Raw genomic sequence first — 288,358 nt, 5'->3', positions numbered from 1 at the left:
TCTCTTACCTCTGCCTCCCTCTGTAAATCAGCTTCTTTCTCTCCTCCCATTGCCTGGTTTTCTCCACAGAACAGACATGGCTGCTGCAGAGATGGACTCACATCTCCCAGCTTTTCCTCAAAAGAAAAAAGTTCTCTGCTCCCAGGTTTAGTTACTGAAACCCCAGGAGAGTTTCTGAGTGGTTTCTTGAGTCACCCACTGGGGACTCGTCACTGCGGCCAGGGCAGTGGCTACTGTGATCACCCAGCTTGGTGAGGGGCCTACCTTTTGACCAATCACTATGTACAGGTAAGAGGGATTATATAAACATAGAAACTCCCCAGAGGATCCAGGTGGGGTAGAGAGAACAGCTTCCCCAAAGAATGAGGGTGCTACTCCCAGAAGGCAGGAGGAGTAAGTGCCAGGAACACAAAAGAATAAATATCCACCCGCCAGGACTCCCCCAAACCAGTCCTAGTTTCCACGTGGGGACAGAATTTCTTGTTGCAGGGTTCACATGACAGCAGTGAGGCTGAAACCACAAACCAGCTGTGTGAGCTGGCTTCTCAGGATGTAGGTGGGTGCAAGTCTCTCTGGCTGGTTGAGGCAGAGCCAGATACATCAGCACCGGAGCAGGGCAGAGAGCAAAACTGCCAGCCCCGAAGGCATGCTGGGCTTCTGCCAGGGAAAACACCTAGAATGCCCATATCTTCAAGGCCATCAGCTGTAGCTGACCCTGAAGAGGATGAGCTAAAGGGTTGTGGTGAGTGCGCGTGGTCACAGAAGCAATAAGACTCTTGTGGGGCCGGGGATGGAGGTGGGGCTGTGAGAGCGCGGAGTGTCAGAGGTGATGGGAACTGGAATGGGCGGCACGGTTTCCGGGGCAAATATTAACTCCCTAGCCCTCGGTACCCAGGCAGAAGGGAGGCTTTCTGCATGTCCCTTTTTGGCACTACTCCTCACAATCCCTCATGTGTCCTTCCCCACTTCACAGTTTCTCTTGATCACTCATAACTATCCTTCCTACTATATATTGTCCTTATTTCCCTTGTTTACTCTCTGTGTCCTCCACTAGATTGTAACCTCCACGAGAACAGGGATTTTGGCCTATTTTGTTCACATCTGAATCCCCTAAGACAGTGCCTGCCATACAGTGCCTGCCAGTAGGCCCTCAATGATATTTGTGAAATTGATTTTTCAAGGACTGAATTCCCAAGAAAGAGACACAGTCTCAAAAGGGAGATTGCCATCTGTTAGAGAGAGAATTTTTTTCCCCACTCCATATGTTTTCTTCCACGTGTAGCAAGCCACCTAGCATAGCATTCCTGGGCACTCCTCTCCAATTCACTCCTCCCCTGGGAAGATGGAGTGATGTACTCATCGATGCATTTGGGACAAAGAACGAGGCCTCCCGTCACCCTCAGGAGCAAGCTGCCCCCCAGGAAGCACAATTTCTGCTCTGTTCCTACTTTCCGTGATTCCCGCGGAGCGGGCTTGTGGTCCAGCACCGCAATGGGTAGGAGCACAGACAATGCCCTCTAAATCCTGCAGCTATAGGTTCTATTTCCAGTATCAGCTTTCTCAGTAGTGAAGGTGCTATTTTGATTCCACACTTGCCTACTGTTTTATCTTCTTTCTCTGTTGGTTCAAAATTACGTATTGGTCCCTGCTGAGTTCTAGCATCACCTAATAATGGCATGACTGGTAAGAATGAACTTATTACAAAGCAGCCTATGGCACCACCGAAATTATGCACTGTTGCATATCGGATCCTCTGGGAAACAGACCTTAGGACTCTGAGATCTGCATGCAAGAGGTTTTGGAGAGACTACCCTCAGAAGCAACCACCTAAGAAGAAGTGATGGACAGGGAGGGAAACTGAACTGCAATACAGTAGCAGCCTAAGACAATTACAGGGAGCTCTAGGGCAGACTTGGGCTGCTGGGCCCATGACCCTCTTCCTCTTCTTGACCAACCATGCGAGGTGGACAGCCCCCAGGCAGGGGGCATAACCATGGCCAGGAGTAATTCCCTAGGAAAAACTCAGCTGGGAGTCATCAGCAGCACATTCTGGGTCCTGGGAGGGGGGGTCCTTTGTGAGCACCACAGAGTCCATCTCCGCACCATCCACTTTGTTGTATGATGCTGATTGTGACAACAATGGCACATTAGCTACAATACGGAGTGGGGAGGGAGGCTGGGAAGGGAAAGTTTTGAGTTTAAGCCTGTAAAGGGAAAAGTGAGTGACAGAAGACACCACCCAAGTGACATCACGTGCACACAATTTCAGGTGGGTCAAGGAGAATGCTTCTTTCTTCCACTGGCTCCGGAAGTGCAAAGCAAATCCCTTGAGTTGGGTTTCCAGATTCTACCCACCTCCATCTCCGAAGAGGAGTAAAGAAGGATTTGCTGGCTGGCAGGTTCTCCTCACCCCAGAGAGAGTCCAGTTGTCTTCACACATTACAACAACTATTATGGCCTAGTTTCTCCAATGAATGTCATAAAAGTAATACGGTTCTTTCCTTCTTTTTTTTTTTTTTAAGTTTTTGATTCTTCTTTTCCCATGCTGCTACAGACTGAATTGTGCCCCCTCAAAATTCATACATTGAAGTCCTAACCCCCAGTATCTTAGAAAGTGACTAAATTTGGAGATTGGGACCGTTAAAGAGGTAATTAAGGTTAAATAAGGTAATAAGCGCAGGACCCTCATCCAGTATAACTGGTGTCCTTATAGGAAGAGGAACACACACCAGGAATACGTGTGTACAAACGAAAGGTCACAGCAAGAAGGTGGCCATCTGCAAGCCAAGGAGAGAGGCCTCAGGAGAAACCAAACCTACCGACATCTTGGTCATCAACTTCCAGCCTCCAGAACTGCGAGGAAATACATTCCTCTCTTTAAGCCACCTATCCTATGGCATTTTGTTATGGCAGCCCTAGCAAACTAATACACGTACCAATCTAAGGCTTTACTTTCCTGTTTAAACACCAGACTTAATGTGTTCAATATCTGCCTAATTGAATGTTTAGGGAGAAAAATGCCATTTGAAAGAGCAGCACTTTGGAGACAGGCCCCACTACCACTCTTCTTGGTCCTATAATCTTCAGCAAGACTTTTAACTCTTTGGAGCCTCAGTTGCCAGACCTGTCCAATGGGCTTAACACACAACTTTAACATACTGATCTATGTCGCAGGAGCAAGAGCTGCACAAGATCAGCTGATTTTACTGATCACTTCTTCAAGTAGAGCCCTTCCTCACCTTATGATGGGGTTACATCCCAGTAAACCCATCGTAAATTGAAAATATTGTAAGTCCAAAATGCATTTAATACACTTACCTACCAAGCATCAAGCCTAGTCTAGCCTACCTTCAACGTGCTCAGAACATTTACATTAGCCTACAGTTGGGCAAATTCATCTAATACAAAGCCTATTTTAAAATAAAGTTTTGAGGGACTATCCTGGTGGTCCAGTGGTTAAGACTGCACTCCCAATGCAGGGGCCCCAGGTTTGATCTCTGGTCAGGGAACTAGATCCCACATGCTGCAACTAAGAGTTCTTATGCCACAACTAAAGATCCCTCATGCGGCAACGAAGATCCTGCATGCTGCAACTAAGATCTGGCGCAGCCAAATAAATAAATAAATAAATAAATATATTTTTTTAAAAATAAATAAATTGTTAAAAATCAAAGATAATGGGTACACAAAAAGAAATTGAAAAACATGAATACATAAAACATTAGAGGCAATACCAACAATATCTTAATTTGATAGTTGCTTGCAATTTAACTGTGTGGAAATCATAGTTACAAAAAAATCATGACGCTGATTTTATTGTGGCTCTTTTTTTCTTTCTTCTGATAGTGAAGACTATTGATGTATGTTAACCAGATTTACAACATTAAATTTAAAAAGACATTTGGATGATTTAGAGGGTTTTTTTTTTAGAGGGTTTTCTTAGAAATCTATTTACAAATAATAACAAAGCTTTAGACCAAGGTGATCTATCAAGATGAACTATCTAGAGAGAGAAAGGAGAAGAAAAACAAAATTAATTGAACTTCTTATATTTTCTAGGCCCTATGTTCAGCACATTACATGTAGTATTTTATTTAGTCCTCACAACAATTCAGTTAGGTAGGTATTATTATCCTCATAAGATTAAGCCTATATTAGGGGTTAAATAATTTGTTCATGATCGCCCTTTTCAAAGGAGAAAGAACTGGAGTTCAAAATCACTGTCTTTCAGCTCATGGTCGATGGCTTCTTAGATTTTTTTTTTAATAAATGGCAATATGGTGATCATGGTCAAAATAAAGATTATGATCTTAACCTCGAGGAATCTGTGACCTCAAATAACCAAACATATGTCATCAACTTAACATTCTAAGATAGTGTTTCCCAGGCTATATGTAGAACAATAGTCTTTGTTAATTGTCTATGTTTTTAAAAAATTGTTCTATGGTCAACTATGTTTTGGTAAAAGTGCTGCATTTTACATCCCCTTCCTGGAGACTCATGGTGTTCATCACCATATTAAGGGCTCAGAGAAAGATCTCCTTTTCATCAGGTAGCTCCAGTATTCCCAGAGACACACTTTGGGAAACACTGTTCTCAGGCAGTATCTAACAAAGTCCAATTACAGGAATAAGACGAACAGCTCTGTTGTTTAGAGGAGGGAAAGACAGACTGTGAGCTAATGAGTTTGGAACTGGGACTTTATCTAGGACTAAGGGTCTAGACAAGAAGACGATCCAGGAAGTGAAAGGCATTCTCCAAACAGCATGAGAAAAGACCTGTTGGTGGCACAGAAGGGCATCAGCTTGGCTGAAGTAAGGATTGTTTCTGGGAAACAGCTGGAGGAAGTGAAGTTAGGTAACCAGGGTTAGAGCATGGATGGCTTTGCAGGCAGGTCAGAGGACACTGGAATTTTCCCTGTAACAGGGTTTCCAATGACACCCTATCAGTGCTTAAGGCTCTACTGTTTTCAAGGTGCCCTTTCCTGTCTTATCTCACACACATTATCACAACAAGGGACAGACGGGGTAGGAGGGAACTGGAGGAGTGGGGCTTTGTACTCAGGCTCCCTCCTTCCTATCTCCCCATGTGGAGAAAGGAGTTTATAAGGAGAGAGCCCTTTACCTTTGGTCACTACAAGAACATTCTGCGACTTCAAGAGTAAAGGATCGGTAAATTACACGTTGCTTGATTATCTCATTTAATTATTATTTCATTAATTCACTCACTACAGCACTGTGAGGTGCTGGCATTTCACAGATGAGGAGACTGAGATTCAGCGAGTTAAATAAGGTGTTTAGACGCTCCAGAAGCCCAAGCCAGGAATCACAATCATGAGGAGAGCAGAGGCAAGGAGAGGAGTGACTTACAGGTCTGTGGAATTAAGGGAAGAAATCGGGGGTGAAGAAAAGACGGGAAAAAGCCAAGTAGAAAAGGAGCTGATTGAATAAAAGGGGTTCTGAGAGGTGCGGGGAGGCTGTGCAAATGAGGGCATAGGTGTGGTGAATGGAGAGTTCCTTGTCTAAGACTGTGAGCAAAAATGAGGGGTAATTCGGGGGAATTATCCTGAGATAGAGAGGAGAGTAAATGTGAGAATCTCTGGTTGGCCTCAATCTAACTGGCCACGGAGGAGGTGAAATAGTCCACTGGGACAGAGGAAGCGTCACCAAAAGAGGAACAGGAGATGCTTTGCCTATGAAGCTAAACAGCAGGATACCCTCACTAGCAATGCTCTCCAGTCCAGGATGGATGTAGTGATTAGTGGGTCTCGTTTTCCCAAACTTCCAGAAAAGTAAAAGAGATCTAGGGGTTTGTGAATGATTCTGGGATCTCATAACACCCTAGGCCTGCCTGTATCACCGCATCATTTACACTCTGAACCAATATCCCTGGCTAGACTGATAACTTATCTGGCCTCCACTAGATCAACCTTTTTGGCATCAGGGACCGGTTTCGTGGAAGACAATTTTTCCATGGACGGGGGTTGGGGATGGTTTCAGGATGATTCAGGCACATTACATTTATTGTGCACTTTATTTCTATTACTATTACATTGTAATATATAATGAAATAATTATACAGCTCACCATAATGCTGACAGGAGGTGGAGTTCAAGGGGTAATGTGAGCGATGGGGAGTGGCTGTAAATACAGATGAAGCCTCGCTCGCTCACCCGCCACTCACCTCCTGCTGTGTGGCCCGGTTCCTAACAGGCCACAGACCAGTGGATTGGGGACCCCTGCACTAGATGATAAACTCCTTGAGAAAGGGACCCTGTCTTAGTTGACATGGAAGCCACGATGATGTGTGCTATGTCTGGCAGATAGGAAGCATGCAATGAGCATCTAAGGATGGAGAAAAGTCGAAGAAGGAGGGACTGGCTGACCCTGGAGTCAAGACTGGATAAAGTATCTGAGCTGCCCAAGAGGGGATTCATCACTGAATGAAAGGAGAAAGCTCGTGGTCCGAAGGGAGATGAAATTGTACTGGAACCAGCTCACACTAGCTCCTAAGAGTAGATTTTGCATCTCTTCCCAACTGCGTGTCAGTGAAATCACATCGGCAGCTTAAAATCAGCAGTGGTGTGAGTATTTACACCATGGTAATTGGCAAATGCTACACATCAGGGCTTCCTTTTTCTGAAGAGGTGGCTGTTAAAGAGATATCGGCACACCACTGTATAACACCCAGATTCGTCACAGGTGGGACAGTAGAAGTGATGATTAGAGACTGCAAACAGTGAAGGGGGCCTCCACACAAGACAGCAGCCCCAGGTCCCCTCTGCAGAGGACACACATACCAAAAGAGTCACCCAGAACCAATTCTCATGCCTTTGTTTTTAAGGGCAGGGGTCAGAGGAGCTCCTGTCTTGCTATCTCATCTCTTCTGTCTGTTATTATGACACCTGGAAAGTGTACGGATGAGGAGGAGGAGTTAAGTAAAGGCAAGCAGTATAAAGACGAGTTGGTTTACTATCACCTTTAATTCTCTGGGGAATTGTTTTGGTTTTGGCCTTTAGCTTTTGCAAGGGGTCAGAAATAAGAGAGTGCTCTTGGGAATGTGCACATGCACAGACCAGAGAAAGGAGGTGATATAGACAAGACTTTAAAGGGACACATCTGATGTCCTCCTGTGCTTAAGCGCTGTAACCCTTTGGCAGGAATGGTTGAAAAGTGTCTACACCCCCTTACCCAACACAGACAATATTCCAAACTTTTTCTCACAACTCACCCAGCTCTATGTAACCCTATCTCAGTCATGCACACTAGCGTGGACTCAGAAATCAAAAGAAATTAGAGCAGAACCAAGAAAAGCTGAGTTGTGGATCATACAAGGTTTAATGAAAGTTCACAGTCCTTCCCAGGGACCATCTTCAGTCTGATAATTGGGAGCTACTACGTGAATGAGTATAAGCTTTACATTGGAACGGCCAAGGCCATTCTGTGAGAAGTTAAAGGATTTTTATGCTTATCAATTGATTGTCAGAGCGAATTCTTGTGCCAGCAGCACACATAGGAACTGAGACCCAGGGACACAGCAGCATGTTTGTGGTCAGGCCTGGCTGCTGGAATTTTTCACTACTGTTGTCCTAGGCACATATTTTATGTGCAGATAATTTTGAGTGAAAAATAAAAGCTCTCTTCAAACAAAAGAATGTTTATGTTCAAGAGTGATAAAAAAGAAGTTATTAACCAGGAAGTGTACATTATTAAAACAAGGCAATTTGGTGCATTAACCCAAGAAAAAGTTTGCATATCACAGGCAGTTCACTTATAATAACTCTTGAAACCGACATGGCTATTTCAATTTAAAATGAACAGTCTGAGATTTTCTCCTTCACCAATTTAATTTAAATTTTAAAAATGCAATAGGGCTTCCCTGGTGGCGCAGTGGTTGAGGGTCTGCCTGCCAGTGCGGGGGACACGGGTTCGAGCCCTGGTCTGGGAGGATCCCACATGCCGCGGAGCAGCTAGGCCCGTGAGCCACAACTACTGAGCCTGCGCGTCTGGAGCCTGTGCTCCACAACAAGAGAGGCCGCGATAGTGAGAGGCCCGCGCACCGCGATGAAGAGTGGCCCCAACTTGCCGCAACTAGAGAAAGCCCTCGCACAGAAACGAAGACCCAACACAGCCATAAATAAATTAATTAATTAATTAATTAATTAAATTTAAAAATGCAATAAATATTTCCAAGGAAAGTATGAAATTGAATCAAAAATTATACCAGAGTTAAATTTGACTGCTTAAAAAAAATCAGTGGATAGTTAATAATCTGTGATATTTAGAGTTGAAAATCTGACATTTCTTTATTGCACTTCTGTTATTTGATGCCTAAGCAACGTATGGTATGTACAAAATGTATTATAATGCCAGAATAACACACCAAGTTTTAAGTTAATATAATCTAATCTACTCACTCACATTCTCTACCAGTGTTTAAATGTTCATTGAGTTCCTAAGGAAAATTAGGAATAAGTAGAATAGCAATTCTTATTTCTGGACTTTAAGAGTGTTTCAAGCAAATAAACATTAAATTTTGTTTGACAGATGAAAACTCTAGTTAAGTGATATGACAAGGCTATTCAATAGTTTGGGTGAAAATGTTTAAATGCAATGATGAATTAGTGGTCCTGATCTTTATATCCCTACTCAAAACACTAAACTTTTCTTAAGGGGTAGAGTTTGAAGATTAAATTCAAAATGGCACAAATTTGATTCTGTGATTCCAATTCCCACCATGTAGTCTAAGAAAATAATTCTAAAAACAGAAGATGCTTCATGCTCATAGATGTTGATCCAGCATTATTTATAATCTAAAAGTTTTAAATGACTAAAACGTCCAGTGATATTTGGGGATGTAATCTTGAATATATCAGCACTATGGGATGATTTGTGAGGGGTTCTTGCATAACAGAGTCACATAACTGGGAGGTACCAGGCCCCACTGTGAAGATCATGGGATCTGGGTCATTTCTCCAAGGATGCTTAAAAAGGTCAAAGACAGTATATCTTTTCTCTTTTTGAGATGGCAAAAGGTGATATTTTGATGTCTACAGCCACCTCTGATTGATTCCACTCGTTAGTTTTAAAAGTATAATCAAATAAGTCTACATAATTAAGAGAATGCCTGCAACTTTTGCCAAAATGTCAGTGTATTATAGAGCTGACTCTAGTTAACCAGAGAAAAGGGAGTACAGAAAGACGTAGTAAATTTCCTGTTCTCAAATTGTTTATGCTCCTGTCAGGTTAGCACACTAAACTTTTTTTAATGGTAAACATTGGAAAAAACTCATTTCAGGGTACTTTAAAATATAGTATAAATGAAACTCATCAACACTGAGAGGCTTTCGCATAAAAGGGCTAATCAAAGGCAGGCGGTGTAATCCAGGCCCGCGCACCAGGGCTGGGAAGCAGTCAGGACTGCACAGAGCTCGCTGCTGCCCTGTTTCTGTAAAGTTTTAAGGGACGTGAACAAAGTACAGCCCTCGTCCAGCCACTGGCATGTTTGCTCACTTCATAATCTGCTTCCTACATAAGCTGTTACTGAATGGAAACCAAATGGACGCGCAGCAAGTCTGTGAACAGATGGCGCTTCTGTGTGATGAAGAAAAACTGAGAGCAAAGGGACAGCAAGTTTAAAAAGGTGGCTCTGTCCCCTTCCCCCACTGTCGCCTAGCTTCCTCTTCAACCTCCTCGGGTAGCCCCGTCCTTCTCGTCAGCTCCTCCCACCTTTGTTAGGATGAAAGACGTTACAGGTTAGAGAGAGAGAAGATGATGCTTAATCCTAAATCCCCTTTGTACGTTTCAGTCGGGCTCTTGTCTCCTAAAGTAAAATAAAGAGGCAAAGGCAGCTGGAAAATGGCAGCAAGGCCATGCACAAAGAGCACCCGGCATATGGTGCCCTTCCTTTCTCCCAGACGGGTTGAGTCTCCCTGGTCATGCTGGGGGCTTGTTCTTAAATATCATTTGGATGCTATTGTTTGTCTGAGGCCCAGAAAAATGTGACTGTCTTGCTGAGCTGGAGGGAAGAAGAATCTAAAAAGGATTTATGGAAATGCCTGGAAATTTTGCCAAAATGTCAGTGTGCTAATTGTATGTTGAACTACATCTGAGGCAGCTCCATCTCTATGTATGGGTCTGAAAGTGTGTGCGTACTTTCTTGTTACCCTTTGGTTCTTCTTGCCTTGTTTTGGATTAGGATTCTATAGCATCACAGTAAAAGCGGTGTGGTATGTGTTATAATGCGAACAGTATGCTAGTGACAGTAACCACACAAATCACATTTTCCAGGGTAGTTCCTATTTCAAACATTCTGTTTCTGTGCATCTATTTGGGACTCTCCTACTTGTCAGACCATATGTTGCCCAGGTTTTTTATTCCAAAAATAGATGGTCCCTTGTTTATTATGAAACAAGTATATAGTAGGCATGAATAACCATCGTGGAAAGGAAGGGAGGGAGATATGAATGAGTGAATGAATCGATGAAAGTGCTCTACTAGGAGGTGTCAGGAGGCTTAACTAGTTGTGTTAGCGCTTGACCGAGAAAAGTAACCCTCTGTGTCTTTGGTTTCTTCATCCAGAAAATGTCTAGTCAAACCTAATGTATTTCTGAGACCCATCCAGACCCAAAAATCTATATTCTAATAAAAAAGGACTTCATGGGCTTCCCTGGTGGTGCAGTGGTTGAGAATTTGCCTGCCAATGCAGGGGACACGGGTTCGAGCCCTAGTCTGGGAAGATCCCACATGCCGCGGAGCAACTAGGCCCGTGAGCCACAATTACTGAGCCTGCGCGTCTGGAGCCCGTGCTCCGCAGCAAGAGAGGCCGCGACAGTGAGAGGCCCGCGCACCGCGATTAAGAGTGGCCCCCGCTTGCCGCAACTAGAGAAAGCCCTCGCACAGAAACGAAGACCCTACACAGCCATAAATAAATAAATAAAAAATAAAAATAAAGGAATTCCTTAAAAAAAAAAAAGGACTTCATCCAACATTCTTAACCTCTTTTTCTGAGTTCCTGGTCTGATGACTTAATTGTGACTAATCAGATTTACCAGTCCTCTACACGAACATAGGCAATGACATTTAAGTTTCTTTATCTTCTGGTAGGCGGCAAGTCCAAGACTGGAAGCCACTCAAAGAACAGTCTATGATGGCGGGGGGATATATGCAGAAACTAGCTGATTTAGTCTTACTGTGTTTCTTTAAGGGGAAAGCAACTATTAGCTTTAAGGCAGAGGGGATGCCAAGGTGTAGAGGCAAAAATTAAAGGAAACTTAGAAAAGAATTTGAATAGATGATTTAAGAATAATATACCAAGTGAATCGAAAGACATAAAAGTGAAACATGAGCAATTTGGGGCTTGCATGGGACTGTTCTATAATGAAGACAAGACATCTGAATTTATGGCCAAGGGAAGAATGCCTTGTAGTTAACTGCATGCACTCAGAATGTGGTCCAAGTTATAAAAAGAAGAATTGAGGGGTATTCTTGAAAATAATTTTTATTCTAATATTTAATTTTGCTAGAGTGTTGTAAATCAAATACAGTAGTTAAATGAAAGCTGGTAGATATGTAAGCAACGCATTCTTTCAGAGCCCAGGGTCTCTTAAGGGCCCTCCAAGCTGGGGGTGGGTGAGAAGCCCCAGGCAAAAGAACCAGCAACTTCTCCCCTCAGCACACCCTTGCCCCCAGCAGGGTGAAGAAGAGCTCTCTGAGGACTAGGGGGAGGAGAAGGAAACCAGAGCGGGGCAGGGGGAGAAACCCGGGTCTGTGCACAGTCAGGGAACATCTCCCAGAAAGGCCTCCACAGTACTAGTACATAGGCAGCAGAACACCAATATTGAGTCGTGTATGCTATTTGCTACATTAGCAACATAATTAACTTTTTAGTTACTTTTTACTTAACTTTTTTTTTTTAAAGCATTTACTCTTTTTTTTTTAATTTATTAACTTATTTATTTGGCTGCGCCGGGTCTTAGTTGCAGCACGTGGGATCTTTAGTTTTGGTATGCGGGATCTAGTTCCCTGACCAGGGATGCCCACTGGACCCACCGCCAGACAAATCCCATAACTTACTCTGTTTTTATTTGACACTTTGTATTGATCAGTTGGAAAACAGATAAGTTTATGCAAAGGGATTTTTTTTTTTTTTAGAATTGATAATTTTCTAAAAGACAGAGAATGAGAAAGAAAGAAAAAGGAAAGAAAGGAGGAGGGAAGAAAGGAGGGAGGAAGGTAAGAAAATGTGCTGTAACCCTTCCGTCCCCCTGTGTTAAAAGCTTCATGTTTTCTAAGTCCAGGCTCAGAGTATGGTTTCTCACTAAAATCCTGGCCTGTGGCCCTGGCCAGGAGAGTAAACTGCTGGTCACCAGAACATAATTCTGAACTTGTTCTTTAGTATCTGTTGAAGTTCCCAGGGGAGCATCCAGGGATAAAAACAAAACAACTGAGTTTTTGTGTGGCACTGAAGCAAGGCAAGGAAATAGTCCTTGCTACTCTCCACTCCCCACTTCCTGCCTCCTGGGAGCCCCCTCCTTGCTTAGAAAAACTCAACAAAAAGAGAAAATCTTTTTTAAAAACATAACCCGATGTTAGTCCGCATTCGACTTTGCACAATTTCACTAGCTCTGCCATTGATCTAAGTGTCTATTCCATCTAAAATAATAATATCTATCATGTATTAGCACTTAACATGTGCCAGGTAGTGTTCTAAGCACTTTACATGCAACTCCATAGGGAACTTAGCAAATATTAGTCCCATTCTGCAGATGGAGAAATTGAGGCAAATGAGGTGAATGACTTGCCTGGGTCACAAGACCAGGATCAACCATAGGCATTCTGGCTGCAGTGTCTGTTTTCCTAATCAGGGAGGTTGAAAACTTTTTGCAGGAATTAATCCTCCTATTTTCGCTTATCTTTCTCTTGGTAAACCATACAGAATGCTTCATCTCTTCAATGAAATCTGGAATCAGGTAAATATACAGAGTAGCTCAAAGACATTCAAGTCCAAGAAAGCTTTGGAAGTGCATATTTGTTCATTTTGAAGGACTTTCAGCTAAAAATTGCTAGTGTTTTCATCTCTACTCCCATATGTTTAAAATAAAAGGCTTTTATTACAGCAGGTCATTCAAGTAAGATACAAATTTTTTTAAAAAGAAAAAAGAAGGAAGGAAGGAAGGAAGGCTCTCCTGAATGACCCAGAGCCATTGTCTTGGAAGAAAATGATAACTAGGACTACAGATATAAACAGTTTTTAAAATCTCAAAAGAGTGTTTGAATTTAGTTTGGATAGTTTTTTGTGTGTTTTTTTTAATTTTATTTATTTTTTATTTATTTCTGGCTGTGTTGGGTCTTTGTTGTTGCACACAGTCTTTCTCTAGTTGCAGCGAGCAGGGTCTACTCTTCGTTGTGTGCGGGCTTCTCATCGTGGTGGCTTCTCTTGTTGCAGAGCACAGGCTCTAGGTTCACGGGCTTCAGTAGTTGTGGCACGTGGGTTCAGTAGTTGTGGCTCGCGGGCTCTAGAGCACAGGCTCAGTAGTTGTGGCGCACGGGCTTAGTTGCTCCGCAGCATGTGGGATCTTCCCGGACCAGGGCTCGAACCCGTGTCCCCTGCACTGGCAGACGGATTCTTAACCACTGCGCCACCAGAGAAGCCCTAGTTTGGAAAGTTTTTACATCTATCTTTAATCAACAAGTATGGTCATTGTTAGCATTTTGGAGCATTTCCTCCAATAAGCATTAATATTTCTAATCACAACCATATTGCTTACATAATTTAACTTCCAGATTATGAGTGGATTGTTTTTGTTTTGGGGGAGGGTTTTGGAGGATTGTTGTGCCTTAAAAATAGCCCCCAGAGCCTTGGGGGAAAGTAATGGTATTAATGTGTCAAAAGAAAGTACCTATAACACCAAAAAAGCAAAAAGTTCCATGAAGAAGTTAGTTTTGATCCAAGAATAAGTCCACATTTAATATGGTTTAGGTTTCACTGCTTCTCATCCACAGAATGAACATCTGTGGCGCCAGAACAACTTGCCAGGCGAATAGCTAGATTCTAGTTATTAAACAAACAAAACTCCAACCAAGTAAGAGTTCTGAGATCATGAAATTGAAGAAAAAAAATTAACCATTGGGAAAGTCTAAGTTTTAAACTTTCACCCCAATGTTTGAGCCTGTGGTCAAAGATACAGCTTAATTTGATCATTTCCTTTCCTGAGTTCCTTGAATGGGTTTGGTACAATACAACCACTAGCAGAATATATAGCTCGATGAACTTATTTAAAACATCTTAAGGTGCTTGTTGAATTGGCATGGAAAAAAGAGGTCAGTACAGTCTGAAATCTCCCTGTGGAATGCCTAATGTGTGGGATGTTCATAGAATGGATTGATAATTGTGTTCAGAGGCATCAACTTTTTTTCTTGTCTGTCCCCCATTACAGATTGCATGATCTTTGTCACCTGTGACCCATGTGATTCAGGTAAATGTATGTGACATCATGAGGTTGTAACTTGGTGGGTGGTATGATGTAACCCAGTGGTTTCTAACCCTAGCATCTTGGTAGAATTGCTGGGTGAGTTTCTTAAAAATATTGATGCCCTGGCCCCAGCCCAGACCAATTTCTTCAGAATTTCTGGGTGTGGAACTGGAATATTGGTGTATTTTTAACTCCCAGAGGATAGGATTGTGGAACCCAGTTTGAGGCACACTGGTACAGAGAATCCACACAGGCTCTGGAGCCAGCTAATGCTGGGCACAGAGACTGGCCCTGCCCCTCATTAACTATGCAAATTTGAATCTTGTTTTCTTGTCTGGAAAAGGGGATGATAAGACCTACTTTATAAAGCCACTGTAACTATTAGATGATAAAATATGTGGAAAATGCTTGGTAAATAATAGATACTAAAAAAAAAAAAAAAAAAAAAAATAATAGATACTCATTAATGCCAGGTCTCTTCTTCAAATTTCGTCCTACTCTGAAACAAATCTAATTTTGCTAAATTATTTCAAGAAAGTAGCTCACATAGCCAATGTCTTTTCATTCTGTCCCAAGGAACTGGCTTTTTGAAGCTGTGGAATCCCTGGCTCAGGAGCTTGTCTGGCGGGACTGTTCAAAAACAAGCCAAGTGCGAATGCCATATTCACAGGCAGTAACACTGTCCCATGCCACACCATAGGAGGAACAGAAAAGTCTGCTGTTGACTATATCGCCGCAGATATAATGTGTAGATTTTCCCGCCTTTAGGAAATGACTCCTTGAAGCAGCCCGGAGGCTCCCTGTTGGATGACTTGCTGAGTCGTAAAGGTTCTGGTGTCCATTTCCAGTGATACCCTACAAACGTGTGGAGCAATGGGAATCTGACGCAAGGCATTTTCTTTAAAATAAGATACATAACGTGGTCTTAAGACCACAACAGACCTCCTCTTAATGGCCTGGAGATACCCCATGAGCTCTGTAAGGAGGCACAGAGGGAGTGAACGTTTGCAAGTGCGTGCGGCAGCTTCATTCTCCTGGCAGCCCCACCCGGGGTGTGTGAGGAGCAAAAAGTCACAAGCCCTTCTCCTTAGCGCTGCTCTTTTTCCATCTTCAAGTCTTCAGCAGACATCTGCCCACTCGACATTCTAGAAAGGACCAGGAATTTTGTTGACCTCTGTGTTCACTTCAGAAAGAGGGCAAGAATTATTTTTATTTTTATTATCATATTTCATTGGCCTAAATTAAATACTCTCCACTCTTCCTTAGTGTTCATTATTTTGCCATGGAACAATATATGTTTGGGGGTTCAAGTCTGGATTTTCACCAGTTAGAAAAAATTCAGAATGTATCCTTGAGGCAAAGACAGGAAACTTCAGCACGAACAGTGATGGCAACTGCATCAAAAGAAGGCCACTGGATTCTACTTCAAATAAGTCCGCATTTCTCGTTACATCTGTGGTGCATTGCAGGACTGAAATCTGTAGCTTTTCAACATAATATGTGTCTAGATCAAACAGTATTAAATAATCATTAAAATCTGCTTTGTCCTTCTTGAAGAGCTGCTCATAGCCTCACATTGTGCTGTGTATTAATGGAACGTTGGATATTATATAAAATGTGAATTGCAACTGTCTTGTGTGGTAGACAGTTTACTAAAGTATTATCCAGAACACATGCTATCTGATTTACTAACTTATTATCCATTAAAAAAATCCCTGGGTAAATAAATGTGTAACTAAAAGAATTGTTACTCTGTATAATCAGATGAATAGATACAAACAGGGAAGATTGCTGTCATTATGTTGTATATTGTGCCAAACAGATGCACATGATTTTTTCAAATAGTGTGCTATATCAAACTGCTTCCTTCCATCTAGGCTTTGCTTTTATCAATAAGACATTTCATATTTCAAATCAATCGTTGTTTTCTGAGAAGGCCATTCCTCCTCCCCTCCTCCTTCTCCCACCCTCCTGCCTTTCCACCCTGCCCCAAAGCTTCCAGCCAATGGGCTTGGCACAGAAGAGAAATGACTGGAAACATCGGGTCTATAATGCATTGCTAGTGCTGGGTCTGCTCTCACCCCAAGGAGCATATCATGCCCCAGAGAACGTTGGAAACTCAACACAAATCACAGTGAGTGGAAACCGAGTCCTTGGAAGTTTGCCAGTTGCCCCAGATAACTGCTCTGACAGAAATGGGCTAAACTGCATCAACAACATCTGTGTTTTGGATTCTTGGGTAGATGACAATGGTGGGGCTGCATGCATCTACCCATCCCGCAGCCATTCTCCCATTGGCGCACATATCTTAGGTGACTGGTAGGACTGCTAAGGCAGTGGTCATGGGCAGAGACGATAACTGGCCCTTTCCCTCTTTCTATCCCATCCAACCATTCCATCCATCCATCCCATTCACGCAAGAAACCTTCTTAGGTACCTAGTGCGTCAGGCAACATGCTAGGAATGCTGAAAGACCCCAGCGACTTGCTAGTGTGGCACCAAGTAGGATATGGAATAATAAAAGAGATGCTCATGTATGAGATGCTTCTGGAGCACAGAGGAGGAGCACTTGACCCAAACCGAGGCCCAACTCCTGCACTGAGAGTTGGAATCAGGGAAGGAGGTAAGCCGTGAACTGAAACAGTTGAAGATGTCAGGATAAATTCCAGAGCTTGGATTTGGCAAAATGGGTAGAGAGTGTGGCATTTATTAGAATAAACAAGAAGGATATGGTATCTTCCATGTCCTCAGCCCCTCCTATGGAAAACTACCCACCAAACACTTTTTATTTATCTTTTATTTTATTTTATTTTATTTATTTGTTTTTTAAAACATCTTTATGGGAGTATAATTGCTTTACAATGGTGTGCTAGTTTCTGCTCTATAACAAAGTGAACCAGGTATATGTACACATATATCCCCATATCTCCTCCCTCTTGCGTCTCCCTCCCACCCTCCCTATCCCACCCCTCTAGGTGGTCACACAGCACCAAGCTGATCTCCCTGTGCTATGCGGCTGCTTCCCACTAGCTATTGATTTTACATTTGTTAGTGTATATATGTCCATGCCACTCTCTCACTTCGTCCCAGCTTACCTTTCCCACTCCCCGCAAACACTTTTTTTTTAAAAGCACCTTTATTCAGATATAATTCACTTACCATACAGTTTACCCATTTAAAGTGTGCACTTTAAACGATAACTAGATTTATCATGGTGATCATTTTGAAATGTATAGAAATATCAAACCACTATTTTGTATACCAGGAACTAACACAGTGTTATAGGTGAATTATAATTCAAAAACAAAGAAACAAACTCAGAGGAAAAATAGGTCAGATTTGTGGTTACCAGAGGCAGGGGGTGAGGGGAGGGGGGATTGGATGAAGGTGGTCAAAAGGTACAAACTTCCAGTTAGTATAAGATAAATAAGTACTAGGGATGTCATGTACAATGTGATAAATATAATGAACACTGCTGTATGTTATGTACAAAAGTTGTTAAGAGTAAATCCTGAGTTCTCAGCACAAGGAAAAAATTTTTCTATTTCTTTAATATTATATCTATATGAAATGATGGATGTTCACTTAAGAAAAAAAAAGGACTCATAAGCAACTACCATAAAGATATTTTAAAAAACCTTTGAGCTAAAAAAGGTAATAAAAATAAAGTGTACACTTTAACGGCTTTTAGTGCATGCACAGAATTTTGCAACCATCACTACAATCAATTTTAAAACATTTTCATCACCCCAAAAGAAACACCACACCCCTTAACTATCATCTTCCAATTCCTTACCCACCCCCTGCCCTAGGCAACCACTCATCTACCTTCTGTCTCTATAGATTTTTCTATTTTAGACATTTCATAAAAGTGGAATCATACAGTATACGATCCTTTACAACTGGCTTTTTCACTTAGCATGAGAATTTGGGTTGTAGAAACACTCTTGAAGAAAGGCAGCCCAGGGCTTCCCTGGTGGTGCAGTGGTTGAGAATCTGCCTGCCAATGCAGGGGATGCGGGTTCGAGCCCTGGTCTGGGAGGATCCCACATGCCGCGGAGCAACTAAGCCCGTGCGCCACAATTACTGAGCCTGCGCGTCTGGAGCCTGTGCTCCGCAACAAGAGAGGCCGCGATAGTGAAAGGCCTGCGCACTGCGATGAAGAGTGGCCCCCACTTGCCACAACTAGAGAAAGCCCTCGCACAGAAACGAAGACCCAACACAGCCATAAATAAATAAATTAATTAACTAAAAAAAAAAAAAAAAAAAAGGATACAAGGTTCACAGGAGGAGCTTTAAAAAAAAAAAAAAAAAAAAAAAAGGCAGCCCAGGGGTCCTACCCTTGGCCACAGCTGACTGGATTGGATCCGACCCAAGCGCAGCAAATCCATATATGCTGGTCAATAACCAGTAAGGTGGTCTGGCAAGAAGGGATGTGCTTGGCAATCAGATTCTCTCCAACCTGAACTGCAAAAGTACTGAGAGAATGATTCGGTAGGATTCAGTGGCAACAATCAGGGGGAGCTGAAGATGGCAGGATGAACAGAGCTTCCGTGAGCTACAGTCGGGCTGTGAGGGGTCAAGGCAAGCCAAAGTTATGCAGGAGCAAACTCTATAGGCAAGGTGAGGAAGAGGAAAGTTAACAGAAGCGATGAGGTAAAAAGAAAAAGATGCACAGCATGTAGGGTGGACCAGCCACTCAGTAACAAGTACAGAGTCTGGCAGACCCTGGAGGATAGCTGAGTAGAGGTTAGCAATGGGGACCAGACTAAAAGCATCCCGGCTCCTAGTGTTTACGTTCCCAGAGCTGCTCTGGGATTCTGCTTTTCCTGATCCACTGTGGTTTCTCTTCCCCTGAAGCCTGGTTTTGTTTTTGTTTTTTCAGCTTTAACAGGTTCTCTCACGTATGTATTTTTACAATAACACCATCATTACCTGAAATGATACAAATAAGCTTAAAAAGAAAAGCAGCTAAGCGGGATGAGGGAATAATGAATTCAGTACAAGATGCGTTATGTGTGAGGTGTGGGGCTCCAAGCTGAGTGGGTGTTGGGAATATAACTGCGTAACAGGAAGGTGAACAGAGAAAGAGAAGCCAGAGAGATGGGTGAAGAACCAGAGATGGTGTTTGGGGACCAAAGCCACAACTCTGGCGTCATTATGCTCCAGCATAAATGTCAGCAACCTTTACAATATGGTTGCTTGGGTCTTCATATATTTCCTCCACCTGCTTAGAAAAGCAAAAAGGATTTCCTCATTCTCAGCTTTCATTTCCATTTAACTCAATGAACCTTTACTGAGAATCAACTTATACAAAGCACTATACCATACGGACTATCTATCTGACGGGGGTTAGAGGGTGGGGTGATTAGGTCCCTAGACTCAAGGGAAAGGAGAGAAAGACCTAGTGTTTATTGTGAGCTTACTGTGGGTCAGGCTGGCATCATGCTATTTATCTTATTTAAACCTCTCAACAACCAATGCAGAAACCGTAAATAATCACTGGCTAAAAACAGACAAAACATGGCTTTCAATCCTAGCAGCATCAGTAAGTGACCGTGAACCCTTGCTCTAATCTCCACTGTAGAACAAGATAAGAATATAGGCCTCGGGAATTCCCTGGCGGTCCAGTGGTTGGGACTCCATACTCTCGCTGCTGAGGGCCCAGGTTTGATCACTGGTCGGGATCCTGCAGGCTGCACGGCACAGCCACAAAAAAAAAAAAAAAAAAGAATATATGCCTCTCGGGCTGTCATGAGTATTAAACGAGTGCTCCAGACTGAATGTCTGTGTCCCCCTAAATTCATATGTTAGATCCTAATCCCCAATATGATGGTAGTTGGAAGTGGGGCCTTTGGGAGGTGATGAGGTCATGAGGGTAGAGCCTCATGAATGTGATTAGTGGCCTTTAAAAGAGACCCCAGAGAGCTCTCTCTCTGCTTCTGCCATGTGAGGACACAGGGAGAAGGCAGCGGTCTATGAACCAGGAAACAGATTCTCTCACCAGACACCGAATCTGCTAGCGCCCCGATCTTGGACTTCCCAGCCTCCAGAACCGTGAGGAATGAAAGTTTGTTGTTGATAAGCCACCCGGGTATTAGCAGGGTGTTAGCAAGTCTCTGGCATTAGCAGCCCAAATAGACTAAGACAACGAGGTAAAATGTGTACAATTCCTCGTACATGGTGAGTCCTGAATCACGGGAGCTGTTATTATAATCATCATTACTGTCCACCGGCGTGTGAGGGGCAGGCCGACATTTAGCCCCAGATTTGCAGACTGCCTACTTGTCCCCTACATCTTACTACAGGCTCTGAGGATAAGAGACGTATCCGCCAATAACCGTAATACAAGGCAAAACACAGGGCAGGGGAGGGTCAGAAGAACCCGGTTCCAGCCCTGCCACCTCTTCCTCCCTCTTTGGGTCAGTCACCTGCCCTCGGCCTCTCCACCACTCCCCTCACTTCACCTGGATGTTTACAGCACAGCTGACTCTGTGCATGGAAGCATTCTGTGGACTCTTAAAACTTTTGTGCAAAGGTTACAAATTAGGGTAATTGGGAAAGACCAGTCAAGTTAGGCTTTGTGAAAGACTTCTGGATATTCCAGATCGATTTTTCATGCAAGTGCACACTTGGAAGGGACCCCGCTGTAAAGGCTCATCAGCCCCCACCCTACTTGGGCAATAACCCTGCAGCAGGGAACACCTAAATTGGGTTCCAGGGGCTTCCCTGGTGGCGCAGTGGTTGAGAGTCTGCCTGCCAATGCAGGGGACACGGGATCGAGCCCTGGTCTGGGAGGATCCCACATGCCACGGAGCAGCTGGGCCCGTGAGCCACAACTACTGAGCCCATGTGCCACAACTACTGAAGCCCGCGAGCCACAACTACTGAAGCCCGCGCGCCTAGAGCCCGTGCTCCGCAACCAGAGAAGCCACCGCAGTGAGAAGCCCGCGCAACACAACGAAGAGTAGCCCCCGCTCACCGCAACTAGAGAAAGCCCACGTGCAGCAACGAAGACCCAACACAACCATAAATAAATAAATAAATAAATAAATAAATAAATAAATAAATAAATTGGGTTCCAGAATAGGTAGAGGGAGTGGCTCCAGAAGGTGGGCAATGATGCCAGGAGGAGAGACGTGTGAAAGGCAGAGACAAACGCCCACAATCGTATTGCTCATCTCCCTGCGGGTCTCTCTGAAGGAGCCCAGACCGCACAGCCCCACAAATCCTCTTCTGGGCCATCTGGAGTGTTGGTGCCATCTGTGGTCATCAAACTGACTGAAACCCTCATAATTAGCCACAAACTAGTAAAACAGAAAGCCAGGGGAAAGACCACATCAGTGCAAGTTGCCTTTGGAGATGAATTCAGACCACCCAGAAAGGCACTTAATTCTGCAGAGTTCAACAAATGTTAGTGCACAACATTATCAACAACCAATACTGAGAAGTAAACCCAAAATCGGACCCTCTAACTCTGAAACTAACAAAAACCCACTGAAACAAAGAGAGTAGACAAAACAGATAGTTATGAGCACTTAACACGCAACATACACCATTGGCTCAAAAACACGTTTTAATACTCTGAGGTGCAGAGACCTGTTGTCTGAAGGATTCCCCAGATTCTGCTGTGATTTGCTGTGATTTGGTGAGTTGTATTTATAGAGGTACCATGGGCAAGGAAAAGAGTGTTAGGATGTAGCCCCTGCTCTCATGAAGCTTACGTCCTAGTTAGAAATTCATATAAAACTACAGCAACAAGGCAGGATATAATGAGTGCTAAGCTGTGTGATCCAACTATAACCGTTTAGCATTTGGCAGCTATCAGTGAAGGCTGCAAATATAAGTGAAGGCTCCAGAAAGGAGCCTGAATTTGCGCCAGAGCTTCGAAGAGAAGACCTTCCACTTGGTGAGAATAAGCACCTGGCACATAGTAGGTGCTCAACCAATATCTGCTGGATTCGTTCAACATTGCTGAACAAGGACTTGCAGGTGGGCATGCGCAAGATGGATGTCCAGTAACATATCACAAACCCCCGTTTCCCCATCTTCCTTCTGATTCACCTCACCAATGTCCCCAAGGAAAGGCATTCATGGTAATACCATTTCTACTTCCAAGAGAAGGAGAGGCAGGGATCTGGGGAAAGAGCAGAAACGCCCTTTCATCCCAGAGGACCCGATACTTCAACCACTGTTCCTTACAGCTCTTTTAGCAAAACCTCTGGCTGTATGCTTTCCAACTTGCACTGTTTCAACGCCAGTCCCTAACCACCACCAGCAGGCATTCTGGTTCCTGCTGTTGTTCAGAGAAGCCTGTATGTCCTTGCAATCTGTGGAATCCCTGTTAAGATTCTGGATAAATGTCCTCAACAATTAAAATTCATTCATTACGTAAACTAAATCAAAACAAAACCCTTGCAGTTTTGCACATGGAAAGCACAGAGAACCATGCATGCAGCTAATCCATTGCTTAAGTAAAGCGGACAGATAAAAACACATAGAAGTAGCCACAGGACTAGTGTGGTTTATAAACCAAATACAAAGAGAAAGGAATATTGCCTCCTCCTGTCGTATGATTTTTGTCAATTTTGTCTGTCCACAGACAAAAGTTCACAACTTACTATCCACATAAACATGTGATCAATTTCCATCTTCAGAAACACAGCTTTTAGGAGCTCTGAATGTATCTGAACATCTGGGATTCCCATTGCAGCCAGGATCCACGTAGATGTGTAGAACTGAAGAATCATCACTTTACGGAAGAGGAAACTGAGGCCCAGAGAGGCTGGATGACTCATCACAAATCATAACAACAGGGAATTCCCTGGCGGTCCAGTGGTTAGGACTCCATGCTTTCACTGCCAAAGGCCAGGGGTTCAATCCCTGGTCGGGGAACTAAGATCCCACAAGCCACGTGGCATCGCCAAAAAAAAAAAAAAAAAAAAAATCATAACAGTTAAATTCAGAGCCAATCTGCAGAAACGCACAAGTTTCTTCACCCCTAGAACGTGGCTCTTTTATGCATACTCAGCATTTCTCAAAGTGTGCTCCATAGAACACAAGTTCCCCAGGGCAGAGGTACTGTCTGAAGAGGGGAAAAAATATTTCATGGTCAGATCAATTATGGAAATGCTGTATTAAAGAAAATTAACTTGGTTTTTTCACTTGTTCATCTGAAGTGGTAACAAGCTTTCTTGCCAGGAGAGGTGGGGAAGGGGGGAATGCATGGATAGCGGTACAGCCTTTCTCACACTCTATAAGGCAGAAGTTTTTTGTCCCCGAAATACCTGGAAACTCCCTAGGGACACTGTCATGTGGCACACTGACACAGCTTGGAACAAGCCGCTGGGAGCCCAGCTGCTTCTCAGATATTTCATGGGCTGGAATGATGTATCTGCCTTTAGTGGGGCTGCCTTTCTCTCTCTGCAGAACCTTCTACAACAAGCACAGAAGACATGGTAAGTGGAGCCTCTTGGCCCTGATATAGTTACAAATGAAGGGTTTTCTGTGTCTCCTGCCTAAAAAAATGAGAGCAGCAGGGACCCAGCTGTGACCCAGAGCTGATGGAGGGCATCGAGAAATGCGGTTCATTCCAACCACTGGCAGCTTGTACAGCCCGGGAGTCTCCCCCTGCCAAATGTGTTTTTGGAGTGTCCCATCAGACCGCGGTCCCGGTCCCCAAGAAACAGAGCTGTGTCCAGGGGCACAGGAAGGGAAAGAAGGAGGAAGAAGACGCTTCTTCTCTGATGTCTTTGTAAGACTTTGGTCACTGGCTCTTAAAATGCCTCTTTTAGCTCTGTTGCTATAAAGGTAGTAACTGCTCTCCTCGTCCAGGGTCCATGCGAAGGGAGACCTCTGTTTCTGGTTCAGCGACGTCACTCGTGGGTCTTCTTACCGACCTCTACGACTACACAGCTTTCAACTCCTTGGAAAGATCTAGACTCGGTGAAGAGCTTTCCGCGACCACGGACGGGTTTCCGGAGCTAGAGCTCCCCCTGCTGGCAGCCAAAGCGCTTCGTAACGCCGTCCGGCGTTACTTCATTCCTGCAAGTGCTGAAGCCCTGATTGAGTGAGCTTTCAGGCAGCCACTCTGTTCTCGTACAGTGGCTCTTTCCAAGGACTTGAGCTGACCTCGGTGTTCAGCCATTTGTGATTCTTACTTCCCCTTGGCTATCTCCCTTTTACTGAAAGATACTCCAGTTTGCCCAGCCTGGATCGAATCGGGCTCCTCTGGACCGGGAACTTAGGTTTGGGAAATTTCCCAAATTAAAACAAGGTCCTTGTAGGACAAGTTTCTCACTAATAAAATTACATTTTCAAATATCAGACCCTTTGCATTGCCCATCTAGATGGAAGAAAGAAAAAGAAGGAAAGAAGGAAGGGAGGATGGCAGCGAGGGGAAGAGAGAGAAAGAACAGCCCTGCTTTAGTATCATGGGGAAAAGACATGTCTAAAAAAATGTCTCCCTTAATTGGGATCCAGGGGATGAAGGGTGGAAAAATACCTCAAGAAAGTTGCCCTTAGGAGTGAAGTCTGCTGCACAGACTTTGGGAATCTGGTTTCACTCTGCTCGGATTGCTAAGCCTTTCCTTGCTATAGGACCCTGTGGGTTTCTGTCGAATAGAAGAATGAACAGTAAACATTCCCTCATTTCTAACTTCATCTTCAGAGACCAGACTCTCCAGGATCCCTGGTGGCTGAGTAGCTTCATGTCCCTATTTGGCGAATTCCTGCTAGGTAAAGCTTTAACAGACACTATCCTGTTTTAAATTGAGAACTCTGTGCATCTTTTAATTTCCCAAATAGAAAGATGAAGGGAAGGGACAGAACTGAGACAGTCTGAAATGGACCTCTGGCTTTATGATGCGTGATAGGGGCAAGGTTTTCTGCTGGTTTTTTTTTTTCAATCAGACGATGACTCATTATGATCAATGGCACAGAATTTGGAGGCTCTTTATGACGTAAGAATCAGAGAGTGTGTTTGCTATGTTTCCTTCCTCTAAAGGTGGAATGTGTGCCCATTTGCGGGCTCATTGAAAATAAGAAATGGAAAGACACCAAATGCAAAAACCTAAATAAAAGCATACCTCCTTCAACCCACTGAATAATTATTCAGATTTACAAAAATGAATAACAAGGGAGCAAATCTTCATTTTACAGAAGGATGCACCATGGGATTCCTTTACATTTCAAGTTCCCCTGATGCATAAAACATATGATTAGATTTACAAAACTTGATTTACACAGTTTTTTAGGAAAACATCTTTGCAGAAAGATTAGGTGTGATTAGACGCAAGAGCTCTTCTCTCAGGAGGGAAAACAAATGAGCTTAGCTAACAGGAGATGGTAGAGTTAACAAACAAAAACTCTTTATGCCATTTGGGAGGGCTGATTTCAATTTTGTGGAGTTCTTAGAGATTCCTTAGGCAACTCCAAATGACTGCTTACAGGGATGGGAATAGAGCTCCTCTAATGGCCTGCCTCACACACTGGGTGGGGTTCAACCTTTTCTGATCTCATGAGTTCCAGAAAAGTCTGAACACGGCAGCTGGGAAATGGTGGCATGGGGCCCCCTGTGAGGCAAAGCACTGCTGGGAGAGAGACAGAGACAGAGGGAAACAGACAGAGAGACCTGCGTGGCATTGAGAGTATTTGGCTGAGGCTAAAAGAAGAAATGTGTTATTCTAAATTAATTGGTTCGTTCCAGGGAGGTCTAAGAAGACTCTCAGAGTCTACAGGATACAGCTGGGTTTTCCAGTTGCAATTTCCATTATTTCCAAAGACCTGTCTTCCCATGAAGTCTTGCCATGTACAGGGCAAACAGTACAGCCAGGTAGGTGATGGGCAGGATAAGCTCTCATCTAGTTCCCTGGGTGGTCAGAACTCACTCCATTATTAAATTCAGATTCAGGATAATTAGCCATTCTAACCTTAAAGGAAAAACAAGATTCAATTCACATACTCTCTTTTCTAATAAAGAAATACTACCCTGATCCGTTCTGAAGTGTCTAGGAATTTCTGTCACATTGTGGTCTAATCCCTGATCTGCCTTTAGCCTTCTGATCTGAGAAGGAGCCATGAGAATCGATATCCACATTCCTTTCTCTCCCTTTCATTCTCACCACGGTCGCACTTTAGGATGGTTAGGAAAGGGAGCGTTCCCTTTCTTTCTTCTCTCTCTTGGACTCAAAGCCACAATAACATTGAAAACCAGTGCAGACGTCCACTTCCGTTAGCTTCCATCTCTGTTCATGCTACAGTATTTATGATTTTGCCCCCGTTCTGGTGATGCAGCACATTCACTGCTCGTGAATATTTGATACTGAATTAAACCATTTGTCATTTGATTACATAAAGAACATAATTCAGTTCAGAGCAAACCATTTGAAAGAGAACTCATTATTATGATACCACGATTTTATTTTATTTTATTGGAGCATTTCGATTGTTAAATAGACAATACATGCCTTTCTTTTGATTTTTTTTTTTTTTGTCTAAAAGATGAAACCCTGCCTTTTACTTTGCAAACTGCATTACTTGATTTCACCTAAATAGGGAAAAGTTGTTTTCTAAAATATTAAATTGTTTCATTTGGGCCAAGTGGAATAATAATGTTTTGCCACAAGACAGAGCTTCAAAAATTAGAAAGGGAACGTATGCCCCCCCCACCCCCCGTTTTAAAAAAAAAAAAAAGGCCAAGTTAGTATTTCATAACAATTCAGCTAAAAGAACCAGCGGCAGCCTGGTTAGAATGTCTGTCAATGAAGAATTTGTAATTGTGTTCTGTGCATATTGTTTTAATGATACAGATTCATTTAGGCATGCACGGACGCATTATACATGTTGGGCCATTCTCAACGTGACTGCCACAACAGAATCGTTGGCTTGTGCATCTGATCAGGGCACCTACTGCGAGCAATCATGACAACAACTGGGGTTTTGGTAGGTGAGCTGCACAGGCAGCGGGTTCTTGCCCTCCCCACCCTGTTTGGTGGCGGCTTCTCGCCAGATTTCCAGAGCTGACCTAGATGCACAGATGAAAGACTGCCTCAGGGGGGCCTGACCCTGCATGCTCTGCTCCCTCAGGTAGAGGCTGACTTCCTGACAGTGACATTGAGCAGCTGTCCTACAGCCTGCGTGCCCATCATCGGTGAGGGGACACCGCCGGCAATTAGTAAATACACAGAGATGCTCAGAGGGAGGGGTCCATAAACACGCAGAGATGGGAAACTGTTCACAAAAGTGTCAAAGCATCTGTGTTCTTCTGAATGTTCATCGATTTCACTTAACATAGCTATTTTCTTGTTTGATTTTTTTCTTTTCCCTTTAATTTGACCAAAGCAAAGCAGGAAACGGCCTTACAGCTGTTTAAAAAAAAAAAAAAAATCCAATAAAACAAATCAAACTAAATAAACCACCCTTTGAAATCATAAAGCTATTTTCTTTTATTTTCAATAATTGATACGATGTAGCCACGTAAGAAATTTTGATTTAGAGAACCGGTTCTCAATATACCATATCAGTAGCAACCATCCCCAAATATTTTCCTTTCTTCATTTTCCTCCCTGTAAGAATATTTTTTGCTTTTTTCCCAGGACACAAATTGCTTTTAAAGGTCCAGCGTAATATTCTATATGCCCAATATTTGCTGATTCACGTTCTAATATCGAACGGTTTTTTTTTCATCAAATGCTTCATTGGGTGTATAATTTAGATGAAACCATTGTCAGATATAACTAGGACAAACAGACCCCTGCATGCTAACTGACTGTATAAGACACCAAAAACATTTAGAATTCCTGTTTTTGCTTACATTTGATAGGTCTACTGTATGGTATTCTTTAAAAACTTCCAAAGCACATGAGCTACATCTGATATTACTTCTAGAATAGCAAGTGGCTCTCTGTAACTTTGTAGAGGATACAGGCAGTCCTCTGCATCCTCGGGTCCCACATCCATGGATTCAACCAACAGAGGACTGACAATATTTTGGAAAAAAATCCAGAAAGTTCCAAAAAGCAAAACTTGAATTTGCTGCACACCACTGACAATTTACATGGCATTTACACTGTATTTACAAGTATTTACCTAGCATTTACATTGTATTAGGTGTTATAAGTAATCTAGAGATGATTTAAAGTATATGGGAGGATGTGCATAGGTTATATGCAAACACTACACCATTTTATATAATGGATTTGTGCATCCAAGGACTTTGGTGTCCCCTGCGGGTACCAAGGGATGACTGTAAGGGAAAGATGACACGAGTCAAATTGTGCTCTCCCTTCAATAATCTGTTTCATGTCAAAAGTTACTGTACGTGTGTTTGTGATGATTTTTCCTCTTGATTAACTTTCTACAGTAATCTCCTGTGTGCATCTGCATTGATCAAATATAATGCCCAGATTATCACAATTTGTGTCTTCGTGTTAGTTCCCCTTTGTTGACCAAAAGGCAGTGAACTCTAAGGTAGATTTTATTTGTTAAAAGATTAATAACAACAAAAAGCTGAAGTCATGCAGTTGTTTAAGAGAAGTGCCGTGTCTGCACAATGGTACTGCATTTTTTGTTTGTTTGGTCATTTTTGATCATTGGAGGACCCAGTGTCCTTAGCTGTAAAATGAGGACATTGGATTACATGGTATCTGGGTTTCTTACAATTCTGTTTCAACTTAAGGGTTGGTTTATAGAACAAAGCTTGTCATTTTAGGGTAAAATAATTTAGGCTAACTCGTGTGTGGTCTCATCAGCCACCTGGGGTCACTGTCAGGTCACCTGGTGGGTGTTGCTGACCTCAGAAATTTGGGGGCAGGACACCATTCTCTGGGTTTTGATGTTGTTATTGTTGTTTGCTTTTGGTTGTCGCCTTTTTCTTTTGGTTTTCACTCAAGTACTTTGATTTCTTTCCCTGGCCTTCTTACTGTTTGTTCTCTTTCTCTGTTTCTCTAACACACACAGCCTCCCTCTCTTTTCCTTTCAGGACCCCTGATTCCCCTTTCTAGCTTGCTTGCCTGCCTTCTTCTCCCCAGTCCTCACAAGAGTTTCCTTCTCCGACTTTCTGCTTATTCACCATTTCCCTCAACTACTTGTTTCTAAATCATTTTAGATCCAGGGGCTCCTGAAAGGGTTCTCTAGGGGCTCAAACAGGGCCAAGGGTCCTTCAAAAGATAAAGATCGGCCCAGGGAGAAGGAGTCAAGTTTGTCTCCCAGAGGTCACCTAAATGTGGAAAGACCCAGACCTGTATCTGGTCTCCTCTGTGGGCAGGTGAGGGCTTCCCAATGCTGTTGAGGTCACCAAATTAGTGACTGGCATAACCTGAGCATGTCATTCCCACTGACCAACAGAGACACGTCTTACTGTTCACTGTAGCCCTCCCATCACCGTGAGTGGACAGATCACCGCAGCCTCCCACCCAGTCATCCTTAAAAGAACAGCTTTCAGGGAAATGTAAACCCCTCAGAGACTAAAGGTTAATCACACCAAGATTCAAACTGCTTTAAGTCTCAGGAGAAAGTACTGCATTTAAAAAATAGAGTGAAGTTGGTCATCAAAGGATGTAATGGTAGAGGCCAGCACCCAAAGAGCAGAAAGAAGCACTTTCTAAAAAGTCAGAAAGCCCCCCTCCCCCATTGTTATTACTGGTATTTGGTATTGACCATGTTTTCTACCTACACCCAAATGTGGACAGGAAGTGCTATTTCCTACCCTGTTGGGGCTTACATGGCTGACAGTGCACAAAGCCCAGAAGACTTTCCTCTCCACCCCTGCCAGCACCTGGCCTTTCAGATGCATATATAAGAGCCTGTCTTGATTCACTGGGTAACTCCCATCATGAACTCCAAAAGCCAACGCTTGTGCATGTAGGAAGCTTGCATGGGTAGGAATCGGTGACAGAGATCCTTGGACTTGACTGGAGCATATAGAGACCCAGGCTCAGTCAGAATCCTCTTCTTGAGATCCATGCTAAACAAAACTCTCCAGAGCCCTCAGCAACTCTGGATCAACCAAGTGCAGCAAGCATTTGTTAAGGACCCACTCCAGGCCCAGACCCTGAGGATGCCTAGAGGGGCCAGCCTGGCCCAAAGCTAAGCTCCTACAGCAAGCTCTTGAGATCTAGAACCTCCTCTGCTCAGACCAGAGGAGCCCCACCACCTACTAGACATGGCCTGGTTTGCCATGGGCAGGAGACTCCCCCAGGAGCACCTTGGGGGCCTAGGAATGTTGTGAGAATGCAGGGTCAGTGAGGAGAAAAGTGACTGCTTCCTGCAGGTGCCGTGTGAACTTTAGCTGTCTGTCAAAGCATTTTCATCTCCACATGCAACTTGTTCACTGCGTATCAACTCCTGTGTATTAGCTGTTGTCAAGCAAGCCTGACAAGATGACCTGAAAACACTTGAAATCGGTGCCGTCCCTGCAATTAATGAGGGGTAAAGCATCTCGAGGGGACAATTTCCTATTTGGATACACCCAAGTTCATCCAGTTAGTTTTAGAATCATAATAAACACCCTCGGTGAATCCACTATACAAACCCCTGTTCCGGGCTATGCCAAATGTAGACCCCACTCTGGATCTTGTGGAGGGAGATCTGCCTAATTCCTTTTTGCTTCACGGTACACTGCGTCTTCTCGTGCAGGCTACCAATGGTCACAGTAAAACAACTAGAGAAAAGGTACGAAATATTTAAGATTTCTCTTAAGAGTTCTCTTAAAGCTGTTGGCAACACTAGAGAACTTATGCTAAAATTTTTGCAGACGCTTTTGGGGTTCAGACCGGCTTGCCTTCTTAAAATAAACAAGCCTCGGGCTTCCCTGGTGGCGCAGTGGTTAAGAATCCACCTGCCAATGCAGGGGACACGGGTTCGAGCCCTGGTCCGGGAAGATCCCACATGCCGCGGAGCAACTAAGCCCGTGTGCCACAACTACTGAGCCTGCACTCCAGAGCCCACGTGCCACAACTACTGAAGCCCACGCACCTAGAGCCCGTGCTCCACAAGGAAGCCACCTCAATGAGAAGCCCACCCGCCGCAACAAAACGAAGAGTAGACCCCGCTCGCCACAACTAGAGAAAGCCCGTTCGCAGCAATGAAGACCCAACGCAGCCAAAAATAAATTTATTTTTAAAAATAATAAAAAAAATAAGCCTCATCAATGTGCGAGCTGAGGTTTCCTTTGCACTACACAATTTAGCTACCTTGTGTGTTTTAATGGCAACCTCCCTCCCACCCCTAGCCCCACCCCACCATTTATCACGTCATCTTATCATAGTCTCTTTCTCGGAGACGCAAATAGCACACTAATGTTTCCTTTTGTTAGGGTGAGTTGTCAATCTCTTCAGAAAGGGAACAACTACAGACAGCTCTTTCTTTTGATAATCTTCCTGACACTTGCCTGAGCCCAGCTGACCCATCACAGAGAGCCTGGCTCCTCGGAGAGGCACATGCCAACAGTCAATCAGTATGGATGTCACTTTGTGTCCATCAAGAAGATATGTAAAGTGAACTATCTTGTATTTTGCGCTAGTAAATAGCCTTCCTTTTTCTCCTAAATCTTGTCTATTTTTCATGGGCTGACAGTACAAACACAACACACAGAACTCTGCCCTTCTCACATGCAAGTCTGAAAGCCGTCCTCTTTGTGCAGTTTTCGGCTTATTGGTGTACTCTGTTATTTTCCACAACGAGGCAAGGGGAGCACAAACAGGAAGACTCAGAACGCCGTACTTCGGGCTCAAGAGCACCTGGTTAGACTCAGGAATGCTGGACTTGGTGTGAAACTGCTACTACATGACATCATCAACCATAAACCTTCCAGCCACCGGAAAGCCTCTCAGAGACCATAGTCATCAGGTTGTAAATGCAGAACAATCCAGAGAACTTGTAGGAGAAAACTAGGAATATGGAACCAGAAAAATATAATGCAGTCACTTCTCTAAACGAGTTGGATACATTAGCCTAGTTGAAGCCCAGAACTTTCTTTTGGAAACTTTTTTCCATGTGGGTGGAAGGACGTGGGGAGGTTGGGATGGAAAAAGGAAAAAATAGGTTTTATAGTTACATTCGTGTACTGGGTAGGCAGGCCAATCACTGGCTGTGGATTGCCCCATTCCTTCTTTTCTGGGAATAGAAATGGATAAAAATAACCACCAACCGCCAATTGCGACTGGTTAAGATCTGTGGCTATAATTATAACGGGACCTGTGAGACATTTAGATTCAATATACAGGCTTGTAAATAGAAAAATCTGTAGAAAAACCTAGATGTCCATTGATCAAAAATGGTTAAAAAATTATAGGGATTCGTACTATGGAATCTTCTACTGCCATCCTAATGAGGTAGATCTTCGTGTTCTGCCACAGAGAGGTGTCCAATATGTGTGGAGTGAAAACTGCTTTTTGCATCATGATATGAATAATGCAATCCCATATTTTATTTCTAAAGCATGATACAAACGCCAACTATTAACAATGGTTACTCCTGAGGTAATGGGACTGTAAGAGACCAAATTTTATTTTTTACATTTCAGATGTTTGCTTGAATTTTTTTCCAAACAAGTATTTATTTGCTTGGCTATTTCTTTTAAGCCTATAAGAAAATTTTAGTTTCACTCATACATAATCTGGTCAGAAAGGGTTTTAGGAGAGAAACTTCATGTGCCTCATTGCCTTGGAGAAGAGGCTATGTGTATTTTATATATATATTTCTCCCTGGGGGGTAAAAATTAGAATGAAAAATCCATGTTTAAAAAAATCCTAGGCAGGGACTTCCCTGGTGGCACAGTGCTTAAGAATCTGCCTGCCAATGCAGGGGACACGGGTTCGAGCCCTGGTCCGGGAAGATCCCACATGCCGCGGAGCAACTAAGCCCGTGCGCCACAACTACTGAGCCTGCGCTCTAGAGCCCACGAACCACAACTACTGAGCCCACGTGCCTAGAGCCCGTGCTCCGCCACAAGAGAAGCCACCACAATGAGAAGCCTGCACACCGCAAGGAAGAGTAGCCCCCGCTCATCGCAACTACAGAAAGCCCGCGCGCAGCAACAAAGACCCAACGCAGCCAAAAATAAAAAGTAAAAAAAATAATAAAAAAATAAAAAAACTCCCAGACTTTCCTCTCCTTGGCTGAGAAAAATAAGATTTTGGTGTGCTCTGCCAATGCAAGTGAACTGAATTTGTTTAAATGGAAGAGAAACTGGTTCTTCTAGGCTTCCCACGAAGATGTAGGGATTCCATGACAAAGAAATAATAATCCCTGTGGCTTCTAGACTAAAAACAACTCCGTAGAGTCAACATAAACAAACATCCTAATAAAACCCCCTTTTACTTTAAACACATATCTCTGAGAATTATTTTTCCTTGTCCTTTTGACTGAAAATAAAAGATGTCTTTAAAAAATAAATAACTGACCAGGAAAATGAACCCCTGATTTGAAAATTCAACGAGTGTGCCAACCCACAGCACTGGAATTTTGTACAAGACTCTAACTCCTAATAAAGAGAATGGAGTATTTCACAGAAAGCCTGAGGTGGGGGGCTGAGAGACCAGGGCAGTGATCCTCACGGATTAGAGCAGAAAGAAACGCACTGTGCGTGTTCATGGAAGTGCTTTCTAGTCAAGGGGAAGGGGTGACGTTACAATAAGGATGGAATCAGAGGACTTGAGCCAGATACCTTTTTTTTTTTTCGCCCCTGTAAATAGAATGATCTGTGAAGATGTGAAATCCGATGAGAATTTTTAAATGACTTTTAAAACCTCATGACATGATGTGTGGACCTGAACATAACTTTCTGTCTCCTGCTCCAAGACTGGGCTAGATTGGGACTACTACATTAACAATATCTGAATAAACACACACACACACACACACACACACACACACACGAGTCCTTTAGCATGTGCTGAAAGATGAGTACACATTAGAGAAAGAACAAATGTGGAACAAAAGAGATGGATAATATAAAAATGTAGAAGCATGTAAGAAATACTCACACTCAACAGTAAAGGATTACAAAGCCTTCGGAATAAGTTTGCTCATAAATGTTACCCTAATGGCAATTTCTAAATATAATCAAAAGGGAACAATGCTAAATGTCCATCAGTAGGAAAGTGGTTTACAAATTATGCTACACCTAATAATGGGATGCAGCCATTACAGATGATGGTTTAGTTTTAGCTTTAACAACATAGAAAGAATATGAAGTGATAATTATGTAAATTATGTATTTGTATAATATAAATGTGAGATTTTATTGGTATTATATAAAGTGATTTTATATATTTTGTTATATATAAATGTAAATTTTTTATTACATAAAGTGAGAAGATTGGATCACAATACTATATGAAGAGTTTGGCTTCTTTTTGTAAAAATGCCTGCTATACATAAGCAAAGCATAAAAAGTGTAATATAGAGAAAACAGTCTAAAATGAGATACATATATTATATGTGCTCAGGAAGGGATCTCTGGTATTGACTAGGAGGGGACACAACAGAGTTTGGTATGGTACAAGGAATGTTTTGATGTAGGTGGTGGTGATATGGATATATACTATTAAAAAAATTGTTTTAATGTTGAGATGTGCATTTATGATTTGTCTACCTTTTTATGTGTATTTTATACCTCAATGTAAAAAAAGAAAGAAAAACACAGGACAAAGGTATTAATGATACTATCTTTGGAAAATATGGTTGATGCTTATTTTTCTTGGTCTGTCTTTCTATTACTTAAATTTTTTTTACAACAATCACATACTTCTTTTATGATCTGAAAAAAATAATAAAGCAGTTATTTTGAAAACAAATAAAGCCATAAAGAACATGATCATAGTGATTTTTCAGAATCAAGCTAGAGCATCCCTCTGCTAGACTCATTTCTTTATTTGTGGGAGATACATATTACCCATATCATGATTTCCATACATTGTACACATTTTCCCCCATCCCAAGGAAATCAAGTTTTCACTTTGTGGTTAAAAGGTGTAAGTAACATGGAGACCTCATCCTCCTGCCTCATTAGGAAAACATCCAACCAAAAAAGGTCAGAAACCAGAGCAGTGTCCAGCCCGGGAGGGAAGTGAATGAGAGAGGAGATGAAGGAAGGCCCGTCTCAGATTCCCGCAGCTCTGGCCTACAAGTTGAAGGGCTCCGTTGAGGTGTGTTGCTGTGTACGTGCCAGGTTATGTTTATTTCATGTTCTGAATGATTCCTTTTTAACCTACCAAGTATTTATAGCCCATAGAAACTCAGAGATGAAAGTTTTTCCAATGTGCAAAAGCCACAAATGACAAAATCTTGTTAGAGTGGCCGAAGCCAGGAGGGCTCTCAAGCCCGCGTGTGTGTCTGTCCGTCTGAAGCCCCGTTCATTACGACTGAGCTTTTCTGGGCTGGTCCTCAGTGGAGAATGGGTGACCCTAGGAGACCATTGCGACCACTGTGTTGTGAGCTGAAGGAGAGCCATTGAACACAACAAAAAGGATGCTTCAAGGACGCACTGCAACACAATCAGAACCATGCCACAGGCTCTGATGGCTAGGAGGTGACAGCAGGAGTGACACAATTAGGGACAGGAGTGGTTCAATTTAGGGGGAAAAAAAGCTCACAGAAGTATGCTGTTTTCGGGACAAAGAGGCCGAGTTCTAAAGTACCCCCAATAAGCAGCTTCCACAAAAGGCTGACCATGTGCCTGCAGCAGATGGCCTTTAAGCCACACTCAGACCTGGTGCTCTAAAGAGTTCAGGGGCAGCAGGCTGGCAGGCGAGGGAGAGCGGAGCTGCGTGAGGATGCACGGGTGCCCCGGGTACCAGAGACAGGCCGGGCCAGACAAAGCTGCCCCTGGCAGGACTGGTGAGTCTCCAGCCTGTGTCTGTTCTCCTCCTGCCTCTTCCCCATCGCCCCCCTCCCCACAACTCCCCACTTTATGCATTCTGAAAGGATAAGCCAGTTGAAAATGCCCACATCTCATCTGTTCAGCCATTTGGGCTACAAAGCTCAGTCAACCCATCAGTGAATGCTTTTCCTCTAGACAAAATTCTTGGAAAATAAGAGCTTTATTATCTTCTGGAAGTCCGGGTTGGAAAAAGCTACGTCTTCCCTAGCAGGAATACTAAAGATGCACACGATATCCTCACCAACAATGACTCATATCAAGAAGAAGTAGGGGAAGATGTAGATGAAGAAGACAAAATGGAATAAAATATGTGTTTAACCAAATCATTTTCCTGGACTGTAGGCCCAGGTTAATCCTTTATAAATATATTCACAACCCACTCATGGCAAATGAATCTCAGCCAGCCTTTGACGTGCTCTTGGGATAGGAGCGATGAGGAATCTCTTCAGCACTTCATCTTTTCCATGTTGCTCTTGAGTTTGGGGACGAGGAGTTCAGGGGTGGCAAAGATCCAACTCGACATACTCTAAACACTGACATCTTTGACTTCAGGGAGGGCTCTGGGTACACTTTTTTTTTTTTTTTTAAACATAGGTGTAGAGGATCCTGCCCTAGACTGCACCTTTGCTCGGGGAAGGTTTTTTTTTTTTTTTTAATTTATTTATTTTTGGCTGTGTTGGGTCTTCGTTTCTGCGCGAGGGCTTTCTCTAGTTGCGGCAAGCGGGGGCCACTCTTCATCGCGGTGCACGGGCCTCTCACTATCGCGGCCTCTCTTGTTGCGGAGCACAGGCTCCAGACGCGCAGGCTCAGTAGTTGTGGCTCACGAGCCCAGTTGCTCCGCGGCATGTGGGATCTTCCCAGACCAGGGCTCGAACCCGTGTCCCCTGCATTGGCAGGCAGATTCTCAACCACTGCGTCACCAGGGAAGCCCTGAGTACACATTTTTAATTTTTCTTGCAGTTCTTGCAGGTAAGTTTCCTTCTTCAAATATGAGTGTTGGGTGCAACAACACTAGTGAGGGGAAGGTACATGCATCTTTTAGAAAAGATAAACCCTGTAAATCCTATCAGTTTTAGGAAGCAGACTTTCTGTACTAGTAGGCACAAGAGCAGTCTGTCTTGGAAAAAATACACACTTCAGATTGACCACTCTTTAGGCACTCAAAGAATGGTGTGTTGGACTCAGGGCTTCTGAGTACGGTTGTGCAGTTTGCGTACTGAAGAAATCTCAAAGAAACTAATGTGCAAGCTCATCTACCATACGTGGAGGTGTTGCTTGATGCTATCAAGTAGATGAATGTTTACTTTGGGATATTGTTGTCCTAAGTCAATGTAAGTACTTGCTCTTCTGTTCTCCTCTACGCCCTGACTCGGGTATAATGGCAGTGCTATGCCTTCACATGCCTCACCTTTGTCCAACTCTCCCGCAGTCCATCTACCACGGAACAAGCACTTGGCTGTCTGCACACCGCCACATAGCAATAAGCTCACCAGCCTGCCCCTCAGTAACAATGATTATTTCCATGCACTGATTTCTACTACATGCCAGGACCCGTGCGTGCTGAGGGCTTTACGGATGATGTTATTTAGGCCCTTACAACGAACATAGAGAGGTCGACTGGCCCTGTCTGTCTGACCCCGGAAGTCATGTTCTTCGTGTGGTGACTATGGGATCACCTCTTCCCTCCATCCCTCTGACCTTCCGCCACTTCCCACGGGCTCGACGTGCTCTCCTGCGCAGGAATGCTGCTTCCTGTGCCTCGAATGCCAACCCCCCCCCACCATTCCCCTCCTAACTCCTCATCTTTTGAGTTCTCAGCTCCAGTATCACTTCCACTAAATAAATTAGGTCTTTCCCTCCCCAGCACTTACACCACACGGACACTGCAGGTTAGTTTGTACTTGTACTTGTTCAATGTCTGCACTGCTCACCGAGGGCCTCACCTCACCTCACGGGTGCCTGTGCCTGGTACCCGTACTGCTGGGTGCCTGATGCCGAGTGCCAGGCACGCAGGAGGCTTATAAACATCTGATGAAGGAATGAATGGCCGAGGGCTTAAGCAAGGCAGATAACACTCCTCAAAATTGCTTCTAGTTTAGCCACATGCGATTCTAATTGTGATGAAAACTCACGATTGACACTGTTCCTTCATTTTCTGTCGGGGGCTTCAATCCGTCTCCCTGAGTAGCCCCTGGCTGCCTGCTGCTCTGGTCTCCCCACACAACCCTCGTCTTGCCCCTCCCCGCTATTTCTCCCTCTCCAAAGAGGGCTTCTTGACCTTCCCTGATGATGAAATCCCGGCCTCACGTCCCGCAGGGTAGCATCTTTCGTAGGTTCTCTGGTAAGACGCAAGGCTGCTCACCGTTTTTTTTTATTTATTTATTTATTTTTTTATTTAAAGGATTTTCTTATTTATTTATTTATTTATTTATTTATTTATTTATTTTTGGCTGTGTTGGGTCTTCGGTTCGTGCGAGGGCTTTCTCCAGTTGCGGCAAGCGGGGGCCACTCTTCATCGCGGTGCGGGGACCGCTCTTCATCGCGGTGCGCGGGCCTTTCTCTATCGCGGCCCCTCCCGTCGCGGGGCACAGGCTCCAGACGCGCAGGCTCAGCAATTGTGGCTCACGGGCCCAGCTGCTCCGTGGCATGTGGGATCTTCCCAGACCAGGGCTCGAACCCGTGTCCCCTGCATTAGCAGGCAGATTCTCAACCACTGCGCCACCAGGGAAGCCCTGCTCACCGTTTTTAATGTTAGTGTGACTCAGTCCCACCACTAAGTACAATATTACTCATTAGTTTCGTGTACCATAATCATATTATAGTGATATAATACACTGTGACAATCTTGATACTTTCGTCTGACGAGCCAACAAACCTGACAATCTCATTTTAAGGCATCTGCAATTTAAAGAAAAAAATGTACACTCTAATGTCATTGCACCCTCCCCACGAGAGGAGGGGCTGGACCCACTTGGAGTACGACATTCAGAGATGCTGTCAGAATTCTGAAAGTTAAACAAAAATCCTCTTGGTGTTACAAGTGAGAAGACAAAAGCAGCCACCACCTGAATAGATAGTTGTCACTCCAGACGACAGCCTGCCTGCTATTCAGAGACGTTACTTTGGAGACGGACGCCGTGCTGCAGCTTCAGCGGGCGTTTCTACTGGGTACCCGACTCCAGCTGCTGGTGGGTGGGAGACCCTCACCCAGCATGGCTGGTCCCTCATCGGCAGGCCATGGTTCTGTGTCTGGGGAACAAAGGCTACCATAGGGACCTGACATAGTAGCCCTGTTATGGGGTAAGGCTAGTATCCATCGTTTATATTAATCCAGAAAACTGCAGTACCAAGCTGTGTTGAACCATATACCTTGTTGGATGTTTAATGTGCTCACTTAACCCTGTTGCTGTATTTTTTTTAAATTGTGCCTACCATCAGATCAATATATTTTCTGGCTTTTTCACATATAGACTTTCAATCAAAATTAATTACTTGCATCCTTTAAAAAAAAAAAAAACTTAGCTCCATGCTATAAATAAAGAGCAAAAATTCTATCTAGTTCTGAGCTTTCAGAGGAGGAAGAAACCCCCAGGAGCTTGTAAAAACCATCAGCTGTGTTTGCATTAGAGCAGAGGCTCAGCGGCTGGTTTTGAAAGCACCGAGCAGAACCTGTACCTCAGCGGTCAGAGTCGAGCCCCCAGACTTGAAGGGCGGCGTGTGTCTGGAATCATTTCCCAGCCTTAATAAGAAGCTCTGTCCTTCCCAGGCATCAGATTAGTGCTCCTCTGTGACCCCAGCACGCCGGCAACTCCAAGTCGCTGAGATGATGCCCACCTTTGGGAAAAGAATGCTCTAATCTTGATCCTGTTCCGACGGCTGCAAGAATCCTCCCACCCCCCCCCCACACACACCCGGGTTGCATGTCCTTGGTCTTTTTTCTTGTTTGCTTTTGTGGTCTGGGTACACTGCTCCTCTCCTGCCTGGGTGAGGGAGCAGCGCGGAGCCTGTGGGCCTCCCTCCCTCGCATCCTCATCTGGGTAGCAGGCTTTTTCAACCCCCAGTCCTTCTTCACAGGTAGGAAGCACATCACAACTCATTAGTAATTTACTGCTACAGTAATTTTTATAATTACTGCCAGGAGGCCTCATTAAATTTGATCTAATGAATAAATATTGTATTTTTCAACGTGATTACCAGAACAGCTTAAGCTGAGTGCCATAAACAATTATTTTCCTCACTACTCAGGATGTCGGTGACTATTGATTTTTATTTCATAAAGAATTTACTGTAGTAATACTAATATAAATGACTTCAGGAATAGGCAACATCCCCCGTGTCAATTCACAAGCAACATAGAGCCCCAGAAACAGCCAAGGAAGAAGGCTGGGAGTCAGAAGGAAAGAAAAATCTGTCCGGAATATAGAGGTCTGCTGAGTGTTTGTGGCCAGCCGGGGCGAGATAGGGACGGGTTGGTGCTTCTCAGACTTCTGAGAGTGAACGGAGATCAAGATTCCTGACATGTGGGTATGGAGCTCCCGGGCTGAGCTATACTGCTGGCAGTTGATTTTTGCATTTTATAAAATAGTCAATAAATTCTGCTCAGTTACAAAGTAAAACGTGAAAACCAGGCTCTAATGGGGGACGACTCACACCAAACCCTACTTGCTCATTTGTGTTACTTCACTGCCACTGAATATCTTGTGCTTTCCTGCTTTATTTTTTTTTCTTGGTTTCTAATGTCATGCAATGGAATTTCACACCTTAACTAGTGGGATGGCTATTTCCCTATATCTTCTGCTTTTTCTCCCACCTGATACCCCATCCTCTTCATATCTAAGCTACTATGAAACATTGGGATTCTCTGTGATTTTTCTCTTTCTGTAACCGAAACATGAATTTGCTGCCCCAGGTGACCCTCCCCTGTCCTGGCTGGCTCACTGCTCTCGCCAGACCTCTCTTCCACACCAGAGTGGTCATCCTCAACCCTGGCTGCGCGTTAGAATCATGGAGGAACTTTAAAAATATGCTGGTACCCAGGCCCTACCCCAGAGATTCTGATTTAATTGGTCTGGGGTAGGGCATGGCTAGAACTCTTCTTTTTTGAGCTCACCAGATGATTCTAATGTGTGGCAAGGGTCTAAAACCACTGCCCAGGAAGATAAAGCAGACGAAGGCAGGAGGAAGAGAGTGAGCCAGGAGCCAGAGCTCCACGCCCTGTGGGTAGTTGTTATAGGCTGAACTGTGTCTTCCCCAAATTCGTACGTCGACATTCTAACCCCCAGTACCTCAGAATATTCCTGTATTTGAATATAGGGCCTTTCAAGAGGTAATTAAGGTAAAATGAGGTCATATATGTAGGCTCTGTCCTATTTATAAGAAGAGGAGATTAGGACACTGGAGAGCACAAAGGGAAGACCATGTGAAGATACAGGGAAAAGATGGCATCTACAAGCCAAGGAGAGAGGCTTCAGGAGGAACCAACCCTGCCAACACCTTGATCTTGGACTTGTGAGAAAATACATTTCTATTGTTTAAACCACCCAGTCTGTGGTACTTTGTTATGGCAGCCCTAGCAAACGAATACAGTAGTTTTCACAGATTGTGGAACCTAGTGGCTAAAAGCAGAGATTCTGGAGGTGGAACAAGGCTCAAACCCAAGGTCTGTCACTTACCAGATGTATGGTGCCTTGATGTTTTGGTTATCTATTGCTGTGTATGAAATTACCTCAAAGCTTAGTGGCATAAAACTACTCTTTGTCACATTCACCAATTCTGTGGGTCAGGAATGGGGACAGGGCATAAAGGGGGCAATTTGTCTCTGTTCTACAATGTCTGGGGCCTCAGCTGGAAGATTGGAAGGATGAGAGTGACTCATCAGCTGAGGGCTTGTTTTCTCACATGTCTGGTGATTGATGCCAGGTGTTGTGCTGGCTGGACCCTAAGTTGACACCATTAGCCAGATAACCTACATGTGGCTTCTTCATGGAGCCTGGGCTTCCTTACAACATGGTGGTTGGGTTCCAAGGGTGAGAATCCACAGGGAGAGAGACATTAAGAAGCGTTCCACCTTTCTAAACCCAGGCAAGTCATGCAGCAGCAATATATCCACAGCATTCTATTCATCAAGTCAGCTACAAAGGCTTGCCCAGGCTTAAGGGGTGAGGAAATAGACTCCAAGGCAATGGGGAAATAAATGGCAGTGTTCTGGAAAAGCAGGTGGGACCAGAAATATTGTTGTGGCCATGTTTTGGAAAATGCGATCTGCCACACTTGGACAAGTTTCTACCTCTTTGAACCTCTGTTTCCTTACCATTAAACTAGAATGATGTAAACTAACTCATTCGGTTGTTGTAAGGATTAAAATGGCAACTTTAGAGCAGAGCCTGGCACATAGTAAGTGCTTAGGAAATTCTAGTCTCTCCTAATATCTGGGCCAATGTGCTTATTCTGGTCAGGCCTTGAGGGATGATGAGGATGTAGGGAAGAGAGGTCAGGAGATCCAATATATTAGTGTCTAAAGTTGATAAATCAAGAAATATGAGGAAAAATATTGAGATATGGAGGTTATTCCTCAAAAGTTACAAAAACTGGAGTTAAAAGTGATTTCCCCCTAGAGAGCAGCACTGGGATTCTGGAGAAGTGGAGAAAGGCACCATTGCTTTTCATTATGAATCCTTCAGAACTATTTGATTGTTTTAACCAAATGCACGTGTTACACTTTAATTTAAAAAAAAAAAAAGGCCCACGAAAGACATGCCAAAAGTGGCTGTCCGAAATAAATGTAAAGAAATTACTATTACTCTTTATTTTTATAGTGTATTTAAATTGATGTTTTCTAACAGTGAGTCATTATTACAGAATTTAGATATTTTAAAAATAGAACAAAAATTATATGAAGAGTATGATCTTAGCAATATTAACAATACTTATGTTCAGCACCCATGAGTAATCTAATTCTTAACTGTGGTTACCTGTGAGTAGCAGGATTACGGGTGATTTAAATTATGAAATTCTAATTTTATATAATAAGTGATTTAAAAATATAAATAAGAATAAATTTTTAAAATATGATGACTATAAGCTTATTGCCCATATCTCTCTTTTTTTCTCCTCCCCAACATATCAGTCAGCATTTTAAAATGTAGTATTATCCATGGTTAATTAAAGAGCAGAAAATTCTTGCTAACAAGACAGTGTTGAAATCCCTATATCAAGATGGATGAAACTAAGGAGGTATTAATATCCTTCAGCATGAAGGTCAGAGAGTAACTGTTAAACCCAAAGAATTAGCACAAGTTATCAAGGATGCACTGGTGAGAAAACAGTTTCCTTAAAAATAATAGTAACTTCAATATACAAAAACGAGTTGTATTTCTATATATAAGCAATAAACAATCTGAAAATAAAATTAAGAAAATAATTTCAATTATAATAGCATCAAAAAGAATAAAATACTTGGGAATAAATTTACCCAGGGAGATGCAAGACTTGTACACTAGAAACTATAAAACATTGTTGAAAGAAATTTAAAAATACCTAAATTGGGCTTCCCTGGTGGCGCAGTGGTTGAGAATCTGCCTGCCAATGCAGCGGACACGGGTTCGAGCCCTGGTCTGGGAAGATCCCACATGCCGCGGGGCAACTAGGCCCGTGAGCCACAACTACTGAGCCTGCGCGTCTGGAGCCAGTGCTCCGCAACAAGAGAGGCCGCGATAGTGAGAGGCCCACGCACCGCGATGAAGAGTGGCCCCCGCTTGCCGCAACTAGAGAAAGCCCTCACACAGAAACGAAGACCCAACACAGCCAAAAATAAATAAATAAATAAATAAAAATTTTAAAAAACCAAAAAAAACCCTAAATAAATGGAAAGACATGCCATGTTCATGGATTAGAAGACTTAATTTTGTTAACATGGCAGTACTCCACAAATCAGATTCAATGCAATTCTTATCAAAATCCCAATTTCTAATTTTGCAGAAATGGATAAACTGATCCTAAAACTCATATGGAATTGCAAAGGACCCCAAATAATTGAAACAATCTTGAAAAAGAAGAAGGTTGGAGGGATCACATGTCCCAATTTTATAGCTTACTACAAAACTGCAGTAATCAAAACAGTGTAATCTTGGCATAAGGATAGACATAAAGATCAATGACATAGAAATTAAGAGTCCAGAAATAAACCCATACATCTCTGGTTAACTGATTTTCAACAAGGGTGCCAAGATCATTGAACAGGGAAAAAAAAGTCTTTTCAACAAATTGTGCTTGGACAATTGGATATCCACATGCAACAGAATGAAATTGGACACATACCACATACCACATACAAAAATTAACTCAGAATGGACCATAGACCTAAATGTACAAGTTAAAAAACATATAACTCTTAGAAGAAAAACATAGGCATAGATCTTCATGAGTCTGGATTTGGCAGTGGATTCTTAGATACAACAGCAAAAGCACAAGCACCTAAAGAAAAAAATCAATAAATTGGACCCTGTGAAAATGAAAACTTTTGTGTTTGTGCATAATAGAGTACAATCAAGCAAGTAAAAAGACAGTCTGGCAGTTACTCAAACTCTATGTCCTGGCAATTCCACTCCTAGGTATATACCCAAGAGAATTGAAATCAGGTGTTTAAACAAAACCTTGCAAATGAATGTTCATAGAAGCACTATTCACAACAGCCAAAAGTGAACACAAACAAAATATCCATCAACTGATGGAGAAATTGTGGTATATCTATAAAATGGAATATAATTAGGTCACAAAAAGGAATAAAGTACTGAGAACTACTATAAGGTTGAACCTTGAAAACATGTTAAGTGAAGGAAATCAGACACAAAAAGCCACATATTGTATGTTCCCAAACGTCCAAAATAGGCATATCCGTGAGACAGAAAAGCAGATGGGTTCTTATGGACTGAGGAGAGAGGAAAAGGGGAGTGACTGTTTTAGTGACTGGTTTCTTTTGGGGAGTGATGAAAATGTTCTGGAGTTACATAGTGGCAATGGTTGCACAACACTGTGAATGTACTGGAAGCCACAGAATTGTACACTTTAAAATAGTTAAAATGGTAAATTTTATGTTATGTGAATTTTACTTCAATCTTTTTTTAAAGTTAAGAATAAAAGTGACAAAAAGCTAAACACTAGGCGAAGACCCAATGAGCTTGATATTAGGTTGTTTCCAAAACCCAGTTTTCTGGTAAAGCAAACTAAGTTGCAATCAAACCTCTCTCTTAACCAGGGCCAGCTCTCTCCAATTCTTAAGAATCCCACATCTCACTTTGCTGAAATCAATTAATAGAGTTCTTGGTGTCTGCCCTAATCATCCTTTTCTCCCTCCCCAACACTGAAAAGTAAGATAAATAGAATCTATCTCCGTAATTTTACTTAGTCATTTAGTTTGGTAGCATCTGTTTATCATGATTTATAGAAATCTGACTGGCAATGAGAGTTGCAGGGAGCATTTGCATGCAGGAATTTTATTTACATATTTTTCTCCTCAAGCACTAGGTTACTCAAAATGGTCATGTCTTGGAAATTCAGGCAAGCTCCAGTGGTCATTATTACTTTTTTAAAAGACATACTGGAGGGTCTTCAACAAGTGAGAAACATTTACAGCTATACAATTTAGAAGACAAACTTGAGGACCAGTCTATTAAAAAGTGTGTAATCAAATAAAAATAAAACTGAAATACTGGTTCCTACTGATACGGCTTGCCCACTAAGCATGTGTGAAGAGAGAATTTGACTATCTTAGCACGAGCTCACAGAAGAGTCTGTCCTTCAGTGTTTGAGTAGGAGACAAAACCACTCTCTACAATATCTTTTTCTCTGAAACCTCAAGGCTTAGTTCCATGTTCATACACGTGAGTATATTTCAGAATTCTTTGTATAATAAAATTAACTATGACTCTCTCCCATATGTAATTAAGTAAAAAAGGTAAGATAAAGAAAAGTATGTAGTGAGTAGGATACTATCATTTATCTGAGAAGGCAAAAAGAGGGTACAGATATATATATGTATTTGCTTACCGTTCTGAAAATCAGAGTACAAGTCATGAAAAATTTTAAGATGTTAACCTAGAGAGGGAGAGAAGGATCAGGGTGGAAGGATAGGAATAAAATTTAGACTTCACTAAAAACACCTTATTTTCTGAGCTTGACTTTGGAAACATGTAACTGTTTTACATCATTACAAGACAAAATTAAATCCTAATTTTTTGAAGAGCAGTCTTTAAAAGCAAAAGCAAAATAACACAAGTAAACCTAACAATGTATCAAGTTGGTGGCTTAACCACATTAAGAGTTTAAGGGCTTCCCTGGTGGCACAGTGGTTAAGAATCCGCCTGACAATGCAGGGGACACGGGTTTGAGCCCGGGTCCGGGAAGATCCCACCTGCTGCGGAGCAACTAAGCCCGTGTGCCACAACTACTGAGCCTGCGCTCTAGAGCCCCCGAGCCACAACGACTGAGCCCACGTGCCACAACTACTGAAGCCTGCGCGCCTAGAGCCCATGCTCTGCAAAAAGAGAAGCCACCGCAAGAAGAAGGCCGTGCACCGCAATGAAGAGTAGCCCCCACTCGCCACAACTAGAGAAAGCCAGCGTGCAGCAACGAAGACCCAATGCAGCCAAAAATAAATAAATAAATAAATAAATTTATTTTTTAAAAAAAGAGTTTAAAATGACTTTAAAAACAGTAATATGTAACAAAGGACAGACACCAAGGATGAAAACAGAAAATTATCTTCAACTGTTTTTCAGTAATAATGTTAATATTTAAGTAAAATATTGGTATTATTATTCTGAAACCATATATGTTTATATATAGTGATGTTACTAATATATTTATATATAAATGCTAATATATAATTGCTTATATAGGAGCACATTTACATAAGTTGTATGTATATGTAATACATAGACAGATATGAAAGAAATGTGTTTTGAAAACAAAATACTTTGAAGGAATGGTTGATTCTAGGTTTGGGGCAGAAAGTGTGAAAGATGAGCCTGGAACATTTTGTCTTACCAGAAAACAAAGGAAATTATCAAAGACCACTGGGGTCATATCAGAAGGATGCAGGAACCTATGTGACAAATCTCCCAATGGGCCAAAATTGGGCATCAATAAGAATACTAACTGCTAAGGACTGAAACACATCAAATATTTGAAAAATCCAAGAGTTCATGTGATACTTAAACAAATAAACAAAATCCCTTGGTAGGCACCATTAGAAGATACTAGAGAACTAATTCTTGATTCTGAAGACTGGTTAAAAAAAATAATCAAGTCCTTAATACACCTTTTATGTAATAAAAACTCTACCTTGTGTAATTAGATACTTGAGGGGAAGTTTCCAGTTGATTAATTAAGAAAGAGAGAATTTACAGAAAATGTTTATCAGTGGCCACTAACAGTACAAAAAGGGAGAGAACAGGATAGTAAGAGTCTTCTGATGTCAGTACACAATATAAAGTACTGTTGCTGCATCTGAATCAGATCAAGCTTCTAGACAACAGAGAAGACAGAGGGGGCTTCCCTGGTGGCGCAGTGGTTGAGAATCTGCCTGCCAATGCAGGGGACACGGGTTCGAGCCCTGGTCTGGGAAGATCCCACATGCCGCGGAGCAACTAAGCCCGTGAGCCACAACTACTGAGCCTGTGCGTCTGGAGCCTGTGCTCCGCAACAAGAGAGGCCACGATAGTGAGAGGCCCGCGCACCGCGATGAAGAGTGGCCCCCGCTCACCGCAACTAGAGAAAGCCCTCACACAGAAACGAAGACCCAACACAGCCATAAATAAATAAATAAAATTAAAAAAAAAAAAAAAAAAAAGACAGAGGAACATATTAAATGACACCATGGGGTTGCAATTAGTAAAATGTGGGAAACTCTTTAGGAAAGATGACTTTTTTCAACCAATAAACAGCAAGGGGAATAAAGGGAGGGGAAACCTAATAATTAAAAGAGACTTTAGGGGCTTCCCTGGTGGCACAGTGGTTAAGAATCCGCCTGCCAATGCAGGGGACACGGGTTCGAGCCCTGGTCCGGGAAGATCCCACATGCCGCGGAGCAACTAAGCCCATGCACCACAACTACTGAGCCTGTGCTCGAGCCTGAGCCACAACTACTGAGCCTGCGTGCCACAACTACTGAAGCCCATGCGCCTAGGTCCTGTGCTCTGCAACGAGAAGCCACCGCAATGAGAAGCCCATGCACTGCAACGAAGAGTAGCCCCCGCTCGTCGCAACTAGAGAAAAGCCCTCGCGCAGCAATGAAAACCCAACGCAGCCAAAAATAAATAAATAAAATTTAAAAAAAAAAGAGACTTTAAATATATGAATGAATAAGAGTCGAGTCCTGAATTCAAATAAACCAGTTGTATAAATGGAAGGTGAGGGGTGGGATAGTGAAAATTTGAACACTGATTGGATATTTGAACACTGATTGGATATTTGACATTAAGGAACTCTTGCTAACTTTATGTAGGTGTAATAATGATATTTTATTATGGTTCTAAAAAAAGAGTCATTATCTTTTAGAAATACTGAAGTGTGTATGAATGTCATATAATGTCTGGGCTTTTCTTCAAAATAATTCAGTGGACTGGGGGTAGTAAAAGAGTATAGATGAAACAGGATGGACCATGCTTTGATCATTGCTGGAGTTAGTGATGGGCACACACAGTGGGGGAGGGTCTCTTCTCTCTTCAAAAAAAGTTTAACTTCTATGCACACAATTTTTGCCACCAAAAGTTTTCCCCCAACAAATGGATAACACTTAGAGCTACTATATCTAAAATTATCTTTGTGTAGCTCATTTATAGCTCAATAATACAAATTCTTTACTCAGTAGAATAGAGATATTCTTTAAAGTTAGTAAAATGAAGTAAAATGTATTTTTCCCATAGAAAAATACATTACTAGAAATACATGATTTTTAATGAATTGACCATTGCAGCTTCATAGAAAGCTAAGCATTATATCACAAAGAAAGGTTACACCTCATAGGGGTTAATGCTGGGATTAATCAACTCTTCAATGTTGGGATCTATCCATTATTTCTCCTCCACGACTTTAGTTCTCTCCACCCAAATCTCAGGAACTTTCCTGCCCAGAACCCTCATCTTTTGATAAATATTTAGTGAACTCTTTTTTTCTTTTCTTTTTTTTTTTTTTTTTTGCCACGTGGCTTGCGGAATCTAAGTTCCCTGACCAGGGATTGAACCTGGGCCATGGCAGTGAAAGCCCGGAATCCTAACCACTAGACCACCAAGGCGCTCCCTTAGTAAACATTTGTTGAGTACCTAGTACATGATAAGGGTATTCGGATCAAAGATGGTCTTGCTCTCAGTGACTTCACAGTCTTAATGAGGGGAGAAAGTGAAATAAACACGTAACTATGGGTGGCTGGTATTATATGTTATGATCAAGATATGTAGCCCTATCAAGTATGTAGCCTGGTTTATCAGAAGTCCTCAGAACAGTTCTAATCTAATCTCTAATCTCTCTCTTCTCTGGCTAGAAAAGCAGGCATGGGCTCTTGAGTTTTCATAAGTTACTTAACCTCGCTGAGTCTCCTCGTCTCTGAAATACCTGCTATGAAGAGCTAACGTACATACTGTACTGAGCACTGTGTCTCGTACCTAGGAGGTGGCTCAACTAACTCTAGTGTCCCTCCTTTGGCAAATATTTATCAATATAATGTTGGATTGAGCATTGCTGCAATCATGTGTTATCAGCAGGTACTTTCATCTGACAATAAACACTCCTAACAAAGCTTCAAGGCACAGGATTACGTTAAAAAAAAAAAAAAAAAGTTTCCTATTTGGCAGGCTATGCACATTTGCAATCCTACAGGTTGAGTTCACAGACAATGAGCCATGCCTCCCATTTTGGTGTCTAGTCAAGTAGCTTTCCTCCTCTCTCCCCACCCTTGGGCTACACCCAAGTTCACCTAGAACTCTGTGCTACAGTCTAGGGCTATAGACCAGCCCCACACTCTCCAAAATTCTCAGCCTCCTACCTTTCTTCATCCTTGTAACTAAGAGTTACCACACTTTCTAGAAATCTATTTTAACCAAAGATTTGGGCATAACAATACTAACGATAGCATTACTCGTAATAGCAAAAGATTGTTAACCACCAAGGTACCCCAATTTGGGGAATTGTTTAAGTAAAATATGGACCATTCATATAAACAAATACTATTATATAGCCATTTTAAATGTTCTGACATTCTTAATGCTATAGAATTTGTACATATAGTATAAATGCTAACATATAAAACAAAATGCAGGGAAGATTGAAAAAAAAACAAATACGTTAGTGACTTTTAACCTTAAGTGATGTCTCCTTTGTTTCTCGCTTTTTGCCTCAAACAAGTCTTTCATCACCTGGCTATTACTATGAATAAAGGTCTCTACCTGGAGCACACCAATTTCTCTACAGCTGAGTCCATACTTACACATTCGAAAGCAAAGATCCCCAGCTCCCTCCCGCCATTCCAAGTGTTAGTCCATCCTCCATTGTCTCATAGCAACGCCTCCTTTGGAAGTTCTCACCCTCTCCTCCTCCTTCCTCAACCTTGTAGTTAACTAAGGAGTCTTCTAACCACAGGACTTTAATGCCCTGCAGTTAAGAGCCTCACAAGTTTCTAACATCTGTGATGGATGAGCCAATACCTACCACAGTAAGCAGACCCTTTTTATCCAGTCTTGCTTTCCTCGGATTCAGTTACCCAAGGTCAACCTTGGTCCAAAAATACTAAATGGAAAATTCCAGAAACAAACAATGCAGAAGCTTTAAATTGTGTGCCATTCAGAGTAGCACAATGAAGTCTCGTGCTGCCCTGCTCTGTCCCACTGGGAGATCCCCAGCCATCCACATCGTCTGCTCCTGACATCCAGGGTCACGGGAAGGAGATGATCAATAGTAGCCTAATGCTACGTCTCAATGCCCACTGTCATTCACCTCACTTCATCTCCTCACGTAGGGCATTTTATCCTCTCACAAGGCCATCAGAAGGGTGAGTGCAGTACAATATTATGAAAGAGCGAGTGTGCACATTCACCTTTTATTATACTTTTGTTCTATTGTATTATTAGGTGTTGTTGTTAATCTCTAAGTGTGCCTAATTTATAAATTAAACTTTATCATAGGTATGTATGTATAGGAAAAAGTATAGTATACATAGTGTTTGGTACTATCTGTGGCTTCAAGCATCCACTGGGGGTCTTGGAACATATCCCCCAGGGATGAGGGGGGCCTACGGAATCCTACCCCCAACCCCTCCTGACCACAGAAGCCCTCAGCCCCTCCCAGCCCTCCTGTCTCCCCACCAACAGGGTTTCCGCATAAGCCACCTCAGCCAGGACTGCCCCAGCACCCAAGACGCCCTTGTTCTCACTGACACAACCTGATTCACAGCCCTTTCCTCTGCTTCTGACTCCTAAGGCTGGCTGAGTTCTGCTTAGTTACCAAAAAAAAAAAAAAAGAAAAAGGCAAAAAAGGATTCTCCCCGGAATACTCTAGCCAAGCTCAGCCACTTTAGCTACGTGGCATTGGGCACTTTTCTCAACTTCTCTGGATTTAGTTCATCCTTGAGCTACTATCCCACAAATGTGCAGTTAACATTAACACAAAAGTCACATTTGCTCACCTTTTATTCCCCTCAGGACTTGCTATCACTTTCCTGTCAGAACCTAATCCTCTGCAGCCATGCTCTAAATCCCTGAACCCGTAATCCATTCCCCTGGCATGCAAATAACTCAATTGCCTACCCGACCTTGAGCCATCAGGAGCTCCCTCTCACTTCTTTTCTAAAAGCAAAATAAGACACAAATAACCCGCTCCTGCAGCACCTTCTAACTACTGCCTTTGCCCCTCCTATGAAACTACTAAAGTCTATTATAGTTTCTATTTCCTTTCTCAACCTCTTAGCAGGTGAAGATAAAGGTGGATACCATCTCTACCTCTGGGAACCCAGGATGGAGAAATACAAAGGCAATCCTGAAGCATGAATACCCTCACACTACTTTTACATCTAATTGTCCAAACTGGAGTTCTCTCAACTCTAAGGACGATGTGTGGAGCTTTACAGTGGGGTGCATGGGAGAAAGTATAGGTTCCCAAAGTCAAGGCTGAGACAGAGCAGCAGATCTGCCCATCAACGCTGTAAAACGCCTACTAGTGAGAAAACGCCAATTGCTTTTCCTCTCTTCATTCCTACAGAACGTTACTTTTAGGTTTTTGTCTTAGTTCTTCCACTATATTGTAAATCCTTTCAGGGTATAAGGCTTCAGCATCTACTGTTGCTAGCAGTATTTTTAATGAAAACCACGTAAGTGCCACTTCATAATTTTAAAACATGGTAACACCAAAAGTGTTCCAAACGACGACCAATTTTGATTAACTCCAAAAATATAAGCCTCCCAATTGCGTCCCTAAAAAGGTTGGGTTATAATTGATTGGGCTTCTTAAGATACTAAGACTTTATGAAAAGAAATGTCAATTTCTTTTGGACTTGTATAGAATACAGTTACAGTTGTGTAACTTCATTTATCTTGGTCTTCTCCCCAAATGTATGTGGTGTAAACGTGGTTTCTCGGATAAGTCTAGAGCAGGAGTCAGCAAACTTACCATAAAGCATTTCAGGCTTTGTGGGCCACTGTCACATGCTCTTTTTTAAAAAACTCTCTAAAAATGTAAAAAACCATACTTAGTTCATGTGTCATATGAATAGAGGCTGCAGCAGAATCTGGTCCCCAGGTTGTAGTTTGCCAACCCTGGTCTAAAGAATCGGGTACGAGAACTTTCAAACCATGCTTTTTTTGTCTTTTGATTCTCTCAGTTCTGGAACAGGTCTCAAGGCACAGCGTGCCTGTAATAAATATCCGAACGGTTGATAAAAGCAAGCCAGGTATTGTGAAATCGCTGTTGGTTTTTGGGTTGGCAAATGGTCAAAGAAAAGAAAACAACATTGTAAAACTTCATGGGCCCGTATTTTCTATCTGGTGATGTAGCCGTCTTAGCTGATTCTGATTCACAGCTATCAGGCGTATCACCAAGCCAGGCCCTGTTCAAAAGAGCTGGCCCTTGACTGTCAGAAACTTAAGCCAAAGTGTGTGTGTGCAGGTGGGTGGGTGGGGGGGGGGGGGGCTCTCGAAAAGGCAGAAATGGTCTTTTGTTTCAATAGGAGGAAAAAATTAGGACTCAGTGCAGTAAGATTGAGTATCAAAGATTTTTAAAAAAGCAGACAAGCTAGAACAAAATGTTTTATTATTAAAATAAAAAACTTTGTATAAAAGCATAACAGATCAAATGCTCTATTTACATTGATTGATTCAAGGTCCAATTATGCACCAAACACTGCACGGGCACAGCTACGGGCTGCAGACGCAAAGCAAAATGAACACACACACACTTAGATTCTACCTCTATCGAACGATTTGATTCATGCCGAAACAGGGGGAGGGAGAGACGACACATGGACTCTGCCCAGAAACTAAACTGGCAGAGATGTCAAGTTAGCAAACTGTTGAAAGTCACCCTTCTCCAAAAAGGCACTTCTCAGTGTTATAAAAGTGCTTCAAACCTGAATGTGAACCCTGTGCCTGGCTTATAATTTCTTCAAGAAAGTAAAAACTGCAAAGAATTGTAGCTGAGTATAAGTATCAATTTTCCATGCAACATAAGCAAGAATTTATTTGAAATACCTTACGTTATGAACTGAAATAAACGTGGCAAACTACAATTATCCTGAAGTTTTATTCCATGAATTCAAATCGGCCTACTACTGAAGGCTCCCCGTCCCAATTCCCCAGGATGGCTTTTCTACAATGATTTCAAGCATAGCACTGCACGAGAACCTTTGGGTCGTGACCGTGTGGGCCAGATGCACTTGGTGGAAGAAATCAGCAGCAACTAAGCCTCAACTGTGACAACTTGAATAATAAGCACAATACATGGAATACAATACATGGAATATTCTCCTCCACAGGCCTCCACCGTGAGGCCTCCACAGTCATATACTCCACTTGCCAACAATCACCTAATTTTTCCACATGGTTTTAAGACTTTTGTGCCTTGATTCTGTTAAAAATGTCAGCGAACACTAAATCAGACCCAGTGTTTTCACGTAAGCAAGTTAGAGGGCTAGTCTCTGGAAATCGAGAGATGTAGTTAGTTAACACTACTACTGCGTTTCTAAGTGCTTGGTTTTATGGGTGGATTCCAGGGCTATTTCAACACCAATTAAATCAAACATGCTTTCATAAAATTGTCATTTAAAAAGGATTCTGAAACTAAATGATGGAAGAGAACCACTGGAAATAAGAGGGGGATGGCATGGGATGAGGGGTGGGGGGAAATGCAAAGGAGAAACTGCAGGAGGGCAGAGTACAGCTGGCACTACACCCCCCTGACGCCCAGACATGCAGGCATGTCTAATGAGGTTAACTTGATTTGCCTATAAGACAGACTGATCATCAGAATTCTTAAACTCGGGTTTCAATCACATGACAAAATTGAAAACTTTAAAACAAGGAAGATTTGTGAAGTGGAAGGCAGGTAGTGGATCTTCCAATTATTATGCTTGCATTTCAAACTCCTGTTTTAGACTGAAAGAGAAGAGGGAACATGTCAGGATATGGTTTTCGGCCTAAGAATTCTCTTCTGAAAACTAATTCCAAAAGACACGCACCCCATTGTTGATAGCAGCACTATTTACAATAGCCAAGACACAGAAGCAACTTAAGTGTCCATCGACAGAGGAATGGATAAAGAAGATGTGGTACATATATACAATGGAATATTACTCAGCCATTAAAAAGAATGAAATAATGCCATTTGTACCAACAGGGATGGAGCTGGAGATTACCATACTAAGTGAAATAAGATAGAGCAAGACAAATACCATATGATATCACTTATATGTGGAATCTAAAATATGATACAAATGAAAACTTATTTACAAAACAAAAACAGACTGACAGACATAGAAAACAAACTTATGGTTACCAAAGGGGAAGGGAGTTGAGGGGATGATAAATCAGAAGTCTGGGATTAACAGATACAAACTACTATATATAAAATAGATAACCAACAAGGTCCTACTGTATAGCACAGGGAACTAAACTCAGTATCTTGTAATAAACCATAATGGAAAAGAATATGAAAAAAATATATACATATATGTATAACTGAATCACTTTGCTGTATACCTGAAACACAACATTGTAAATCAACTATACTTCAATTTTAAAAAAGTTAAAAAATAATAATCTGCTGAGAGCCTAATTCACTCTTTTAAACGTTTCTGTCGAGTTATAACACATCTTAAGTGTATAGCTTGAATTTTACACACACACGCCCACGAGGGTCACCACCACCCAGATGAAGATATAAAATGTTTCCAACGCTCCCCGACTCCCCATGTGCCCCTTTCTAGTTAATACCTGCACCCTCCTGCCCTCCATAAGACCACTATTCTGACTTCTACCATCTTTTTATTAAGATACAAAAATGAATGTCAGATTTGGGTGTGGAAGAGGGAAAAACCAGCCCTACCTTTTCAAGTAAGCATGCACATTCCCGAAGCCATGGTACTTGGCTAAGTACACGAGCACCCCAGTTGCACACCGCCCGTCTCTCTGCCGACAGAAGCTGCAGTTGCAGATCCCGCGACACGGTGGGCAGTGCCAGTTCTGAATAAGCATGAAAAGGCACCATTAAGTTAAACCTCACACTGCCGCTTACTTATCTACTCCTGTTTAACCTTTAAGGTGGGCATGATCAATTGCATTCATATCTTTTTCTTTTTAATTATTAAAAAACTCGTAACGTGGTTAACATCCGTTAGTCATGCATCACGTTCCCTTAGGAAATCCCATGGAAAAAGTTCCACAGCCACTAGCAGGGCTAAGTGGAGAACGGACTTCCCCGAATGGCCGGGTTGGGAGCTCTCCAGAAGGGCTCACAGCTATCTAGCACCAACACTCTGAATTCATCTGCCTTCCCTGAAATGAATGTCCCACGACACTAAGGGTTCAATCTCTTTCTGACCCTATCAGCTCACGGTGGACTCTCGAGCCCACAGGACCACCCCTTCAAGGCACCTACTGGGTCTAGCAGAGCATCCCTGACTTCTTCACCATAACGGTTTCGAAGGCAGGGCCCGCAGAACTGGCCTCGAACGCCCCAGCACTCTGGGTTTCTGCAGTTTGTCTTGGTATCCATAGTTTTCTGGCGGCACTGATGACAAGTCGATCCCTGCAAACAATAAGCAAATAAGAACCAAAAACAAAAACACTGCTTTTTGTAGACAAAATACTTAAAAGAATGTCCTTCTTTGGGAATTCCCTGGCAGTCCAGTGGTTAGGACTCCACGCTTTCACTGCGGAGGGCAAGCCGCACAGCCAAAAAAGGGATGAATTTGACTACAAAAAAAAATTTAAAGGAAAAAAAAAAGAATGTCCTTCTTTGTGGGTAGTCTGATATTTTCTCTTTGAATCCTAGTTCACGTCTATATACACATGTATACAAAAGGACATGAAAAGTATCTCAAGCATGGTGATTTCATTCATCTGGCAGACTCAATACCTTATGTTATCAAAACTACATCAAGAAAAGATCTGTTTATCTTTAGCACACCACCATATCCCCAGCACCTATCTATGTAGGCACACGTTAATAAATACTTAGGTTGAATGAATCAATTTCTAAATTAAGAGAAAAGATTTAATGCTACTGAAGACTTACTAAGCAACTACTACTACTGCAAACTTACTAAGAAAGCTAAATCCCAAGGATGCTACAAAACTCTCTTTTCTTACATGAAAAAAACACACAGGCACACATCCCATATGCTAAGACTGTTAGAACATTAGCAAAATGTCTCTCTCACAGACGTGTACATTTCCAGACATCATTTAGAGGCTCTGACCAATGAACGGTTATAGATCTTCTCTCGAGAGTTGTTGCAGATGTTGTCCAATTCTTCCTCCGTGATTTCGTCCACTGGGCGAATTATATGGGGAAGGGTCATGGATCCGGGGCGACGACTTCGGGGCAAGTCATCTTCCTGCATAATGAGAAACATGGAACAGAGTGGCCTGACTGGCTCTCGCCAGCTCTGAATCTCAAGATACTCGCTTTGTCATTTCTTCAGAGAATTCAACCTGGAAATCATTCTTAGAGCTTACGGAGAAGGGGCGAATCCTAAGTTTACTAAGGATCATGGGACAACATCATGGAAATGACTCCTACAATTAAGAAAAGCCCAAGATAATTTTGATTCTCTTGCCTGCTACCAAGAACCATCAAAATAAGCTGATGTGACCTTAACCGTTTGGGAGTGTTTTGAGACGAACATTGAATACGGACCATTGGTGTTGAGGGTGTGTGTGCTCCCGTGCTGTGTCCATGATCCTGGGCCCACAGAACATGACAAACAGAAGAGAAAGCATAAAAGCGGAGAACTCACGTTCATGTAGCCGGCCATGGGCTTCCTCTTTCTCACCAACATGTACTTATCCGCCTCCTCCTCCTCCTCCTCCTCCTCGTCCTCCTCCATGGGCAGGGCACTGTGCGACCCAAGGACCCGAGACCTTGACCTGGTGAGAGGACGAGCTCTCCGCTCAGGGTTTCTCCTGCAGGCGACACCTGGGAAGGTGCGCCTTCGGGGTGTCTTTGGACGCTGAACAAAACACAGAGGATTGGAGCCGTTTGTTCCAGAATGAGAAGGGGCACCTTCTCCTGAACCAGGTTTTCCTTTAAGTAAAAGGAGTACTCCACTTTCTAATTTCCTTCATCCTCTCTGTAATGCATGGAAAATGAGCCCATAAATGATACAGCCATTGTAATTTGGCTTTTGTTAACACCAAACCTGGTTTCTCTCAAACTGAGGGATGATCTATTTATTCTTTACTCAATAAAGGTGTAAGAAAGAATCTCATTCTCCAAAAAAAAAAAAAACCTTTTCTACAACATCTCTTGAGCCCTGAAACATATTCACTGTTCCTATACTGCCCAAGAGAGAAATGTAGGTATGGTTTTCCTTGTTCTATTCTTGCTCCCGGAGAGGTGGGAAAGGAAATCTTTTCTTTTGTACCACACCAGACACACCAGATTCCCCTGAGTTGCACCAGCTTAGTTTCCTCAGAATATAATCACATATATTAGGCCATGACTTGGTTAACAAATTGTTTTTTCTTTCTTTTTTTTCATTCTCAGATTTTAAAAACATCAATTACCATGTAGGAGGAATCTGCCAATGCTGGGGATACAGAAAAAACAATTTTCAATCTTTATTTCCTACCCCTGAGGGTCTTAGGTTTACTTGGGTGGGAGGAAGAGAAACAACCAATCAAAAGAGGTTTGAGGAACTTCCCTGGCGGTCCAGTGGTGAAGACTCCGTGCTTCCACTGCAGGGGGCGCGGGTACAATCTCTGGTCCAGGAACTAGGATCCCACGTGCCACGTGGGTGGCCAAGGAAAACGGAGGGGGGTGGGGTTTGAGTCCCACAGGAGTTGGGCATGGGGGGGCAGGGGCACCCCTGGCCCAGGGTGCAAGGAAGAGGTCCCAGAGATCTGTCAGAAGCTTTCCTCTATCACCTCTAAGTCTGTCTACAAGACCACATGAAATAACGAAATTGGACTTTAAAATCAGACCTGCCCAAAACAGTACCACACAAACAAGGATTTGTACTTACTGAACTGGAGCCTGGCAGGGAACGCCTTCCAGGGAAGGAGCCAGGGAAGCTTTCTAATTCTGACATTAGTTTTGCAAGCTAAAAAGGGAGGAAATTAAACAGAAGTTATTGGTTTAGAATAACTACTGAAAACAAGTAAATTCTGGAAATCACAATAGCACATTTCAAAGAGTTTCTGATTTCCCCTATACATCTACCAAGACTTTAATAGATTAAAAAAAGAAAAGTCAGTTTAGGGAAAGAAACACATTTTAAAACATACGTTATAAAGATTTCAGAGCTACATGGAAAATAATTCTTACGACAAAGATATAAGCAACAAGTGGCTTAGAGAAAAGCTGGGAAGGAAGGGTGAGTTCTAATACGTTCAAAGTCAGATACCTACCATTGCTTTGTTTTGCTTTATATTTAAAGCCCTTTTCTCCAAAAAATTCATGCCACTTTCATCTTCTGAATCAGAATTGCAATCGGTCACAGAATTCTCTGAGGGTTCGGCGGGGGCTGCTCTCTCATTGGCTGCTCCCCTGGTGTTTCGAGTTGGAAACTTCATGGCCACCCGGAGAGGTCCGGAACTTCTGCACTGACTGCGGGTCCGACAGCCCGCGTGGTCTGCCTGCAGCCTCTAGTCAATCAGAACGAGTGAGGCATTAATGACTTGCTGATTGTTGCACAGTCTGCAAGAGTATGACTACAAAATATGCCTTTGGAACAAAAAAAGCTTGCAGCAAATACATTTGCACCGAACACTTTAATTGTCAAGTTTAATTGACAGCTCTGGGTAACAAAATCAGGGATTACAAATAAATACAACAACCTGAGTGTAGTTTAACTCGGGGAGCCTACCTGAGACACATCATCATAAGCCACCTTCACAGTCCCTAGGCCAGTGGTTCCGAGCCATTTTTTTTAATGTGAAAATCCCAGCTCCCTTTTTCATTTCTTTAAAAATAGAATCTTTATGCATTTTTAAAAGAATTCCCCTAGGAGTAAATATGTGTGCTCTCATAAATACGATTTCAATGCTTATGGCAATACTAAACTTTATTAAAAGATGTCTCAATGCTCTGATCTACTTTTTTAAAAAGCTAGCAAAATATATATAACGTAACATAAAATTTATCACTTGAACCATTTTTAAGTGTACAGTTCAATGACATGAAATACGTTCATTGTTCTGCAACCACCACCACCATCCATCTCCAGAACCTTTTCATCTTCACAAACTGAAACTCCATACTCATTAAACAATTACTCCCCACTCGCCTCCCCCTCAACCCCTGGCAACCACCATTCTACTTTCTGTCTCTCTGAGATCTGACTACCTCCATCTCTTATCCACTTTTTGTAAGCCTAAAAGTTTTAAAATCTCAGATTCCAAAAGTAATATGTTTCCATCATTTAAAATGTATGAAAATTAGCCACTGGGGAAATGCAAATCAGAATCACAAGACATCACTTCCCACCCACTAGTAGAGCCAAATCAATAAGTACAGCAAGGATGTGGAGAAACTGGAACCCCCACACACACTCTGGTAGGACTGTAAAATGGTGCCGCCACTTTGGAAAACAGTCTGGCGGTTCCTCAAAAGGTTAACCACACGGACTATATGACTCAGCAATTCTACTCCTACTGAAGAGTATATGTCCATACAAAAACCTGTACGCACATGTTCATAGCAGGATCATTCCTAACAGCCAAAAGGTGCCAACAACCCAAACATCCATCAACTGATGAATGGATAAATAAAATGTGGTATAGTCACACAATGGAATATTATTCAGCAATAAAAAGATATGAAGTACTGGCACATGGAAGAACCTTGAAAACATTATGCTAAGTGAAACAAGCCAGTCACAAAAGACCACATATTGTAGGGTTCCATTTATAGGAAATGCCCAGAATAGGCAAATCTATGAGAGAAGATAGATTAATGGTTGCCAGGAACCGAGGATATTGGGAAAGGATGCACAGTGACTGCTGACGGGTACAGGGTTTCTTTTTGGGGTGATGAAAATATTCTGAAATTGACTGTGGTGATGGCTGAAAACAAACAAAAAAAGAGAGAAGAGGGCTTCCCTGGTGGCGCAGTGGTTGAGAATCTGCCTGCTAATGCAGGGGACACGGGTTCGAGCCCTGGTCTGGGAAGATCCCACATGCCACGGAGCGGCTGGGCCCGTGAGCCACAATTGCTGAGCCTGCGCGTCTGGAGCCTGTGCCCCGCAACGGGAGGGGCCGCGATGGAGAAAGGCCCGCGCACCGCGATGAAGAGCGGTCCCCGCACCGCGATGAAGAGTGGCCCCCGCTTGCCGCAACTGGAGAAAGCCCTCGCACGAACCGAAGACCCAATACAGACAAAAATAAATAAATTAATTAATTAAAAAAAGAAAATCCGTAAAAAAAAAAAAAAAAGAAAAAAAAAATCCCCTCCCATTTTAAAAAAAAAAAAAAAAAAAAAAAAGAGAGAAGAAAAAAATACCACCCATCAAGTCCCAGAAACGGAAGACCCATTTTTTAACATTCCAAAATCCCCACCGCTTTTTGTACTCTTCATATATTTTTAGTGTGCATGGGTTGAAAGATATAAAATGACAAGACTTTTATCAGTTCTTAAGCCTTTTAATCAATTGGCATTTTATCAATCGCAACAAATAGCATCTACCAAGAACTGAAACATTGCCCAGAAATGATTCAGGCTATAGACAATGTTGGGTGACATCCAGATTCGCAGATCAGCCCCTGCCAATAACTCCAATACATATTGATTCAGACCAACATCACCTCTTAGAGGAAATATTACATTATCATGAAGTTAGACAGTGATAAACACTCGCTGGGCAGGCGTTCTCACTCGTGTCAGTGCCGCTCAAGTGTGGTCCCAGGCAGTGGACCCGCGTCAGACCACAATGAGCTAAAGAGCACGCACCCGACTGCAAATCAACAGTTTGTCGAGAAAGTCTTGCTAACAGAAAAACGTGTGCAGAAGTAACCAGCATGCTCGGGGAGAGTGGGACCGAGGCGCATCAGCGGCAGCAGTGTCCTGAGCAGGTCAACAGAGGCCAAAGGTAAGACAGCATGCACAGGAAAAGCCAACAAAGGAGCAAAAGTGGAAGCAGGCAGGGCCCTAATTGTCATTACCTGCACTTGAGCTCCTGCATGGGAGTTATCACAGGCTTTCCAGATGCAGGCACAGATCCACTACGGGAACCGACATTTACTGAAGGCCTACTCTATGTCAGGCCCTGGGCTGGGCACCTGAACTTAAATGTGAATGCAGCTCATCTTGAGGACACGTGTGCTTCCTCTGATTAGGCTGGATTTCTGTAGCAACAGAAATCTGCAGGTGGGCCAATTCTATCTTACCAGTTTCCAAGATTTTCAGAGACTACAAAAATGGTCAAGCTTTACAAGTAGAACTACATGAGTAAAAAACTGCTTTAAGACATGAAGAAAATACTCTTACAACTTTTTAAAAGATCAACAAAATCTTCTGGCATGACTAAAACGAAAATCGTAAGAAAAAAAAACTTTTTAAGCAAGTATGTCATGCCTCTAAATGTACCTTATTTCTTGATATTGGTGAAATTCTCAAACTCACCATTCCATCTTGTATCTCACTCTCTGAGAAACCGCAAAACGATTCATCATCAGAGTCGGCATGAAAAATACTGGCCAGTTCGTTAGTGACATCTGGCCTTGGTTTCTGTAAAAATCCACAATGGTCTAACACATCTTGCACCTCACTTTCTGAAAAGCCGCAGAAAGATTCATTATCAGAGTCCTCATAAAAAACATTTGCCAGTTCTTCACTGATATCTGACCTGAATTTAGGTTTCTGTAAAATAAATAAATAAATGTGGTTGTGCATTTTTTTTTCCTTTTTCAAGAACCAATTTTCCATAAACCGTGCAGAGAGCAAATCACATTTACAAGTGCACTACAAGAGAATAGCTTTTGTTACAAAGAAAAATGGTTCAGAGGTTTACAAATGATTTCTGAGTTGTTATGGCAAATCATCAGGCATGTTAGGTTAGGCGACATTTCAAAAGGATAGAATAAGTAGCTAATCTACCTCCAACAATTACTACCTAGAACCACAGCAAAAAGTGAAATGAAATTACAGTGCACACTGTATTTTCATAACGGCTGTATAGAAATGTAGGCAAAAAGCAAGCAGTTTTAATCACGCACAAAGCATTTGAGGCATTTTGAGCACGGCAGACTCCATTCTGTTTATTCTCAGGCAGCACTTACTGTGTTTGCAAAATTATCAGAAGCAAAGCTGTCACAACTGTCATCAGAGGATGACGAGGTTTCCATGGAAATCAACTTCACATATCTGAATTTCTTGAAGTTCTTCTTTGCTCTGAGATCCTTTTGCTGCAAACAGAAATGGCAACACTATTAAATGGGATGCTTACCGCAGAATCTAATTAAAGATATCATTTTTGAGTTGAGTAGGTTCAAACAGCAGAGGAGATATGTCCATTTCTTATACCCTACACAGAAAAAGGAGGGTTTGCAACTGCTACAAAAATTTTTTCAAAACCAGGTAAAATCCTAAAAAGAGATCCCTTTGAAGGAACATTATAATGACAACTATCAATTTATTGAAATATCTGCAGAGCTACCCCTTTACCCACCTTAAGAGCCCCCAACTCTTAGCATTATTATACTGAGCTCCCAAGGCATTAAAAGCTAAACTCCTAAAATCAGCCCTTAAGAAAAAAAAAAAAAATTAAACTGTACTTCAAAAGTACAAAATGGTAGAATGATTTCTCTCCCTCAGCCAAAATCGAGCTAATGAGATCTTTCTATGTAAGCTTTGGGCTCTGTACTGTGATGCTAATTTCCCAAACTGTAAAAACTGGGCAGCACCTCTACTTCGAGATGGCAGGCTTTCAAACAGGCCTTGTGCCAATCAGGAGGGGTAGAGTGATTTCAGCACAAGTCCTTACAAATCAAATATATCGACCCAGTGAACAAATGTACAGGAGCCAAGTTAAAGGTCAAACAGTCCTCCAAACCCAGGTAGAATGCCTGATTCCACTTCAGGGTTCTATTAGGCTGGCCAGACATTCAGCTCTTTCTGCAGTCCCCTTGCTGCACAAGTCTTAAGTTTTTAGAAGTCCTTTCATAAGACACAAATGGCCTGTGGATATGAAAATGCAGCCTTCATTCATGAACACTGAATAGCCTGGCACTGCTCATCAGAACATGCAACTGGCATCTACCTCATGTAAAAAGATAGCAGTTTCTACCGTTTCTTAATATTTAATGAGATTTCTTAAATGTTGTATTAGCAGTTCCTATATTTTTCTCTTCTGAAGTATAGCCATGGAGCAACATAAGTTTCTCCTTACACTGAAAACTTTTGAAAAGGCAAGCTCTGCTAGGAGTCCCACAAAAATAATGCCAAGATGTGAGGTGTCGGGTGAACAGAACATTCTGACCTTCCTTCTACACTTAACATTATGCATTTCTCTTGCAAATAAAATTATTTTCATGATGATGGGACCCAACCACCCAGTGTTCCTCAACAGACTCCATTCAATCATCTTAGGAAGTTTTAGTCTTTTGTCCTTTTAGAAAGGCAGGAAAATGTGATAATAGGTAGAGGTACTACCTATTAAAGGAGATCTCAAAAATTCCCCATTTTCCAGATGAGCAAATTAAAGGCTCCAGGGAGGAGAAACAGATTGCCCAAGATCACAGGGTTGGAAGGAGTCTGCAGTCTCCTAAAACAGCAATGCTCCTTGCACTACTGCAGGAATTATCACCATTCACTCATCAATATACCTGCCAGCAGTCACGCCCAAGACAGCCTCAAGGGAGGCATTCTATTGGAAGCTCCCAGGGAAATACCTGCTGAGCTTTAACTAGTCAGCACATGCCAAGAGTTAGTTATCAGGCAAATGTATACCTGGAGGAAAAGACCTAGAAAGAAGCAAGGCAAATGATCATGGTTGAGATGGACTTTCTTGGCAAACAGGTAATAACTAACACCACTTAATAGGTGTTTTTTTGTGCCAGGCACTAAGTATGCTTTCACATTAATCCCTTGCAACAAAGGTGGAAACTGAGGCTCAGAGCGGTGAAAGGAACTATTCAAGTCCCACGATGGCCCAAATTTGAACCCAGGCACGTCAGAGTCCAAGTCCAGCTACACACTTCTTTCGTCTTTCTTCATGCCGAAAGCCAATGCCCAGGTCCATTCAGGAGAGCTGTCTCTGAAACCACGCCCCCAACACGCCCTCTCCCACCCACCCCCAGGGAATCCCAGCCTCCCCACGTGGGTCCCTTACCCATGATATTTATTTTAAGGGTGTCACTCTCTTACTTTTCACCCAACCCCCACCCTCTAACCTCTTCTGGGGCAGACCCTCCGTTCCGGTTTCCGTTAGAGCAGAAAGTAACGTTCCATCAGGGCTACGTCCTGCTGCTGAGAATATGGTTGGGGGGTGGGGAAGGGAGTGGGAAATGAGCAAACGGTCGGCGAACCGTTCAGACCAAGTCCTTCCGCTGCACTAAATCACCGCCTGGGACTGGAAATGCCCCCTCAAGTGTGCGCAACCCAAGTTCTAAAGAGACCGATTTGCAAGACCTTTAAACTCCAAACTCCAAACCCTCAGTGGTTAGAAGTGCCTGCCGGCATAGTTGGTGCAAAAGCGGGAAGGAAGCGCGCCCAAGGACCCCCAGTGCGCGCGGGGCTGCGCGCGGGAAAGGGCCTGGAGGCTGCAGGGCGGCGCTCCCCTCCGCGCCCCGCGGGCAGGGCTCCGGACAGCGGACACAATGGGCCGCCCCGGCCAGCCCCCAGCGCACGTGCACCTCGGGCGCACGTGGCCTCGAGCTCCCCCGGGCTGCCAACCATCCTGCAAACATCTCAAATCTCCGGACCGCCCGCGCGCCGGGTGCACACGCCCGTCGGGGACAGCCCCTAGTCCCCGAACTACCCCCAAGTGCACAAAATCTGGGGCTTGCCTCAACGGGCGCCGCCCAGGACGGCCACCAGTTGATAAGGGCACTCCGCCGCGGAGTTGGAGGGGGTCCGCCCGTGCCCAACACCCACCGCGCCAATCCCGCGCCTTCGCCCGTCCAGCCTCACCGGCACGCGGCGAGAGTCCATGCTGGCGGCTGGCGCTCGGAGCGCTGAGAGCTGAGCAGCAGCGCGCGCCGCCGTCCCACCACGCAGGAGCCGGAGCTCGAGCCGCGCGGGCCGGCGGGCGGGGCGCTCAGAGCCTGGGCCGGAGGGGCGGGGCGCGGCAGGCTTTCCCGCGTTGGGGCGCAGGTCCTGCCAGCTGTGGTAACGGCCCACCCGCGCGAGAGACCCACTCGGCCCCGGGAAAAAAGCGGTCCCCCCAAATACCCTGAAGTCCTGTGATAGCCATGCAGTCCCCTAAAATCCTCCTTGGAAATGTGGTGCCTTGGGAGCTCCAGGACCACTCTCTTTACATAGCTGCACGGTCCCGAGCGAATGGCGCGAAAATGGGTCGTATTGCCCCGGGGTTAGCAGACTGATTTGCATGAATTCCGGGGCTGGGAGAGGAAAAGTGGAGATGGGAGTAGTGGAGAGCTGCGCCGGCCTCTGCATTTAGCACTTTCCCTGCGGTGTGCGGTTTACGTTATATAAAATAAAAATCAAAGAATGAAGCACGAACTCCGTTTATCAGCCCAGGCACTGTCCCTAGATGTAGCACCTCTTATCTGGTAACCGCAACATTATCTGAAGCAATAAAATGAGTTAAATCCTGATCTTTCTTTCCAGAAAGCACGGGAAGTTGTTTTATATGACTTGTGGTTTTGAAATGAGAAAGGGCTGCTGTTAGTTAAGACTTATCTATGGGATAATAAAGTATAGAAATTATAGAAGAATGGAAGCTAAACACTGTGTTAATGTGGTTTGGAGTTAACGTTCTTCCGTCAAAATTTAGAATTACCTAAGTCAGAATGAGCGTGAGATTTTTCATTGCCCTTTGAAACGAACCTGACATTACGACGAAATACAGTGTGAGGCTTTAAAAAAACTTTTTTGTAGAGAACGGGGGGAAAAGTTGCTTTTAGAAGAAAAAGTAAAATAAATCGTGTTGCTTTAAAAGATCTTAATTATAATCTTACGTTTAAAACAAGTGCTTTAAATGAAGCATTCGCTTTCTCCTTCAAAACATCTCTTGGGAATATTCCTTTGCAGGGAGAGAGCATGCATGAACACACTGCGTTCCTCTCTGGGTATATTGAATACAAAAACTTGTGAATAAGCGATGCACGAGAACGTGCATTGGAAGAATCGTTAAGGACTTGATCAGAGTCTTCGAGCCTTTCTACTACACGCCTAATCCCTGGTCACTCTGCCACAGAGCGAGGAACAAAGAACTCACGGTCTGGAAGGTAGGCGCCAGGAGAGATTGTTGGTCTGTCTGGCGAAATTCCTGGCAGTAGCGAGCCCTCAATAAATATTTGTTGAGTAAATAAACGACTGCATGAATGGTGAATGAACTAAAATTGTCGTTAGTGCTGTGTCCTTGGAAATACAATCTTGTGCCACTAAAATTAAACATGAGAATTTGGAATTGTTAAACTACATAAAGTAGGGGAAGATTAAGTCACTTTGCCTATTTATTCTGATAAGAAAAGTATTAGTCTTCCTGGGGCACCAGAATATAGTTTACATATTTTTTAAGGTTAAGATCACTGGGCTATTAGTCTTTTTAGTAATCAGGAAAATGCAAATTAAAACAGAGATACAGTTTCACTCAGACTGGCAAAAAATTTAAAGCCTGTTAAGACCAGGTGTTGGTAAGGATATGAGGAAATCCCTGAAATGATGTTATTAGTGTAAATGTTTCACTTGGGAGGGCAATTCAGGAATATTTAGCAAAACCACTTCCAGATATATACCCTAAAACAAAGTTTTTCATGCTGCAAGTTAGAACCCATTGGCAAATTGTGAAATCAATTTAGTGGGTTGCAACTAGCATATTTTCTTCTTTCTTTTTGAAATAGAATTTAAAAAATAAGAGTAGTGTGAGTATTGTTTCCTGAAGCGCTTGTGCCTGTCTGTGTGTATGCTGTATAAAACGCGTACTTCTTATTGTGCTTCACCATCAACAAAGTTTCCAAGATACTGTCCTGGAGAAGGTACATTATGAGGGTTGTACTGATGCTCTCTCTTTTATTCGTTCAGCTGAGGCTTGCCAACACCCATGACACCAAGCACTACTCTGAGAACTGAGACATAAAGCCCAGGAAGTTTACATTCTAGTGGAGGCATGGAAGTAAACAATAAGATAATTTCAGGTGTGATAACTTCCAAGAAGGAAAAAGCAGGATAGAGGGATAGGAAATGAAAGAGGTACCAATTCAGAAAATAGAAACAGGAAAGGAGGTGTTATCTGATCAGGAACCTGAAAAAAAATAAGGGAGGAAGCCATAGGAAGATGAAGGAAGTGCTGGTGTCAGGCAGAGTGAACAGAAGCCCAGTAAAGGACCATACTGGACTATACAGAAAGCTAGGGAAAGAGAGGGTGAGGGGACAGATCACATGGGGCTTCCATGGCCATAGGAAGAGGTTTGGATTTTATATCAGGTATGATAGGAAGGATTCTGATGAAGAAAAGACACAATCAGACTCCATGGGCTGTGTGAACGATAAACTAAAGGGGGGCAAGAGTGAGACACTTAGGAGCCCCTGGAAGAAAAAAATGATGGCTTGGACTAGGGTGATCGTGGGATGGGGGGAAGTGGTCAGATTTTAAGATTTTTTTTTTTTTTTAAGATTTTTAGAAATTTCATGTAATGTCTGAAACATTTATATTAACATATTTCCATACAAATAACCCAATGAAAGTTTAGTATTAGTTGTTTTGTTTGTTTGTTTTTTTATACTGCAGGTTCTTATTAGGCATCAATTTTATACACATCAGTGTATACATGTCAATCCCAATCGCCCAATTCAGCACACCACCATCCCCAACCCACTGCAGTTTTCCCCCCTTGGTGTCCATATGTCCGTCCTAAGATGTATTATTTTGAAGGTAGAGCTAACCAGACCAGAGGAGTGGATGGTTCATTCACAGTAGTATTTGTGTATCGTAGTAAAATATTGCCAACCACCTAAATGGCCCTCAGAAGGGAAATGGAGACGTGAACAGTAGTGTATTCATACAATAGAATTTGAAGTGTTCAAAGGAATGGCATAGCTGCGTGCATCAATGTAGGTAAATCTTAAAGTTGAATGGAAAAGCAGATTGCAAACATTTCTGTAAAGTATACCCCTTATGCAAACTTGAAACACAAAACATACATAAGTTGTGAAAGTATATATATAAAGACATGTGCAGTTGGAATAGGATAGAGGTTAACTCTGAGGAGGGAAAGATGGAGGAAGGAGGGCAGGGTCAGGTCTTCAAGGTATGAAGCAAATATGGCAAAATGTTAAATGTGAGTGGTAGATACATAAGTGTCTTTTATATTTTCACTTTCTGTGGGATTTTTTTGTTTCTGAAACATTTTATGGTAAAAAACTTTTTAATTTTGAAACATTTGTTATGTCAGTCAAGATATATATTGTAGTGTTAAATATGCAGTCCCTTTATAGTGTCCTATAAATTGGAATACGAGTTAGTCTTGTAATTTTAGCCATCTCATAAAGGTTTTCTGTCACTATGTTAATCATACACGGGTAAATATGTTCATTTTGAACGAAAGACACAAAATGAGTAAGAATGGAAATTCAGTGTGCAGAGATGAGGGCGCAGGCCAGAGCAAAGGTAATAGGTACATACCTGACATTTCATAAGCACACACCTGACATATACAGACAGGATCTGGTACGAGGGCTGTAAATACAGCACATACTCAGTAACTACTTATTACTAGCCAGAATGATTGTAGGAGGAATGTTAAATCTGTAAAACATTCTAAAATACCAGTCTGCTGTTAAAGAGCTTTGAACTCCTCAGGCTATTATGAACTTTCAGGATGGTTGTGTGCTGTCCCATAGCTTTTATTCGCTTTGCACAAAGAATTCCATTTCTTATTATTAAGTATGATACTTGACCCTGAGGTTCTGAGCACTAATAACAAGGTGAGCTGAAGTCAACCTTGACCTCTAGATGTTTGGTTTTAGGACAAAGAATGCACCAATTAATAACACGTTATCACTTTTAGATGGATTTCAAAACAAAGCTAATGTCCCAGTAGGTGTGCTGCTCTAGTCCCACACACCTTTCCTTCTTTCAGGCAATGTAACTTGAACCCACGCTGCTCTGTAAACAAGAGACCTTCAATAGCTGCCACACACCCAGGAACAAAGGGCTGGGGAGAGTTGTCACTGTATTTGTGGATACGGGCAGGTTGCAGTCTGTCAGGTGACAAATCTTTATTTTAAATAACCCCCTAATTATCGATTTACACGCCCCCCCTCCTCCCCCCACCACCTGCTTCCAGGATGCACAAAGGCAAGAAACCCAAAAGGTCTAAGTTATCCTTCTGCTGGCAGAAGCCACTCTGCAGGAGGGCCCAGCCCATGACCACCCTGGCTCAGTCAGATCCACAAATCCTACTCCTCCAAACCATATTGGTATGTTTGCTTTTAATCATATGTCAACACCATTTTAAGTAGGTCAGTTTGCTGACATCTGACACCTGATGCGAAAATGGAATATGGAAACATGAATGCAAACCTGGCCATTTTTAGGGAGAGGAAATATTTGTTTTTTCATGGATAAGCATTGTCCATTGTGAAATACTTGATTGCTAGTGTTAGAGCACCATTAAACACTGGATGAGATAAAGTCAAGTTTTAATTACTGAATCAGTCGGTCCCAACATTATAGACACTGAATTATAACTACAACCTAACTCTGCCTACATTTTTATGATCCAGACTCCCCTTTAACTTGCTCTCCTTCCATAAATTTTTTAAAAATTTGCACTTAGCAAGGTTTTTGTTTGTTTGTACTCAAGAGTTTTTGGTTTGTTTTTAATTTGATCATCCCCCCACATACACTGGAAACAACTGGAGTGTACCCAAAACAAAGGTGTGAAAATTTTCTGGTTTTTGCTACATAGACAACTTATTATAAACTGTCCTAGTTGTGAATTTTCCAGATCATTGATTTCTTCTTCAGATCTGTTCCTCTTAAACAACTCTGTGGAAAGAGAATTGCTGTAGAGAGAGGAAGTTTAACTGTTAGCTTAAAGGAGACTTGAGGATTGACTATAGATTGGTTAAAAATTGAAGATATTGGTCAGGGCCCCAAGGAAGAGCCTAATCTGAACAGTGATCTGTAGAGTTCAAAACCAGTCCACCAGCAGTCCTTAAAAAGTTAAACAGAGGGCTTCCCTGGTGGCGCAGTGGTTGAGAATCTGCCTGCTAATGCAGGGGACACGGGTTCGAGCCCTGGTCTGGGAAGATACCACATGCCGTGGAGCACCTAAGCCCGTGCGCCACAACTACTGAGCCTGCGCTCTAGAGCCCGTGAGCCACAACTGCTGAGCCCGTGCACCTAGAGCCCATGCTCCGCAGTGGGAGAGGCCACCACAGTGAGAAGCCCACGCACCGCCGCAAGTAGAGAAAGCCCGCACGCAGCAACGAAGACCCAACACAGCCAAAAATTTAAAAAATTAAAAAAAAAAAAGTTAAACAGAGAATTACCATATGATCCATCAATTCCACTCCTAGGTATATACCCAAAAGAACTGAAGCAGGGACTCAAAGAGAAACTTGGATACCCATGTTTGTAGCAGTGTTATTAACAATAGCCAGAAGGTGTAAATCATACAAATGTCCATCAACAGATGGATAGAAAAAACTGTGGTATATACATACAATAGAATGTTAGCCTTAAAAGGAATGAAATTCTGATACATACTACAATATAGATGAACCTAAAAAGCATTATGTTAATTGAAATAAGCCAGACACAAAAGGACAAATATTATATGAAGTACCTAGAGTAGAAAAATTCAGAAACACGAAGTAGAATAGAGGTTACCAGGGACTGGAGGGAAGGAGGGAATTAACGTTTAATGCATGCAGAGTTTCTGTTTGGGAAGATGAAAAAGTTCTGGAAATGGATAGTGCTAATGCTTGCACAACATTGTGAATGCACTTAATGCCACTGAATTGTACACTTTTAAATTGTTAAAGTGGTAAATTTCATGTACATTTTACCACAATTAAAAAATATATATATATAGCAACAACAACAACAGCAGCTCAGCAAAAACCTGGATCCCACAAGGACTCATGGGGTCAGGTTAAAGGTGCCGGGAGTGAGGAGGAAAACCACGTTCCCATCCCACCCTCTCCCAGATTTCTAGACAGAAGAAATTACTGTGGAAAATGTGATAGAATTATTAATAGTCCAAAAAGTCATCATAATTCACAGCTCCTTTTTGCTACAATAGTGTTTCAAGATTGCAATTTTGGGGGAATTCCCTGGCGGTCCATCGGTTAGGACTCGGCGCTTCCACTGCAGGGGGCACAGGTTCGATCCCTGCTCGGGGAACTAAGATCCCACAAGCTGCACAGCAGGGGGGGAAAAAAAAGATTGCAATTTTTTAAAATAAAAATAATTTTCATGATCATGACACATAATATCCATAACTCACAAACATGTCCTCTCTTCATGGGCCACCAGGAAGAAACGAGGAGAAAACACCCAGCACTGTCAGTCTGGCCGGGGTGTACAGAGATCCAGCCTTGGGAGAACCAGCATGCACATCCCTTGGTGAGTGTCACCCAGTGTTAAAGGAAATGACCCTGACGGATACTCAGGCTAGACTGGGAATCTCCCGGACCTATGGATTTTTGGCCCAAAAGGATGTTTTGGAGTAGGACACAATGATTCCACTCAAATGGTCTTTAAACAGGCTGATGAAACTTGTGCCTCCTGGGGTTGTAACTCAGAATGGACTGCTCCCTTTGGCGTTTATTGAAAGAATTGTAAAAGTGGGCGGTGGGAGAGGGAATTCTTTTCCTGTCTCAGCAAGACCAGCATCTGCAGCTACAAGTGCCACCAAACATCCTCATTAATGACTGAGGGGATGATGAGGTGGTGTAGGTAGTACTATAGCAAGGAGCTTTGCCGAGTAGGACTACCAGGCAGTGGCGCAGAAAACAGGCACCAACAGGTGCAATACAGACGATTTAATGGCAACCAAGGAGATCACAGGAACCCGCTGGGCTAGAATTGGAAAGGCCTAAGGAGTTTAGGTTGTATCCTGAAAGCAACAGGCTTTTGAGCAAAGGAACAATATAGTAAAATTTGCATTTTAGAAAAATCACTCTGGAAGGATAAAGAATGCATGTGAAGGGGACAAGGAAGCTGGATGCTGGGGAAACGGGAAGCTAGCCCAGCTATCTAGGACACAGAATGATGAGGGCCTAAATTAATATTGTTCTGGTGGGATTAGAGGGAGGGGTGAGCATAAAACAGGATGTAAGAGATATTTAGGAGGTCAGAGAGAACAAGAATATAACCAGTGGGAGAGGAGCATAAAATGGTAGGATTAAAAAAGAGATTTAGAGTGCTGTCACTAAAAGAAAAAAAATCTCATTGATGTCCTCGAAAAACAAGCCACTGAACTACATTCATAATGCTCTGTAAATTTGGAGATATATTTTGAAAGCTATGTGAAAAATCAAAAACCATGATTATAATTCCAATAATCAAATAGCAGTTAGAAGTAAAAGTGCAACATTGGTCCTCCAGTTGAAATTATATAATTACTAGGGTTATAAAAAAGTATAAGACAGACCCCACATTAGTGTACTTTGCTCTGTCTATAGATATCCACTATGTACCCGGTGCTTTACTAACATATATTAACGTAAAGCAGGAAAATAGGGGATCTGGCTTTCTTGGGGCAAGGCTCATGGTTAGCTGATCTCATCCCTATAATTACTTTAATTCTTAGAAATTTATTTTTTAAATTTCCTCATTAACTAATAGATACTTATATACTTAATATACTTATATACTTTAATACTTTCATACACTTTAAAAAGTAGTTAAATAATAAATATCTAAATAATATATCAGCAGTGTTGATGGTGGTTAAAGGTACCATTTATTCCATAGGTTGTAGAATGGCAAGAAAGAATTGTAGCAGAACTAGAGATGAGATGATAGTGCCAGGAGGTTGTGAACTCTTAGACCGAGAAGCACCTTTGATATTGCCCCACGATATTGTCTCTTGATACAGTAGTTATGATTTTAGGAGCTTTATTTTAAAAATTAGGAACAGGAATATGAGTTTCTGACTAGAAAAGTGATATTTGAATCATGTTGGTCTGGGGCGTCTTTGAAACTACACAATGGAAAAAGTTATGTGCTTGGCAGGCTCAATAATAATAGCTAAAATGTACTGAGCACTTACTATATGCCAGACATGTACTCATTTAATCCTCACACGAATCCTATAAAGCAGGCTTGGTTCATTCTCTCTATTTTATAGATAAAATACAAAAACTGAGAGAGATTAACTTGCTCAAGGTCATAGAACATGTGGTGAATGGCGGAGCTGCTATCTCAACCCCGACAGAGCCCACACTCTACTGTTATATTGTACCTGACAGCATCTGAATACCCAGCCCCACCTGCTTAAGCATCATGGTTGATACCAGGTGATAATGTTCCCCTGCTCCCAGCCACCACAGATTAGACACCTGAGATAGGGGCCGCTGATCCATAATACCTTAGTGGTCCCATATACATACATTCACATACACAGGTGAATTTAAGCCAGTCACTTTCTTTCTCTTAGCTTAGTTAATACCAAGAGATAACACTGGCCAATGGTGGGATTGAAGGCAAATAAATGATGCTCTGAGTCCATGGCAGACCAAAGATTACCATGAGCCAATGTTATGAGGAAGCAAAAGAGACCAAATGGCCAGTAAGAAAAGAGGGTTGCTTAGGGCAGCAAGAAGAATTATCCAAAACTCAAAAATTTAGAAGCTGTAAAAACTGCCTGTCTTAGTTCTAACAAAGATACCATAGACGGGGTGGCTTAAACAACATTTATTTCTCATAGTTCTGGAGGCTGGGACATTCACAATCAAGGTGCCAACAGATCTGGTGTCTGGCAAGAGTCTGCTTCCTGATTTGCAGATGGCCCTCTTCTTATATCCTAACAGTGGAGAGCAGAGATAGAGAAGCAAGCTCTCTCATATCTCTTCTCATATCTTCTTCTTCTCATATCTTTTCTTCTAATGGCACTAATCCCATTCATGAGGGCCCCATAACCTAATTCCCTCCCAAAGGCTCCACCTCTAAATACCATCTCACTGGGGATTAAACATCAACATACGAATTACAGGGGATGGGAGCCACAAACATTCAATCCATAACATTGGCTTCATAAGTTCCTAATTGGAAATTGGTAAAGTCTGGTTATTCTAGTTACTGTCTTTCAAAGTAAGAGTCTGAAAGATCTAGTCTAGTTTGTAACCAGAGTTGTGATGGCAATCCCATCTCTAGGATGAGAGCTTGGTCAAGCTGGGTCTGTTTGGACTCCTCTTTTTCAGATTAGAGACTGGAAGGCTGGGTGTGGTATTGTATGGGGATCCTGTGGCTGCTGTAAGAAATTACCACAAACTTTGTGTCTTAAACAACAGAAAGTTATTATCTCAGTTTTTGGAGACCAGAAGTCTGAAATCAAGGTCTCAGCAGGACTGTGCTCCCTCCAGAAGCTCTAGGGGAGGTTCTGTTCCTTGCCTCTTGTAGCTTCTGATTTCTGTCCTCGTTCCTTGGCTTATGGTTGCTCACACCAGTCTCTGCCTCCATCTTTGCATGATCTTCTCCTCTGTGTCTGTGACTCCTCCTCTTGTGTCTCTTATAAGGACACTTGTCATTGGGTTTAGGGCCTACTTGGGTAATCCAGGATGACCTCATCTCAAGATCCTTAACTTAATTACATCTGTAAAGACCCTTTTTCCAAATAAGGTAACATTTACAGTGTTTGGGTACTAGGACAAGGACATACCAATATTTGGGGGGAGGGGGAGCATCACTTCTTTTCCTCCTGAGTTTTCTAATTTATGTTTGATGATTGAAGAAAAAATTATAACATGTCTAATATGGGTCTAAATTTATGTGGTGGAAATATTTAAAACAATTATAAAATGGGAGCATAAAGGGATGTAAAAAGAAATAAAGTTTCTATATACTTCACTTGAACTGTTGAAATGAAAACACAAGCAGATTGTGACAAATTAGGTATAATAATGTATACCTAGAGCATACTAAAGATGTACAAAGAGACACACTATAAAATATTGTAAATAAGTCAAAATGGAATTCTAAAAACTGTTCAAGTAACATGGGAAAGCAGAAAAAACAAAATGGGGCTTCCCTGGTGGCGCAGTGGTTGAGAATCTGCCTGCCAATGCAGGGGACATGGGTTCGAGCCCTGGTCTGGGAAGATCCCACATGCCACGGAGCAACTGGGCCCGTGAGCCACAACTACTGAGCCTGCGTGTCTGGAGCCTGTGCTCCACAACAAGAGAGGCCGCGATGGTGAGAGGCCCGCGCACCGCGATGAAGAGTGGTCCCCACGTGCCACAATTAGAGAAAGCCCTCGCAGAGAAACGAAGACTCAACACAGTCATAAATAAAATAAATTTAAAAAAAAAAAGAAAAAACAAAATGGCAGATTTAAGCCCTGATATATCATTACATTAAATGTAAATGGCTTAGGGGACTTCCCTGGTGGTCCAGTGGTAAAGAATCTGCCTTCCAATGCAGGGGGCGCAGGTTGGAACCCTGGTCGGGGAACTAAGATCCCACATGCTGCGCACACCACAACCACTGAGCCCACGCACCTCAACTAAAGAGCCCATGTGCTGCAAACTATAGAGCCCATGCGCTCTGGAGCCCGCACGCCACAACTACAGAGCCCACGCACTCTGGAGCCCACGCACCACAATGAGAGAGAGAAAACCCGCGTGCCACAACTAGAGAGAAGCCCACACGCCACAACTAGAGAAGCCCGCATGCTGCAATGAAGATCCCACATGCCACAACTAAGACCTGAAGCAGCCAAAAATAATAAATAAACAAATGTAAATGGCTTAAATAAATCAATTAAAAGACAGATTGGCAGAGTGGATTCTTGAAAAACAACCTAACTCTATGCCGTCTATAAGAAACTTACTTATAATAAATTATCAGATGAAAAAAGATACAGCATACAAACATTAATAAAAGTAGGAGTGGCTATATTCATATCAGATAAAGGAGACTTCAAAGTAAGTAAAATGAACAAAGATGGAGAAGGACATTGTATAATGGTAAATAGGTTAATCCACCAAGAACAGTAATCCTAAATGTGGATGCACACAACAATAGAGCTGCAAAATATGAGAAACAAAAGATGATAGAAATGGATGGAGAAATAAACCCATATTATAGTTGGAGATTTCAACACTCGTCATAAAACTAGACAGAAAATCAGCAAGGATATAGAAGAACTCAACACCACCAACAGGACCTAATCAACATTTATATAACACTCCACCCAACTACGGCATAATACACATTCTTTTAAAGTGTTCAGGGACTTCCCTGGTGGTGCAGTGGTTAAGAATCTGCCTGCCAATGCAGGGAACATGGGTTCAAGCCCTGGTCCGGGAAGATCCCACATGCTGCGGAGCAACTAAGCCCGTGTGCCACAACTACTACTGAGCCTGTGCTCTAGAGCCCACGAGCCACAACTACTGAGCCCGTGTGCCACAACTACTGAAGCACACCTAGAGCCCGTGCTCAGCAACAAGAGAAGCCACCACAATGAGAAGCCCGCGCACTACAACAGAGCAGCCCCTGCTCGCCACAACTAGAGAAAGCCCGCACACAGCAACAAAGACCCAACGCAGCCCAATTAATTAATTAATTAATAAAAATAAAGTGTCCAGAGGAAGTATTCCAAGACAGACCATATCCTGGGTCATAAAACAAACCTTAAGAAATTAAAAAGCACGTAAATCACAGAGAGTGTGTTGTGTAAACTTGATGGAGTCAAACTAGAATTAAATAACAGAAAGCTAAGAGGAAAATCTCCAAACTCTTGGAGACTAAACAACACACTTATAAATGTCATGTGTTAAAGAGGAAGTCTTGAAGAAAATCAGAAAATAGATGGAACTTAATGAAAATGGAAATAAAACATATCAAATTTTGAGGGACACAGGTAAAGAAGTGTTGAGAGGGAAATATATAACACTAAATGCATACGTTAGAAAAGAGGGAAAGTCTCAAATCAATATTTTATTAAGCTCCCACCTCAAGAAAGAAGAACAAATTAAACTCAAAGCAACCAGAAGGAAAGAAATAATAAAAATTAGAGCAAAAATTATGAGACTGAAAACAGAAAAGCAATAGGGAATAATCAATGAGACAGAGATGGTTCTTTGAAAAGACCAATAAACTTGACAATTCTCTAATAAGACTGATAAAAAGAGGTTAAACAATTTCTAATGTCAGAAATAAAGCAGGGGATATCACTACAGACCCTGCAGACAAGAAAGGGATAATAACGGAATACTATCAACAACTCTACACACATATATTTGACAACTTAGTTGAAATGACCAGTTTCTCAAAATACCATGACTTGCCCAATATGAAACAGATAATTTGAAGATCTTATAACTCAATGTAATTGAATATGTAATTTTAAAACTCCCACAAAAGACATATCCAAGCCCACATGGTTTCACTGGAGATTCTACCAAATGTTTACAAAACTCAGACAAGCTACAGTTTGGGAGAAAATATTTCCAAACTGTGTATCTGGGAAAAGACTAGTATCTAAAGTATATAAACAACTCTCAAAACTCAACAGCAAAAAAGCAAACAATCCAATTTGTGTGTGTACAAAACACATGAAGGGTCATTTCATAGAAAAAAAATATATATGATAAATAAGCACATGAAAATAGTTTGGTATCATTAGCTATTAGGGAAATGCAAAATAAAACCACAATGAGATTAACACTATATACCTATCAGAAAGGTTGAAATAAAAAATGGTAATATCACCAAATGCTGGTGAGGATGGAGAGAAGCTGGATCATATATTCCTAGTGGGAATGTATAATGACACAGACACTCTGGAAAATAGTTTTGACAGTTTCTTAAGAAACAAAATATGCGGGGGGGCAGGTGTGATGAATTGGGAGATTGGGATTGACATATATACACCAATATGTATAAAATGGATAACTAATAAGAACCTGCTGTATAAAAAAATAAATTAAAAAAAAAGAAACAAAATATGCAACTACATAGGACCCAGCAATTGACCTCCTGGGCATTTATTCCAGAGAAATCAAGACTTATGTTCACACAAAAACCTGCTCATGAATTTTCAGGAGCTCTATTCATAATAGTAAAAAACTGGAAAAAAATCCAGATGTCCTTCAGTGGCAAAAAGTTTATACAAACAATGGTATATCCATACCTTGGAATACTACTCATCAATAAAAAGGAACTACAGATTAATGACAATGTGGATTAATTATGAGAATTATTCTGGTGAAAAAAGCCAATCCTAAAAGGTTATAGACTGTATGATTCCATTTATATAATATTCTTGAAATAATAAAGTTATAGAAATGAAGAACAGATTAGTGGTTGCCAGGGGTTAAGGAGGAGGTGAGGGCAAAAAGGAAGTAGGCACAGGTATAAAAAGGCAACATGGGGCTTCCCTGGTGGCGCAGTGGTTGAGAATCCGCCTGCCAATGCAGGGGACACGGGTTCGAGCCCTGGTCTGGGAAGATCCCACATGCCGCGGAGCGGCTGGGCCCGTGAGCCACAATTGCTGAGCCTGCGCGTCTGGAGCCTGTGCTCCGCAACAGGAGAGGCCGCGATAGTGAGAGGCCCGCGCACCGCGATGAAGAGTGGCCCCCGCTTGCCACAACTGGAGAAAGCCCTCGCACAGAAACGAAGACCCAACACAGCCATAAATAAAATAAATTAAAAAAAAAAAAAAAATTAAAAAAAAAAAAAAAAAAAAAGAAAGGCAACATGAGGAATCTCTGTGGTGGCAGAAATATTCTGTATCTTGACTGTATCAGTGCGAATGTCCTGGTTGTGACATTGTACTATAGTTTTGCAAGATGTTACCACTGGGGGAAACTGGGTAAAGGGTAGATGGCGTCTCCGTTATTTTTTATGACTGCATGTGAATCTACAATTATCTCAAAATAAATAAAATGTTTAATTAAAAAATAAAACTGTTAAGCTTAAAAAAATACTCAGTAGTTATCTGTAAAATAAAGGTCTAAAATAAAAATACTGTCCCTAAAGCAGGCCAATTAACTTTTTTTGCAAAGACACAGAGACAAATTAAATCAAATATAACAAATAAGTGCTTATGAGGTTCTACTCCAATAATGGTGTACAGCTCCTATAGGAACAACACTCTTGGACAAAAATATAAAAATCAGTTGCCCAAAGGCACTAGAGAGTGACCAAAAGCAAACAGGAACTGCAAAGATGTTTATAGTTGGAAAGAGGGAATAGCTCTGTGTGAATTTCCCATTTTTATGTCCTTTTACCTGAAGGCAGTCCTTAGTTGGCACAAGACAGGGTGGCTAAAACTCCAGTAGAATCCTGCAGTCTTACTGGTTTGAAGAACCAGAGTCTGAAATGGAAACAGCAACTGGAAACTGACGGGAAATCTCAAAAATAAGAGTCATAAAGGAGTTGCCTCAAATTCTGCTGTAAATTCTGCCCAAATCTTTGGCTGATTGCTAAACTACATGTGCATGAGAGATCCAAGAAGTTCATCCATGGCTAAAAAAACTAAACAGAGATTTCAGCTGCTACCAACTGCAAGGGAGTCTGAGTGTGGAGTTTGAAGCAGGCCCAGTTAACCTCCTGTTAAAACAAATAATCAAGACTCTTTGGAAGAACAGAACAGAATCCAGAGTGTCTACAATGATTATTTATAATGTTTTGAATAAAACCCAAAATCACTAGACAAGGGGGAAAATACTCATGACTCAGGCAATCAATGCAGTCTGACCTCAAGATTCCCCAGATGTTGAAGTTAGCAAAGAAAGATGATAAAACAGCTATTATAACTAAGCTCAAGAACATAAAGGAAAATATCTTGTAATAAACAAATAAAAGCTATCAGGAGAGAAATCAAAAGTATACAAATTGAACTAAATGGAAATTCTGGATTTGAAAAATAAAATAGGGAATTTCCTAGTGGCGCAGTGGTTAAGAATCCGCCTGCCAATGCAGGGGACACGGGTTCGAACCCTGGTCCAGGAAGATCCCACATGCCACAGAGCAACTAAGCCCATGTGCCACAACTGCTGAGCCTGTGCTCTAGAGCCCACGAGCCACGACTACTGAGCCCGCGTGCCACAACTACTGAAGCACTCACGCCTAGAGCCCTGCTCCGTAACAAGAGAAGCCACCGCAATGAGAAGCCTGCGCACCACAACGAAGAGTAGTCGCCACTCGCCACAACTAGAGAAAGCCCGCACACAGCAACAAAGACCCAATGCAGCCAAAAATAAAAATAAATTTATTTTAAAAAAGAAAGAAAAAAGAAAAAGAAAATAACCTAAATAAAATATCTAATGGATAGACTTAAGATTGGAGATGATGCCAGAATAAGTGAGCATAAAGACAGTTGATTAGAAATTATCCAGTATAAAGAACAAAGAGGAAAAAAGATTGGGGCGAAAAAAGGAAAAAGAATAGAAAAGGGACTTAGTGACCTATAGGAACAATATAAAAAATTCTAATATATGTGTAATCAGAGTCCTAAAAGGAAAGCACAGAGAGGATGAGGCAGAAAAAAATAGTTGAAGGAATAATAGCTGAAAATTTCCGAAATTTATAGATTCAAGAAGCTCAGCGAACCCCAAGCAAGATAAATACAAAGAAAACCACATCTGTGATGTCCTTCGTAAATTTTCTGAAAACCAAAGATGAAGAGAAAAATCTTAAAAGCAGTCAAAATATATATATTATATACAAGAGAATACAAGTGACCACTGACTTCTCATCAAAAGTATTTGTATTTCCAAAGTCTGTGTTTTAGCATAATGCAATTTTAGCATAGTACCAGCTAGAAAAGACAGTATAAGCATCGTGTCCATGACATGAGGCCCTTAACAGAATTATCAGGAATTTTTTCTTCAGTCCACCCTTCAAAATAGATCAAAGGACCAGTTACTCCACAGTGAACTGACTAAAACCTACTTACTTAAGAAAATAAAACCGTGCCTTCATTATATAAATAAATATATATTAACACCAGGTAGTCATACCAGTCCTTAAAAAGCCAGGATAAAAAGAACTGGTAGCAGAGAGTTTAGAAAAAGGAGAGCTGATTAAATTGGATTATCATCCTGATAGCCCCTTTTCTAATCTCTTTTCAATGCTGCCTCCCTGGGGGTTTATTTTCTTTATATTCTTCGGATAACAAAAGTGTTACTTTCCAGGTGATATCGACCTGATCTAGGACTAGAGTCAGATGACTTAAAAGAAAATTTATAACCCTCCTCAGGATCAAGATCAATGTAGAAAAAAAAAAAGAAAGGTTAACAATAGACATTTCTGAAATTGAAGTTTCATCAGAGACATTCAAACAAATGAATTTATAGACGTATTTTAAAGCTACCTTCACAATGGTTGGAAATAGAAAGCAAACATCAAATAAAAAACATAAATCAGAAGTGGAATTGAACAGGTTATACTGATTCTTATAAAATTTAACAACCTATAAGGATAAAAACATCTTAGGGAACCAAAGATAGAACCTCTTAGAATGGCTGTATTCTCAACAACATTTTACATTAAAGTTATAAAACCTGATTCTTACAATGGAACTGGACTGAAGGTCTTAAGCCTTTGAATTCTCTAATCTCTATTTCCTGTCCTGACTTCTCTTCCTAACTCTAAACTTCCATTCACCAGTGTCTCATGGTCACAGGAAGTATGTTACTGAAGGGCATTTTCCTAACTTCAGTGTTCCCAGCACTGTTGTCTTATGTTTTGCCATAACTGTTTAATCCTTCTACTAATACTTCTTATTAGTTTTCTTTACATTGACTCACACTTGTTTTACTTGGATAAAAATTAAAATTATAGCTACAATTGGAAAAACAGTATAACTGGCCATCAATAAAATGATAGATGGATAAAATATGAAACATGATTATTAAATTCTAACTAGATTTTATTGTGTTCTAAAGTCTGAGACATGATCTCTTGGACAAAACAAAAAGTGTGATGTTAAATAACAACATCAAACTGAGGCTTTCTCATTGATATAAGAAAGACTTTTAAAAGATTAAAAGAGAACTGAGAGTTATGGTGTTGATAATGGCAGAATAACCAGCACTAGAATAACTCTCCCACAGATAACAGTCATAAACAGTGGATAAAATGTAATTAACTATTTGAAGATACTGGAGAGGGGCTGAAGCAAGCAAAAACTGGAGGGGCCTTCAAGCCTTAAAAGAAGGGAACTATACTCACTGGATGAGATCCACTCATACAGAATGTTCCCATGTCTAGGGGAGCTAGAACTCAAGCAGAAATCTGCAGTCTTACTGGCTTGTGGTATCAGGCTAAAAAGCTAATAGAGGAACTAAAATTGAATAGTAACAAGTATGATTTCCCAAACAGAAGGATGCAAAGGAGAAATAGAGGAACAAAAATCAGCTGAGACAGATAAAAAACAAATAGCAAAAATAGTGGAATTGAATTAATCACACCAATAATTACAGCAAATGTAAATGGACCTAACAAACCAACTAAAAGACTGGAATTGTCCAACTGAATAAAAAAGGAAGACCTAACTATGTGCTATCAATGAAAGACCCCCTTTATTTTATTTCATTTTTTTAATTTTTGGCTATGCCACATGGCATATCTTAGTTGGGATCTTAGTTCCCCGACCAGGGATTGAACCCATCCCCCCTGCAATGGAAGTGCGGAGTCTTAACCACTGGACCTCCAGGGAAGTCCCCAGAAGGAGACCCCAGAAGGAGACCCACTTTAGTACAGGACAAATTAGACTTCAAAACAAAATGTATTACCAGAGATAAAGAGGAATATTTTGTAATGATAAAGGGCTTGTTTCACCAGGAAGACATATCATTCCTAAATGTATATGAACCTAATAGCAGAACTTCAAAACACATTAAGAAAAATCTGACAAAGCTAAAGGGAGAAATAGAGAAACTCACAATCATAGTTGGAGATTTTAACATCCCATCTCAAAAACTGATAGAATTAGACCAACACACACCCACACACCAAAAAACTAGGATATGGAGAATTTGAAAAACATCATTAAGCAACTTTACCTAATTATATAATTAACATTGATAAAACGTTTCATCCAGCAACCATAGAGTAGCAGAATGCATGTTCTTTTCAAGTGCAAATGGAACATTCATCAAGATACACATTATTCTTTGTTATGAAATAAGTCTCAACAAACTTCAAAAGGAATTGCCATTGTACCTAGTCTATTCCCTGACCACAAGATAATTAAATTAGAAATCAACATCAAGACATCTAGAAAAGTCTCACATATTTGGAAATTGAACAGCACACATCTAAATAATCCATGAGTCAAAGAAGAAATCACAAGGGGAAAAATGTTTTGAACTGGATGATGAAGAAAGTACAATGCAGGTATCCCCTACTTTTCAAAAATTTACTTTACAACCTCTTCACTTTTACCTGTTTTCCACACTGGAAAGAGAGCCAAAGAGGATTTTCACTTTTACAGAAAAAAAAGGTGAAAAATGAAAATAACGTACAGCACTTATTTTGAAGCCAGCCTCCAGCCCCCATTATAGAGGTGTCACTGCCAACCTCCTTCCCCAGGAGCTACACTCAGAATCTCAGCATCAAGCCGCCACAGATTTGAACTGTGTCTGTGCTTTATCTCAATTTATTTTGTGCACCAGTTAGCAAGAAGTGTTAAGGTAATTGCTTTTTCACTTCACACCATTTCGGCTTACCAAACGTTTCATAGAAGCGCTCTACTTTCAGATAGCGGAGGGGAAACCTGTATCAGAACAGGTGAAATGAAACAATGGCAATAGAAATCGGAATGGTGATTGCCTGTGGAACGTGGGGATTACCTGAAAGATGGCACTGAGGGATGACATGTTCTTCAATTAGGAAAGATGTGACTTTATCAGACTGTTTTTGAGGAACAGTGCTTCCATCATATCCTGTGACTCCCAGTGTTATATCTCCAGCCAAGACCTTTCCTCTGAACTCCAAACTCGTATATTAAATCAGCTACTTGATGTCATTTTGAATATAACATGTCATAATAGATCTCCAATTCCCTCCTCAAAAAGCCACTCATCTCCAGATCTTTCTACCTCAGTAAATAGCATCATCATCTACCCAATTGATCAAACTAAAAACCAAGTATTAGTCGATAGTCCTCTCTATCCCTTGTTTCTCCCTTCTAATGTGTCACCAAATACTGTTGCTTTACTTCCACAAATATATCACAAATCCATCCACTTTTCTCCATCGCCACTGCCATTGTTCTAGTCTGTACCACCCAGATCCCTCTGGATACTCCAGTGACTTCCTGAATTGTATATCTACACAGAAGCCAGAACAGTTTTTAAGAAAAGTAACTTGGATGGTTCTCCTGTTTAAAAAAATCCTTCATTAGCTTTCCACTGCTCCAGCCCTGCCGAACTCCTCCATCTCATCCTATACCAATGGCCCCCTTGCTCAATGTGATTCAGCCACGGGAACCTCAGACTCATAACCACCTAGAGTTCTTTGCACAGGCTATTCTGTCTGCTTGAAAGGACCTTTGTACCAGAGTACAAAGTCCTTCTCCGCCTTCAAGTCTAAGTTCAAATGTCACCTCCCCTAGGCCCTGTATTACATTCAGAAAGCCCTCCCCTCAACCCTATTATGTTCTATGTCAGGACCCTATTGTCTTCACAGCCCCTCTCAGAATCTGAAGTTTTCATGGTTATTTGTTTACAATCTGTCTCACCCACTACTCCCAACATACACACACACATATCCAAAACCTACCTAGAATTTAAACATTAGGAGAGCAAAGACCCGGTCTCTTTTTTTTTTTTTAGTTTATTTATTTTTGTACAGCACGTTCTTATTAGTTATCTATTTTATACATATTAGTGTATATAATCCCAATCTCCCAATTCATCCCAACACCCCCCGCTGCTTTCCCCCCTTGGTGTCCATACGTTTGTTCTCTACACTGTGTCTCTATTTCTCCCTTGCAAACCGGTTCCGGTCTGTTTGATTCATGGTCCTCATCTTAGTACCATGACTGATACAGGGGTTCAGAACATGTCACCCCAAAATATGCCACTCTGGCATTTATTTTGCATTAAAGGTACTGGAGAAACAGCCAGTGCAAGGACACTCTGACTCTCCTTTGTCCCCTGAAAGTAGCAGATAAATCTCCTGTGATAAAAAAAGGACTGAAATAATACCATTTGCAGCAACATGGATGAACCTAGAGATTATCATACTAAGCTAAGTAAGAAAAAGAAAGACAAATATCATATGATATCACTTATATATGGAGTCTAAAATACAACACAAATGAACATATCTATGAACCAGAAACAGACTCACAGACAGAGAACAGACTTGTGGTTGCCAAGGGGGAGGGGGAGGGGGAGGGAAGGCTTGGGAGCTTGGGATTGTTAGCGCAAGTTTGTGTGCCCCATGCACAGTGAGGCCAAACAAGCTGAAACGTCAGTTTGGAACACAGAAAAAGGTTTATTGCAGGGCCATGCAAGGAGACGAGTGGCTCAGCCCCCAAAAAAAAACCCGAGCTCCCCAAACGGTTTCACCAAAGCATTTTTAAAGGCCAGGTGAGGTGGGGGGGGTCGCAGGATATGTGATCAGCACATGTAAAATTCTCTAATTGGTTGATGGTGAGGTAACAGGGCGGTGTCATAGGGGTTAACATTATCTAGCCTTTGGCTCCAGGAGGCCTGGGGCTACGTGCTCATGGTCATCAAGTAGTTAACATCTTCCATTTGGTAGGGGGTTTTCACATCTGTAAAACAGCTCAGGAATGTGCATCAAATACTGTTATCCAGGTACTTCAGAGAGGAGCTAAAGCAGAGGATATGGGGGAAGGCCCCATAGGGTCCTGCTCGGTTAGAGGATTAGCAGATGCAAACTAGTATATATAGGATGGATAAACAAGGTCCTACTGTATAGCACAGGGAACTATATTCAATATCCTGTGATAAATCAGAATGGAAAAGAATATATATATATATATATGTACAACTAAGTCACTTTGCTGTACAGCAGAAATTTTTTAAAAAAATCTCCCCTGTGAAAGGTACCTACCTTCCCTGTACCTGGAGGGTAGAAGGCATCCTCACCACAAGATACAGGGAATCTAGGGCCAAAAAGACTAGATAAACAAATCTTGGTACTTCCTCACCATTTACTACTTCTAGCCCAAACCTGTTTATCTTGTCAGTTCTTCACAAATTTATGGTTTCTTTGTCTAAAAGTTAGAAAAGCTTCCTGCTCTGGTCACGTCTTTCAGTCTCTTATCTTTGTGGGGCTTTTGTATATAAGAACGGAATTAAATTTTCCTCTTGTTAATCTGTCTTTTTATTACAGGGAAGTCTCATTCAAGAACCTAAGAAGGGTAGAGGCAAATTTTTTTTCCTCCTCTACAGTGATGTATAGTAAATGTTGAATAAATTAAGATAATACCTGGGGATGCCAGGACAGCTAACTGAGAGTTTCTTGGTTATAGTACTTATAACAAACCTATTCGGACAGTCTCCTTTTTGTTAAAACCTAGCAAGGCTTCTTTCCTTTCAGTGAAAAAGAGGCTACGTTTGTCACTTTCATTTCTGACAACTGTAAAAAGGAGAAATCACCCCACACAGCCTGGGAGGAAAAATAAAGCCTCCGGACTAGGATTTTTTAGGCTCCTATAGATAGGGAGGGGAAGAGCGAAAATAAAAGACGGACAAAGAATGAAGGAGATGTAGGGAGCGGCTGAATCATCTCCCTGCCTCTGGTCCCACTGCCAACAGCCAGCCCACCCACCCACCCAGATTCTTCACGGTCAGCGAGCGATTTTAACACACACACACCCACATAGTTCCCCTATTTGCAATACCTCAGTGGCTCTCCATCTGCTACTGAATAAAAATTCAAGAATTTCAGCCCAGCTCACTTACGTATTGGTTTTTATTTGTTTGCCCTTTCCAATGACCACCTGTTTTTCATTCCTTCTTGAAACTCCCACCATCCACCATCTACTCTATCACTTGGTGTTCTTTTTTCCTTTTTCCAAGACTTGGCTACATTTCCCCAGGAACCCACGTAGCCACCTTTACAGGCACTCTTTCTCACTTCCTCTGTCCAGGCTAAAGATGCGGGTGTTCCTGGGGCTTGTTCTAGGTGCCCTCCTCTATCCACACACTCTCCGTGATCACACCCAACAGGCTTGCCTCTTTTCTCTCCTTTCCTCCTCTACTCACCCTTTTTTGGGCTAAGTCTTTAGAGTTAGGGTGTGTCTTTCTCTTTAAAAGAAAGGTGAACAACTTCACAGGCAGAGTAAGGGTAAATGACACCCAAGAATAGTATATTTGTTTATACACTTTCTCCCTACAAGCTGGGCCACCCTAGAATTGGCAAAGCCTCCCGTCTTTGCAGTGCAACCCAGCTACAAATATCTCCCTCCCCTAGTTTTTTCACTTGGCCCCAGGCTAACTCCTTTCTCAGAAGGTGGGCCACAAATAGCAGACAATGAGAAACAATAGGTACTCTTTTGTCTTAAGTGGTTTATTTGCATTTTGAAAAAACTTCCTTCCTACCTTCCTTCCTTCCTTCCTCTGTCTCAAAGAGCTTTTGTCTCACCAAGAAATGTCCTCTGAGAGGTCATTTTCTATCTCACTTTCTAGACTTAGTTAAGTGTTCCTTTTCTGAGCCCCCATCAAGACTTGTTTTGTTTCCCACTCTCTCCTCCTCACCCCAGCCATTAAGATCCTTGAGAACAGGGACTTAGTGTTCCCAATGCCTAGCACAAGAATGGCAAGGGAGTTTTCATTTTTGAGTGCAAACTCTAAGAGATTGGTAGTGGTTGCCTGGAGCACTGAGAATGACCACGATCGTGGGGGGGTTGAGAACAGCAGCCGCCCAACTCTAGAGCTTAATAGGAATTGTTGGGGCCCAGGGTAGGCTGCCCCCAAATGTGCCTCAGTGGCATATACATTGTTTTGAATTAAAGTTACTTAAGAAATAGCCAACACAGGAGGGACACTCTGACCCTCCTTTCTTCCTGAAAGCAGGAAATAAATCTCTCATGTGAAAGGTATACTTCTGATAGGGATTGAGTAGGATAATCAAATAGTCAGCTTAGAAACCCCATTAGGGGATTGTAGATAGAGAGGGAACTTCAGGGGACTTTGGGAGACCACAGTAAGATTATTGGGCACTCAAGAAAGTAATGGGAAAATCCTGAAACAATGTGGGCTTGCTTGACTCATAAAGCAGAACAAGTCACTTAGCATCAAAGCCAGACTGGCTTGCTTAACAACAAAATCAAGCTAACTTAATTAGCAACAAAATCATGCACCAGAAGCACGAGACATGCCCCCAAGACAATAAAACAATGGTGGCATGAGACCTACATCCTGCCCAGTGAGCTCAGTAAGTTAATGACCCTCAAAACATGCTCTTTGACCCCTAGGACATGTTCTTTGCACAATTCCCTAAAAACAATAAAACAACAGTGAAGAATAAGACTTACAACCTGCCCAGTGGTGTCATCAAGTTAATGGTCCCCAGCACATGCCCTGTGCACACAAAAAAACAATCATTTATAGAAAGGTGATGTTTCAAAGTGAAAGACCCTCATGGTACTGAGACCTGAAATAATTTTTCCAATGTGCCATGACAGTCCTGACCTGACCACGTAGGGACGAAAAACCCAACCTGGAGGAGGAGCTGATGATGGAAACGTGATGTCTACTCAAGAAAGATAAAGAAGGTCTTCTCCCCCCCGCCTTCCTTTGATTACAAAAATGTAACCCACTAAGTACTCGGGGCAGCGCAAAGCTTGCCTGCCTGCTTGTAAGCCTCACAAGCGTCCTATTCTAATAAATCGCTTCTTATCTATCACTTTGCCTCTCACTGAATTCTTTCTGTGCTGAGACATAAAGAACTGGGCTCCTTGGAGCCCACAGAAATGACACCCAACGGTTTCACCCCACCTCTCCCTTCAATTCCACTATCCCCCCTTTGGGCTACTTATTTACCAACCTCCAGGTGAGCAGGGATTTGTCATTATCCTCAGGAATTTTTACGCCCGTGCAAATGACCCATCTAACAGTTTGCCTTCAGATTTCCTCAGTCAGATTCTCTTGATCTCCAAATTCTTCTCACACCTGAGCACAGCTCCGTTCTCAGAATGGTCAGCTCTAATAGCAGGACTCAAGACCACTCCTGTCCTCTCTCCAGCTTTCTCACTCCCTTACTTCCACAAGGCCTGCTTTATATTTTATCAAACGTGCTGTCATTTGACTTTTTCTTTTCTTGCCCTCTGGCAAGTTGGTCAGCACGGATAGAGCTTTCATCACTAGCCTAGACCTCACGGTCACTGCTTCACTCTCTCTCATCACTAGCCTGAGCGCCTCACCCCCTTGGGGGCGCTGCCCTTAAGGCCTCCTCTGGCAGCTGAGCACTGTTGTAAAAGATCAAAGGATGATGAAACTAGTCATCATTTTAGATGTATGACAGCTAGTTTAAGCTAGATTTTTCAATGCCCTTAGTTAATGCTTTATAGGGTTCCAAGTCAGTTCCTTCATTAAATCCCACCAAGGCTTACCCAAACCACTCACTCCTTTTATCACACCTTTTACTCTACTCTTACCTTCTCTTCTGGCCGAGGATTCCACCTCCTACTTCAGGCAGAAAAAAGATGCAACTTCTCGCCTAGTTTCCACCAACAAACACCTCTGCGGTTTCATCTATTCTCAGTTTACCTCCTTATCTTCTTTTGTTCGAGACTGTTTTTCTGTCTGTGGTTTAGATCAGTGTTCTCTGAGTGTGGCCGCCGACCTGTAGCTTTGGCCAAGGCCTCGGAACTTGTTAAAGATGCAAATTGTGATTGGCCCCGCCCCAGACTTGCTGAATCATTCACTCTAAGGATGGGCCCAGCAGGCTGTTTTAACCAGCCCTCCAGGCTATTCTGAGGCAACAGAAGTTTGAGAATTACTTTTTTGTAAATTTGCTCTCTCATATATCTGCATTCTCTTTTTTCGTGTAATATTTCCTCTGGGAATTTATTCTGTTAAAAGAAAAGGAGACAACAGGCTCCAAATGGAGTCACTTGAGCTAAGCTCCACATCGGCAAACCAAGACTCGGTACCTAACCTAATTGCAGTTTCTGCCTCTCCCAGGAATGTAACTTTTAACTAGCCAGTCCGGAATTACCTGGTCAGTGCTAATGAGGTAATCCACCGGGTAGACCCCTTCCATCCCCCATGGGAAGGTGACCTTGCCTGAAACTGCGTTCTTTCCTTATCCCTGCCCCTTTCTACCCTTTTGTACAGCTCCTCGGAGTTCCTCTCTACCTACCTATCGGGATGCTGCCCGATTCATGAATTGTTGAATAAAGCCAATTAGATCTTTACATTTACTCAGCTGAATTTTGTTTTTTAACAGTTCTAAGGAAATCATCTAAAATCGGGTCATGGTTTTATACACACAGATGTTCATTACAGTATTATTCATAACGGGGAAAAATTAGGAACAAGCCCAATGTCCACGATGGTGAAATTATTGAGAAAGGACAATGGCATATAAGCAGCAGTTAAATGATGTTTATCGAGTATTTTTTTTTATTATACAGGGAAATGATTATGCTATAATGTTAAATTTAAAAATTTTAAAGAAAATATGAAGTTGTATATAAAGGCTGGTTTACATGTTGGCTTTAATACCAGCATTGATCCATGCTCCCTTCCCACACTCCACTAAACCCACAGTAACAGGGGTTGTTTGCTGGTTTTTAAAAAGAGAAAACCACAAGATCAAAGAAATAGGGAGAGGAGACAAAAGCAACAACATTTTACAAACTGGAAAAGAAAGGGTGGAATGGTAACCATCTTAAAAAAATGGATTCCTACAGCAGAAACTACCACACCATTGTAAAGCAGTTATACTCCAATAAAGATGTTTAAAAAAAAAAAAGATTAAAGCAAACAAACAAACAAAAAAAGAAAATGGATTCCTTTTTACAGGGCAGAATTCCCAAAAGACTCAGAAATTGGCAGCATCGTATACCTTCCTGAAGAGGGGTACAGGTGAGCTACAAAAAAGAGGAATGGTTGAAATTCAGTGTAAGGAGCAATTGGGGCCCCAGGCCCCTCCCCCGCTGGAACCCCCAAGTGGCTACCTCTTTCCCGAGACTGGGGTTTATCATCTGCAGAGGTTAATATAACAGGCTTCTGAAGTGAGGGCCTCTAACTTGAAAAATTGGTGATTACTAACCATTCACATGTTGAAGATCAAGGCCCCCAGCTTCTACCCCAACTTGGCTTCCAGACCTCTGGCCACCAGGCATGAACTGTTGTGAAAGGAAAATCAAAATGAAGTTGGTGTCATTAAGAGAGCTCTCCAAAATGTAGCTGGGCAGCCAGTAAGGATGTGTGACTTATGCACATCTCAACCTGAATGGAATCTGACCTTTTGACCTGATGAAGGCATCCAGAACACCTGCCTGAAACTCAAAATACTGTACTTATCAGACCCTTACCCTAAAATAACTCATGACAGTCTAGCTACTTATCAGACCCCTACCCTAAAACAATCTGTGATTCCTTAAAGGCAAATATATTCTGACTCAAGTCAGAATCCATCACAATTCTACCCAGGCAACTTTTAACAACGTCATGGCCTTTTGTCTTTATAAGCCCCTGACTCTTTCTCTTCCTCACAACACTCTTTTGGGGTTACCTGAATCTGTGTGTCCTGAATTGCAATACTTAAAACTCCAAATAAACCATTCTGATTTGCAGCTTGCTGTGGTTTTTTTTTTTTTTAGTTGACACTCTCCATGCAGGGAAAAAGAAAAGTATCTTCTGGGTACTTGTCTAAGAAGTCCAAGAGAGAAGGACTGACCAGGATTCCTCCAGAAAACAGCCCAGCTAGATCACCTCTACTGGTGCTTTTCAACTTATGGTGATAATACTTTACTGCGTCATGAATTTATTATGGTAGGTTGTGTCCACAAAACAGAAAAGAAAAAATGAGACTGTATCACATATAATAAAGGAAAGTATTGTCAAAGTATTGTGAAGCTTTTAAGACACACACACACATCCACATACACAGGGTCATTATGTAAAATGCATTTCTTACTGTTCACTTGGTCAAAACATGTAGAAAACCACTGCACTACGGTGAGATCACAGCTAATAGGCTACACTCAAGTGTTCAGAGCTTCCTATCAGCTTTTCTTACTCTAAAAGATGGTACTGGAGGAAAGCATGTAATATGAAAGAGACAGAAAACAAACAGAAAAATAGAGAAAAAGCAACTTGGTGAAAACAGACTCTGGGGGGGCGGGGAATAAACATTGGGGAAAAAAAGACTATATTAATATCTGCAGATATGAGAAGATTTTAAATAAGAACAGATTGCTCTAAAGAGGGAATGTTCAGAGCACAACAAAAGGAAAGCTTTTCAAAACAAACAAAATTGCAGAAATGAAAACTTTACTGTAAGTGTTGGATAGAGTTGAGGCAACCTTGTTCACCTTTGCATCCCTTTCTAGCACCACGTTCTGCACAGATCAAATGATAATGAAAGATTTGTTAAATGACTGGCTCACTGAACTAATCACTATAAGTGCAGAGAGGTTACATGATTTGCTTAAGGTCACGTGGGTAATTTGCAGAGCTGGTATTGTAAACCAGGTCACCTGGCTGAAAAAAAATCTTTCTACCACACCAGAATAATGCAATAAATAGCTAAATACTTAAATATATTTTGTTTCATGAAGCACGTATTTTGTTTGCCTTTTGACATGTGGTAGGAAACAGTAGGCTGAGCTGGTGTGACATTTGAACATTGGTGTTTTTATCCTGAAAAAATCATCACTTCAGTCAAGTTGATAGTATGAGCTGCTCTGTGCCTGTTATTTTTGGTGAGTTATTGGATGGTCAAAGGATATTATCAATGACCCTGAAGAGGAGAGAGCTACTGTCTAGTGAGAGAAGACCAACCTACAGAAACAAGGAGATCATTTTAACACTTTATTATATATTCTGTATTAAAATCAAGTGATTAAAAATATCAAGTGTTGGGCTTCCCTGGTGGTGCAGTGGTTGGGAATCCGCCTGCCAATGCAGGGGACACAGGTTCGAGCCCTGGTCCGGGAAGATCCCACATGCCTCAGAGCAACTCATCCCGTGAGCCACAACTACTGAGCCCGTGTGCCACAACTACTGAAGCCCATGTGCCTACAGCCCGTGCTCCGCAACAGGAGAAGCCACCGCAATGAGAAGCCTGTGCACCACAATGAAAGAGTAGCCCCCGCTCGCCGCAACTAGAGAAAGCCCGCGTGCAGCAACAAAGACCCAAAGCAGCCAAAAATAAATAAATAAATAAATTTATTTAAAAAAAAAAACTGACACAATATTAATGTCAGACTGTAAGTGGTACAGAAATTTTTGGGAAGGAAAATCAAACTCTCTGTGGCCTGGGTACTCAGGGAAGGCCAGAAAGTCACTTGGGAGTTGTCACCTAGCCTGGTACCTCCTGCAGAAGAGAGGCAGATGGACACTGGGGCTACGTCTGCAGTCTTTAGATAAAGCATTCTGGCACTTTGCAGCTGAGCCTAACGCTGGGCCTATACTTTTTTTTCTTTTAAAAAAAATTTTTTTTAAATTTTTATTGAAATACAATTTATTTACAATGTATTAGTTTCAAATATATAGCAAAGTGATTCAGTTATACATATATATGTATATATATATTCTATTTTAGACTCTTTTCCATTATAGGTTATTACAAGATATTGAGTATAATTCCCTGTGCTATACAGTAGGTCCTTGTTGGTTATCTATTTTATATACAGTAGTGTGTAGATTTTAATCCCAGACTCCTAACTTATCCCTCCCCCTGCCCTGCTATCCCCTTTGGTAACCATAAATTCATTTTCTATGTCTGTGAGTCTATTTCTGTTTTGCAAATAAGTTCATTTGTCTTATTTTTTTAGATTCCACATATAAGTGATATCGTATGATATTTGTCTTTCTCTGTCTGAGTTACTTCACTTAGTATGATAATCTCTAGGTCCCTCCATGTTGCAGCAAATGGCATTATTTAATTCTTTTTTGTGGCTGAGTATTCTTTTTCCATACCGGATGTTTACACATGGTTAAATATAATCTCCACATACTGTTATTAACTTTAGACATATGAAACTCCTCCTATATAACCCCCAACCTGTCGCAACCAACAATGTGATTCTCAGAGTTCTGGAAGTTTATTAGTATAAAAAATTAGACAGGGCTTCCCTGGTGGCGCAGTGGTTGAGAATCTGCCTGCTAATGCAGGGCACACGGGTTCGAGCCCTGGTCTGGGAAGATCCCACATGCCGCGGAGCAACTGGGCCCGTGAGCCACAATTACTGAGCCTGCGCGTCTGGAGCCTGTGCTCCGCAACAAGAGAGGCCGCGATAGTGAGAGGCCCGCGCACCGCGATGAAGAGTGGCCCCCACTTGCCACAACTAGAGAAAGCCCTCGCACAGAAGCGAAGACCCAACACAGCCATAAATAAATAAATAAAAATAATTTAAAAAAAAAAAAAAAAAAAAAAAAATTAGACAAAAATATTTCCAGGGACTTCCCTGGTGGTGCAGTGGTTAAGAATCCGCCTGCCAATGCAGGGGACACGGGTTCGAGCCCTGGTCCGGGAAGATCCCACATGCCGCGGAGCAACTAAGCCCGTGCGCCACAACTACTGAGCCTGCACTCTAGAGCCCGTGAGCCACAACTACTGAGGCTGCGAGCCACAACTACTGAACCCTGTGCGCCTAGAGCCCGTGCCCCGCAACAAGAGAAGCCACCGCAATGAGAAACCTGTGCACCACAATGAAGAGCAGCCCCCGCTCGCTGCAACTAGAGAAAGCCTGCACGCAGCAACGAAGACCCAACGCAGCCAAAAATAAATAAATAAATAAATAAATAAATAAATAAATAAATAAATAAAATTTAAAAAAAAATTTTCCACATTGCTTGCAGCCCATCACAAAGTATTTCTGCTGATCTCTAATTTTTTTTAAGGGTAGAGAACATAGTTATTTTCTTCCAATTTATTGATATGAAATGGCAGGAGGTCTTTTTGGCTCAGGTTTTTTCCTCTCAATTTCCAAATAAAGCAACTTGTTTTTTCTGGCTGGGAGTAATAATAGTAATTAATAGTAATTAGGTCAGAGGGCATGTCACTATGGAAGTAGAAATTCAAATGAGTATCTTTGAAGCACATCCTCAGTATCCTTTGGAGTCGGGTTTGTGGAAAACACAGGCTTAAAAGGCAAAGGTTTGAGCCTCAGCAGTATCTCTCACACCCGGCAACAGAATCATCAGAGGGGCCAGGCACAGAGGTCCAGGTTTTGAGTGATTACGCACGCGAGGCGGGGGAGCTGTTGAGGGAGGAACAAACAATGTCTGAGAAACTTTGTACCCTTCCATCAGCTCAGCAAGTTTCTAGATAATGGCCAGGGAATGGTTTTGATGTGTCCCCTGTGGAGTATGCTTCTGCTGGCCTTCCTCAAGGACTTCCCCGTGCGTGGGGACATCTACTGGGAAAGGCCAGAATAAAGGAGAGGAAACCGGGGATTAAACAAATAATAAAAAACTCAGCGTTCAGACACATCGGAGATGACTGAACTGGACTGGTGGCAGAGCCAGCTAGTTATTACTGTAAATTATTGGAAACCCCCCAACCAAGTTTCTCCGCAGGAGGGAATAACGTCCTGCCCCTCAACTTCCAGTAACACGGGTCATGCAGAAATTATTTTAGAGAATGTCTACGTACGCTGCGTTCTCTTTGCTGACAATTGTATGCACATTTAATGATTTCTCTGACAAGGATCATCCTGTCGACTGAAAAAAAAATACACAACCTAAAAGTGGAGAGTTATGTTTTATTTGGTGGACAAAACTGAGGACTGAAGCCTGGGACACAGCAACTCAGATAACTCTGAGAGATTGCTCCGAAGAGGCAGCCAAAAATTAAATAAATAAATAAATTTATTTATTTAAAAAAAGCTAAAAAACTGTTTTTTTAATAAATTTATTTACTTTTTAAAAAGCTAAAAAAAGAAAACTTTTTAAAATAAATTTATTTATTTATTTTACTTTTGGCTGCATTGGGTCTTCGTTGCTGCGTGCAGGCTTCTCTAGTTGCGGCGAGTGGGGGCTACTCTTCGTTGCGGTGTGCAGGCTTCTCACTGCGGTGGCTTTTCTCATTGTGGAGCATGGGCTCTAGGCATACGGGCTTCAGTAGCTGTGGCACGCAGGCTCAGTAGTTGTGGCTTGAGGGCTCTAGAGCGCAGGCTCAGTAGTTGTGGCGCACGGGCTTAGTTGCTGTGCAGCATGTGGGATCTTCCTGGACCAGGGCTCGAACCCGTGTTCCCTGCATTGGCAGGCGGAGTCTTAACCACTGCACCACCAGGGAAGTCCCAAGATAACTGTTTTTACAAAGAGATTTAGCGGTCTTGAGGAATCTGAAAATGAACACTGCCCAAGAAATATTTTATCCACTTAATTATTTAGAGAGGGAGAAAATCTTTACAGGGTTGGGTGGTTAATAAATAAGAATAAGCAGAGTGAAAGCTATTCAAAGATTAGCAGTAACATTTACGATTCGACAGTCACTCTAAGCGGCTGAATTAAATACAGATTTTAGATATCTATATATCTATCTTATGTAAAACACATAGATGTACAATATACAATAGTATTGTCTTAAGAGGTACATGCATCATTTCAACACCAAAGAAGTGCAGGCTGGTTCCCTTTCACGGGCAAGGCTGTGTAGAAGGCTCTGCCTTTTGGAGATATTCAAACTTAGGAGGCGTTTAAACTTAGGAGGTGCTGGAAAGGACAAGGACCACTTGCCGTTTTGTCTACAGAGAATTGTAAGAATGGCTGCCAAGTGTTGAATGCTAGCTCTTGCCAGGCACTCTTTTTGGAGTTTTAACACTCATCCCTAAAAATCACAACGCTCCTGTGAAGTCAGGATCCTTGTACCCATTTTATAGATTGGGGATGTGTATCCAACATGATACAGCTCTTAAGTGATGGACTAAAATTCAGGGCTATCTCAATCCCACAGATGAAACCATCGGCTCACGTCTGATGGAACAAGAGCTCAGAGACGGTCTCCAGTAGCAATGGAATCCATTTGTGCTGAGTTTTGTTGGTTACCCCTTGAAAATGCTTGGCTGGGGACTCCCCCGGCGGTCAAGTGGTTGGGACTCTGCACTTCCAATGCAGGGGGCTTGGGTTCGATTCCTGGTCAGGGAACTAGGATCCCACATGCCACGCTGCATGGCCAAAAAAAAATTTTTTTAAATGCTTGGCTGGAATTAGGCGTGCAGACAGCAAACTGGTCTCATCATGGATAATCGGTTTGATTCCTTCAGAGTCCAGTGAGATACAGAAAGACCTCACTGGGCTGAGAAGATAGAAAGCTCTCTCTAGTAGGTTTATCTAAAGATATTAGATTATTTATTTATTTTTAATCCATATCTTCCTTTTTTTAATTAATTAATTTTAAAAAATTGAAGTATAGTTGATTTACAGTGTTGTGTTAGTTTCAGGTGTACAGCAAAGTGATTCAGTTATAAGTATAATGTGTGTGTGTGTGCGTGTGTGTATTTTTTTTCAGATTCTTTTCCTATATAGGTTATTACAAAATATTAAGTATAGTTCCCTGTGCTATACAGTAGGTCCTTGTTGTTTACCTATTTTATATATAGTAGTGTGTATGTTAAAGATATTAGATTATAATAAGTACATTTTTAACTAAAAAAATGATACAAGTAATTCACCCTCATTTTTGAGGTATTATACAAATAAGCAAAACAAAGATAAAATACAAAGCACCTGCTATCTAAACACCCAGAGACAAAATTAATATTTTATTGTATATTCTTCCAGACGTTGTCTTTTCTCTTTCTCTCTCTCTCTCTCTCTCTCTCACACACACACACACACACACACACACACACACGTGGGTATTTTTAGTTGTCTTTTTTTAGGTAATAATATTAGATTGGAATAGTGGGGAGCCATTAAAAATTTACAGAATTTTCTTCAATGTACTGTCGACTAAAAAAATATTCACAACCTAAAAGTTGAGAGTTATGTTTTATTCAGCTGGAAGTTTTAGGACTTCAAGCCCGGGAGGCAACATCTTAAGCAACCCTGAGAGAACTGCTCCAAAGAGCCGAGGTGGGGAGCCAGGAAATACAGGAGTTTTGCAAGAAAGGGCAGGTGGTCTGAGCATCAAAAGATTACTGTTAATTAAAGAAAACCAGATATGTCAAGTTAAGGAATTTAACGCTTTTCTATGTATGGGAAGATGCAAGAGTCTGGGTTCACGGAAATCATTCCTTTGATGTGCACCTCAGCTATTCGGGGCCAGTATCCTGTGTTTTCATATCCTGAGTTTCCTTAGAGCTCACCGTGGGGACTGGCTGCAGTCTGATGGCTATTAGCTGGCAGGTATTCTTTTCCTTCCTGAGTTCCCTCAGGGCTCACCAGCTCACCATTGGCTGTGGCTGCAATCGCTGATGAACTGTGACATCCTTAGCTTACTGATATGGCAGGCAATGTTCCACTTATCGGTACTTACCGGTACATCATGGTATGTAGTGTATAGGAACATACAAACTTGTACAACCAAGTCCCAGGTATACAACCCTTTAAAAATAGCCAAGGCCTGGAGGCAATAAGTATATTTATTTTGGGGTGGGCGGAAACTGACTGGATTACAAAATTTTAAGGAATTGAAAAATTAGCCCACTACTAACCCAGTCTCCTTAAAACGATATAAAAACAAAACAAAGAAAAAGGCTCGGGAGAATGGTTTAAACAAAGAAGATTAATAAAAAGACTAAAACAAGTAGATGGAAAATAGTTTTACTGCTTCTTTCTCAGGCCTGGCCATTTGAATTTGAGTTTTAAGATCTAATAAAATACTGCCAACAACAATGGTAACAGCTATAATCTATTGAGCCCTTGGCTGGAGCCAGCTACGAACTGAGCACTTTACATATAGGCCCTTTTGTCTTTTAAAGATACTTATCTCACTCTTATTATGGAGTAATCTTAGTGAAATAAGGGCTAAGCACTCTGCTTTCTAAGGTAATGTAGGGGAGGTAAAATAATTTTCCTCTACTCTTCCGAGTTCTTGGCTAAGACCCCTCGTCCTCATAATAAAGACAGATTAACAGGAGAAAAATAAAACAATTTTATTACGCACATTCATACTGGAGCCTAAGATTTGAGACTCAAAAGGTAACCAGACAGTTGAGACTTAAATGCCATCCTGATCTAAGGACAGAGATGGGAGCTGGGGCTTCAAAGGGGGAAGCAATTCAGAGGAAGGTGAGAAGAGGAAGGTTTGGTAAACAAAGGTTGCCCGCCACTGCAGGTAAGCCCCTCAGCTGAAAAAGCAGGCCCCCTTTCTAATGTAAATTTCTTTATAAATGAAGATTTCCCTTTACCAAAGGGTAACTGCTACTGTTTTCAGAGCCTTCTTTGCATCTGCAGTTTCTTTAAAATAATCCCCTCAAAATAATTCTTATACCAAAGAGACATATTTTGGGGTGGCACATTGAAGCTACCCTTCAGTAAGGAGAAGAAAAACTATTTCCAGAATGACCTCTTAAAAAAAATCGATTTTCATTTTGTTTGGTTTTAGTCTTTACAATTCTGTTTACTTTGGTAAATGAGCCAGTACTTTCAGTGGTGGATCCAACAACCAGATGAGCTAAGCTGGGCTCCTCCTTACCCTTAAGCCAGCCTGACTTTGGCAAATTTACAAATTTGCCCAATGTTAAAGGTCAAATCCTGGAAGTGCAGAAAGTGGTGGAATTTATTTTCCACTCCCTAGCCTGTTAATGGTAATGTTTTGGTTTTCAAATGCTGCAGTCAGCAAACTCGGGAACGATGATTTGAAAAAGAGAGTGTATTGATAATCATTGCTTTATTTTTTATGTTTTTGTGTTCTTAATCATTTGTTTTTAAACTAGAATCAATGTAAAGTCACTCTTTTCAACCCTGATATAACATCAGTGCTAGGGAGCTATAGAACAAATATATCTTTTAGATATGCCTAGATTTTTTTTTTAGTAAGATACTTGTTAACAATTTGAGATACGCCTCCCATATAACAGAGTGAGTGACAGCGGGGATGGGGGGAATAGCTATCTTCTGGGAAATTCTCTTTTAAGATATGCATAAAATTAAAGAGGGAATTTTCCCCGATACTATAAATTGTATGCTTTTCTCCTGTTAATCTGTCTTTGTTGGTTTAATTTTCAGACCCAGCCAGGGACCCTAAGAGGGTCGAGGGAAACTTTTTCCTCCCCTACAATATTCATTCTTTTTCTTCTGTAGCTATGATGGCAGTCAGTCTTACAATGACAGTGTTGTGAATGGGACCACAGTAAACTGAATTAAAGACTAAACTTAAGCTCCAATTTGGACAGCACTCTAGATTTTTCTAGATTTCTAGGGAAATCTTTTCACCTCTGTAGAACAGAGATAAGGGTGTTCAGCGCAGTGGTGTTGCCGGCTCTGGGGCCGGCCTTTGTGGCTTGGCTGTAAAGCATTGCATAAAGGAAAGGCATTGTTACGTTTGATACTTTTCCTGTCTGTGTTTGAGAAACCTGTCTATGTAAAAATGATGGATTGAGAGGGGAAGAGGAAGGGTGTTTTCTTTCAAGGAACCTAAGGAAGGCAACTCACAGCAGAACACTCTAAAATACAAAGCTTTCCACCAGCATGGAAGCTGTCTTTTATTGAGAACCAAATCACCACAATCATATCCCAAGCAAAATGAACTGTCTCTTTTTAAGGACAACAAAAAGCTCTCGAGATAATGACTGGACAAGTATCATTAATTCATGATTCCTGTAATAGACACAATAGCCTGATTCAGGTTGAAAGCGTCACCCTTCAGGAACACTCAGCAGCCTTTCATCCTGAAAAGCTGCCCAGCTAAAGAAACTTATACAAGACAAAGACATGGGAAAAACAAAATGGTAAACAAAACAAAACTGAAGACAATTCAAGATTTGAGGAGTCTAATCAAACATTGAACAAGATAATGTTTATAAAGCACTGGGCACATAGCAAGCTATAGTAAAATTGTGGTTATAATTATTGCTACTACTGAGAATGGGAGAGAGAAAAAAGACAGGAAAAAGAAGTTGGAATACTATGGAAAACAATATGGAGGTTTCTCAAAAAAAAATAGATTTACCATATAATCTAGCAATTCTACTTCTGAGTATATACCCAAAGGAAATGGAAATGGAAATGGAAACAGGCTATTGAAAAGATGTATGATTCCCATGTTTATTACAGCCGTATTCTCATAGCAAAGATATGGAAACAACCTAAGCGTCCATCAACAGCTGAACGGATAAAGAAGATGTGGGATGTGTGTGTGTGTGTGTGTGTGTGTATAGACATATATACACACACACACACACAATGGAAGAATATTATTCAGCCACGAGAAAGGAGGAAATCCTGTCATTTGCAGTAACCTTGGATGGACCTTGAGGACATCATGCTAAGTGAGATAAGTAAGACAGAGACAGACAAATGCTGTATAATATCACTTATATGTAGATTCCAAAAAAGCCAAATTTGTAAAAACAAAAAATAAATAGTGGTTAGCAGGGGCTGAAGAGTAGGGAGATATGAGAGTGTTGTTTAAGAGTATAAGCTTGTAACAAGTAGTAAATAAGTCCTACAGATCTAGTGCACAGTACAGTGAATATAGACAACAATATTCTATTATATTATAATCATCAAACTTACTAAGAGACTAGATCTCGATTATTCCAACTACTAAAGAGAAATTATAATTGTGTGATATGATAAAGGTGCTAATTATTATCACAATGACAATCATATTATAATATATAAATGTATCAAATCAACATGTTGTACACCTTACATTTACAATGTTATATGTCAAATATATTTCAATTAAAAAAAAAAAAAAAGAAAGTCACAGTTAGGTGATCCAGGTAAGCAAGGAACTGACAAGCCTCTGAGGGCAGGGAATAGGAAAGAAGACAGGTGTAAAAATCTCATCCTGGCTCTGTCACCATCTTGCTGTGGTCTATTTTTTTTAGTTCAGTTACAGATAACTAGGGATCTAAGTTCCGTGCACTCGGCATGAATAAGTCATTTCCTGTCTTAAGTAGCTCACAGATTTCTTTATATTTCAGTGCCTTGTACCTACCATCTGAAAATTAGTAGAGTTGACCTAAATCAGTGTTCCTCAAACTTGAGTAATGTATGGTATCCTTTTAAACAAAAAGAATTCTTAAATTCTGCCAGTATTACTAAATTATTTTGGTTATAATGTTACTTAAAAATAAACACCACCACCCAAAAAAACTCCTTACCTTATAGTTGTCATTCAACTAACTATACAACCCAAACAAATTTACAAACTAAATATAAATAAAATCAAGATCCACAGACTTAGGAAATAAACTTATGTTTACTAAAGGGGAAAGGTAGGGGGAAGGGATAAATTAGGAGCTTGCGATGAACATACACACACTACTACATATAAAATAGGTAATTAATAAGGACCTACTGTATAACACAGGGAACTCTACTCAATACTCTGTAATGACCTTTATGGGAAAAGAATCTAAATAAGAGTAGATATATGTATATGTATAACTGAATCACTTTGCTGTACACCTGAAACTAACACAACATTGTAAATCAACTATACTCCAAAATAAAATTAAAATTAAAAAAAAAAAAGACATTCTGGGGAATTCCCTGGCGGTCCAGTGGTTAGGACTCAGCACTTTCACTGCTGTGGCCCAGGTTCAATCCCTGGTCAGGGAACTGAGATACTGCAAGCTGCACGGCACGGCCAAAAAAAAAAAGAAAAATAGACATTCTATAAAAATAAATAAATAAAATAAACATTTCATTAGATATGAAGAATGATGTTTTTTGAAGTGAAGTTTCTGTCTCCCTCACGAGTACGGTGCCCCCAACTACACAAATTCTGTCATCATCCGCCTCCGTTTAAACCACTGGAAAACCAAACTGTTAGGGGAACCACTGACCAAAACCACCTGCCCTGGCCAGGCAAGATAGTAGCCACTTGCATGAGTTATCTTACAACAGGAGGTCCTGATAAGGAACGGGGAACTAACAAGCTACCACCAACGGGAAGAATTCGGGAAAGGTCAAAAGGAGAGAGGAGACTCCAGTCCTTACGTCCTACCAACCTCCCAGAATCCTTCTCGCTGGAATCCATCTTGGCTGAGCGATGCACATGCCACCAGGAAGGACCCTGAGTCAGAATGATTCGCCAGAGACCACCCGGAAACTAACCCCATTACCATAAAACCCGAGACTGCGAGCCACATGGCAGAGCAGTTCTCCTGGGTTCCCCTATCCTGCTGCTCTCCACCCCAGCACCCCTTCCCAACAAAGTCTCTTGCTTTGTCAGCACGTGTGTCTCCTCAGACAATTCATTTCTGAGTGTTAGACAAGCGCCCACTCTTGGGCCTTGGATTTCCACAACAAAATCACTGAATGCAGTGGTTTTGGCATAAATGCAGTTCATTTGTATTATTAAGTTTTCCTTTTTTATCATTAGGCCACCAAAATTATGTTAATCTAATTCAGCATCAACAAAAACACAGACTCAAACCCTGAAATTGTACAGCAGTACATAGGTTTGAGGAAGCCAAACAGGTGATCCAAAATACACTCATATTTTTTTAGATTATTATTGGAATACAAACAGAAAACTTTAAAAAAAATTTTAAAGGATGTGTGACCTTTAGAACACATCTGACTGCAGTCCAAGGGACACTTAGGGATACTAAGTCATCCGTAAGTCCTTCCTAGCTCTCAAATTCTACAAACTCTATTTCTACTCTTAAGAAGTTTGTCCATGACGTTCCTCACAGTAGACGCTCAATGAGATACTGATTTAAATTGATTACCCTTTGGTATATAGAGTTGTCCAGTCTGTAAAATAATAGAAATTATATACATTGGTCTCTGCCCCGGTTCCCGGCCCAGAGCTACTAAAACCCTTTCCTAAGTGATAAGAGCATTAGGAGCACCTTTTGTTCTAATATTTGACCTTTGACTCTGGTTCCTGACACCAAGCTTCTAGATCCTTTGGCATTTCCTGGGTGATGGGAATGCCTTTTGCACTAATGAGATTATTCTTGGTAAGCTCCTGGATGGAGCTGGTCACAAGAAAGACAAAGTCATGATTAGAAGTTTGGGATTTTCAGCCCCACCACTCGTTCTCCAGAGGGGAGATGGGCTGGAAAAGGAGTTAATAATTGATCACGTCTGTGTGATGAAGCCTTCATAAAAATCTCAATAGTACGGAGTTTGGAGAACTGGCTTGGTGAACACATGGAGGTGCTGGGAGAGTGGCACTTCTGGAAAAGGCATGGAAGGTCCGAGCCCCTTCCCACATACCATGCCCTATACAGCTCTTCCATCTGGATGTTCATCTGTAGCCTTTATCATATCATTTTGTAATTAGCTGGTAAACAATGAGTAGACTGTTTTCCTGAGTTCTGTGAGCTGCTCTACCAAATTAATCAAACCCGAGGAGGGGATCATGGGAACCTCTGATTTATAGCCCACTGGTCAGAAGCACAGGTGACAATGTGGACTTGCAGTTGACATTCCAAGCTGAGGAGTATGTGTGGCAGTCTTGTGGGACTGAGCCCTTAACCTGGGGATCTGACACTATCTCCAGGTAGACAGTGTCAGAATGGAGTTAATTTGTAGGCCACCCCTGCTGGTGTGGCAGAACTGCTTGGTGAGGGGGAAAAACCCCACCCATGTGATGTCAGAAGTGTTATGAGTGTGATAGTAATGTGAGAGTAAAGGAGAAACATAGGAATGGTGTAGGTTTCCTACTCACAAGCCAATCTTTATAAATTTATTTTATTTATTTATTTATTTTTGGCTGCATTGGGTCTTCGTTGCTGTGCACGGGCTTTCTCTAGTTGTGGCGAGCAGGGGCTGCTCTTCGTTGCAGTGCGCGGGCTTCTCATTGCAGTGGCTTCTTTTGTTGCAGAGCACGGGCTCTAGGCAGGGGCTTTAGTAGTTGCGGCTCATGGGCTCAGTAGTTGTGGCTCACGGGCTCTAGAGCATAGGCTCAGTAGTTGTGGCGCACGGGCTTAGTTGCTCCGCGGCATGTGGGATCTTCCCGGACCAGGGCTTGAACCTGCGTCCCCTGCATTGGCAGGTGGATTCTCAACCACTGCACCACCAGGGAAGCCCCCAGTCTTTTTTAAAAAGCAGACATTTTTATCCGTATAACTTTCTTGGTACAGTTCTTATAAATTACACATACAAAGACTTAACTAAATTCAGCCAATGTGTTTGAATATGCCCTTCTAGCAAACAGTGTAGATTAGACATTAGAGAATAAAAATGTGCTGGAAGAGTATGACTATACCCTGTTCTAAGAGACCTGATGGCAGCTGCCTACCCTTGCAGCCTACATGGCCGTGCTTTCTATTGTTTGCCATCCTCACACTTCTCTCTTCACAGGTCACAGGACCAGGAAGGGTACCTGCCCAACCTAAGGTCAACTGAGCAACCTGGGCCTTCTCTGGTCTGTCTCAAAAATATGATCTGGGCCAAGTCGATTCTCTCTCTTTTGGGACTTTGAGACAAGGACTATGGAAGGAATTTAACAGTTACAGGTGGGAGTTGCAGCTGAAAGTTCAGAAAGTAGCACGAGGGATGGGAAGCCCCCTGTTGGTGCAGGCTGAAATGTGGGGGAGCAGCAAACAGCAGACGCTGGTGGCTTGGAAAGCAGCAGCGTGGGGGAAGCTGAGTCGCTGATGGTGGAGCATGGGGCAAGGAGCCAGCGACCCCACCCAGGCCCTTGGAGCCACCTTCCCTCCAGTACCAGCCTTTGTGAGGTCCTAGCCTGGTACATTGCCACTTCTTTAATTACCTTGGTCAGATAGCTGATTTCTATGCCTCAGTTTTCTCAACTGTAAAATGGACATAATAATAGAATCAACCTCATAGGTCGAGAAGATTAAAATGGGAAGGACTTAGAACTGGGCTTGTCACATCGTGCTCCGTCAGTAAATGTTAACTCTAATCAAAATTATTTCTTCCATGATATGTTTTATATTACATTACAATAAATTTGTGTTTGAACAAGCTAGCATGGGATGCTGTTTCTTATAGTGAAAACTCAGTAAAATAAGCAGGTGGTGTTATTATCCTTTGAGTCTCCTTGGAACTTGATCTGTGTCGGTAAGAAGTAGGGGATTTCTGAAAACTGACCATCTAGCATCGGATGGCTCATTTTCAGTAAACTCATTTTGATTCTTTGATAGAATAAGACAGTGATTTACTATAGTGGCTTAAATTTAAGGAATGGTCATTATTGAGTGTGTTACATCAAATGGAGGAACTAGTAATTATTAGACTTTTTTTAGACAAAGACAAGTAATTGGGTAAGCCAAGTCCCGGGAACTTCAAGTTCAGAGCCACAGGTCCCCCAGGCAAGGATGAAATGCATACAGTCAGAGGAAGGGGTGGTATGCAGTAGGAGCCAAAGAACTGTCAAAGGAGCAGGGAAAGAATTATTCCTGTCTCACAAGATAGAAGCTTTCTCTTTTTCCATTTTATGTTTCGATCTTTTTCTTTCCAAATTTCTAATTTAGTCAATAGGGAAATAATTCCACCTACTTCTGACACTTGTTTCTGAATTGACAATGGAAATCAGAGAGAACGCAGGGCCTGTGCCTAACTCACGAGGACCCCAGCAAACTTTTGCCTTACCGAACTGAGCATTAAAATTCCATAAAACAAATGCTTTCTCTAAACTACCAAAAATCCAGAAGGAACTGACACAGGCCTGATAGAAGAAAGAGAAAATGTAATTGCCTGAATGTTTTGGTTTTAGAAGCATTTAGTCACACCAATTCCATAATGACTCTCCCAATCTCTATGGAGACTTAAGAGGTCCAGCTATACCAAAATAAAATAAGTGTTAACTTACAGCTGCTGGACCTCACAAACACCAGTTTCACACATGATTAAACATTTCACAAAGCACTGCTTCCATGAGAACAGGGTAGGGAAGAGCCTAGGCTGGGGACCTTGAGTGATGCCTTGCCTGTAACTGGCTGAGTGACTGGCCAGACACTTCACCCTTACAAGCTTTGGTTTCTTCATCTGTAAAATGAGGACATTGAACTTTGGGAGATGGTCTTCAAGATGGATTCCTGCTCTAACACTCCATTGAAATCTGCTCAGGTTCAAAATTTAGGCTGGGAGAAAAATGTAAAACAAGCAGAAAAGGCAAAGTTCAGGAGAGGAGATATCAATTTATAATTAGGGAGTACAGAGATTTTAATGGTGTCTGTGGTAGCCAACCTGCAAGATGTCCCTGTGATTCTCACCTCCTGGTATTCACACCCTTGTGTCATCCCTCCCGTATGGAATAGGGTGACCTGTCTAAACAGCAAGATACTACGGGACATGCCTCAGTGTGACGTCTGAGGCTGCATCAGAAAAGACACTGTGGCTTTCACTTTACCCTCTTGGATCTTTCTCTCTGGGGGAATCCAGCCACCATGTCATGAGGATACTTAAGCATGTGGAAAGGTCCACACGAGGAGCAACTGAGGTCCTGTGCCAACAACCAGCTGCATGTGAGAGAACCATCTTGGAAGCAGAACCTCCAGCCACAGTCAAGCCTCCAGATGAGTGCAGCTCCAGTGAACATCTTGACTGATGCTTCATCAGAAACCCAATCCAGAACCAGCCAGCTAAGCCATTCCTAAATTCCTGAACTACAGAAACTATGTGAGATAACAAATGTTTTTTCTTATTTCAAGCCACTAAGTTTTGGGGTGATTTGTTACATAGTAATACATAGCTGTTAGAACATCTATAAGAAAAATACAGTTGTTCTTGTAGAGTGTTTATATAACATGCACTGGCTATCTCACCTTCATTTCTTAATTTATTCACTCATCAGAAAATTTATTCTGTTCCAGACACTGTGCAAGGTGGTAGAAATTCAGGAAAAAATGAAGTTTCCTATCTTCAAGAAGCTCATTATTTGGAAAGCTGGGGGTGGTAGGGGACGGTGGTAAATCATAAGTGCTTATAACAGATGCCACTTTGATGTCTCTGCCTTAATATCGCATTTTCTGTTTCTGCCAGAGTTTTGAGTACATACACTTTGGCTGTGACTTCAGTGGTCGAAGAGAAGGCTCATCAGTTACTGCTGCATGATTGTTTTCGGTTTTAATAAAAGTGATCAATACCATCAGCTCCCCCTTTAAATGCTAATGAATGCTTTAACACAGCAGATGCAGACAGACAGTACACTGCGCATTAAAATTAGGCACAAAATTAAATTGCTTACACATAGCAAAGGAACCAGTTTGGACATCTTGATAATCAGCCACAATCAGCTGACAAATCTTGAACTGTCCTTGCACTAAGGCTAAGCCTTCCCTGTCTCATCCAGGACAGGCATCATCGGGCATCAGGAGTGCACCTGGAGCCCATGGGTATGAGAAAGGAAAACTGCCAGGTCAGACTTTCAGTAAAACTTCATGTACTTTTAGAAGCAGTCACAGCAGGACGATAGAGGGCACTGGTTTTAGGAACAATTGCTATTCATTAAAAAAAAAAAAAAAGAACTTTGTGGGGAGGTCCCTAGTGGTCTAGTGGTTAGGATTCTGCACTTTCATTGCTGTGGCCTGGGTTCAATCCCTGGTCGGGGAACTGAGATCCTGCAAGCCTTGCAGTGCAGGCAAAACAAAAAACAAAACAAAAAAAATCAGCAAACTTTGGGTCTCTGGAAAGGAAAGCCATATAGTGAGATTCTATAAATGTCTAAAAGGACAATGTCTGTGTGGGAATTTCTTGAACATACGTAATATTTCTATTCTTTTTTATTCCTGTGACACGCATTTCTTGAGATTTGGTGTTTATAGTGCTATACGCGGTACAGAAATTCAAAATGGAAAATGAGCACAGTTTGGGCTTCCCTGGTGGCGCAGTGGTTAAGAATACGCCTGCCAATGCAGGGGACATGGGTTCAAGCCTTGATCTGGGAAGATCCCACGTGCCGCAGAGCAACTAAGCCTGTGCGCCACAACTGCTGAGCCCGTGTGCCACAACTACTGAGCCCGTGTGCCACAACTACTGAAGCCCACGCACCTAGAGCCCGAGCTCCCAACAAGAAAAGCCACTACAGTGAGAAGCCCGCGCACCACAATGAAGAGTAGCCCCCGCTCACCACAACTAGAGAAAGCACGTGCGCAGCAACGAAGACCCAACTCAGCCAAAAATAAATAAATAAATAAATAATAAAAAAGAAAAGAAAATGAGCACAGTTCACTATGATCCAAGGGGCTACTTCTGGAAAAACAGGCAGGCCTTTCCCTTGGAGGCCTTGGCACACCCAGAATCTGCTCTCAGTGATAATCCCCCCAATTTTTTTTTGGCCACACTGCATGGCTTGCAGCATATTAGTTCCCAGACCAGGGATCGAACCTGGGCCACAGCAGTGAAAGCGCTGAGTCCTAACCACTGGACCTCCAGGGAACTCCCAATAAGCCCCCAAATTTAATCAGTGTCTCAGAGTTGTTCTCAGGGGCCTATTCATATTAGCAAAGCTCACAAGCAAAGCTCTGATGTAAAAATCAGAATGGCAATTATTTTTTTTTTTTGCTTGGTTTTGTTTTTTTTTTTTTTTTAGAAATTCACGTTCTTTTATTTATTTATTTATTTATTTATGACTGTGCTGAGTCTTCGTTTCTGTGCGAGGGCTTTCTCTAGTTGTGGCAAGTGGGGACCACTCTTCATCGCGGTGCGCGGGCCTCTCACCATCGCGGCCTCTCTTGTTGCGGAGCACAGGCTCCAGACGCGCAGGCTCAGTAATTGTGGCTCACGGGCCCAGTTGCTCCGTGGCATGTGGGATCTTCCCAGACCAGGGCTCGAACCCGTGTCCCCTGCATTGGCAGGCAGATTCTCAACCACTGCGCCACCAGGGAAGCCCGGCAATTTTTTTTAACACTAGAAATGTAACTCTAAAGTGGATTGGAAGGGACTTCCCTGGAGGTGCAGTGGTTAAGACTCTGCGCTCCCAATGCAGGGGGCCTGGGTTCCATCCCTGGTCAGGGAACTAGTTCCCACATGCATGCCCCAACTAAGAGCTCGCCTGCCCCAACTAAGAGTTCGCCTGCCGCAACCAAGACCCGCTGCAACCAAATAAAAATAAATAAATAAATATTAGAAAAAATAAATAAAGTGGACTGGAGATTCCTGTTAAGGTCACTTAATGAGCATGGGATTAGTACAAGAATTTAGATGATTTGATGGCTTGTTAGCCTGATTAATATATTAATCAATTAATGCATTCATTCAATAAACAGACTGAGTACCAACTATGTATTGGAGATACACTGATGATCAAGATAGGTGCAGTCCCTGCCTTCATAGAGCTGATGGTCTAGTGAGGAATACAGAGAAGCAGATTTGGGGACGATTTTAACAAAGGGAGATACATCTGATTAACTACAAGGTCCTATGTGAACACATGAAGAAGGGCCTGACCCAGGCTTGGGCCTGGGGATCAGGGAGGGCTTCCTGGAAGTAGTGAGGTCTTAGCAGAGAGCTAAATGCTGACTTAGCTACACAATGCAGGGGAAGCTGGGTGGAGAGAGTAGAAGTTTTGAAGACAAGAGAGAACATGGAAGCGTTTCAGTTTGATTGCTGTGGGGAGAGGCAGACAGTGATGCGGAAAAGGCAAGCAGGAGCCCAATCATATGACCATCTCCACAACAGGTTTATATTTCCCTAACCAAGTGGATTCTCACATCAGTTTGGAAAGGGCTCTGCGGACAATATATTGTCCTGCTTACTGGTCTCTAGGATGATTGGGCAGATTATGCCCTGTGTGAAGGCCTGGTGTGGATGGTATAGCTAACCTTTTCCTTTGTGGATCACCCTATTCTGGCCTTCTAAGGCTGACCGCCTCTGGCTGTCCCCAAAGCCACCCCCTAACCCTGCCACTGCCTCTAGAAGACTCATGTTCTCTTTGGATGGCCTCATGCCTCCGGTCTGAGTTTTAAACACGCTGTTCAGGTCTGGGAGGTATTGCGATGTTTGTGGCCATTCCATTGATGAATTCTTGGAGGTTAGTTGTATTTTCCTACCGTCAAGTTCTTGGGCAGCACTGCACTGTCCTCACAGAGCACCTTCAGGGGAGTGGGAACACAAGGGTTAAGCAATGGTGCAAGAGACTATGTGATAAAAGGCCCCCAAGAGGAGTCCAGAATGGGTCAAGTGGCTGGAACTGTGGACAGAGGCCTTTGGGGAAACAGGATGTCAGCTGGACCGTGAGGGCTGAGTGAGATTCATCTAGGTGGTAGGGAAGGAATTTCTTTGGGAGAGTTGAGTAAACTGAACATTGGTTATGGAGAGTAAATCTTGATTTTAGTTTTGAATGAACTATGAGGTCACAAGTCTACTTCATTCTTTAACTCTCTTGATTTGCTCATGCATTATTTGGCCAGCCAGTGAGTCAAAGGGAAAGGGAAATTGAATGAGGGGTCACTGGTGCCTGCTACACTAAGGCCTTGACAATTTTGACCATGGATCTGGCATTTTTTTCCACCTCCGCAATCTCATGTACCAGTTCCAGGAATGGCAAATAGACAGAGCTGGGTCCAGATCTTATGCTCTGACTTCCCCAGGCCACCCAGGCTTGACTGCAGCTTCTCAAATCCAAGTGATGGCAAGAGATTTTATAAGCCTCCTCACTACAGCGTCTCTAATTTAAAATTTCAATGATGTTGCATCCTGAACAAGCTGGCACAACCAAATCATGGCATCTTGTAACGGAGCAGTTTCTGAGAGCCAGAGTTTCAGAAGCATGCCATGTCTACTGCAACTTGTTGAGGTGAAATGCTAAATTATAGAGAAGATACTTAGAAGGCTTGTAAAATATTTGGTATTTCTGAATTGGAACAGTTGCAGTTAAGTCAGAATGCTCTGAGCTGTGTGCAGGATGTTTTGACCCTGCCATTTTGAATTATTGGACATCCTGATCTTGCTGTTTTGACCCTAGGACATTTTGACTCTATATTTATGAGTAAAATATTGTGATCAGAAATCTGTAACTACTGAGAAATGTTTGTCAAGAAAGAATGTCGGGCTTCCCTGGTGGCGCAGTGGTTGGGAGTCTGCCTGCCAATGCAGGGGACACGGGTTCGAGCCCTGGTCTGGGAGGATCCCACATGCCGCGGAGCGACTGGGCCCGTGAGCCACAACTGCTGAGCCTGCGCGTCTGGAGCCTGTGCTCCGCAACAAGAGAGGCCGCGATAGTGAGAGGCCCGCGCACCGCGATGAAGAGTGGCCCCCGCTTGCCGCAACTAGAGAAAGCCCTCGCACAGAAACGAAGACCCAACACAGCCGAAAATAAATTAATTAATAAAATTTAAAAAAAAAAAAAAAAAAAAAAAGAAAGAATGTCATTATGCCAATTTAATTCCCTGATATTCTATCCAACATAATAAAATTTTCCCATTTTTATATTAATTTTTTTATTGTATTGATCCTCCCCCATGGGGTCAGTTCTTTTCAATGTAAGTTTTACAATGAAGATTTTATATATCAATTTTTCTGTTGTTCATACCAAATATTACCAGTTATCACTTGTGTCACTGTGAGTCTTCTTTTGTAGCGGTTGTTTCTTCATCCAATTATCTCATTTCAGATTTTACTATTCTAAATTTTACTGTGAATACTTTTAAACATGGCAATTTAGGGACTTCCCTGGCGGTCCAGTGGTTAAGACTCCGGGCTTCCACTGCAGGGGGCGTGGGTTCCATCCCTGGTCAGGGAATTAAGATCCCGCAGGCCACGCTGCGCAGCCAAAAAGTAAAACAAAAAACAAAAAAACCATGGCCGTTTAATTTTTATTATTTTTATGAACTATATTCAGGAATTGGTTGAAAATAATTACCAGGTTATGTTTACTTCTAAAGTATCCTTGATAAATAATCTCTAGTTCTCCTTTACATATTTGGGATTATTCAATTATTCAGGTTAGTTCTATAGAGTTGCTAGTCTAGTGACTGTGCAAAGAGCAAAACATCCCGCTTGGGCTTCCCTGGTGGTGCAGTGGTTGAGAATCTGCCTGCCAGTGCAGGGGACATGGGTTCGAGCCCTGGTCTGGGAGGATCCCACATGCCACGGAGCAGCTGGGCCCGTGAGCCACAATTACTGAGCCTGCGTGTCTGGAGCCTGTGCTCCGCAACAAGAGAGGCCGCGACAGTGAGAGGCCCACACACCGCGATGAAGAGTGGTCCCCGCTTGCCGCAACTGGAGAAAGCCCTCGAGCAGAAACGAAGACCCAACACAGCCATAAATAAATTAAAAAAATAAAAATTAAAAAAAAAAAAAATCCCGCTTTGTCTGGGCAATGTCTGGAGTGATGGCTGCCTCTTTGGTAGCAACCAGTATAGACTCAGCTGTTCCAGACTTGATCAGAAGCCTACGAGGGTCGATCACATCACCCACACATAGAGGAGCCCAACTCAAAGAGATACTTTCTTAATTTATTCCTACTATAATTTTTTTCTCTTAAAATATCCCTGGTGCATTTTTTTGGCGGTGTTTATTGGTGGTGGTTGTTATAAACTCAGCCTCTTGCAACTGATTTAACTTGATGGAAAAAAAAAAAGTCCTGTTCATCCTTGCTCTGTCCTTGACTTACATTCATCTTTCAACCTGGCAAGCAATTTGTGGTGAATAAGCATCATTAGAAAAAAAAAATAACATCCACTCTTATTATTTCCTTACAACCAAGAAGCAGACTCCAGATGTTCTTATTTTGGTTTTGGCTGGGAGCATTGAGGTGACAAGAATTTTTTCATGAGATCTTATGTAGTGGTCAGTTTTGTGCACTGTTGGAATAACCTCTTTGTGATCAGCTACTGCACTAACTAGGGATGAGGTCATAAGTCATTTTACTACCAGGTTGGATTCTCTAACAAATAGCCCAAGAAAGCAAGAAGAGGGAAAATAGCATGAAACAAGCAATCACTGGCATAATATCTTTTAAACCAGAGTCTTAAATAATCCCCTAGAATGCATTTTGTTTAATAATTAGAGCCACACTTTGTGTTCCCATCAGAGTGACCCAGTTAAGAACACATTCAGCTACGTATCCAGAAATTCTTTTTTTTTTTAAACAAATTTATTTATTTATTTATTTATTTTTGGCTGCGTTGGGTCTTCGTTGCTGCACGCAGGCTTTCTCTAGTTGCGGTGAGCAGGGCCTACTCTTCGTTGCGGTGCACAGGCTTCTCATTGTGGTGGCTTCTCTTGTTGCGGAGCACGGGCTCTAGGAGCACGGGCTCTAGTCACACGGGCTTCAGTAGTTGTGGCACGCATGCTTCAGTAGTTGTGGCTCGTGGGCTCTAGAGCGCAGGCTCAGTAGTTGTGGCGCACGGGCTTAGTTGCTCCACGGCATGTGGGCTCTTCTCGGACCGGGGCTCAAACCCGTGTCCCCTGCACTGGCAGGCGGATTCTTAACCACTGCGCCACCAGGGAAGCCCTATCCAGAAATTCTAATCAAAGAAAATATTTTATTGCTTATTTGGAAGCAGCATGCTATGAAGATAGCATACTTTGTATTAGCTCACTTTAAAAAAAATTAAACATGAACAAAGGACAAAGGGAAAAAAATAATTGAAAACAGACTGTGGTTGATACAAGCTTCGTGAGAAAGGATCACAGTGGAGCTTAAAACCTTAGAGAAGTTGGTTATCCATGGTGGAAAAGAGGACCTCGGTGTCTGATGTCACCATTTCCTATCGCTTTTGCTTGTAAATGCAGGTGGCAAACAATAAGAGTTAGACAACTGAGTTGTTGCATTGATGTTTAGGTCACAGCTTCCCTCACAAGTAAAGGTCATTTCCTATAACCTAGATTTTAATGCTGCCCAAATGCAGTTTCCACCCCCAGGCCCCAAGCTCTGTATTAGAACAGGGCAGCTACTCTGGGAATATACTCACGTACTTGAAGACCGGTTTCTATTAAAAGAGAACTCCCCCCAACACCCCCATCATCTCCAGAATTGCCAGTGTGTCACATGGATTTCTACAGAGCATTGAGAATCCTATCCAGGCCAAAGGACACTTGATATTCAGGGTCAGTGAATGTTGAACAGAATCTCAGAAGGTACTGAAAGTAACACTTATTTCATTTGACATATAATATGTTCGTTGCCACCTGACCCTTTGATTTGTAAAAATATGAAGAATTTCCCAAGCTGGATCCCACAATTCCTGTCCTAAACTGCAGGCAGTTTCCACCCACCCGTACCATTCGCCTCTTTACCCCCAGCTGCTTACAGCTTTCTTGCTACAAGGATGGCATTTACTGTCTTGCTCTAACAGGGTGTTGGTAATTTTAAATTTCTCTGGCTTTTAGCTTGTGATGTTATCATCCCGTTCTGTGTCTGTTTTCTTTTAGATTTTAGAGTGCTGACATCCCAAGAGGACTTTATGGACCGTTGTTTTCCCCTCTTTGCTCCTCCTTTGGCAAAATACAGAAAATGATATTCAAAGGCAGTCCCTGGGAACTTTGGGAAAGAAATAACCACAAATCTCCTAGGCAATTGAGATCTTCGGTTTCTGATGAGTCTTAAGGTATGATATATGGCATCATAATCAACATTAAGTTCAATAACCTTTTTTATTGCCTAAAAATGACAAGTCAAATCAATTTGGCTCTGACTGTGATAAAAACCCAAATATCTTACTAAAATAAATACTAACCAGCAGTGTGGAGACTGGGTAAGGCAAGTGAGGCACTTGCCTTGGGCACAAAATTTAAGGGGTCATTAAAAAAAAAAACCTCAGTAATCAAGATAAATGATATTTTAATGCCATATTTTTAAAAGAGAAAATTAATGCAAAAAATACATGATGAAAAAAACATCAAAATTCTAAATACAGGATCAGTAACAGTGCCCTGCCAAGCCATATGGGAGCCTTAGACAAAAGGAAAAATCAGTAATACTTATTCTGTCTTTATGTAGAATTTCTATTTTGACTTTATCACAGTTTTTTTGCATTAATTTTCATTTATTTAAATATTACACTAGAATATTATTTATCTTGATTACTGAGCTTTTTGATTCCTCCCTTAAATTTTGCACCCAAGATGAGTGCCCCATTTAAGGTAAGTTTTTCCATTTAACCTCACCCTAGTCTAGGCCCTGCTAACCAGAACAGTGATGGCTAGGGTAATAAAATGGTATATTCCCTCCTCTAAAGATGTTAATTCAGGGAAATAAAACATGTTTGGTTATATTTAAGTCTAGTTACTTACATTGGACAACCAACATCCATAATTTGGCCCTGTTTTGGCTATAGTCTCACTTAGAAGGTATTTCCCAAATCCAAAAAATGGAAAGGTTGTCTTTTTGTTAATTCGGTTGGAAGGCAGCACATTAGCAAAATCCATTACATTAAAAAAAAACGTGCTAGGAAAAGCTCAACTAGTTCAATTCATCAAAAGTTTCTCCTTCCACGGAAGTTTCCTCTGGGTCTTTCTCTGTTGGTCTTGGCAGGAGAGGACCTATGGGGTTTTCTCCGGTATTCTACCCTTGTCCACCCCCCTTCGCTGACTTTGCTTTCCTCTTCATTGGCTTGTGAGTCAGTGTCTGTGCGCAAAGGCATCCCTGGGATGGTCCTGGGTTGATGGGAGGCATTTGTGCTTCTCTTAAAGTCAGGTGACTGGTGAGAATTGAGTACTGACTGAGAAACCCTGCAGAATTTTCCAGAATATCTTTCTCTTGAAGGAGTGGAATGCTGACTTTTTCCACTGAATCTTCCTCTGGGAGAAGAACTGAGTGATAGGCTAGCATGATTGTATTTGTTCCTGCTTCTATCTGAGTATCGACCCCTCTCTAAAGAGCTGTCAGTATTAAGACTGGAAAAGTCACTATCCCTGCAGTTGAGATGCAGAGAAGAGAAGTCTTTGGTCAGTCCATACTGAGTAGGAGAGGAGCTTCTGGACTGGTTGATAGGTGTGATCTGTTGGTACTTAATGGGCACCTGGGTCCGTCTCACAGCAGCAGCATAGGAGTCCTGGTCATTGAGATAGGGGAAGAGTTGTGACTCCAGGATGCGGTTGCTCTGGGAGCGCTGTAAGGAGGTGTTGGATGCAATCTGCCGCATCCTCAGAGTATCCAGCCACTGGCAATCAGCACCTGCGGAAGAAATGGAAATGAACATCTTTGAAGCTACAGTAAATCTGCATGCCTAATTCATAAGCCTGTATCAGGATACTTCAAGCCTATTTGGGAAGCTCGAAGTTTTACCATTCATAGACGTTCTAGGCTAGTTATAAGGACATTTCCTTTATTATTATTAAGTACTTAAAAAAAAATAAGGACATTTATACTTACCAAATTTATGCTATATGCTTGGCACAGTTCCAAAGGCTTTTCGTATAGTATCTCATTTAACCCTTCAAAAATCTTCTCAGGTCAACACTAATAATATCATTCTAGAATTGAGGAGACCGAAGCTTGAGAGGTGAAGTCACTGGACCCACGGTCACTCAGTTAAGAATCTCAGGTCCTTCTGCATCTAAATCCCATCTTCTTCCCACTTAGCCATGTTGTCACTTCTAGAAATTGCTGTTTAAGTATCTTTGGATGGCAGAGGTATGTTTAGTAAACAAAAGGCTTTTTGCCAACCAGCACTTTTAAATCCTCAAGAACCCTAAATGCAGATAAAAGAAATTGGGTTCTAATGGTTGAAACAGCTAGACATTGTTTGGAAGAAAGACAGTTCATATCTCCAGAGGAGAGATTCCTGAGGTTCAGGAATAAGAGATGTTTTCTGCATGAAAAATGAAGCTTCACGGCAAACAGGAAGAAGTTATGGTAAAAGAACATGGTTAATTAATAAGAGCCATTTAGTAAGCTATATTTCAGTGAATAAGCAAGTTCCTCACATTGAAGATGGTCTCTGTCTTCCCAAGGGCCTGAGTTGCCCGCATTCTTGAGTTCCCTGGTGTCCTCATTGAGCTACTCTGGCCCTGCTTGTGCCGATGGAGCTTCTGGAGAGGAACAGAGCATGCCTACCCCTCCCTCTGCCAGCAAGCAACCTCCCTCACTGCTCTGCACAGGTGACTCACGCCTCTCAGGTGAGGGACGCATCCAGATACAGGCGACCTCCTGTGTTCAGACACTCCTCACAGGTTTCATTCGACCACCACACGCCTTCTTCCCGTCATTTGGACTTCTCTGAAATCCTAGCTTCCAACAGAACCCTGATTTTGTGCAGTGTCCAACCCCCTCCACGGAGCCATGTGCATGGGGGAAGCTGACCACATCTGGCTCTAAGGCAGACTTCGATTAGTCCAAGCCAGACATAGCGATGCCATGGTTAGGAATGCACAAGGTGCTCAGCTCTGGCCATAGCAACCTGAAAGGTAGTCTGCAGGGGGTTTCTAAGCAAGTCTTTCTTACTCCAAAACATGAGAACAGGGAGGGGATTGACCTCTCATTCCCTGTGGGCCTTATCATATCTTTATGTGATGACTGTGAACACGAGAGGAGCTAGGCTGAGGGCAAAGGCAACATATTGAGGATGGCAGAGTGGAAAGAAGGAAAGGTTCATTTCTCATCCTTAACATGGTTGAGCAGCTTATCGTACTGCACCTGGAGCCCGGCCTACCTCTGGACTTCTCGTTATGGAAGACAATAAATTTTATTATAGTTAAAACCCGTGTTGTTGGGTTTAGAGTACTGCCCAGGATCCTGGGCCCTCTGGCCGGTGGGCGTTTAAAAACATCTAGTCTGGGGCTTCCCTGGTGGCGCAGTGGTTAAGAATCCGCCTGCCAGTGCAGGGGACACGGGTTCGAGCCCTGGTCCAGGAAGATCCCACGTGCTGCGGAGCAACTAAGGCCGTGCACCACAACTACTGAGCCTGCACTCTAGAGCCCGCAAGCCACAACTACTGAGCCTGCGTGCCTAGAGCCCGTGCTCCGCAACAAGAGAAGCCACCATAATGAGAAGCCCGTGCACCACAATGAAGAGTAGCCCCTGCTCACCGCAACTAGAGAAAGCCGGGGAGCAGCAACGAAGACCCAATGCAGCCAAAAATAAATAAAATAAAATAAATTAATTTAAAAACAACAACAAAAAACACACCTAGTCTGCTTGGCAAGCAAGTCCTTATAGTGAAGGACACAGAAGCTAGGCTCTCATAACTCAGGGACACTAGCCATCAGGGTACTTTGTTTCCATGCCACCAAAGAACCTTCTGTTATGGCTTCTCAGGTATATTTTCTTATTGGGAAGAAGAGGCACTGATCAGAAAACATGTGTTTCTGGTTTGTTGGGGAGGTATGTTTCTCATGTGAAAAGTGATTTGCATGGGGTTTTATGTATCCACCTCCTGAATGTTTGTTAGCCTGACTCTGGGTTGTATTAGAGTTTCTGGACCTGCAAAGGTGAAGGTCAGAACTTCTTCCCTGAAGCTAGCAAATAATGACCAGTTCAACAGCAAGTCAGCCTGCCTTCCTCTGTTATTTCTAAATGGTTTCTTTATAGCATCTGTAATTACTATCACCACTACCCAGCATATGTATTTCATGTTTTCTCTTTCTCTATCCTCCCTTCCTTCCTTCCTTACTTTTATTTTCCCCCCTCCCTCCCTTCCCCTATCATTCTTTTTTTTTTTTTTCCTCATTTTTTGGCCGCATTGCACAGCATGTGTGATCTTAATTCCCCGACCAGGGATCAAACCTACACCCCCTGCAGTGGAAGCCCAGAGTCTTAACCATTGGACCACCAGGAAAGTCCCACCCCTATCATTCTTATGCTTTGACGGATCCATGGTGATCAGGACTCAAGAGGTTGCCCCAGGGCTTCCCTGGTGGCGCAGTGGTTGAGAATCTGCCTGCTAATGCAGGGGACACGAGTTCGAGCCCTGCTCTGGGAAGATCCCACATGCCGCAGAGCAGCTGGGCCCCTGAGCCACAATTACTGAGCCTGCGCGTCTGGAGCCTGTGCTCCGCAACAAGAGAGGCCGCGATAGTGAGAGGCCCGCGCACCGCAATGAAGAGTGGCCCCCGCTTGCCACAACTAGAGAAAGCCCTCGCACAGAAACGAAGACCCAACACAGCCATAAATAAATAAATAAATTAATTAATTAAAAAAAAAAAAAAAGAGGTTGCCCCAGTGATAGCAGTGATTCTACAGGAAGGTTTGTTGGACATGGAAGATGATTCTTATCTTTATCTACAATTTTGGAAACTAAATATATATGTGTATGTATATACATACATATTTTTATTTACCAATATAAAATAATCACTAATTTTCATTTTTTACGGTAGTTATCCAAATATTGTACTTTATTATAATATGCCCCTATTTCCAAGCCCATAAATACTACTTTCCATATAATTTGTATATAAAACCAATATTCTAAAAAAAGAAGAAGGAAGTATTATATTAGAAATGTATATCAATTCACAGACTGGCCCTTATCCCTGGTCTGAGGATTTGACATTTCCGCTTTGGAACATGTGTAGTGCACAGCTGACTTACTTGAGTCAGACCTGCTTCCAGGGTTGCCCTCTGAGTTGGGGAGTAACGTCTGGATGGCAAGCTGGACAGCTTTCACTTCATCCTGAGGTTTCGTTCTACTCCACTGAATTGAATGGACGTGCTTAGTGCTTTTTGGAGCTCTAACATCACTCTGTTAAAAAAAAAAAAAAAAAGGGAGAGAAACCCACAACCAAATATCCACATGTTTATAAAATAGGAAGGAAGGAAAACCAGGTTATCATATCCCTTCAGTGTAACTCCTTAGAACACTATCATAATGCATTAGGTAAAATATTTGCACGGTTTGCCTGAATATGGTAATCTGGTTAAAAGAAAAATTTTAACCACTTTATTCCTTAGTGGACTATAGTAGTTAAAAAGGTGGTTGTCTTCTCTTAAGAATCTGTTAGTTGGCAAATTTCAACTTACCTCTTCGTTTAATAAGTAATGATAAACAATGTCTTTTGTTTATAGTAGTTGAATACAGATATTTTGTTGAATAAATAAAAATCTGACCACTATTTTGCCCAGGACTGCCTGTGATCATCCTGGGTAACTGGATGAGTGTGGGTAGGTTGGTGGGACTAATTACCCCCATGGGAGGGTACAGGGTAACAAATGCAAAAGTGAGGCAGGATAGAGAATTAAGAATAAGGATTAGAAAAAGGAGAGGACGCCAGATCAAGACACACCACTTTCTTTGTCCTGTGCCCCCCCTCATCACCAGGTGTCACAAATCAGACTAGACTGAAGAGCCTCTCAGGATTTGATACGGTTATGAAAATATATTTTTTAAAAACTCCTGAAGTGACTGTTACAGCCACAAGTAGCGTATCATCATGGGGACTGAGAAGGAGGAAGAAGGAGAGGAGGAAGAGGCAGGAGAGAGAGAGAGAGAAGGGAAAACTTGGTGAGGTGTATCTCCAGAACTAAGGCAGGTAGAGATGAAACTTGGCTGTTACGACTGTCCAGTTACTAAAAGAGGGCTTTTCCTTAGTAGTGGGTTGGGGGGGGGGGGCTGGTCAACAGGCTCTAGAATAGTCCAGATTCCAAGTTCCTCAAGACCAGTCAACTCCTTTTATTTAGGTTCTGTGCCCTGCAGGCAACGCTTTGACGATTAATGCTCTTTCTCAGGTGCCTCATCCCTGACAGGCAGTGCATCCTGGCTGATGAGGATAAATCATTGCTGTTGTCCTAATTAGCTACCAGCATCGGGCCACCCTGGATAAGAGGACTGTCCAGGGTTTGGATTTCTCACGTTAAAAAGCCACACCCTGGCAGCTCAGAAGACCATCCCAATGCAGCAGCCCACTAAGTCCCATTCCAGGCTGACTTCCCTCACCTCACTGCTAGGAAGGGAACACATAGAACAGGAAGAGTGGAAACTGTATTCACAGTCAGAGGACCTGGGTGTGACTCCACCCACTCTCATTGACCACCCCAAGCCTCGGGACCGCCTTTCATCTCTCTGAGCCCGTTTTCCCTAGCTGCCAGGTGAAGACAATGCTCCCTATTTTTGATTATTTGCACAAGGTTAACGAGATAACACAGGTGTAAGCTCCTCTCACAGTGCCTAGGTCATGGCAAATACTTATTAAATGTTTCTTGGTTGAATAAATGACTGAATGAATGAGGGCATGTCCTATTAAGGGTAGCTGCATACTAATATCTCCATGGGTGCCAAGACTCTGCTATAACTGTTTCCCTCCACCCCGTTCCCCCAGGGTTTCTCTACCTCGTGAAGCAGATTTTCCCACCACCATGAAGACCTTGCTGATTTTTAAAACATAATTAGATCATTTAAAGCAGCACACTACTTAAAACACCCACTGGCTTCCCACGGTGCTTACCGTAAATCCAAACTCCTCACTGCGGCTCCGGAGGCTCTATGCTCGGCCCCGCCCACCTCTCTAGCCTTGTCACGCCCTCTGTGCTTCAGGAACTTGCACTTGCCCTTCCTCTGCTGTTCCTTGTTGCCTCCCCCTCAGAGGAGGGGCCTTCCCTCACCACCCAATCTAACGCCCCGTGTCTCACTATTTTCTGGTTCTCACTTATCACTCTGAGATTACTTACTTATCATCTATCTCCCCCCACTGGAGTACATATAAGCCTCGAGAGAGTAGAGATTTAGTCTAGCCTAATCACGGAACGTTACTGATTGGTAGGTATTTGCTAAATATATGAATTTTAATTTTTCTAAAGTATACGTTTTTCTATTTTTCCATATATGAAATATATGGAGTCTGGTTTTGATAGTAGATCCCCCCTTACCCCCAGGTGGTAGTAGAAGTTGCATTCTGTGAAGAATTGCTGATCTACCTTCACCCCTAGACTCTAAGCACCAAGAAGGCAGAGCTCTGTTTTGGTCACTGTTCCGTATCCCCAGTACCTCACACATGCATACGTGGTATGCAGAAGGTGCTCAATCATTAACTGATGAATGAATGAATTACTACTTCAATCTCTAGGCAAGTGTATCCCATTCTCAATCCTTCCCAACACTTTGTTAGAATAATTGTATTGATCTTCCCATACTCATGTTGGTTAAGTAGTTTCTCTTCCAATAAATTTTAAGCACTCTGAGGGAGCAAATAAATCCCTAACGGAGAAACTACTGATGGTGAAGCCAACAGGCGCCCACCCCCTGCCAAGCTTACCTCATATGTGACTGTGCATTCTACAGTCTGATTTTCCATTATTCCTATAATCCACTTCTCCATTACAAATGGGGGCTGAAAAAAACAAAAGTTAGAATGGGTGTAGTGCTATCATACAGCCTGCCCTGCCTGCTACAGCGCAGGTTTCTTGGAGGCCGGCTGGGCCGTACACAATTGGCAAACAGGGCGTGATTCAGGTTATCATGAAAGCCATGATGTCAGATTATTAGGAAACTCATGTTGGTTCACATGTGATTGCTCACAACATGCTAATGTCTAATGTTTGGGGGTTTGGTTTCATAAGATATCCTTTCCTATGTTTGTGAACAGCTAATCTTGTCTCCCACAATCTTCTCTTTTCTGATACATCATTCAATCCAATCGTTAGGTCATTAACTCAAGCTAATGTCTGGAAGTCTCAGCGGAAAGCTTTCTCACAATTAAGAGAAAGCCTCAACAACCTTAGAAGACCCTAAAGTGACTTTTTTGGGTGCAAGCAGTGGCTGTTTTAGCGGCTTCATAACCACCCTGCTTTCTGGCTATATCAGGCTGCCCGGCAATGCTGCAGGTGCAAATGAAACTGGGAAGACATTTCTCCTCTGTATTAAAATAAATGAGTAATAAAGAAGCCTATGCCTTGGATCCTATTTTAAGTTTGATGAAAATGGTCTTTATTAGAAGTGAAGCTCCACTCTCTTCCCACCCCCCAACCCATCATTCCAGGTTTAAGGCTGCAAATGACTGACTGGCCATGAGATAGGCACAAAGCAAATGTGGTAGAGATTTAACTGGGCTTTTTTTTTTTTTAACAAGAGAAAAACAAAGAGATTTTTATTAACATGTATACCTCATGTATACACAGGAGATACCCAGGGAAAAATGAGTAACTCAAAGAATTCAGGATTAAATGCCATCTTTATAGAGGAAGGGGAAGAGGGGGATGTAGGCCTCTCGGAGGAGAGTAAGTGATTTTTAGGAAAGATGAAGGGGCCCTTAGAGGAACAGACGGGAGGTTTGTGACAAAGTTTGTCTGGGTATGCAGTCAACGTCTAGTCTCTCCTGTGACAAGAATCAATCTTCTCTGGTTTTTTTTTTTTTTTCCTTAATTAGGATTTTTATTATTTCTGTTGATGTTAAAAAGTTCTACAGATTTTGAACGGCCCGCCCCAATCCTGTTTTTCCCATAAGCCCTGTTAATGTTGCTGCGTGATTTTGCAGAAGATATGGTTCCTCTAGAATGCATATATGGCCTTAGAACAGAAGCACCTGTATTCAGTTTTATAACTCCACCCCGTTCTTTTTGCTCTGAGTGACTTCCTTCCATTGTCAGGCAATGACTTGCTACTCAGTGACACTGAAGCCACTAACAACTGGCGGCAACCAGAGGTGGCACAGGTGGGGAGGAAAGAGAAAGTGTGTGTCAGTCTCCAAGATACCAAAACACAGTCTGTCCCAACAGAATAAGGGAAAGGTGAAAGCAGATCATAACCTTTGTGATAAATAACATAACTTCCAGTTACTCAGGGCAATCCAACAAGGAATATGCATATACTTCTAAATTAAAAGGACTTGGGTGGTTAGCAATCTCATGCCTGGGGAGAGAACACATTCGCAAGTCTAATGCTGTGGCTTTGAAGACTCTTTTCACTTCCCCCCCATGGCTCTTTGCTGCCAGCCCCATTTTCCTCACTGAAACCAAATACACAGTCAAGAGTGTACTAGAGTTAATGGCTTATGTGACATTTAGCGTGACTGTCCTATTGACATCATGGTTATTCACCTGAGTTGTTGACCTTCTACAATTGAAGTCTTATATGTATTTTTTCAGTATTATTGGACAGATTTGAATTTTTTCCATTTTGAAGAGAAACTAAGCATTTCTCTAAGACTGTCTTCAGTGTTTTAATGGGTGTGCTTGTACCATTGACCCCAAAGTAGTAAGATGCTCTCTGGCCACTCTGGGAATTCATAGGTGTGAACTCAAGGAAGCCATGAAGACTTCAACATGTGCTTCATGAATAATCTCATCTCAGTTCTTCAAGAAATTCAACACCACCAAGAAAGCCTTTCTCCTGGCAAGTTTTTAAGTGTTTAAAATGACCCAAAATTCGAGGTAAATATTTACATCATTAGCATTTTCTTTCCTTTAATAAATGACAGAATACACATAAAGAAATGTAGAAGAAAGTTAAAAAAAATTAAACGACACTTTTCTGTAGTACTTTTTAGTTCACACAGCGTTAAGTGGAATTTTAACAAAAAACTATATGATCTCAATCTGCTAAATAAAATGTGCCTTTCAACAGCCAGCTTGAGGCTGAGCTGGTGTGAGCATCACAAGCACAAAAGCACACTGCTGGGGTATTCTAATGTCTTTGTTTGATATCTGTGAATTCAAAAAAGCTTTTAAGCAGTAAATAGAACTCTACCTTTGTCATCTTTAAAATCTCTGCATCAGGCAGGTTAGTGTTGAATGTCACATCTTTGATGTAGGTTATTGCAATTTCATCCCCATCCATTTCCATATACATTTTCCACTTACAATCCTGGAATTAAAAGAAAAATTATAGAATTTGAGAAAGTAAAACAATTTTTTTTTTTTTAGTCTCAATGTTTTATAACACATGACGTATTCTAAATGATTACTGGAGTGTTTTTTTTTTTTTTCTTTATCAATAAAAGGACATGAAATTAGATCTCTTTCTATATCTAAATAATCCCCAGGTGGGGCAGTCTTGAGACACCATTTATCAATCTAAATGTTCTATTATAGGCGTTGCAAACTCCACATCCTAAAGGAACAAGGCAGATAAAAATGAATAAAGCCAGGCAGTTTCATTACAGAGCCTTAAATTGTAATCTTTCAAAATAGACCCACTTAATTTACATATTAAACATTGTAGGGATATTTTTGCATTGACCCAAAGAAATGTGGTCTTCCCACTTTTTTTGAAATATAAGTCCCTCTTGATCTACCTTTCACTTTTCCAGTGTTGGTAATGACATGGGTTCAAGAAATAGCTCCCTTTCTTCTTAACAGGAAATGTGAGGATGTATGGCAATGCATAACTGGCCCAAGCATTGGGGGGGGGGGGGGTCATGGGAAGGGTTAAGGGACCCTTGGGATCTAAAGGGCAACTGCCCTAAAGGGACAGCCACCACTCAGCTTCTGTTGATTGTTCCCATGTGGGAATATGAGTCTAGTCTTGCTAGGTCCTTTAATGATTTATGAAAAGTTGGATATCTGATTCTTGTATGAAACCTCTTGATTTTTTAAATGATGGTATGTTAATTAAATTTTCAGTAAAACCACGATGTAATGAAAGAGTGCTCTACACCATTAGTCACCAGGGGAATGCAAATTAAAACCACAATGAGATACCACTATATACCTACCAGGTGGCTAAGACTGATAACATCAAATGTTGGCTGTGATTTGGAGCTACTGGGTTGTTGGTTGGAGTGTAAATGGTAAAATCACTTTGGGAAAAGTTTTGGCAATTTATTATAAAACTAAACATATACGTACTCTATGACACAGAAATTCTACTCCTAACTATTTACCCAAGTAAAATGAAAAAAGACTTGTACAGTATTGTTCTGAGCAGCTTTATCATAATAGCTAAAAAACTGGAAACAGGCCAAGTGTTGACCAACACTTTCATAGAATGGAATATACTCAGAAATACAAAGGAACTAATTATTGATGCATGCAATAACATGGATAAATCACAAAAGCATTACAGCGAGTGAAATTTTGTATAAAAAGAACAAACTAAGGCTTCCATTTACATGAGTTTCTAGAACAGACAAAACCAATCTACAGTGGAAAATATTCAGAAAAGTGGTTGCTTCTGCAGATGGGGACTGACTGGGAAGGGGCATGAAGGGACTTTCTGGGGATGGTAATGCTCTATAGATAGCGGTTTGGGTTATATAGGTGTATGCATTTGTTAAAACTCAGCAAATGTATACTTCAGATATGTGCATTTCTTACTGAACTCTAGTATACTGAAGTATTTAGGAGGAAGTGTACTCGTATCTGCAAATTACTTTGAAATGCATCCAAAAATAAAGATTGATAGATGGTTAAGAAGATAGAGGGATGGGCAGATATGTAATAAAGCAAGTAGATCCTGATGCTTGAATCTAGGAGCTGAGTATACAAGAATTCCTATAAAATTTTTTCAACTTTGCTGAAAAATTTATATGAAAAATTTAATAATAAAAATGTTGGGGTACAAACACTGTGTATGCAATTAAAAGGAAAAAGAAACCCATGTCTGTGCACCAAATTTGACCCCTGGATCATAAATTCATCTTCTTTCTTATATTATTTGAAGAATGAAGGATTCTGAGAGATTAAGGATAATGCACTGAGCTCCTTACATGCTGAAACCAGAACATGCTCTCACACAAGCAGACCTGGAATGTTCCCTGAGCAAGCTCGGACACAATTATCATGGAAGAACATTAATAAAGGGGCTGCTGAAAACCTGTTGGCTTCAGTAGGAAGCTGGGGGGGCCCCATGTTTTAGGAAAGCTTCTGGACGAATTGCAGCACCAAGAAGGGCCCAGGCCTGAAGGGAGGGCCCTCTTTGCCCAGCCACATTCACAAGATGGAGAGCCAATTAGTGAAGGAAAAGGTCTATTCAATAACGTGAAAAACTAGCTCTTGGCTAACACAAGTCAAATTAGTCGCTCAGAATTGACAAATCTCTCAGTATTTCTTTGTTTTGGAGCCACTGCTACCCTGGCAACGTGAGCCCTGAGATAACTGGGCAGGATAATTAGTCTTTGGAGTCATGACTGCTCTTCTCTGAAATAGCAAGAGCCTCCTCAAGGCAGTAGCTGGAATAAAAAGCCTTAGAAAAGACAAGTTTACTTAGTTCTGTTTCTTGTGCCTGTCAAGTTTTGGAATGAAGTTAGTCAAAAGCACAGTTAAAAGACCTTGAACTGTGGTGCAAATGCCCAATCCCCTCTGCTTCACCTCCGTGACCTCAGGCCCCAATCAGACCCTGCAGAGGACATGCTCAGGGGAGCTCTGCGTGGAGAAGGGTCTGACTGGAGGGAACCCAGGCTGTGGAGTGCTTACTACGCTTTCGGCATCTTGCTGGGTACTTACACTGTGCTCTTTTATTTGATATCCATAATGACCCTGCAAGTTAGCTTTATTTTCCCATCAGGCAAGTGAGAAAAATGAGGCTTAGACAGATTAAGGAATTTTTCTAGGTTTTCCTAGCCAAGAAGTGGTGGAGGTGGGATTAGAAAAGCACAAGGCTGGGGACTTCCCTGGTGGTCCAGTGGTTAAGAATCTGCCTTCCAATGCAGCGGACGTGGGTTCAATCCCTGGTTGGGGAACTAAGATCCCACATGCCACGGGGCAACTAAGCCCGTGCGCCACAATTAGAGAGAAGACCCAACACAGCCAAAAATAAAATTAAAAAAAAAAGGCCCAAGGCTGCTTGGCTCCAAAGTTGGAGGAGATACTAACAGGGAAGGGCAACTGGGAGGGTGGCAGGACAGACCCATTGAATGGTTGACAGAGCTCCAGAATGGGACCAGCTATTAAAGGAGCAGGACCAGAGAAGACTTTGCTAATACAACCAAAAAAGCAAGTGGTCACAGGTCCTCCCTTAAGCTCCAACTTCTTTGTTTCCTCAAAGTCCAATGTGGAGAAACAGGATCTAGATATAGGGTTACAGACCTTTTATTTTTTCAATTCTTTTCCTCTTAGCTGAAAGAAAGCCTTTTACCTGAACCATAAAAGAAGCTATCTTCTACAGAAGCCATAAAACTATAATCAGAGAAGTGATAAGACAAGAGGGGCATTATCCATTCATTAAAAAGTAGGCATTGATTGTTACACAGCTGGGAGAGAAGGAAAGGAAATATGCAGCGTTCACCCAAATTATTAATTTAATGTGTCAAGGCCCTGATGTAACTCCTGGGTATTTTCAGGGCATGTATGATTTTATTGTTGTCTAGTTAAGAAAAGTAATCTACAAATAAAGTAATGGAATTCTTTAAATTCTGCTCAATTTTAAATTACCCTAAGGTACTCCTGGCATTTTTGTTACTCGGTGAGCCAAAGGTGTCCAAAAGCATTCTCCACAACTCCCAGGATTTAAACAATGTATTGAATTCCACAGGACCGGACTGCAGACGGGATGCCGCCGTGTACCGAGTTCTTAACCAACTGATCATTGGAAAGGTTTTCATATGAATAAGATGAATTAAATCATCAATAATATCACTAAAAATAACAATTCTGCATATTTATGAGCCTAATATAGAATTTTACAAGCACAATTGCTAGCTTTTCAGTTTCTTGGTAGTGATACGGACCAGATAGTAGGAATAGACTGATTTAAAAACCATTCACTTTTACCAGGGTGAACTATTGATTTTGGCTTGATGTGAATGACAGAAATGTGGGTATTGATTTTTGAATGGGAAACATTCAAGAGTTACTTTGAACGTCTGCGAACAACTCTTGATCTTGACAGGCAGAAATCAAAAGCAGACAGCTCTGTATTCTGAGAGAGCCCATGGGGGCCTTGAAGGATTCCTTTTCCAAAACCATTTCACCCCTGGCAGTCTGTAGTGGTTCTGTTATTCACTCATTTGGTTTAAGGTGCTGAGGATTCCTATTAAAATGGAAACAATATAGGAAAGGATCATCATTGAACCATTACTGGGGGAGCAAGACAGGGGTGAGGCGAAGGATCACAAGTTTTTTTTTTTTAATTAATTTATTATTTATTTATTTATTTTTGGCTGCGTTGGGTCTTTGTTGCTGCATGCGGGCTTTCTCTAGTTGCTGCGAGTGGGGGCTACTCTTTGTTGTGGTGCGCGGGCTTCTCATTGCGGTGGCTTCTCTTGTTGCAGAGCACGGGCTCTAGGCGCACGGACTTCAGTAGTTGTGGCACACGGGCTCAGTAGTTGTGGCTCACGGGCTCTAGAGTGCAGGCTCAGTAGTTGTGGCGCACGGGCTTAGTTGCTCCGCGGCATGTGGGATCTTCCCGGACCAGGGCTCTAACCCGTGTCCCCTGCATTGGCAGGCGGATTCTTAACCACTGCGCCACCAGGGAAGTCCAAGATCACAAGTTTAAAGTCCAAACACCTGAGCTGGAATCCCAGTTTTGCCGCTTTCCCCACAACCTCAGCCAAGTTATATAACCTGTCTGAATCTCAGTGTTCTTTAATGACGAGTGGGTGGTTGTATTTGGACTAAATGAGATAATGTAAATAAAGTACCCAGCACTGTGCCAGAGCCAAATTAGGAGCCCCCAAAGAAGTGATTACTATTCTTACCAATACTGGTCACCAACAGAGCTCCAATCTGTTATTACATTAGCCAGCTCATCCTCTAGCAGCCATCTAAGGGAACGGGCCAGAAGGTAGGTGAGGCAGGAAGGTTCAAAGAGTGTCTAGAGGGCTTCCCTGGTGGCACAGTGGTTGAGAATCTGCCTGCCAATGCAGGGGACACGGGTTCGAGCCCTGGTCTGGGAAGATCCCACATGCCGCGGAGCAGCTGGGCCCGTGAGCCACAGTTACTGAGCCTGCGCGTCTGGAGCCTGTGCTCCGCAACAAGAGAGGCCACGACAGTGAGAGGCCCCCGCACCGCGATGAAGAGTGGCCCCCACTTGCCGCAACTAGAGAAAACCCTCGCACAGAAACGAAGACCCAACAGAGCCATAAATTAATTAATTAATTAATTAAAAAAAAAAAAAAAAAAAAGAGTGTCTAGAATAGGGACCTGGCCAGAGTGGATAGGCTGGGTCAAAGCATCTTCCTTGGGCAGGAGTTTGGGGATCCAGAGGGCACTGACTGACACTGGTGCCGGGGACTGATCAGTGTTGGAAAAAAGAAGGTGCAGCCAAGTGGCAACACAGCAAAGACTGCCTTTATGAAATACGTAGAAGGAAGAAACGTACATCTTCTTACATACATGGATTAGATAACACCAATACTGCCCTTTCCTGTTTCAACAGATCCTGATGCAGCCCTACCAACAGAAACCAGCAGATGTCCGGAGGGACAATGGCTGTGAAATGTGACTGACAGCCAGAGAGCCTTATCTTGGATGAGGAAACTAAAGCACAGAGGGATGAGGTAATTTGACCAAGATCACACAGAGAGCAAGTGGTGGAGTTCAGAACTAAACCAAGGGGGCCCACTGTGCTATGAAGAGCAGGTTTTCCCTCTGTCTTTTCTGAATCCTGAACTTTCCTTGTTATGGGTTAACAAGAGTAAGAATTATAGTACTTTCCACCTTCCAAAGTCAACACGTAGCCCAAATTATCTTGGTGAGTTCCTTTATAGGACTCCACGGCAGAGATTGAAATACTGAGTCTCGGGCTTCCCTGGTGGCGCAGTGGTTAAGAGTCTGCCTGCCAATGCAGGGGACATGGGTTCGAGCCCTGGTCTGGGAAGATCCCACATGCCGCGGAGCAAGTAGGCCCGTGAGCCACAATTACTGAGCCTGCGCGTCTGGAGCCTGTGCTCCGCAACAAGAGAGGCCGCGATAATGAGAGGCCCGTGCACCGCAATGAAGGGTGGCCCCCACTTGCCGCAACTAGAGAAAGCCCTCGCACAGAAACGAAGACCCAACACAGCCATAAATAAATAAGTAAATAAATAAATAAACCCAAAGTTTAAAAAAAAAACACGCATTTAAAAAAAAAAAGAAAAAAAAAAAAAAAAGAAATACTGAGTCTCTCCAGTAAGTCCAACATAGTCAATTTCCCCCTCCTTTGTTGAAAAAGGTCATTGTTAAAAGTGTATATGGTGCTATTCCACTGTTTGTAAGCTCCTTTTCTTGACTGATTGGACCAGGATCTGGAATCACAAACACTTCCCTCCAGTCCTGGCTTAGGCTTTGTGGCTAGGCAGGACGGCCACTCTCCAAAGCAGAAACAACCTTCTCCCATCTGTTTGCACAAGCAAAATCATGGGGCAGGTCCTGACTACCATGGATTTTTTTATTTCATAACTAGATTCCCACCCAAGAGGACATGCCCACTTTTCAAATTTGTACCTTGCACATCTCTAGGGAGTGCTAATTACTAATCTATAGGGAAAAGGCAGTGACACAGGAGCCTTTGGGGAAGTTCTTCGCTGAGGCTGAATAGCAAAAAACAGCTATCCAAACCTTTCTACTAGTTAGATAATCTGCCTCTCAGTGCAAATCTATAAGAAACAGATGGGATTCTGTGGGGGAGAGGGGAATTTTTGCATTGAAAACTGATGAAAAAAATGACAATTCTGTTGAGTGCCCAGGATATGTACCATTTCAGCTGCTGAAATACCTGGATAATTTTAGGCGCAAGTGTGTGGTTAATGGAGGATGAGAAAGCATTCCGTTTGAAGTGCTGCAGCATTGCCAATTACGTGAAAAAATTTTCTGAATTAAGATTACTGGCCAAGTAAAACAGAAACTCTTACACTGTGAAGTTAACATCCTAAACAACACTCAGTTAATGCTAAATTAAATATCTCTTTGTGAGAAATCACTATTACATTCTCTGCAAGCTGTTTAAAATTCTTTGGAGTTCCAGGCTAATACATGTAATGCCAAACATACACATCCCGTCTCCCTTCCATAAAAAGAAAAAAAAAGAAGAAAAAAAATAAAAGGAGGAAGGAAGAAAAGAAATAAAAAAAGAACTAATCAAGATAGAGGAAAATTTTCTAAAGAGAAAAAGTGATTGAAGTTAGCATAAAAATTATACTTAAATATTATTTTAAGTTCTGGGCAATTCAGAAACAACAACCTCTCTTTCTATTTTTTTTATTTCCTACCAAAATTGTATTGCAAACATGAACATTATAGGTAAACCTTTAAAAATCTAGGGCCAAGATTATTTAGGACATTTGAGAAGGAAACAGACCTCCACACTGGGCTTTCAGGCTCCTATAGATGACCATTACCTGAAGGTTACAGACATTAACATTTTTTTAATGTATTTTTTATTGAGGTATAATTTGCACACAGTACAATGTACAGGGTTTTTTTTGTTTTTTTGTTTTTTGTTTTTTGTTTTTGTGGCCACACCACTCGGGCATGCAGAACTTCCCCAACCAGGGGTCAAACCCGCGCCCCCAGCAGTAGAAGTGCGGAGTCTTAACCACTGGACCACCAGGGAAGTCCAGTGTACAGATTTTTAAGTGTACAGCTCAATTAATTTTAACAAATGTGTACACCAGTGTAACTACCCAAACAGGTAAGATATTCCACTAGCCTAGAAAATTCCCTCATGCCCTTTTCCAGTTGATAACTCCTCCACAACCAGGGGCATCCACTGGTCCAATTTCTACCACCCTAGATTAATTTTGCCTGCTCTAGAACTTCACAAAATTGGGATTTTGTAGTATGCATGTGTATATATCTGGCTCCTTTCACTAGGCATAATGTTTTTGAGATTCTTATTTAATCCCCACAGGCTTACCCTGTTCTAGACAGCACTGCCCCCACGTTACAGATGAGCAGACTGAGACTCAGAAAGTGTAGAGATTTGCAGCAAGTTAACTTAGTTGCACTGGGCATGCCCAGTCTAATGGAGGGGACACTGGTTTTTAAAATCCCCATCACCACCCCACGTGTTCCCCATGACCAGAGAAAAAGTAAAATCACCAGAGAATGCCCAGGATTCTAGCAAAGAGGCCCTTCCACCTTAAAAAAAAAAAATGGCCTGTACTGGGGAAACATTTTAAAATCTAAAATACAGAGGTCAGAATAAACTTTTTAAGATTCAAGAAGGGGGGAAAAAAGGGAAAGAGTCTCATAGCAGGCGACTGACTATTTTGAAATGTAAGAAGTCATACAAGATGAAATAAAAATACGATAGAAATGTTGGTCATGCTGGTATTAAAAGTAGTAAGATGTTGATGATTTAGGCCTCCGAAGGCTCCTTTACATGCGTTGCTATTATCTCGCTCAGCTGCTGAAACCTGCTGTTTTAAAGGCAGGAGAGTGGAACATCCCCAGATAGCACCTGGGTTATTTATCATTATGTATAACCCTGGTACACTCTATTTTATTATGCTGCCTTTAAAAGGAAGATAATGCAAGTATGGTTAATTTGTTTCTCTTCTTTATCTATACAGTGTCGTGACCCATCACGGCTTTGTCCCACGAGATTTGTTTTTCAACCGCAAAGAAATCCACAAGAAACTCTCCCTAAAAATTCCATTAATAACCTCTTCCAGCGCATATAGGTTGCAGGGTCTGGAACTAAGAATGTTTTAATCTCTCCAGCAAAACAATGTCTCATAATGATGTACAGGACTATTGCTGTACTGATGAAGAATCATACATAATTCAGCACCTTTCACTTGGCACCACTGTGATGTCCTCATTAGCCGCGGCTCACAGTGTCTGTCAGATGGTGTCCATGTGAACGCAGGCATTATATTGTCTTTGAGATGTGCAGCTGCTTCCATGACACTGCCAGTATATAAAAACATGACGCCAGTTTGTTTTATTTAGTGCGAAACCTTCCAGTTTGTAAAAACAAGGCTGACACAGAGCCTGACATGAGGCAGTGAAAATAATTAGCTCTCATTTTCTCAGCCTCCTATTTCCTTCTCCCTGCTGTGTTCTCTTTCCACTAAACCACCACATGTCAGTCGAAATGGGAGGCAATTAGTGGGCTCATTTCAGTCCCCACAACTGCGCTGAAAAGAAAGTATTTATGATGGCACAATGAACAGCTGAAAGATTAAATAACATTTGCCTTTTGAAAAGAAAATGACTTCTAGCTAAATGGGCAATTTTTGATGATTCTCAAACAAGCTTAGAGTAGTTGGTTTTTAAAATACAAGAAAGGAAAATGAGTCATTTTTAGGTGAAAGAATCAAATAAAACTTGACACAGTAATGCAAATAACTGATGTTTTATTGCAAAATATGTAAATGCGTTATACCCTTAACCATGGCTTGTGTCTAAGGTCAGGGCAGGCTGGTGCCAACTGGACACCAGTGGAGATAAGGTGGTTCTGTTGCCTTCTGGGGGCTTGTTATCTGAGTTACGCTTGAAAAAAGGACTTTAGGGATGATGTGAAAATAAAGTGAAACAAATCAAGTGAGATACACTTTCATAGGATGCATCACACACTTGACTACCCGAAATGGTTCAGATGTTAGTTGACATGTTTGGAAAGGGCTTCTTTCTTTCTTTATTTTTAAACTGTATTTGAAATTGGGGGGTACAAGGTATTCATCTTGGAGAGAAAGAATAGTAGGTCTTCCTCTTGATTTTTGAATACATAAGAATCTATTCTATCTCAGACTGGGTTTCTTAACCAATATAGAAAGTGGTCTCGCTTACCTAATTACTGCTTAAATGTTTTTTGGTTTTTTTTTTAATTTTTTTTTTTTTTTTGTTATTTATTTTTGGCTGTGTTGGGTCTTCGTTTCTGTGCGAGGGCTTTCTCTAGTTGTGGCGAGCGGGGGCCACTCTTCATCGCGGTGCGCAGGCCTCTCACTATCGTGGCCTCTCTTGTTGCGGAGCACAGGCTCCAGACGCGCAGGCTCAGTAACTGTGGCTCACGGGCCCAGCTGCTCCGCGGCATGTGGGATCTTCCCAGACCAGGGCTCGAACCCGTGTCCCCTGCATTGGCAGGCGGATTCTCAACCACTGCACCACCAGGGAAGCCCTTAAATGTTTTTAATACTGGGAAATGGGCTGCAAATAAACTTTCACCCAGGACCCTCAAAATACAAAAACAGCTCTGCTACCTACTAAGTTCTCCTCCTACCTCCCATGTCTCCAGAAATGACTCTAAGAAATACAATTTTTGTTTCTTTTTTTTAGAAATAGAGTTTTTGGAAAAAAAAACCCTAAACTGTCCTAGTTAGCAGGCCTTGTTTATTCTCAATCCAAATCCTAATGTTGATGTGGTTGTCACACATCTTTGCTTTCCTAACATAGTGCTTTTAATTTCATTCCAAATAATCTGTTCTTTTACAGTTGATTATTTCCAAGATCTAATTTTTGGTTCAGAATACACAAGTCACTGTGAGTTATCAAGGCCTTCTCTCTGCAGAACTTACAGTGATTCCCAGAGACTTTTCAAAACCTGCTTCTAAAAGCAAAGATCTCTGTTATGATCAACAACTGCGCCTGGCATCATAAAGTTGCCAGTGATGGCTGTTACAACCGTTTTAAAAGGCAGTCACAAATTTAAGTTCTGTTTCTCTGTTTGTATAATTATATTCTTACTTCCTAAAAACTCAAATCCTAACTTGTGATTCATACACTGTGGTCAGTGTAGCTGTATTAGCCAATAGCCACCCAAGGGGATCTAAGCCAACAATGGGTTCATTGGGAGCCTGGAACACTCTCTGAGCTAACTACGCATTTTAATATAGCTGGAAACCAGCAATAATGTGTTTGCAATTTATTTAAACCTATGTTTCGTCAGGTATACTTCCTTGCTACTCATGATTTTGAAAGGAATTCATAATCTTGATTAAGAAGACTAAGAGTGATCCAATCCATGCTGGAGCCAGCCCTCATGAGCTGATTGCTTTCACCTCTTCCCAACTTCAAGTTCGGTGATGTCACATTGGCAATTTGAAATTGGCCACGGTAGGAGTATTGACGACATGGAAAGCTGCAAACACTACAAGTCAGGGCTGTTTCCCCAGTTATTAGACATTTTTCTGGCAGGCCATTTCTACACATGACTATCAACCCTTCAGCAAGGATGTACTGGACGCCTCTCCCAGTTTTGTTTTAGTTCTATAAGAGGCTGTTTGACGAAGCACATCGCCAACGCGAATTAGAAATCAGCAGCAAGTCATGTAGTCAAATTCTGAACTGCATTTGCTCCTTTGCTGTCAATTAAAATTTTTATTTCTTACAGAACCCTACCACTGCAAGCTTATATACTGAGGCACACAAACACATGTGTATGTACGTGTATCTTTCCCCCAAAAAATAGTTGGTCATGGGAAATAAACTTCCCTACACTGAATTTTTCATAAACGCAAGACATATCAAAGTAAGGCAAAGCACTGCCTTTTAGTGCTTCCGAAATGTACAAAAGGTGTTGACTTTTTACTTCCTTACAAAATCCTTTGTGCCCTGTTATTTTATTCATGTTTATCTATCCATTTATAAAAACTCCACAATAGGAAAAAAAAGCCCTATTTGGCAGTTTTTAATATTTATAGTGTTTTGAGAAAGGGCCTGGAGATTCAATTAAGTTTATTAAATGCCACATTTTATAAGCAATCTAATAAAGACGTAAAAGCACAATAGTGTGGGAAGTATTTGTGAAAAGCAGCATTTATAACCTATAGCTGAAACAACTGGAGAAGCAGAACTATTGACTGAATTTCTTCGGGTGGGGAGTGGGAGAAGGGGGCCAGGTGCAACAGTGACAGGCATCAGGAGGGAGGCGAGGGGGATGGAAAAGGCTTCTATTCCGATGGGGGCAGTTAGTGCTGCTTCCACCCCTTCCAAATGTCCCTCTTATTTTCTCTACCTGGTTCGCTTGCCCCTTCAAAATGCCTGTCGAAAGGAAATCAGAAGAGATGGTCATCTGGAGGGAGGTGGCTGGAGTCTGGGAGCCAGTCTCTAGTTAAGGGTCCACTAGAGCCAGGGTGTCGTTTCCCAGGCTTCTCCCCTAAGCTCATCTCTTCTCTACAGCTGGTGACCCACTTAGACCCAACGGAGCCCAGCTTCAGTCAGGTTTCCTTGCCTCACTGGGGAGAAAAGGGACTAAGGACACGAGAGAAAAGTCTGTGACTGTCCAGCACACACAAGGAATGAACAGCTTCTCGGAGAGTTCCCTCCTAACTCTGCTTTTGAATTTTTATGACACAAAGTCTCAAAAGGATCTCGGTGGGTGAGAAAACTCCTGGGTGAGTTGATAGTTTATTCCTTGGCAATTTGAGAATCAATGTTCCTGACTGGTGAGCTTATAAGAGATATAATAATAAACTCTATGCAGCTGAATATTTCAATAAAAAAGGGTGGTCGCCACCCTGGGGAGTGCATGAAGCTGCCTGAGATTCTGGAAGCCGCTTTCCTTCTGTAGCAAGTCCAAGGCCTTAGATTACAAAATGCAAGGCACTTTCCACATGGAACAAAAATAGTGGTGGTTTAGTATTAACTGACCAAAAAAAGTGTTTGCCTTTTTATTACCAATACACCTATTTTGGGGGATGATGATACTTTTCAAAAAGAAGCAGTGTGACACCATGGTTGAGCCCTTGGGCTGGACCTGCCCCTAACCAGGTAGGGACTCTGGAGGAGGAACTTTTCCTCTCCCCTCCTCAGTTTCCTCCTGGGCCTGATACAGGGGTACTGCTCCCTATGAGGGTGGGTTGTAACAATTACACCAGAAAAATGTTTGCAAAGCGCTTGCCACAATGTCTGGCTGAGGTATGAAATAATAATAATTATCATAAGCATTTCAAGCCCTTCGCCCAGGAAACGTGAGCTGAGAAAGACCCAATTTCTGCCAATACCACTGTCAACTTGGAGGCTGCCTCAATGTACATTGTTATTCAAATTAATAATTAACTTTACTCTTTAGAAATGGGGTCAGGTAAATGGGTAAAACTCATTCTCAACTTCTTATTAATTTAAATTTTCAGGGAACCCTTTCGTCCAATTATTTCCCCTGCCAGGTTGTCTCAAAAAAGGAAAGGAAAAAGGATGTTTGTTTCATTTGTGGATGAATTCTTGAATTCCATACGGTGCTGGTGTCTGGTGAGGGCCTGGTCATACCGAGGGGTTGGGGGTGGCAGCAGAGACTGAGATCACGGGCAGCGGGTCACGCAGGTGCTCTGGACTACTGGAGCAGACACAGGCTCCCAGCCGTGAAAGGCTTTCCTGGGTCTGGTGAATCAACCTCACTTACGTGCCATAATCCATGTAGTTGTAAAATGAGGCTAAAAAAAGAATTTAATCTGAATTCTCTGACCATAAAGGTTAACAGGTCTTTCTTGCAAGGAAAGGCTTTATTTTCTACATATATTTGTATATTTGTGGATAAGGTCACATTTCCACTGTTTCCTCTTAGTAGGCCAGTTACTGAAGCAACAAACCAGTTTTAAGTGGTAGCTAACTGGTGGTCCTTTTCAGAGGCAAAGGGAAAACACAGCTACTATTTGCATGATAAAGTCACTGTCATACATTATTCCCAATGGCTGCAGTTAGACTATATCTTTCATTTTAATTGTAAAAGAAAAGGTGAAATGGTCAAGCGAATCTCCCTGACACACAAACTCAGGTTTGGAGAGAACTTCCAAAACCCCAGTGTTCTCGTGTAACTTATTCTAGTCATGGAGACGGGGTAAAGGCTTCATCTTTTCTGTGAAGATGGGCTTATGGGAACTCAGTTAATTGGGATTTTTGAGGATGATCTTTTTTCTTGGGTTCTACCTTGAAGGGTCAAGGTAACAAGGTTTTCATGTGGGGAATTTAAATTTCAATTTAAAGCACATTTGTGAGAAGATATTTCATAATGTTAGGATATAGTCTGACATAACTGGGTAGTTTAGACCTGGACAATAATTTACTATAGGATTATTTTGTGGACGTTTCCAGATGGCTTAAATATCTTGGGCCAGGTATGAGAGCTTAGCACATGTTTAATATATAGGTGATGATGAAGATGTAATTTCTGGTCTCAGCTCCGTCCTCTTACCCTAGGCTGGTAACACACTTTCTCTAATCAAGGATGACAACACCATGTGCCTTATGCATCTCACAGACATGCCAAGGGGGATAAATGAGATGACATATATGAAATAACTTGAGCTCTTCAGAAATGAAGGACTCTCTAAGCATAAGTTTTAAAACATTATATTCAGAAAATTATTTGCAAACGACCATGAGCCTCTTCGAGCCCATATTCAAAACTCATCCCTTCCAAAAAAGCTTTTCCTGGGAATTCCCTGGTGGTCAGGACTCCGCCACTTTCACTGCTGAGGGCCCAGGTTCAATCCCTGGTCGGGGAACTAAGATCCTGCGAGCCGCACGGTGTGGCCAAAAACTTTTTAAAAATTTAAAAGAAAAGAAAAGAAAGCCTTTCCTGATTAACCTCGCCCATTCCCGTCACTTCTTTATACTTTTAGCACCTTGGCGTTAGTTACATCCGCATTGTATATTTCACTTTTGATCTATTGCATTATAATGTCATCTATCCAGCTGCTCACCCTAGAAACTGGGTGCCATCCTGGCTCCTCCCTATCACCCCAACTCCAGCTAGTGACACAGTCTGATCAGTTCCGTCTCAGTGTCCCTGGACACAGGGCACTTCCATGGCACTGCATAGCCTCAGCTCCTTGTCCCTTTTCACCTGGCTGTCTGCACTGCCCCACACAGGACTGTATCACTCTCTCCCGAGCCCTTTCCAATTCATCCTTCTCTGTGCTTTCGAGAGATCTTTTTAAAACGCAAATAGAATCCTCTCTACTCCCTGCTTAAAACGCTTCAAACTCCTTAGCTCAGCACATAAAGCAGTTCTTTTTCTGGTCTCCAGCCACCATTCTGGCCTTAACTCTCCTCACACTATTCCACCTGCTCCATGTTAAGTCGCCCCAGAGGCAGCGATGCTTGAGTTGAGTTGTGAGGTCCTACAGAAATCAGTCCAAAGAAGAGGTGCCTGTGTTTTCCTGGCTTCTGAGCTTTTGCACATGCTGTTCCTTTTGCCTTCAATGTCTTCTCCCTACCTAATAATTCCTGATGGTTTTCAAATTTTCGTTCAAGTATCACCTCTACCAAGAAGACGTCAAGATCCTCTTCTGACCCCTTTCTGCATCACTTGCAGTGCTCATCCACTGTGCTTTCATTGAATGACGTGCATGATGTTGTAAAAAATGCATCATTCTGTATTAAAACCATTCATTGATCTTGTCTATTTCTTCCCATAAACTATGGGTTCCTTGCAAGGCAGCACTATACTTTTTTACTTTGCATTCTGAGCATCTAGCATTGAGCCAGACACACAGTATGTCCTCAGTAAATTTCTGCTGAGTGAATGGATGAAATTATTACTCTGCCTGGGTGACCAAGGATCAGCAGATAATCGAAAGTTGCAGTGACTTTAGGCCTTGTGGATAACCAATGACTCAAGAAGTCTATACCATCATGGTCAAAACCAGACCACTATACTTGGTCTCCAATATCATTTATAGCTTCTGATTTTTACTAACTATATATATATTTCAGTTTTCCACATTAACAAGTCATTTCTTTGTTAATTGAAAATAATTTTCTTGGTTGAGATTACTCCTGACAAGTCTTTTTCAGGAAAATTCTTCCCTCTTCTTTTACCCCCTCCAAGCCATAAAAATGTTTAAACACAGAGTACTCATAAATAAAGTGCCATAGAGTTGAGCATACCAAAGAAGGCAAATTAAAATGTGCTATTTATTTACCATCAGATGGACCTGGGGTGCCCACAGCTACAGAATCTCAGGATTGGAAGGGCCCTTGCTTATTGTTGGAGAGGAACTTACTCTCCCCTTTCTGGTAGCTGCTTCTAACAACAGGAATGAATAGACAGTGACCCGTTCACAGAGGGAAAAGAAAAGTGTTCCTATACCAGACACCTAGAGTCAGAGCAGCTTTTCACTCAACCAAGTTCTGTGGTCCAAACAAGGGAGGTTAAGATTTCCATTCAGCAAGAGCATCAATATACCTGCAGTGGTGCAGGTAAAACACTCTGTCCAGTGTCTAGAAAGAGCATCTTTTGAAGCCCCTGGTAAAACTAACCCCTTGCAACAATTTCCAATCATTCCCAAGTGCTGGTTCCAGGAATGACCTGGGGTAAGCATGGTTTAATTAGTGAGGGCTGGTGGGCCAGCTGAGCCCCACCAGCTCTCCCAGAGCAACGGGCTCATGTTGTGAGGAGTTGTTTTTACAAGGTCTCTTTGCAGCATCAAAGGAAAGGTACCAATAGTGCAGTAGTTAAGAGTTTGGTTCTGGGGTCAGAGAGGCCTGCGTCAGATCCATCTTCTGCTACTTGCTAGCCATGTAACCCTTGGACAAGTTACTTGGCCTTTCAGAGCCGTAGTCTCCTTATTTGTAAAATGGGGGAAAATAGCACATACACCTGAGTCCTGTATGCCTGGAACACGAGTGGTCAATTAACAGACGTGATCACTATTACTGGCTATTCATAGTAATCCAAAGTAACACAAACCTATTATGATTCCAATTCATATGACACCTAGCCCACGTAATTTGCCCAGACTCTAAACATAACATAAAGTAGCAGCCTGACTGAATGAGATTTGGTCAAATGTCCTGCCACCCCATTTAGCGCTGATAATCTGGGTTTCCATTTTGCCTACAGTTCCATTCTTGCTGTTGTTCTACTCTCGATATTATAAAAGTGATTCCCCTTAAAAAACAAAGAAACTGGAATCAGGAAGCTGTGACGCCAAGAAGCATAAACAATTACTCTAGTGTCCGTGCCCCCGACCTTAACGCTCCCCACTGCCCCCCATGGTCTGCAGTGCGTTTCCTTGAGGGTTTGGGTGGCCTCACACAGGGGTCTTCAGCTGAATGAGAAAGATTCCTAGATTGGCTTACAGAGGCAGCTGGCAGCCTTTCAATTAAATTCTATTTTATAAAGTCTATAAATTTACTCAGAATCATGTTACCAGCTGGTAGGGGGTATATAAAACCACAGAGTTCCAGGAGAGAAAAAGAGTAAATTAGACTGAAATTTATCCAAAGGATTTAAAATATGATTTACCTGTAGGCCAGTCCCTGGTTTCAAGTGAAAACCAAAAACAAGTTCAAGGTGCACTATTTTTTCCTCATTTTCTTCAGGTTCACCTACTGAGTCCTGAAACAGAAAACTAAGCACTGTTTATACTACATAGTGTTTTTACTTTTACTTCTCATGTAAAGGAAGATGATTTCCCAGCATTAGTTTTTCCATTCTAATCTATTGCTTAATTTTTGGTTATTTTGGATTACACTACAAATTCCAGTTACCAAAAGCAAGAGAAATGACATATTAAGCCTTTGAGAACTTTGCCAAATGATTTGTCTCATGCACTACAAACTGAATGTCACCATCTTACATTTTTCACAATGCATCTTGTGTTGTGCAATTTTACCCTAGAAATGCACTTCGTCCCTGGAGATGCACAGAGACTCCACCTTGAGAGTTTCACAACACTCAAGATATTTACACCCTATTCCCAAAGAAGAATTATGCAGTTCCTAGAGCATCTGTGAATAGAGGGCCAAGCAGAGGAACAAATGAATCTCCGTGGGCTTACAGATGGAAAACCAAAATTCTTAGTGAATGAGAAGAGTTCTGTATATTGTTTGCAAGTATCTACTAATCTTATAACAAACTATGCCATATACCTTTAGACTCTATTCAAAATAATATGTTAAATATACTAATATCTTATTCAAACAATAAAACTCCTACCCCTCAATGCAAGTGGTAATCCAGAGCTTAGCGTGTGAACTCCTTCAGCGGCTTCCCTGTCGGACAAAGGTCTCCCGAGCCAGGTGGGAGGCCAGAGGTCCTCACCTACAATGTTAGCACTTATATCCCCTAGCCACTAAGGTGACATGTGTTGTTCTTATCATGACCGTATTGTTAATATTTCAACTTGCAGGGAACAAGGTTGCTCCATTTATGCACATCCTCAGCTTCACTCAAAGGGCCTTTTGTTGGACAGATATGATTAAATTTCACTTCAAACAACGGTTCCCGACATTGGCAAATTTAGGTGTGGATATGGCTGGTGCATATGTCAATAAAAGTAGCGTATTCTCAGTAAGAAAAACCTTCCTTACCTTAATTAGTGGTGGGAAGTGAAACAAGTTTAGGTAATCGTGGGTTAACTTCTCAATGGCTGACTGTAAAAAAAAAAAACACAAGAAACCCACGTGACTTTATTAATGATCCGATAATGCCAAGAAAGGATTAAAATTATTGTGCACATATAAAGGCATTCTTTATTTACGTAGTTCACAAAATACCTTGGGGATGTTAATATCCAACATCTATTGAGAATAAACCTGGTTGTTCAAAGTATTATAGGTAGTTTATAATTATTTAATGGAACAGGAAGATATTTTAAAGATGTTTAATCTCAGAGTAAAAAATAAATAAAACCGTTCTTCAAATACCGGTAGAATATAGTAGTGACAAGTTAATATTCTAGTGTACAGAATGCAGTTGTCACCTCGAGTAATTGTGGGAAAAACGACAAAGAACATGAATATATCACCAGAGGCTCTCATTAGGGCTGAAATCTCACTAAAGGGTTTATTGCATTGAAAGGGCTTTTCTGTGGGTTTGTGTCCAAAGCTCCCTCCCCCAGTGGAGGACAAAGAACTCTTAAAGGAAAGGAGGACAATTTAAATTATGATTCTTGTTTATACTCATCAGGTATAATCCAGCTTTTCTGTGAACTGAGCATATCACATAGAGAGTGAAGAAGTACCGATGTGAGAAAAATTAGATGCATTTTTTAAAAAGTGAAATGAAAGCTGTTGACACATCATCCAATAATGAGCCCTTATTGGATGTTAGGCTCTATTCCTTCTTCAAGGCTCCTCCACAGAGGGCTTCCAGGCTCGGGTGAGGAGAGAGCCAAGACAGGCTGAAAGGAACAACCAAGTAGCAAAGGGCAGGTGGACAGACCGTCCACTTTGCAGTTGTATAATCTACCATCTGTAGGCTGAGAGACTCACTCGTTGAGAAGGTGTACAGCAAGGCCCTGCCTTCCTCAGTGAGACAGCAGAGAATGGAGGGCACTTTCTCACCCTCAGAATGGGTGTGTGTGTGCGCGTGTGAAGCCCTGTGACAAGGACCAGGCAGGCTCTTCCAGTCTGGAGGTCCCCTTGCAGCGTCCCATCCCGAATGGCCCAGCTTGAAGGATTCTTTATCCTCGTTGCCCCGAGAGTATATGCAGGGTGCTCCCAGAGCTCCCATGGAAAGGTCCGTTTCCATGACCCTTTCCCCTTACTCTCTCCCTCTCATGTAAGCTTATTTGTCAGAAGTACCCAGGACCCAGCTGAGTTTAGGAGAGTGTCAGCTGTGGGCCGAGCCCCCCACCCCTGCCCACCCCTGGGGTGGCCACTGTAATAGGGCCCTGGCTTTGGCAGAGGTGGAGGGCCCGCACGCCTGACTTTTGAGAACCGCCCCCTCCCCGGGACTGACTGTCTTTCTGTGCACACACAGACTCTTCCAGGAGGGAGTCTCCGGTCCCCGCAGATGCTGGCTACGCCCCTCCTTTGGGGCTCAGGACAGACACTCCGCTCCCAAATGCTGAGACTCTGAATTAAGAGAAGTTGTATATACATGTTTTCTCTCTTCTCTGGGATGTAAATTCCTTAAGGGCAGGATTCTTTGTTTCTTCACAGGCCCAGGGCTGTGATCGGTAGGCATCCACTGGATTTGTTGAACAATAATCAGTAAGTTTGGACATTGCTTGCTCTAATGATACCAACCACCACAGAGGGGCACTTAGGCTGTCCTGGGCTGGGTCTGGGAATATTTAAATCACCGAGGCTGTTGAGGAGCTCACCACCCCTTTTCCTCCTGACTCCCCCTTAAGGAACGCGAGTCCTATTTCAAAGGCAGGACAGGGAAAGGGGAGTTGGGAGCGTCTTTCTGGCATCTGCTAAATGGGACACGATTTACCAAATCTCTCTCTTTGAACCCTGAAACTTCTCTGCACCAGAGAAAAGAATTTTTCCTACCGTAGCCCATCTAAGCCAGCGTTGCTTTTCAGGACGGATTTGCCCACAGCCGGAGGTTGAGATTAAATTATTTACCATCATTTAAGATGTATGTTTATGCATGAGGTTTCCTGCCCATCTTGTGAGAGGGAGCAGGTGGTAGGTTAAGGCTAAGCCATCATCTAAAGGGTGCTGAGGGGCTGTAAGGATGTTCCGTATGTGGATCCAGGGCCCATAGGACAGAAGTGGATGTGTCCTCTTCGGACCTCAGGGAGGATTTCCCTGAAAAAGCCTGGTATCAGTAGCTCCAACTGAGGCAAAGGGAAAAGTTGTTGGCAAGTTGGTAGAGCCTTTGTCAAGATGTGGATTTGGATAAGAAGTTGCTTTTTCTACATTTCCTTCCCTTTTTAAAAAAAAAATATTTATTTTATTTATCTATTTATTTTCACCATGCCGGGTCTTAGTTGCATCCTGCAGACTCATAGTTGGCGGCATGCATTCGGGATCTAGTTCCCCGACCAGGAATCGAACCCGGGCCCCCTGCATGGGGAGTGAGGAGTCTTATCCACTGGACCCACCAGCGAAGTCCCTACATTTCCTTCTTTATTCTATTTGTCTTCTTTCTAACCTGTGCTCACCCTTCTATCTACCCACACTGGGGTTGAGGAGGTTTGGGGAGTAAACTCGATTTCATTGTAAGGTCTCTCTTGAAACAGACCTCTGATTAATAACAAGGTGCACACAGATGCCAGCAAGTGTTATTTGGTTTGAGTAACTAAAAAGCAAAACAAAACAAAGAGACAAAAAAACAGAACTGCTTGCTAAACTACAAAAAAGCAACAACAACAAAAACAGAGGTTTACCTTTGAAAGTGTTCAAGGGACTTCCCTGGTGGCGCAGTGGTTAAGAATCTGCCTGCCAATGCAGGGGACACGGGTTCGAGCCCTGGTCCGGGAGGATCCCACATGCCACGGAGCAACTAAGCCCGTGCGCCACAACGACTGAGCCCATGTGCCACAACTACTGAAGCCCGCGTGCCTAGAGCCCGTGCTCCACAACAAGAGAAGCCACCGCAATGAGAAGCCCGCGCCCCGCAAAGAAGAGTAGCCCCTGCTCACCGCAACTAGAGAAAGCCCGTGCACAGCAACGAAGACCCAACGCAGCCAAATAAATAAATAAATAGATTTATTAAGAAGAAAAGAAAAGAAAGCTTTCAAGACTGAAGTTCTGGGGGAAATGTTAGGATTTCCTGAGAAAATGAGGGATAAGAATACACATAAGGTGGTGTCTGGTCTGGGTAAAATTCGGAAGATTGCAGACTGAACACATGTTCCCATGGTTTTAGGTGCCACGGTGGCTCAGGCTTCACTCAGTCCACGGACACGTTCTGGCATCGTTAGGGGTCCCTAATGGATATCCAGCCTCTCTGGCCTCAAAGCAAGTTGCGTCCTGCTATTGCCGGGTGGGCTGGCAGCTCTGCAGGCGCACACGGCCCGAGTGCCACACGACGCTTCTTCCCACACTGAGGCCTCTCCAGAGGCAGAGCCCTCCCGCCAGAACACCCCCTCCCCACACCCCTCACCCGCTTACACCTCCGGGCCCTTCAGCTCTCAGCTCCATCAGAACTTCTGCACAGGAGCCTTGCCTCAGCCCAACCTCAGCTCTCCTTTGTGGCAGTTCTTACAGCTGCCACGTTACCAGTTTTGCATGATTAATGACTGTCTTCTCCACTAGACTAGAGACTTCCTGCGGGCACGGGGGTGCTATGCAGGTGTATCCATGTGACTTCTGCTGGACCAGGTATTAACCCTTTGTTCCGGGATTATGAAGAGGGAGTAGGGGTCCCATGGGGGCGGCAGCTTATGATCAGCTGGTATGAAGTACTTCCACACTGTGACCACCAGCTCAGCCTCTAACATGACACACGACCTGCTCCACAGTAGGAGCTCAATACAGATTCGCTGACTGAATGTTCTCCCTTTCTGAGGTACCTTTAAATGGATGATATGCCCCTTGGAGACGATGCCCATGTCTTTCAAGTCTTCTTCCTCGAGAAGCAGCAGTCGCTTTCCTGTAATGTTGTTTTCCTTAAACAAGTTCGCATACACGCTTATCTCCTCTGAAGTGTCACCTGAAGGGAGTGATTAGAAGACAGAATAAAATTAGACTCAATCACATCCCAAGCAAAGTTAACTCCATGAATTAAGAAGGTAAGTTATTCCACTTGCCTTTTCTGACGAGCTGCTGAACCCAAAAATACTGTGGAAGAGAGGACATATATGGTTTTGAAGATTTATTCATGGTCAGTGGCCAGACTTAACAGTAAAACACATAGTTTTTCAATGGATTAAAGTACCTTTAATTCTTGCTCAACCACAAAGGGAAAACAGAAGACTTTCTCTTTACTGTTTTAAAACTTCAAGGTTTCAAATTGGAGACATCCTCCCTTCGGGGGTCTTGGACCCTTGAAGGACCATTGGTTTTCCTCCTTATTTGAAAGATATTTAAAAAGCCTTTCAAGAAGATTCTTACTTATAATGCTTTTTCCATTCATGTGCCAGTGGTCCCCTGGGTTGTTGAAGGGCACTGGTTTACCCAGGAATTGTATGAGTAAGAGGGACCACACGGCAGTGGACAGAAAGGTGGATAAAATGCGTCCTCTGTTCTAGGCCTGGTCATGAAGTAGCTTTGTGGCCCAAGACAAGTTAAAGTGTGGAGCTTCCTACACAGAATGTAAGGTTGGACCCAGCAACCTCAGTCCTTGAATTTCCCTTGGTGTGTGTTTACCGTAGCCTCTCACACTATCCAGGTGAAGGGAGACAGAATAGGGGGCCACACCCAGGCCCACCAATTCTCTAGGGAGCCCTTGACCCTGGAATTTTATTTAAAGGGTTTGAAAACCACTCAACCTCAGAGCAAAGACTAAAAATAGCTGTTAGAGCTCAGTGCCTTTTAGAACATTTCTTCTCCAATGAGAAGGGCCAACTTTGCAGCTGGGGAGAAAGGGATTATATCCAGGCCTGTGAAGAGGCGAGCCTAAGTCCTCTGTCCTTGTTAAGCAGGGCTGGCAGGAAAGTCAGAATCACCAGGACTCAGGGAACGGGAAATAGAGGCAACTGGTGCCAGTGTACGTCCCCTGCAGAAGCCACAGAGATTAGCTTATCTGAAAGCAGTATTACTTCACCAGAAGACCAAGGGCTGGGAGGATGTGCCCTGGCCCAGAAACCAGTTGAGTCTGGTAAACCTTCCAGAACCTTCCCAAGAGTTTCTAATGATGAGTTTGACTTTGGGGTACCTAGTCTGTTTCCTGGGGTGTGGGCCTGCTGAGGCTGGCATACAAGCTTTTTTTTCTTTTTCCTTTTTCATTTAATGAAACCTTGAACTTATAAAATGGACCTGGACAGGCATAAACCCCTGAGGTCTCTGACCAAGAATTCTTGGACCTGTTTTTCACTTAAGGAAACAGATACAGAGATATAACAGGCTAAGCAGGATTGTTCCTCAGGGTCTCTACCCAGACTGTAGGGTGTGGGATTTCCTTTGGACTTAACTAGTCTGTTCACATCCTCCCCCAAACATGGGGCTTCTCCGGCTCCCGCTTCAGAGAATGTCTGGGAGCTCGGGTCTATTCCTTCTTGGGAAGGTCAGAGTAAAGATGGTAAAATGAACAGGGCTAAGGCACTGCCTTTACCAGTTCTTTCCCCACCATGGCTCAAGTCCATCCCTGGTCTTTTGGGAAAACTTAAGATCAATTTTTTCCCAAGTATATTCATTTAGTATCCTGGATCCCCCCTTTAACTGGTATTCATTACTGTATTCTGGAATACCTTTCAGAGCAAATAGGGAGGTGGAATCCTCTTGTAAGATTTGAAGAGATACTTGCTTTGCTCGAGGCCTTATTTTAAATCATTACTGCATTAAAAATAGAAAGACATGGAATTTGTCAACTTCTCCTACTTAACACTTTCCTAAGGCCCAAATCCCTCTCCCTGTATTTTTAACTTGTGGACAAATTTATGAACTACCTGCCCAGGTTAAATGAGGCATTAAAAGAAGCTGCTTACCACGTCCTCTTCTGTCCAAGCACCAATCTCAAAGGAAGGCAGCAGCTGCATGGGAAATATGAATGAAATGGAAAAAAAGAAGGAATATTATCACTGTCTTTTTGGTTTATCCCCACTTTTCAGTATTTTAGGGCTGCTGCTCTGGCTTGGTTCCTCTTGCAGGTGGCATTGAATGGAAACCAGTTTTCCCAACCGTTAAGGAATTTCTCAGGGTTCCAAAGATGTTGCCCACAGAAGCCAATTGACCTCTCAGTAACAGTTCATTGTGCTTGGTGAGCCGTGACAATGGGACTCTGCACATCCTGGGATTTTCCGCTCTTTGTACTTGGCACACTGAGAGTAGTTTTACCTCCCACGAGAAGGCCTTGGCAGTCAAGGAATTTCTGACGTTTGTCAGATACCAGAGCCATCTTCTGAATTCTCAATCAACACGAAGATCGCTTGATCATTAATAAAAATTCCAAAGCAACCACTTGGTAACCGGATGTCTTACATGCTTATTTTTAGAGGGGAATTTCTAAGTGTTTAACTAAATGTCTCAGTTGCACTATATTTTTAAAACCAAATATTAGAAGGACATGAAAAATTGGAGCCGTCCTAAGGAACCTAGGTTGCAGAGTTGCTCTAACTAAAACTAAACTAACCTCCCTCCCTGGCAAGTATACAAACATGAACAACAACTTTGCAAGAGGACTCCTGCCTGCCCATTTTCAGAGCCAAAGGGCTACTCGCTTCAATATATGCTCCATGGCCACAGACTAAATAAATACCTACGTAACGGGAAGAAAATCTGTGTCTTGTGACTTGAATTAGTTTGCTATAGCCATTAGTTTTAACCAACTTAACTTGCCAGCACGGTTGGATTGCTCATGAGGCAACATGGCAAAGTGTCTTTCAACCCCTGTTACAAATAGTATTTTTTGTGCGGGTGAGTTGAAAAAAAAAGAAGTTGGATTTGGTTACTTTTACCATTAGTGTAAAAATCAGAGGGTGGGTGAGTTAATCCTTCTAATCTGCAGGTATTTTAAATTCACATGCTCGAAACCTTGCTAGGAAAGGCATGCCCCTGCCTTCAAGGAGCTTTTTTTTTTTTTTTAAAGGAATTCCTTTATTTTATTTATTTATTTATATTTATTTATTTTTGGCTGTGTTGGGTCTTCGTTTCCGTGCAAGGGCTTTCTCTAGTTGCGGCAAGCGGGGGCCACTCTTCATCGCGGTGCGCGGGCCTCTCACTATCGTGGCCTCTCTTGTTGCGGAGCACAGGCTCCAGACGCGCAGGCTCAGTAGTTGTGGCTCACGGGCCCAGCTGCTCCGCGGCATGTGGGATCTTCCCAGACCAGGCCTCGAACCCGTGTCCCCTGCATTGGCAGGCAGACTCTCAACCACTGCGCCACCAGGGAAGCCCCAAGGAGCTTTTAATGTAAGGGGTGGGGGGGTAAAGTAGGTATGGATTATACCTTGGGAGGAGTTCAAGGCCGCCTTCATTTTAGTTTCCTCAGTGCCTAGCAGAGTGCGTGGCACACAATACCTGGTAAATTTTTGTTGAACAGTTTGTTGAATGAGTCAAACTGAAGGCTGTATTCACTATGATGCTAAATTCTCTGGTATAGAGTTCAATGTCTATGGCTGTACCACGGAAAAGGGAGGGTTTTATAGACTAACATGGGGGACGGAAGGCATAGTGGCTTGAGCTGGCACAGCAGGGCTAGAAGAGAGGTGACTCCTGGTGAGAAGCAACAAGGCAAGACACTGGCAGTGGTGGAGGCGGGACAGGAAGGAAGGATGGGCACGGCACGTTTGCCCGACCGGAGCTCCAGATACAGTGTGCGCATGTCCAAGGATAAGAGGGAACTGCGGCCAACTCTAGGGGGCCAGGCAGAATTATTTTAAAAACCCACTAGTTACAATAAATCTGAATGCATAGAGTTTGAGACGTACAGATAAGTTGCAAGGGTATAAATCGCTACCACTCTTTATGTACTCCGCTACCCTCATGTGCTCCGATTCCCACAGGACTGCCCCTTCCCTCCTCTGAAATACCTGGTGTCTGTAGTCACATGCACTCACCTGCTTTAATAATGCAGAAACGAAAGTGACTTGAGAAATAGGATCTAAAACTGAACTTGATCAAAGAAAATACATGACAAGTTTTATTTCTTCACGGGGCAGCTGGATACAGCTGCAGAAACGTCATTCGCTTTTCCCATCACAGAATCAAATGTGAAATAAGGAACTTGTCTGATTAGTTGAAGAAACAACAGACTGCTTTACAGAGACGTTTAAGGCTGCATCAAGGCTGGCTTTTAGAAGAAGTGAGGGTGTATGGAATGTTTTGATTTGTATATAATTCCCAAATGTTGTGCTGAACAAAATTGATAAGTATTTCTTGAATAAAGGTTGTAAAGGAAACAACTAATCAAAACCAACATCTTTGGTTTTCATGTCAGAAGGAGAGGAGAAGAGTTCACTCGTGCTCTGAGGATGGCTCACCAAGATGACACCCAGGGAAAGGCACTGGATTCAGTGTGAGACTTGCTCCGGCAGGATTCCTGCATGCTGCTTGCAAAGATTAGTGAGAGGAAGGCTGGAGCCAGGCACGGCTTCAAGACGGTTTGAATTTGGCAGAACAGGGGAGAAGAGTTAATATCTCCAGCCACAGAGTAGCTTCCCATTTCCTCTATGTCTGCTGTACCTTGTTAACATATCAGTGTATCTGCTATAGGGTGAGTTCTAAGCTTTTCTGTCTCTCTTTGGGGATAAAAAAAAAAAAAAAATCCATCTTGTGACTGCACCATCACTTTACAAATTCATTATTTACACTCCAATTGATTTCAGGAGAGAAGCTCACACTCATGGGCATGCATGTGATAATGATTCCTTCAAAGGATATTGGGAATCCAATCTAACAAAGCTCTGATATACACAATAACACATAACAAAGGGATTTACTGTCAAAACGTTTATTGCAAAATGGAGTCTTAAAACAAAGGAAAGCAAAGTTCACATCAAAATGAAATGTATGACACCGACTTGGATTTCTGAATACATTGTGGACTTTGTGTTGGAATATCAAATTCCGACACTGAAATCAATAACTGAGTAGTCTTACCACACAAGAGTAAAATTTAATCTTCCATACAAACATGATACAAGATTTTGGCATAGGACTTGCTCAGAATAACATTGCAATAGAATAATTGAGAAAAACGTTTTGTTAAAAAAAAAAAACCAATAAGGTGATAATGCCATCTATTCAAAGCTCACACTCAAAGAATATAAATATTTTCTAACACTTAGTACAAAAATTTTAAAACAGTGCAAAAGCAATATGTGCAGTGCATTGTATCTGACATTAAAAGATCTATTATTCTGCACACAATATAAAATAGTTAATGTAGGTGCCTGAAACTCTAGCTCTGAAGTAAATAATCACATGCCAGAAAGCTCCTCACAGGCAATAGAGTGCAAACTAAGCTGGAGTCTGAGGAAACATAGCTAGTCCTCCAGATGTCCTGGTAGACGCTCATTTCTCATCAGAGAGGCTGCATCTACAGCTATCAGGCTATGTTACAATCAAAAGAACAGGACAGATTCTTCTCTCTGGCAATGCTTAACATCTAAACAGGAAAACAGTCTTACCCCAAAGCAGCAAAAGGTACCTGATTATAGAAAAATTATGCTTTATTATGTATGCAGTATAGTAGACTGCCAGTTTCAAAAGGCAGCAACAAGTCTAGTGTATCAAAAAAAAAGGATCAAGATTTAACTCAGAGTAAGTTTTAAAATTATCTTTCATGAAATTCTTGCCACTCCAATGAAACCTCTGAAAAACAAAGTTGTGTACATCATAGTGCCATGAGAAATCATTTTAGATCTCTCCCAAACCTTCCCCCACCCCAATTCCTTGATTTTCATGGGGATCAAGTTTGAATTCCCCAGCTGGTGTTAAAGTCTAACAAATCTCCTACATATTAAAAATCACTGGCTAATAAAAAGAAACGAAATTGAGTTATTTGTAGTGAGGCGGATGGACCTAGAGTCTGTCATACAGAGTGAAGTAAGTCAGAAAGAGAAAAACAAATACCGTATGCTAACACATATATACGGAATCTTAAAAAAAAAAAAAAAAGGTTCTGAAGAACCTGGGGGCAGGATAGGAATAAAGACGCAGACGTAGAGAACGGACTTGAGGACACAGGGAGGGGGAAGGATAAGCTGGGACGAAGTGAGAGAGTGGCATGGACATATATGCACTACCAAATGTAAAATAGATAGCTAGTGGGAAGCAGCCGCATAGCACAGGGAGATCAGCTCTGTGCTTTGTGACCACCTAGAGGGGTGGGATAGGGAGGGTGGGAGGGAGACCCAAGAGGGAGGGGATACGGGGATATATGCATACATATAGCTGATTCACTTTGTTATACAGCAGAAACTAACACAACATTGTAAAGCAATTCTACTCCAATAAAGATGTTAAAAAAAAAAAAAATCACCAGCTAAAATCAAGCCCTCAACATCTCCAGAGCCTCAAAAACAAGTGTGCTATGTGCCTTCAACCTCTTCCCATTAGTTATTTACGTAAAATATTAAAATGTGATTTTGCTTTTTTAAAAAAAAAAGACTGTTAAGAAACGGGTCTTTTTAAGTTAACCTGGCTACTTTGTAGAATTGTAACTACTTCAGTGATATTTTTCTTTTTTATTTATTGTGGAATCAGTGTAACAGGAGAGAGACACCTTGTCCCCCCCACCCCACCCCGATAAATTTAGCTGTTTCATAAAGTTTCCACCAGCATTCTGAAGGGGAAAGAAACAATTTCCACAAGTGAGGATTTAAGATAAATGGCACAGATCTACAAAATTCAGATTGTGTAAGTAGCTGTAATTCTGAAAATGCATCTTTTGACTCGGGTAATTCTGTTTAGGGAAAAAAAAATGAGACGTGGAACTCTAAAACTGCCAGGTTTAGCTAAGTTTCCCAGTGGAGGAAAGGACAATGCTATGGGTATTTTGGAAGGAATTTTTTTATTGAGTGGGACTGGCACGTAGGATTTTGGGCACTGAGCACTAAATATGCTCCCAGACAACCAAATATATGCCCCAGCATCACCAAACACCATTCGGTTGACAACCACTAAGAGGGTGTCATGAAACTCTACATGATCCACTTTATGAGGAAAGGAAAAAAGATGAAAGAGTAGTTATATTTTCAGTTGTATGGCTCTGATAATTATTACCACAATTTGGAGTTTCAATTCTCATTGTGATTCTTCAAATTTGTTTCTTTTTTTAAAAATTAATTTTTATGGGAGTATAGTTGATTTACAATGTTGTGTTATTTTCTGCTGTACAGCAAAGTGAATCAGTTATACATATACATATATCCACTCCTTTTTTTAGATTCTTTTCCAAAATAGGTCTTTACAGAGTACTGAGTAGAGTTCCCTGTGCTATACAGTAGGTTCTTATTAGTTATTATCTATTTTATATTCTGTTTCTTTAACTCTTCTCTTTATAAATGTATATTTTTGTAAGTCAAGTATTTGGAAATAATTCCAACACCAATAATTTGCCATTTTAAAAACTGATCTGAAGAATGGATAAAGAAGATGTGGCACATATATACAATGGAATATTACTCAGCCATAAAAAGAAACGAAATTGAGTTATTTGTAGTGAGGTGGATGGACCTAGAGTCTGTCATACAGAGTGAAGTAAGTCAGAAAGAGAAAAACAAATACTGTATGCTAACACATATATATGGAATCTAAAAAAAAAAAATGGTTCTGAAGAACCTGGGGGCAGGACAGGAATAAAGACGCAGACGTAGAGAACAGACTTGAGGACACAGGAAGGGGGAAGGCTAAGCTGGGACAAAGTGAGAGAGTGGCACTGACATATATACACTACCAAATGGAAAACAGATAGCTAGTGGGAAGCAGCCGCATAGCACAGGGAGATCAGCTCAGGGCTTTGTGTCCACCTAGAGGGGTGGGATAGGGAGGGTGGGAGGGAGGGAGACACAAGAGGGAGGGGAAATGGGGATATATGTATATGTATATGTATAGGGATTCACTTTGTTATACAGCAGAAACTAACACACCATTGTAAAGCAATTATATTCCAATAAAGATGTTAAAAAACAAAAACAACAACAAAAAAAACTGATCTAAAAAGTGAATTAAAAGCTGTATAATTAACATCTTCATTAGAAATTCTGCATATGGCTAATAAATATTTCTTTTTAAACTTAATAAGGCTAATAATAGAGTCTAAAGTCTTCTAAATCATCTTCATAGATCAAGTGAAACCACTTTAAGATTCTGTTTATATGATTCAGATTTCAGGGATGTTCAAAACCCTAGAGAGACACTGATTTGGAACAGAAAGTAAAATAGCCAGTGCCATATAGTAATTATCTATAGCCCAATTTTAGGTTAGAACATTTCAAGCTTATCACTGAGGTTATCAATTCTGCTGTGTCCAAAATCTCTGCAGTTTCTTGATGGCAGAGTATTGAGCTATGACCATCTCTGGAATTTCTGTGAGGAAAATGGCAGCAGTTGAGAGATTAGAGAAATATCACCTGAAGGATGGTAAACCTAGGTCTGGGTTATTACCTTTCTCTTTTGGCCTTATTTGGCTGCTTTTATTAATGCACCAAAACCTTATGTATAATCATAATAGATCTAATTATTATTATACATTTTTATTTAATGTAAATTTTAAAAAATGTCCATCCCATTCATTTCATACGTTCTAAATTTATTTCCGGTTATTCTCAAATGAGAGGCAAGGTTTACACTTTTTTTTTTTTTTTAAGGTTTACACTCTTACATAACGTGCACAGATCCCAAAATCAGCCCACAGAGATTCCATTATGGGTAAGGACTTTCCTGACCACACTTGAAAGTCCCCAACACTCCCCTATGGGCCTCATCCTTCCCTGCTTCGTTTCCCAGCGTGCACTTATCAAGTGTTTACTACATGATGCATCTGTTCCATTTGTTGTCCGTCTCCGCTTGCGAGCCTGTAAGCTCCGCAAGTGCAGATTTTCATCTAGCTGTTCCCTAGAACGGTACCTGGCGCAAAGGAGGGGCTCAGTGAATAGTGGTGGGATGGATGACTGTACCTTGGCCTGGGAAGATGTGCAACGACAGGCTGTGAACTACCTGGTCTCTGGCTCTCCTTCAGGTTACATGGCCACAGAGCCCCAGGGCATGCTGGGAAGTCAAGGGCTGAAAACCATCCCCTCTGCTCCACTCCAAGATCTTCTGCTTGAGTGGCTCGTCTCGAATCCAGGAGGACTCCTCCATGCCTGACTGTAGACAAGATGCCTATTTATGTTTGCACCTGTTTGTCACCAGCAATATACTGCGGTGTGTGTGTATCTGTGTCTATGTGTGCATAGACATAGGAAGTGTATCAGATTGGGTATGTGGGGAACCCATCTTCTAGGGGAAACGTTTACCTCTTCTTTCTGTGTTTGCCTGGTCTGCAGGTGGTAGCAGGGCCTGCAAACATCTCAGACTAGCTAAACCTTGCCATGTGCATGGTCTTCAAAGGGCGACAGAGTAGATGGGCTCGTACAGCTTACGTTCTAAAGATGTTCTCTTTATCTTTCCTGAAAGCTATTCACTTTAACTTTCATCTCATCCTACTCAACAAATATCACTTGAAATTGATAGTTTCATTTTCCAGGTTACGGAAACCACTTATTTTTCAGTGTCTTTTCACTGGCATAGTTAACAGTAGCTAACGTTAACTGACCACTTACCATTGTCCTGGTACTGTGTTAAATGCTTTACATGTATCATTTTATTTAATCCTCACAACAATCCTTTAAGTAAGTACTATTACCATTCTCAAGTTAAAGGTGAGCAGACATACAAGTTAAATAATTTGCCCAAGATTGCACAGCGATTTTGAATCATGATCTGACTCCAGATCCTTCTGTTTATCACTATTCTATACAGACTGGTCTACATTTCACACCCAGAACATTTTATTAGTAATTTTTCTCTAAATAAAGCTGGCACAGAGTACTGATCATTTTGTGGTATTTTTCCACCCTTAATGGGGATTGGAAGCATGCCATTCTTCAAATTCCAGGAGGCTTTTTATGATCAAATATACTTGAAAATAGTATTAGATAATATCTATGATGATATCCTTTCTTAAATCTTCTATGGGCTTCCCTGGTGGCGCAGTGGTTAAGAATCCACCTGCTAATGCAGGGGACACAGGTTTGAGCCCTGGTCTAGGAAGATCCCATATGCCGCGGAGCAACTAAGCCCGTGTGCCACAACTACTGAGCCTGCACTCTAGAGCCCGTGAGCCACAACTACTGAGCCCGCGTGCCACAGCTACTGAAACCCGTGTGCCTAGAGCCCGTGCTCCACAATGAGAGAAGCCACTGCAATGAGAAGCCTGCGCACCGCAACGAAGAGTAGCCCCCACTCGCCGCAACTAGAGAAAGCCCGTGCGCAGCAACGAAGACCCAATGCAGCCAAAAATAAAATTTAAAAAAAAAAAATCTTCCATAAAAAGAACCACCCAAAGTACTTTGGTTTAATAGTCAAATGAACGGCACTGCTTTCAAATTTAGACTCAAAAAAAAAGTCTTTTTTTGTTCTTTTGCCTTTCTGTATGTACATAACTACAAAAGTTCTGTAGTTTTTTAATAAAGTGTTTTATAGTTTAAACAAGCTTTGACAATTCTGTGATAACATTCTGAGAATCTCTCTCTGGCTAGCTAGGTTTTCAGAGCAGCACCTACATTTATTTCTCTTTAACACCAGCATGGCTGAGTCAGGGTTAAAAAAAAGAGAAATTTGGAAGGCTAGATCTGCTATAAAAAGGACCCTTCATTCTGCACTTTTGCCTAAGTAAGGACAGCTTATCTTTGCTATTCTTTTTATAATATTTAGTTCCGTCTTTAAAATATCTCTACATGTATTTAGAATCCAGGATTCTCATGTCCCTCTGGAAAACAAACAGACACGCATACACCCCGGCCCGCGTATTAACACTCACACTGCCTGGAAGTGTGATCCCTTACCCTCTCTTTCTCTTTGTATAAAGTATAAGCTAAGCCTTAGATGACAGTGTGCTGTTAAGAAGCTTCTAGGGCGAGCACTGGTAGGAAAGTGCCACAACATCTGCTGCTGGTTTCAAGTTAGAGTATTTCTCCTGCAAACGTACTACTGAAAACATCTCTTGGGTTTTACTTTCAGTAGTTGTGCTATTAAGTATTAAAAATCCTCAGCACTTAGGTATTTCTGGAGAAGTATTTGTTACAACCTCCTTTCATTTCCATTTTTTTATTGTTGGATTTTGTAGTCACTATCAATTATTTCTGACAGTATGGTGTATTGCCATAAGGGAAAAAAACATAGTATGTTACCAGAAAATCAAGTGTCAAAGAAGAATTAGGAGTTGAGAGTGCTTGTTCAAAATGTACGTTTTTTAAAGCAACTGAATAAATCAAATCAAATCAAACTATAATGTGTTCATTTTTAAAAAGCCAGAATGTCATTAGTCAAAAAATGCTATATTACATATAGAATCACAAGTTTCTATAATCAGGCACCACATTTGCTGATTCATTGAATAGACCTTTTTGGCTTAATCCCCTGCCCCCTTTTCTGTAAGTAAAGACAAATCAAAAGTAAAATCGTAAAGAAATGACTGGCATATAAATGTGATTGGCCTAAAAATGTAGTGCTTGGTTTTCTACCTCCTTACTGGTTTTTGTACAGACTGAGATAACACGTTTCTTTTGTTTTCCCGGACATTTTCAATTGTATTACTTTGCCCTCTGCTTTCATTCACTATTGTTATCCATGTCATCATCTTCCTGATCACCGTCATCATCACCATCATCATCACCTTCTGACAAGTCAAAATCACTGAACCCCAGGGCCATGTTGACCTTCTTCCCCCTTCTCTTAGATGTAGTTTTGGAAGAATTCTGCTTGGCTTGCATGTTTATCTGCATCCCAGAATGCAGCACAGCTCCTGCTTTGTTCATTGAGAAGATATCCCCAAAGCCCATCAGCATCATGGCCTGCAGACTTTGGTTCATGCCATGGCCCTCCCCGTTACTTGCTGCTGTGATCTGACATGACATCTCTGCACTGTTTGACTCCTCTGTCTTAGATTCAAAGTAAGACTCCTCAGACATTCTTGCAGCAAGAGGCAAGAGAAGCTATCATGAGGGAAGAAAGGACAGAAGTAAAAAGAGAAATTAGGACCAATTTATATCAAGGAAACAGATACCACAAAATTAGTGGGTGCTGCATAGAAGGTAAATGATTAGTGAAATAAATGAATGTAAGGGATTATTTGAGAATTTATTTAATGGCAGGTTTGGCTCCAGCGTGTTTACCATAATTTATAAATGACAGAGTAAATCACAACCAAAGGTTTGCAAAGCACCACAGCAAGCCGAATTTCAAATAGGAAGGAAGTTGTAAGTTTTAAGCCCTCATTTTCCTTAAAACAAAGTAGTTTTTAGAATTTCTCTCAATTTTTCCCAATTTGACTTTCATATGGAAACATTTAGTTAACTATTATATTAAAAGAGAAATTAAGTAGAGATTAAATCTCGAATTAAAAAAAATAAACAAGAAATCTTGGACCAAAGAAGAAAAGCTTAGAGGAAGCATAAAAACAGTTTAGCAGTCAATTGGGAGATTTGGGTCATTAGCTACCTTTTTAGCTAGATTAAGTATCTATAAACTAATAAACAGTCTAGAATTCACTTGTCTCCCTTTATTATTTATTACAGCCAGATATAATACTTGTTATCCAATTTATGAAATAATTCACTTGTAAACAAATTCTAGATTGTCTCTAACATTTAAGTTATAAACAAGTATGTAAATACATGTGAAAACTGGGAGGCAAGGAAACTGGTATTAATTTAGATTGTTACCTTTGTCTCTATTCTCTACAAGTTTCCTTCTTTTAGCAGAATTTTTTTCTAGGAATTCTTCTCAGAGTGGATACAGACATTTATTTTCAATCTTACATAATTATTTTAAACAGCCAACCTATTTCCATAAATGTTGTTCTTTTCAGGGGTAAAACTGTTAGGATGTGAAAGTGTTACTGCCTCTTCCTTTGAGAAAGAAGCAAATTAAGGCTTATATTTTGATGCTGTTTAAATAAGGGTAAAAAAGTACAAATAATATAACTCTGGGATGACCTTCATATTCTGCATGTAAAGGTACTTTTTAGGACCAATTTCCTAATTTTTAAATTAAAGTTGGAATCAAGTTTTTTTAAAAAAAAACTATCTTAACTCCATTAGGAAAGGACCTCTACAGTTATTAGTTCAATCAGAACTTCATATAATTCAGCTAAAAAGCAGAAGTTACATGGACGAAAGAAATTGTTTTAGATCCTTTAACACCGGAAACAGGCTATTACTTTCCTTGCAGTCAAATTTCCCAGCCTCTCAAATTTGTTTTCAATTGTTAGATACTCTTAGGATCTCTTTGCTGTTTATCTATTTTATTATTTCATAGGTCTTTCCTCACATTATGTTAAGATCTCAACAAATGCCTCTCAAATAAGCTATTATTTTTAAAAGAAGTAAAATTTCTACATCAAGCTACAACAATCATTAAAAATAAACATTGTTCATATTTGTGTATGGAAAATTCACCTTCCCAAGTATCTTTAACTAATGTTTTAATTTCAGGAAAGAAAGCAGTGTCCTTCCTCGAAATAAATGCAGTAATACAATTTTTTATGACGTTACTTAAATATTAAACTTTTACAATTAAGATGAGGCTACACAGAGGAAACCTCAATCTCCAGTCGCTTCCTTTTAAAAAAGGTTTATTCTGTCAGTCTCTCAGAAACCTCATTTAAAGTCAACTAGAAACTGATGTGAGGATAAAAGAAAATATCTACTTATAAAATACCTGAGCACAAACCTTTCCTTCAGAAATACCAGCTCTAAGCAGAAGAGACATTAAAAGCAAGTACTGTACAGAAAGAAAAGTTAGCCTTCATAAGTAAAAAAAAGGAAGAAAATCTCATTGAGATCGTGCTGCATGCTGTCCATTGTTAGATGGTAGCCTTCAGAGCAGTTCCCTTACAGAAAGTTTCCTGCATTTAAAACGCAAGCATACAACCTACTGTGCACTCAGAGTTTTTCATCATTTATTATACAACTGTGTTACTAATAGCAATAATGTGTGCAAGGCAGCCCATAATTTCTTAGCAAAACTAATGCCAGTAAACTAAAGAAAGGTTCTAAAGCATACTTTAATGGGTCCTTTAAAGTTTTTTCTTAAAATGCTACATTTAGAAAGAGTCAAGCCATGCAGTGCTTTATAGCTTAAGATTTCAATGTACTTAAAAAATCCCCACAACTCTCAGACTTCAGAAGATGGTCATATTTTTGCCTCTCATCAGCTCTGGGAGAAGCAGTGTTCCCTTGAAGATCCTTAAGGTAATGCTTTCTGAGTCTGCCTGTTGGTACCAATTCAACCAGAACAGGAAACTTTCCTTAACTTCTTTCTTGAGAGCCAAGTTAAAATTCACTGAACTTGTAAGATGTGGTACTGTTTTAATGTCCCATGACAGTCTTACGCATAGCAATTCAGTTCTTACTTTGGGATTCCCTGGATAACCAAAGTCATTTCTGAAAAAGTTAAATCTGATAATAAACATTTAACTTCACTGTATTTTCCTTTTTTGGAAATCAGGTTATTTCACCACATAAATTGGAAAAGGAGGCAAACTATTTTATTCTTTAGACACTGGAAAATACTTTGCAGATGGGCATTGGTTGCTAAATGGAGATTAAGACTTTTAAAAATAGCAAAGTTTTTTGAAGATCACAAAGTGAAGGGCATTTAAGAATTTTTTTTGGTATAATCACCATAGCAACTATCAAAAAGGAATTTAAAGTACATAACAAGTGTACTTTTAATCTTATTATTACTTGTGATCTTACAGTGGACATGTATTGCCCATTAAAAACCCTGGAAAAGTCAATGATAAATTTATACTTAATTCCTAAAATAATAAATTATTTAAAATAGGGAAGAATGCTGAAATTTGACTAGCCTTTAATATATCATGTTAACATATAAGCTCATGGTAAGTATATAAATAGCAAAGTCCTTACAAAGAATTTTTATCTTAGTCCAAATACAAGACTTGGAAAAAAACCAAGATATTTTTTGGTGGAGTAAATACTGGAAGCTTGTCCTGAGAGAAGTCTTTTTCCGATCTTTTGCTGCCCATGATTGTGACCCTAAATTGAGCAAGGAATATTAATTCTCGTCATTCATAGGTCATTAAGTTAGCTCTCTTTTAGAAGGAAAACTCGGTTAAGTTCTGACACATCAACGACTTTCTCAGACAGCTAGCTGCCTTGGTATAACATTTATTAATTACCGATGGACTCTAAATAAAGAGTTAATCAGCCTTGAGGCACAGGCTCTGGGGATCTAGCAGATGGTGTAAAAATACACTGAATTTTATTTTTGTAATTCTAATATACAAACACACTGACAGAATAACAGTTCTCAGAGAAAGAGCCAGAAATAGGCTAAGCTTTCCTTCTAAATTTCTGGCATTTTGTTAATTGAAAAGAGATAGGAGCGCTACTGCAGTATAAATGTGGACCCTTTAGTGTAGAGGCACGAGGCAGGAGGTGAGGAGGCAGCAGGGGAGGGGGGAGGGATGCCATGCTGCCATGCTCAGCCAGTCTCCTGAGCGCGGGATCGGTGAACCCTGCAGGGAGCACTCACCGGCGTGTTGGACTGTTCCGTCAGCTTTTGCTCCCACATCTTCAGCCGTCTTTCTCGTTCTTTGAGCTCCTGCTCCTTAAAGCTGAGGTCACGTTCTAGTTTCTTCAGCCTCTCAAGAGTTGCTTCAATTTCACACCTGCACAGGGATATAACTGGTTTAAGTCTCAACTTTGCTGAAGAGGCGTTACATGCTGAGGGGTCCATCACAATGCTTAATCAAAGGAAAAGGCTAAACCTGTGCTTTGAAACCAAACAGTAAATGAGCAGAGAATAGGAAATCTTTCATAGCCTTCAAAATCAACAGGTAGTTTCTAGCTTGGAAACGTAAGCTCAGAATACTTTCTCAAAGCAGTGAAGAACCACTGGGTGGGGCCTGAGCTATGGAGCTGGTGTCTTGGTTTAGCCATTTAATAAATACTTATGGTCAGGACTTCCCTGGCAGTCCAGTGGTTAAGACTTGGGCTTTTGGGACTTCCCTGGTGGCGCAGTGGTTAAGAATCCACCTGCCAATGCAGGGGACACGGGTTCGAGCCCTGGTCTGGGAAGATCCCACATGCTGTGGAGCAACTAAGCCCGTGCACCACAACTACTGAGCCTGCGCTCTAGAGCCCATGAGCCACAACTGCTGAAGCCTACATGTCACAACTACTGAAGCCCGCACGCCTAGAGCCTGTGCTCCGCAACAAGAAAAGCCATCGCAATGAGAAGCCCGCGCACCGCAACGAAGAGTAGCCCCCGCTCGCTGCAACTAGAGAAAGCCCGTGCACAGCAACGAAGACCCAATGCAGCCAAAAATAAATAAGTAAATAAGAATAAATTTATAAAAAAAAAAAAGAAAAAAGACTTGGGCTTTCACTGCCGTGGACCCAGGTTTGATCCCTGGTTGGGGAACTAAGATTCCACAAGCTGCATGGTGCAGCCAAAAAAAAATGCTTACGGTCATCTGGCTTTATTATATATTATCTCATCTTATTCTCATTACAGCCCCAAGAAACAGGTACTAATCTCACAAAGAGAGAGAGATGGGAAAATGACACTCCAGTTAGATGATCACTGTCACACCACTAGTAAGTTCACCTTAGCCTATTCGCTGAGTAGCTCAAGTAACTGACTGATTAACTTGACTCAGTCTCCTCAGTTGTATGGGGTGGTAGTTATCTTCTATCAGGGCTCCACAACTTGCCTGATCCTAATAATTACCTGGGCAAAACATACAACAAAACATAGATTCCTAGGACCCTTCCTCAGAGCTCAGGATTCAGTAGGGCTGGGTGGGGCTTAGGAATCTCCATTATCTGATAAAAGAGCCAGGTTGTTTTTTGACAATCAGGCAAGTGTGGGAATTCTGGGACAGATGAACTCTAAGGTTCCCTTTAACTCTAATAATTTTAAAAGCAAGTTAGTTCCCTCCTTAGTCTCTATGGGCTGACCAACCTCACCACCTGGAACAATATGTCCAGTTACAGAGACCTGCCCTTTATAGAAACTGAAATTGGTAAGATGGCTCAGGGCAGGTTTTTATCTCCTTCAGGGCTGTCATTGTGTTTAAGTCTAAATTTGCGCTCTGAGAGCTGGAAGTTCTTCCCCTTCAGTTTCTGAAGAGCCTGTGAGAAAAGCAACGGTAATGAGAGACTGAAAGAAAGGAGAGACCGAGAGGGAGGGAGGGAAGAAGAGGGAAAGGAGGAGAGGAAGCAGAGCGAAGGGTGGAAGGAAGGGCTAGCGAAGGCGCAGAGAGAAGGACGCAGGACAAGGAAGGGACTGGAAAGGGGAGCAGGCTGGAGATGAGCTGCTGAGCCAACAGCTGCTCCCATGTGCCCCTGGGACACACCTACACGTCCGACTGTGCGATCCTGGTTGGGACTTTGACTCCAGAAGGTAGATGCCCCCGGATCTAAGTTGATGACTGTATGTAGCCAAAGTCTGCCTTTTTATGTCCAGGGAAAATCAGAATAAGTGGACAGCTTATCCCAATGCCCTTGTAGATGAGAAGTAGATAAAGGAAAACAAAAAGGTTCTGGGTATTAATTGGCAAAACCCAACTCAGAGAACAGCTACTGAGGTGGATCTGGACTTGGGCTCCACGTTTTACTTCCCTGGCTGTCTGCAAAGTACCTCAGAGCAAGGGAAGTGGGGAAGTAAGTGGAAAAGCCTCTGTTGTCAACCCTGTCCCTTGTATTGGTGCCATCTGAAAATTATAAAACCAGGTAAGTCAAGTCACACTAGAGTCCCTAAGGAAAGGCAGTAAATCAGCGATCTTTCAAAATGATGACTGTATCATACAATCCAAATTTTATCCCTGATACTTCAGACAAAATACTATGCCCATTTATAAATAAGTGTTTTTATTTTTCAAATGGAGGATTAAGGAAAAAAGCACAGTGGAGAAAATCTTAGGTTAAAACTTTTGTAACAAAAAGGAAAGAAAGAATGAGCCATCTTCAATAAATGAGAGGGTGAGAAAAGGAGGCGGCAGAGCTGGGCACACTCAGTGGGATATGGCAGGGGCCTGGGCTGCTGCCCACGCGATGCTTCCACCAAGCCCAGTCCCAGCTCTTCTGCCAGGGAGACTGAGCTCACTGGTGTTCTTTTTGATCAGGGTAAATGGCCAACGCATTCAATTTCACTTGTAATTTAAGCCAAGGATTCATCTCAAGTTCCGGCTCTGGGAGCCCACTCTGATTTTGAGCCCTTCTGGAAAATACATCAACGGTTAAGTAAGCTAAGTAAGCTGAGAGCTGTCGCAGAAAAACAAAAACTGACTGAGTAAATATGCTCCCCAACGAGGCTTTCCCAGACGCCCTGGGATCTTGACAGCAGTGGTCGAGGTCCTACGCCACAAGAGATGTAACCCAAACCTGGGGGGCAACACAAAGACAGTTCCTCCCCTGGCTGTTCCTTCTGTTTTTCTTGATGCACTGTTTTGCATCAAATGCATTGGCTGATGCACTTATATAACCCTCCTGTTCTAAAAATATACTTTAATATGTTTTAAGTTGATGAAAATTTTCCCTATGTCAAAAACAGGCAATGAACTATAATTGTCTTTTTACTAGACAGAAACTTACTTTGAAATAAAAGATTAATTCATAAAAACATTTATATATATTACATGAGAAATAGATAATATATATATATTACACTTAGTGTTATATATTAAATGATTTGTGCTAAAATCCAAATTGCAAAGATCAGTTTTTTAAATCTCTGTGTTTTGTTTTTAAGAAGGCGTGCCAGAGTAAGAATATTTTGATCACCGAGGAAGAACGAAACCAGCAGAGTGTTTTGCCAAGAGACAGAAACCCTGAATGCACCATCACAGCAACATGAGGCTCACTCAGTGCAGGTGACCACAGGCCTGCAGACAATCACAAAGGGCAACGAGAATTGAAAACACGACCAAGAGGACGACACGTTTTCTGTTCTTAATGCTCGTGGCCACTATTGCTGATAAGTCAATAGGAGGAGAAACAAGGTGAAGATGTGATGAACAAGGAAAGGTCTGACACTAGATTTCTTGCCTATCACCTATTAGGTAAAAGGAAAGGACATAGTTCATGTGGTTTTTAATAACCTAGTTCTAAAAAGAATTTTCAGAATAATCATTTAAGTTTCTAAGACTAGATGTTCCATCTGGTTTATGTGTAGAGGAAGCTCCACCAGCAAACAAGCATTTGCCAGAAACACCAGAGCAGGATGGGAGTCCGACTTCACTGATACTCGTTAACTTCCTACACACACTTTGGACCCTAGACGCGTGGTTTCAGACACCAGATAAAAGTCGGGGGAAAGAGAGGAGTGGTCTGAATGTGCCGTCCTTTGAAATATCCAGATGACCTGACAAAACATTTCCTTCTTTTGGACACTTGGCACGTTGAGTGGGATAGTTGTTTTGCCCTAATCATCACTTAAAACCATCATGCCCCTGTGATGCTTCTCTTTGCTAAAAGGGAATCCAGTGGAGGGCATGACACTGGCCACAAATTCAGGGACAGCACCGCACAGCGTGTGTGTCACAGCAGATCTGTGGGATCAGGCCACCTGGGTGCCAGCACTGGTTCTGTTTCACATGGTATAATCTTGGGCAGGTTCTTGCCCCTGTGATGTACATACTAGGGTTGCTATGTGGATTAAAAAAGATAATCCAAATAAAGTACGAGCATCTGGTTAAGAATGTGATAAATGACAGCTGTGTTCGTTATGGTTACTCTAATTAATATTATTATTATTCCCCACGTTTTTAACCAATTGTCAAGTTCAAGTAAAATGGCTCTGCTGCCTCTCAAACTGTGGTTTAGTGCTTCAGGTAAAGATATATATTCTTTCTCCAGCTCTCAGGATTAACGAATTCCTGAAAGACAGCCAATGAGGAAGCCCCCTAGGCAACTGTTTGCCTTTTACTAAAACACATTAATGTATTACCAATTTTATTTCTCTCATCTTTTTAGCTTGAAGAATTAAAAAAAATAAATTTGTTATTCAACTAATCCAGGTTTATTATAGAAAATAAAGATATACACATAGAAAACACTTTCCCATAATCTCATTACCCAATGATATGTAACACTGACCTTTTTATACTTTTCTCTATGTGCCCATACATGTACACATAAATATGTGTTTATTTTAGAATAAATGGAATCATTCTGAACATGCTGGACCGTAGCATCCATTTTTAAATCGTTTATCGGCTCTGTAATATCATGAAAGGCTCCATACTATTTTGTGTGTGGGGATATCATAATTTTCTAAATCATAAAAACCACAAAAAAACCAAGTCAATCTTTTATTTCACTTTAAGCTCATTTCCAGTTTTATAATTCTAAAGGATGTGATAAACAAATGTCCATACATTCTTGCACAACCTTCCCGTTTATTTTCTTAGGAATGAAATGGCAGTGGGAGAGGTGTCTGATCTATATAGCCAAACTGTCCTCCAGAAAGGTAGTATTTTCCCACCAGCGAAGTATGAGGAAGTTTATAACACCGGATATTTTCATGATATAAATTTTTGCCAATCTGATGAATAAATTATGTTCCCTTTGATTTGATTGCTAAAAGAGGTTGAATACTTTTCACATGTTTATTGGTCATTTGACTTCTTTTTTTGTGAAATGACATTTCAGGCCCTTTAATATGATATTTTAATTAAAATGTTATTTTAAAGACAGAAGTGTTGGTTTTAGAGTGTGATCTGGGGACTCATGAGAGCTTTTCAAAGGTTAAATTGGTTTTCAGTATAACATTAAGACATGATTTACCTTTTCTACTCTCATTCTTTCACAAGTGTACAGACTTTTCCACAGCCTTCATGACATGGGATAGTACCATAGGCTGAATGCAGAAGCAGGATTTATTATTGTTTTTTAAAAGAATCAATAACTACATACTTAAATTTTTTTCTCAGTTCTAATTCTGAATGTGGTAAATACTGACAGATGTAACTCATTTAAACAAAAGTCCTTTGGAGTCCTCAATAATTTTTCAGAGCGTAGCAGAGTCCTGAGACTAGAAACTTTTAGAACAGATGATCTATCATATAGGAAAAAAGTTGTAACAGTATGGCATTTGTCTTATAAATTTATTGATGGTGGGTATTGCTTTTGGTCTTATGGAGGTTTTACATTTTTATATAGAAAACTTACCAACTTTCCCCCAATTTTCTGATTTTGTTGACATACTTTAAAGACTCCCTATCTCATGGGTATTAATAGTAGTATTAAAATCCCACTAATCCCTTGGCTAACAGATCAAACAGCAGTTCCTCAGAGAATCCCTTTATTAAACCTTCAGACTAGATTAGATTTCATGGTTGTATACACTCAGACGTCCAGTACTGTTCTGTCATAATACTTATCAAAATGGTAATGAAAGTTATTTGTATATTTGTATTTAGTAATCCAATATTGACACTCCAGGTGCACTGGGGCTGTTCTGCTAATCACCAGATCCCAACACCTAAAGGACACCTTTCCCCAGCAGAGGTTTAATGAATATCTGAATGAATGAATGTAAGAAGCACATTTGTCAAAGCAAACAAATTAACTTACATATTTCTATTCTCTTGTGTAATATTGTGACGTCTTTTAATATTATTACCACTGTGGTATTTCCTTCTCCAAATATTTGTGGAGCAACTGTGGTATTCAAGATATGTTCTAGAGGCTGCAGCTACAGTGAGGAACAAAAGAGATGATCCGACCCGCTCACATTTTAGCCAGCGAGACACACATTATTAAACAACAGACTGCAGAACTACTTATTAATTTCAACTGCAGTAGAAGCTATGAAGGAGATGCTCTCAGGGCACATAAAGTGGAACCTCAGCTGGTCTGGGGCCAGGAAACACCTCCTTAAAGGAGTGCTTTTTTCAGCTACTATCTGAAGCAGTAGGAGTAGGAGCTAAGCTGGGTTTGGGCATCAGGGCTGGTGTGCCGCTGAAATGGGATGAATTTTATACAGAAGAAACTGCATCTGCAAGGTATGAGGGAGAAATATGCATGTGTTGAGGGACCAACGTCAAAAATTAAGGGGTAGAATGCTGCTCTTAAGATGAGGTTACTGAGGCAAGAGCACAGAGAGTGTCATGCATCTTAAGTATTTTGGCCTTTGTCCTAGAGTAATGGGAGCCCCTTATACTGATTTAAAAGGGGAGTGATCTGATTAGATTTGTGCTGATCTCTTACTGTAGGAAACAAATATTACTTACATGTTTTGTTTTGTTAATTATTTCGGCCCAGGACAAAGTCCCTCATACACACCTAGACTCCAGCAAACAGTATTACTTTTGTATCACTAAGTAAGTTTTAACTCACTGGTCCTAGAGATTCTCAAAGAATAAAAAATAAAGAAGGTTATTGTAAAACACCAAACAGAAAGCCCAAAGAAATGTGTAATCACAGGAGTAAACGATTCTTTTTAAAGTGCCTGCAGTGTTCATTTGGCATCGGCAGGTGGCGCCAGGCGTCACGTTACTGCCATAGCTAACAGGAGCAGAGTTACTTAAATCTCTGCTGAGTCAGGGAGGAATTATGTCAGCTTCCAAACATGCTATTTATATTCGTGCATCATGTGACCCGGCTCAAATGTCTCATGTCGGGCTTACTTCTTCCACTCACACAATACAATTCTCTCATTACTAAGTTTATTTACACCTGAAAAAATTTAATAGGATTTATAACATCAAAAGCTTTCTTTTAAAAGTGTTTTTACAGTCTCCTTATCTCTTCCATCAACAGATACAGTGCTCTGCATATTTCCAAGCAGACAGTATTTTTATTTCTCACTGGACAGAGGCCAAAGTTTCCTAACACAGAGTGTATACAGAGGAACGTCAGGTAACCGTCTTTTATCTCAGAAGATGCTGTTTTAATATTCTTTCTAAATACTTAAGACATATGATAAAGCAACAAGCTTAGAGGAACACTCTTTGCTTACATATGAGATGGAGGGCTTATTCGATCTCCAAAATTTTCTAACACAAAAAACCCACGAAAAAGCCCCAATTTCTAAGGAATCAGGACTGTCACCAAGTTTCCAGGTTCTCTTCCTGGCTGAAGCTAGTCCTGATCCCTTAAAGTCGGATGACGTGACTCGGATGCGAGGCACCTACCTCCACTCTGCCTTATTGTGCAGGAATGAGTTACACTGGTCAGGAAGGTTCGTGTCGTGCGACATGGACTCCAGGATTGAAATGATTTGCTTGAAAGATGGCCGTTTCTGAAGGAGAAAAAATAATCACTTGTTGGGACATAAGAAAGTAGATCTTTAAGAGAAAATTCACAAGTATAGTAATAAGGTCAAGTCACCTTATTACTATATAAAACAAAATAAAATATGGTGTAATGTCCTGATTTAGTTATTTTACAACTGTCAGACTGCTCAGGTTTAGGGAGCCATACTTCTTATTTTCAATCAATTATTCATAATAGACTCAGATGTCATTTTTCTATTGTGTGGCCTAAGGTTGGAGTGATTATAGTATTTTTCCAGGTAAGGAAAGTACTAACTAATTCTCTCTTTTGGGTATGATTAAGGGCTCCTAAAAGGAAGAAGTTAAGTCTTTTAAAAATCTATGCGATAGGACTTCCCTGGTGGTGCAGTGGTTAAGAATCCGCCTGCCAGTGCAGGGGACACAGGTTCGAGCCCTGGTCCGGGAAGATCCCACATGCCGCGGAGCAACTAAGGCTGTGCGCCACAACTACTGAGCCTGTGCTCTAGAGCCCATGAGCCACAACTACTGAGCCCGTGTGCCTAGAGCCCGTGCACCACAACTACTAAGCCTGTGCTCTAGAGCCCGCAAGCCACAACTACTGAGCCTGCATGCCACAACTACTGAAGCCCGCACGCCTAGAGCCTGTGCTCTGCAACGAGAAGCCACCACAATGAGAAGCTCGCGCATCACAACGAAGAGTAGCCCTCACTCACCGCAACTAGAGAAAGCCCACATGCAGCAACGAAGACCCAATGCAGCCAAAAAAAAAAAAAAATCTATGTGATAGGGGCTTCCCTGGTGGTGCAGTGGTTAAAAATCCACCTGCCAATGCAGGGGACCCGGGTTCGAGCCCAGGTCCAGGAAGATCCCACATGCCGCAGAGCAACTAAGCCCGTGCGCCACAACTACTGAGCCTGCACTCTAGAGCCCATGAGCCACAACTACTGAAGCCCGCACGCCTAGAGCCCGTGCTCTGCAACAAGAGAAGCCACTGCAATGAGAAGCCTGCACACCGCAAGTAGCCCCCCGCTCACTGCAACTAGAGAAAACCCGCGTGTAGAAACGAAGACCCAACACAGCCAAAAATAAACAAATAATAAATAAATTTATTAAAAAAATAATCTATGTGATAAAGCAAGTATAGTAAAAGTTAACAGTAGAGTCTGGGCGATGGGTATACCAGTGTTTACTGCAAAATTCTTTCAACTTTTCCATATGTTTGAAAATTTTTATAATAAAATGTTTGGGGAAATCTACTTATTAATCTAGCAGAACTTATAAAATTTCCTAAACCAGTTGCTCAGAGAAAAATTCCCCAATATTAAAGCCATCATAACTTCACTGTTCTCAATGTTTATTCCACATTATAACTAGTTTTGATGCTGGGAAACTCTCAGGTACTGTTTACTAGAAATTGAAAAAGGAGTGGTTAGATGTATTTCTTTAGCTAGCAAAAACTACCCTAGTCTATCTCTTTAGACTCTAGCCAAGACTGAGACAAAAGGTTTAAACAAAAATGGAGAAAGATAATAAAAGGATGATGTACATTCTCTTTTCATCACACCTCATAATTATACCATTTCTGAACAAATTACAGTTGCAGCAATTAAAACATGCATTTTAATTTAGGAGCACAAAAACAAGGAAGAATGTTGAGGTGGCTTGCTCTCAGGACTTGAGTGCTTCCTACATTAAGAAAAGCAATTTTTCTTAGGAATATAAAACTGGGATATTTATTCTGAGTTCTCCCATTATTGTTCTCTTTCAAGGGTGTGTGTGTGTGTATGTGTGGGTGTGGGTGTTTTAAAAGAGGGCGTAAGTAGCTAAATGTCACTGATTGTACATTAAGCCTTGTAATAAGCAAAGAGAAAAGTGCCTTAAGTAGGAAATTTGAAAAAATTCTGTTTGTCTTCTTTGAATTTGTTCCCATTTTAATTTCTCCCACCATGTGTCAAGGTTGCAAAAGGGAAAATGTTTTAATTGTTTGTATGGGAACTAATTTTATAATAAATATAGGATTTTCATTTTTCATGGAAAAGCAGTAGGAGGAGCTGACAAATTTTCAAAGAATAATATTTTCCCTACACTTGATCATTCTTGAGATAAGGTAAAACTTTCTGTAATTGGATGGCAAGTATCCCTGAAAAAATCTTAATTTTATAGTTAGAATATGCTCTCAGATAGAAATTATCAAAGTGAACATTTAGAAGGTAGTAACAATATAGAATTTTGTGTTAACATTTAATGAGTATTCTGGTTACAGAATACAGCATTTGGTCTAGGATCTTCCTCCGAAGGGGTTTAGGTTCCTTTTATGTATTATGTAGGCTTTGCTTACTTAAAAAGGCACAACCAGAACAATTTATTAAGCATCTCTATACATTATTTGTTCTTTTTGTTTTATAGATAAGGAAGATCAGTCTCAGAAAAGTATGAATTGCCCAGTATCACACAGGAAGCAAGTTACAGAACCAGGGTCTATGCTCTTAAACACTTCAAAATGTTTTATCACATGAGGGTAAGATATTACTTCCTATCAAACTCAGGGCTTTAACTATTATTTTTTTCTCCTTTAGAAATATCATTTTAGAACTTGAACCAATACCCACCTTTACTTCCTTCGTTTCTTCAAAAAAAATTTTTTGAACACCTGGTGGAAGCCACTGGAATGATCCAACATTTATTTACCTAATAGCAGCTTTCTCTTGTATATATTTCTACTTCCTCATTGCAAAAGAATATATTTCTATAGGTGAGCTAAATATTTTAATCTATGTGTTAATACTCTAGAGTCTAAGGACTGAAAAAAAAAGAAATAAAATATATTTTAACCAACTATTGCTCTATCTATGTGCATAGAACTGGCACCAACTTCTGGTTGAATTGCTATATACTTCTAGCCAGAGAACTAAAATGTGCCTCTCAGGAAATAAACCTTGGTCTGGCCACCTGAGTCAACAAAAAATTGCGCATCTACTTACTAAATTTATGGAAGATGCTATAGGGAAACAAAGAAAAGCTAGCTCTATTCCCTCATGGAGCCGGTAATCCATTTAGGAAGAAAAGATATTTTAAAAAATGCAACAGCACAAGATGAGGCAGTAGCCCAGACTATGGTTTTGGAAAAGAAGTAGTTAGTATGGACGGGGGTAAACAGAATAACCAGGGAAGGCTTGATGATGAAGTAATCAGGGCAGAAAAGAAAAGAAGGAAAAGAACATGTTCAGGGAATAAAGAAGGTGTGTAAGGTGTGTCTAGAGGAGAGGGCAATGAGAGAGTTAGAAATGTGAGCTGGATGCATAATCAAATCAAATATAGAGGGCATATATTATTTGTATCAGAATAAAATACCATGAATTTAGGAAATAAAAATTGATCTCAAACGTTCTTCATACTTCATTGGGCTAGAACACAAGATTCCTCTGACCCTAAAAAAGGGTCAGCTTACTACATGTTAAGTAGAGACATGCCAACTTCATGGCATCAACTCTGGACCTAATGTCCTTGTTGTGTAGGTGTTTACACTATCATTTAATTAATACACCATAAATGTATATTCTTAGAATTTTAATTAATGTAGTACAGAGTTTCTGATTAAGTAACTCAAAACTTGCTTTGCATACTGAAATATAATTAAAATTACAGAGATCTAGTTGCATTCATCTAATTCAGCACACATAATTTCAGGTGAAATTTCTACTTATCGGAGAGAAAAATACTACAAAAATTACCAACTGTGCCACAACGGACATATAAGTGGTAGAGTATGAAAAGGGTAGTATTTTAATAGTATAAAATAAATGTTCTACAGAAAGCTTGCAAATAGCCACTTACAGTTTCCACTGGATTAGTTGCAAAATGCAGGCATTGCTCTTAATGCTTAAAAATCCCCATATTCTAAAAAATCACACACTAAAATAAGGCCTACACAGGGGCAGGACAGACCATTCAAAACCTATCAACTTTGTCATAAAAAAACTAATGAAACAATAATAAACCTAAATAAAAATACTAACAGTTTAAAAACTGTTAAATTCCTTAATAAAAAACAATACTAAGTAAATATAGGACTCTTTAAAAAAGGGTGAGGGTAGTTTGATGAACAGGAGTGAAAGCAGATTGAGGCTGCTGGTTCACCAGGCCAAAGGTGAAACGCACAAGGCTGGGAGAACCAGCAACAAACTCTTCCAAGACAAAGCACCGCTCATCCCAGCCAACAGGGAGCACGTAGGGCAGAGGGACCTCTTGGGTCCATGTTCCTTGCTGTGCTACTGGCTGCACTACTGTGCTTGGTGTTCAGTTGTTCTCACTTGTGATGTGGAACAGTGTGCTGAAAACCACTGCTCATGATTCAACATGAATTCTGCCTGATACTAACACAATCCCCATATTCACCAAGTGTTACGAGTTACTCCCACTAGACAAAACGCAGGTTTCCGTATTGGTGAATTCAATCAACCCAAGTTCAAACAGGCTACTGAACCCGAGGATGGTTGGGTGGGTTCCTGACTCAACTACACCATTTGATATACGGGACTTGAGCATCCGTGGATTCCACTGGGGTCCTGGAACCAACTACCCCCCCCCACCCTCCCAACCGCATGCCGAGGAACTGCTGTATATGTTATCATCATTCATTATTCTTGGGGGTCATACAGGAACTGCGTTTAAATTAAGGGAGAAATTCCATTCTTAAGTCTTTCTTTTTAGATCTCTATTTAAAAGGTCAGTTTGTAATACACCTATTTCCATGAAAAACTGGACAAATTTGAACTATAAAATTTTAGTTCCTTTCTTGAGTGTATCTCTTTTATTATTATTATTTTAATTAATTTTTGGCTGCGTTTGGTCTTCGTTGCTGAGCGCGGGCTTTCTCTAGATGCGGTGAGCGGGGGCTACTCTTCGTTGTGGTGTGTGGGCTTCTCATTGTGGGGGCTTCTCTTGTTGCAGAGCACGGGCTCTAGGCGCGGGTTTCAGTAGTTGTGGCACATGGGCTCAGTAATTGTGGCTCGCAGGCTCTACATCACAGGCTCAGTAGTTGTGGTGCACAGGCTTAGTTGCTCCGCGGCATGTGGGATCTTCCTGGACCAGGGCTTGAACCCGTGTCCCCTGCATTTGCAGGCAGATTCTTAACCACTGCACTACCAGGGAAGCCCCCTATTATTTTTTTTCCTAAAATATTTATTTATTTATTTGTTTGTTTATTTTTGGCTACACCGGGTCTTGGTTGCAGCACGAGGGCACGCAGAGTCTTACCCAATGGACTACCAGGGAAGTCCCTTGAGTGTATCTCTCTTATTCCAATATTTAATCTGTGAGGATCGTTTTTATTTTTTATCTTTTTACTATGGAAAATTCCAAACATACAAGAAAGTAGAGAGAACAATATAATGACCCTCCATATACCTATCACTTCAAAAATTATCATGGATGGCGGTATTTAACCTATACCGTCATCCATTTCCCTTCACTTTATTTTGAAGCAAATCCAAGACTCGCCTATCATTTTACCTATAAACATTTCTGTATGTATGTAACAGTTTTTTAAACAGATCTTTGCAGGGAAAGGAAATGAGCCATTCATGCTCGAATGGGATAACCACAGGAAAGCCTTAATTTTTGGAATTTCTCCAACTCTATTGTGATAGCTTAAAAAACATCACTGAAACGCCACAGGGAGTGCGTATCAAGATTCTCTAGAGGTGCTACCTTTGCCTGGTGCTTGGCTAGAAAAGCAATATGGTGTAGTGGTTAAGCACAGGCACTCATGTCAGCTGGCTTGGGCTCACCCTCCAGCTCCACCACTTACTAGCTGTGTGGTCTTGAGCTCGCTAATTAACCTCTGTGTTCATGTGTAAAATGAGGATAATAACACTACCTAGTTCACAGAGATATTCTGAGGAATAAATGAGTTAACATACATACAGTGCTTGGAACAGTTCCTGGCTTACAGTAAGCGCTGTGTGCTAGCATCTGTATAACATGAAGGTGCAACAGTTACTATTAAAGATTAAAAACAAGGTAACAGAATTCTTTTTTATGGACTCAAGAATGCCAGAGTGCTGTAAGAAAGACCCAGTAACGATTTCTAGGGATCAAGAGAAGTAGATGTCAACAGAAAGCCTTCACACTCCATCTGGGGCTCAGAAGAACAGCAACTCAGCTTTGCTTTGTAATGAATTTTATCACCCCAAGTTTTAAAAAGTCAAAGCCAAACAAACAAGTGAAATTTCAGAACAACAACAACAAAATATATATGTGTGTGTGTGTGTACCTTGGCATCAGCTTCCCAACACTGATGTAACAGTTCAGCAAAACTCTTGGGGCAACTGCTTGGAATGGTTAATCTCTGTAACAGGGAAAGAAAAAATAAATCAAACCGAAACAAAACAAAACACAAGGATTTTCTCATTAAAGGAAGGAAATTCTAATTGAAAGGTATACAAGAGTTAATTTAGTAGCATAAACAAGACATAAAATTTAAAACTTGCATTGATTAATATGTGACTGGCGAGAATTTACATTTAGGTTCATAGCATCTAATCTCTAAAGACACTTTACCGTTTTCCTCCAAAATCACAGTGGATGAAGAAACAGGGTTCAGCACAACAAGTGCAACAAAATATAGAATCAAGTCTAAAAGAACCTGCAGTACGAGAGGGGCAAGTTGGAACTTAAATACTAAATCTAAACCACACATCTATCACTGTATTTTTATAGGCAACTATGAGATATGCAAACAGGCCAGGTAACTAGGAAAACAGTTCAGCTTTGGCAATAGGTGTACAACTTCTGAAAACATCTTGAGCACAGTGATAATTTTAAAGAAGTGTGCATTTTCTCAGCAGCAAATGAGACATTCTGAATGGATGACTCATTATGGCTTAGTTTTGGTCAAATGCATAAACTATAAGGACTTGATAGAACAAAGATTATAATGTGAGGATTAGTCTTGTTCTAACATTGTACAGCAGTGGTTCTCATAGGACATGTAATGCTCCCAGGGGCAGTTTACAGATCTACAGAGACATTTTTGTTTTAAAGTCTGGAGGGTTGCACCTGGAGCAGGTCAAGAATGCTGGCCATCTTTCAATATATAGTAAAGCCCTGATTAAAAATTCTCCTGCATTCCACCAAACCTCAAATGCCCTGTGTGCATTCATGTGAGTAAAACAAGAAAACAATGAGGCTTATAATTTTCTGAGCCTTAGAATCTGATTTATAAATAGCGTATTTTAAAAAATATTTTAAAAATACACTGAACATTCTATGAATGCAACTACTAAATAAAATAAATCAAGGGCAGATTGATTTCTGCATTATACATAACCTTACCAAGATTTTGGGAAAATGTTGCCTACAACAGTGTTGCTCATGGTACTGGAATCATTAATACAACCCATTTCTACTCTGCATTTGTAGCTGTTGAATTCTATTTATCCATAGGTGGAAGCATCTAAAACTGTTCCATTATCACCTCTACTGTTGTTATATCTGAGCATTTATACATTGCAATACATATTTACTTCTTCCTTATATTACATTTAGAGCATCATGTTGACTTAAAATACAATGTTGTACTACCTCTGAATTTCATTTCAGGGAAGAAGACGAAGCATTAACATAGTTGTTATAAAGAGAACATTGGGTGTGATAGAGCTGAGAACCTCTGTACTAAGAAGATTTATTTTACAGTATTTTTTGCCAAGAAGTTTTGCAAATAAAAAACTGAAAACAATTTAGTTGGATTTGGGGGAGGCTACACATAAAACTAGAAAAACAGTTGCCTTGGCAAGAAAACAGACAATCTATATTTGGAATTAAAATAAAAATGAACCAAAATAAATAAAACTTTAAAGCAAAGTAAAAAAAAAAACCACTTTCCAACTTAGAGGCTACACTAAGCATTTTTAAACTTCTGGTCTTGTGATTTCATAGAATAGAGCAAGATGTAGTAAATGGTACTATTATTTTACTGTAATGCAAACTGGAAACCTTTTGATGAAGGTCAAAAGGGAAATCAAGTGTTTACTTAAAAAAAAAGTAAGATGGTTGGGGATGGCAACTAATAAAAACAGACAGTCATTGCAATTATGTGACGGAATGTACTCCATGTGTAATGAAAAATAAGTTTTCATAAAAGGTAACATTTTCAACATAACTTTAGCACAACATTTTCCCAAGAACTGAAATGTGAACTGGCTGAATATGGATGTTGATCTTTTCTTATTGACAAACGTTTTAGATACCACATATAAGACATTATAAAAGGAGACATAATTATTTTAAATTATCTGAGACGGTCAAATATCAGTTAAATCTAGACTCAGACACTTCATGTAATGGATTATTTGGGAACACTAAAAAGTACTTTAAAAGAGAATCTAAAATATTTAAGTCCTGATTACATAACTGTGGGCATTCCTAATTCTTTAAAACATCCTGAAATAACCAGATATTAGCACCAGGTTTGCAACACTACTTAAAACTTAAATATTTTAAAATAAAACAGTTTCAAATTTAAAATTAAAATATTTCCTAATCACTAAATTAGGCATGGTATTTTTTAAAAAGATCACATTCTTTTTTGCACCATTTTCAACATAAGACGCAATAATTATTTTTTAAGTCAAGTTTATTACCTTTTTTTAAAGTGTAGTCAAGAACAATGGATTAAGTTTTTGAGGATTTCTATGTTAACAAAGAATAGTAATTTTGCTACTTAGAATAAAACACATTTAAGCATTTATAAAGATAGAAATTATAATGCCAGAACATTCTGAATGACTACTAATTGAGTTTTATGGAAATTACAAAGGCAGATAGACATATCTGTAAGATTTTAAAAATTTATTAGTAATACCCTCTTAATTTCATGCTTTCTATAATATAAGAGTTCACTGTTTGCTTTGTAAAGCTTAACAGTGCTTTATGGATTCTAGTTTCAATAGGATTTAATAATAGGAAAAATGATTGTTTGAAGACCTTATTTCTTTATTAAGGGTTTGGAATCAAAGGTCTTCAGATATAATTTTTAGAAAGTATCGATCTTCCTATAGATGCAAAAAGCAATCCTAAATGGTAAAACCAAATAAGGTCTAGAGTCTGGTTAACAGTAATGTATCAGTGTCAATTTTCTGGTTTTGATACTATACTATACCTATGTCTCACCAGTGGGGGAAGCAGGGTGAAGGGTACACAGAATTCTTTGTAATATTTTTGCAGCTTCCTATGAGTCTAGGATGACTAGGATTCTAGTGTGACTAGCTCACATTTAAAATGTCTCTCTGAAAGTTAAACATGTCATTTTTTATTTCAATGAGGCCTCTTAAAAAAAAATATAGCTTTCTCTTTTCAACTCAATAACCCAAGGTATTCCAGAGTAAAAATAACTAAAATAAAATAACTGGAATTTGAAGGGATTTTTATAAATTTTATTTAAGTCAAAGTCTCAATTTTATTATAAAATAAAATAAATCCTTGGGAATTATTTTAATGCTATCTCAACAGAATTTGTTTTGGTAATAAGTGCCTCCATTTATGAGGTAGAATGAAGACATTTTCTTGAATGATGACAATGGAAACTACGTTTGAACTTAATTTCCATATTCTGATAAATGAAATAAATATGCAGAATGAGAACAGACAAACAAATATCCTTGTAATACCCAATTTTCATTAGGTTCATTAGAAAGTTGAGAAAAATTATTTCACCATGTGGGTTTCTTTCAAATGACTATTTCATTTAATAAATATAGTATGTGAGGCATTTGAAGAGCCTCCATCTGTTATTAGCTGATCATGAGATCACACCATGGACACTCTACTTTAGGGGATTCCTGGGGAGAAAGGGGGAGATGGCCTCCTCATATAGCCTGCTGAGGAGATTCTGAAGGTGATTTATGGGGGATTCTCAACCCTCAAGTCAGCTACTCAAAGGCAGCTTCTAAATTCATTTTTCTCTTTGTTTTTAAAGTGCTTTAGATTCACACCTTTTCTGCCCTCCTTTAAATGAAATATTTTAAAATATTAATTACTCTGTCTTATACATATTTGGAGGGTCCAGTCAGCTTTTAAAAAAAATTTCCTCCTAGTTTATCTTGAAATGATACAGAGGGAAAAAATGACATTGAGAGTCCTGCTCCGAAGTCAACAGAAGGTCAATAATCTTCTTCACTCTATTTGTCAACCCAGAACTAAACGTCTAATCATCTCACTGGCAAAAGAAACTGAACAGAATCAAGTGGGTTCTCGTACCATGAGATAATCAGTTACCCTGTGTGTGAGGTCTGATTTAATAGCACACCAGGAATAACCATCCCATTTAATTAAAACAGGGCAGCCTCTGTGAAACAATGAGTAAGACACATTCTTGAATATAACATCTTTTTATTTTTCTTAAATTGGCAGCTCTCTCCCATCAAGTTCAGCTATCATGAACATTTCATCCATTCTCAATGGCTCAGGAGGACAAATTAATAAGGTAACCATGAATTATGTGATCTAAAATATGGAAACTTGGTTTCTCTCAGTCAATAGCAGCTTTTTGATTGATCTAGTTTGCTCCTGCGCTCACGTGGGGAGCGGATCAATCTAATTCTTTTAAAGCGTTAAAAAGGGAATATTGCTACATATTCACCGTTTTGCAAATTATTTTACCCTAAGGCTGCACCCTTCCCTTTTGTGAAGGGCACAGATAAGATGTGGAAATGAAGAAGTTTTGTGAAATAAAGTTGTTTTGCAGCGTTGCAAAGACAACTGCGTGCTTCCATTACTTGATCTAAGTTCTCATAATACCTTGATAATGGATGCTTCATCCTTATGCTGAGAATTTCCATGGCTGTGCGTTTCAGTCACAATTTTAAACCTTTCAAAATGTATTTGCTCTCTTTGATATGAATGTACCATGTTCTCTGATGTTGGCTCATAGGTCCAACTAACGGAAAGCCTCAATTTGTGGGAAGAAGAAAAGCGAGGCTGGGGACACAGCACAAACGGTGTTTACGCCACTGAAGTTCTTTTGAAATGGAAAGGCTCTGCATGAAGAAGGGAACAGTTATGCCACTGCCTCGCCAATTCCAGTGAGGAGCTCATCTTCAATGTAGTGTTCAACGTAGGTGGCAAAACTGTAATTTTTCCCTTTTTTGAAACTATTTTTTCTTCTTTTATTTTTGAAATTCTCATCTAAGCGACAGTTTCTTGTACTATAGTGACTCCTGCTGGGAGAGGTAAGTTGAAGTAGCTGAAGGTCTCTTACAGATATATCAACTCCCGGACAGTAAAAAAGATGTCCTAAACGCAGGAGATGGAGTTAAAACTGTTCCCCTACCTTGGACGCAATGGCTTCTTTCATCACTAAGAACAAACCCCTAGGTTTTACAATTGAGACTGAGAAACTAGTACAGTACTTGTACAATTTTTGATCTACAGCATCACGACGTGAAGCTGCAACAATTAGATGTAAAGGGTCCATTCATGAGGAATAACATCACTTTGACCCTTTGTGTTAGCTCCTACTGCTAATCTTTCCATAAGCGTGAACTTACTTTCAATTTGAAGAAGATGAAAAAGTCTTTTGCAAAACCCCAATACTGTTTTCTGATCTATGTACCTGAATGGAGAATCGCAGTCTTACCTCGTTTTTTTCCACTACAAGCCAAGCTACTTGTAATCCTTCCAGACCTTTAAAGGGGACCTCCCTTGTTAGCATCTCCCAGAGAACCTGGAACAAAAAGAAAATGGAATTTTTATTCTTGTACTTCATATTTTTGGTATATTACTGAAACTTTAACATTTAACTGTATCCAGTTACCAGGCACAACCAACTCCATCTGTAGAAACTTGGGCAAAATGTATATATTCATGCAGAGGACTTCTTCCATATATTTTATATATATATATTTTTTTTAGTTGTTGTTGCTGTTCTTTTTTTATATTAAAGACAAAAAATCTGGTTTAGGAATTAGAATATCTAGAGCCAGGCTTAAAAGTTCATGAAACCAGTGGGCCTCAGTGATTTAACTTTATCTTATAAATTAACAGAATTCTCATGTATCACCATAAACTAGATTTTATATTTTGTTGGTCAAAACTCTTTGCACCTTCAATCTCTGATAAATTGCTCTATAAGATAATAACTGGGAATTCAACCATATTTTCAAAGGTTCAATCATGGTCTCATAAAAAAAAAAAAAAATCGAGCGCCAAATCCAAATCACTGGCTATACCACTTACTCCACAATGGTAGGTACTCGCCAAACTGTAACATTTAGATTTCGTGCTTTGGAGAAATCTCTCTCAAAATGAGTCAGTCTAAGGGATTCATTTTCCTCCACTTACCACATAATTTATTATACTATATTCTAAAATGTAATAAACGCCTTATATATACACATATATAGGCTGTGTATGCGTGCGTGTTCATGTGTGTGCAAATTTATGTTTGTGTTATCTCTCTGCAATCCTTGAGATTAGCAGGATTAATAAATCTGTACTGGAACGCCCAAGCAAAGCAAACTGATGCTGGAAATGCTGAAAACAGCCAATGATTTTGTATTCTCTTTCAACTCTGAGTAATGGAGATTTTTACATTCAGTTTCTTTCTTTATTTATACAAATGAGTATTAAGATTTGAATCTACCAATACTTTTGTGAAGTGCAAAAACAATTATAATTTTATCAATAATAATCGTAATAATAACAACCACTATCATTTATTGAGTGATTATGTTCCAGTTACTCTGTTAAACCCTTTTGGTGTGTTATCATGATTAATCTCAATCCCATCAGAGAGGTATCATTCTCATTGTATAGATGAGGAAACTAAGGCTTAAGGAAGTTAAATAAACTTGCCCAAAGGCACTGAGTTATCAGGTGGCAGAGCTAGAATATGAATTTGCTGTCTCACCCCTGAAGGTCAAGGTCTTGACCACATGTAATTGTAGAGAGGGAAGAGCTACAGTATAAGAGAGAATGCAGCGGGCCCTAGTTTCGGTGTGGAGCCATGGCAGAAGTGAATTCAGCACCTCTGATTTACACTTCTGTTGTTCTAAAAACAAAAACCCATTTCTAAATAAGAATGTAGATCGAGGATATATACACTATTCAAGGGAATCCAATATCCACTATTTCCTCAGCCAGCGCTCGGTCTTATTGGAGCCATAACATGTTAAATGAATTCTGGCTAATACGAAGATAATTAGCAGCAAAATCAGGGAAATTGGCAGATGCTGCTCAAGCAGGAGGAAAAGAAATTCACTGAAGCCTCTTTGGGTTTTTAATCAAGTGTGTCAGGTACTTCTTTAGAAGAGCTACTGAATAATTCTATCTGAGTCACAGAAGTGCTTAGGAAAAGGTAAGGGACATCCCAGAAGGGGATGATTCCAGCAAACACGGAAAGTAAAGAAAGGGTGAGAACTAGAACGGGTATGTGGTCACCTGACACAGGGCGGCATGGGGGTGGGGTGGGGGACAGAGGCAGCAAGAGGGCTGAGCAGGAAATGAAGCGCCTCAGTTTGTTGCAATTACCACCGTCCGGTGTTGGGATTGGGGAGGGGAAGGCGTATGAAGGGCAAGTAGGTGAATGGATTTGGCATTCCTAAGGAGAATGGGAAGAATGACTGCCTCAAATAAATCTAACGCCCTGGACCCCAAAACGTCTAGATAAGCAGCCTTGCACCCTTCCTTCTGGAGGCTGGCCTGCCTGCACAATACACTGCACATGCGCACACATGCACAAAGGCGGCCTGGGTTTTGTGGGGTAAGATGCAGAACCAAGAGCCTGGGGAGTGACACCAGAAAAAGATTTATGTCATTCTTTATCCCAAAATATTCAGTTGGAAAGTGTCCAAAAATCTAATAAGACCCGAGTTACATTTCTCCGAGGGTTCTAATCTTGGAAAAAATAAGTTTCATTCTACTCCCTCTCTGTGTCTCTAAAGAGCTACCACAGCTGAGGGAGCCACTTGATGGATGTGAAACTGGCAAAGGATGGCGGGGATGGTGTCCTTAACCACTGGGTCCTGAAGCCCAAATGAGGTCTTTAGTTTAATTCCACGATCAGCACATCTCAAGATTTCCTATTATTTATTCACCATTCAGAAATGTATCAAAAAAGTAGGTGGTATGAGATAGGACAACAGCTTTTTCTACTGAACAAAATGACATTTGGCACAAAAAATGTAACTTTGTTGAGGAACTCACTTAGAGGTCAAAAAGTGTATTAAACTATGACTGAAAATATCAGTTATGGAAAATGCAGGCCAAACATTATTGTGATCTTTCACCTTAAAAATATTTTCCAACTCATTTTATATTGAGACGTCCCCATGTTTAAACTGGGTTCACAAGGGAAATTTCTATTTTCAGTTTACAGAAGAGAAACTTGGACAAGGCTGTGTACTTTTCCTGCCTTTTCTTTTACAAACAATGGAAAGTCATTACCTGAGCCGGGCTGGTTCTGGAACAGGGCTCAGAGACAAGTGAGGCAGTGATGCTTGCTCTTAAGCCACTCTATTTTCAAAGCTGGTTTCAGCTGAGAAGCTTCTGAGAAGGTAATCCTTTCTGCATTATCATTAGGAGAGCTTTGTTTTTAAAGAGTGGCTAGGTCTTGAGTTCTCAGAAGGCTAATTCTTCAATGATTTTGGCTCTCCTTAAGTCTTTTCTTTTTCGTGGATAATATCCTAAACACTCCTGGTTTAGTCCTTCAAGAGAAGTCACCAGAAGGGGATAGAAAAAAATCTACTGCCTTATAAAACAGAAACAATTTCCTGCCTAGCAAAGCTTACCAGCGCAGAAGCAAGGATCACAAGATCCATTTCTGGCATTTCACCAGCACGTTTATTTCAGGGCTATACAAGGCTGGCTAGTCTCCTCATGTGTTAAGAAGAAACAGAGGTCAATTAAACTGGGGAGGGCTAGGGACTTTGAGACTATGAAGGGCTAAATTCTTACAGCAAGTCTGAGAAAGAAAAATAAAAAGCAAACATATATTGGGGTTTTGGGGATGGGTTTCAAAAAAGGGACAACTCTTTTTTATGTTCTTATTCATCTGCATGTGACTGCTGTGTGGGTGGGAGCTCAATTAATGGAACAGGCTTTTAATGAACCCTGGTATGTTTTCTGCAAACAGATGCACCTACTGACAAAGGAGTTCTGGTTACTCACCTGTTTTGAAAGGACATCAAAAATTCTAAATGCCCGCATTGCTCTCCCAGATAGATATCATTTTCAAGGTTTATGCACTACAAACTTCTACAACTAACATGGCCCCTACCTTAATAACTGTCCTCTACTGCTCTTTTAGGGAGTACGTACTTTGGACATGTAACGCTATTTTCATTAAAAAAAAAAAAAACTGTGATTGTTTAAACAAAAAGGCTCAGTAAAGCATGCCTTGTACTTTTTCTTTCACTAATGGTGTTAATTGACAGTACTATGGGAAGGGGTCAGAATTAAATAAAATCCTGATTTGTCATTTATAACTAAATGAGCACATGTGCACTTTTCTGAATGGAATTCTGCTGATGCAGCTATGGGGTAAGAATAACCAGCATTCCAAGTAAACCCCTCTCTTTAAGATAGCAAAAGAGTAGTCCCTGCTTTAAAACTAACATGCAATGGGAAAGAGTGAGACTTGTGGTCCCTTATTAAAATACTAGGAACCGTTCTTCAGCGATGTGGCTTGTCTTCCAATCTGGAATAAGAGGGTTCCACAGGGGTCTCAAATGTCAGTCCGCTACAGATGGCAGAGTGGTTTTAACGGTTTTAAAGAGTTGTAAAATACAAAAGAATATGCAACAGAGACTGTAAGTGGCCCTTCATAGTCTAAAATATTTACTCTCTGGCCTTTATAGAAAAAGTTTGCTGGCTCCTGTTTCCACAGGATAAAATGAGACACTAGTCCCAAGGAGCAGGCAAAGTAAAATTTAAATTGCCCTAAGTTGGTGTCTAGCGCAGTGCCTGACACAATGAATAGATTTTTGCTTAAAAATGAGGAACAGAACTTCATTAAGAGGAAATCATCTCACAAAGTCTTAAATCGCAACAAATTTCCCCATTTTCAGACTCCCCAGCAGATGATTTGTAGGATGGTTAGAACGTAGTAACTTTTGACATACGGGACCAGCTTTAGAATATATTTCTTTAGGAACTTTTGGTTTTTTCCCTTTCTTTTGATAAGAATTATTTGATCACTGTCTAAAATAGGTTATAGCCTTCATTCTTAGAAACACACAGAATTAAGGAAAATTAGGTATTTAACCTGATGCTACTACTGTCTTCCAACTTTTACAATTCTAGCCTTTCATCAAAAACATATATTTCATTCAAGAAATGATTTTTTTCAAATAGCCAACAAAACTGATATTATATTAATTTGGTAGACATAAGATGTAGTAATGAGTTAGAAAAAGCTAGCTAACTGAAACCAGCCCAGAACTTACTGAGGCTAGCAGTAATTACCTAGAGACTGATGAACTCTAAAGAAAAAGGAATGGGTTTGACGGTGTTGGTCTCCTCCTGTGCTGTCAGCTATCACCTTCAGCTGAAAACACAGAAGTTCAGGAAGAAGAGGCATGTTGATTTGGTCTAAAGTTAGACTGCTTTTTCCCCATTATTATGAAAGTCTCCTTTTAAGAAGTTATAAAACAGAGAAGCAATATGATCAGGAGATGAGAGGCGAAGACAGGGGGTTCCAAACACTATTTTGGACTTTTTAAAGGAAATACAGCATTTTTAGGGATAAAAAACTTATCCTCAAAAAAGGGGAACAAATAAATTCCTTCCTCCACCAAGGAACCTCCCCGCCCACTCTCCCCTCCCCGCCTCTCCTCCCCCATTGCCCCCACTTCTTTCTCACTGCTAATTCAGATACAACTTATTCCTCAAGAATGATCCATCTCAAAACTCCTTCTCTAGGGCTTCCCTGGTGGCGCAGTGGTTGAGAATCTGCCTGCTAATGCAGGGGACACGGGTTCGAGCCCTGGTCTGGGAAGATCCCACATGCCGCGGAGCAGCTAGGCCCGTGAGCCACGATTACTGAGCCTGCGCGTCTGGAGCCTCTGCTCCGCAACAAGAGAGGCCGCGATGGTGAGAGGCCCGAGCACCGCGATGAAGAGTGGCCCCCGCTTTCCGCAACTAGAGAAAGCCCTCACACAGAAACGAAGACCCAACACAGCCATAAATTAATTAATTAATTAATTAAAAAAAAACAAAAACAAAAACAAAACTCCTTCTCTAGCATCTTCTGCTCCTTCACTGATTCATTCCTGTGGTCTCTATTCCTTGAGCATCCCACCTCCTGACCCGTACATTATTCTGTTCTTGTAACTATGTTGCTCTGCTGGTATTCTTATGTGAGACCTTAGATTCATGCTTCAGATAGCCATTGCAGCAGACATGGACAAGGCTATGTGCTAGATGATAAGCACATTTTCTTCTGTATTCTCCAGAAATTCACTAATCAGTTTAATGGTTGACATTTCCTGTTAATTAACTCATTTGGCAGATCGACTGGTGGTTTTTTGAGCAACACATTACAATGAAGTCCTGTTTCACATTGTATCCACTGACTTACAGAGATATTCTACAGACGTATGTCCACCCAGGAAGGCACTCTCCACAGGAGGGCATCAGGCCCAACACTATTTTAGGTTCCATCTAAATTTGCTTCTTGCAGATGGCACTGGCTTCTTCTCAACACAGGACAAAATAACTCAGATGCATAAAAATGATCAAAGGAAACCTTCTAGTAATTAGAAAATATTCTCTCTGTTGCCACTGCTCTGGGCATTCCACCAGAAACAGCATCATGGTTTTAAAACTGTGTTAAATTGTTATACCCCGCTTCTGTAAGTTGTTTGCTTTTCGCATGTCCTTTAGCAACAAAAAATGAGAAGTGAACTCACCACACCATAGGAATATGTGTCACAAGTTTCAGAAACAGGGAGACTCTGGATAACTTCTGGAGCCATCCACGGGAAAGTTCCAACCAAGGACATGTGCGTTGTGTGGTTATGGAACCGAGAGGCACCAAAATCACAGATCTGAGAAAAGAGAAACGAGTATCAACTTTTGACTCACTGACTAATAAAAGAATTACCAGTCACAAAACCTACATCTGAAATTAACAAAATTTTTAAAAATTAAAATAAAGAGTCCTACCTTCAACACCCCATCAGCAGCAATAACAACTAAAAGGAAAAAAAAAAAAAAGATAAATTATGAAACTCATCTAATTTGAGTTATACTGAAAAAAATTATAAATTTCTATTTCTATCTTCCATATGGCATTATGAAAGGTAAAATCAAAGTATTTACTGCACTGAAGATTTTGTAAAAAGGAGCTGACATTAAAATAAAAATACAAAACTAATTCTATGAGGTGCTGATTTAAAAAGGCTTCAAAACACTGGTTTAAATTAAATGCAGTAGTGTGAAGCAAAAAAGGCATAGATTAGTAGTAGTCAAGAGAACCAAATTTTTACTTGGGTTCTGCCACTAGACTGTCAACATGATACTGAGGAATAATTAGCATTATTACTTCATGGTATATATGGTTTTTCCTCCCAGCTGAAGAGTAATTTTCTTGAAGGCAGAGATAATACTCATTTATTTACTTATTCATACATTCATTCATTTAACAAATATTTGTTGAGCATATACTATGGGCAAGGCCATGTACTATGTTCTAGCAGAGGAAGGTGAGCAAGACTGGCATTGTCTCAGCTCTGGCAGAGATTACAGTCTAATGGTAAAGACAGTTAAACATCTATAATAAAGTGGGATAAGTTCCATGATGAGAGGCATGGAGACTGCCATAGGACCAAAGAGCAGTCTAAGAAGTCAAAGTGTAAGGAGGTTGAAGTTTCCTGGAAGAAATGATGCTATGCTAACCAGAAAGAGGAGACCCGGGGGAGGAAAGCAGTTTTCTAAGCGGAAGAGTGAGCTTGTGCAAAAGGTCAGGAGCAGAGGAAAAGGCATGCAATTTTGGAGAGCACAGGCCAGGTCCAGAAGAGCCTTTGTGAGAAACGGAAAGGCAATGAATGATTTTAAGTGGAGGAATGAAATGGTCAAATGTGCAGAGGGGAACAGAACACAGGTAAGGAGATCACTGTGTGCACCAGTGTTGTAGTCCAAGAGAGGTGAGGACGCCTGCACTAAGGCTGTGGCAAAGGACAGGAGAGAAGTGGACCGAGTCAAGAAACAGCTAGGAAGCAGAATCAACTGGGCTTGGATAATTGGCTATGGGGCAGGAGGAGGAGAACTCAAAGAGGAAATAAAATAGAGGCCATACAGCATAATGGTTAGAACAGGAACTCTGCAATCAAACCGTAATTCCTTTTTATTTGATTACTGGATTAGGCAACTGGTATTGTCACTCACTGAGAAAGGGAATGCAGGAATCATTTTTTGGGGGGTAGGCAGAAGATGAAAAGATCAACTTGGACACAACATATTTTAGGGTCACACAAGATACGTATGTGAATATGTTCAATAAGCAGATAGATATATAGTTTTGAAGGTGAGATCTATTTGAGAGTGTTAAGATGTAGTTGGGGCTTTTATGGGAGTGGGCGAATAAGAGCATAAGAAGGGAGGAGGCCAAGGGCAGAATCCTGAAGAAATGTTTCTAGCCTTTCCTTCGTAAGCCACACAGTGTCTTGAACATGGTAGTTTAGCAATACTTATTAGCTGTTACTAATGACCTTGATAAGTGGAGAAAATAACTTTTGCATGATCCAATACACAGAAATAGCCTAAGGGTAAATTTGATACTATATATAACAAGCTATACATTTTTTCAAATAAAAATATAAATATTGTTAATACTATATTCAGTTATTTAAAAAATACTTCTATTTTTTTTTTGATTATAAGATTAATACGTGTTCATTTTAAAAAGTCTAACATTATAAATCTGTGTAACTTAGGGCTTCCCTGGTGGCGCAGTGGTTGAGAATCCGCCTGCCAATGCAGGGGACACGGATTCGAGCCCTGGTCCGGGAAGATCCCACATGCCGCGGAGCAACTAAGCCCGTGCGCCTCAACTAACTGAGCATGCGCTCTAGAGCCCGTGCTCCACAACAAGAGAAGCCACCGCAATGAGAAGTCCACGCACCGCAAAGAAGAGTAGTCGCTGCTCGCCACAACTAGAGAAAGCCCGTGCACAGCAACGAAGACCCCACACAGCCAAAAATAAATAAATATAATAAATAAATTATAAATAAATAAATAAATCTATATAACTTAGAAAATGAAAGTCCTACTATTCTGTCTCCACCCCCACAAAACTGTTAAAAGTTTGATCTATATTGTTTCAACGTGTATGTGTTTTCCCATCAAGTAATTACACAAACTGTAATTTTTGGCTGCGTTGGGTCTTCGTTGCTGTGCGTGGGCTTTCTCTAGTTGCAGCAAGCAGGGGCTACTCATCGTTGCAGTGCACAGGCTTCCCACTGCGGTGGCTTCTCTTGTTGCGGAGCATGGGCTCTAGGCGTGTGGGCTTCCATAGTTGTGGCACGTGGGCTCAGTAGTTGTGGCTCGCAGGCTCAGCAGTTGCGGGGCATGGGCTTAGTTGCTCCGTGGCATGTGGGATCTTCCCGGACCAGGGCTCATACCCATGTCCCCTGCACTGGCAGGCAGATTCTTAACCACTGTGCCACCAGGGAACCCCCCAAAGTGTAATTTTTAAAAATGGGAACATTCTCCATTGTTAGTCTTCATAATGACATCTTGGATAATTTAACCATTCTTCTCTCATGGGATATTTAGGATACACAGATAAACTAGATTAAAAGGAGAGATGTTAAACAACTTATTTAGATTGAAATTCTGAGCAAGCACTGAAAATGTACAAAGTCATAAAACTCTGATACTTCATACTAGATTCTGTATTATTTCCTAATGACCTCCTGCTAGCCAATATATATTAAAAGTGTTTAGCTCCGGGAAGCTTATGTCTAAGAAAAGCCAAAGGATAAGTGATGAAACCTAGAAAAGGGCAAGAACAATCAGCCAGAGTGAACTGTCAGGGTCAGGGTGCTGGTCCAACCTGGACTGCTGAGGAGTGGCAGCTGCCGACAACTTCCCCTTCTCCACCCCCGCAAGCATCATGGTCCTGGGCAGCTGGTTGGATTCCTGAGTTCTCTTCCTCCGCTGACCAGGACTACCCATTCTAAGGATCACACTATTAGTAGTTACCCATTGTAACTGCAGTGATTTAAAGATTTTCTAAAAATAAATTGTTTCCCTCCTCCTCCATACTTAGAAGAATCACTTAGAAAGCAAGTAAAAAATTAAAGCATGTAAATGAATTGATAGCAAGATTTTTTGTTTTTAAGTAGCAAACCCTGAGGCAAACTCTGAGTGCTGGCTAGCTAAATAATCCCACTGCCTTTCTCCATTAATTTTCAAGTGATGTAATGGACAAAGCATGCTATTACCACTCCTACTTGAAGGTAACATCTAATCCTGCCATTTAAAAGTGCTCACTCTCCTAATTATAAAGTACAGGATCATAAATAAACTTTAGCAAGTAGAGAAGAAGAAAAAGAAAGCTCTTACTTTCCAAACCTGTGCATCATTTTTGGGCGCTCCTTCAGGTAATATGAGTGACATAAAAAATTTACACCAGGACTTCCCTAGTGGCGCAGTGGTTGAGAATCTGCCTGATAATGCAGGGGACACGGGTTCGAGCCCTGGTCTGGGAAGATCCCACATGCCGCGGAGCAACTAGGCCCGTGAGCCACAACTACTGAGCCTGTGCGTCTGGAGCCTGTGCTCCGCAACAAGAGAGGCCACGATAGTGAGAGGCCCGCGCACCGCAATGAAGAGTGGCCCCCGCTTGCCGCAACTAGAGAAAGCCCTCGCACAGAAATGAAGACCCAACACAGCCAAAAATAAATAAATAAAAATAAATTAAAAAAAAAAATTTATGCCAAGTAACTCAGGAGTAACAATAACAAAACTCCAAACTGCTAGTACAGAGAGCCATCTAAAAATAGAAGACTAGAAATACACAACTATGTGCTTTGACCAGCAATACCTGTTTTAGAAAATGATTCTAGAGAAATAATTAGGGATGTGTTGAAAATTTCTACTGAGAAGTATTAACTTCAACATTTCCTATCATAGAAAAAATAATGTAAACAACCCAAATGTCCATATTCTGTGCTACTTATACAGTGGAACACTATGCAGCCTCTTGAAATAATGTGGAGGATTTTCACATTTATTAATAGAGGAAAGATTTTCACAGTATCAGCAGTGAGTCAAAAGAGCAGGTTAGGGGCTTCCCTGGTGGCGCAGTGGTTGAGAGTCTGCCTGCCAATGCAGGGGACACGGGTTCGAGCCCTGGTCTGGGAAGATCCCACGTGCCACGGAGCGGCTGGGCCCGTGAGCCACAACTGCTGAGCCTGCGCGTCTGGAGCTTGTGCTCCGCAACAAGAGAGGCCGCGATAGTGAGAGGCCTGCGCACCGTGATGAAGAGTGGCCCCCGCTTGCCGCAACTAGAGAAAGCCCTCGCACAGAAACGAAGACCCAACACAGACAAAAAAAAAAAAAAAAAAAAGAGCAGGTTACAAAAGATATGGAAAGCATGATGCCTATTTCTATACAACGGTGCATGTATTTTATAATAAAATAGGTAAAATAAAAAAGTATGACTACGTTACCATTTCTTGACTTCAGATCTCTGTGAATCACCTTGACAGGAGCCTCCATATGTAAATAGTGCATTCCTTTTAGTACAAAAAGGAAGAAAGGCCTATTAATATAATTTTTCAACATTGCATCAGTATTACCTTTCTATTTTAAACATCAGTATTACTTTCCATATTTTTGCAAAGGATTTAATAGCAAAAAATAAATTCATGTGCTCTGTTTTTCCATGATGGATAAAATAGGGACAGGATATGCCCACATTAGGAAAATTTATATGCTAAGAAAAATTTATGTGCTTTAACCTCTTAGAAGTTGGAATTTGATTGTGGATAAAGTGAGCTTCTTATAATACCCAATAAGGACACCTTAATTTTCTGGAGTCTGCACGAAAATAGCACAGATACCACTGGAAGAAAGGCTCCAATGACTAAGGTATTCTATACTACCAACTGCCTTCTAAATCAGCCAAAGTTCTGACCAAAAATTTCAGTTTTCATTTGCATGTCTGCAGTTACCCAGTGCAGCTTGGTTTCTCAGTACTCATTCCAGTAAGACCCTGGGAGTGGAGGTGGGGTAGGGGTGGGGAGAACTGGTTGGATTCATTAGTTGTGGTTGGTAAAGGATTTGGGGATCCTCAGATAGAAAAATATACAGTAGTTACAAAATATTTTATTCTTCTTACAAGGATAAATCTTCGAGATAATCTATATTTAAATGTACTCTAAAATTCTCTACAACATATTGAAAATCAGGTTACTTCAGTAAATTGGATGTATATAGAGTTTTATTATTTTGAATAAAAAAATGACTCTTTCCCAGTATTTATATAGTCTATCCCCTTAGAATAAAGAACAAGAGCATTTTCTACTGAAACATTTCCTCTCTTTATTTCTCAAGTTGTCTTTTCTAAACAATGGAATAGCCCCCTCACCCCAATCAAACAGGTTCCTTTGGTTAATGAACTATCTATTGAACAATAATTTAATAACTAGGCCTTGGTTCTTTTTTTCAGTATATAGAAAATTACAGTTTTATAAAGGCTAATTTTAAAAATAATCTATTATTTTATACTATTCTGATTATTATATAGTGAAGAATCATGAAAGAACATAGAAAAATTTAAACTCTTGCCATATAAAGATATTACTGAAGAGTCAACAAAAGTGTTAGTAATTCAAATGATCTTAAACAAGATATAACCGGAATAAAAGAAATATATCTTCTAATATTAAGTTCTACATATTCTAAGCTGTGAAAATTCAAAAGCTACAACTCAGGTAACTTTTAATAATTTTTATGACAGAATTTCATAGTTATTTCTCTTTTTCTTTAAGAATCAAATTCCTGAATAATTTTTCAGGTAGAAACTATTTAATTACTATTAGAGGTATACCTAGATCATTTCTACATTTGCTGATAATAAAGAATTTCAAAAAATGCTCAAGCAAAAAAGTTTTAAATATAGGCACTTTTCTTCCTCATGGCAGATATTACGAGAAAAAGTATTGTAAATTATTTGTGTATAACATATAGTATACATTTATAGAATATTTAGTGCACATAAACAGTTGTAATCAAAATCATATAAAATTCTATTTAATGTGTTTTTATAGACCTATCTACAATTCTGTCTGCCTTATTTTTATTGCAAAAAAATAGAAATGCTGAAAAATATTTTCATCAATTTTAAGATTCAGAGTTTCCTAAAAAAAGATTTCACAGGAGTCACTGGGGAGATTTGGAATCAATGATGACCATTTGGAGATTGGATCCTGGTTTATTTGCTTTAATTGTTCCTTTTACCCATTGTTGACTGACTTGTAGCAATTTCAGATATACTGGCTGGTCTGCCCTCCATCCCTCTTCCCACCCAGAAAGAAGAGAATCTTTTTTTTTGCCTTTTAGGAGGTTTTCTCTTTGCAGTAATGTTAAGCAATGCCTATTTCAAAATGCACGAATCCACTCTTATTTGAAATGAATTATTCATCCTTTGATTTCTCAACATCTTGTTGCTTCAGTGGCTTCAGTCATGGTCAAACTGAAGGGCACAGCTGAATTCAAAATGGAATCAACAAAAATCAAGCCTTCCTATTTCATCTCCAAGTTCTACACATAGCTTTATCAGAGAGGGTAGCAGTTATTCTGAAAGCACTGATTTCTTCTTCCTTTCGTAGGCCATTTTAAGTATTAAGTATTACTTGTGACTACACATAAACGAGTCTCTTCTCTGCCTCACGCTTCTCATCTGAGTCCAAACACATTAGAACTTGCCTTTCAGATTAATTCATCAGCCACCAAAAAGTGATTTTATTACCGTGTGGTTCTGGACACTCCCATTTTCTCCATCCCTATTTTTTACCTCTAGTTCCAGTGTGCTATTTAGTCCTGTTCCTCCTCTTCCTTGTCCTTCTGATACAGAGTGCCAGGGCTCTTGAGAAACCACAGGAATGACTGAGCTAATCTGGAGCCAAAGGACTTGCCCTACAGACAGGGACTGTTGCAGGGGAAGGGACCAGGAGGGATGAGGTTTACAGGGTGGGGGCCAGAGAAGCTTAAGTGGAGGGTGTACAGCTGGAAGCTGAGTGACTGGTGTCGGTTGATTTGTTTGCTGTCTATCCATCCTAAGTGCCATTAAGTAATAAGATGGGTGTAATTGGCTGAGCACCCTAAATGCAAATGTCTGTAAGGTGAAGTGTTTTAAGTCAAGGACTGCTTGTATATGTATTTACATTTCTGTAAGTGTATTTCCACAATGCTTCAGGCAGTTTCCAATAATAGCGCACTACCCTGCTTACAAACAGGTGGCCTACTGATATGCAGAGAAGTGGCTATGACGTTACATGAAAATGTCTTGAAGAATGTGAAATTTTAAGGCTGATTGGAGACGTCTGATGCATGAATACACAATTAAGTTAATTAACACAGCCAAAGCCTTAGGTACACCATCCTAAACATAGAGCTTATTATTCTTATAAGGTAATGAAGTATCACTCAAGCAGCAGCATTTAGCATGAAACTTTTTTTTTTTTTTAATTTTCACTTTCTCCATTTGAAGAATTTGGCAGGTGTTGATGAAACTTAAAGCAGACAAGATAATTCCCCAGAGGAAAGGCTATTACTTTTGGAAGTCCCTGTGTGACTTCCCAGTGAAAGCAAAGTATGAGTTGCTTTCCTGATTGGATGCTAAATATCCCTTTATTTGCTTTGTAAAGAGATGTTGGTAGAGATTGGAGCAGCAAAATGCAAAGGAGTTAATTGCTCCAGTAAAATTTGGAAAGACTTGCTTTCTAGGGGTTGCTAGAATACAAACGTAACCATCAGCATTCATTATTTAGATTAAGTTGTTTCCAAAGCAACTTTGACAGTTATAAATAAAACTCAGAAACATTCAGTTATGGAAAATAAAAAGATAAAAATAAATGGAATTTAAATTGCTTTAGAAAGCATTTGTCTATGCAGGAATTTATGAGGGAAAAAGAACTAGGTACCTTGTTTAGGCATATTGTGTATTAAAAATATTTCATTTCCAAGGGTGATTTCCAAGTTTACATTAAATATAAAATAAAATCTGAATTGCTTTTGCATGGCAGGAAAAATAAAAAAATTTTTTGCAAGTGGTTACTATTTTTAGCATATTATTATGTATCCGAAATGAGTAGAACTAATCCTACAGTAAGTCATGTTTTCTGGATACTGCATCTAAGTAGAGACTTGCAGCACAACAGAATTATCATCTTTCCATTTAATGTATCAAACAAGCTGGTCAATTACAATGTCACAAAATAGGGCAAAAATGCTGCCTTGGAGCCACTGATTTTGTTGGAACTTGGTTTTTGGTAAAAAAGAAAGGAAGGAGAGAAAAGGAATGCAGGAGTAGAAAGGCAATGATCTAAAATATTATGTGCACAGTAAGTTGCAGAATTCTTGCTTCTTTTGGTCTGAAAAAGAACATCTTAAGATACAGAATAAGAAATCCTCCGACTAAAGTCACCATGTCAGGATGCTCTCCACCAATTCTGTAAGAATACACGAAGCATTACCTTTGGCTACATCAGTGGCCCAGGTCATAATGTGATCCATGTCCATCTCTTCACTTCTGTTACTGTTAATGTAATCATACAGTGATCCCAGAGAAGCATATTCTATTTTCAAAGGAAACATAAGCATATAATGAAAACCAAGGCACATTTCAGAAATAAGACTTCCGTGTTTCATTGGGAAAATGTGTTAAATAATTTAACAAAAGGCATTAAAAGTTTATAAAAACTGTTCCATGCTGTGGTTTCTGAAAGTTAACATCATCCTGGTAAGAAATCTGTCAAAGACAAGACCACTAACAGAATGAATAATAAAACTTGAGCTGACAATGAAATCCAAAGACATTCAGATGGAATTCAGAAACACAAGGATGTTGCAAGAATGTATTTGAAACAAAGGCAGGCATGAATATAGGTATTTCTTCAAAAATTTGTTATTCTTATGAGATAAATAAGATTAAGCACATAAGTCAGAGGGTTTATGTGACAATGGAAACAAATCAGTATTTGTTGCATCAGGATTTAGAAGAGCCCTCAAATTTTAAGCACAAAAGGCCAAGAAAGTGAGAAAATTCCTTTAAAAATGGCTTTGAGATATAAATTCTCTATCTTAAAATTCACATACTCTAAGTGTACAATTTGATGACTTCTATGATCCATTTTCAGTTTACTTTTGTGTATGGTTTGAGGTGAGGGTCTAAGACTTTTTTTTTTTTTTTGCATGTGGATTTCTAATTTTCCCAGCACAGTTTGTTGAACAGACTATCCTTTACCCATTTAATAGTTTTGACACTTTTGTTGAAAATCAATTGACCATCAATGTAAGGTTTTTTCCCCTAAATTCTTTTATTTATTTATTTATTTATTTATTTATGGCTGCTTTGGGTCTTCGTTTCTGTGCGAGGGCTTTCTCTTGTTGCGGCAAGTGGGGGCCACTCTTCATCGCGGTGTGCTGGCCTCTCACTATCGTGGCCTCTCTTGTTGTGGAGCACAGGCTCCAGACACGCAGGCTCAGTAGCTGTGGCTCACGGGCCCAGTTGCTCCGCGGCATGTGGGATCTTCCCAGACCAGGGCTCGAACCCGTGTCCCCTGCATTAGCAGGCGGACTCTCAACCACTGCACCACCAGGGAAGCCCCCCCTAAATTCTTAATTTTGCTCCATTGCTCTATATGCCTGTCCTTGTGCCAATATTGCACTATGCTAATTACTGCAGATTTATAATAAGTTTTTTTTTTTTTTACATCTTTACATAATAAGTTTTGAAATGCGGCAAAGACCTTAAACTTAGATCTTTCTTAAAACTGGTTTGGCTATTCCAGTCTTTTGTATTTCTAGGTGAATTTTAGGATCACCTTGTCAATTTCTTACAAAAAAGTCTGCTGAGATTTAGATAAGAATTGTTTTGAATTTGTAGATCAATTTGGGAGAATTGCCCTCATAACAATATTGAGTCTTCCAAGCCACGAACACGTAATCTTTCCATTTATTTAGATCTTTATTTTCTCTCAGCAATGTTTTGTACTTTTCATTGCACAAGTCTCAACACTTCTTATGTTAAATTTATACCCAAATACTATTAAATTTATACCCAAGTACTATTCTTTTTGATAGTACTGTGAATGGAATGGTTTTTTAATTTCATTTTTAGACTGTTCATTCCCAGTACATAGAAATACAATTGATTTTTGTATATTAATCTTGGATCCTTGTGACCTTGCTTACCTACCATGTTTATTAGTTTTGGTAGTTTTTTGTGGATTCCTGGGGTTTCCTGAGTCTTAGAGAATCATGTCACATAAGACAGTTTTACCTCTTCCTTTCCAACCTGGATGCCTCTTATTTTCTTTTTCTTGCCTGATTAAACTGGCTAGAACCTCCAGTACAATGTTGACTAGGTGTGACAAGATCAGAACCTCATTTCCTTGTTCCCAAGCTTAAGGGAAAAACATTCAATTTTTCACCTTTAAGTATGATCTTAGCTGTGGGTTTTAATAGATGCTATTTATCAGGCTGAGAAAACTGACTTCTATTTTTAGCCTGTTGAGATTTCTTAGCGTAAATGGGTGTTGTAGAATGCCAAATGGTTTTTGTCTTTTATTCTATTATCTATTATGATGCTTTATATTAATTGATTTCAGGTGTTAAATCAACCTTACATTTCTGGGATAAATTCCACTTGGTTGTGGTGTATAATCCTTTTTATTGGTGGCTGGATTCAGTTTGCTAATACATAGTCAAGGATTTTTGCACCTACGTTCAGGAGGGACAGTGGTCGGAAGTTTTCTTATTATGTTTTTATCTGGCTTTGATATTAGGATAATACTAGCCTTATAGAATGAGTTGGTAAGTGTTCCTTCTTCTATTTTCAGAAAGAGTATGGGAAGGACTGGTGTTATTTTTTCTATAAACATTTGATAGAATTCACCAGTGAAATCATCTGGGTCTGGCGTTTCATTATGAAGATATTTTAAATTATAAATTTAAATTTCTTTACTTATAGTTCTGGTCAGATTTTCTGTTTCTTCTTGAGTCAGTTCTGAATTTTTTTATCTTTTCAGGGACTTGTTCATTGCAACTAAATTGTCTAATTTGTTGGCATAAAGTTGGTCATAACATTCCCTTATAATCCTTTTAAATTTCTGTAGGGACTGTACTGCTATCCTCTCCTTCATTCCTGGTTTTGCTAATTTGTATTTTCTTTTTTGTTGGTCAGTCCAGCTAAAGGTTTGTCAGTTTTACTGATCTTTGCAAAGACCAAATTTTTAGTTTCACGGATTTTCTCTATTATTTTTCTGTTTTCTATGTTATTGCATTCTGCTCTAATCCTTATTATTTCCTTTCATTGGGCTTGCTTTGGGTTTATTCTGTTATTTTTGCAGTTTGTTAAGGTTGGAGCTTAATGATCAATTTCAGACCTTTTTTTTTTTTTTAACATAGATGTTTAAAGCTATAAATTCCCCCAAGTATTACTTTATCTGCCACCTATAATTTTGATATGCTACATTTTCCTTTTCTCTCTGTCCAAAATATTTAAAAATCCATTGTAGTTTCTTGACTCACTGGGTATTTAGAAATATGTTGTTTAATTTCCAAATATTTGGGAATTTTCCAGGTTTCTTTCTTGCATTAATTTCTAACTTAATTCTACTGTGGTTGGAGAACTTTTCAGTCCTTTTAGATATATTGAGATTTATTTCATGGCCTAACTTATGTATGCTAAAGAATGTTTCATGTGCCCTTGAAAAGAATATGTATTCTTTGTTGAGTGGTGTATTCTATGTATGTGAGTTAGGTAGAGTTGGTTGAGAGTGTTTGTCAAGTCTTCTATATCCTTGCTGATTTTCTATCTAGTTGTTCTCTCAGTTACTGAGAGTGGGGTAATGAAATCCATTATTGTTGAACTGACTATTTATCCTTTAAAGTCTGTCAATTTTTGCTTCATGTACTTTGAGAACCTATTGTTAGCTGTATATACATTTACAATTGCTGTATCTTCCTGATATGCTGATCCTTTTATCAGTATGAAATGACCCAATTTATCTCTAGTAATATTTCTTTTCTTAAGCCTATTTTGTCTGAAATTATGATAGTTACTCCAGTTCATGGTTATTGCTTGCACGGTAGTACAGAATTAAGGTTTCCAAAGATCAAAGAAAAGATGGTCCACTATTGTATCTTTTCTTTTGACTTTGGAGATTGAGATTCTAGTCACTCCATTTCTTTATAGATCTGGGAGAAAGATGTTCACTTCCCTTCCAAGGGAAATAAAATGGCAGCTGCCTCTTGGACTCTGTTCCAGGTCTTATAAGCAGATTTTAGAAAATCTTCTCTGTGATGAGAAGTTTCAGCAAACACACACGCACAGGTGCACACATACACATACACAGTCTCACCCAGAAATCATCAATTCTAGTCCCTTCATTCACGTATGAGAAAACTGAGACATAGATCATCAGTGACCCACCTATGCAGCTTTGGCAGAATCAAGGCAAGATTTCATCTCTCAATTCCTATTCTGGTGTTCATTCCATTCCATCACTCTGATAAATTATTCTTTCAAGTCCTCAGTATGAGTGACAACAGCTGCCTGCTGCAATAACCTTTTCTATTAACAAGCACACTCAAGTTGGAATAGATTCAAGCCATTCAAGATTCCCCCCTCAGAACCCCAACATCTGAGAAAGACAATGAGGTTCTAAAGAGGGGGAGCTAGCTAGGCAGGGTGATCAAGGTCTGTGTGCCTGTCTCTTTCTGCCTTAACCTTCCCGTACTAAGACTTATTTGTGTTCATTTCAAGAGGCAGGGCAAGTGCTACCATCCCCTACCCATTTGATCTTCCACACTTGACTCAGTTCGCGTACATATGTCATCCCGCAGCATCTGTGGGGGGTTGGTACCAGGACCCCTTGCAGATACCAAAATCCACAGATACTCAAGTCCCTTATATAAAATGGTGCAGTACAGTCAGTCCTCCACATCCGTTGGATCTACAGTGTGCTCATAGGCTTCTTGCATACAAGAAGAGGAGATTCTGTATAAAATCAAATTGAGAAATGTATACCACGGTGGTTCTACCACTAGCTGGGTAACCTTGGGAAAGTACTTAAGTTAGAGTTTTAGTTCCTTATGTGAAATAAAATTACTTTATCTATCTCATAGGGTTACTCTAACTATTAGATGAGATAATTTATAAGGAAGTACCTAATCCAGTCCTTTTTACTGAGGGTGTTTTGTTATTTTATATAAAGACAATCCAAGCCCTTAACACTACAGTAGAAGAAGAGAGGGCTAATCTTTTAAGGTTTTCTTGTTTGCTTTGTTTTGATCAAAGAACTGCCAAAGAACCTGGTCAAAGTTACGTATTGTAAAATTGAGCACTATACTTATCATAGACCTGAAGTTGCTCATTGGATTATACAAATATGAGTATAAAGTATTAAAAATATGTGCCTTTCTGTGTTTTTATATGGCAAAATTTTCTGTGTGCTCCTTTTTGGAAAGGGTATTTCCATCAGTTATAAACTGCTACTCCAAATTATGTGATAATTTAGATCAAGGTCATTACCAACCCAGATGACCAAACCTGAAAAATATTCTCATGTCAGAGGCCTTGAAGAAAGAATGCTCTAACAGGATTAAAATGCCTTGCAAAGAATTATAACATGAATAGCTCAAGAAATCTTAATTTGTAAAAGGTCACAGAGTTACAAAAAACATCGCTCATTTCAACTAATTAAATGAAATTTTAGTTAAATGGCACCTTTAAATATTGGTACTGCAGCTGCAAGTGCATTTAAATAGCATTTACGCAGATATAATTAGCACAATTAAACATGGGTAGAAATGGAAACACCATTCTTAATTATATTGATATAATCAGTTTTATTAATGCTTTATAGCAACAAAAGTGACATCTGACAGTAGCACACAATTCATGACAGAACCTAATATTAAGCATTTTAGCATATTAAAGAATCTAAAGCTAGGTAATTGGGGAAAGAAAAAAGTCAAATAGAGTTCTTACCTGTGACGATACCATAGTTGGGAGGTTCAAGAATTACTCCATAAAACTGGATGATGTTTCTGTGACTGAGGACACTGAGTATTTCTGCCTATACAAAAATCAAATACAAAATTGCATAAAATTTCACATTTATAAAAGTCTCATAAAATAGGTTTCCTATTCAATTTTCTTTTACATACGTTTACAAAGATGTATATGTGCTCAACAAGTATGTGATGCTGATAAAACTCTGTCTTTGGCAGCATTCTTGACAGATTAAGAATTTATATATTGAAGCTTTCTGAAAAATTTAAAAAAGAAGTGGGGTTGAATTGGCGGCAGAAGAGGTGCTTACTAGCAAGCTGGCATGACTGACAGTGGAAGGGGATGACTAAAGAGGGGAGATGCCATATTTATTTACAGTAAAAGCCCTCTTCCTAAAAGTCAAATACATTTTTTCCTGCATAATATTGCTTTTGGGAGACTGCAACAAGACTGAACTTCTATCGGTTGGATGAGTAGTCATGACAAAATTACGGCAGGGTTTCTTAACTATTACTGGAATAGATTCAGGTAATACCTATTTATATTATTTATCTAACCATTTATTTAAAATATATTATTGCTCTCGTACTGTATGCAAAGTACTGTAAAGGACAGACATGTGGATTCTTGACCTTCAGTGGTGATTTGATAGGGAAGCCATACTTTACACTATGAAATGTGTTAATTATTAGAAAACTGTACTGCAGAGTGTCATGGTAAAAAATACTATTTATTAAACTTAATTGTTTTTAATTAATTAATTAATTAATTAATTAATTTTTGGCTGCATTGGGTCTTCGTTGCTGTGCCTGGGCTTTCTCTAGTTGCTGCAAGCAGGGGCTACTCTTTCGTTGGGGTGCACAGGCTTCTCGTTGCGGTGGCTTCTCTTGTTGTGGACCACGGGCTCTAGGCCCACGGGCTTCAGTAGTTGTGGAATGTGGGCTCAGCAGTTGTGGCTCACGGGCTCTAGAGCGCAGGCTCAGTAGTTGTGGCGCACGGGCTTAGCTGCTCCACGGCATGTGGGATCTTCCCGGACCGGGGCTCGAACCTGTGTCCCCTGCATTGGCAGGTGGATTCTTAACCACTACGCCATCAGGGAAGCCCTAAACTTAATTTTTAAACTGAAAAAAAAAAGTGGTACCACAGTGTATATCTGCTAATGTCTATAGGAGGACATTCTCTAGATTAAGTAAATCACATGTAGTCATTAAAATTTTATTGCTTTTGTGGAGTTAAAATATGGCTAATCAAGAGTTAAAAGTACAATTAAAGAAAGTCAGCAATGAATAAAAATGGAGAAGCCTTGGTCATAAAGGAGACTCCCCTTTGGGAATTTGCACATTTGTTATACATTTTTCTTTTCATAGTAGGAGTTGAGTTTTCATTTAAAACGCTGTGAAACTTGTTTTGAAGGTGGTGTGACTAGACAGAAAACAGAAGGTTGAGGGTTGACAAGGGGTCAATGTGGGAACAAGAGAAAGGAACCTTATTCGTGATTGGATGAGACATTTATCAAGGCTGATTTGACAGTTTTTTCTTTTAGTAATATAGGTGTTGAAGGGAGCTATCAAAACGATTCCTTAACATTCACTGAGCGTCCACTGTGTGTAGAGGTTCTGTATTCATCAAACAACCTTCTCATAGTTTAGTTTTCCAAGTAGAAAGAAAATGCATTGAGTAATAAATACAATTATTCATCCATATGACAATTCTATTTCTCATTAAATAATCATAAATGACCTTGGTTGTAAAGATAGAGTTCATGTGAAGTTTGGAAATCATAAGCCCTCTATTTTTAAGTGGCAAATCAACTCTTTTGTGAGTAAACCGTGAGAGTTCAATGTGAGGAAGCATTAATGTTGGGACTAGTATTGGTCAAAATAGGGGACTGTTACCCTTTGGTGTGCTTTGGTATATTCTTTGGAATATCTAAATCCTGTGACCATTAAAAATGTTAACAATAAAGAATAAATACAAGAATATTCTGAATCCTTGGACGACCTTTTTTTTTAAAATTTTATTTATTTTATTTATTTATTTTTTGCTGCATTTGGTCTATTGTTGCTGCACGCGGGCTTTCTCTAGTTGCGGCGAGCGGGGGCTACTCTTCGTTGCGGTGCGCGGGCTTCTCATTGCAGTGACTTCTCGTTGCGGAGCACGGACGCTAGGCACGCGGGCTTCAGTAGTTGTGGCTTGCGGGCTCTAGAGCGCAGACTCAGTAGTTGTGGCGCATGGGCTTAGTTGCTCCGCGGCGTGTGGGATCTTCCCGGACCAGGGCTCGAACCCGTGTGCCCTGCATTGGCAGGCGGATTCTTAACCACTGCGCCACCAGGGAAGCCCTGGACGAACATTTTATAATTGGGCACGACATGGGATTTTCAGTGTTCCAGCTAGTTTTCATGCTTACGTTTAAGATATTGACAAACTATACCTTGGAGAGAGAATTTATCTTTGCAGGTATTGGTAAGCATGTCTAACAGCTCTTGAGTAGGCATATGCTAATGACAAAACAACAACTATTATCTTGTGTCCCTTTGTTGTGCTCGTATTTTAATTTTTTTACAGTTATAAAAAACTCTTGCAGTATGATTTGCAAGTAAAAGACATTTTTATGGAATAAGACTTTAGGTTCCAATTTAATAAACTAAGAATTTGATTTAACATCTTGAAAACAACATGCTATTTTAGAGTGCTGTACTAGTTTCATGGAAATGGGCTAATAATAAGCAGAGGTAGATAAAATAAATAAGTGGTATTTGCAATAAATGAAGGTCAGGTGACAGCATGTTAGCAATTCAAACAAGCTCCAACAGAAATACCTGGGATTAACTGAATTACTAAAACCTGTACTTGTAGCAGCCAGTAACTGATAGCAAGCAGATGTATTATGTAGATTTGCCTTTATAGGCACCTGCTTGCCAACAGTTCATTAATGGAAATTGCTGAAGTAAATATGCAGCAAATAATTTTTCCTTAGATTGTTGTTTTCCAGATTTAAATTCTGGGATACTCTAGCAAATGGCCTGCACATCAAAATAATGGATTAGTGGTTTTAAAAAGTTCACTATTAAAAAGGAAACATAACAATGACGAAGGCTAAAATAATACTCCATTGTACCGAAAAATGTAAATATCTTTTTACACTATTAAAACTAACAAAAGAATTATTTTTAGTACATATAATTTGATGAAAGTTGTTTATTTCTGTTGTACTGATTTTATAGTTGCATTTTTATTTAACTGAAAAACTGATTTTGATTTTATGAGCTATACACAATAAAGAGTTAATTCTTAGGTTTATGTTTATGTTTACTCAAGTTACACTGAAATAATAATTTTAGTCAACACTAGAAGTCCAGATGACTTCATTTTTCTACACAACGAATTTACATTTCTGTTTGCAAAATGCTATTGTAAGAACTCTAACAGATACTTGTATGCCGACTCACAGCAGCATTATTCACAACAGCCAAAAGGCAGAAACCACCCAAGCATTCATCAAGTGATGAGCAGATAAATAAAACGTAGTATATAAATACAATGAGTATTATTCGGCCATAAAAAGGAATTAAGTTCTGATACTTGCCACAACATGGATGAACTTTGAAAGCATTAGGCTAAGTGAATAAGCCGGGCACAAAAGGGCAAACATTGGATGATTCCACTTATATGACATATCTTGAAGCTGGCAAATTCACAGGTTAGAAAGAATGTAGATTAGAGGTTACCAGGGACTGGAAGAGGAAGAAATGGGGCATTATCACTTAACATGTAGAATTTCTGTTTGGAGTGATGAAAAATTTTGGAAATAGATAGTGGCGATGGTTGATTACAACACTGTGATTATAGTTAATGCCACTGAACCGTACACTTAAATATGGTTAAAATGACAAATATTATGCTGTATGTATTTCAGTACAATAAACATTTTAAATGTTTTAAAAATGTTATTCTAGACTTTTGCAGAGATGAATGATCATAATCTATTTACTAATCATCCAAGAGTTACACAACCCAAGGTCTAAAGATCTTTGGGGTAAATAAGTAGTTTTCCAGATTAGGATGTGAGGATTTAAGGAAAGACCGGGACAGACTACAGCAATTTAAACTCACGCTCAAAGATTCTCCATAAAATAAAGGATCCCAATGTGACAGACAAGTGGAGTAACCATAGGTCTATTCATAAAAATGTCTAGTAGTAATGTCCTTATCAGAGCACAAAGATGTCTATACAGCTATTGTGTTTGCAGTAAGATATGTGACTGCTCCCACTGTTTCCAATCGGGGCTGGTTTCTTCTTCCCTCTCTCCTTCTTTCTTCATAGGAAAACTTATCAGGGATTTGGGGAGGAGGTGGGCACTCTGTTAATTTTCTTTCAACTGGCATTTCTAAGCATTTATGTGGGGAGATGACCCATTAGCTCAGTTGGCCATGTTTCCAGAACTCGACCAGCAGGTTCCAAATGGCAGATCCAATCAGAGAGAATAAGAGAATCTAAATATCATAATTTACCTAAATTTACTAAGTATTATAATTTACCTAAATTTAAGTTTGGGGGTGGTTAAGTTTTAACATCCTTCCTTTAAAGTACTTTCAACAGTTTTATAATAAGGTTTTAAGTTAATTAGTATCTTCATCTTCAGAGCAATCCCTTTCCCTCTATTAAAACTTTTTTCAACCTAATCCCAAATTTTAATTTGTCTCTTTACTTTTGGAGAGCTACCATAGAACCCTTAAAGATTCTATGAGTTTTTTTCTTTTAATTGATAGTTGATTTACAATATTGTGTTAGTTTCAGGTGTACAACAAAGTGATTCCGTTATATTTTTTCAGATTATTTTCCATTATAGATTATAAAATATTGAATATAGTTCCCTGTGCTGTACAGTAAATCCTTGTTGCTTATCTATTTTATGTATAGTAGTTTGCATCTGTTAATCCAATACTCCTAATTTATCTCTTCCCCTCTCTTTCCCCTTTGGTAACCATAAGTTTGTTTTCTATGTCTGTAAGTCTGTTTCTGTTTTGTATATAGATGCATTTGTATTATTTTTTAGATTCCACATATAAGTGATACCATATAATATCTATCTTTCTCTGTCTGAATTACTTCACTTAGTATAATAGTCTCTAGGTACATCCATGTTGCTGCAAATGGCAATATTTCATTCTTTTTTATGGCTCAGTAATATTCCACTGTATATGCGTGCGCACGCGTGTGTGTGTGAATATATATATATATATATATATATGCCTCATCTTCTTAAACCAGTGGGCACTTGGGGGTTGTTTCCATGTATTGGTTATTGTAAATAGTGCTGCTATGAACATTGGGGTGAAAGATCTTGTGTTTTTAAAGCTTGTTTTACATTTTAAAATATTCCATTGATACAGTCTGTATGTATTTATGTGATAACATATTAAAAATAAAGTTGGGTTCATTTCTTTTTGTGAAAGAAAGATACCAATGGCACTCTACCTATCACTATAAAATGAAAGCAGTAGTTTATGAAGACCCATATCATGAGGCTGGCAGGCTCTATTTACATCTTATATTAGGAACAAGCTTTTCTCCCTGGTTGTCAACAGCTCTTAGCCGCTACATAGCAGCAGGACTGTGTCTCACAGGGTCCATCTTTCTGCCTGTGATGTGGTACCGACCACAAAGACAGTAGGTGTAAAAAAAATCCAAGGTACACTTCTACTGTCCACGAGTGTCAGCTGCTCCTCCTTGCCCTCTGGTGTGTGGTATTTAAAACACTCCTGATTTCTGGAGGACCCTGATTTCTGAGGTCCTCACCAATTCCAAGATTCTATGATTCCATCAGAGTATGATAGTAAAAGAAAGAAAAGTGGTTCATCCAATCCTTCAAAAGGAAGCAGTCTCCTTACTGCACTGTGCATTCAAGGTCAAAGGCTCTCTCCAAAGACAGCTCTGTCTCCAAAATATCAATCTGATCCAGGATCAGTATGGTCCCCCAAAGTTCAAGAAGATATGAGATGAACCCACTTTTTTTAAAAAAATAAAAATTACACATATAAGAAGAGAGATGGGGAAGAAATAAAATAACATATTAATTGTGGTTATCTGTAGGTAGGGAAAAGAATCATAAATGATTTAAAATTTTTATATATTTCCCCAATTCTTTACAATAAGCCTCTATAATTTTTGAATCAGAAAAAGTAATACATGCATGTTATATGTAATATATATGACTAGAGCATATAAATATAAAATTAAAAATATTGATTTGCATGGAAATTCTGATTTTTCCCTAGGATTGGGTCAGGAAGAGATAAAACTCTTTCCTTACCTCCCCAGAACTACCCTAGGTATACAAAAACTAGTTTAGTTAACCTCTGAGCTATGAGTTTCTCTTGATATGGCTCCAGAGCAAACAAGTGTTCGCCTGGGTTATTCTTGAAGAAGGCCATGGGCTCTGAGAGGCCATGAGACAAAGGTGCTGGACACTGAGTGCACCTATTCAGAGTCTGGCTCAGTGCTTTATTAAATGATCGTCCTTCCTCTCCCTTCTGACATTTGCTCCTGTGGCCCAGTGCTCTTGAGGGAAGCCTTCCCTACGTTGCTCATCTTGCACCATGTCTAGTATAATACCACACGAGGGAGAAAGGTCAGATGCTTTATATACCAGAAGTACTCAATAATATCTGAAGGGTGGATGAACAAATAGTATTTGATGATAATGATATTAAATGTGTTTAAGTAATTGCCACGGTAAGAGTTCATGTTAGGTAAATGTTTACTCTGAACAGGACAGTAAGAAGATTAAAATGCCTGTGGGTGTGGGTTTGCTTTAATATTCATTCTGTTCTTTTACATGCATAAGGGTTACTTAAGGGTATTATTTTATAAGAATGACAATCAATTATACAACCATAGTAGAAGCCATATGGAAATTTATGTTCACCAGCTCATTATTGATTTGAACTTTCAGAATGAAGACTTGGATGGCTACAAGTTGCCTCTTGCAGGCTCTGCCGTCCACGGCAATCAAACAGGCAAAATTTCTTGACCGCCCTTCCCTGTTTGGCTATTCTCCAAGCATGCCCTCACTGCACTTTTTCAGATTCAGAATGCACAGGCTTGCTTAGTCTTAAACCTTCCAGTTCCAGTTTTCTACCCAATGCATTTTACCATTTATATTTCCAAAAATCACCTCTGCAATTAAGCCAGCTTCTTATCAAGTCCACACTTTCTGAACCCACTACGGCAGACACTCCTCTACCACACACTGAAAAATGGAGCCCTGATTCTCAAGAGTGGGGCTACATTTCACGCAGGCTTCTTTCTGTAGACTGAATGTGTTCCCCTAAAATTCATATGTTGAAACCTAACCCCCAATGTGATGGTATTTGAAGGTGGGGCCTGTGGGAGGTGATTAGGTCATGAGGGTGAAGCCCTCATGAATGAGATTAGTGCCCTTATAAAGGTGACCCCAGAGAATTCTCTCACCCCTTCCTTCTTCCCCGTGAGGGCACAGCGAGAAGACGGCCATCTGTGAACCAGGAAGCGGGTTCTCACCAGAAACTGAATCTGCTAACAACTTGATCTCAGACTTCCCAGCCTCCAGAACTGTGATGAATAAATGTTTGTTGTTTATAAGCCATCCCACCTTCGGTATTCTGTTACAGTAGCCTGAATGGACTAAGACAGCCCTCTTCCTAGGCTTGGGCCAGTATCACAAAACTCTACAACATGGGCTTCCCTGGTGGCGCAGTGGTTGAGAATCTGCCTGCTAATGCAGGGGATGCGGGTTCGAGCCCTGGTCTGGGAAGATCCCACATGCCGCGGAGCAACTGGGCCCGTGAGCCACAACTACTGAGCCTGCGCGTCTGGAGCCTGTGCTCCGCAACAAGAGAGGTCGCGATAGTGAGAGGCCCGCGCACCGTGATGAAGAGTGGCCCCCGCTTGCCGCAACTAGAGAAAGCCCTCGCACAGAAACGAAGACCCAACACAGCCAAAAATAAATAAATAAAATTAAAAAAACAAAACAAAACTCTACAACAACTGAACCAGGCCTCTTATGAACAGGAGGGGTTCGAAAAGACAACTGTCACTGGTCTTCTCAGAACAGCATACCTCTTATCGTTATCCCCACAGAGCCCAGAACTATCGGACTTAGCAGTGGAATGTAAGGGAAAAGGGGAAATTCTTGATTTAAAAACTCCTAAAACAGTAGTGTATTTACAAGTCTATAAGGTCAAAATACCTGGCTCTTTCAGGCAACAAGTGGGTAGACCTTGCCTTCCCTTCTAACTCTTTCAGGCTCTGATTATAAAGATAACTGAGGCAGAATGCTCACTCTCAGTAATCAGAAGATTTACATATCAGATCACAAGAACCAGGGTCAAGAAAAAGTTGTTTAATTCATTGCATTTTTACTCCAAGAGTATCATGGCTAGAGGCATTTTCCTAAAATAAAAATTTGATTCTTACATGCATGGCAAGATGGAAAACCAGCCCCCATTCCTCCTAAAAACTCAGTGCTATAGAACAACTTTAAAAGTAGGCTTGGATGATTTTCAATCCTGTATTTAATCACCAGAGTCATACCCAGGTCATGCTCTTTGAGTCATTTTAGGCTTAATGAGACTCATTCAATAACATGACAAGCAGCAAACCTCTCAGTTCTGTACGTTCTCTTTCAAATGCTGCCCTTTAGGTATTCAGGGAAATAAAGAAGGATAAATGAACTGAATTCAGGTTCCATAATATAATACAGCCTATATTCCTCATGACATTTGATGTCATGGAAACTTTTCTTTGGAAGAAAAATGGCTGGAAATACTAAGAAGGAAAAATAAACAAGTCATTCTGCTCACTCTTCATGAACAGTCAAGACGGAGCCATGTGGGATGCATTACAAATGTCACCGGTACTGGGAAGTCTAAATTGCTCAATGGTTTTCCCGGTGGGTTGCAGCCGACTCACCACATGCAGCTGCTTGGACAGCAGCCTAGGCTCCCCTCCCGGGATCAGGCCGCTCTCTAGTTAACTACATACCCAACTAAGGGCAGACTAACCGGGCAGGATGGAAGGGTGGCTAAAACTGAATGAAATAAATAGTGAAGATTTAAGGATAGGGATTTAAGAGATATCTCCAAGGCATAAAAAGGCTAAGAGATTTTAGATTCTTCATGCTCACAACAGAATGTCACTGTGATGACATGAAAGAGTAAAATATATTATAAACAACCTGTATTCAGTTTGGGTGACAAAAGCACATTCAATCACCTACCTTTCCACTAAACAACTTATGTAACTTGGTCAAAGAGATCACTTGGGGCTAAAATTACACAGAAAGCATCCCCAAAGAAAGCCCTTGAATAAGACTTGAAGTATGAACTAATGAAGGATTAGGCTTTTTTTTAAAAAATGAAAAGCAATATAATTTAATCAAAAACTAGATTAGGTGAGTGGAAATTTAAATTCTAATTACAAAATAGATGGCCCTGGAGCCACTTGGTCACTCTAGACCTTGTTTTCTTCCTAGAAAACTACTTGGTTAGACAAAATTATCTTCCAGATTCCTTCATGCTCTAAATTTCTTTCCATTTCTATAAAAAAAAAAATTGATGCATTATTAACAGTACTTTATTCAGAGTGGGTGCTCAATAGATATTTGCTAAACTGAACTGAGGTAATTAACTGTGGTGTGTTAGGACATCCTCTGGAGTCAAACAGGCTGAAGCATGAGTCTCGGCTATGCCACCAATAAGCTGGGTGACTTAAAGGAAGTTATTTAACCTCTCTGGGCCCCAGTCTCCTTAAAGGAGAACAGAAACCCTACCCCAGTGTCTAGCAAATACTAGGTGCTTAACCAATGCTAATTCCTTTCTCTGAAGGCTTTCCGCTTCCTTTTTAATCAGTTCATCATTCAGAGTCAAGTCAAGCTTACGAGCAAAGATCAGATCTCTTCCAAGAGTGGATTCCACTTTCGTAATGGTTTGTATTAGTTAGCTTCATGTATTTTTTATATTTGACTTTATGTTTATCTATGTTTTTACCTAAATATAGCACTTTAACATTTCCAAAGCACTTATGTTATTTGACTCTCACAAATAAGTTAGATATTTTTATTATATTTAAGACTTAAGAAAACTGGGTCATTGATTTGATTTGTGCAGGCTCATTTGTTTTCCAGGAGCCTAGTAAACGTCAGTAATAAAATTTGCAACTAGGTGTTCTACTTCTGCCTCTTTTTATAAATTTCCACCCCCCTTTAAAAAAAAGTCCAATAAAATATGAGTCCTTTCATCTAAATATATATTTTTTAAAATTTATTTATTTATTTGTTTTTATTTTTGGCTGTGTTGGGTCTTTGCTGCTGTGTGTGGGCTTTCTCTAGTTGCGGCGAGCAGGGGCTACTCTTCATTGAGGTGCGTGGGTTTCTCATTGAGGTGGCTTCTCTTGTTGCGAGGCATGGGCTCTAGGCGCATGGGCTCAGGAGTTGTGGCACGTGGGCTCTAGAGCGCAGGCTTAGTAGTTATGGCGCATGGGCTTAGTTGCTCCGCGGCATGTGGGATCTTCCTGGACCAGGGTCAAACCCGTGTCCCCTGCATTGGCAGGTGGATTCTTAACCACTGCGCCACCAGGAAAGCCCTCTAAACATTTTTTATTAAAAGCTGCCCTTGCTTGAAGAGATTCCAGTTTGCAGACTCCTGAATAATAACAGCTAGGATGTATTAAGTGCCTAGTATGCCAAGCGCTTCATGTAGACTGCTTTTGTTTTTTAATGTTTCCATTTTTTTTTTAACATCTTTATTGGAGTATAATTGCTTTACAATGGTGTGTTAGTTTCTGCTATATAACAAAGTGAATCAGCTATACACATACATATATCCCCATATCTCCTTCCTCTTGTGTCTCCCACCCACCCTCCCTATCCCACCCCTCTAGGTGGTCACAAAGCACCGAGCTGATCTCCCTGTGCTATGTGGATGCTTCCCACTAGCTATCTGTTTTACATTTGGTAGTGTATATATGTCCATGCCACTCTCTCACTTCGTCCCAGCTTCCCTTTCCCCCTCCTCTTCCATTTGTTTTTATTTCAGTTTACGGTCTTATTCTTTTATTTTGAAATGTTTTATATTTGTTGTGAATACATTTGCTAATGCTATTTAATGACTTAGATCAATCTAGAGAACTAAAACATAATATAAATGTAATTTTAAACTGCATACTTTTTTTTGAGCAGAGGTACTTATTTATCTTTATTTTGAATGTATGTAGTATGAAGAAATTAAAGGAAGAAATGGAAGGGGTAGTTAAAGAACTTGATGACAATAATCATATTTTAGAAAGGTGAGTAACGCAAAAAATCATTCTGCTTGGTGATTACATATGCAATTGGTAGACTAACCTTTTAAATCCTCACAGCAAACCATGAGCGAGGGCCCTTCGCTATCACCCTTCACTAGGCACAGAGAAATTTGAAAACTTGCCTAAGGGCACAGAAAATGGCAAAGCCAGGTTTTTAACACAGGTTGTCTTATGTCAAAGCTCTGCTTATAATCACTAAACCATCCCACTTTACTTTACAAACCTAATTTGAATGCAGAATGGAATGTTAGTTTATAGAACATCCGAAAATTACAATAGGCCTAGAAAATTTAGAAGTGTGAGAAACAACTCCCCCTTAGGGCCTTGGCCACTGCCCCCACTGCAAGATTTCCATACCTTCCTGACACTCAACTGTGCAGGGTCAAGTCAAGAACCAAGATCTAATTCCCGCAGGCACTAGGCCATCAGGCCAGCCAGCAACGACCAAATTGATAGCTAATAAAACCAGTTAATTGCACAGCATGAAGCACCCTCTCTCTATGCAAAAATTACATGGTTAGAAATTTTGAGCGACTCTCGCAATCTGATTAGCTAAGTGCTTTATAATATTACTCTACAGTGCAACAGAGTTTGATTATTTACATCCCATAAGAGAAATGTTTGCTACATTTATTATGGAAATCTGAAAAATCATTTAGAAGAATTCAGGCAAATTTAATTTTTAAATAGTCTTGAAAAACCCTTTCACATCTTATAGACTCCAATTAGACAGTATCTTGAATACCTGGATTCTTCAGCTAAATTAATGATTTCACTATTTCTGGGCGCTGTCAGCATACTCAAACAATAACTAATGACAAAGGCATGTGTGTGATATCTGCCAGACTACTGAGTGAAAAAAAAAGTACCAAATCCCAACAAATATATAGTAAAAATAATCTGGAATCATAGGCTCTTAAGATCATTTCTCCCCTAAAGGTCTGATGAAGAGATAGCCTCCACTTAAGCAAACCCTCCAGTACTAATAACTATCACCACCTACCATGACAATCTGTCCTTCCACTAACCTTCATGTTGAAATCTAAGTCTTTCTTTGTGTTCAATAGAGATGGTGAAAGATAACATCTGAAAGCTAATTTTTATATTACATTACATTATACATTTTCCTAAGCCTAAAAATTTTAATTCTTATCAATAAACCTAAGTTTATGCAAAGACATCAGTGATTCTGAAAACATATTTAAATAATTGGTATTAGGTACAGCCATCTGACTGAATGTATTCACTTTTCAGCCCAATATTGGGATATGTTGTAAACTTGGTTGCCGTGGCTCTCCTCAAAACCATCTTTATATTCCTCCCATCTAAAAGAAAATTTTTGATGTTCTTTTTAGTTCAATCATATAAAGTTATAATTTAAGTATAATGGTCTTAGTAAAAGGAATATTTGTGATTTTCCTGAACTGGTTTGTTTTTATCCCATTGCTCAACAATCTATCATGTTACATTTTTCAAGTTGATTGCTAGAAAGCTTAGACACAAATTTGTTGCCTACATCTAGAAAGTACAAAGAACCTCATGAGTGTGTTTTTATCATACTAACTTCATTCTTGTTTTCGTACCATATTTTCCGTTTGCCCCATTTTCCTACTTTAATTTTTTTACATCTCACAATTTGTATTTTTATTAGCTGCCTTAAATCGCTTTGACAACAAGGTCATATGATAAAATAGTATTCTGCAGTGTATCTCAAATTGGAGACCTCAAGATAAGATTCCGGGGTCCACAGATAGATCCTTGGCAGCCCATCAAGTGAAAACTCAAAGAAACACTGGTCTAGTCGAAGGGTTACCTCTTGGTTACCTATCTGTGCACACAGATACTATTTCCTTAGCTTTTTCTCCTCCAGCAGGCTTCACCAGCATTCTGCTTTAGCAATTTATGACAATCCTTTAGATCCTTCCATTACTCACCCATCTCAAACTTAGAAGCCCCTCCTTGACCTTAATCTTTTAGCATTATTCCCCTTAAACCTGCTCTTCAGTTGATCACATTGAGGTCTCTAGTCCCTTAATTCCTTTCAGTTTTTCCTTTCTAATCAACTGGGTTCTATTGAAAGAAACAGAGATCCAAAATAGCAGTAGTTTAAAGAAGTAGTTTATATTGTCTCAAAACATGAAGGCTGCACGAAGCCCAATATGGCAGCCCCACAATTAACCTCTGTCCCACCATCCTCCCTTAGCACTGGTTGGCATCCTCAAGGTTACCTGATGGTCACAATACAACCCCTGAGGTTCCAAGCCATTATATTTACATTCCACGCAGCAGGAAGGAGGAAAGTACATAAGGGCATCCTCTTAGGTCAGCCTCCTTTAAAGAGCTTTCTCAGCAATCTCATCCAATGAGTTCTGTTTACATCTCCGATTACTGAAAGCTAAAAAACTGTAGCAGTAATTTTGAGTATCTCCAGTTTGCTCCCTTTTTTCTGGCTGCACCAGGCAGCAGGCGGGATCTTCCCCAACTAGGGATCGAACCCATACCCCCTGCATTGGCAGTACGGAGTCTTAACCACTGGACCACCAAGGAAGTCCCAGCTCCCCTCTTCATTCTCTGTTCACCCAACAAATATTTACTGAGTGTCTATGTGCCAGGCACTATTTTTTTGGTGCTGAGGATAGCGATGAACAAGATAGCAAAACCCTTGCCTTCATGGAACTTACAGTCTAGTAGAGGAAGACAGACAATGATGATATCAAGTAGTAAGCAAGACAACCTTTATGAATCAGCTACAATAAACCTCGACTATTTTCATGTCCTTTAGCTACTCTTGCCTTTTTCAGTCTCAGATTACTATGACTACTCTACACTGGGGAAACAGGCATAACTGCCTTCAGTATTCCTTCCTTATGCTTCCTGCCTTTCTTTCTGCCTCTGAGAAAAAGGTATCCTTCCTCCCCCAGACCTTACCCTGACACCTGTGCTCTTTATATCTCTCCTTCTTCCCTCAGGACATTATGATCCATCAATTATATCCTTCCCGGAGCCTTTAATCTCTTTCTAGTTCTATCCTCTAGGCCGAAAAAATGCTTGAGTTTCATCTCTCCAAGAAACAAACAACTTTCCTTGACCCTCTCTCCTTCTCAAACTACTTTCCTAAACATCAAAATGTCTTGAAATAGTACTTTGCACTAAGTTCTGTTTCCTTGCTTTCTATTCACTTCTTTTTTTTTTTTTTTTGGGTTTGTTTGTTTGTTTATTTATTTATTTATTTATTTATTTATTTATTTATGGCTGTGTTGGGTCTTCGTTTCTGTGTGAGGGCTTTCTCTAGTTGTGGCAAGCGGGGGCCACTCTTCATTGCGATGCGCGGGCCTCTCACTATCGCGGCCTCTCTTGTTGCGGAGCACAGGCTCCAGACGCGCAGGCTCAGTAATTGTGGCTCACGGGCCTAGTTGCTCCGTGGCATGTGGGATCTTCCCAGACCAGGGCTCGAACCCGTGTCCCCTGCATTGGCAGGCAGATTCTCAACCACTGCACCACCAAGGAAGCCCTCTATTCACTTCTTAATCCAATTATATTTGGCTGGATTTTTATTCTATTGTTAAAGTTTCCCTAACTAACTCTGAATTCTGATCTTTTCTTTTAAATACCCTTTATAGGTTCTGTTTGGAGTTTTTAAGCTAAATATAACCTCCCCTTAACAGTCTGATACTGCCCTTAGCATCTATACCTGTGCTATATCCTGGTATGAATGAAAACAAGGATGAGACACAGGCATTGTAAGTTATATAAAAATAAAATAAACCCCTACCATCAAGACTTACACAATATCAGGGGAACAATAAAAGTGCATAATAACAAGATGCAACACAACCACCGTAAGAAGTACAAAGTGTTGTGGAGGACCCATGTGGAGATTAGGTGAAGCTGGGGGGATAATGGAAAGCTTCAACTAGACAATGCAGAATGAATTCAGTTTTGATTTATAGCTGGGGAAGGCTTGGCATTCCAAGCAAAGGGAACAGCAAGAGCTTTGGTAGAGACACAGCATGGGGCAGCATATTTGAGAAGCAAAAGCACTTTTGCTTGGTTGGAACATTGAGTATATGCAGAACACAGATAGGTGATGGACCTGCAAACCTACAGCAACACGACAATACATGCTAAGCTGATTTTCAGGTTGAATTTCAGTAGGAGAGACTCCTAAAAAGTAAGAAAACATATTAATGTTTAAACAGACCTTCCAGCCTGGCCTGCAGAGGTAAAAGAATTATTAATTTACCACTAGTTGGAATTTAAGGTCATCTGCTCCAACTGTCCTTCTAATGAAATAATTCCCTTAGTAATATTTTAAGAAATAGGCATTCCACCTCTGATTGAACACTCCTAAGGACAAGTTAACACCAGGAAAGCAGTGATGTATTGCTGGGAATTTGGAAATGACTGACTTAAACAGGTGAAAGCAGAGATATGCCAAGTCCCTCTAAAGTGAAAAGATCCTTTCAGGCCAGCAGCGTGGGAGATAACTTGATTGAAAGTATTAACATACTTAAAGTTCATGTGTGTGCACGAGTGTACACATGTATATATTTGTGTAGTTAGTGGCAGTTAGGGATGGTCAGCCATAATGGCCTAGAAAAAAGTTAGAGAAAATAAGCACTGGCAGGGAAGTTTGTAAGGCATAATAACTTCCCCAATGAGGCGGGTCCTGTTGGAGGGTAGATAAATCAGATTATCAGCAGAATGTAGTAGTAGAACGTATTCAAATCCCATTTCTAACTCCTCTTGTTCTGAGTCCACATTCACAAAGCAATGTCTCACCTACGAATGGAAAATTTTTAAATTAGTAAGTTGACTTTATTCTTCAGTTGCAGTCAAATATGTTAGCATGATTTAGCACTGAGTCCACTCAACTCTGAAATTTCTGATCACATAAAGCAGAAGCTACCTGAGACTTCCCTGGTGGTCCAATGGTTAAGACTCCGTGCTTCCACTGCAGGGGTCGCGGTTCGATCCCTGGTCGGGGAACTAAGATCCCACATGCCACATGGCGCAGCCAAAAAACAAAAAAACAAACAAACAAAAAAAAAGCAGAAGCTACCTTACTAGTGAGCTATTTGGGCAGCTACCAGCTTTCCCTAGAAGTTGCCTTCCCTGTATCCTTGGGAGCCTTCGATCTCTTATAGTAGGAAACTACTTTTCAAGATAGCCTATTCTGTTGTCTCAAATTACTTGAGTTGACCTATGTAACTTCCTGTGTTCCTTGAACTTGCTTGCTCAGATTTTTATGTCATTTCCAAACACCATCACACCCCAAATTCTGATTTTTCTCTTTGCTTGAAGACTCAGTTGGTGTCCTTAATCTGACTGTGGCTCTGTTTAATACCTTAACATTGATACCTCTGAGCAGAAAGAAAGAGTCCCTTTTTCTTGGCATTTGATAACGGTACTTAATGATACTGTAACATTCTTCCCACGCCTGTTGACTGAAGCAGTGTTTGTGTAACAGGATTCCTTTTATTTCATGCAACAACGCTTGGAACCCTGGAGAGATCAAAGACAGGCCTCAGTTTATATTCTGAGCGCCCTAGGTGGAACTCATCTCACGCAACAGACCATTATCATCACTAAAAGTCTCAGAGAAAATAATTCAAGATTTTCTGTATAATTATGCTTATCAACGGCATATGACCCTCAAAAGACAAGAATCATTTTGCATGTAAACAAATATAAACCTGGAGATGACGTATGCTATATATCAACAAGAGCAACACTTCTGGGAGCCCAAGACCTTTGTTAACAAAACACACAGAAAGTCACTGCTGGGGCTTCCCTGGTGGCGCAGTGGTTGAGAATCTGCCTGCCAATGCAGGGGACACGGGTTTGAGCCCTGGTCTGGGAAGATCCCACATGCTGCGGAGCAACTAGGCACGTGAGCCACAACTACTGAGCCTGCGCGTCTGGAGCCTGTGCTCCGCAACAAGAGAGGCCGCGACAGTGAGAGGCCCGCGCATCGCGATGAAGAGTGGCCCCCGCTTGCCACAACTAGAGAAAGCCCTCGCACAGAAATGAAGACCCAACACAGCCAAAAAATAAATTAATTAATTAATTAATTTAAAAAAAAAAAAAAAAAAGAAAGTCATTGCTGAATATAGCCGGGATGGAATAGTGAGCCCAGAGTAAAGGGTCTCACTAAGTAGTGAGGTCCAACAGTGAACCCAGAGATAAAGAAGAAAATAAATCAGAACATCAGCATGTTTTCCAAAGGAGTTGGATAGAAGATTGTGGGTTATGAAGCATGAGAACATAGACCTTGTTAAGGGCCTAAAGAAAGCTATACAATTTTCTAAAGGGACTTGACACAGATGAACCAGCTCCCATAAATACTATCATTTTATAATTCTTTTGCAATCAATGCATGTAATAACTTTTGAGTTTCAGAAGTTGAAAGCTGAGTACACCATCACTCACACACTACCTAATACTCATGCAGGGCTTCCTGTGTATTTACACTGTCTCATCACTTTACAGACATTAATGCATTTAATCCACAAAGTAAATACTATTATTACCCCCAGTTTATCTCTAAGAAACTAAAGAACAGGAGGCTATGTATCTTGCTTGTGGTCAGACAGCTGAGAAGCAGTGAAGCCAAGATTCAACCCAGGCAGTCTGGCTGTACAGCCTATGATTTAGACCATGACAGAGTACTGCCTCTCTCACAAATGAATGTCAATAGATGTACATGCTCTATACATGTACACAGATGTGCATGGACACACATTTCTATATATTTCATATAAATGGACAAACTCACCTGTGACAATACATATGCCTAATATAGTAAATACTCTAACATATTTATTTGATCTGGGTATGGAAAGAACTCTAGAATCAGAATCAAGAGACCCACGTTTAGTCTTGGTTCTGACACTTGATGGCTATGTGATTTGGGGCCTCAGCTCACCTAATGATAAAATGTCAAAATGTGGAGGTAAAAAGGACAGAATGAATGATCTAAAGTCCCTTCAACTCTAACATTCTGACTCAGATCGGATTTAATTGGTATGGGGTGGGACCCAGGCATGGGTGTGTCTTAGAAGCTTCCCAGGTGAGTCTAATGTGCGCTGGCCGAGAGTGGTTTCTGTGGCAAAGCTACACTGTAGCCTCGTTACTTTGGAGTCGGAAACCCTGGGGCTGAATTTCAACTTTCTCATGTGTGAGCTGTGTGGCCTTGCGAGTCTCTTAATGTCACTGAGCTTGCTCTCCATCTGTAAAATAAGAAAACCAGTATTTACTTAAAGCAGCTGTGAGGGCCAAATATGCATGGAAAATACAAGCTAGGCACCTGGTTTTCCTCAATGAATCATTCCTAGAGTGAACAAAGACAAAATTTTTAGAAGATATACAGAACTGAACTCAGATACACAGAACATCAGTTAGAACTATGAAGTGCTGGAAAACAGATGCAAAGACTGACAGCAACAGCACAGTGAAACTCATAAAGGAGAGAACACCTGTCCTGCCACAGGTCTGGGCAGGAGAGTGACCACAAACCAGAGAGAGTCTAGTGAATACAGCACTGGAAGAGAGTGAAGGCATATGTCATCCTGCATACTCAGGTAACACCACAGCAGCTGGAAGAATCTTTAAATCCAAAGACCAAAACATACCAAGAAGACCACAAGTTGTTAAGCCTAGTTCTTCTAATCTCTAAATAAATCTCTTAAAGTCCCCTACTATTTTAAAAATAAAGTGCCAAGCTGAAGGAAAGTGAACATAACTTCTTTTTTCCACACACGGGGTAAGGAATCCAGCTTACCATCATTAGCCTCACAATTACTGCATTTGCAGAACGAATGTGAATTTGGTGGGGCAGGTCTTGTGTTTCTATCTTCTGCCTATTCTCAGATCTCTGTGTCAGAGGTCACAGAAGAGCACACTATATACCATTATTTGTTTTCAAAACAGCTGCCTGTGGCCCTGGCTGTCATTCATCATAATAAGGTTTCTGTTGTGTTAGTTTAATCAAATGAGCCCAGTATATGTAACTGTATTCTCCATTCAAATATGGAAGGACTATTGGCTCAAAGGCAATGGGGAAAATATTTTTCAGTTATTTTTCCAGGACTGAACACGGATCACAATGATCTATTATCTGTAAAATGAGGATATTATCTCTCAGCTCTCTAAAGGCTGTTGGGAGGATGGCCCAGAGAGCAGCGCATTCTTACTGTGGCAGCACGGAGAGGAATACAGGTGCGGCATCAGGAAAGCAAGGACTTGGGTTTTCGGTTCTGGTTTTTCACTAACTCCCCTGTGTGACATACAGCAAGTTACTTGGCCTTTCAAACACTAGAAATCTGTGGAATGGGGGATAATAAAAACTTTAAACTTTTTCTTTTGGAATAATTTTTAGATTCAGAGAAAAGCTGTGCTTCGGATTCCATTTAGAGTCATAGAAAAAAATAGAGGCCCTGTAAAGCCCTCGCCCAGTTAATATCGTACATTACTATAGTACATTACTATTAACCAAACTCCAGACTTCATTTGGATTTCACCTGTTTCTCCATGAATGTCCTCTCTGTGATCTAGGACCCACTCCACAGTACCACATCACATTTAGCTGTTAGGTCTCCCTAGTCTTCTCTGGCCTCCTATCACAGGCTTTTAATAAGAATCAAATAAATGTGAAAACACTTCATAAAATGAAAAGGAGTATTAGAATACATTTTACTACAGTAAGGCATTAAATGAGTCCACGCATATAAAGCACCAAGAAAACTGGGATGTATTAAGCTCCCAATATAGGTTATTAGCGTTATCATTGTAAATATTTATACCTGTCCTACAATGTGGCCAGTTCTACATGTCTTCAACAGCTGCTTGGGGTTCAGAATTCCTCTACAGTTACAGATTTTTCTCCGTAAGAAGCCAGCCTTATAGAGATAGCCCTTGACCAAATCTTCAAAAACACCTTGCTCTAACCAAGTGAGTTAGCAAAAGCAGCTCAATCTAGCAGAGCAGGAAAGACAAGTGACAAGAGTGAAGGCAGGGGAGGCATCAGTGGAACCTCAGAAGCCACGCAGGTTTCACTTCATCATCAATCTTAGTCCTAGAGCTACACAGCCAAAGAAGCCATGAAGTTCAAGAGGGACCATTCCATAGAAATCAGCAAAGCAACCAACACTTATACATTTCCTGTTAAACAATCTGCACAGTTTCCAAGCACCATTAGGAAGTTAGAAAAGATGACCTGTGGTAAGGGGGAGGCAGGAGAGTGAAGCTTTCTTCACCCGTCAGTGCACTGAGCTTGCTAACTTGCCTGGGAGAAAGCTCAACCAGAGTCCATGTTACTCACATAACCCATCCCAACAATATCAGGAAATAGTGAATAAATTCCAAGCTGCTTTAGAAGGATAAAACAAAGGAAACGTTCTGGAGTTGAACATGTACTGAAAGCCACTAAACATCCTGCCTCTCACTGCATAACATATTACTAAGCAGTGTTCAGAAATTTTTACGACCCCAAAACCAGGGAGGTACTATGACCTGTTTTTTAGCAGAGAGGCCAACATGTCCTTAAGGATATGTTTGTCAAATGCGTTAATATAATGTAATGTTAGCAAGCAAAAACTACAGAGTGTGTGTGTATGTGTGTGTGTGTTTGTGTGTGTGTGTGTGTGTGTGTGTGAGAGAGAGAGAATGATGGTGGGCAAATAGTTGAGTGGAGGCATAAAGAAGAGTGAAATAAATACTTTAATTGTAATAAATAGCATTTCTTTTCAGCTTTCCACATTACCTTCTGGAAAACCACGTTAACAAATATAATCCAGGAAACTTTTTAAAAAGTCTTTTTTGAAACCAGTTATAGAATGCCTCTTGATCAAATTCATATTTCAGAAAGATTAGGATAATTCTTCATGAAATTTGGTGGTACACTATTTTGGGTGAAAAGTAAAAACTGGCAGTTGCTGCTGGCTGCATTCTATTTTGTTTAGGGTAGCAATGTCCCCAACCAAAACTTTCATCCCCCAAGCCCCCTTATAGCTAATGTGACCTTAAAACAAAATTCTAATAAGATGTAAGAAGATATTATTCACGCACACAAAAAAATGAAGTTGGACCCCTTCCTCACACCATACAGAAAGATTAACTCAAAATGGATCACAGACAAGAATGATGAGCTAAAACTATCAAGCTCTTAGAAGAAAATATAGGAGTAAATCTTCATGACCTTGGGTTAGGCAGAGCCATCTTAGATATGACACCAAAAGTACAAGCAACAAAATAGATAAATTGGACTTTATCAAAATTAAAAACATTTCTGCTTCAACAGGCTTCATTAAGAAAATGAAAAGACAACTCATAGAATGGGAGAATGTATCCATAAATCATATATCTGATAAAGGGCTTATATCTAGAATATATACAAACTCTTATTACTTAATAATAAAAAGACAACCCCGTTAAAAAATGGGCAAAGAATCTAAATAGCAGTTCTCCAAAAAAGATATAAATGGTCAATAAGCATACAAAAAAATGTTCAACATCATTATTCATTAGAAAAATGCAAATCAAAGCCACAATGAGGGACTTCCCTGGTGGCGCAGTGGTTAAGAATCTGCCTGCCAATTCAGGGGACACGGGTTCAATCCCTGGTCTTCTCTTTTACCTACTTTAGCCGCGGAGCAACTAAGCCCGTGTGTCACAACTACTGAGCCTGCACTCTAGAACCCATGAGCCACAACTACTGAGCCTGCACACCACAACTACTGAAGCCCACATGCCTAAAGCCTGTGCTCCACAACAAGAGAAGCCACCGTAATGAGAAGCCTGCGCACTGCAAGGAAGAGTAGCCCTCACTCGTCACAACTAGAGAAAGCCCTCGCATAGCAACGACGACCAAACGCAGCCAAAAATAAATAAAATAAAATAAATAAATTTAAAAATAAACAAATTAATTAAAGTAAAAATTTAAAAACACGATGAAATGCCATTTCATACCCACTAGGATGGCTATAATAAAAAAAGACAATAACAAGTGCTGGTGAATATGTAGAGAAATTAGAACCCTCATTCCCTTCTGGTGGGAATGTAAAATGGTATAGCCACTTTGGAAAACCATCTGACAGTTACTCAAATAATAAACATATAGTTACCATCTGACTCAGCAACTAAAATTAAAGAAAATTAAAAACATATGTCCATACACAAACATTCATAAGAGCATTATTCATAATAGGCAGAAAGTAGAAAAAATCCACACATCAACTGATGAATGGATAAATAAAATGTGGTATATTCATACAATGGAATATTATTTGGCAATAAAAGGAATAAAGTATGTGATATTGTGATTTATAATAAGAAATATATATTTGGTCTTCGTTCCCATTTCTGGCACAGAGCTCCTAAAACCCTTGGAATTCCCTAAATACTGAGAGCAACAAAGGTACCTTTTGTTATGTTAATGAGATGACTCTTAGAAAACACCTAAGGATGGCTTGCCAGGAGCACCAGCCACGTGATTAGGGGGGTTGGAACTTTCAGTCCCATCCCCCTGACCTCCAGGGAGGGCAGAGGGGCTGAAGGTTGAATCAATCGCCAAAGGCCAATGATTTAATCAATCGTGCCTATGTAACAAGTCTACATAGAAATCCAAAAGAACAGGGTTTAGAGGGCTTCCAGGTAGATGAACACATGGAGGTGCTGGGAGAGTGGTATGCATGGACAGAGGATGGAAATTCCACATCCCTTCCTACATACTTTGCCCTTTGTTCTTATTTCCCTAGAGAGGGATGTTTAAAATTTACAAATATAATGATGGATTTGTCTATTTCTGTCTTTAGTTCTGTTGGTTTTGTTTCATGTATTTTGAAGCTTAGTCATTATTTACATACTCAATTATGATTGTTATATCTTTTAAGGAAATTGACCCTTTGGTCATTATTAAATCAATATCCTTATCTCTGGTAATATTCTTGGTTCCTGAACCACAGCACCTTTATTATGCTTTCCAGTTGTGTAAGATATCTTCATCTCTTTACTTTCAACAGATCTCTAATATTTAAAATACATTTCTTGAATATAGTTTATAGTTGGGTCTTGCTTTTTTGAATCCAGTTTGACAATCTGACATTTAACTGGGGTGCTTAATTCTGTTATACATAATGTTATTATATATGTTGATTGCTTTAAGTTTACTATACTGTTATCTTTTCCATTTGTTCCATTTGTTTTTTTGGTCCTCTTTTTCTCCTTCCCTGTCTTCATTGTGATTAATAATTTTCTTTTTTTGGTATTTCATTTTCATTTCTCCATTGGCTTTTACGCCATACCTTTTGTGTGCGTGTGTGTGGTTGCTCTAGGAGTTCAATCTGTACCTTTATCACAGTCTACTAGATTTAATTTTGTGCTACACACAAACTGTAAGTAATTCTCTTATGCCCCCAGCCTTTGTGTCATTTGCATTATGTAATTTAATGTACATACATTATAAAATTCATAATATGACAGAATAACTCTTCCTCTAAACAGCTGTCTTTTGAAGAAATTAACAAAATAAAAAGATTGTCTTTTATATTTATCCTCATATTAAAAATTACCATTTCTTGTAGTGCAGACCTACTGGCAACTAACTGTCTCAATTTTCGTTTATCTAAAAATGTGTCAACTTCACCTTCAGTTTTAAAGAATACTTTAACTGGATATAGAAATTCTGTTGACAGTTCTTTTTTTCACCCAGCACTTTAAAAATGCTTCTGGCCTCCATTGTTTCTGAGGAGAAATTACCAGAAATTTGTATTATTTTTCTTCTTTATGTATGTGTCATCTTTCTCTGGCTGTTTTTGCTATTTTTCTTGTACCTTTGATTTTTATCAGTTTAGCTATGATGTGACTAGGTGCAGTGTTTTTGGTTTTAATTTTTGTTTTTAATTTATCCTGCTTGGGGTTTGCTGAGCCTTTTTTGTTAAAATAAATTTATTTATTTTATTTATTTATTTTATTTACTTTTGGCTGCATTGGGTCTTTGCTGCTGCATGTGGGCTTTCTCTAGCTGTGGTGAGCGGGGCTACTCTTCGTTGCGGTGCGCAGGCTTCTCATTGCGGTGGCTTCTCTTGTTGCAGAGCACAGGCTCTAGGCATGCGGGCTTTAGTTGTGGCGCACGGGCTCTAGAGCGCAGGCTCAGTAGTTGTGGTGTGCGGGCTTAGTTGCCCTGCAGCATGTGGGATCTTCCCGGACCAGGGCTCAAACCCATGTCCCCTGCACTGGCAGGAGGATTCTTAACCACTGCGCCACCAGGGAAGCCCTTGCTGAGGTTTTGGAGCTATAAGTGTATGCTTTTTACCAAAGTTGGAGAACTTTTAAGTCATCATTTCTTCCAATTTTTTTCTGTTCATCCTCCTTTTTTTTCCCCCTGGAATTCCAATTACATGTATATTAGATTGATTGATATTGTCTCATATTACTGAGTGTTCAATTTTTTCAGTCTTTTTTTCTTATGTCCTTCAGATTTGATAAACCCTATTAATCTGTTTTTACATATACTAACACTTCCTTTTCATTTCCTAATCTACTGTTAAGCCCCATCTAGTAAAATTTACATTTCAGAAAATGCAGTTTTGCAGGTCTAGAATTTTTAGTTTCCATTTCTCTGCTGAATTTCCCACTCTGTTCTCTCATTAGGGCCACAGTTTCCTCTAAGTTCTTGAACATGTTTATAAAAGCTGCTTTAAAGTCTTTGTTTGCTAATTACAACATCTGGGTCAGCTCACAGTTTGCTTCTTTTGAAACATTTTCATGTTTCTTCTCATGTTTAGTAAATTTTTATTGTACATTGGCCAAGAATATAATCTAGTAAAATAAAGAAAAGGTAAACAAATGAATACTATTTAAACACAAAGTATAAAGGTTATTAAAAGGAATGAGGTAGCTCTATATATAGTCACATGGTACCTCAATATACAAAGTTAAAAATTCAAGCTGCAAGTTAGTATATATATAACAGCATGATCCAATTTTTTAACTTTTTATTTTGAGATTATTGTAGATTTAGAGAGCTCAGCTCGGTGTTCTGTGATGACCTAGACGGGTGGATGGCGGGGGGGGGGGCGTGTGGAGGGAGGTCCAAGAGGGAGGGGATATAGGTATACATATAGCTGATTTGCTTCATTGTATAGCAGAAACTAACACAACACTGTAAAGCAACTGTACTCAATAAAAATAATAATAATAATACAGAGAGATCCCATATACTCTTTACACAGTGTACCCTAATGGTAACAACTTGCATAACTACAGTACAAAAAAGTAACCAGGAAATTGACATTGATACAATCCACAGACCTTATTCAGATTTCACCAGTTTTATATGCATGTGTGTGTGTGTGTGTAGTTCTACACAATTTTATCATACATGTATTCAGCTGATCTCCACAACAGTCAAGATACAGGCAGTTCCGTCACAAATTTCCCACATGATTCTCTTTTTTGGATGATCTAATTTTTTATGGGGTGGAGACAGTATTAGCATAGGTATAAATGCAGAGAAAAAATCAATCTGTTAAGTCATTCATAAACTGAGAAGTTTTAGAGAATAGGATTGTAGGGAGGAGAAATTTTTGCCTTTTTTACTTTCTACTCTACTGTAATGTTTGATTTTATTTTTTTTTACAATGAACATGTATCACTTTTTTTTTTTTTTTTTGCATTGGGTCTTTTTTGCTGCATGCGGGCTTTCTCTAGTTGCAGCGAGCAGGGGCTACTCTTCGTTGCGGTGCACGGGCTTCTCATTGCAGTGGCTTCTCTTGTTGCAGAGCACAGCCTCTGGGCACGCGGACTTCAGCAGTTGCAGCACGTGGGCTTCAGCCGTTGTGGCTCACAGGCTCAGTAGTTGTGGCTTGTGGGCTCTAGAGTGCAGGCTCAGCAGTTGTGGCGCACGGACTTAGTTGCTCCGTGGCATGTAGGATCTTCCTGGACCAGGGCTCGAACCCATGTCCCCTGCATTGGCAGGTGGATTCTTAACCACTGCGCCACCAGGGAAGCTCTCAAGCTGACATTTTAATTAAGATGGATGCTTCTGTCTTCTGGTGCCTTCATACTGATGCTTGCCTCCCCAAACAGAGAACTCAGGATATCTGTAATTCTCTTCTCTACACACCTGTACCACCCTGAATGCCTCAATAACAAGGTGACTATCAAAATACAAAAGATTTAATACAGCTATAATCACTATTCTTTAGGCCAAGTGTTTTGGCAGATTTCTAGATTCTGAGAGTAAATGGGGAAATTTACATATAAATTTTATGGTAAATGATTATATTTAAAATATTAAAATATAATGAAGAGCTTAATAAAATCTAACACTGTAACACAACCCAGCAACCAACCCAGGAAATCACGTTTTGCCACGCAAAGTTCACAAACACAGCTATGGATCCGTTTCAGGTTGAGAGAGAAATTGGGAAGACCAGTCTTCTGAATATTTTCACAGCTACTGCTCCTGAAAAGTGGTGCTCCTTGTAAGAAAAGGATAGAACAAAGATCTTAATGTTGCAGGTCTGAAAGACACCCACATCAAAACCAGGTATAGTGGTCCCAACCCGAGCAGCTGGCAAACTGCAGGATGGATGTGGGCACTCTTCTGCCTAATAAAATCTGAATCAAACACTTTGCATCTGATTCTCCATGTGAGCTTTTTATGCAAACTTCTAAAGTGCAAGGAATCCTGGGGTGGAAGAGCTATTCTGAGAGATTTCACATAGTTCACGTAATTAGGGAAACCACTTCCTTTGATTTTAAGTGTTCAAAACAGCTGAATTTCTCCTATCAAAGGCACTCTGTGATTTGGGTCACCTCTTTTACTTTCTCTTTCATGTTTCTCAGGATGAGAGGTGAAGCTGGAGAGCACATTATTTAGGGGAAAAAAAGATCGTGCTTTTTGTTTTAGAGATTGAACTTAACACTATTCAAGAGACTGTCATTTAGACTCTCCCTTTCTTTCTCACCCTCTGTCTCTTTCCTTCCCTATGGAGGCTCTCTGGTAGCTACAGAGAACACAATACAAAACGTCAATGTAAGGCAGATGGAAAACTGTCATATTGTGTGTAAAAGGATTCTAATGTTCATGTTTGGGTTTAAAATATAATTAGAAAGAACTGTAATCTGCAGGCTCTTGATCTCCATATTATGTATTTTTGTTGTTCTAACAGTTGAAAGACAGAGAGACAGAGAGACAAAGAATGGAGAAAAGGAGACCATTCCCGCCTCCCAAAACAGCACAAGCCACCGGTAGCAAACAGTGTAAAAGAAACTACCACCCTGTTCTTTTCCTATATTCCTGGAGTATCCTTTTCCCCGAAAAGTAGAACACTGGCTATGCAGTGAGGTAGTTCATACTGCTTTTGCTACACCTAATCTTAGCCCTGGATGCCGTTGAGGTTTTCAGTACAACTTATTCTAAAATACCTTGGTCAGTTTAATGCACAGTTAGGTTTGCCAGTCAAAATACAAATTAAAAGAGGTAAAAAATAATTCACCATTTACCAACCACTTGGATGTCCATATTTCTACTGAATGCAAAGCAAGATGAACAATAAAGTATACGGCACAATCTCTAAGATTTTAGTTATTTAAATTTTAGCTAATTAAAATTCCAGATGGTTAATAAAACTAGTAATATTATCAGTCATATCAAGGAAAGAGGGTTTTGAACCATATGAATAAAATGTGACAAAATTCTCTAAAGTGACAACAATCCCACTTGTATTCATTATATTTGATCTTTACAATTCAAAGGAAATACAACTAGGCAGGAGTTATCCCCATACTACAGGTGAAGAAACTAAGTTCCAGGGAAGTTAGCTGACTTGCCCAACATCCCAGTTAATAAGAGCAAAGTAAGAACAGATCTAGAACTTTAAACAGAGAATAGGGCACGATCTTCAATTGTTCAGGATCCTAAATTTCTCTTATCACGGTTTGAAAATCACATTAACTTTTCTGGCAAATATATCACATTTTAACTCATAATAAACCAAATCTAATACATCCTTCCCTTAAGCCATATCTTCCTCACCTTCTGCCTACACTTAGCTCTCCACAGTCTACGTGTAAGATTTTTCATTTCCATCTGTTGGCTCATTGCTCTCATCCATTGATATCTTTTCAGGTTCTTGTTCTTACCAAGCCTTTTAACATGTCAACTACTTTTCCTACTATCATACTAACTGAATCAGATGCTACCTAAATTATTAAAGTAAGTGTTAAGAAGGATGTGAGTAAATGTATTTAATTTAATTCCACAAGGATTAAATGCTCTTTATGTCTTTATGTACGTGTAAAAGCATGTACAAATTCACCTAATTTGAACATGGAAACTTTAATTCAATATTTTTATTTCAGTACCAGATAAACTTTGCCTTCCAAGTTGTAATCCATCCTCTTTGTTCCTATCACTATTATTGCCCTTAGCTTATTTTTTATCCAAAATGTATTGAACACTTACTGTATGCCAAGCATTGTACTGAAAACCTTTAATTCCCTCAAAGATACTCTGTGGCAGGTCATATTAGTATTCTCACCCTAGAATGAGGAAATCAGGGCACAAAAAGCTTATTGAAAGACTAAGCTAGTCAAGTGGCTGAACTAGGGATTCCAAGAAGAGTCTGACTCCAGAACCCACACTTTACACCACTGCCTCTGTACTGAAGGTATCTATTTACAAGTTCATCTCTCTTAGTTCAAATGTAAGATCTCCATGGGTTCTCCAACTTCCAGCACAGTTCTGGCATATACTAAGTCCTTAATATATGGCTATATGGCTTCTGAATTAAGTTGAAGCCATAGCACACTAAGGATGGAGAGGGTTCTACAGCCTAAATAAAAGAAGGTTTTTAAAAGAGCATCATAACTGTCTCCAAATACCTGAAGGCTGCAGATGGCGGAGGTGTCAAACCCAATTTATATGGCTCCAGCAGACAGAACTAGAACCAATGGGCAGAGTTAAAAGGTAGCAAATTCTAACTAAAACCAACAAAGGCCTTTAAAAGAGGGCAGTGCAAAAGAAGAAAGGGTGTCTTAGTGTAAATTCCAATTACCAGAGGTATTTAAAGCGTCCAGATAACCAGATGATGGAGAAAATCATCCCATAATGAGAATCTCTGGTTACGGGAGATCAGTGCTTCCTAAATGCCAATGTCAGTCCACTGACCTGTTACATCAGGGATAATTATTTAAACACACACACACACACACACACACACGTGCACGCCTAGGTTCTATTCTGGAACTACTAAATCAGAATTCTTGGAACTAGGGTCAAGCTATGTGTATGTGAACAAGCCCACCAGGTCATTCTGATGTGCAGACAAAATGAGGAAAATGGGACTTGTGAGATCCTTTCCAACTTTGAAGTTTCTATAATTTTATGAAGGTAGGCTCTCAACTGTCTCTTCATTTTATGACTGTATTTAACACTCTCAAGCCCTACAGATGCTATAGTCCCCAAATGCCCTCACTCTGCATCAAACTCTGACCTCGTCTCTCCTTCCACGAAGTTCTTTCTGTTACAGTTATTGTGAGAGAGCTTCTTCCAGGAAGTTAGTGTCAATTGGGAGTTTCCAAATTGTGCGTCATCTCTCTACATGTTACCCAATCTGTTTTCAGATCGTACCCACTTTTATTACTGTGGATAAAAATAATGACATCAGCTCTATGGGTAAAGGACTTAAAAGTTTTCATTGCTTTACTACTACTATACAGTCTTCTAAAATTCAGGATTTACATGTAAATTATGTATTCTTCACTAAATTTGCCCTCTTAAAACAGTCAGATATTTAGGTAAAGCGTTTCAAAATATTGCTCCCTAAATTTTATATATCTCCATCACTTGCTTAATAGAGAAACACTTACTGAGGACTCTATAGAAATGAGCCACGGTTTTTTGGGCTTCCCTGGTGGCGCAGTGGTTGAGACTCCTCCTGCCAATGCAGGGGACACGGGTTCGAGCCCTGGTCTGGGAAGATCCCACATGCCGCGGAGCAACTAAGCCCGTGCGCCCCAACTACTGAGCCTGCGCTCTAGAGCCCGCGAGCCACAACTACTGAGCCCGCATGCCGCAACTACTGAAGCCTGCGTGCCTAGAGCCCGTGCTCCACAACAACAGAAGACACCACAATGAGAAGCCCGTGCACCACAACCAAGAGTAGACCTCGCTCGCTGCAACTAGAGAAAGCCCGTGTGCAGCAACGAAGACCCAACGCAGCCAAAAAAAAAAAAAAAAAACGAGCCACGGTTTTCAATCAATAAATATTTTTGAGTACCGACTATAACTAAAGTACCACTGGGAGCTCAGAGATGGAAGAGATAAAAAGAGACACAGTGTATATTTCTAACATTTGTTTAATGCTTACTGTGTGCTAGGCACTGGGCTAAATGCTTCTTGTGTTATCTAATGCCTTAAACGAGCCTATGAGAGAGCTACCAATGTTATCTACAGTTTCTAATAGAGTGCGATCTAGTGGTTAATTAACTTGCCCTGGGTCACAAAGCTAATAAGTAGAACAGCTGAGATAGATTCAAACGCAGGACCACCACCTCCCAGCTGTACTTCCAGCCACTACAGGACGCTGAGCCTGTACTTCTAACCACTATGCTACACATCCTGATGGGGTAGAGGAAAGTCTTACAAAAGCAACCTAAGGGCTCAGTAGAGGTGTAAACAGACTTCTGTGAAAACAGAGGGACATTTTAACTCCCCTGGGAGGAGGGGAGGAGAGGAAGAAGAGCTTTCAAGCAGGGGTATTTTAAGGACAACAGGCCTCTGACAGGCTGGGAGCAGGTAGAAATGCATTTCAGCTGGAGGCAGGAAAGCGCATTGCCCATTTGGAGAACGTCCTGTCCTCTCATGAAGCTGATATACAGCCTGCATGAGTGGAAAGTAGCATAAGAGGTTGAAGAGTTTTACTGGGGGTGAACTTTCTTAAAGGGGGCTAATGTTATATATTTTTTTAAATGTGCACTTTAAAAAAAAAATCTTATTCCTTGTATTATTTACTTATTTATTTATTTAGGCTGAGGGGCTTGTGGGATCTTAGTTCCCCAACCAGGGATCGAACCCGGGCCCCCTGCAGTGGAAGCTCAGAGTCCTAACCACTGGACCGCCAGGGAATTCCCCAATGTCATATTAAGGAGTTAGAATTCATTCTATAAGTAATGGAGAACTATCAAAAGTGTCTGATGCAGAAATGACATGATCTGACCTGGTGAGTTTTTTGTTTGTTTGTTTGTTTTGGTATCCATATGGTAGATGGATTAGAAAGGGAAAATAGATACTGGAAGGAGAGGGAATAATGACTTGTATTAAGGGAAGCAGAGATGGAATAAGGGAGCACCAATTCCAAAAAATCTTTCTATTGTCAACAAAATGTACATGGTTGAGAACACAGCTAGATGAACACCTATTTCCTTAGGAGCCCTGTCCTTCCATTCCAGGGAACTTGTTTTGGAATCTATTCGATTAGAGATGAGAATTCCACTGGGGAGTGTTGGGGGTGAGATCAGGGATACCTCCAGGAAACCGGAGAATTAGAATTAGTCCTGGTTGCAAACAGCTCTTAGACACAGGGGAGGACATGAAATCATATCAAACTAGTTAGCTGCCATCCTTACCACTGCTTCTGTTCCATCTTATTAATTCTTAAAACTTGTTCCTTTCCCAAATCTTTGCTTTGTAATCAATCCAAAGGCTACCTGAGGGCTCACAGTACTGAGTGCATCTGAGCAGACCCTCGGAGAACTTGCCTCCTACTAGCCTCTTGCCACCTTTCTGTATTTCTACATTTGATTTTTTTGAGTTTTAATTCTTCTTTGATTAAAATATTTTCTCTTAAGAATATCTATATGCCACACAGTTTCCTAGCTGAAATGAAGAATTCTGCCTAGCCTTTTGGCTTACAAAACAACAGACAATATAAATTAAACTGTCATTAATTGATATTCATTTTGAAAGACTGATGATTTTGAAAACAAGTATTTGTAGATATAAACAACTAGTTTAATGGTTCCTATCTCTAAACAGTTTATTCTTCACTTCACCTCAAAATGAAATCATCGAATTCCTAAGCAACTCTTTCCCTACCTCTATCACATTGGGTATCCATGGCAACATGTCCTGAAAAATTGGTACACTGTGACATTTCATTGTTTAATGGAGCACCTAATGTCAATTACTATACCTGCAACTTTACATGTGTATGTATTATTATTCAATCCCCTTTAGATTCTATAAGACATATACAATAATCTCTGAATTCCCTGGAGACAATGCATTATCTCCTCTGGGGTAAAAGCCAGAGTAGAAAAACAAAATGAGTGTATGCACAAGGATGATTTGAGACCTTTGGGCTGCTGCTGGTTCTGCTATTTCCACCAAGTTAGAACACACAGCCAAGGATTTGATGTAGGCAGACAAAAACTCTGCACTAATGCCACTACCATGTGAAGTAATTATCATCCCTAAGAAATTGCACGCACATTGTTTTCAAAGGTGCTGATAGACAGGTCAAATTCTGTTTCTGACAGTATCTTATTTGTTTTAGACATAGCCACATGTTTCAGTAGAGTTTTGGCAGGTTCTAAAATCTTGTCAAACTCTGAATCCCGGTGCAGTTAAAAGTTTTTGTTTTACCCTGATGTGATGATACTTCAGCAGCAGTAACAATCATCAGCCTGACTATTTCTCTCATTGACGATTTCATTTTATCTCCTAGACTGGCGGTGGCAGTGAACAGAAATGCAAAGCCCGTTCCACGAGGGCACTTGCCTAGCAATGCGCTCAGCACTGTCCTAGCCCCGTCACACCTGAACTTGGTACCTCGGTTAACTAGCACGCTCTGGATGGGGTCCAACACATTCTTGTGTCATATTTAATTCTCTTTAGTGAGTGTGCATTTAAATTTTAGAACTGGAAAGAGTCTAATAATTCTATTTTTTAACCCTCTCTTTTACAGAGGAGGGAACCAGAAAGGTGAAGGGACTCATTTCAGAGTCTAGGATAAAAATATGAATTCCACTCTCTCCTTGACAGCATTAAAATATCGATGTAGCTTCATAACCCTTTTTTTTGTGTGTGTGTGATAGCGATGGAAATTCAGTGGATATCATCTCAAAGCAGTTCTTCATTAGGCAAATATATATTGTCTATAAGCTGCTTTATTTTTCCATGTCAGTAATTATGGATCGAGATCATCGTTTTCCATAGCAGCTTAATTTTCACTGAATGGGAACACCAGAATTCGTTTACCCAGTTCTCTATTGTTGAACATTTAGATTGTTTCTAATTTTTCATGACTATAAAAACATCACTGTATATTTATCAGATGTACTTGTTTGCCCATAAGCTCAGCACATATTCTTAGTTGGGAAATGCCTGGGTCAAAAAGTATGCCCATTTTGATACAGAATAATACACAGATGCAGTTTAGAAATATGTCAGCTTAAGCTTCTACCAATAATTTAAGAGAGTATCCATTTCCCCAGCCCCCTCAATAGTAGTGAAAATTTACATATGTTTTTATCATTATCAACAGTAAATAGTCTATTTTTGGTGAAATGTCTCTTCGTGTCCTTTTTATACTAGTATGTTTGGCCCTGCTTTAGTTCTTTACCATGTTAGTTACGTGGGTTCAATTCTAATTTCTGATTATGTATAAATTTTGAAAAGGCAATTTCAACTTAATTTTAATAAGTCAAATATAGATAAATCATCCAGTAAAGTGGATCAGTCCCAGATCCCTTAATGAAAGCATTTGTGAGAGCACAAGTGTAACAGTTTGAACATAAAACATATAGTCAGAGCCCTGGGCTCTGATTCTAGCAGGCTACCATAAACCAGATGATCTCAGGCAAGTTATTTAATTCTCTGTCTCAGTTTCCTCACATGTAAAGCTGATAGTGACGTATTTCATGGATTCTAAGATGTACATTTATTTCTTCAGATATCACTGAAATCAAGGTTGTATTGCAGCTGGTGGTCATCTTGCAGTTTTCATTGGCAGCATTCTTAGTGGTGCATAAAATAATGGCTCATTTTAAACTGAAGGCATTTTAGATTTGATGAGATGTGGTAGTGCCTACCTCACAGAGCTGTGGTGAGAATGAAATGAAATAACAAATGTATGAGCTTACCCTCCCTAGTAAACACTCCAGAAATGTTACTATTTATTGACATAGTGTCACATAGTTCTGTAATTCTGTTTTCAATGTTTAAGATTTCTAAAATTGAGTTGAAGAATGTTTACAGTTCCCTGAAGCGTATTTTATTATAAAACAGTTGAAAATTTTTCATTTTAAAATTATCACAGATAAAACAGGTTCTTGTTTAATGGAATTTAAAGGAAATTCTATTTGAGCAGGAAATGATCTATCATTTTGAACTTTCAGGAAAGAATCGGCCCACTAAGATCCTAAAATCATGATCTTAAACACAGTCTCCAAATAGCTGTGGAAGAAATAATGCAAAGAACAGCATGAAAACTTTTAATTAAAGTCAATGTAACCATAATGTTTTCCATCTGCTACTCTGTCAAAGGATCTTTTGCAGATGCATAAACCCAAAACAACGCTGCTTCTTGGGAGCTGCAATTAGAAAACTACCATGAGAAACACTGGAGAGGGCATCAAGGAGGCATGTGAGATAAACCTAGTATCAGAGGAAAAAATAAAACTTTCCCTTGTTATTTCAATAGTTTTCATAAAATTTTTGCCTCTAAATTAATTCATTATATTTCTCTTGTTAGAATCAAAAAGAAATTTATAACTAGGTGTGGGAGGTCTTCAACTAGGTACGCTTCAGTTAAGAGAGGTCCAGTCGCGTATGCGTATGGTGGAAGCCGGGAAGGTATGGATTCAAATTCGAGTTCTACCACTTACTATGTGTCTTGGGGCATATAAATCCACTTCTCTCCATTGCTTCACCTGTGTATTGGTAGTAACCCCTAACTCACAGGGGTGTTACCTATGCACACAGAGTGCTGGTATAAGGGAAGAGTTCAATAAAGGATTGCACGTATTATTATTAGTTGATCTGTATAAATTATGGGGCTTCTGACTTCATCTCTTAATGCCTTTGTCCTAAGTTAGGATAAACTTTACGAATATTATATTCCAAACTAACATATACATTTCTGTATCCCTGTCCCCAGGCCCATCTGATTTAGGAATTAGGCATTTTTTTAAAAAAAGCTTCCCCAAGAAAGAAGGTCTGGTTTGTTACTAAAGATGTACATTTTAGCTTCTTCTCATATTCATACCAGTTCCCATCATCTTTCTTCCCCACCACTCTCCAAAATGTAAACATGCTTGTTTTTTGCTGGGATCCTAAATTGAAAGATGCTGCTAATTCTTTTTTAAAGGTCACTTTTTTAACAGAATCCTCAGAAAAGCAAAATTTCTGTTTCTAAATAGTTACCAAAGTATTTTTCTTCTCTTTCCCCCATTGTGAATAGCAGAGCACGTCTTAAGAAAGGGGGTGAGAGAGTAGCAAGTCATTATTTGAATTATTTAAATATCAACAGAATGTTTAAATGAGGGAGGAAATGGAATGAGGAAAAGGGAATCCAACCTCCGGAGAGTTTACCATCAGTGTAGATCCATCCATCCATGTCTTCCTTCTTTCTTAGACTCGCTGAGGTAATTAGAAGGAAATGACCACTGGGTGGTCCTCTGCAGTGGAAATTTGCTTTCTTATTCCTTGTTTCATTCATTTCGTGATCAAAATCCTTATGTTTACTGAGTGGTCATACTGCTAATCCCTATTCCCTGGTGCATGTCCGAAGAAAACCACAAAACCAACCCAGATAGGATGGTGGTTTGACGAGAAGATAACTGTCCATTCCAAAACCACCGGGTTGTCACATAAGTGGAGGATCCTGGTAGGCTCTATTTCATTTTCTAAAATTCAGAAAGCACAAACCTCCTACTTGCTGCAGTGGCCACCACCAGACTTGAACATGTGGATGCTGCCTATCAATATTTATCCTGTTTTTCTAAGCAAACCTTACTGCCCAAAATAGTCTGCAAGAGCATCTGCAATCCGAGCACTTCTCATTCTCCTTCCTTCTGGACTGACAGTAAGAACAGGAAATGAATACTCTCCTTGTAAAGAAGCTTGCTTTGTTAACTTTGGACACCACCCTGCCCTCCATATCACCACTGGAATATTACAACATTATCTCTTTCTTGCCCATGCCCGTCATTCTTTTCCCTGTCCCAACTATAAAGTATGAAACCCCAAATTCTATACCCTAATTTATATAAGCCCTATATAAGTGCCATGGGCAAAAGCATCACACAAAGCTGTTTTAAACAATATACATTTAGAGACAATGCCTCATTCTTTGGATTAAACATATTAAAATTCCATAAAGAAATGTAATTATACTGCTTCCAAGCATTTGCTTTTAATCGTTCTTCGAGGTATAATTTTTTGTTCATTTATAATGTACAGATTATTGCAAAACAGAAATGGAAAGCATACATCCCTCAATCTAGAAAATTAAAAGGAAATAAAGAAAAGAAAGCTTTCTGAGAAAACTCCTCTCTGGAATGAAATGCATCCTCTCTTCCACTCCCCAGTGTACTGACATTTTTAGTGTTAGGCAAGAAATACTAGTATATAAAGTTCTATTTTCAAAGAACATATCTGAAATTTAACTTTGTTTCCTATTCAAACCATGAGGTAAAAACTTCTAAGCAGAAAAACACAAGTAAGTGAGGTTGCTATAAAGGTAATCTGAGATCCTTGTATTGCTGTGATGAGAGCTCTCACCAAGCTAAAAAGCCATAAAACAATATATGTTCTTCAGCTGTGGTCTCAGGACTCATGGATGGAAGGCTGACATACACGGGCAAGAATTTATTGCACTGAGAACGTTCTTTCTCTTAGGAGGTAATATACGAGAGATTCTACAAGGGATATATTTAAAGGCGGATTAAAATACACATCTTCCACAAAACATGTAAACTAAAGACTCGGCAGTTGATTTTCAATATAGGAAGAAAAAATGGTATCATTTCTTCTCAGACTGCCCTAGTACTTATAAATAGGTGCCAGTTACGAATTAATTGCCTCTCAATTAATCCTGCACCCACACTTTGCCCTCCTTTGCGATACTTGAGCTGACCCCCATGACCATCTCGCCTTAGTCGGTGGGTGCGGTTTCAGGCTTTGTGAATGGAGGCTCTGGAGGGTCAATGCAGGCACAGCAGAGGAAAGCGCATCTCTTTCCTGCTCCTCGGTGCTTTGTCTCCCTCTTACAGCACCAATCCGGGGGCACTCATCCTTCAGCAGGTTCCTCTGGCACCCCAGCAGCTGGCTTCTTGTAACAAGCTCTGGAGGCCACACCCTAAGGGGCAGCTTCCTGCCTGCCAGCTCTGGCCCACAGGAACCCAAGCAAGTGGCTTTATGTTCACCAGCTCTGGCCCACAGATAACCCAGAGAGGGGCTGCGTGTGGAACGACTCCAACCCAGGGCGCTACATGCAACGTCACCAGCACCCCCGGAGGTGGCTTCTCGTGAACCAGCTCCAGCCCGTGGAACCATCATGAGCTCCCCTATCACCCATTCACAGCTACAGCCCCGCCAACGGGTCCCAACCATCGTGTGGTGGATGGGACCTCTTCCAAGTCTGCTCCTTCCTTGAAGACTCTCCCTCAGCTCCGGAGTTAGTGGCTGCTCCCCGTGTTTGTTATTTCTGTACTCCTGAGTCTGTTTTACCCCGCTGGGTGGTTAACCACCTTTCACTAGTCAATAATTCTCTATATTAACTTTTCTGACTGACAAAGAGCTGGTACTGGGTGTGGTCCCAGGTTACAGACCCTGAAAAATAAGTTTTTAGGGTTAGCTTGGTCACAAACGTGGACTGCAGTGCAGTGCCAAGTTCCCTGTCAACGGGAAAGAGGATGGTATAATCCATGGCATAAAGAGGCAGCTACGTTCACCATGTTATCACCTGTGGTTAATTGAGGTGAAGTGCCAACTGAAACAAGGTCTGGAAGCCAAAGCGTCTGCTGTCCTTGACCATCATGGCAGTAATGATGAACGTAAGGACTGTAGGGTAGGATGGGTTCTTTTGAGGGCAATGAGGTAGTTACCAAGAGAAAACGATGAGCCAGGTCCTTTAATCCCCAGCGCAAGTCATGGTCTAACAACCAAAGAGCTTCCATAGCAGCTCTAAAAGGATGTTTTATTTCCAGTAGCCACAGGACTACTATTTCCAGAAGTTAAAACCAAAGTCTATTGTGTATGTTGCTGAATTACAACATCAGTGGATTTCACAACCTCACCAAGTTCCTCACGTGAAAGTTAGTGTATTGATTGGGAAAGAACTGGACCTGGAAACCTGGAAAGGGGTATATCTGATTAGATTCAAGACAAAACTGACCATTTCAAATCCCAAAGACACTCTGAGGCTCCCTTGCCTAGAGAAGTAGCTTGCCCTCCTATGTCTCAAGAGACAAGCCTTCTTTCTTTTGCTGGAGAGCCTCACCTACAGTACCTGCCTTACAAGGGGATGCTCACTGTTCTCAAGATTGACCACAACCACTCATTGTCCCCAAATCTCAACATGCTCCAGGTGGTCGAGTACACAATATCATCCAGAAGTAAATATGTTATAGGCCAAAAAAACCTGCAAGATTTTCGTTAATATATATGGGAAAAACCCAGGGAATGTGTGTAGGAGTAAATACCAAAGGTGTTAGACAGAGGAGGGTGGGAATATATAGATCAGGCTGATTTCAGAGATATGGATGCATTTACTAGAGATTCCAGATTTAATATGTTAGCCCATGAAGCTGGAAGTGTCTCTAATAGTTTACTTGATTGGTCGACTAAAACTTGAACCCAGTGGTAGCCTACATGTAATGAGGTTGAGATGCTAGAACTTCCCTGGTGTGATGTGGAAGAAGGAATCCAAAGGCTTTTAGGAAGAAAAGAATGTTGGAGTTGATTACTACAGGCAAACTGCATACACACCCACCCTAACCAGATCTCCTGAGGAAGACCAGAGACACTCCCTTCACTAACACGTTGAAAAATACATTGGTGAAAGGAGCACTGCATTGCTGAAAAACTCTGTGGCTACTCTCATTTGTAGACCAGGTATGACCGCAGGAGATGTCACCATTGAGACAGGCTTTTTGATTTCCTTGGTGACGAAGAAATACAGGGGTTAGCAGAGGCCAAGCAGCAAGCACTTAATGCCAAAGACAAGACTGGTGCATTTACCATAAAAGGCAGCAGGGATGTATTGATAACCAAAACGCTTAGGGATACTGGGTGTCCCTAGGAATGAAATCAGTGTGGAATCTACTAGAATATTACATGATCTATTAAACAGAAAAATCTCTAGGTCTGGCAGCCACTAAGTCACCACCAGGGAGTCAAACATCACACCCAGTTTCTAGGCCTAGGCTGGTTTTCAGACCAGAGCCCTCTGATTGAAGGAAGTCCAGGTGTCCTTGAGGAAGAGCCCTGCTGTATTGTCACAGGCATAGAAAATCCTCCTCTGAGCATTCACCAAAGGGACCTGCTGCCATTTACTACACGGACAGTGCACTGGGGAAAAGGAAATGCCCAGTAGTTTCAGAGATTACGAAATACTAGCTCTGAATCAATACCAAGTTCCCTATAGCAGGCTGACTGAGAAAGAAAATACATGAGCTCAATTTATAAATGGTTCTGTGTGATAATGTTAGTATCGACTAAAAGTAGACGTCTGCAGCCCCAAGCAGGGATAATCCCCAAGGAACAGCTTTTAAGGAAAATCCTCCCAGTGGGCAGAACCTGGGCGGTACATCTAGCGACCCACTTTGTCTGGAATGAGAGATGGCCCGAAGTATGAATTTATACTAACTCATGGGTGATTGCCTACAGTTTGTCTGAATGATCAGGGACTTGAAAGGAACAGGATTAGAAGACTGATGACCAAGAATTTGGGGGGGGAAGAGGTAAGGAGATGGATGTCTCGGCTCGGGCACAGACTACGTCCCATATAAATGCTCACTAAAGGGCATCCACCGCAGATGGGGTGCTCAATAATCAGATAAACAAAATTATATGCTCTGCAGATGTCATTCAGCCTCTTTCCCAGCCACTGCAATGCTAGCTCAATGGGTCCATGAACAAAGTGACCGTGGTGGCAGGGATGGAGACTCAGCAACACGGACCTGCCCCTCAGCAGGGTTGAGCGAGCGGTCTGCTGCTGCCGTGGAGGAGCAGTAATGTCCCTGCCGGCATCCTCACCAGCGGCCTCCCGGCATGCCTTGTTCACCATTATCGCGCTCCCTTCACTCTACTGCGTTGCTTCTGATGAAGGAAACCACTTCACCACAAAGGAAGCGCAGCAATGGGCTCATCCCCATGGAAGTGACTAGTCACACCATATACCCCTTCACTCAGAAGCGGCGGCTCCAACAGAAAGGTGGAAGTGGCTTACTGAAGTCTCAGCTATGTCACCAGTTGAGAGACAATGCCCTAAAAGCGTCTCTGACGTAGAGGATGAAGTACACGCTTTCAATCAGAGACCACTGTCTCCCCTGTGATGGAACACGTGGGTCTGGGAACGGAGAGTGACTCCTATCGCTCTTATACCTAATAATCCACTCAGAGGATTTGCGCTCCCCACCACAGCAGCTTTGAGCTCTGCTAGTTTGGAAGCCTTAGTCCCAGAGGGTGAAATTTTCCAACCGGGGGGACACATAATAATGATTCCAGTGAATTAGAATATAAGAATGCCACTTGGCTATTTTAGGTTTTTTATGCCACTGAACCAAAAAGTAGAAAAAGAAGTTCCTCTACTGATGGGAGTGACTGATCCCAACTATCAAAGAAAAAACTTAGGTTGTTGCTCAACAGTGGGGGAAAGCAACTCTATGTTTGAAACCCAGGGGATTCTATGAGGTGACCCCTAATACGTCTATGCTCAATAACAAGAGTTAATGAAACACAACGATAACCAGTAACAGGCAGGACTACTGAGGCCTCAGAACCTTCAGAAATGACAGTTCAGGTCACCCCACCAAGTAAAGAACAGGTGAGGTTTTGGCTGAGGGAAAAAGGAAATCAGGAACGAGCAGAGGAGGAAGGAAGCCAGAAATCATGACTAGTTACAGAAAAGAGGATTGTAAATGAGGATGGGAGGAGCTTTGTGTATTTTTCCCTTTGCCTGATATCTATATAATTATATCTATATCTGTATAATATATGTACACTTATTTGCGTATATTAACTATTTCTTATCTCTTTTTCTTATTATTTTCCCCTAGCTTTATGGAGGTGCGATTGACAAAAATCAAAAAAAATTGACAAATTGTCAATTGCGATTGACAATGATTTTTTATTTTATTTTTTGGCTGCGCCATGCGGCGTGCGGGATCTTAGTTCCCTGACCAGGGATCAAACCCATGCCCCCTGCATTGGGCGTGCGGAGTCTTAACCACTGGACCGCCAGGGAAGTCCCCAACATGATGTTTTGATATAAGTATACATTATAAAATGACTACCACAATCATGCTAATTAACATATTTATCAGCTCACATAGTTACCTTTTGTGTTGTATGATGAGAACACTTGAGATCTACTCTCCTAGCAAATTTCACATTATTATTAATAGTCACCATGCTGTACTTTAGGTCTCCAGGACCTAATTCATCTTATGACTGAAAGTTTGTACCTTACACACAACTTCTTTATCCATTCATCCATCAATGGACACTTGGGTTGCTTCCATATCTCAGCTTCTGTGAATAATGCTGCAATGAACATGGGAGTGCAGATATCTCTTCGAGACAGTGATTTTATTTCCTTTGGATATATACCCAGAGGTAGGACAGCTGAATCATATGGTAGTTCTATTTTTAATTTTTTGAGGATCCCTCCCCTATAACTGTTTTCCATAGTGGCTGCAACCATTTACATTCTCACCAACATTGTACGAGGGTTCCCTTTTCTCCACATCCTCGCCAGCACTTGTTATCTTTTGACTTTTTGCTATCAGCCATCCTAACAGGTGTGAGATTATACATCTCATTGTGGTTTTGATTTGCATTTCCCCGATGATTAGTGATGTTGAGCATCTTTTCATATACCTGCTGGCTATTTGTATGTCTTCTTGGAAAAACGTCTATTTCCCCCATGTTTTATATGCAAGTTGTTAGGGGTTAACTTTATGATTTAGTCTTTAGGTAACAGAGTATTCAGTGAGACTATAATGGAATCTGAGGAGAGATTAATAAGGTCAGCAATGGATACAATGACATTTGGGAGTGTGTGTCTCCTCATTTTGGGGGAAGGGTGAAAACTTCTTCACTTGTACAAAGGACAGGTGCTCTTGATTGGTAAAATCACAGAGTTGTTTCATTATTATACGGAAGTTCAAATGTGCATAGAGGTTGTACACAGAAGCTGAGTAGCCAACAGGGTGAACTGTGCCAGTTACCAATCAGTTGCTTCTCAGCACCATATCTGTTGTTTTATCCTGCCTTATGATACTGGAGACAGACCCTATAAACATTTTTCTTTTGCCAGCTGGCTCAATGTTAGGCTGTCAATAAAGGGCACTGGAGAGTCACTGCAAGACATGACAGAGGAGGGGACTTCCCTTCCTGTTTCCTGTGTGATTTTCTTCCAGTGGCTATGGCTGCCAGTAGCATATGCGACACCCAATGTTACTCACCCTCAAGTGTTTTATTGGCACCTCAGTCGACCAGCTTCAGCCTGCCAGCTCCCCAGCAGGTGGCTTCCTACGCACCAGCCGTGGTACCCCTGAGAACCATCACTGGAACCCCAGCGGACGGCTTCTTGTGAACCAGCTCCAGACTGTGATACCACAGCAAAACCCTCCACCACCCAGAAGCAGCTACATGCCCTCCAATGAGGTCTAAATTTCTCTCCCAAGTCTGTTCCTCCCTTTGGTATTCTTCCTAGGTTCAGAGGGAGTAGCTGCTCCCTACCTTTGCTATTCCGATATTCTTTAGAGACTTTTACTAGTTAATAGTAGTTGACCTTTCGCTAGTTAGTAATTTTAATATTGAGTTTTCACTGTTCAAATTACTGGTGTAGTTTCTGTTGCCTGATTGGACCCTGACTGATATAATCTACTGTTTTGTACTGAGGCATCTCTTATAACATGGTATTACCCACTGGACAGGACCTACTAACCTTACAAATGGTACGTTTTTCAAACTTAATTACCATTATTTTGATAATATTTTAAGTAAATAACAGGAAGAAGCTGCAATTTCTTGAATAAAGAAGACAGTTTGAAATCAAGCCCTACATATATGATGATGTAGATGCAAAAAATGATGGTGAACAGACATAACTACTACCAACTTCTAAGTCAGGCCTTGCCATTAAGGACTTCCTCCCTTTTAAGGCACCCGGTCTCTGTCAAACACAATCTCCATTCCCTGCTTTATACTGTAAAATCACTGATTCCAGAACAAGGTCTTGTGAAAACCTATGGGAGAAAGTGTGTGGGCGTGTTTGTGTGTGGGTGTGTTTGTGTGGGTGTATGTTTGTGGCTCCTGAGTATTCACGGACACAGAGATCAAAATTAGACACACAGTCAACCCGAGGAACCAACACATACAATATTTATAGGTTACTTTTTTTACTTGCTGCTTTTCTAAATTGCTTCTCCACCACAAGCCTATAACACGGAGCCAAGAATCTGGAAATACTTTCAAAAAACTAACAGGTCCATAAACTCTGTGGTCTCCCCGAACCAGGCTCATTCATGTTACTAACTAATGTCAGGTCTCATTCTTTTGGGCACATCTATTTAAAGAAAGATGTTTAACTCCTTAAATGTAAACAATTCAATAAACTAAGAAATATTCTGACTTGATTGGAAGAAAATAGAATTACAAAGAGAAAAGAGATGAAACATAATTAATCTTAAGGTCTACTATTGTACATGGCTAGATTTCTCCATCTGTAAAACAGCGGGAGCAAAAAGAGCTGGCTTCAGATAATATGCGTTCAGGTCCCAAATTTTCTGATTCTAATTGTATAAAGAACAGAAAACCCCTTGGGGTGAGTCTCCTGCTGTACCAGAGATTTATTTTATTTTATTAAAAAAAAATTTTTTTTTAAATTTTTTTAAATTTATTTTTTGGCTGCATCGGGTCTTCGTTGCTGCACGCGGGCTTTCTCTAGTTGCTTCTCTTGTCGCAGAGCATGGGCTCTAGGTGCACGGGCTTCAGTAGTTGTGGCTCATAGGCTCTAGAGCGTAGGCTCAGTAGTTGTGGCGCAAGGGCTCAGTTGCTCCGTGGCATGTGGGATCTTCCCAGACCACGGATCGAACCTGTGTGCCCTGCACTGGCAGGCGGATTCTTAACCACTGCACCATAAGGGAAGTCCCCCTTACCAGAGATTTAGATACCGTACTCCTGTTACATCTCTCCATTGACCACTCCCTCAAGCATCCGCCACCCCATTCCCACCCTCTTTACCTTGACAAATGGCAGGTACTTCACTCTAATTGAACAGAGAAGGCCTTTATATATAACTTAGATGTTTTCCTAACATACCTCAGGGGAGAGTGCCTCTGGTATTAGATGCCACAAGAGATTAACAAAAATTTCCATAGCCAAAAATGATTTATGGGGGGCTTCCCTGGTGGCACAGTGGTTGAGAGTCTGCCTGCCAATGCAGGGGACACAGGTTCGAGCTCTGGTCTGGGAAGATCCCACATGCTGCGGAGCAACTGGGCCCGTGAGCCACAATTACTAAGCCTGCGCGTCTGGAGCCTGTGCTCCACAACAGGAGAGGCCGCGACAGTGAGAGACCCGCACACCGCGATGAGGAGTGGCCCCTGCTTGCCGCAACTGGAGAAAGCCCTCGCACAGAAGCGAAGACCCAACACAGCCAAAAATAAAAATAAAAATAAAAATAAATTTTAAAAAATGATTTATGACTGTTGTCCCACTCAGAGACATTTTCTAGATGAGCACTCCTTTAACCTACCCTAACATCTGTCCTATCCTGTATTGTGTAATCTTGGACATTATTAACCAATTCTTGTGCAATTAAGGATATTGAGGTTACAATTTTATTGTAAAAAATAGAATTTTATTAAGAAAATAAATAGCAAAATAGTTGAGGCATATAAGAGCCTTGGTATTATTTTCATTTATGGGTAAATCATCAAGGAGCCAATTCATATAAAATTTTATCTTTTTATTGCTACAAACTTCATCATTTTAAAAAAACTCTCTCATCAGTGAAACAAAAAATTAAATATATCAATGCACTTAACACTCCTCATATTTGGGGAAAAACTTCCAAAAGAGGCAGAAGCCTTTAAATGGAATGAAAATGTCTGCAAATATAATATTTTACTATGCATAAAATATTACGTTTTATTTCTTTCGCTATCATAGAAGCAAATCAGTAAAAACAAGAGTAATATGCACAGCCTGATCGTTCCAGAATCTTCAAAGGAAGATTTGTTTTTTCAGAGTAGCTTTCCTTACAGAGATAACTGAGGACAGGAGAGAGAGCTTCATGTGGAAAAAGAAAATGGAAAAGAGACAGTGATCTTTTCATTATCACTGTTCTTGGTTTTCGTCTCATTCCTTTATTGCCACATAGGACAGAAACCAAAGAGTCACTCCATTAACACTTTGCCACATAAAAATATAATCCATGTCTACAGTTTGGGAACATGAATGGAGATAAGGAAGGTACTGCTATCAAATCAGAAATAATTCAGGAAATATGATATTTGTAGTTTGCAAAGCTGCTTCTTGCTTAAAGATACATTTCAGCTCATGACTTTTACATTTTGTGTTTTTGTATTGGTACTTTACATTTCTGTGCTAAAATTCCATTCCAAGAACAGAGTTCAGTACGTTTTATTAGGGAAAAAAATCAGTGAGGAAGTTTAAAAGTTTACCAAGAACATATCCCTTCTTCATAAGAGGCACTCTTGGCATTCTTAAGAGATTCAGCTTAACATTCCTTAGTCCTTCAGATATACTTCACAGATAAATTTTTTAACAGACTAATTCTTCTTTTTATTTTATTGATTGCATTGTTAAATACTAATGAAAATTGCATCTTACTAAATGAGGCATAATTATAAGATTATAGTACTGATCTTTACTAAATCTTTTAGAATTAATACTCCCAAATGAGCCTTGCCCTCATCAAAGAAGTCATCAGTGTCACCACTCAACAACAGGACCCAGTTTGCTTCTTTTTCAAGGAAGCCAGAAATCTGGATTTTCATATAAAATCATCTAAATTTTAAATGTCGACAATGAACTTTTTAAAATTAAAATACTGTGTGGACCAAACACAAAATACCTGTACGACAGAAATACCCACGAAATACCAGTTGGTACCACGTTTAACAGTGACAACCCTGATGGACTAACACACAGCGGTACACAATGGAGCTGCCCTCTCCACCTCCCCAGTTCCCTCCACTTCCCATTGTGCTGACTTTACTCCTTTAGATTACTGTACGTAGACTCGGCAGTTTGCAGCCCTGATTTAAAACTACAGGCCCTGCAATTCCATTAGCTGGGTTCCTGAGTGTTATAAACATTTGTCCTCTGATGGCAGGTTTAATTTTTGACACAGTCAAAAGTTATTAAAACTAAACCTGTGAATACATATGTTAATGTCATTTGCCCATTAATAAAATAGTGAACACTGAGCAAGGTGATGCACAGATGCACAAAGCCATTGTCTTTGTCTTCAAGGAATAGGTCAAGGAGATAAGAACAAAGGGATTTAACGGGATTAAAGAGGTGAACACTGAAATAAGTGCATGGTGGGAAAGCTGCAGGCCTGGAGGCAAATGAATCCAAAAGGGAGTGCTGAGGTTGGAGAATAAAGGCTAGATGCCATGATAAGGGTGAAGAAAAGCAGAGCTGCTGAAGACTGGGTAAAATAAATTACGGGCAGAGAAGGGAAGCTCAGGCTTGCTATTTTGAAGGCAGAGCAGTTCTAAGCTATGAGGTTTTACCCATAAGTGGCTGAAGGCAAGTGGAACTAAAAGCCATGCAAATGGTAGTGACAGAAGTCTGCAGTCGGTTCAAGGGTCCTTAAAGTGGATGCCAAATTCACTCAGGATGGTTGATGGTCAAAGACAGGACAGAAACAATAACTGAGGCAGGTACTGAAATCAAGGAAGACAGGAATGTGTGCAACATGAAGTGGTTTAAATAAGTTGTATGGAGAGAGAGTCCATGAAGAGGGGTGGTAGCAAATGAGAAAGCAGGCTGATTTTCTTATACGGCTTATGGACTGATTCAGTCAACGAGGACACCACTTATTTTGATTTATAAGTTGTATACAAAAAAAGGACTTTGTTTCTTTTTAAAGTTAAAAGGTTATTGTACTTCCCTGGTGGCGCAGTGGTTAAGAATCCACCTGGCAATGCAGGGGACACGGGTTCGAGTCCTGGTCCGGGAAGATCCCACATGCCACGGACCAACAAAGCCCGTGCGCCACAACTACTGAGCCCGTGCGCCTAGAGCCCGTGCTGTGCACCAAGAGAAGCCCCCGCAATGAGAAGCCTGAGCACCTCAACGCAGAGTGGCCCCCGCTCACCGCAACTAGAGAAAGCCCGCGTGCAGCAACAAAGACCCAATGCAGCCCAAAATAAATAAATAAATAAATTTATTTTTAAAAAACGTTAAAAGGTTATTAATTTGACTTATTATGCCTCACTTATTACTGAATCAAATTAATATCTTAAAAGGAAGAGGATTATCAAACATTCCTTTAGAGAAGACAAATATATCACACCCCACCCACCCTACCCCACCCCACAACTAGATTTCCTAATATACGAGGATAAGAGAGACATTTACTGTATCAAATGAGGACCAAAACTGAAAGGTAGTTTTCATTAAAGAAAAAAATTCTAAAGTGTATTTCTGAAAATGTATTATAGAAGTATCTTATGAACATAGACAATTCAGCTAGGTGAGTTGAAAGAACTGTACAGAGGGGCTCAAAAAGAGAAATAAAAAATGTAGGAAAGGTTTTTGTTTGTAGGCACAAATGGCGGGCCCCTCCAGCTGGCTGTAAGCGCTCTTACCCAAGGCTGATAAGGTCACAGGCTGCTCTGTCTGTTTTCTAAACTCCTCTCTGAAGGGAAGAGTTAATGGAGAATCTGCCTCTCCTTCTCTGCAGGCCGTGCTAAGATAAACAGGTGTGAAATGTTTTTCTCTGTTTATACGTAGTTCTTAAAAAGGGAAATTTCTTCCTAACTCATCCTGACAAATGGCTGTGGGTAAACATTCCAGAACCTTTATGAATTTGCTAAAACAAAACGAAAAAAAAATCCACCATAATAAAGGAAAAAACACATTTCAAATACCACCCAAGTACTGGTTATGTGTTCTTTACAAGTTTTCACCTACAGAACTAATACAGATTTCTCCCCCTTACAATTACCAAATCTGGAGCAAGCTAGAAACAAAGGCAAAATTCTAAAGCCCTGTTGGTTAGTAATCAAATGTTCTATTTGTTTTCCTAAAGAATACTACAACATTAAGATGTCAAACCCAAAGAAATGTACAATATTTTAACTTAAAATGCTTGCAGTGTTTCTTCAGCTATCAACTCATACCCGGAGAGACTCTTAAGTAGAATTCATGTTTACTTTATACCACGTGTATGCAGAACTTCATGACAGCAAAGAAATTAAGGGGAAAAAATTAAGATAAACAAGGAGATTAAAAGTGGGGGCCATGGGTAATTCCCTGGTGGTCCAGTGGTTAAGACTCTGTGCTTTCATTGCTGAGGGCCCGATTTGATCCCTGGTCAGGGAACTAATCCCACAAACCGTGTGGCATGAAAAAAAAAAAAAAATTGGATGCCATCAATGATACTCTAGGGGAGTTGAAGCAGAAAATACCAAAAGCATATGAGTATATTTTCAAGGTATTTTCATGATTTAAAACTAAACAGGGGGTGAATTGCCCATGTGTACAAAACTGACAAATCATAAAAATGTTTTTCCTGTCTCCATGCTATAAGATTCCATGTATTTGGTTAGCTTTGTTTTTTTTTTCTGATTATAAAAGTAGCATATGCTCACTGTTTCCCATTTTTCATGGCCATATACAACTCTTAACACATACGCATGTGCCCTTTTCCAATTATTTCCTTAGAACAAGTTCTTAAAAGTTAGAGTGATGGATCAAATAGCATTTCATTTTAAGACTTCTGTCAGTCTCCAAAACTGCCCTACAGCAGGCTATGCCATTTTACACTTCCACCGAAGTCTAAACTTCCCTAGACCTTCCCTCATCTTCTGTCAGGAGCTGGCTCTCCTCTGCAGCTCTCCCAATGACAGCTAGTCTGTCTCTTTCAGCACTTGCTCCATGGGGCCTGGAGGGGAACAAGGTGTCCTCCTGGCTCCTCATAACCGTTTCCAGACAGCTCTCCCTCCCCTCCCTAAAAGCTGAATCTATGTCATTAGATTGCATCATCCATTATCCTTTACAGTTGCCAACATTTACCAGTTCCAGAGAGCTCCCTTTCATTGCTTGATGATTTCAGCTCCTAGCTTACTGCCATTTTCTCCAATTACAATTCTTGTTTCATAGTGTAGGAATGTTTACATGCACATAAATGAGCCTCGGACACTTGTCCTCTCAAGTCCTTGAACTCTGCTGCAACAATCTAATCCTTCAACGCACCTCAGTAGCACATTCTTTTGGTCACACCCTAGACCCTGCATGACCAGCAACTGTACCGTCCTTAATCCAAAATCCACCCATCCCACTTCTTATATTTCCTGCTCCCTCCTTCTAGTACCTGGACTCCAGCAATCCCTCGCCTTACAATCACCAGTTCCTATATCTTTTCATGCCACTCCCTTCCCGGATGTCTTCCTTCCCCTATTCCCCTCACTTAAATTCCATGGCAATTCATAGAATCCTTCCCTTAAATCCATCCTCAACTCCTCTGTCCTGCTTTTACTTCACTTTACTCAGGAAAACCACAACCGTGAATAAATCCGATGTTCTATTTACTCCACTCCTGTACCTGGTGAGCTGAATATGCCTGGAGAAAACACACACCCTTATCGGTACTCAGCAACCAACTACATTTCCCTATTCCAGTGGTTCTGAAATTTTTGGCATATAGACACTAATTGTTCCAGCACCATTTATTGAAAATATGATCCTTTCTTCATCATTTCATCCTCATCTGAACTGCCTTGGGACCTCTTTCAAAAATCTATTGACCAGGGCTTCCCTGGTGGCGCAGTGGTTGAGAATCTGCTTGCCAATGCAGGGGACACGGGTTCGAGCCCTGGTCTGGGAAGATCCCACATGCCGCGGAGCAACTAGGCCCGTGAGCCACAACTACTGAGCCTGCGCATCTGGAGCCTGTGCTCCGCAACAAGAGAGGCCGCGACAGTGAGAGGCACGCACACCGCGATGAAGAGTGGCCCCCGCTCACCGCAACTAGAGAAAGCCCTCGCATAAAAACGAAGACCCAACACAGCCAAAAAAATTAAAAAAAAAAAAAATCTATTGACCAAATATGTGTGGGTCTATGTCTAGACTCTCTGTTCTGTTCCACTGTTCTATCCATACATCTTGACACCACACAATGTGGAAAACTGTAGCTTTATAGTAAGTAGTGATATAAGGCAGTAGCATAAGTTCTCCAACATTGCTCTCTTTTCCAAAATTCTTTTGGCTATTCCAGGTCCTTCGCATTTCCATATATGTCTTATGATCTGCTTATCAATTTCTACCAAAAGCTGGCTGGTATTATGGTTGTGATTGTATTGAATATATAAATCAATTTCAGGAGAACTGACATCTTGACATATATTCTGACCTATAAACATAGCATATCTCTCCATTTATTATGTCTCATTTCTCTCAGCAATGTTTTATAGTTTTCAGTGTAAAGATACTGCACAATTCTTTTGTTAAGTGTATCCCTCAGTATTTCATTTTTTTTGAAATAGAACTTTATATTTTAGCTGTGTTACATAATACATAACTTATTTTAACCATTTTAAGTGTACAATGTATTAAGTGCATTCACACTGTTGTGCAACCATCACCACTAATCTATTTCCAGAATTTGTTCACCATCCCAAACAGAAACTTTATACCAATTAAACAACTCCCCATTCCCCACAGCCCCTAGTAATCTCTATTCTACTTTCTGTACCTGAATTTGCCTATTTTAGGTATCTCATATAAGTAAAATCATACAATATTTGTCCTTTTGTGTTTTGCTTATTTCTCTAAGCATGATGTTTTCACGATTCATCCACGTTGTAGCATGTATAAGAATTACACTCCTTTTAAAGGAATGAATACTATGTAATTGCATACATACACCATATTTTGTTTATCCATGCATCTGGTGATGGACATTTGGGTTATTTCCAATTATTTCATATTTTTGTTGCATTATAGATGGTATTTTTTAGATGGCTAATTCCTTCCTTGGTTCATTGCTTGTATCAAAAATGAACTCTTGATCTGCTCTCACAAACCTGCTCCACCCATGATGGCAGATACATCCTTCCATGTCCTCAGTGCAAAACCTTTGACACTTCCTTGACTCTACTTTCACACAGCACGTCCAGTGAGCAAATCTGGTTATATCTATCTTTAAAATATACCCCAAATTCAACCGCTTCTGACTGCCACCAGCACAACCTTCCTGGGCCTAGCCACAAACATCTCTTTGTCTGGATTATAATTTAACTGGTCTTTCTGCCCCTGCCGCATATGGTCTTTTCTCAGCAGAGTAACCAGAGTAGTCATATTAAAACGTAAGTCATTTCACTTCTCTACTCCAAAGCATTGAACTGCTCACCATTTCCTCCTGATTTAAATCAGAAGCTCTTACAATTGCCTACAGGCCCTATCCCATTTGGCCGTGTTACCTCTCTGGCCCCATTTCCTGTCTCTTCCCCCCCCACCACCACTCACTCCACTCCAGCCACAACGGCCTCCCTGCTCTTCCCCACACACCAGGCATGCCCCCACCTGGCATCTGCATGTTCCCTCTGCGTGGACTGTTTTTACCCCCGTGTGAGCACATGGCTCCATCGCTTACTCCAGGCATTTACTCAAATACCACCTTCTCAACGAGGCCCACCTAGACCAGCCCATGTAAACTGGCAACACTAGCCCCACACTGGCGCTCCTGATGCCCTGTACTCTGCTCTATGTTTTTCCTCACTTTTTTAATATAAACTTTTTATTTTGGAATAATGTTAGATTTACAGAAAAGTTGGAAAGATAATGCAGATCATTCCTCTCACCCTGCTTCCCTTAATTTTAACATATTGCATCACCAGGGTACCTGTATCAGAACTAAGAAACCATTATTGGTACATTACTATTAACTAAACTCCAGACGATATCTGGATTTCACCATTTTTAACACCGATTTTTTTTTTTTTTTTCTGTTCTAGAATCCAGTGCAAGATACTACATTACATCTGGTCATCATGCCTCAAATCTCTTCTGGACTGTGACAGTTTCTCAGTCTTTTTTGTTTCTCAAGACCTTAATAACCTTGAGGAGTACTGGCCAGGTACTTTGTAGAATGTCCATCATTTTGGGTTTATCTGACATTTTCCTCACGACTAGAATGGGGTTATGGGTTTGGGGGGAAGAGGACCACAGAGATGAAGTGGTTTTCTCATCACATCGTATTGGGGTTATGGGCTGGCAGCGCGGCTTAACACTAACAATATTAACCCATGTCACCTGGTTAAGGGTAGTGTTTGCCAGCTTTGTCGACTGTAAAGTTACTAATTTTTTCTTTTCTCTACCCGAATTTTTGGAAATGAGTCACTAAGTTCAGCCCATATGTAAGAGGCGTAAGGGTCTTTACAATGTTTTAATACACGCTTTGGTTAGTTGTTTCCTTTCCCACATTTGAAGGTAAAGCTCTGTAAGGACATGAATTTTTGCCTATTTATTTTATTACTGGTGTGGCTCCAGTATCTAGACTAGTGCCTGGCAGGTAATAAACATCCCATATTTTCTGGATGACAGAATACAGAAAAGGAGACTTCCTACTGATCTGTGTAGGTCATAGTCTCCTACAGCATCAGTTGTGCACCTGCCCACCTAGAAAGGTGTGTCCCAGGAAAAAAAAAATCACATATGTCATTTACTCTGAGGTGTTACTAACATGTTTCTTTTCTCAGTGGTATTTGCAGTTTTATTAGGGTAAACAATCTTAAAGAATGAAATTACCATGCTAAAATTTGAGGCATTAGCAATAGGATTCAATAGAGAATATATGTAAACGGCTTGGAATAGAGGCTGTCAATAACAGGAACTCAGGAAATGTTAATTTGCTTATATTTCCTTACCCTACGTTCAGGTCTGGGAGATTTGGGGGGTATAGAGGGTCTTCCTTGGAATCTCAAAAACATGCTTATTCTACCTGCTAATAATCTTAAATAGTTTTTGAAAAAAGGCAGAGTATACATTTTTAATGCTCCACACACCCAAATCCAGTTAATATTAATGTCTTGATCACTTACTAGATCTGTTCTTGGTCTGATCTGCACTTACAGTAAGTCTAACTGGAATCAGAATTTCCCACATATCCTCCCTGTTCTGAGACCAGTACCCTGGCCTTAGCCACAGTTCCCAAGTTTTTCCCAAAGAAGAATGTAGGTTACACTTAGAGGCCTTATTTTGAGGTTAAGAAACTATTCTGAGTTGTTTTTTTTTTTTTTAATTTATTTTGTTGCACCCGGTCTTAGTTGCGGCAGGCGGGCTCCTTAGTTGCAGCAGGTGTGTTCCTTAGTTGCAGCTCATGGGCTCCTTAGTTGCAGCCGGTGGGCTCCTTAGTTGTGGCTCACCGGCTCCTTAGTTGCAGCTTGCCGGCTCCCTAGTTGTGGCATGTGAACTCTTAGTTGCAGCATGCATGCGGGATCCAATTCCCCGAGCAGGGATTGAACCTGGGTCCCCCGCATTGGGAGCTTGGAGTCTTAACCACTGTGTCACCAGGGAAGTCCCTATTCTGAGATTTTTAAGGGAAAAAAGTTCTCCACTTTCACAACTTTAAAGATTTGGTCAGCAGCTAATTAGTTCAGGAGAAGTTAGTTTAGATGTTAACCAAACTATGTATTATATTTTAAAATACCCATCCAATGATTAAAATAAAATGAATACATACTTCTTAAGATAGGCTCTTCGACTATAGTTCCAATAACAGAAGCAATTGTTTCCCACTAAAGGATGCACTATTCTGCATGTTTTTAAAATGTAGTGAGTTAAATGAATTTTGTTCATTAATTGCTTAATATAATCTCTTCAAAAGCAGATCGGCCGTGTAGTCCCCTCCTTCTTGAGCAGAGCCTGCACAAACACTCACCAGACATTTCCACCCTTAACAGTGTAGCTGCTGTAATGTAGCTAATTTTACCAAGTGCTCTTCTCCTAAAGAATAGTATCAGGGGTAGAAGTCATATTTTTAAGTCATTAAGACTCCAACGGTCTCATTTCATTTAGGACACCTTAATTTTTCTCAGGTCATGAATCATGAACATCAGATATTAACACTGCTAAGAAAAAGCATCTTGGATTCCTTTCTTGGAAACATGTTAAAAAAACAAACCAGTTAAGAACCATGGCCAGGAAAATCCTGCCTAACAGCCATAGAACAGAACCTTTCATTCAAAGACAAACTAATTTGTTAAGAGCTCAAAAGATCAGCCAAACATGGAGAAGAAAAGGCTAGGAATGAAGTAGACTAGGAATGCAGGCTGTTCTTTTCTGTAGATTCAGGAAGAGCAAAACCTTTCTGGAAAATCTTACAAAAGAAGAGAAAGTTGAGATATGATTACTAGGTTTATTATTTTATTTACTCCCTATGCATTTATTGATTGCTTATGGTGGGTTGGGTACAATGCAGAGCTTAGAAAAAAAGATCAATCAGATACAAATCTTGTGTTCAAGAAGCAGACATATGGAAGGAAGTGGGTAAGATTTGTTCTGTATGGCCCCAGGAAAAGAGACCAGTATCCGTGGCTGGAAGTTACATTATAAAGAACTTTCTAAGAATTAAACTGTTGCAAAATTGAACAGCCTGCAACTGACATGTCATCAATGGCAGCCTTCAAACAGAAACTGGTTGTCCTAACCAGGAGCAGGAATCAAGCATCAGTGAAAAAAAAACTGATAAGATGGTCTCTGTCTTAAGTACTTTCATGAGAGTGACTTCCTGTCTTCACTAGAAAGCAGAGAAGAAAACTCTACACACCTTTTTTTTTTTTTTTTTTTTTTTTAATATTTATTTATTTATTTATTTATGGCTGTGTTGGGTCTTCGTTTCTGTGCGAGGGCTTTCTCTAGTTGTGGCAAGCGGGGGCCACTCTTCATCGCGGTGCGCGGGCCTCTCACTATCGTGGCCTCTCTTGTTGCGGAGCACAGGCTCCAGATGCGCAGGCTCAGTAATTGTGGCTCACGGGCCTAGTTGCTCCGTGGCATGTGGGATCCTCCCAGACCAGGGCTCAAACCCGTGTCCCCTGCATTGGCAGGCGGATTCTCAACCACTGCGCCACCAGGGAAGCCCTACACACCTTTTTAATATCCAAGTGACAAAATTCTATTCTGAAGACTGAGAATTAATCATATCTACTTTAAAACTATCTGAAATACTCACAGGTAGCTCTTCCTCTCCTCCAATTTTTCAGTTTTTTAATTGTTCTCTCTATATTAGGCTTTGTGTTTCTCAAAGATCCAATTCGTGCTTTGTACTATTTTTCTTCTAGCAGCAAGAGCCTAGCTTTGTATAACACCAGTTTGTCAGGATATAACAGCTTTACTGGAATACATTCATTGGTTTGATTTCAGCACAATATTTACAGGGTGGCTGGAAAAAAATTATTAACTAACTGAAATGTTTATTGCCTAATATACTGAGATCAATAATAACTTTAATGAAAAGCTGAAATAACTGTTGTAATATGTAATGTTACATATGGCAAATTGAAAAAAACCTCCACATGCAAGTAAATATGTAATCTAACAAAGTTTTGAAAGGATTAAAAAATTTTTAAATGACTGAGAAGCAAAAATAAGGATAGGGGCTTTTTCTTGAAAATAAAACACTTTTACAGTCACGTAAGTGATCTGAAAATATCCTAGAATGATGTTTGTCTTAATGTAACTGCATTTCACATAACATGGTAAGAAAATTATTTATAATCCAGGTAATTTTCTAAATTCCTCTTGGTCCCAGGGGAAGCCATTCCTACAGCTTTTCCTCAGTGTAAGGTTACCTCTCCACAAGGTTTGTGTTACCTTCAGATATATCAGTAGTATACGCTTACTCGTGTAATTTACATATTTGTTCAACATGTGTCCTATTTTCTTTTTTAAATTATTTTTTTGTTTGTTTATTTAGTTATTTTTGACTGCATTGGGTCTTCGTTGCTGCGCGCGGGCTTTCTCTAGTTGCGGCGAGCAGGGGCTACTCTTCGTTGCGGTGTGCAGGCTTCTCATTGCAGTGGCTTCTCTTGGTGTGGAACATGGGCTCTTGGCGCATGGGCTTCAGTAGTTGTGGCACAGGGGCTCAGTAGTTGTGGTGCATGGGCATGTGGGATCTTCCTGGACCAGGGATCAAACCCGTGTCCCCTGCACTGGCAGGCGGATTCTCAACCACTGCGTCACCAGGGAAGTCCCTGTCCAATTTTCTCTATCTCTTTATAGCAGTTCACTTTGGGGTGTCTTAGATTATAAGCTCCCAGTAACAGAAATGTCTCATAGAAAAGAGCTGAGTGATGGATAGCTGTTTTATATATATACCTTTGGAGTGGTGACTACATTAATGATCAAATAAAATGATTCATTATTTCATTATTTTAAACTGCTTATTCTCTAATTCAAAGTGATGATTTATGTATGTAGTACAAAATCAAAGCATGGCATAGCGAAATGCTTAAAATTCCTTAAGTGGAAATGGCATGCCAGTCTAAAAAAGGTACAAAAGCAAAGGAATTTATAAAAATCAAACCAATAGCTAAGAGTACTATGTAGCTATAGTATATATTTTTTTAATTATTTTATTTATTTTTGGCTGCTTTGGGTCTTCTCTGCTGCATGCGGGCTTTCTCTAGCTGTGGTGAGCGGGGGCTACTCTTTGTTGAGGTGCGCGGGTTTCTCATTGCGGTGGCTTCTCTCTGTTGCGGAGCAGGGGCTCTAGGCACGCGGGTTTCAGTAGTTGTGGCACGCAGGCTCAGCAGTTATGGCTCGCGGGCTCTAGAACACAGGCTCAGTAGTTGTGGTGCACGGGCTTAGTTGCTCCACGGCACGTGGGATCTTCCCGGACCAGGGCTCGAACCCGTGTCCCCTGCATTGGCAGGTGGATTCTTAACCACTTCGCCACCAGGGAAGCCACTATGTAGCTGAATGCAAGTGGTACAGTGACACAGTTGACACAGTAAAGACAGATGTGCTCTACCCTCTTCATAGCTCAAAGAGAGTAAATGAAGAAAATACATCCATACAGGGTATCTTTCCTGGATGAGAATGAGAGGGACATCTACAGCGACATGATCCCAAGAACAAATACTTGATTCTGAGCAAGGCACAGTGCTAGGTGCTGTGAGACAGGTAAGAAGGGTGCTGTTCATATTAGCCAGGTTACTTAACCTCTCTGAGCCTTCATTTCTGATCCGTCAAATGGAGATTATAATCTTGTAACACAGCTGTGAAGAGGAAGAGGGCAAGGATGGAAAGCCCCTAACCAAGTGATCAGCTCACAGTGGTAGTTGTACTTGGTACAGTGATGACGACCAGGATGGTGACAGCATCAGCAACAAAGGCAATGGCTAATGGCTGTTCTTGCCCTCAGAGAGTCCTCACCAGGGATGTTGCATACACTTGCGTATACATGCTTGCCCTTCTGCATTCATGCTGAGCCTTGCCATGGATTTTTCCTGCAGACTTAAGTGTGGCCTCTGGCCCCTTCTCAACGTAGGTTCTAGGAACCAACAAACTGAAGTTTTCACAAAACATGACACTTATCTGCTATCCTGACTTTAGAGCATGGTTGTGAAGATATAACTGAGGTTCTAGGAACCAACAAATTGAAGTTTTCACAAAACATGACACTTATCTGCTATCCTGACTTTAGAGCATGGTTGTGAAGATATAACTGAGGTTCTAGGAACCAACAAATTGAAGTTTTCACAAAACATGACACTTATCTGCTATCCTGACTTTAGAGCATGGTTGTGAAGATATAACTGAGGTTCTAGGAACCAACAAATTGAAGTTTTCACAAAACATGACACTTATCTGCTATCCTGACTTTAGAGCATGGTTGTGAAGATATAACTGAGGTTCTAGGAACCAACAAATTGAAGTTTTCACAAAACATGACACTTATCTGCTATCCTGACTTTAGAGCATGGTGGTGAAGATATAACCGACAGTTAACAGTCACCCAAGTCTTCCTCTGTGTCAAGCACTCTTCTAGATGTTTTATACGTGTTAAGTTCTCTAATCCTCTCGACAACCCTGTGATGGAGGTACTGTTATTAGCCCCACTTTTCGGATGAGAAGACGTGGCATGTTCACGTGAAAAGTTAAGTGGCTATCCCTTACAGTAATTCTAGAGCCACAAGGCAGTTTTAATCACCTGTCAGAAGAGTTGTATGGGTGCTAACTGGTATAAATACAAAAGAAAAAGAGAAAAATTATGCTTGTGTGATCTGAGAACGTTTCACAGAGAAGGAAGAAATTAAAGCTGAAGAATGAGTAGCACCTGCTCAGGCAGAGAAGGCAAAGGTATTACAGGTGAAGGAAAGAATTTGGACAAGGTTACAGAAATGGGAAAGCAGGATGGAAGAACAGCTGGACCGGGCTGGGGAGGGGGGGAGAAGGGAAGGTGGTTTCAGGTCAGAAAATGAAAGACAAAGCTGGAAAGTCAGGTGAGAACCCCAGTGGAAAAGGTTTGGAATCTCAGGGCATCTGCCTGAGTTCATTATGCCCAAGGACATTGCCAAGCAGGGCCTGCGCACAGGTGGTCACCTGAGCACGGTGAATTTAATTTAAGGGTCTCGAAAGCCTCTAACAACAACAATCTCTCCACTACCAGTTTCACCAAGTACCTGAAATTCCAAACTGGAGTTAACATACTGATCGTCTGTATTTGACATGATTGGCTAGGTTCAACCTAAAGCTCCAGTGAGCATCAGAAACACCTGGGAAGCCTGTTACAGCACAGATTGCCAAGCCCCACACCCCAGAGTTTCCGACTCAGTCAGGGTGGGGTGAGGCCCAAGAATTTGCATTTCTAACAAATTTCCAAGTGACGCTTGATGCTACTGGTCCAGGGGCCACACTTTGGGAACCACTGACCTGAAAGAATAGACTGCAGAATGGGTAAATTCTGCTTGCGGACAGAAAAACTCTGCATGGGGTTATCTTAAATAATAACTCACATTCCTACAGTTACAGCAAAGGCAATAATTCATTAATAAAAAGTCAGCTACAGAACTGCAAAGAAGAGGAAAAAGGGTCTCTCAGGAGTTAATAAAATGACAACAACATTAACTAGTCTTCTAGTGAAGCACTAATTGCTGTCATGTTGATAAAGTCTGTATAATAAAAGGTCTTATTGTTTAGTTTTGTGTTCTGTGTCAATTTCAAGATTGTATTTTCTATCTCACACAGGTATCTCCCCCTTTATATAAAAAGCTACTGAGAGCTCCTGTTCTTATGGTCAGTTTTGATATTTTGATCTTCTCTCTTTACCTATAAATATTTATACTGTGGGAAAGTTTTGAAACTTGAATTTATCTGGCTTTCAACATTTCTACAACAGTCAAATTTGGTAGGAAAAAAGATTTTTTTAAATAAAGGGAGTGGGGCCTTGCAAAAGTCAAGGCAATTGAAGAAAGGGCCTCATATTTCACCTTTTGAGGATTCTGCTTCCTTTTCATTCTTTTGGGGAAATAAAAAGGAATCATGTTTCCTTCATATCTCATACTTCAATCCGGTTTCCTACTCTCAGTTAAATATCAACAGATTTCAAGTTAACACAAATGCTTGCAGGTTTCCATCTCTCCAACAGAAAAAAGTATCAGGTACAGACATGCCTGGTTCATGCTGTGAAGCTGATGAACCACTCGTGTGGGGACTGCTCTCCTCTGGGTACGTGGTTGGAAAGAGGACACTGGGATCCACAGTGTCTTCCTCTGCCCTTGCCACTCCCTGCTTCAATTTCTGGCTAAGCAGTTTGGTTTGATCTCAGCTCATCTGGAATTTACCAAAAAGATACAATAATGGCTTCTTTTCTTACCTTCGGTATATGCCCTTAAGACCATATTATTTTTTTCCTGTTGAAAATTTTTTTTGTAACAAAAATAAATAGTGCTCTGTAAGTAAATCTGCAACCAACAAAAACAAGCTAAATTACCACTGAAAAACCTGTAGCACTGCTATGAGAAAGCAATGTAGAAGTAAACATTAAACATTTTGAAAGCACATATTGAGACTGAAAAATTTGTGGTTTGTGACATACTAAAGAGGTTTATAAAACTTAATTCACTTGAACATCCTTAGAAAGTGACAAAGGTTGCCAGAGCTATGATTTTTTTGAGTTTTTTTCCTGTAAATATATGGGTTACACTGTGTTTACATTTGTCAAAACTTAGTGATATGTGTATTTCATTGTATGTAAATTTTACCTTAAAAGAAAACAGAACTGCAAACACATAATAAACTCTGGTAATGATATGCATGCTAAAATATTTAAGGGGAAACTATTGACACCTGCAGCTTATCTTGCAATGCATCAAAATGGATTGATGGATGGAAGAATACATAGACATACATGTGATAAAGCAAGTATTTATGTTAACAACAGATCCTAGATGGCAGACATACAGATGTTCATTTTTACCCTTTCAACTTTTCTTCATGTTTGAAAATTTTCATAATAAAGTGTTATGTTCTTAAAAAAGAAATATGAGATCATCATAGAAAAATATGAAAAACGCAAAGTATAAGAAAAAGAAAAACACCACACAGACACCTGGGATGATATTATATACCTTATTTTGTAACTTTTTTACCACTTAGCAATATATTATGAGCATTTTCCTAGCTCTTTAAGTATTCTTCCAAATGCAATGGAATTCCATTATACAGATGTAGCATAATTTTTTTCATCTTTATTGACAAGTAGAATTGTAATATATTTAAAGTATACAACATGATGATGTCAATATACGTATGTATATTGTGAAAGGATTCCCAAGATCAAGTTAATTAACACAACCGTCATCTTTCACATTTACTTTTTTGGGAGGGTGGTAAGATGTAGCCTAATTTAAAAGATAATTTGTTGTAGGACACTTGAGTTGTTTCTAATTCTTCATTATTTATTTGAGATAAGCAACCTATTATATCCTTCTTCCTGCATATCTCTGATTATTTCCTTAGGATAAAGTCCTAGAAGTAAAATTTCTGGCTCAAAGGACGGAAACATTTTAATATTTTTGATATATTTTGCTAAACTCTTCTCCAAAACATGTATCAATTTACATTTCTAACAGGAGTGTATCACAGATCATAGCTATCCAGATGTATGATATTAAAATTTTAATTAAATGCTCCCATAAATAAAATTTATCTATAACCATTCTTTCTCCCAGAAGAACAAAGGCTCTTTTTAAAAGAGTCTACAATAAGCAAACCTAGTACCCAAATCTTGGTTTCTAAATATCATACTCCCAAATCAGGTACCCTGAGTCAGGGCTTCCTGAAGAAATACCTGACTCCAGGAATGGAACTAACTGAGGCTGGAACATCTTTTTGTGCCAGGGAGTATGAAAAGGCTAAAAAAATGATGAAGAAGTATCAAAAAGACATAGGAGCCAAATTTAAGGATTCCTACTTGCTAAATCGGGGACAATTTAAGCATGAAAGTGAATAACGATAGTAATGAACCATAACATTTTGAATTTGAAAAAGAATCCGTAAGTCTACAATGAAGCAATAAATAAATGAATGAATGAATGAATAAGTGAAAAGTAAGGAAACAAGGAAGAAAGGCTCTCATTTATGCTAGAACCTTTTGCTTTCTACACAGTAACTGTCATAATAACATTTGATTCGAACAAGAATCGCCAATGGATGCTAAAAACATTGGGTAGTGTTTGTTGAGGGAAGATATTTACATAACCTCAAAGTATCTACCAATAGCTTAATTATTAATTACAAAGAGAAAACAGGTATTTTACTGGGGAGATATTGAGTGAGTCCCTCTTAATCAAGGGTTCAAAATTAGTATCACCTATAATGGGACAAACTGACATCGCAGGTCTTCCATTAAGACACGCCAGGGGCACATGTCCTACATAACATTCCTACCAAAACTACCTAACTTTAAACTAGGCAAGAGGGAGGGAAAATCAGATAAAGTCCAAATGAGGGACATTCTACAAAACTTTCCAGCACACTTCAAAAATGTCAAAGTGTAAAAGACAAAGAAAGGCAGAGAAACTGTTACAGATTAAAACAGACTAAGTAGATATCTCACTAAATGCAGTATGTCAGCGGTCCCCAACCTTTTTGGCACCAGGGACCAGTTTCGTGGAAGACAACTTTTCCACAGACTGGGGGTGGGGGGGAGTGGTGGGGGGTGGTTTCGGGATGATTCAAGCGCGCTACATTTATTGTGCACTTTATTTCTATTATTATTATATCAGCTCCACCTCAGACCATCAGGCATTAGATGTCGGAGGTTGGGGACCCCCCTGAAGTATGTGATCCTGGACTGGAACCTGGGTTGGGGGAAAAAATGCCATAAAAAGCCATTACTGGGACAACTGGCAAAATTTGAAAATAGACTCGTATAATAGGTAAAAGTTTTGATAGTTGTATTACAGTTGTGTTCTCGGGAGAAGCTGAAGTATTTAGGGATAAAGGAACATAGCATCTGCAATTTACTCTCATGTTCAGTAAAAAATAAAATATGTATGAATATGTATAAATCAATAATATATAAAGAGAAAGCAAATGTTGCAAAATGTTAATTAGTTGTGATTCTAGGGGAAGGATATGTTAGAGTTCATGGTACTATCCTTGTAGTTTTTCACCAGGTGTAAAAGATTTTTAAAAATGAAGTTTTACAAGATATGGAAGCAACCTAAGTGTCCATCAAAAGATGAATGGATAAAGAAGATGTGGTATATGTACACAATGGAATACTACTCAGCCATAAAAAAGAATGAAAATTTTGCCATTTGCAACAACATGGATGGTCCTAGAGGGTATTATGCTTAGTGAAATAAGTCAGAGAAATCAAATACTGTTGCTATCACTTATATGTGGAATCTAAAAAATAAAACAAATGGATATTAAAAAAATTAAGTTTTAAAGAACTACCAAGATTTTAAGTAAATGCCATCTTTCTAAATCAGAAAAGTAACATATACTCACTAAACTAGAGGTCTACAAATAAAGCAAAAATAAACAGCATTCCTCTATACTCTCACATAAGTAAAGTTAGAGTTTTGAATATATTTTCTCCACCTTTCACAAAACATATATTTAATCAGATATTAGGTCATTCTTAAAGAGTTCCATGAGCGAGCTACAAACATATTAGTAAATGTTCCATCACTTCTAAAATTCATTGGCAAAAATGAGCAAGTGACACAGGACTGAATCTATAAATTGGAAAAAATCCAGAGCTTATTACCTTTATCTTTTCACTGAGAAAACATCTAGCCACCAAGGCAATACATAGTTCATAAAGTATAACAAACATTTACATAAGAAATGCATATTTCCTTTCCAGTAACTGCCAACCCCTAGCCAAAATTATTTACATCTTAAACACATGTTAAGTCAGTAAGTGTGGGGATGCTTTGCAATAACTTACCGTGTCTCTTTATCACTGACAGTCACTGATTAAATCAAGCCCCAAAGCTGAAACTGAGTTTCTGTTTTTCCTACTTAGAAGTTTATGAGGTATGCTCCTGCAGTTTACTGTAATCAACTCCAATTCTGAATGATACTCAGGTTAAATATCTACACAAGAGCAGGATTTGGCAGTTTCCAGTTCCTGCTTTCACCCCTGTGCTTTCCTATGTCATTTTCCTGGCTTTGTCAAAGACAGTAAAAAAAGATATTGGGTATGGATGGGGGTGGAGTGAATGGGTTGCAATTATTGTCTTCCTGTCAAAATCTATTTCATGTCTCATAAAGTCTTTCTCACATCCAACAATCACACAAGAACATGTTCATTGTACTGAAGTTGCATGATGCTTAAAAATATTAGCATACTTATACACTTCTTTGAATATAAATTTGATGGAACTGGTTTATTTCCTGTTCTTAGCTGGTCAACTAGAGGTTTCAGAGTTAAAAACTGCAGAACAGGGGGTCTGATCTGGATTTCACCTGCCCCTGTTGGGGCAGCTTAACATGTTTCTCAAAGCTCTATTTCCCAACCTACAGAATGGGTACAATAATGCTTGCCTGTAAAGGGCTTAAGAGTTCACTAGATAAAAAAAGCTAGGTTCAAGTCCAGAGTAAGAAATGGCTACTATTATTATTATTACTCAAGTCCAGAGTAAGAAATGGCTACTATTATTATTATTATTTGGCTACTATTTAAAAAATTCGTTGATCAAGAAATGAGGGGAAGGAAACTTTTTCTACATAGTGCCCTTCGGTTTGGGGCACACATTGGCTTTAAAAGCTATCACTTCTTAATGCTTTCCACAACCTACAGATACACCAAGGCAGACATATCTTAGTCCTTCTGACTTGGCTTCAACAATCGGAAACACAGATGGTGATCACACAGTCACACAGCAGTGCTGGGATGAAATGCCACACAGTGCTTTCCATTTGGGTTTCCGTCTCCAATCAATTGCTATGGTTCACTAGCAGCGGTTAATGAAAAAAAAAAGAAATCATTCAGGGAGATGAAAAGATATTTATGGAAAAGTTCACTTCAAAAAGATATTGAAAAGAACAATAATAAGCTAAAACAGGACATAAATAGAAATGACCAAAGCAAACTTCAGAGGGTAACTATTAAAAGTTATCAATGCCCTGAGCCCCTGCAGGTCAGCTCCACAACTAGCTTTATTGTGGAGTTTAGGTACCAAACTGAATGTGGGGATGATGTGTCACTTTCCTAAGAAAGATAAAGGGCCTGTGTATAAGTTTTGGGCTTGACTAGGACCAGCACAAATCCCAGACTCTGAAAGTTAAGACCTTTTTCCCATTTTACAACTAGGCCAGCTCTCTGTCTAGCATCTTTATTAAACAAAGTCCGCCACTTTGGGCTTCAAGTAGAGGTGAAATGCAAGAAGCTGGTATTGCTTATATTTCAGTAGAAAAATAATGCTTTTTGTTTTTCAAAAGACAACTCCTGAGGACCACAAATTAATGGACAGAAAATGGAAAGGGGATGAAAACTTTACACACTACTCTTTACTGACCCCTCTTGGCTGACCCAGGGAAAAGCCTGAAGCCTGGGAAGGCCTGAAAGCTCACCTCCCCTGGAGAGAGCTCAGAGAACATTCGGTCTTTCACGCCATGGAAAGAAATCCTCAGTTCAGATGACCCCTAGTAAAATTCAACCCTACAGCACATGTGGCATTGATTGCTATTTATGGAGTTCCCAGAATGGAAACTGGGAAACGGCCTCATGGATCAACCCCAAAGGCTCTGCTAGGTCCCTGGTGGCCTGTGACCTCTGACTCTAGGTTGAAAAGCTTGCATAAGCGCTATCGCGACCACTTCTGATAGCAGGAAAAGACCTTACCTCTTTCTCTATCTTGAGTAGCTTCTTTACGGCCACCTCCTTGTCCTGTGATATCCATTTGGCTCGATAGACACTCCCAAAACTTCCTCCACCGCAGTTTTCGAAAAACTGCAAGTCATCAAATTTAATTTGCACAAAGGAGGTACCGAGAGACGACATCTCATAATGACAAAGTATTATACTTCCACAAAATCTATAGAGGGAAAGGAAAAGAAAGTTGGATTAGAAACATATTAGAATGAAACCTCTGTATTCCACTTTAGCTAACGTATACCAAGTCCTGCAGCACTTCCAGAAAGGGCCTGATGACTTAGGAGGAAGGAAAACAAGAGTATAAGCAAATCAACATGAAAACACTTACCCTGGCAGCCCATGCAAAATTCAACAGCAACTTGTCCAGACTCTGAAACACAGCTGTCCGCAGAGAAATGGCTCAGATTCCCACCCCCCCACCGACAAAGCCTGCAGCACCACTTCCTGCACATCCCAAGCAGCTCTGACTAAAGGCTACTGTGTCACCAGGTCTCCTACCCCAAAGCCCCAACAAACGGGAAGCGTGCCCTCAGCAGCAGGCTTGCACAGCTCTTCTGGCATCTGAGGCACGCCATCTCCCTGTGTTGTACTCACTTCACACAAAATATACATAACCTAAGCATCTGAGCATGCTGGCACAGGAGGGCCCAGATGCTGCAAACTGAACGCGCATTCAGTGTTGGGATTCCAAAAGCAAGCGGTCAGCTTCGGGATGAGAGAAGAGCTGGCCAAGTGTTTTGCAGAAGTGGCTCCCTGGGTTGTATCCTGGAGCAGAACTTAATTAAAGAGCAGAAAATTTGCCCTTGATTACAAAATATATTAAGTCATCCGGAGAACTCTGCCAAGAATGTTTTTAAAAAAATATTATGCTTGTTTCCAGAGGAACTGATTACCTCTCCCAGAGATTATTACAGCGATATGTCCTGCAGTCTAAGGAGTTTTACTATTCTCCAGGTAAGGGGTCATTCTTCACACCCTATACCAAACCACAGATTAGCAGGAAAAACAAAACAAAAACACACAAACAAGAAAACGAAGGTCTAAAATTTTGAACCTGCATGAAAAGCAGATGGATAAAAAAGTTTGTATACATATTCGTCCCAAACTATAAATCAGAATCTTATAATGAGGGAGTAAAAAGACGAATCCGTATGTACAGGACATTCTACAAAACAACTCCCCTGGGCTCCTCATAATTGTCAATGTCATGAAACATTAAAAAAAAAAAAAAGCAGAGAAACTTACAGCACACAGAGGACTTAAATATGATGACTAAATGCAATGCATAATCACTGACTAGATTCTGGATCCCCCCCCCAAACTACAGAAGTTATTAAGATTTTAGGGAAATTTGAATAATAACTATATATTAGATAATATTATTTTATCCATGGCAAATAATGGTATTTTGGTTTTGTGGAAGGATGTCCTTGCTCTTGAAAGATATACTGGGTGATGTATTAAAGTATGATATCTCCAATTTAATTTAAAATGGTTCAATTCCCCCTCACCCTCCAAAAAAAGTGAATGGGTATAGAAAGGGAGGAAGCAAATGCAGCAAAATGTTAAGAACTAGTGAATCTAGGTGAAAGTTATATGGGCGTTTTACTACTCTTTCCATTTTTCTGTGGAGTTTGATTATTTTCCAAAGAAAAGGGTGGAGGGAGGCAGTTTGCACCTATATAGATTGACAAAATTTCTTCTTAAGCAACTTGCAGCTTTGCAGAGTGATGTACACAGTCAGCTCAGAGACCTTAACGTGCAGCTGACTAGCCATCCCATTTTAGGAACATCAGGTCACTGAAGAATGCTGATTTCTTAAGAGAAGCCAAACTCAGCTCTACTTTGGGAAGAAGGCAAGAGAGAGGATTGTTTATCCTCTGCAGTTTAAAAGATAGTTTAGAGTCTACATAAATAAACATTGTATCCAGATACAGTCTGTACCTATCTGAGTCAACAACTTACCTTACTCACTTTTGCTTCAATTCATATTTAGCTAATTACAGAAAAGAAGGCAAAAAAAAAAAAAAAAAGATAAAATTTAAGAATGTGCCAAAGGTAGGTACACAGAACATGCAAATTTGTTCTCATCTCCAAAAAGTTTGTTCAAAAAACACAGAGAACAAATGTATGGATACCAAGGGGGAAGGTGGGGTAGGAGGAATTGGGAGATTGGGACTGACATATATACACTATTGATATTATGTATAAAATAGATAACTAAACAGGGAACTCTACTGAGTGCTCTGTGGTGACCTAAATGGGAAGGAAATCCAAAAAAGAGGGGATATATGTATACATATAGCTGATTCACTTTGCTGTACAGTAGAAACTAACACAACACTGTAAAGCAACTATACTCCAATAAAAATTAATAAAAAAATAAAATGTCATTAAAAATTAAAAATAAAGATGAAAAAAAGTTTGTTCAACAAAATGCAAAACACCACTTGCAAGAGTTCCTCAGTGTTAAGTATTATAGACACTATATTTTTATTATTCACTTTTATTTTTATCAAAAAAATAGAACTCTCCTTCCCCCCCCCACACCCAATTCTCTCTTCAGAGGGAACTAATTTCAACTCGCTTAGGATTTTATTCTGATATTTATATTTCATATGATATTTTTATATCTATATTTCTAAAAATGTCTTTATATTGCTAATTCCTGATTGTCCCATTTTAGTTACTACCTATTAACTTCTCCCTGTGGAAGATAAGGATTTAGTTCTCATATCCCATCCTTTACCTCCTTACATACAAATATGTCACACTTGCCCAATCCTCCCAGCATCCAACTCTACTGTAACGTTTGGTTAAGTCAATATTCACTGTTTACAGTAGTCTGACAAAGTAAACATTATTCCCAAGAGTGCTGAGCAGGACTCAATGAATTTTCCTTTCTTGGATAATTTTTTCTTTCTCCCAGAGTTACTAGTTGTTCTGCTTTTGTTTTCGTTGTTTGCTTAGCTTTTTTTTTTTTATTAATTAATTTTTTTTTTTTTATATTTATTTTTGGCTGCGTTGGGTCTTTGTTGCTGCGCGAGGGCTTTCTCTAGTTGCGGTGAGTGGGGGCGACTCTTCGTTGTGGTGCGTGGGCTTCTCATTGCTGTGGCTTCGCTTGTTGCGGAGCACGGGCTCTAGGCACGCGGGCTTCAGTAGTTGTGGCGTACAGGCTCAGTAGTTGTGGCTCGTGGGCTCCAGAGCACAGGCTCAGTAGTTTGGCACACAGGCTTAGTTGCTCTGCAGCATGTGGGATCTTCCCGGACCAGGGCTCGAACCCGTGTCTCCTGCATTGGCAAGCGGATTCCCAACCACTGTGCCACCAGGGAAGTCCCTGCTTAGCTTTTTATACACCTAAAACGTATTCACCTCATCAAACTCTCCCAAGAACTGCAAAACTCCTCTCAATAAAGTAAAAACATCCAGTAATTTGGCAGGAGGTGGGGCGGTGTTCTATTTTCTCTTGGAGACATTCCTGCTATACCCTTCAACTTCAGTCAGTCTAGCTGGAATAGTTGCTCTAGGCCAGACTTGACTGGGACTTCCCCTCCCCATCATCCTCAGCATTTCCTTCCCCTTTTCCTCTGTGGGAACTCCTGTTGTTGGATCTCCTGGCTTCTCTTTCTTGGTTTATTCCCCTACTTTGACAGTGCACCATCTCCCATTAGCTACCTGAACAGGGTGCCCAGGATGCAATTTTTTGGGAGAATCTGTATGTCTTAAAATGTCTTGATTGGTAGCATGGAATTACAGATAGGAAATAATCTCCTTATAATTTCAAAAGTACAATATTACCTCATACTCATTTAGTTTCTAATGTGTCTGTAGAGCAGCCTGAAGCTACTCTGGTTATTAATTCTTTTTACATTATTTTTTTCTTTTTGAAAGCTTTTAGGACCTTGTAGTCATCCCTGGAATCCTGAAATTAATAGGATATGCTTAGAGGTGAGTCTTTTTCATTCACTGGTGGGATACTCAGTATACTCTCCATCTGTGACTCATGTCTTTTAATTCCAGAAAATTTCCTTGTGATCTTCCTTCACCATTTATAGCCACTTTTACTTCTTGTCTCTTCCCTCCCCAGACACACAGGAGGACCGATTTGCAGTTCCCAGTACACGCTTTCACATCTCCACACCTCTGCACGGGCTAGTGTCTCTGCTTAGAATGCCTTTCCCTGCCCAGTGATGTCCCTGACCACCTCCTCTGGGCCTCAAGAGCAGAGTTAATTCTCCTTCGGTACTACAGCCCCTCTCTTTATCCGTTCATCATTCCCACTTACTTCCCACCAGACTACACATTCTTTAAGGGCAAGACACATTTCTATTTACATCTGGATCTTCAGCACCTACTACGCAGCTAGGTGCATCACACCTTTTCCATTAAAAAGTATGTATTGAATGAATGAATGAATAAATAAACGAATAAATAATTTCTGGCTATTCCTGTTATGCCTTTTGCAGCTGGAAAGATTCCAATCAGATTAAGTAAAATCTGAGAACTATAGTTTTTATAAGTGCCCCCCCCCCCCCGCCCAGAGGATTCTGAAGCAAATCCTGACTTGGAAACAGCTGCCTAGCCTTCTTGGGAGACTGAGAAGAGTATATTTGGGCTCTTCAGGATTAGGTGTATCTGAGTCTGGAGGAGGGGGAGAGGAGGAGGAGGAGGAGGGAAGAAATCCTTCCAGAACAAACATATCTGAACCAGGATGAGATCAATATGAATAAGTCTGAACCCTCTGGTGCAGAGCAAGTCCAGGGAATGTGGATGAACTGAGGCAGGATCAGTGCCATTTGAAACTGACCCAGTGGTGCCAGAGGGAGGCTGACCTCTGAGAAGCATAGTTCTCCAGGATCTTCACCCTGAGATGAGGTAACCAGTCAGCTCTTCCCAGAATCACTGTTACTCATTTTGTGATACATCCTGCCTTTTGGAAACTGGCTATGTATGAACGAAACTATATAATTACTTGAGTGTTTTACTGAGACCATAAAAAATTAGGTCCCATCTGATTACCAAAGAGACTAACAATTCTGGGGTGTATGAATACAGGTTTTAACTCCAGTGAGCTTAGCAAAGCATCATGGACATAGCTGAAAAACCTGACTGAGATTCCCATTGTCATCTATGTGACTGTCTGACCGCATATATTTACTTTTCCCTTTGAGCTTTCTCTCCTTTAAAATCATTATTCTAAGAGGATCAACTTATGACCAGAAGAATGGATAAACTGAGTTGCTGATTAATCATACTTAGAGCATCTTGGGGAAGACTGCTACCTGATGAAATTATGTTCTAATTTTTCAGATGTATTCTCCAATGAATTGACTAGAATTTAATAAGAGTCATCTATATAAATGTATTTACATAGTATACCCAATCAAATGATGTTTTCATCCCACCATGTTAAAACAACTGCTTTTACACAAGAAAGGCAATTTTTCTCCATGCAATAATTCCCAGTCCTAATTTTGTAGCATCCTAACTTTGGTTTCATAAACTCTCAACACTGTTTTAAATTTTAATGATAAGTATCACAGAGCACTGAAGGGTAAGTTAGAACAGGGATATCACAAAAATGTGTAAGAGGGTGTCAGAACTCTGAAAATATTGAAAATCACTAACTCAGTGGTTGAGTCCAATCATTTGAGTACTTGAGTAGTAAGACTAATTTTTTTTTTTTAATTTTTAAAGATTTCCTTAGGAAACTGCCCGGCCGTCCAGTGGTTAGGACTCCGCACTTTCACTGCCCGGGCCCTGGGTTCAATCCCTGGTCAGAGAACTAACATCCTGCAAGCCACAGGGTGTGGCCAAAAAAAAAAAAATTTCCTTACATTAAAATTTTAAAATATTTTTAAACTATTAATTGCTGAAAGCATATATAGTACTATCAGGTAATTATCAAAAGTGGATCTATAGGGAGGAAGAAAACCTTATAGGGAGTATTATTTTACTTTTTAAAGTTTTCAGCCTTCCAGTCCAAAAAAATGGACTTTTGCCCTGGATTTTAAAAAAAGAAAAAAACCCCCCACAAATTTAGAATTAGATAGATGTGAGTTAGAACTCTGCTTCTACCTCTCAGTAACCTTGAATCAATCACTTTTCTCAGACCATGGCATTTCCAGACCCAATAAATGAAATATCCATTCTGTTACCATGTGTCTCAAAATTGATAGTCCAAAAGCTATCAAGTTTGAACAGTATTATTTGACTTCTTTGATTTAAGTCTCACTTCCAAGTAACAGATACTTCAACACAGACACAGCATGATCCAGGGGAAAGACCCCAGTTAGATAGCTCTAGTAGCAAATCTGAACTGACTAGCTGCCAGGCCTTGGGCAGGGCACTGAGCCTCTCCGGCCTCAGCTTTCTCACTGGCAGTAACACCCATTCTGTGTAGTTGTTGAGAAGTGGGAGATGCTGTGAAAGGCCTTGCCCAGCACCCAGTATATAATACTCAATAAATGGAAACTATAGTTCTTTAATTATTTTAAGAGATCTTGATATCATATTTAACCATCTATTTTTTCAGCCTTTGTAGTTAGGTATGCTTTCCTCAATAGTTCTCCTCTCCCTGTTTTCAGAATTGTTTTATATTATATCTTCATTAATTTTGCAGAACAACTATAAATAATGTATTGTTGATCCTTAAATCCCTATTTTGTGAGCTTCTTTGTGTACGTTTTATTTTTTTTTCCTCACTCCTCTAGTTGCTGCTGTTGGTTTTGGCCATTTTTGCAAGATCTATCTTCTTAGCAATATAATTTTCTTTTAAACATTTTTTTCATAAGGAGAATATTTAAGTTATTAACAGACAATACTTTTATTTTTTGGCACTTTTTAGATACTAGAGTTTCTGGGACCTATTTAGTCAATTATAGCCCTCACTTTGGAAGGGTCTTAGAGTATACATTTCTGTGGTGGCTGTTATCTTCTTTCAGATCTTATCTACTGCATATCAAATAGACTCAAGATACTTGCAAATCTTAATTTAAAAAAATTAAGTCTACTTATAAAAGGATTAGCTTTATTAGAAAAGAACTTTGGACTTTTTCTGGATTTTTCTATCTTTTAGGTTTATACGGGCCTATTATTTCTCAATTCAGATCCTTTTTTACCCCTAATTTACACTACTCTTCTTCCTCTCTTCACAAAAGTTAAAAGTCTATTTTCTGATGCAATATAGAAAAAAAAAATTCATTTGTTTTGTCATGACCTGAATATGACCAAAAAAACCCAAAAAACCCCCCTCAGGAAATTCCTTTGCCAAGCTCACTGCCCTAATATTTATTTATGCTAGTATTATTTCAGCCTCCTTAACACAGATTAGTAAATAAACTAATAAAAATGTGCTTTATCACCATGTATATAAAAACAATACCACTTGGATTCCAGGTCTGCAATTATTTTTTTTTTTCTGCAAGTCTTATTTTCAAAAAAATGGGGAAAGCTCTGGTTTGATGTATTTGTTTATAACACCAAGGTCAAAGATTCAGAGATTCTGTTCCTGAGCAGGATTGCTGTTCTGCTACGATAGATAAGATCTGTAAGACTAGCTAGAGACTAGGTATGAATAGAACTAACTAGTATTGTGTCTACTGTAGCTATGTCCTTCCTTCCTCCAAGGCTGCCACCAGAAAGCAGACTATCTTGTCTAGAACAGGTTGCTGGGCTCAGTGAAGAGGATCTTCAGTCATGGATATCTGAGAGAAGCCAACTTTAAGAGTCTAAAAAAACAGAAAAGCTATTGTTTCACTTTTTTTTTTCCCTCTCTCCTTTATCACATAAATAACACAGAACTCTCTAGTTAAAGCACAGGTTAAAATTAAAATGAACTAGTTAAATGAGACATTATTTGTACTTTAATACTTCAGTTAATGAAAAGAGACTTCCATGACATACTTTTCTTGCCAGAAATGTTGTTACTAGAAGCAAAATACAGGAGGAACAGAATGTAGGGGGCAGGGGCACTTATGCCACAGAAATGCCGTGTGTAAATGTGTCTGTGCTCAAACAGAAGCCCAACTAGGAAACTCGAAGTAGGTACAATCCAGGACATGGGTCACTGCAGGGGCTTCTCGTGTTGAATGATTAGAAGCTTCTAGCGTTGAATGATTGGAGGCATGAGGAAGAGAACGGGGCCAGAGTCTGACTAAAGCAAAGGAGCATGGAGAGGGCACATTTCTATGGGCTGGCTGGAAGAGGAATACACAGGTGTTTGGGGATACGGGTGAGGGTAGAGGAGAACGCCTGGTGAGTAAACACGGCTTATTCAGTCAGCAGGCCCATCCATCCCGAGATCCTGCTGCTACTCAGCTCTTATTTCTACTCTAGAACAGTTTTCTGTCAAACAGAAAGTATCTCACCTTCCTGGCTGCTAACAAACAGTACAATTTTGGGCAAACCTAGAATGAAGGTTCCCTGAGAAAGGGAAATATGAGAGTTAAAAACTGGTAACCTTGATGTAACATGAAAAAAAAAAAATGGGGTCATTAAAACTAGATAAGACCAAAGGAAGACTCTGTAGTATGTATCACTGAGCCAGAGGCAACACTATCTGTGGACAAAAGTTACAGAAAGAATTTTGGGTTATCAGAGCTGCCTAACAAGGAAATATGCTACCCTGTTTAGTAGTGAGTCCTCCATCACTGACAGTGTTCAACGGGAGTGTGGGCAGGAGACTAGGAGGGTAGAACGACTAGTTTCACAAAGATCCACTCCAACCCTATGAGTACACCATGACTAACTGACCTCTCCCTTCCCTTCCTAGGGATACAGTCATGAACCTGACACTGAGAGCCCCCTCCCTTGTGGAGGAACACAGTGATCAATATCAGCAATGGGAATAATGGAGATGACTGGGCATCCTCCTAAATTTCTCCTCCCAAACTGGCTGAGAAGGTGAGAGCCATATTTCAGACTTCTATCCTACAACTATCCTCCCCCCTCCTCTCGACTTCCAAAGCAAAGAGCTCTGCTGACCTCAAAAGCCACAGTATGACCACAGAAAAAAAAAAAAACTCTTTGGATGATGATCTACCCCTATTCTTTTCTCAGCATAATGGAATTGCATTACCCCGTGTGGCGGGCTGGCCTGTGAAGCAGAATGGTGCAGTACCATTTACCAGAACCGGGACCATGCTCCTCAAATGTGGGTTATCCCATAGGTGGAGTACCCAGTTCTGAGCAGAAGATGCAGGAATAAACACATGCCTTACATCAGCAATTTTACTTTAAGATTTCACTTTTAAGATTTGGAGGAATAAACTTGCTAATGTCTGTTTGTATTGGTTTGTTCAATAAAGTCAAACAGTACAGAAGACAATGCCAAAGTCACATGAATTTTTAAGATTAAATGCAAGATTTGAAAAAAAAGTGTTTGCTGGGCTTCCCTGGTGGTGCAGTGGTTAGGAATCCGCCTGCCAATGCAGGGGACACGGGTTCAAGCCCTGGTCCGGGAAGATCCCACATGCCGCAGAGCAATTAAGCCTGTGCGCCACAGCTACTGAGCCTGTGCTCTAGAGCCTGTGAGCCACAACTACTGAGCCCACGTGCCACAACTACTGAAGCCCGCATGCCTAGAGCCTGTGCTCCGCAACAAGAGAAGCCCGCATGCCGCAACTAGAGAAAGCCCGTGTGCAGCAACGAAGACCCAACGCAGCCAAATTTATATAAACTAAATGAATTTATTTAAAAAAAAAAAAGTGCTTGCTTACACTGGGGGTATTTATGGCTATACCTACAGATCCCTGAAGGAATACATTCTTCCCCACTTTTGGTAGAAAAGCTTAATAAGCAAAGATTTACTCCATGACCTTTAGGCAGTGATCCTTGCCATCTCTTTTTGGTTTTCCTCTATGGAAGTCCAGAGATGAGTCCACAAACAAGAATGTTGGTCCCTGAAGGCAATCTGTGCTCAAAATCAGCTGTAAGAATGGTTCCAATGTTGGTCTTCAAGGTCATAATCTTCCACCATTCCTACACCTCCCAAATTCTTCAAATATAAATGCACTAATTTTCAGATTCTCCCCCCAAGAATATTACAAAGCTGTGTATAAACACAGAGGTACCCACAGAGCTGCTTTAGAAATCCTTATGTGCAAAGCAGGAGAATAGCTATGAAAACCTCCTAGCCCTACATACACACGTAAGTATGATTTGGGAACAGGGCAGGCTACCAAGGGCAAGCCTTAGCTGGGAACAAGTGAGACAGGTAGCTTTCTCTGTGTATAACTTGAGAGTGTGGAAAACCCCTTCTCTACCACTCAGTGATGGTGGCTAAAGTTCCTGGCACTGGCTCAAGCATTTCCATGTGCTGCCTCATACCCTTCTGCTCATGAAGCAGGGATTACTGTCCTCAGTTTGCATGTGAGGAAACTGAGGATCAACGGTGTAAAAGTTGCCCAAGCCAACTACCTAACTTAAAGTGACACAACTGAGATTCAAATTCAGGTCTGACTTCAAAGTCATATCAGTTTTTCCACCATATCATGTCTTTTTTCCACTATATCATTCTGCCTCCTCCTAATTTGCCTTTTTTTTCTTTAAACAAACCCTTTTCTTATTATAGTTAATTACTAGATTGCTTACCATCCACCTAAAGTTCAATGTGAGGCTTTAATGTGATGCTGGGGTTAGGGTGTCAAATGCATGGCTGCTTTGTTCTCACAGAATCTTCTACTGTGTTGGGATTACTTAACTGCTATTAGGGCATAATCGATGGTTCAGCTGTCTGTAGGAGGGTCTGACACAAAAGTACCCAGGTATCAGTCAAACCAATCTAAGCTCTAGCATTTATAGCTCTCTTTCCTTAACAGGTACAGTTTTCTGGTCACAGCTGGAAGTCTGCTTATTTGTGTGTAGTGGGGCAAGGTTAACAGCCACAAAAGAAGTAGCCTAAATCTTCCCTGCAGTAAGGCCAAAAGGTGCCTTAGCTGTTCCTATTACATGTAGATAGACAAGACACCCTCCCTGTCAATCTGTCTTGGGTAGAATAAAATGGAAAACAAATGATCCAAATTGATTTTTATTTCCAGCATCTCTGGATACAGATATAAGGCTATCTTATTCCAAGAAGGCCTATATCACCACAAACATCCTTTTCTGGTTTTAAAAAAAAAATCATTGATTCTCTCCTTTCTTTTCTCTGAATCCATCAATTTCTAAAATCAACTGTCCACTTTTCTCTTTCACTCCACACTAATAGTTTCACTCCATGTCTGACCCCTTTTCATGAAACATCACTGTAATTTCTCCAGTGTTTTCTCTGATAACTAGATTATTCACTCCATGCCCCTGTTAACTCCTGTTTATAATTTTGTAGCCCTATCAGTTTCACTGCTCATTCCGGATAGGCACTCAGCCAATATACTGCCAATAACACTCACTCGTGTGCTCACTTAAAATACACAGCTTAGCCTGCCAAGTTTCCTTATTTGGCAAGAAGGTCCCTGAGTTCCCAAGATCTTTGACCATCCATTTTTAGATCCAAATCCTCAGTGCTTAATATTTGGATATTTCTCTCTCTCTTTTTAATTTGTCCTTATGTGTTCCCTAAAAGAATAAGAAAAAAAGATCAATCATCTATTTGCTTTCCTAGACAAGAACAAAATGTCCTTGCCATTATGGTCATTTACTCTGGAATTATTACCACTAAACCTTTTGATATAAACAATATTTTCCAGTTTAAAAAAATTCCCATAATAATCTCAAAAAAGTTATAATAAAAATTAAATTCTGAAAGATTAAAATAAACAGTACACATTACTCTAAAAGACCATGTTTCTTTATCTTAATTCTCTCTTTCCAAACAAACTAAATTCGCATTCATTTACAATCTCCCAAATCTCTCACTATTGTAGCAGGAACGTAAAACAAAGGCTCCACAAATGACTAAAACTATAATTAAAATGCAGCCATCCCATATTTTTTGAAAATCAAAAAACGACATGAAATTTCATTGTGGAGATGGGCCTACTACAAAGAAGACACTAACTGTCTTGGATTGCTTGTTTATTTTTTGTCTAAATGTGTCTGTAGGTTTGGTTCCACTGAATCCTAGCTGTTCACTTCAACGGAGGTCAGGAAAGCAAGAAGGCTCTCCTAAAACAGCTTTAAGGTTAAAATATGAATATACTTTAACAACCACCGTAGCTCAAAAATCAGAGAATTAATTCTGTAAGTCCATTCTAATACACTATCATACACAAGAAGCTGTTTATTGTAATATCACTGGAATAGGACACTAAATGGTGTTGCTTTCATTATTAAAGAAACTAACAAAAGTAGTAATTAAGTTTCCCCATAAACACTGCTTATCCAAGACCCAGCGGCGCATCAGAAACATACATTTTCAACAAGCTAACGATTGCCCCACTTTGTAGGAAATTCAATGTCCTCCGGCCAGTTTTGGACTAAAGTTTGTCTGCAAGCCGTCAGGAGCAAGCGAGGCGTGGCGGCCGCCTCAGCCTTCACCTCCGGCCTGGTGCAGGACCCCGAGCCCAGGAACCCGGGGACGCCACCGGGTCGGCAAAGCGGCCACCCCGACGCCCGCGGAAGGCACGAGCTCCACGCTGCCCGGGGCAGTGCAGGCGCCGCCGCTCTCGGCGGGAGGCGAGCTCCCGGGCCGGCCGGCAGGAAAGCAGAAGTTAGTGGCCTCTCTTCGCACGCAAGCACCTCTGCCGGGAAGCGGCCTGCACCCTGCGCTGATCTGGGAGATTCGCGCCTCGCCTCCCGAGAGACGCCCAGGTCACCCCCGGCGAGGCCGGCGCTTCACGTCCGGGGAGGGGAGCGGCGGCCGGGAGGCGCCGCCCGCCGGGGCCGAGACCACCGGAGTCTCTCCGGCTGCGTCCCGCTCTTCCCGGCGCCAACTTCTGCCTGGGACCCGTGCGAACTCCCCGAGCCGCTTCCGGCCGCGCAAGGGCGCGGGAACCGGGGACGCCAGCTCCGGGTCGGACAGGGGTGCTCCGTGGAGGCCCTGACCCCGGCAGGGCCTCGGCCCGCGACGCCAGGACGAGTCGCGATCGCGGCGGGCCTGCTCCGCACCCTCACCCCCGCAGCCTCCGGCCTGGCCCCTTACCTGGCTCCCGGGCCGGGCGCGAGCAGCAGCCGGGGGCGCCGAGGCCCCGCGTGCGGCGAGGGCAGGGGCGGCGGCCGGGGTTCGAGAGGACTGCGGCCGGCGCGGCTCCCACGCTTTCCGCCCGAGTCAGGAGTTGAACATTCCGCCTCTCCGCCCGCGCCAATGAGGAAGACAGTCACGGCAACAGCACCACCTACCTCCGAGCGCGGAACGGCCGGGCCTCCCTGTTTGCGCGCCACACGCCCGCCGGCCCGGCCGCAGCGCAGAAGCGCCAGACAGCGAGGCGGGGGCGGGCGCTCGGGCTCCCAGGCTGCACCCCGAGGGCACCTTGCGCCCCGCGCCCTGGGCCCCTCCCAGGCCGCCGCACCCCTCAGACCGCACCCCATACCGCGGGGGCGCGGGGAGAGGGGGTGTGCCTCTGCCTCCCTTTGTGCCTTCCCATCTTTTTAACAAGTTAACACCACGTATTCCCTCAACTCATCCTTATCAACAAACATTTACTATGAAAAAGGCGCTGGGGATACAAAGACACGGGAGGCTCCTTCGTGCCGGACAGATGTTAATTATCTGCTTGGGAAGGGGACCGACCGACGTGTACAGATATTTCGGGGGAGGTATGGCTGAAGGCTGCCTCAGTGGAACCATCAGTAGATACCTACGGAATTTTGAGGAGGGCTCATTGTCTTCTGCCCTGGTTGATGACTTTAGCAAAGCCGAGTTCAGATGAGACTAGAATCCACTCCAGGTGTGACCAAAAGGTGGCAATCAGTACTGGGGAGAGAAGTTATGGTCAGTGGGGAGGACGGTTCTGTGGAGGAAACGGGAGACGAGGTTCTAAAAGTATGGGAGGCATGATCCAGGGCTCATTGATTTTGAATCTTATCATCTATGGACACTGGGGAACTGTGGAAAGTTAGAATCAAAGGGGTGAAGTAGGTGTTTGTGGTTTTGTTTTTTAATGGTGATTTCAAGAGAGAGCAGCAGCCCAGGGTGGTTGTAGAATGGGTTGCTAGGGCAAAACCGGGAAGCAGCATATTGTCACCACCTGGTTATGCAATTGTGAGGATTTGAGTTGGCGTGTACAAAATAGAATTAGGAAAGAAGAAATGAACTTCAGAGACATGTTTCAGGAAGAGGTCACAGGAATTGGTGATCCACTAGATGTGGAAAAGAAGAAAGATGATGCCAAGATTTCAGACCTGGGTGACTAGAAGAATGATGGTGTCATTGACAGAAACAGAGATACCGGTGGAGTAGGAGCTGGCTTCCTGTTGAGTTTGAGGTCATGGGAGGAAGAACAGGTAGAGATGCAGCAGTTGAAATATGAAAATGATTCAGAAAAGAGGTCAGGAGGGAAATATAAAATTTGGAAATCATTCATATGGTTAAAGATATGGAAGTGGAGAGATGAGTGAATAGAGGTTAAAAAAACCCACTTTCTAGTCTGTGATTCAGATTAATTATTTGAATTTTCCCTTTGATAAGGACTAGGAACTTTAGCATTGATAGATTCTATTTGGGGAACTGAGAAATTAGGATTGATGAAAACTGTCATGCTAAAAAAAAAAAATTCCTGATATAGGTAATCAAAGAATTCCAAAAGCCATCTAACCATTAAAGGGAAAACTAAGGCTCTTTAGCACAAACCTAGGTATAGGGTGACTCCAGTTATTTTACCTCAACTTCAAAGGCAGTAGATTGTGATGGAAAGGACACTAGAATGGGAACAGAGAACCTGGCTTCTGGTTTTAGGCCTGCCACTTATCAGCTGGGGTATTTTGCTAGACAGGCCTCGGTTTCCTCCTCTGCAAAATAAGAAGGCCCAATTAAATGTTAGCTGAAGGTTCCAGCTTTAAAACTATGAATAATACTGCTTTAAATTTGGAGTATATGTCGTAATACGTTTAGCCAAGATCCCCTTCCTTTCTATCCATTCTTTTCTTCATTTTATTTTTCTTCACATAAATTAGGCTAAGAAGATAATAACCAGCAGGAACAGTGAATGCTAAAAAGTAGTCTCACAAATATGCTTAAATGATAACCTCGTAGGCACTCTCTTGTCTTCCCAATTAGGCTGCAAGCTCCTTGAGGTCATGTCTTATATTTTATTCTATCTGAAATAAATACATAATAATTGTGTGATAAACTGATTTCTTCAAGTCTTATTTTTCTCTGGTCAATCTGCCTGTTTCCTTGTGACTATACTGATCTCTTTAGGCCCCAGACTTAATAAATATACTCTGATGCTTATTCCCATGGTCGACTCTGCTTTGTCAGACTTTCAAATCTTTTTGAAAGCATATTGGTTAATTCTCACCAGGCAGAGTATAGGTTTACAAATGTAAATAGCAGTAACAAAAGAGACCTAGTCAAACCTCTCTTATCAAGCTTTCCTATTCCTTTACTTCACATGTCTCCATACTAAAAATAGATGTACTTTCAGCAGTAAGGTGACTTAGGAGTCCTTAGCACCCTCTTATATCCAAGAATACCCTCCAAAGTAAACATGCAATGTCAGTAAAAACAGTGTATTTGCTATGCAAATATAGCTTAAAGAAAAAGTCTCCTAGCTCCTTATTCAATCAGATTGTTGTCCCTAAGCTCCTCTAAAATAGAAATTCTGGAACTTCTATCAGTGGATCAGAGAAGTGCAGGCATAAATTCCATTAAGGATGGAAGGAAAGGCAACTTAAAAGGAAGCAAAGTATTCTTCCCTCTCTTTACAGCAATAAGAGCTGTGATGCTGGTACCCAGAAGCATTTTTTCTAGCCATCTCAGTTCTCTATCTTAGATTGTGAGTGATCTGTGTCTGGATCATAACTAAGAATTAACCAGCTTTTATACAAAAGTTGATACTTTACCTTCTGCACAACTCCGGATCCCTGGGAAATGAAGGCATACAATCAAACATCTTTTAAGATAAGTAGCCATTACCTTAAACTGACAAATGAAACCCAGGTCACTTTTCAAGCTTAAATTTCACATCTAATTTGAGGACTGAAGAATTCACAAGAGTATTTCGGGTACCAAATTTGCTTAGGTGTTCCAGGATATTAAAGGAGCAATAGGTGAGAAGAGAAATTGGGGACTTTTGCAAAGTTTATTCAACAAGCATTTACTGAACGGCAGGCACTGTGCTGAGCTTTGCAATTATAGCAGTGACCCAGACGTGTTCCCCACTGTCACAGAGTTTTCAGAATGCAATAGAAAAGCCATTAAAGATACAGGAAGTGTGCTAAGTGGGCATATATGGGGACCTACAGCAGGACACCTTTTTGGAAAGCCATAAAAGACAAAGAAGCTTCCAAGACAAAGAAGCTCTAAGTCCATATGAGAAGAATAGTGAGAATTTGCTGGACAGAAAGGTAGGAAAGCTATTCCAGGCAAAGGGAACAGCAAGTACAAAGGCCCAAGAGCATTTAACAAGTTCAAAGACTAAATCCCCTAGTAGCTAAGTAAAGACATTGCCAGGAGGGAAGAATAATCCTCATAGTGGTGGTAATAGTAGTAGTGATAGCAGTACTAATAACAGTGGTGGCTAATATTTTCTGAGAACTCATGTGCCATGCACCGACCTAAGAGTTTTACACAAGCTCACTCCACCCAATCTTCAAAGTAACCCGACAAGGCAGTTTAAATCATCATCCTACGCTGTAGAGCAGGAAGAAGTCTTGGAAATCCTAGGCAACTTGTCTTCCCTCAGGGAGCAAGACATAAACTTTAGGGCTTGTTCATTTTGACTAAGCAGTTCCCCAACCTTCTGGTCTCAGGGTTCCTTTACACTCTAAAAAATCCTTGAGATAAAATAAATAAGCCATGGGGGTGGCTTATTAATATACAGCATAAGGTATATGGTCAATAATATTGTAATAATTTTGTATGGGGACAGATGGTTACTAGACTT

The 288,358-nt window shown here is 40.7% G+C and overlaps 3 protein-coding genes and 1 non-coding gene across 11 annotated transcripts; 2 read left to right on the top strand and 2 right to left on the bottom strand.

The window, feature by feature from the left end:
* Window positions 1-53,631: 53,631 nt before the first annotated feature.
* Window positions 53,632-66,310, bottom strand: CDCA7 (cell division cycle associated 7). 4 transcript variants are annotated; one of them, XM_007183291.2, is made up of 10 exons: window positions 66,183-66,310; window positions 63,332-63,457; window positions 62,676-62,912; window positions 59,465-59,701; window positions 59,080-59,157; window positions 57,853-58,065; window positions 57,313-57,450; window positions 56,490-56,639; window positions 55,938-56,074; window positions 53,632-54,988 (listed from the first exon to the last, which is right to left on the bottom strand). In XM_007183291.2, exons 1-10 carry the CDS (start codon window positions 66,201-66,203, stop codon window positions 54,958-54,960), a joined length of 1,368 nt encoding a protein of 455 aa, XP_007183353.2. In that variant the 5' UTR covers window positions 66,204-66,310; the 3' UTR covers window positions 53,632-54,957. The 4 variants fall into 4 exon arrangements, with proteins under 4 accessions (XP_007183353.2, XP_057406614.1, XP_007183354.2 ...); XM_057550631.1 differs by having other exon boundaries at window positions 66,147-66,299; XM_007183292.2 differs by lacking the exon at window positions 62,676-62,912 and having other exon boundaries at window positions 66,147-66,299.
* A 37,876-nt stretch (window positions 66,311-104,186) lies between these two features.
* Window positions 104,187-104,258, top strand: TRNAE-UUC (transfer RNA glutamic acid (anticodon UUC)). The gene has a single exon. It is a non-coding gene; the product is annotated as a tRNA-Glu (tRNA).
* A 10,794-nt stretch (window positions 104,259-115,052) lies between these two features.
* Window positions 115,053-284,791, bottom strand: MAP3K20 (mitogen-activated protein kinase kinase kinase 20). Of its 5 annotated transcripts, none has more exons than XM_057550891.1 (20): window positions 284,652-284,791; window positions 271,341-271,533; window positions 205,164-205,251; window positions 199,642-199,743; window positions 195,613-195,678; window positions 191,102-191,130; window positions 190,846-190,983; window positions 184,575-184,661; window positions 179,214-179,288; window positions 172,838-172,944; window positions 165,229-165,364; window positions 151,452-151,496; window positions 149,616-149,646; window positions 149,379-149,518; window positions 145,495-145,557; window positions 144,428-144,520; window positions 127,127-127,243; window positions 124,698-124,772; window positions 122,041-122,191; window positions 115,053-118,683 (listed from the first exon to the last, which is right to left on the bottom strand). In XM_057550891.1, the coding sequence occupies exons 2-20, from the start codon at window positions 271,497-271,499 to the stop codon at window positions 117,983-117,985; spliced, it is 2,403 nt and encodes an 800-aa protein (XP_057406874.1). In that variant the 5' UTR covers window positions 271,500-271,533; window positions 284,652-284,791; the 3' UTR covers window positions 115,053-117,982. The 5 variants fall into 5 exon arrangements, with proteins under 5 accessions (XP_057406874.1, XP_007183350.2, XP_007183351.2 ...); XM_007183288.2 differs by lacking the exon at window positions 284,652-284,791 and adding an exon at window positions 271,702-271,835; XM_057550890.1 differs by lacking the exon at window positions 284,652-284,791 and adding an exon at window positions 284,455-284,586 and having other exon boundaries at window positions 115,054-118,683.
* On the top strand, window positions 283,768-285,665 carry LOC130708680 (collagen alpha-2(I) chain). The gene is made up of 2 exons (XM_057550946.1): window positions 283,768-284,864; window positions 285,545-285,665. The coding sequence occupies exons 1-2, from the start codon at window positions 283,768-283,770 to the stop codon at window positions 285,663-285,665; spliced, it is 1,218 nt and encodes a 405-aa protein (XP_057406929.1).
* Window positions 285,666-288,358: the final 2,693 nt, after the last annotated feature.

The sequence above is a fragment of the Balaenoptera acutorostrata genome, chromosome 8, assembly GCF_949987535.1.
Source record: "Balaenoptera acutorostrata chromosome 8, mBalAcu1.1, whole genome shotgun sequence".
Taxonomy (NCBI): Eukaryota; Metazoa; Chordata; class Mammalia; order Artiodactyla; family Balaenopteridae; genus Balaenoptera; species Balaenoptera acutorostrata.
The sequence above is the reverse complement of the archived record's forward strand: the minus strand, read 5'-3'. Positions and strand labels throughout refer to the sequence as shown.

What these genes read in the sequence shown, in the direction of transcription:
- LOC130708680 (XM_057550946.1), top strand. Translation starts at nt 283,768, where the DNA reads ATGTCCTCCGGCCAGTTTTGGACTAAAGTTTGTCTGCAAGCCGTCAGG. An exon ending in CGGGGGCGCGGGGAGAGGGG is followed by an intron (nt 284,865 to 285,544) that starts GTGTGCCTCTGC and finishes TGTACAAAATAG; the next exon opens with AATTAGGAAAGAAGAAATGA.
- CDCA7 (XM_057550631.1), bottom strand. Translation starts at nt 66,203, where the DNA reads ATGGACTCTCGCCGCGTGCCGGTGAGGCTGGACGGGCGAAGGCGCGGG. An exon ending in GAAGGCGCGGGATTGGCGCG is followed by an intron (nt 63,458 to 66,146) that starts GTGGGTGTTGGG and finishes TTCTGTTTGCAG; the next exon opens with CAAAAGGATCTCAGAGCAAA. An exon ending in GTGAGATACAAGATGGAATG is followed by an intron (nt 59,702 to 62,675) that starts GTGAGTTTGAGA and finishes CTGATTGACTAG; the next exon opens with AGGCTGCAGGCAGACCACGC.
- MAP3K20 (XM_057550891.1), bottom strand. Translation starts at nt 271,499, where the DNA reads ATGTCGTCTCTCGGTACCTCCTTTGTGCAAATTAAATTTGATGACTTG. An exon ending in CAACTATGGTATCGTCACAG is followed by an intron (nt 199,744 to 205,163) that starts GTAAGAACTCTA and finishes CTTTGAAAATAG; the next exon opens with AATATGCTTCTCTGGGATCA. An exon ending in CACAATAAGGCAGAGTGGAG is followed by an intron (nt 165,365 to 172,837) that starts GTAGGTGCCTCG and finishes ATCCCTGTGCAG; the next exon opens with GTGTGAAATTGAAGCAACTC.